Below are 260,528 nucleotides of genomic sequence, written 5' to 3'. Positions count from 1 at the left end.
GTACAACAACAAAGTTAGGAAACTACTGCGAAAGCAAAGAGAGCTTCACTCCAAGTTTAAACGCAGCCAAAACCTCTCAGACAAACAGAAGCTAAACGATGTCAAAGTTAGCGTAAGGAGGGCTATGCGTGAAGCGTTCAGTGAATTCGAAAGTAAAATACTATGTACCGACTTGACAGAAAATCCTCGGAAGTTCTGGTCTTACGTTAAATCAGTAAGTGGCTCGAAACAGCATATCCAGACACTCCGGGATGATGATGGCATTGAAACAGAGGATGACACACGTAAAGCTGAAATACTAAACACCTTTTTCCAAAGCTGTTTCACAGAGGAAGACCGCACTGCAGTTCCTTCTCTAAATCCTCGCACAAACGAAAAAATGGCTGACATCGAAATAAGTGTCCAAGGAATAGAAAAGCAACTGGAATCACTCAACAGAGGAAAGTCCACTGGACCTGACGGGTTCCAATTCGATTCTACACAGAGTACGCGAAAGAACTTGCCCCCCTTCTAACAGCCGTGTACCGCAAGTCTCTAGAGGAACGGAAGGTTCCAAATGATTGGAAAAGAGCACAGGTAGTCCCAGTCTTCAAGAAGGGTCGTCGAGCAGATGCGCAAAACTATAGACCTATATCTCTGACGTCGATCTGTTGCAGAATTTTAGAACATGTTTTTTGCTCGAGTATCATGTCGTTTTTGGAAACCCAGAATCTACTATGTAGGAATCAACATGGATTCCGGAAACAGCGATCGTGTGAGACCCAACTCGCTTTATTTGTTCATGAGACCCAGAAAATATTAGATACAGGCTTCCAGGTAGATGCTATTTTTCTTGACTTCCGGAAGGCGTTCGATACAGTTCCGCACTGTCGCCTGATAAACAAAGTAAGAGCCTACACAATATCAGACCAGCTGTGTGGCTGGATTGAAGAGTTTTTAGCAAACAGAACACAGCATGTTGTTATCAATTGAGAGACGTCTACAGACGTTAAAGTAACCTCTGGCGTGCCACAGGGGAGTGTTATGGGACCATTGCTTTTCACAATATATATAAATGACCTAGTAGATAGTGTCGGAAGTTCCATGCGGCTTTTCGCGGATGATGCTGTAGTATACAGAGAAGTTGCAGCATTAGAAAATTGTAGCGAAATGCAGGAAGATCTGCAGCGGATAGGCACTTGGTGCAGGGAGTGGCAACTGACCCTTAACATAGACAAATGTAATGTATTGCGAATACATAGAAAGATGGATCCTTTATTGTATGATTATATGATAGCGGAACAAACACTGGTAGCAGTTACTTCTGTAAAATATCTGGGAGTATGCGTGCGGAACGATTTGAAGTGGAATGATCATATAAAATTAATTGTTGGTAAGGCGGGTACCAGGTTGAGATTCATTGGGAGAGTCCTTAGAAAATGTAGTCCATCAACAAAGGAGGTGGCTTACAAAACACTCGTTCGACCTATACTTGAGTATTGCTCATCAGTGTGGGATCCATACCAGGTCGGGTTGACGTAGGAGATAGAGAAGATCCAAAGAAGAGTGGCGCGTTTCGTCACAGGGTTATTTGGTAACTGTGATAGCGCTACGGAGATGTTTAACAAACTCAAGTGGCAGACTCAGCAAGAGAGGCGCTCTGCATCGCGGTGTAGCTTGCTCGCCAGGTTTCGAGAGGGTGCGTTTCTGGATGAGGTATCGAATATATTGCTTCCCCCTACTTATACCTCCCGAGGAGATCACGAATGTAAAATCAGAGAGATTAGAGCGAGCACGGAGGCTTTCAGACAGTCGTTCTTCCCGCGAACCATACGCGACTGGAACAGGAAAGGGAGGTAATGACAGTGGCACGTAAAGTGCCCTCCGCCACACACCGTTGGGTGGCTTGCGGAGTATAAATGTAGATGTAGATGTAGATGTAGAACTATCCGGCGAATGGTCCGGACACTTGGATGATGTCATCCAGGATACCGAGCAGCATACATAGAACACGCCCGTTGGGCATTTTGATCACAATAGCCATACATCAACATGATATCGACCTTTTCCGCAATTGGTAAACGGTGGATTTTAACATGGGTAATGTATCACGAAGCAAATACCGTCCGCACTGGCGAAATGTTACGTGATACCAAGTACTTATACGTTTGTGAGTATTACAGCGCCATCTATCACAAAGCGAAAAAAGTGGTCCAACTAAAACATTCTTATTTCTTTACGTACTACACGAATATGTAATAAAAATGGGGGTTCCTATTTTTTAAAAACGCAGTTGATGTGCGTTTGACCTATGGCAGCGCCATCTAGCGGGTCAACTACAGCGCCATCTGGTTTATCCCTTCTAGCTAGACAAGTTTCGTTCTTTGTAGTTTTTTCGTTTGATGCTTATTTCGTGAGATATTTGGCCCGGTCACTATCAATGGACCACCCTGCATATATGTCTCAGTTTTACTTTCATAGATGCATAGTAGAAAGTATGTGTGTTATGGGTGAATTGATTTCATTTCGTTAATGCTAATACTTGGAAAAAATGTGTGAAATAGTGATAATAATAATTCTTTTTAAAAGATAAATTAGTTTCATGAGCGAAAGACAATCAAACGCATTCGTTTTTACCCCTCAGAAAATATTATTTTATCCTCAGGGAATAATCGTCTTCAGGTCGTGAATGACTGTCATAGAGAGTGATGTAATATTTGTTGGCAGTGAACATTTTCACGGTGAAAAACGAGCATGAAAACTCTGTTATTGCAAGTGCGAAAGGTTTTTGTGCTTGTAATTGAATGGTAGGAGTGATACTTCTATTTGCTAGCAATGTAGGACATACCCAGCACAGTGAATACATCACTGAATTTTGCTTCGAAATCAGTTAAGATTTTGTCAAAATAAGCGATTATTGTAGCGAAATCAAAGAATTTTCTACGTAAATCAGTGAGTTTTTGCTTCAAACCTGCTCACCTACCATTGAACATGTACGTCAAAGGACCAAATGTAGTCATTCTCTCTGTTTCAAACTCAGAAAAGACACATGACAGCGACCATTTCGCAGAACATTTGCAGTAAAGGTTATTGCTTTACTATATGTTTAATGTTACACATATAATATCAAATGTTCTATATGATTTCTAAATAATTCCTGAGGGTGCAGGTGTGGTTCCCTCAACAAGAACGCTTGTGCAGGAAGCGTTTCACCAGCTGAGGTTGCGAGTGTCAGGGGAGATGAATTTGGGGTGTGGCATCGGTAGCTCGTATCGACCACGAAACTTAATATCTGTGAACTCTAAGTGCTCTGTGGAGCCTCCGTCTTAACTTTACTTTAGTCAGTCCTTTGTTACACTTCATTCTGTAAGGATACAGTGTCAAGTGTACATATATACGAGCTACGACATATATGGGAATTAAGTTTTCTATATCCTGATTATCGATCCCGTTATATGCACTACGCAATGACCACGCCAAACAATGCCTTGTTCGAAGATGTGGAAGCACAACTCCGCTCACCGAGTTTCGTCATTTCTTCGCCATTTCTTCATCATTTACGCACAGTGATTCGCATTCTGAACCAACGCCGTGTGCAAACCTGATTAGTTTTCAACAGTCGACAACTACGCCATTAGAGCGAACAATGCGCTCAGGCACCGTATCACCGGATTATGCCCATCCAACAGTGAAATGTGAACTGAACAATATTTCGAATTGTGTCTCTTCAAATCGAGTGTTTCAAGAACAAAGTGATCTCCATTCAAACACGTGTTTAGCCACCCACCAGCATGCTACATCAGTTACTGTCAGGCTGTGTGCAACGCCGCCATTACTACAACCCGCTCCGGATCCGTTCCGTGCACGTGGTGTTCCAGTTGTGTCCAATTTACATGCACAATTCAGTGTTTCGCGTAACATGGACCCCTTACCTCGCCTCAGTGGCCCGTCACATGCACTGCAGGCATGTTATGCATCAGATGGTTTCCACGCGGGTGGCGTTCTCAACCCCCCCCGCCCCCCTCACTTGTGGGGTCACCATTTCTGGTCGCTCGACCGCCTGCCGCTCCCACAGCACCGCCTGTGTCTACCGCGCTGGTCTCTTGCCCTGTTCCGGAAGCGGGGCGTTTCCATCCAGCACTCGCCACTCAGGGTCCAGTTTCTGGGCCCCCCCTCATGTGCCGTCCATCCGCTCGTTTCCACAGTACCGTCCGAGCCTGCTGTGCTGTGTTTTCTTGACACACAGTCAACTAAGCCAGCTGACGCTACTACGGATTCGCTCGCCTGATTTAAATCCGGGCCTAACACGCCAGACTCTGACTTAACCTCAGTTCAGCTGCTACCCCAAGAGACACCGAAGCTGCCCTCGTCACCCCCTCCTGGCCACCTACCGAAACTACTGCCCTTACATGATGACAACCCAGCATTGTGGTTCATGCTCGTCGAGCATCTGCTCGAGTTACATCATGTGTCTGACAGCAACTCGAAGTTTCTCTACCTTGTCACACACTTCCATGACCACTTGGATTTGATTTGTGACCTGCTCCTTTCGCCGCCACCTGCACCAAAATACGAGTTCGTAAAAAAGACTATAATGGAACGACTTGCCTGCTCGCCACAAGAGTTAATAATCAAGATTCTCCACGAGAAGCACCTGGGGGAATGCACCCCCTCACAACTCTGGCGCTGTCTTTGATTCCTCGGGAACGAGCATACCATGCCTGACACCACACTATGGGCTCTGTGGTCTGCCAAACTACCCACTGACCTACAGATCCATCTGTTACCACACTCGTTTGAGTCCATCGGCTTCTGCCTATACCCGGCCGAGTGGTCGTCTCTATGTTACTGACGTTGCGTCAGGTCTAGCTTTTCTGGTCGACATTGGTGTTGACGTGTCGATCATACCTACTTCGATGGCTCCACCCGCTCCTTCACGGACGAAGTCACTTCTACGAGCTGTCAACGCAACAACATTACCTCCCTCAGGCTCAGTAAAGGTTATGGTAACCCCATCTCCTTCTCTACGTTTTCCGTGAACGTTCTACATTGCCAGCACAGCATTTGCTGCTGTGGCAACATCACCCAGTTCATTCCACACCGTTCGTGGGCACAGCCGCCCCCGCATACCGACCTCCAGCCGGCACAGGCATGGCTTGCTCTGCCATCACCTTGTCTCCTTCTCCTGGCAGTGTTGGCTCACTCTCTCCGCTGTCTGAGCACTACAGGATCGCCCACGCATATTACATAACGGTCTATTAACCTGAACAAATCAACGAGGACAAACCGCCCTCACTGTCGCAGTCTCCACCTTCTCATCACCTTGCTCACCCTTTCTGCTGGTATCACAAAGTGTTCGGCGCCGACGCCAAGAAGTGCAGGTCCAATGCCAACACCCAAACGTCGACCACAGGAACTAAGAGACGCCGAGTCCTGCGGGGAACCTAACAGGCGTCCTCTTACATTACACCCCGTTCACTCGTCCACACGGCCGAGCGGTCGTCTCTATGTTACTGACGTTGCGTCAGGTCTAGCTTTTCTGGTCGACACTGGTGTTGACGTGTCGATCATACCTACTTCGATGGCTCCACCTGCTCCTTCACGGACGAAGTCACTTCTACGAGCTGTCAACGCAACAACATTACCTCCCTCAGGCTCAGTAAAGGTTACGGTAACCCCATCTCCTTCTCTACGTTTACCATGAACGTTCTACATTGCCAACATGGGTGAACCGATCCTCGTTATGGATTTTTTGTCTCATTGCGAACTATCTCCAAACATCGCACAGGGTTCAGTGCTCCACCATCCTACAAACACTCATATACCGTGCACCCACACCTAAGCCCAACGCTCTCTTTCCACTGCAACATACGATATCATATGCGAGTGCTCCACCCTCGCCGGCAACATTGTGACCTGCGTTACTGACCTACTGTCAGAATATGACTCAGCAACGCAACTCCACCAGGACAACGAGAAGCTGAAACAACGCATTGCATCCACTTACAGCAAGCTTGTTGCAGCTCGTACCTCACGTCTGCAACTGCAGTCGACGGCGCCGCCACCTAAACAAGATTGCTCGGCCGAGCCTAGCTCGTACTCTCACCAGGTTAGTCCATGAATCTTACTTGCATGTGACGTTCCAACCTCCCCCCCCCCCCCCCCCCCCCGATCGCGCTCGCCTCATTCAGTGCCATGTGTTTCAAACAGTGCTGCTAATGACAGTTGCAAGCGCGTTGCGACCACTCCTACCTCTCGGACAGCTACTGGGTATGTTGATAAACATTCCCCTTCTCTCACTCACCGGCCATATAACCCAGCGGCCATTCTAGCCCAACGAGCGACGCCAGCGCTGCTCTCGCCCACGACGGTTGTCCAGTGCAAGATTAACAGCAGACAGTCGCCGCTCATTCCCCTTCGCTCGGCGCTGTGCGCGCACCCACCCCCTCCACACAAGCGCCCGCCACGCTCCCGTAAGAGACATGTGACTTTCGTGCTACATTTCCCCACTCGCGCTAACAGCTAAGCCTCGTTAATCCCTACAAGTCCGAAGACTCGGCTCCAGGACATTAACCAATCTTATGTGCAGTTCTCAGTTTCTTCTGTCACTGATGGAATGACACACAAAATAGTTACCACTGCCGACCCTCCTACTAGGCATAAGGTCCGATGACTCAACCCTATCAAGTTGCGTGTGGCCCAGCAGCAGATTAATGAAGTTTTGGCGGCAGGTGTTCTGCAACCTTCAGACGGCAACTGATCTTCACCAATCCACCTCGTCCCCAAACATGACTGACCATTTCGAATGTGTGGCGATTACAGACACTTAAGCGCTCTTACCGTCATGGACAATTACCCAGTGCCAAACATCAATGACTTCACTCATATGTTATCGGGCACCACAAGTTTCTGTGTTATTGACTGTAAATGCGACTACCACCAGATTCCCGTGGCGCCAGAAGACATTCCTAAGATGGCTATTATTACGCCACTCGGTTTATTCCAATACCACTTCATACCGTTTGGCCTAAAGAACGTGGCGCAAACGTGGCAACGTTTCATTGACTTTATCTTGGGACAGTTCGAGTTTTGCTTTGCTTATTTGGCCACATTCTCGTTTTCAGCAGCTCAGCAGAGGAACATGAAAATCATCTGTCTATGGTCCTCCAGACCTTGAACCCCAACAGTGTCGAGGTCAACAGAGACAAGCTTCAGTTGCGACAGGTGTTCGTCTCCTTCCTAGGTTACACCGTCTCTGCTGACGGAACACAGCCTCCCAAATCTCACGTGCAGGCTATCATGTCTCTGCCGCCCCCAGTTACTTACAAAGAGCTACGCCGTTTCCCTCGGCACCATCTACTATCGTCGCCAACTGTGTTCCACCACTGCTTTTCAGGCATCCCTGACGGACGTGCTATCAGGCAAACAAACTTTAGGTATCAAACCCGTCTCTTGGACTGCTCCAATGCTAGAGGCCTTCAAGGCTCTGAAGTCTTCTTTAGCTCATGCTGTGACACTCGCCCACCCCAACCCCTCGGCCAAGTTATTTATCACTACAGATGCCAGTGACATAGCGTTGGGGGCAGTGTTGCAACAACGCAAGGGCGACACAGTTTCTCCCCTTCATTTCCTCCCCAAGAAACTATCTACGGTTCAGAGAAAATATTGTGCATTCGCTAGAGAGCTCCTTGCTGTTTATGAGGCAATCAAACATTTCCGCCCCGACGTCGAGGGACTTTCGTCCTCACCGAACAAAGCCCACTGGCAGAAGCGTTCTGCAACCCACCTGAGGACCCACCCCTTCGACGTTACCGCCACTTTGACCTGGTTTCTCAATTAACAATGGACGCCCATTACATCAAGGGTGCAAATAACGTCGCTGCGGATTTCTTCTCGTGGATCAATGCTGTTTCCCACATCACTGGTCTTTCCAATCTGACCTCCCTCCAAGCTTTCATGAAGATTCTCAGGCTCTCCTGCGACATCCACAAACATCACTTGTTTTCACAAAGGCTAAATTTCCTGTCGTTTCCGACGAGGTGTGGTGTGATTCTTCGACTGGCACCCCATGCCCTTTGCTCCCACCTGAGGCAGCTCAAAGCATTATAATAATAATAACGGCATGTGACGAGGGCCTCCCATCGTGTAGACCGCTCGCGTGGTGCAAGTCTTTCTATTTGACGCCACTTCGGCGACTTGCGCGTCGATGGGGATGAAATGATGATGATTAGGACAACACAACACCAAGTCCCTGAGCGGAGAAAATCTCCGACCCAGCCGGGAATCGAACATGGGCCCTTAGGATTGACAGTCTGTCGCGCTGACCACTCAGCTACCAGGGGCGGACAGCTCCCAGCATTAAGGAGTAGAAATAAAATCGGCACACAGAACTGTTTCCAGACAATCTCCCTGATACAGTGTCTCATATATTGGAGTAGAATACTGAACTGTTTCCAGACTTCGAGTTTCCACTATATCCAATGTCCACACCATTCATCAAGCTGTGACTAAATAGTATCAGAAAGCTCCAGCTGTTCAACACTGTTTATGAACTAACAAGCCAGTGGATCAAAATGTGTATAGCACCTGACGTTGAATTGGAAGTAGGGAATGTCTGGCAGGGTACACAGTACAGTTGACTGACATGCAAGGGATCAACTGTGCAACAAGCTGAAATACATTGAGGCTTGCATGACAACTGGCTGCAACACTCTCTCAAGACATCAATAGCTTAAGCAGCAACACCAGCAGTAGTGCATCCATCTCTACTACGTTTGGGGTGTGGTAAGCTGAATTTAACACCTCAAGATCCATCACAGTGTGTATATTTAAAGCATCCAATTCTCACGACCCAGCACGCCTCGTACACTACAGTGTGGATTACCATGGTTAATGTTGACCTATGGTGAACCCACATTAAACGACTCTTTGATGACATTCTCAGGTATGCACTGGAACATAAAGTTCACAGGTGGATGAGGAATTAGACAAATGAGTAAGTGTGTGTTTGTGTCTACTAATTCTACATCAACACCTATGCACATACTTTGCAGGCCACTGTACTGTGCATAGTGGAGGATAAAATGTACCGCTACCCTACCCTGTTGCATCCACAGAAAAGAGTGAGGGAAAAACGACTGTTATAAGCTTCTCTAGGAGATCTCATTTCTTTTGTCTTCCCTTTGTGGTACTTGTGTGAAATGTATAATGCAACAGTAGAATCATTTTGGAGTTGGCCTCAAACGACAATTCTCCAAATCCCCTTAAGAGTGTGTTGCAAAGAGAATGTCCTCCCTCCAGGGATCCCCATTAGAGCTCACGATGCATCTCCATAATACCTGCATGCTGATCAAACTTACCAGTACCAAATCTAGCAGCATGGCTCTGAACTGCTTTGATGTCTTCCTATAATCCAACTAGTGGGGTCCAAACCACTCAAGCAGTACTCAAGAATGGGTCACACTAGTGTTCTACATGCTGCCTCCTATATACAGTGTGTAAACTTTTTGATGGGAGAGTTGTGAGGGGAGTGGGGGGAGAGCAGGAAGCAAGCATTGGCTGGCGAGGGGAGAGGAGCCGTTGGGGGGGGAGGACAAGACACGCCTACCAGTTGCAGTGCTGACACTACAAATTGCGCGTCATGCTTACACGAAAGCAGACGAAAGGCTTGGAAGTAAAACTCGCTTTAAATGTTGTTCGTAAACGAAACTGAAATCGTCATGTACATTAAAATCTATATATATAAAAATGAATGTATGTATGTTTGTCTACTATGCGCTCACAAATCATTCATCCGATTGCAATAAAACTTTGGTGCGTTGTTCTCCGACGCCTGAAAAGAGTAATGAACAACGTTTTTTTTTTTTATAGGTAGGTCACTGTTGCATTCGTAGAGCAATGTATTAGGTTCAGTCGTGTCTTGCAGTGGACCCGGGTTCGATTACCACTGCTCGCAATTTTTTTTCATTTTATTTCATTCCCCGCAATGTTAAACTGTTAATTATAAAATTTAAATATACTTAAACACGTCATATAGTATATCGTAATTGTCAATCTCTATATATAAAAATGAATCTATGCATGTCTGCCCTCTGTGCGTTCCCAAACCATTCATCCGATTGCGATGAAATTTTGGGGATTTGTTCTCCGTACGCTCACGAAGGTTCCTAGCCGAAAAAAAAGAAATAAGACACATTCTTGAGGAGATATGACGTCATAAACAATGAGACGCCACCGCGGGAAAATACCCAGATTTATGCATCCACTATTTGAGAATGAGAGCACTTAGCGACTAGCAACAAACGTTACATACAATTTCAAACCTTTACGAAAAAATTTCTCGCTGACACCCCCGACAAAATAATGAAAGGAAAAAAGGTTGTCGCTTACTACATTTTCTCAGTACATAACGTAAATCTGCCGCAGTAGGCATGACGTTTTAATGTATTATTTCGTTACTATTAACTCTAATCGCAACATATTTTGCATACGGTATCCACATATTTCAGTAAATGCGCTGGCAAATTTATATCTCTTTACCCTCCAGCAGGCGCGTCAACTTTCATGACGCCACTAGTCACGATGTATCTCGTGGATACATGGGACGATTTTTGTGGTTTTTTGTTTGTTTACAGGTTCTTTTTCTTTTGTTTTTGTTTTAAATTGCAGTTACCTTTATTGTTACAGATTTTACATCAGGCTCATTACACTTTCAAATTAACAGTAATATTTGACATTTTGTAATGGAGAAGTACATGAAATTCTTTTAAAAATTGATTTTATTATAGATACAAATAAATCATTGAACTAATCAAAGCATGTCTCTTTTTACTGATTGCCCTCTACAGAAAGACATTGTTCACAAATTATTTTTGTGTGCTTTTGCAAAGAGAGATGTGTACCACATTTTTCACATGCATACTTGCTGAGACAAGTCTTTTTTGTCTCCCTGTAGCATGACTGGCACCTTTTTCTTTTTTTGTTTTCTGATTGCAAGGATTGTTCAGTGTTTTCTTGCTCTTTTCCTTTAGCTTTGTACTTTACTAGCATTGACTTTATATCATCAGGTAGATTCATAATAAGAGCTCTTCTTTGGAGATGATCTTGCAGTAGGGTCAGAGCCAGCCAAAGTTTTGAGGTACTCGCGCCGATTTGAGTATTTATTCTTGTTGCCCAAGAACATTACTCTTGAGTTGATGCCTGCAATGTTCAACAGGTGGAAAAATATCACCATAGGCCATCTTCTTGTTGACCTAGCTACACTGTAGGTTGCACAGGAATTGTCAACTACATCAACTCCTGATTTGGTGTCATTATAGTGTAGAATAATTGCTGGTTTTTTCTCTAAACCTTCCGAAACCTCACTTGACGATACATGCATACTCGAAAGGAGGACTACAGTTTTCCCTTTTTTCGGGACATACGACACAAGGGTTTCATTGTTGCTGTAGGCAAATACGCTATCATATCGCTGTCTACTTTTTGGTGCTACGAAATTCAATGGCAGTTCCTTCTTGTTTTTTCTAATTGTGCCTACAAACGACAGTCTCCTTTTATGCAGTTCTCTTACTAACTCCAAACTAGTGAACCAGTTATCTGCTGTAATGTTTCTACCCGTCCCATATATTGGTTCGGCAAGTCTCAGAACTATTTCTTTGGCGGAGTTGTTATTCTGAAAGGGTCCTTCTGGTTGTAATCCAAACTATATTTCCACGTTGTAAGTATAATAAAGCTTGGCATCACATAGGCAGAAAATTTTGATGCCATATTTAGATGATTTGGATGGTATGAACTGGCGAAATCCACACCGGCCTCGAAATGCTGGTAGCTGCTCATCAACTGTGACGTTCTGACCGAGGGAGTAATGTGTCTTGCAGTTATTCGAACACATGGTGAACATTTCCCTCATGGCTGCTAATATGTCTGTCTTGCGCCGTTCTTGTCTTGTGGCTCCATCATCAAAACGAACACATCTTATTAGGAACAGGAAACGTTTTTCGGACATGGTCATTCTAAAAACATTCAGACCAAGGTCATCTGCTGTCCAGAAGTCGTGAACATTCTGTCGCCCACCACGGAACGCACCAGCAAGATATAACAAGCCAAGAAAGGCTTTTATTTCGATTGCGTCTGTGTCCCTGCACTCACTCCCGCGAGCAAAGTTTCCTTTCAGATCAGCTGTACGCCTGTTAGTGTTGACCACAATTAGATCTAGGATATCATTACTGATGAATAGGCTCCAGCAGTCAATTTCAGTTACCATTTCTTTGCGTCTCCAACTATCCCAGGCAGTTTGGTTAGTATATTATGAGGCCATGTCTGTGTTGCGTTCCAGGGCACTTTCCTCCATTTAGTTCCATCCTTACCTAAAATAAAAAATAAGTACATTACACCATTATTAGATATTGTTATTATATCTGAAATCATATTTATTGTCTTTTCTACTCACCATCAGTTTCCTGCACTTCATTATTTTCCTCTTCATCAAATTGATCATCTGTGTCTGAGTTTACAGACCGTGTTTCGAGTATATCTTCGGTTTCTGAATCAGTTTCTGCAAGATCATCTTCATCTTCAATAGATACCTCATCGTCGAGAAGAAGGCGATCTACCTCTTCTAAATCCTTAGGATTTTCTAGATCATATCGTTTACTCATTTTGAAAGAGAGTACACGTAGCTACAACGAAACGTTGCTTCATTTAGAAGACAACAACGCAACTGCCGACTTGCGTACGCTGCAAACAATGCAACAGCTGCACTCATTAGTGGCGACAAAGCGTTACCCGAGTAGGCGCGCTGTATCTGAGAGATACAGGCAGTACACGTTCCCACACCTGACTCATTTATGACCTTGTCAGTATCGGGATAAGACTGAAATTCCTGTGAAGCAATAAGAAAGGCATGACACAAGATGTCGTGGGCCAGCAAACCGTTACCACTGTTCATTGCGGTAATATTAGAGAAAAAGTAGGTCATGTATCTCACAGATACACGCGTGACTGTCGGAGGGTTTACGACATATAATACACGAGATATGACGTGGTAAACATCGAGATGCGTGAAAAAGTGCCGCGTCAGGCATGACGTTTTGTTCTATTATTTCTTCACTATTAACACTATTCGCAACACATTTCGCAAACGTGTTAAAAAAAGTATTTGTAAATGGGGTGAAGCAATTTTTTCTGCTCCGTTTCCCTATCGCAGCATTCAATCACACGCAATATAATTTTGCGAGCATCGCTAAGTAATACTGGTTTCCTTCTAACCGTAGGGCTACCGGTAGGAGATGTTGGCGACTCGCGAGATGGGCCAGCAACTGCCTCTTCACTCATTTTGATAATGTTTAGCACAACTGCACAATATAAACACGCAGAACAGTACAGCGCAAAACAATAACGATGCAGACGACGATGGCTACCTTGTACAACATAGTCAGCTACGTAATGTTGGCAGCAGTCGAAACTGCGTGCATACCGAAGCCTCCCGACGTTTACCGACTTCTACCGATTCAGGACTAGGGAAAGGCTTGCCATCTGAAAGTTTACACACTGTAGTTGAGCTCAAGTTTCCAAAAATTCTCTCAATAAAACGAAGTGCACCACTCTTCGTCCCTACTATCAACCTAACATGCTCATATCGCTGTCTATACTTAACTCTGTTACTATTGCTCCTATAAATAGAAATTCCATACAGCAGAGTTTACAGACAGTGTATGTAAGTTTATTAATGCTCCGGTTGGTTTGGATGCAATACAAACTGAATTTAAAGAATATAAAAGACAGTTATTTGCAAAATATTGCAGAGTGATGAATATGTTTCATGAAGAAAAAAGAATGACTATGTTTTAATGACAGTGTTCTGTTTACCACAGCTAAGAAAGAACAAATATGTATATCAACAGTGTGTAAAAGTTACATCAAAATATATACAGGGTGTTTCACTAAACGTGTTTGCCTCTGTAAGTTACAAAGTAATATGCGATGGAAATATTTATTGCAGTAGGTCAGCATAAGAAACGTTACACTGTCTGCGGAGCTATGAACATAGTTTATTGTGTTATTATTCAAAGAGTTAAAGCAAAAATATGTAATTTTTTAAATGGAACAATGGTTGTTTCTATCATGCACTGGAATCAGTAACACCAGCTGTGTATACATCAATTTAAATTACATTCCTATCACTTTTAGTTTGGGAGCTACAACCCTTCAGAGTTTCAGGGGCAGATACTACACACATTGCACATAACACAATGCGCCTTCTAAATGTGGTGCGACTGAGTTATAACGTCGCCGGATTCACGGAGCGAGAAGCTTCCTCGATGCGCTGTTAGACTGCCGACTGTCGCCGCACACGGCCGTATACCCGACAGTTCGAGCCACAAAAACAAATGGGGCTCAATATACCACAGTTACTGACATTGGATGAAGATGGTATACACGAATAACCAGCATGTTGACATGTTGCTGTTGCTCGGCGAGTGCCGACACGATGCCGCTGAAGCAGCCATGGCGTATGCCGTGAGATATCCTAGGCAAAGGGCTCCGGGAGCCATTACATTCTTACGTGCAGAACAACAACTTCGGGAAACAGGCAGCTTGGTAATGCACTGCAGTAACAGATGAAGAACTGCAAGAAGTGAGGAGATGGAGGTATTTGTTTTAGCTGCAGTACACCATGATCCTCATGCCAGCTTACGAGCCATTGCTGCAGTCGCTGGTGTCAGTCTCATATCTGTGTGGCATATAGTACACAGCCAAAGGTTTCACCCGTACAGCCTGTCACTGACCCAGGAGCTACATGGGAACGATTTCCGTGCGAGAGTTACATTCTCTGAATGGTCCATGCGTAATTTCATGCTGGAGTCTTTACAAGGTGTTATGTTCTCTGATGAATCCATGTTCTCAAATTATGGTGCAGTGAATCGCCATAACGTGCACTACTGGGCCGCAGACAATCCTCAGTGGGTACGACCTGTGGACCGTCAACGTAGGTGGCCTAGTAACGTATGGTGTGGAATCCTTGGGGATGAAATCATCGATGCACACTACTTCCCAGGTACACTGACAGATGAATTATATCGTGCGTTTATAGTCGACAGTTTGGGTGGTCTCCTTGAACAGGTGTGTCTACATCCAAGAGTCCATATGTGGATGCAGCACAATGGTCACTCAGCCCGTTATGCATGTGCTGTTGTGGAAGAACTAAACAACAGGTTTGCAGGGAGGTGGTTCGGGCGCCATGGTCCTCATTCATGGTCTGCAAGGTCGCCCGATTTAACATCATTAGATTTCTTTTTGTGGGGATATCTAAAGTATCGTGTTTATGTCACTGAGCCCACATCTGCAGATGATCTAAAACGGCGCATCGAGGACGCATGTTGCTCTCTGTCACCAGCGATGTTACATCTCGTCACAGATCCTTTAGAAGGCGCATTGCATTGTTCATTCAGAACATGGACACACATATGAACGTCTCATTTAAACAAACTTCCCACCACCAGAACATCCATCACCCACCACACAGCCATGTATTATGTACAGTGTGTAGTATTTGCCCCTGAAACTCTGAAGGGTTGTAGCTCCTAAACTAAAAGTGATAGGAATGTAATTTAAACTGATGTATACACAGCTGGTGTTACTGATTCCAGTGCATGATAGAAACAACTATTGTTTCATTTAAAAATTGCATCTTTTTGCTTTAACTCTTTGGATAATAACACAATAAACTATGTTCATAGCTTCGCAGACAGTGCAACGTTACTTATGGTCAACTATCGCAATACATATTTCCGTCGCCTATTACTTCGTAACTTACAGAGGCAAACACATTTAGTGAAACACCCTGTATAATCATAAATTATATTTTTAGAAGTTGCATGTTTTCTTCCATCATACATACTTCCCATGAGACATAAGAGTTCAGCTGTTGGAGAGAGAGTCGTAGTAGTTCAACACATTAGCATTGTTAGAGAGACTTTGCAGTCCATTTGTTGCTATGTCGAAGAGTTAGTAAATTTTTACGTGAGATAAAACTTAACAGTTCAAATGTTGCAATGTCAGACAGTGAGACGTAGCAGTTCATACATTTTTCAGTTGTTGCTGCACTTAGCACTTCATTATTAGAAGCGAAATTAATAAAAATAATGCAGTAAAACATTCATTGCTGCTAAGTTTATTATGACTAAAATTCTTTTATTCTAGTTGGACTTCAACACAAAATGGAAGGGGCGCATTTAACTCAAACAGAAATATGCCTGCATGGATAGAACAGCACTCCAGTCTCATCAAGGAAAATGTTTTACATGGTCGACTATTATCAAGAACCCTAATAGTCACATGCAGTTCAGTTGATGATTCACTCGATGCTTTTACAGAGTTACAGATTCAGAGTAAATTTTACATTAGCTGCATCCCTTGCTGTAATTAATAGAGATTTGTTCTGCCACACAGATCTATAAAATCTTTACCCTTCACAAGGATCACAAATAAACACTTAGAAAGTCACAGAGAATATTGAACCGATGGATCTTGTTTTCTTCCCAGCCTTTCAAACCTTCACCACAAAGGAAACACAAGGTTTGATCACCTTTACTGGTATAAAAGAATCCAACTTCACTGAGTTCGTGTGGGCACTGCATAATAACTAACAAGTAGTTGTTGAAGGATGCTAGGCTCTCCTCATACATATTATATTTAAATTGAGTTACCCCAATGGTGATGTCTAGCATATCATGCTTTGAACTGCACGTGACGATAGTTAATACATTCGTCAATGTACATGCTTTTCCATTCTGTGCTGGCTACAAGTATCGTGCAAATACACTTCATGCTGTAACATTTAACTCGGCACAGACAGTCGGTAATCTTGCCCCATTCTTCTCATTACTTTTTTCGAGAAATTTCATTCACATACGACTTATAGGGAATTCGTCCAGTACAAATGACAACATTTTACAATATGTGCGGCACTATAGAAGAAGCCTATTCATCTCTTTTCTGAACTGACATATTTTATCTGCAAATTGCACTTTCTTCTTATCATTATTAGAGGAAGCCTACAGACGACATACGGTTTAAAATAACAAGAAAGGAGTGCGTTCAAACTCTCGACTTTGTGGTAACACAGCACGACCTTTATAAGCAGATTACAACACAAAAACAGCTCGAGCAATCGAAAAACACTGCCTCCACATCCTATAGTGTGGCCAGTTCATGTAGACTGATGGATATAGGATTTTCAAAGATGGGCAAGATAACTGGCCCCTAATGTGAACAACTCTGGCTTAGTTTCTGTGGTGGTCAGCTGGCAAACAGCTTTTATGTTACAGACTGCACAATCTATAGCCACCATTCTCGCTGTGTGTCTCCCTCTCACTAGTAATGATTCATCAAACAAGATAGAGAACAATTTGATGACAAAAATATGATTACCAGTCATGTTATTAGACTGTTGTATCTTCTTTAACCGACCAGTGATTGCTTCGAGGACATAATAGCGTAAAACATACTGGTTTTCCTCAATGTCAGTAGAAACCTCAAAGCTTAAAGTGTCTGCAGAAATTGAGGCGTTGAGATCAGAAACGGGACTTGTCATCAGTTTTGGGGTATATGAGTTATTACCGTACTTGGTATTTTCACACGATTCCGCATCTGTTGGTTCTAAAATGGGATTTGTTCAGTGTTTTTTTTCCCTGTCAAACTCAGTGTTGGAATTAAGTTTCGTGCAGAAAGACGACTTGTCACAAAGGCAAGTCCCTATATTACACGAATGAACGTGAGGCTTGAGGGCAGTTCTGTAGCGGTTTGCAGTAATCAGCTGTGAGATTTCAAAATGGCTTTGGTGATGGAACCGTCAGCCGAGTCCGAAGACGATTTACATGAATTTAGAAGGAAGAAAAGACGCCCTGAATTGTGGAAGAGGAACGTGATTAAACAAAATAAGGTTAAGGGTTTGGAGCATACCAACTGGAAAGGACACATGGTTCTTAGGAGGGAAACAGGTGCAGATTACAGGTAAATAGTCATACAATGTTCATTGTTTGAATTCTCTGTACATAATGTAATATTCTGTAGCAGAGGCAAATTGCGTAGAAACATTGTACTGAAATGTGAATATAAATTCCATTCATGGACGCAAAGTTTCAATTTTTGTTAGTTGTAATACAGGAAATATGTAAAAATATGTTATTTGCCGATTATATAGGTTAATAATACGCTAATATTTGTTTACAGATGCCGGCGTAAATTTCTTGAGATGTTCTCATTTGCTGAGGAACTATTATTTACAGAATTCAACAACATGATTAACAAAGATGGACAGGATGGGTACTTGAGTGTTCACATCCTTCCCTTCATTCCAAAAGCAAGGAGACCACTCCCAAATTGCGTTACCAATCGTGAAAGGACAGCAGACTATTATTATAAGGTAACTGGCATGACAACTGTGATATTACTTTATTAACTATTTCGTTCCCGAATTATGGCATATATTTAATAGGATTACAGTATTACGATTATGTAGATTTTTGTTTTATGATGCGAATTCACTTGTATCTGCAGGTTAAAGTTGGCTTCAAGGAAACTACGGTCTGCAAGAAAGCTTTTAATGCACTCCATGGAATAACAAAACACCAAGTAAAGAGACTGTGCAGCTTAAGTCAAGGAGGAGTAATTTCGGCACATGATGGTCGTATTAGACACCAACACCATTATTCCGTTCCAGAAAATACCACTGTCATGATAGCGGAATTCACTGAGTCGTTTCCTGTAATGCTAGTTCATTATGCACATTGTGGTAGGAGGAAGAGATACCTCTCAAGTTCTTTATCTGTGAAAACCATGTGGGAAATGTTTCTTGAAAAATACGACCCTGAAATGTAAATAATTTATAGGTCTCATCAAAGGTATGATATCGTCATTTTTTTGATTATTTCAAGAATCATTACAACTATGGCTTTGTCGTCCTCGAGTGGATGTCTATGGTGAACGTGAAATGCTTACATGTACAACTGGAGAGAACAACCCTGCTATCAAAATTGCAGCGCAAAATGAGTTGAAACTCCATAAGCTTCAGGCATGTCAGTTCTATGATATCATGGACATTGTGAAAAACTTCTACAAGGAGAAGAGGTGGAAAAATCAGAAATGATCACATTTGATTTCATGCAGAACATGCCTGTTCCACACATACCGGAAACTGATATGTTCTGTTTGCGTCAGCCAAGGGTATTTATATTTGGTATTCATAGATTTTCTGATAACAAAGCTTTCATTTATATCTTTAATAAAGTAAGCGCTAAGAAGGGTCCTAATACAATGGTTTCTCTTCTTATGGATTTCATAAGTAAACATTTGGCCTCTAGTGTGAAAACGTTGTATACATTTTCAGATGCCTGTGCAGGACAGAACAGGAAACGCACAATGGTTCAATGTTGGTACACTTTAGTTCATGTTGTTGCTGTTGTGGCCTTCAGTCCTGAGACTGGTTTGATGCAGCTCTCCATGCTACCCTATCCTGTGCTAGTTTCTTCATCTCCCAGTACCTACTGCAACCTATATCCTTCTGAATCTGCTTAGTGTATTCACCTCTTGGTCTCCCTCTACGATATTTACCCTCCACGCTGCCCTCCAATGCTAAATTTGCGATCCCTTGATGCCTCAGAACATGTCTTACCAACTGGTCCCTTCTTCTCGTCAAGTTGTGCCACAAACTCCTCTTCTCCCCAATTCTATTCAATACCTCCTCATTAGTTATTTGATCTACCCATCTAATTTTCTGCAATCTTCTGTTCCACCACATTTCGAAAGCTTCTATTCTCTTCCTGTCCAAACTATTTATCGTCCATGTTTCACTTCCATACATGGCTACACTCCATACAAATACTTTCAGAAACGACTTCCTGACACTTAAATCTATACTTGATGTTAACAAATTTCTCTTCTTCAGAAACGCTTTCCTTGCCATTGCCAGTCTACATTTTATATCTTCTCTACTTCGACCATCATCAGTTATTTTGCTCCCCAAAACTCCTTTACTAGTTTAAGTGTCTCATTTCCTAATCTAATTCCTTCAGCATCACCCAACTTAATTCGACTACATTTCATTATCCTCGTTTTGCTTTTTTCGATTTTAGTTCATAGTGGTAGATTTTCCAATGTTTTCCATATGTTTCCAACCAGTGGGTATTCCTACAATGCTTGTGACAGGGACTTAACAAGTCTGGAATTACGGAAAAGGAAACTGGACATTGTGTATTCTCCAAACCAATGGTTCACAGTACTACAGAAAGCAAGGAGACGCATGAATATTGAACTATTCACACAAGACGCATTTCTTGACTGTCAGAAAGTCTATAACTGTGAAAGGAGAAAAATGGGCCGTTACACGCTACAAACTATTAGAGTTCACTGACCAGTCAAAATGCGTCTCTGTTCCACCCAGTAGCAGTAGAATTGTGAAATATGATTGTCATTTGGTTAAGGCTGGGACAGTCCCTCATTTCCATAATGTGCCAAGAGCATCCATGGACATTGTTCCACTGAAACCTGAGAAACTGAAGGATATTGTATGCATGATTATACCTTTGCAGTTTCGTGATTATTTTGATAGCTTTCTAAAACAAAGTGACATTAATAAACTGGTGTCAATGAATCTGGAAGTGAAGATTGGGACAGTGATCAAAACAAATGTTCAAATGGTTCAAATGGCTCTGAGCACTATGGGACTCAACTGCTGAGGTCATTAGTCCCCTAGAACTTAGAACTAGTTAAAGCTAACTAACCTAAGGACATCACAAACATCCATGCCCGAGGCAGGATTCGAACCTGCGACCGTAGCGGTCTTGCGGTTCCAGACTGCAGCGCCTTTAACCGCACGGCCACTTCGGCCGGCCTCAAAACAAATGTAAAAAGGGTTGTTTAATAAGTAAAACATGTGGAATTAACTCTCCCATGTTACATGTGTATGAATATGTTGAAGAAATTACAAATAATATTTTGCTTGTAGATGTGGTATTTTGTTTCATTATACAATATTTCAGTAGAATGACTGTTGTTTAAATCAAAAAGGGTGTATTTCAGTAATTTTCTGTTAGTTGCCTTCATCTGATGATTACAGGTTGTTGGTATAACATTTCATTCTTCCTCACGAGCCTGTGGGACTAACTATAAGATTTGGGAATAACGCTATTCAGAATTATACAGTTTTTCAATATATCTCAGAACATCAATTGGGTGTCATATCCCATTTTTGATCTCAATGCCTCAATTATTCAGACCAAATATAGTAGCTCTGCTTCAGAAATATTACTTGTTTATGTACGAGGAATTTATGAGTGGCATTCCACAACCAATGAGTTCCATGTTCTTAATATTTGATGATATTTCTGTTTGTGATGTATTTCAAATAAACTATTTGATAATTTAATTTGTAATTAATTAAAATAAGTTTAATTTCATTTATTCATCCAGGTACATAGTGATATTGTATGGACGTCATCAAACAAACACGAAACTCGATACAATAAGGAATATACAATGCAATAAAACTTATTGTGGTTTTATGAGTAAATGCAGTAAAAACGAAATATTGCAAGGTGTAGTGTAGAAAAACCATACAGTGTGATTCATTGTCAATACGATAAATTCAAAAGGCTGTACAGTGTGTGAGAAATAGAGTATGGTAGCAAAAAATTATTGCATAGTTGCATGCTATTTTTTGTAAATAATTTCTTGCAAGATTCAATAAATATTTATTGCATTAGATGCATGTAATCATTCTTACTACAAAAGGACTTTTGCATGATATATTTTAAATCTGTTGAACACAGTTATTCATGACTGACAACATCCACCACAGTTTTTTTTTTGAATAGAAGGTGAACACAACTGGGTTTCAGGTGCGCAATTCCATCTTCACATGCATGTGAAAAATTACAACTGAAATTTCTCAACTGTCAACCTCTAGAAGACCCGAGGTAACTTGTAGTAATATATGTTTATATAAGTCAACTAACAGGAGTTAATATAGTGATTACCTGACACATGGCACGCAAACAAAAAATTTATCTCACATGTTTCTAGGCCAGATGGAAAATCTCTTAAAGAGGAGGACCTACATAAAACACATTAGCTCCCAATGTATAACAGAGCACAACCACAGCAAATAAAATCAAAAGACCAAGTATTCATGTCCCAACATCCCACTATTCACAATACAAACTTACTGTGGTCCAGCCTTAAGGTTGTTACTAACATACTTCCGCATAAAGCGAGATAACGGGAATTTTGCACACTGAAACCAGAAAAAGAAATGATGCACGGTCTCTACGCCTACAGGCCTCAAGGTGTACATGAAATGTTTCCTTTTGTAATGTTTCTGACTTACCAGTACTGCATACATGCTCATCTAGTACTGTACCAGCCACAAGCCCTCAATCTGAAAATGTAACTATAATAGTGAGTACTCACGTATCTAAGGTCATAAGATGAAAGAAACTGTGGTGGTATGAAAGAGCCAACATTCATTGTAATTTAGAGTTAAAACGAAACTACTAAAGATGTGGTACATCAAAAATAAAAGCCACAGACAGCAATCCAATCACTGATTAACTGATAATACCTAATAAACACAGTAACATGCTGTGTGACAGCTGACAAAATCACACAGACCTTATGTAGTTAAATAGCAAAATAAAATATAGGATCAAATACAAACAACTCATCAAAAGCTATAATCCAATGGTATAACTGACAGCTAGTTCAGAAGATAAATAGTGGAAGTCAGTGATAGGTCGAAAACTGGATTTCCATTGTAGAAAAACCAGAACTTAGAAATAAACTAATAGTGCTGCCAGTAGGAAGGAATAGCGAAAACAATGAACCCAGATGAGAAAACACCATTGTTCAGGCACTCAGTCCAACAAGGTCCAGTGGACACATCCTCGGGTAGCCTAATAGTAAAGACGCAAAAATAATCAGCTGACTAAGAACTTAGAAATAAACTAATAGTGCTGTCAGTAGGAAGGAATAGCGAAAACAATGAACCCAGATGAGAAAAGAAGTGAAGTGCATGCACTATAGACAAAAGTGTGCGTGCAGCCATGAAAAGTGATATGAACATTAACTGGTCTGGAATTGGCCAGGTTAAATTCAACTTCAGTTGCAGTTATTAATATGAGATGGAAATAGCGAAAAAAGTTTTGTTTTCCTTTTTTCCAGGAAAATGATTAAATTATTGCAAGTGTATATTAACCTAATGATAAAAAATTAATGACGAATATTCAGTCTTTCATATAAATCTACTGTTGCTCATCTTATGACTTGAGATATGTGACTACCCACTATTACAGGTACATTTTAGGATTGAGGATTTACACTATAGGGAAAATACAGTGGTTACATGTTTATATCTACATAATAACCTGCAGATGTGCTTGTGATGCCACAAAACCTGTTGTGAGCCCAATCAAAAAAGATGTTCATACTTCTGTAGTAGTTTTTTATTTACCAAGGCACTGATTTGCAATTATGTTTGTCTGGACTCCATAATATTTTGCAAACAATATACATTTAGTTGAACAATAACCTATTTAGAAGATCTTAGTATGGAAAGTCTTCATGCTTTTTCTTAAAGCTCATTTTCTTAAAGTGTTTCAATCCTGTACCACAGAACGGAAATATGAAAAATATGAAGCCCTTGTGCATTCTATTCTCCACTTGCTTGTGATGAAACGTAAAGTCAAAAAGTGAATTCAGCTTATTTTTGTCATTTAGTCTAGGTTTCTGTCTAGATATAAACCCAAAATTCAGTCATAGGTTCTCTCTGTCGGTACATGCTTATTACTGATAACGAGATCTTGCTGAGACTTTTTTTTTAAACGAATTAAATTCGTTTTAGAAACATTTACAGTCGTCCAGTTTTATTCAAATCAGTCTTGTTTATACCCCAGTACTCCACTGGCAGTGTTTCATAACACCTTATATACTTCTCTTATTACAAAATTTGTGTCATCAGTGAGCGATGTAATTTGTGCATTGTTTGTAGAGACTGTTAAACTCCCACTTCAACCGATTAGTTGTTTGATAGTAACTTATTTGAGACTCTGAATTTCAGACTAAATTATTTTAAGATATTGTGGCATACTGTTTCAAGTTTCTTCATATTTCCTTGTCAAAATACCTTTTATGAATTGCATGTTATCATCCAGAGATCGCAGTGCCACATCCAAACTAATCAATGCAAACCATTACCACAGACATTAGCGAGGGCTCACTGCAGTCTGCAATAATCAGTGGGAGACACTTCAGAGGACCACACCTCCCTCTCAGCGTTGCAGTTCCCTCGCACTGACGTCAATATCGTGTTGAGCATGAAAGAGCTCTGACAGTCTGTGACCTCATCTGAAGGAGTCAAGATCGTGGTGTAGGGCCAACGAGTTGTTAAAGTTTCAAATGAATTTGTATTGTCATAAACGTCGAATATTGCACATCAAGAGAACAGTTTGTTGCATAGTGCATCAAGTGAAACGTTTTTAGAAAAAAGTTGTCGTAAATTATCCAGTACTCCTGTCGCAAACAAGTGTGTCACAGTTGAGTACATCTTTATTCATTAATGCAATAAAGTTAACTAATATTTCACATTCTAGTTTGATGAGTCTTCTCCCAGAGCAATCAAGGAATTCATAGTTGTGGTCAGATAAAAGTAATTTCATGTGATAACAACATTTTGAGCTGTCTTATTCAGTATTCTTACCTTTATGAAAACCATATAGAAATATAGAGAGGAGGGTCAGATTTTACAAGAAATTTGATACGTTTTTCCAGGACAGTTTCTATAGATTTTAAGAAGACTGGCAGAAATGATATGGGTATGTAGTTACCTACCTCTATCACGTCTCTCTTTTCAAGTAGGAGCCTGTTTTGGTAAATTTTAATCTCTGTAGAAAATTGTCTTTGAAATATATTATTTGTAACATGGAAGCCAGAAGATATTTCATTTTTCGGATTCATTACCCTCAGAACTTCTAGCTTGTCTGTGGGATCTAACATCGTTGGTCATCTCAGTACCGAACAGCATTTTACAACATCCACTATAGAAGTACAAACTGGAAACAGACTAAAATGTAATAACCCCAGTATTATACAGATTTTCCTTTGTAGATAAAAATATATTTTTTATGAATCTGTACACTACCCTTAATACCTACATAATAAAAGACCTAAATTAATACTATGTAGGATGGTTAATGTTGATCTAAAAGTGAACAAATGGTTATTCTGAACAGGTTCTGCACAAAACCTCTTACTTTAAATCTCACTAGAATAGATGAAAATGCGTTTTCTTTTATAGACAACATTTTGATCAGCTTTGAATACAGTGCTGCTGAGGGAATAAATGTAGACCTAGGATTTTTTGACCACAGATTATAAATAGTGAACCTACACTAGTATTCTTCATTACCAAAGGCAAATAGAATTTCTTGAAAATATAACAGGGAGGGCATCTCTGAAAACAGTGAGGGTTTATTCACTTACTAAAAAAATAAATGGGACCAAGTATACTAAGATTTAACACTGATAAAGCATTCAGTACTTTATTGATGAGATTCGTGTGACTTTTTAAAATGTTTTTTCCCAAAAAAATGATAAAAATTAAACTATTTAAAAGAAATAGCAAACCGGAAATAACATATGGCATACCAGTCTCAAACCAAATACTGAAATATCTTATGAACGCTGAAGACTAAGCAAATATCCACAACTTGTGCTGTTCTGGCCAGCTTCTGATGACATCTACAGGCTTCCTGTGATGAGTTATTTAATGAATAAGGACTTTTATTTCTTGTACAGTTAATATGACCATGCGTCGCCACGTCGCAGGTGCATAATCATAGTTTAACAACAAAAAAGACGAATATGTATGTGTCGTCATGCAATTACTTCTCCTTCTGTGAAGTCCAATTCTACAATAGCAGCCCAGTTTCACGAACAAGAAGTAAATATTTCCTAAGTTTAATGTTTAATTTCGCTCATGGGTAAAAAGTCTGCAATTCTGTGAAACAAACGACATCTCTGTAAATCGATGTTGACTCAGTTCGTTAACCTCTGGTTGTAATTTCTCCTTTCATATACATTTTATGAGGATAATTTATTCCAACAAGCCTCTCCAGAGTATAGCAGCGCTTAAATAAACGCCTCCATTTGCTACATCTCCCAGACATCGCTAATATAGGTTAAAGTCAATGTTCAGACTAGATACGAAGTGCAAAAAAAAAAAAAAAAATCTGGTATTTGTTAAAGGTGACTTAAAAGACTGCAGCTGACCTGTAACATTCACTGTTCGGTCATAAAGTCCTTTATCTGACTATAATTGCCGATAATAGTTCAATTCAAATCACTCAGTCTAAATTCACAAAAACTGAAGTGCTAAACTTTTGTAATGTAGTAGTAGTAGTATTAGTAGCTTTATTCATCCATAGGTTTCTTTTTACAAGGATATAGGCCATTACAAAGTATCTACAAGTTTAGATCAATTTAAAATAAGCTAATTCGTATACATATATACTTACAGACTTCTAGTTAGACATAATCATTTGATTCACTCCTGGTATACAATACTTTTTTACAAATAAGTTGTTAAAATAATGTAATGCCACACTGTTCACTCATATCTCACTATCAGTCACTGCACACACTACACACACATTGTTTCATAAGCCTTCACACACACACACACACACACACACACACACACACACACACACACACACACACACACACTGGTGATCTCTGGGCAATTTTCTGCACTGCTACTTCCAATTTGCTATCCAGAAAAACTGAGTTAGCATCCCTCCATAGTGAGTGAGATGTTGAACTCAGAAAGAGGAGGAGGTGCTAGTATTGTGCTATGTATAGCTTGGGGGTAGGTGTTTCTAGAAAGGAAAAAAGAAGGAAAAAACATAAAGCGAAGGTGTTATGTGGAATGTTGGATGTTTTACAATAATTATTATTATTATTGAAACTTCCTGGCAGATTAAAACTGTGTGCCCGACCGAGACTCGAACTCGGGACCTTTGCCTTTCGCGGGCAAGTGCTCTACCATCTGAGCTACCGAAGCACGACTCACGCCCGGTACTCACAGCTTTACTTCTGCCAGTACCTCGTCTCCTACCTTCCAAACTTTACAGAAGCTCTCCTGCTAGTTCTGCAGGGTTCGCAGGAGAGCTTCTGTAAAGTTTGGAAGGTAGGAGACGAGGTACTGGCAGAAGTAAAGCTGTGAGTACCGGGGGTGAGTCGTGCTTCGGTAGCTCAGATGGTAGAGCACTTGCCCACGAAAGGCAAAGGTCCCGAGTTCGAGTCTCGTTCGGGCACACAGTTTTAATCTGCCAGGAAGTTTCATATCAGCGCACACTCCGCTGCAGAGTGAAAATCTCATTCTGGATTATTATTATTATTAGTTATTTGTATAACATTTTTTATCAAACCCCTACTCTGTTTCATCTAAGTAATGCTTCAATGTATAAAATGTATTGCATAACAGGTGTTTTTAGCTGCCCTTTTAAATAAGTGTGTTTTTATAATTTCTTTAATCTGTTTTGGTAATTTATTGTACAGTTTTATTCCTTGGTAGAAAATGCAGTTTTGAGTTTCATGTTTATTTTTTCTTGGTAAATGTAAGTTGAGTCTATCTCTTGTTGCATGGTCATGGACAGAGCTGTTTGTGCAGAAATGGAGCAGTTAAAATCACATGGAGCAGTTAAAATCCCCAGTGTTTTGAACAGATCTTTACAATGAGCTCGACTAGTATTTTTGGTTATTATTCTTATGTCTCTTATGTCTCTTATGTCTGGAGTTTGAAAATTTTGCTCATATTTTGTGCATTTGTTCCCCAAAAAAGAAAGTCGTAACTAAGAATTGAGTGTACATGTGAATAATATGAACCTAAAAGACACAGCAAGTTACGCACTGATGATAGGATTCTAAGGGCGTAGTGCTGATGACATTCTGCTTCCCCTTTGTGTGTTCACACCACTTCAACAGAGAATCAATATGCATTCCTAGAAATTTTGCATTTGTTACACAGTCTATACATGTGCCATCTACATTTAATTTATCATTGTCATTTTTCCTCTTCAAACTGAAATTCATGGCATTAGTTTTCTTTATGTTCAATGTCACTTTATTGCTTATTGACCAATCATAAACATCCTTAAGAGTTTCATTTGCTTTCTCGGCAAGGAGTTTTCTTGTTTTCTCAGTGACTGTAGTATTGCTGTCATCAGCAAAGAGAGTAACACTACTGGGAAAGTCATTGATGTATGTCAGGAATAGTATTGGTCCTAATATGCTACCTTTCAGAACCCCTATATTAATGTATTTTGGTTCTGATAAGTGCTTTATTAATTGTTTAGATCTATTGGAAGTATGAGTTGTCTCTACTCTTTGTACCCTATCTGCTAGGTATGATCGAAACCAGTTATTAGCTACCCCTCTTATTCCTAATGCTTCTAATTTATTTAATAGAATCTTGTGGTCGACTGTATCGAACGCCTTATAAAGATCCAAAAATGTGCCTGTGTCACTCTTATCTTTATCAAGAGCATCAAGTACAACTTTTGTGAATTCTACTATGGCTGACTCTGTATTTTTGCCACTTTGGAAACTGAACTGTGATGTGCTTAAAAGATTGTATTTATTCAGGTAATTCGTTAATCTGTCTTCCATAATTGCTTCTATTATTTTTGAGAATGCTGACAGCAGAGAAATGGGTCGGTAATTTCCTATGTCTTCTGCATTACCTTTCTTAAGCAAAGATACAACTCTTGCCTGTTTTAACTGCTCTGGAAATGTCCCTGATGTGAAGGATTCATTTACGATATTTGTTAAGGGGCCTTTTATAATCCCTAAGCATTGTTTCAGTACACACATTGGTACTTCATCCAAACCTACTGACTTGTTATTTTTTAGTTTTTGAACAGTTTTATTGACTTCATTCTCTGTGGTTGGAAGTAACATCATTGTACACTCCTGGAAATGGAAAAAAGAACACATTGACACCGGTGTGTCAGACCCACCATACTTGCTCTGGACACTGCGAGAGGGCTGTACAAGCAATGATCACACGCACGGCACAGCGGACACACCAGGAACCGCGGTGTTGGCCGTTGAATGGCGCTAGCTGCGCAGCATTTGTGCACCGCCGCCGTCAGTGTCAGCCAGTTTGCCGTGGCATACGGAGCTCCATCGCAGTCTTTAACACTGGTAGCATGCCGCGACAGCGTGGACGTGAACCGTATGTGCAGTTGACGGACTTTGAGCGAGGGCGTATAGTGGGCATGCGGGAGGCCGGGTGGACGTACCGCCGAATTGCTCAACACGTGGGGCGTGAGGTCTCCACAGTACATCGATGTTGTCGCCAGTGGTCGGCGGAAGGTGCACGTGCCCGTCGACCTGGGACCGGACCGCAGCGACGCACGGATGCACGCCAAGACCGTAGGATCCTACGCAGTGCCGTGGGGGACCGCACCGCCACTTCCCAGCAAATTAGGGACACTGTTGCTCCTGGGGTATCGGCGAGGACCATTCGCAACCGTCTCCATGAAGCTGGGCTACGGTCCCGCACACCGTTAGGCCGTCTTCCGCTCACGCCCCAACATCGTGCAGCCCACCTCCAGTGGTGTCGCGACAGGCGTGAATGGAGGGACGAATGGAGACGTGTCGTCTTCAGCGATGAGAGTCGCTTCTGCCTTGGTGCCAATGATGGTCGTATGCGTGTTTGGCGCCGTGCAGTTGAGCGCCACAATCAGGACTGCATACGACCGAGGCACACAGGGCCAACACCCGGCATCATGGTGTGGGGAGCGATCTCCTACACTGGCCGTACACCACTGGTGATCGTCGAGGGGACACTGAATAGTGCACGGTACATCCAAACCGTCATCGAACCCATCGTTCTACCATTCCTAGACCGGCAAGGGAACTTGCTGTTCCAACAGGACAATGCACGTCCGCAAGTATCCCGTGCCACCCAACGTGCTCTAGAAGGTGTAAGTCAACTACCCTGGCCAGCAAGATCTCCGGATCTGTCCCCCATTGAGCATGTTTGGGACTGGATGAAGCGTCGTCTCACGCGGTCTGCACGTCCAGCACGAACGCTGGTCCAACTGAGGCGCCAGGTGGAAATGGCATGGCAAGCCGTTCCACAGGACTACATCCAGCATCTCTACGATCGTCTCCATGGGAGAATAGCAGCCTGCATTGCTGCGAAAGGTGGATATACACTGTACTAGTGCCGACATTGTGCATGCTCTGTTGCCTGTGTCTATGTGCCTGTGGTTCTGTCAGTGTGATCATGTGATATATCTGACCCCAGGAATGTGTCAATAAAGTTTCCCCTTCCTGGGACAATGAATTCACGGTGTTCTTATTTCAATTTCCAGGAGTGTATTTAGTGCAACATTATTTAAAGGTGTTATATTTGTTTTGTGGAATTTTTGCTGTAACTTCTCTGCAATACTTGAAAAGTGCTCATTTACATAGTTTGCTAAGTGTTGTGGATCATTTATTACCTTATCCCCCTCCCTTAGCAGAATGTTATTCTGTGATTGTTTGCCTCTCCTCGTTTTCTTTTTTATAACATCCCACACTGCTTTGTTTTTATTCTCTGTATTACATATTAGTTTGTCATTAAATGTCTTTTTTGCAGCAATCAGCACTTTCCTATAGATCTTTTTGTATCTGTGATAGAAATTTAAGAATTCTGGATCATTGCGAATCTTAGTCATGGAACTGAGGTGTTTAAGTGTTTGGGAGGACTTCTTAACACCTGCTGGTATCCATCTAATTTGTGGGATGTTGATACAGAGAAGCATACTTTTGGAAATGCCATTTCAAAGTTCACTTTAAACAATGTGGAGAATTATGTTGACCTTTGTACATGAGACTTGATCTAGAACTTATGTTAATTTATTGAAAAAGGTATCCACACTACCACTGGGAAATCTATACACACACAAAATGATTAATTTCTTGATGATATCAAGCCCTGTTAATTCAATATCTGATATTTCAAAGAGTTTGTCTTCACTTACTGTACTGGGGTCATGTCTCGATTTAAACTATGTTCCTATTCTGATATAAATGGATGATCCTCCACTTCATGAAGTAGTTGTGCAGTAAGAGTTTGCCCTTTCATTCAACGATAGTACTACATGTTGGATTTCTGTGTCTCTACACCAGTGGTCAGTAATACAAACTACCGTGCAGTTCAAAGATTGGAGCTAAACTTCTAATAGTTGTATTTTATTTTTTAATGATTCCATGTTTTAGTGGAGGATCGTTAAGTCTGTGAAATTCCCCATGTTACTCTTTCCAATGATCTGTTTTTCTTTGTGACATCTGGGATGTGTGATATTTGAAGTGTTAAAATCTGTCTTGTGAGTGATTGTTTCAGTATTTTTTTAAACTGATGGAGATACTATTTAAGTGGGGGTACCTGTTGTCTGCATTTATCCTAAAGAAGACCTACTTTTCCTACCAATAACAACAGGTATTTGACCATGTGTGGCCCAAGATCCACCCCCTATACTTTCATGCATCAGCTGCACCAATCTTCCCTCCCCAGTCCTGTTTAGGTGTAGGCCATGCGTAGTGAAACCCCATCTGTTGATAGTCCCAATGGGCACCACCGAAACATGAGCAAAGTTGACTGTCCTCAGAGCTATCCCTAACCCCACATTGATTCGCCGTACCTCAACAAAGTGTATGTTGGTGCCATGAGTCAGGGAAGCTATCTTGTCCAGGTAACCACCTATGTCATATGCTCCATCCCTGTCCAAACTGTTTCCCGCCCCACCCACTATCACTACATGGCCCTCTTTTGTAAAGTTCTTACATAAAGAACCTAGGTCCTCTATCACATGACATAGCCCTGCACTTGGCTTGAAGATACTGGTGGCCTGGTACGCTGCCCCTAAACATTCCTGTAGCTGAGGGCCTACACCTCGCCCATGGCTACTACCTAGCAGCAGCACTTTCTTCTTCCTTTGTACATTCCTAGGCTTCTTGGCGTCGGTTGTAGTGTGCTGCACATTTCCTGCTCCTCGTTCTACCTGAGGCTCTTCTCCACTTAACTCTGGCTGTGGTAGATACCTATTTTTGCTGTTGATGGTAAAACTGTCAGATAGCGTCCTCTTTCTTCCTATCCTCCTACCAGCTGCCAGTTCCCAATCACCTTCCTCCCACCTATCCCCCTTGATCCTTATCAGTTCCTTCCTTGCTTCCTCCAACTGTGCCTGAAGGGCACAGATTTTCCTTTCCTATTCTCCAATCAAAAGGTTCTTAATGCATACTCTGCAGTTCCAGGAGAGAGCTTCTTCTGTTCTCCCAACATTCTCCCCACTGCATCCCCCCCCTACAGTGAAAATATTTCCTACAAGGCTGGCAACAAATCCCTCTACTCACTACCCTATAACGGAACCCACGTTTCTCACTAATGGTCAGTTTCGAAAGAATAATTACGTTTAAAGAATGTTTTAAATTTGTCAAGGACGCGAGATTGGCTGTGTGTAAACAAAAAACGACACAAAGGTCTTATGTGCGGTGGTTGTTGTTTTTGTACTGATTTAGAGATACAATGACAGAAGAATGAATTTGTAATTACTCTGATTTTACAGAATTTACGTTATCAGGCGTGTTTGGTGAGGTTTTTAAACGTTTATAGCTCGGAAAATTTAGGCCTAGATCGCGTCTGTCTTACTAGTAAACAATACGAAATGTGTTCGTTAAATACGATTTAGAAGCGTTTAATTACACTTTTATTGCGACAGTAGAAACTGATGAAACTAGTAGTTGTCTTTTCTAAACGAATTTTGCACTATCAAGAAAACTTGAATAGAATGTTTTGTGTTTGTAACGCAAAATTGCGGGTAATATCGCGATTATCGGGACTTAAGCTAAACAACAAGCTTTTTTAAGAACAATCTCAGCTGGTACGCTAATATTCAGTTGTGTGACAAGAGCAGACACTGCAGCAAGTATACAAAACGAAGAAAATTTTAATCTGACACTATTTCCTCTTAAATAAGTCCTCTTTGACTATCTAATCATTACTCATGATAGCTAAACGAGCTTAAACACTTTGAAAGCTTCATTCACAATTCAGTACATGACCGAAAACTGACATGCTAATTTATCATTCAAGTCCTTTCACTGTTTAGAATCAGGAACAGTGCTATCACTTCCAATCACACATGATGCATAACAGCACTTACTGTCATTTCTCTTCAGTCAGAACTTCCATAGACTTCTTCTGGACTCTAAAAAATTTTCTTAAAGTTACTTGACAAATCTTCCTTCGAATAGAATCCCTCAAAGTTACATTTTTTTATATTATATATTTATCTCATTTGAACTAGTTCATCACTTCTTCAGAAGAGTTCTTGCTTGATAGAGATCACTAGTAGAAACATATCTGATAGTAAACAATTTTGACAGTTTGACATCATGTACAACAGCGAATACAAATTAAGAATTTACTTCTATTAGCAAGACATCTTGATAATAAAAGATAGATCTTGACCATGTCTGCCAAGTTCTCTGCCACCCACTGATCATTGGCTGGACTCTAATGGAGCCCAGAGTACTTGTTTCCATGTTGTGAGCACAGCACTGGAACCTTGTCTCGAGTCGATCGTATAACCTGAAACAAATAACAAACATAGGATTTTAATACAATGCTTCATGTAAAATTTATAATACAAATTATGACATCTATTTCTTGTTGCTTGCCATTGCTCAGTGGAACGCACCATTGTTATTATGTTTACCATAAACGCTATGAACTAATTAAGTAGATAGAATATTATGAAAAGCTTCAAAAGAATGTGATTCCGAAAGCAAAGGCAATGGATAGTGATAAGATAATCAAAGGTTCACAAAAGAAATCCAAAGCCATTTCAGAAATGATATGTAACTAAAGAAACAAAAGATGACAAACTATGGTGGCACATTCTTAAGAAAATAAAAAAGACCCATTTCTTTGTCTGAGACCTGAAATAAAAAAAATCATATAGGAAGATTAGCGACTCAGTATCAGCAGCATAGATCACCCTTAACAGTGTATGGATGTAACTTATGTGCATATTTTAGAACTTGCTTGGAATTTATAGTCATCTCAGCGTAACAACATACTGTGAAATTACTGGTGTCAATTAAGCAAATTTATTTATTTATTAGCTTGTTTGCTTCTTTTTAACAGTGATATGAGATATGTCAACAAAGATATTTTAGAAATAAATTGACCTAAATGTAGAGAAAAAATATACACTCCTGGAAATTGAAATAAGAACACCGTGAATTCATTGTCCCAGGAAGGGGAAACTTTATTGACACATTCCTGGGGTCAGATATATCACATGATCACACTGACAGAACCACAGGCACATAGACACAGGCAACAGAGCATGCACAATGTCGGCACTAGTACAGTGTATATCCACCTTTCGCAGCAATGCAGGCTGCTATTCTCCCATGGAGACGATCGTAGAGATGCTGGATGTAGTCCTGTGGAACGGCTTGCCATGCCATTTCCACCTGGCGCCTCAGTTGGACCAGCGTTCGTGCTGGACGTGCAGACCGCGTGAGACGACGCTTCATCCAGTCCCAAACATGCTCAATGGGGGACAGATCCGGAGATCTTGCTGGCCAGGGTAGTTGACTTACACCTTCTAGAGCACGTTGGGTGGCACGGGATACTTGCGGACGTGCATTGTCCTGTTGGAACAGCAAGTTCCCTTGCCGGTCTAGGAATGGTAGAACGATGGGTTCGATGACGGTTTGGATGTACCGTGCACTATTCAGTGTCCCCTCGACGATCACCAGTGGTGTACGGCCAGTGTAGGAGATCGCTCCCCACACCATGATGCCGGGTGTTGGCCCTGTGTGCCTCGGTCGTATGCAGTCCTGATTGTGGCGCTCAACTGCACGGCGCCAAACACGCATACGACCATCATTGGCACCAAGGCAGAAGCGACTCTCATCGCTGAAGACGACACGTCTCCATTCGTCCCTCCATTCACGCCTGTCGCGACACCACTGGAGGTGGGCTGCACGATGTTGGGGCGTGAGCGGAAGACGGCCTAACGGTGTGCGGGACCGTAGCCCAGCTTCATGGAGACGGTTGCGAATGGTCCTCGCCGATACCCCAGGAGCAACAGTGTCCCTAATTTGCTGGGAAGTGGTGGAGCGGTCCCCCACGGCACTGCGTAGGATCCTACGGTCTTGGCTTGTATCCGTGCGTCGCTGCGGTCCGGTCCCAGGTCGACGGGCACGTGCACCTTCCGCCGACCACTGGCGACAACATCGATGTACTGTGGAGACCTCACGCCCCACGTGTTGAGCAATTCGGCGGTACGTCCACCCGGCCTCCCGCATGCCCACTATACGCCCTCGCTCAAAGTCCGTCAACTGCACATACGGTTCACGTCCACGCTGTCGCGGCATGCTACCAGTGTTAAAGACTGCGATGGAGCTCCGTATGCCACGGCAAACTGGCTGACACTGACGGCGGCGGTGCACAAATGCTGCGCAGCTAGCGCCATTCGACGGCCAACACCGCGGTTCCTGGTGTGTCCGCTGTGCCGTGCGTGTGATCATTGCTTGTACAGCCCTCTCGCAGTGTCCGGAGCAAGTATGGTGGGTCTGACACACCGGTGTCAATGTGTTCTTTTTTCCATTTTCAGGAGTGTATATGTAAATGTCAAATCTCATGCTACAAGGGCACGTAAAGTCCACTCATAGAAACTGCTTTTCACTGCCAGACACTGTTTCATGAAGATCTGTTGCTCACATCAATGTATGTTACACTTGATGTAATATCAATGGCAACAGCAGGCAGACCCATATCACAGATAACAATGAAGTGGAACTTTTCACACCGTCACTCAGTATCATATTTGAACTACATTTCTTCTTCCATTGGCAGTGGTAGGTATAGCTGCTAGTGTATCTTAGAAAAGTGCAAATGAAAAATAGAAACAGTGAGCATTCTTATAACCAAAGTTATGCAAAACTTATCTGCTATAATACGTTTAAATTTAGATCTTTCATAAAGGTGTACAGGTGAACCAGACTGAGGTGCTGCTTCAATTTATTTCTTAAGGCGAACAACACTATGGCGTTCTTTATGTTGTATGAAAAGTTATTCTTTAAAAACTCTTACTACCTTTACTTGATTTTTATTCATTACTTTTAAAAGCTTACTTTCTAGACGATAATCATTCCTATTTCTACTGTTATAATCGTGTATATCTTGGTTTAATTTGGCTGAGCAGTGATACTTTAAGAAAGGAATGGTTTCATAAGCTGGAGATTTTTAAATTTTCCTCTGCAATGATTTCATTTATGTATAATGCAGGAACAGTTAATTTCTGGAGATCTCTAATTTCCTCTCTGCAAAAATGTGTAAGTTGAAGTTTTAACAACCTTTGTATATGCACATTTGTAGCACAATCCCAGACCAGAACGCATGTGTGTATGAGACTGTAGCATATTTTTGATAAAGTGTCTTTATTTACTGTACTAGACGTTTTCCTCATAAAAGTAGTACTGTTATGCAAATCTTATCTATATGAGTTTTGCATGTCACGTAACTGTCCACTACCACATCCAAGAATTTATGTCTGTTTGCTTCCTGTACCGCTGAGTTTCCAAGACTAAGGCTAGAATTATCAGTGCTGGTGTGTAACTGCATGTACATTGTTTTGCTTCCATTTTTAAACTATTATTGCTGCTGAATTATATGTTTGCTTTTCCAGTACTCAGATATGGTTGTTTTTGAAGTACTTTTACTGTGTTACAGTAAGTAGCAAGAGAAGTGTTGTCAGCTTACATAATGACTTTGTCTCCCTCAACAACATTTGCGCCATTTGTGTAAAGAATGAAAAGTAATGGCCCATGTACAGAACACTGAGGTGCTCTATTCTTGATGTCAAGGAACCCAGTGCAAGCATTGACAACGTCATTATCCATTTTATATTTTATCAGCACATTGTTCTCTCAATTTCACAAACGATTTTGTAGGTATCATCAGGCATCACACAAAAAATTAAATGCATGCAGTTTTTTCTTGTATTATCTGTTTCAGGCTCAGGTCATCATTAGCAGTTTAGATTTACTATCAAATCGACATCGAATGATTTGAACTTAACATAATAACTCATCAACCAAACTGTGAGCACATTTCTGGTCCTGATCAGTTGACGGATTATTATGCAAAATAGTGAAATCGTCTGATGATGACTTGATAATAAGGCGAAAATGGTATGATACCATTTGGATAAGACGAAGTTGAAATATATTGGGTGTCTCTGCTATGGGCCTTCAAGCGTATTTTCTCTGGTATTTCGAGAGATATTTGCAGTTTCGTTTTTTCAGTGCGTATTAGGAGTCAGCCGAAACAAAAGCTGGCCGGTCTGGCCGAGCGGTTCTAGGCGCTTCAGTCTGGAACTGCGCTACTGCTACGGTCGCAATTTCGAATCCTGCCTCGGGCATAGGTGTGTGTGATGTCCTTAGTTTAGTTAGGTTTAAGTACTTCTAAGTTCTAGGGGACTGACGACCCCCGCTGTTAAGTCCCATAGTGTTTGGAGCCATTTGAACCCAAACAAAAACTGCTCACCAATTCTTACGTAGGACGCCAGGTATCGATGGAAATTGCAAACAGCACGATTTTTAAATCGAAATTTTGTGAGCCCATTAGGTAGAGCGGTCCTAAGTTAGTGTAGTGCCTTATTCGTTTTATCTATATGCACAGGGTGTTTCAAAAATGACCGGTATATTTGAAACGGCAATAAAAACTAAACGAGCAGCGATAGAAATACACCGTTTGTTGCAATATGCTTGGGACAACAGTACATTTTCAGGCAGACAAACTTTCGAAATTACAGTAGTTACAATTTTCAACAACAGATGATGCTGCGGTCTGGGAAACTCTATAGTACGCTATTTTCCACATATCCACCATGCGTAGCAATAATATGGCGTAGTCTCTGAATGAAATTACCCGAAACCTTTGACAACATGTCTGGCGGAATGGCTTCACATGCAGATGAGATGTACTGCTTCAGCTGTTGAATTGTTTCTGGATTCTGGCAGTACACCTGGTCTTTCAAGTGTCCCCACAGAAAGAAGTCACAGGGTTTCATGTCTGGCGAATAGGGAGGCCAATCCACGCCGCCTCCTGTATGTTTCGGATAGCCCAAAGCAATCACACGATCATCGAAATATTCATTCAGGAAATTAAAGACGTCGGCCGTGCGATGTGGCCGGGCACCATCTTGCATAAACCACGAGGTGTTCGCAGTGTCGTCTAAGGCAGTTTGTACCGCCACAAATTCACGAAGAATGTCCAGATAGCGTGATGCAGTAATCGTTTCGGATCTGAAAAATGGGCCAATGATTCCTTTGAAAGAAATGGCGGCCCAGACCAGTACTTTTTGAGGATGCAGGGACGATGGGACTGCAACATGGGGCTTTTCGGTTCCCCATACGCGCCAGTTCTGTTTATTGACGAAGCCGTCCAGGTAAAAATAAGCTTCGTCAGTAAACCAAATGCTGCCCACATGCATATCGCCGTCATCAATCCTGTGTACTATATCGTTAGCGAATGTCTCTCGTGCAGCAATGGTAGCGGCGCTGAGGGGTTGCCGCGTTTGAATTTTGTATGGATAGAGGTGTAAACTCTGGCGCATGAGACGATACGTGGACGTTGGCGTCATTTGGACCGCAGCTGCAACATGGCGAACGGAAATCCGAGGCCGCTGTTGGAACACCTGCTGCACTAGCTGCGCGTTGCCCTCTGTGGTTGCCGTACGTGGTCGCCCTACCTTTCCAGCACGTTCATCCGTCACATTCCCAGTCCGTTGAAATTTTTCAAACAGATCCTTTATTGTATCGCTTTTCGGTCCTTTGGTTACATTAAACCTCCGTTGAAAACTTCGTCTTGTTGCAACAACACTGTGTTCTAGGCGGTGGAATTCCAACACCAGAAAAATCCTCTGTTTTAAGGAATAAACCATGTTGTCTACAGCACACTTGCACGTTGTGAACAGCACACGCTTACAGCAGAAAGACGACGTACAGAATGGCGCACCCACAGACTGCGTTGTCTTCTATATCTTTCACATCACTTGCAGCGCCATCTGTTGTTGAAAATTGTAACTACTGTAATTTCGAAAGTTTGTCCGCCTGAAAATGTACTGTTGTCCCAAGCATATTGCAACAAACGGTGTATTTCTATCGCTGCTCGTTTAGTTTTTATTGCCGTTGCAAATATACCGGTCATCTTTGAAACACCCTGTACTAACAGAAATAGTAAAACACAAAGAATAATCAATACTCCAGCAGCGACTGCATAACAGTAGCAGTCAGTGCAGGCCAGAGTGGTGCTATCGCTGCTGGAACATTAATAATTATTCTTCGTGTTTTACTAGCTGTATCGAATGGGCACGTAGAACTCCATTTTAAAAACCATTTTTTTTTCTAACGGGAACCAAACCCACGCTTTCCATAGAACCTGGGAGTCGATTAAAGACGTGATGATCAGTATATGTTTGAGCTGACTCTAGCCACATGTTGCAAAAACGAAATTGCAAGTTTATGCTGAAACAGCAGTGAAAATGCGCTTGACGGCTCTCGGGAGAGACGCCCTAAATAATAAAAAAATTACCAAACGTCACTGAGTTTCGTCGGTTTCTGATAGGTGTTTAATGATTGATGCCATGTATAGCTCCTTCAGTGTAATGACGAATAACAAGAAAGCACTTATACCGTTCTAGAAACGGATCCTTGCGTAGCTTTCTAACAAGAGCAGACGGAGATAATTTATAGTCGGCTAAAGATTAATTAAAGATTGCACTTCTGTCAGACCGCTTTTTTTATCGAGTTGATCTCTGATATGGATTGCATGTTAGTGACATATGAGAGAATAATTAACTTCGTGTTAGGGGAGCAAATTTTGCTTTGCGACTATCGAGATATGTTTATCACCTTTGCGACAAAATAAGGTGCCAATTTTTGCGGGAGTTACGGAATATTTTCTAGTACGTAATATCTTTGTTGTCCCGTAGGATTTTGAGTAGGGTGTAGGATGTGATTGTGGTGTTGTTGATTCTGTTGTTTGAAAAGTATCATTACTGTCACAACACAAAATATTAAAAAATGCCCTCCTTTTATAAAATTGAAATCAACAGGACGGAATGGGAAGTGCCAGAACGATACCAGATGCTTACTGCAGTAGGTTCAGGTGCCTATGGCCAAGTTTGGTATGTGCAGAAAAGAACGTTTATACTTTATAGTTTTATCAGTGTCCGTACAATTAATGAAAGAATACTGGAGTTGAAATTTTCATAACTTTATTTACGCTATCAAAGCTATTTTATCAGCGTTCAGTTGGCACTTTACTTTTATTAGTACGGCGTCAAATGAAATGTCCAACTTAATGTGTGAGAGCTGTGCAAATTTAAGTTGCGAGTAATTTCGTCACACTCAAAGTATATGCATATTGTTTCGCAGTTCAACAGTTTGCGTCTTTTCTCCCAACATTCCATCCCTCTGATCCTTATCTCTCTTTCGGCTCCTGTCACCTGCGCCTCCTTTAACCTTTCCTAGCTGCTTCACCCTTTCTGCCTCTATCCGACCATCATCTCCATCCTCACATATTTCATTTGCTTCAGAATTTCTACACGCTTTTCAGACACATTTCTTTGTGTGATCTCCAATGTATATCACTTATCTGTGACTGCATCAGGAAGATGCTTGACACTCTTGTAATCATGGGGCAGTATCAAAAAAATGGGTGGCCTGCTGGAAAATTCCGGAAACATTTTCACACTTTAATTGAATTTCACATGAAATAATACATGTGCTATGATTGTCAATTGTATGTTGATTTGTTACGATTAATAAGGCTTAACATAAAAACCTATCCTTTTAATTAATAGGAGCCTAGATATTTAGTTGTTCCAATATTGCTCATGGCCTTATCAGTGATTCCTTTCCTACAACAATAGTAAAGTTGAGATTTTCCAGTGAATCCTATAAGGCTATCCAAGCAATACAACTGTTATTACTGTAGGAATGTGCAATATCATTATTGCTCCATTTCAGTTTTTCTATTCACAAATGATCAAATTTAAAGAAAGTTGTTTTGTCCATGATGCAGCAATATTGAATTGTCTACTAGACAACCACTGTGCTATCATACCTCATTTGTATGCGATTGCTAGGTGTTTCATTCTGTGATAGCAGGATTTATGGTCCCTCTGACTCGATTTAAGTTGTATTTGTTCCATCTTGTGGCAATTTAGGATCGAAACTCAGAATCTCCATTACTGAAAGAGCTGTTAGTCACAATGAGAAGCCGGCCATTGTGGCCGAGCGGTTGTAGGTGCTTCAGTTCAGAACCGCGCGACTGCTACGGTCGCAGGTTCGAATCCTGCCTCGGGCATGGATGTGTGTGATGTCATTAGGTTAGGTTTACGTAGTTCTAAGCTCCAGGGGACTGATGACCTCAGATGTTAAGTCCCATAGTGCTCAGAGCCATTTGAACCATTTTCACAATGAGAGTAGATGGTGCTTCATAGTTCATATTATAATATTGTGGTTGCATGTAGCAAAATTATTATGTCTGCACTGTACGTATGGTATCAGAGACCTGGATATGTTAAAATTACATACACGTGAAACCATTGTTTTGATGTTGTTGTAACATAACTATTGAGCTACCCCAAATTATATTGAGATTTAAAAGAAATCCAATAATTGCTTTGGAAATTTGTAACTTCCATATTTTGTGGATCAAGAATAGAATTTATTGAGATACATTTCAAGTGATGCTTTCCAGACTGTGCATCAATGCCCCAGATTAAATTCCAAACCTCTGTGTAGAGTCTTTGGGAGTGAGAGCTTGTGATATTGTTGATGGTGACCCATCCATCAGATGAGGTACTAAGCTCGGCAGCCCCCTTGGTGCTATTCGAGAGGAATATGCTATGTTCCAATGCTGGGTTTCACCCTCTTCATTCTCTGATCATCATACAGTGCAAAAATGACAATACACAGTGCAAAACACACACACACACACACACACACACACACACACAGAGTCATCTATATGTCAGATACGTTACCATACAAATCTCATGCTTCAAAAGCAAGGTGTCAGTGTGTGCAAAGGACCAGTAAAACCTCTCCAATTAGTGGCTTAATCTGCTCTTTAAGGTCTCCCAACCAATCAAGCCGCACAAATTTAAGTGAAATTTTCATTTGTTGCTGTTTATGTACTGCGTGCAGAGAGACAATGGGGAATTCCACTGTCACATATAGGACAGTTGTACAGCATCTTTTTTCCCTTTTCTTTTCATAAAACACTTGAGTGCTACTGAATGTGAAAATTATCAAAACAGTGCTGCATATCTAAAGTAGGGCACATTCTTTATTGTTCTTGCTATAAATTACTGTCTTGTACTTATACATATTCTTGAAGACGTGCTCTATACAGATGCCACGTGCAGGACATTGCATGAAATACGTGTACATGTGAAGAGTTAATCAAAAAATCCTGCTAATTGAAAAATACTACTGTAAGAAGACAATTTTTTCTTGAGAATGTGGAGTGTCTCACATCATGTAAATGAAATACTGCTAAAATTTATGAGTCCTGGAAATTAGAAAACAACTCTACACACATCTGGTAGGATGCAGGTACGTGATGGGATCAGTTAACTATATCCCAAGACTACACGTCTAGTGTATGTAGGATGTGAGGTCTACAGATGAAGGAAGTCGTTAGAGAACAGTTTCAAAAACGGTGTCATCAGTCTGACATTTATTTTGTAAAAATACCGACATAAACAAAATGCAGTATTTAAAATTAACACTTTTTAAGGTTGTTAGTTTCAGTTTAATGTGAAGTGAAAGCAGATAATACAGACAGTGACAATTAAATGTATCCCGTGAAGCAGAAGTGTCCATGGTTGTTTACAATTTCTCGGATTGCAATCTTCACAATTCCATTATCATTGCAATAAATGCAGTCGGGGGAACTGGCCACTTGAAGGTACTTGAGCCAGCTTTGTGCATAACTGATATGTTGGTCCCTTTGGGATAGTTTTAAAAGTCTCTCCAGGATATTTTTGTGCATTGTATGACACAATTACCCGATCTCCAGCTGACCAGCTGTCATGTTGATTGTGCCTGCAGGAGTAAATTACATTGCAGTCTAAGGAATATTATTCTTTCTTTATTTATTTCAGTTGCATGAGACTGTAATACTCCTGCAGTTTCAGGAACATTTTTCCAATGTTTCTCTTGTTCAATATTTTGTTTAACTGTCTCCTGGTCCACTAGAGTATGGCAGTATTTTTGCAAGCTTCAGATGCCACTTTGTAGAAGTCCTTGGCGGGCTGGACAATTGTTGCTTCCTCACCCTGGGCCATGCTCTGCTGGCATACAAGATGCTTTGCATTTCCACCCACTTCATCCACTACATCTTTTCCCTGTGAAGTGGCGAAATCTTTCTAGGTAAATTTCTTGGAATGCTTTGGAAACAAAACAATCAAGAAGTCTAATCATGAATCGATTTTTAAATTCTGAGGATGGGCCCTCACTCCAAATTACCACCTCTTCAGAATTAGATTAAAGTTCATTTTGGCAAATAGTATCATACAGTATATTCATAAAGACAAATATTGTGTGTCTGTCTTTCTGTGCATATTTGAATGTATAAGTTTTACATTTTCCTTTGTAGAATGTGGCTGCAGTAAATAAAAGAACACTTCTTCTAGACCACAATGCACTCTGAATCTCATTTTGATACGCACAGGAGTGTGACATAGCAAAATCTACTTGAGGGGAACTACTCTCCCACTTTGTATTGTTTTATCCCTTTCAAAGGCTACATGCTGTATGCATTTTATGTTCATGTGATGCAGAATTTTAGGGAATTATCCTGAGTACTTCAAACAATCCTCCCAAACACCCTTCCTCACAGAGGAGCTTAAACTTCATTTTTTCTCCGCTTTTTCCAAGCTATTTCCTTTTCAGGCTCACTTGGCGCCATAAGTTTACTCCCAGAACTACATGTGGAACATTTATTTTGCCAACAATTAGAATTTAAAATAGAATGACACAAATGGGACTTCCAAAAGTCATCACTGTAGTGGTATTGCAGACTCTTCAACTTCAGAATGAAATTCTCATGAATTTTACATTAGCATTGGTCAAGATGAGTAGACTTCAGAAGTAGAACATTCAGTGGTTTTGAGGAGCAGAATTTTGAAAAGCCTATATGTAAATCTGTACTACACTCTTCCTTAAAGATGTGGAAGTCCTCTTGTCAAAACATGGCCAGATAATACTTCTGCAAATTTGTTTCTTTCTGTTTAACCAAATGCACTTAGTCTCTTTCATCCCTGAACATGTAATAAAATATCTGGGCGAAAGAAGAACATGGCAACTTGGAATAATCTTTATTGCGATTAGGTGACATTTTCTTGTGCATTTCATTTGCAGGGGTCAGGCCAACTTTCTTCACAAGTCCTTCAACTACAGCTACCTTTTTCCAAGGGGATGTAGGAAGTGCCTGGATAGGCTTTGATAAAGCCTTGCCAAATGTCTGAGGAAATTGGTATGATGATATAGTTGGCATTGGGATGTTTAGACGAATAGCATTCTTCTTTTTCGCTCTCTGAAGGTGCTCTCGAACAAGCTCCTTTTTTTTGAAGCTCCTAGAGTTCCATTTCTGTCATACGGTATATTCTTTATGTTTTAATTTTATTTATCTTTTTATTTCCTTCTTTCTGAAACTGTGGATTTTCTTCTTTGTGGCGACTTCTCATTTTCCTCATTCTGGCTGCACTTGTGAGCATCTTCTTTGATTGATCTGCCATTTCTGTCAAAACGTAATCCAAATTAATCTTAAGAACATCTTAAAATCAAATTATTTGCCTATGGCTGAAGCTAAATGTGGATAGAAAGGAGTAAATTCATACTCTTACAGCATTGTTTAAGTAAAATTAGTATCCTTTACATACATTCATATGCATATGATGTCACATGTGGGACAAAAGTAAAATTAAGATATATATGAACACATAATTGAACTATTGTTGTCATGTGTCAGTACTTCCACTCTGTCTTAGGAAATAGGGCCATCCCCTTTTCAAACTTTTTCTCTGGATGCAATTTGAATCATAACCTCATTTTTGTCAAATGCAGAACAACTGATTTTGGATGAACTCAAAATCATGTGGTCATAAGCTATAGATGTGTTAATAAAATATGCATGTTGAGTATAGTTGTGCTTTCTATTATCAGAAACTAGAACCACTTTTGGTGTTTCACACCCCAGGTATGCAGCTGTATGACTTGAAGAAGATGTACTAATTCAGCATGCACAAATCAGCTGATGGGCAGCCATCTTTAACATAATGCTGCCAACTCATAAAATGAAAATTCCTGAAGTATTATGTAGGGCACTGCTGTTGGTTTATTTCATTACTCTTTCATACAGTTTGTAACACTCAAAAATATATTTTTAAAGTATACATGTGGTTGCTGCTTTTCATGGAACACCCCAGTATAGCCTCTTTGTTCAGGTAAAGTGAGTATTTAACACAACCTGTTTCTGGATGGATTCAGTTCCTGGAATTAGAATAATGGCATGTAATTTCCAGTACCTTTAGTTTTAATCATTAATGGTTATCAAATTATTCTAATGTGTAGCTGCCTTTTCTGTCTTTACGGTTACTCCTATTGTTGATAAAACTCTACGTCAGGGCTAGTGGCGTGCTTGTTTCATACAGCGATGTTGTCTTTGCTGTTAGTGAGTTGTGATGGGAAGCAAAGGGGATTGTCAGCTGCTGGGTCTACCTAGCCAAAGAGAGAACAGCAGACGGATGATGTATATGTGATGCCTTTTCTTTTGGACATGTCCAACTTTCAGACGTCTGAAAGAACACACACGATTTTGACTCTGCAGGCATTATGAATTAGTCAGGACACAAAGGAACTCATGACATTAGCTGCCAGTGGCCATTGATTTAAATCAATGGGGAAAGTCAAAAATTTGTGCTAGGGTGGGATTCAGAGTCTGAATTCCTGTTTACCCAGTTCGGCACAAAATTTTCAACTTTCCACATTGATTTAAATCAGTGCCATTGCTAGCTACTGTCATTAATTACTTTGTGTTTTGATTGACAGACGGTGTGTTTAGAGGGATATTGTCACATTCTCATGGCAGTAGATCACAACCTCTGAAATGTAAACACATTGGGAATGAACAGGTAAATATTTGACACCTGAGATTATTAATTTAATGTGAGATGTACTGTTAGGGTATAACCTAACCACAGCCTCATAATTTGTGATGTATACAGAAGAAACCAATGTATGTGAAAGTAAAGAAAGCTTCTGAGATGAAGTTTTTTATTGCCTTGACCATGTGTATGTACATGGGTTACTAGTTCTGAGAGGACTAAGCTGCCATCTTCAGATACACTTGAGTACAGGTTATGAAATCATGCTGTGTGGTAAGGTGCACATTTGTATTTGTAGCATCATAACGGATTCATGATAAAAAGAGAGTAGAACATTAAAAAGTGTAGCTGTGTCTTCATGGCAAGACAAAGTGATACAAATGTGGCATATCAAGAAGTGCTGCGTGTATCTGGTTTGGCTGCCAGCTACAAGCCAGACACATGTGGCACTTCTTGATATGTCACACTTGTATGGCTCTGTCTTGCCATGAAGACACAGCTATATTATTTTAATATTCTACCCACTTTTTATTATGAACCCATTATGATGGTACAAACATAAATGTGTGGTTTATTGCACAGCATGATTTCATAACCTGTTCTCAGTGGATCTTAAGATGGCAACTTAGTCCTGTCAGAACTAGTAACCCAGTGTACATACACATGGTGAAAGCAATAAAAAAAACTTCATATCAGAAGTTTTATTTACATTGATTTAACTGATCACTATCCAGATGACAATGTCAGGTATTTATGAGAAGTGAAAGTGTTGTATTCTAACCCAACCTAGGCCTTCGGATAAGATACTGATCAGTCTGTCACCACAGCCAGGTTTTTAAGCTTTTACATTCTTTGACTTCGCCAACTCACAATGAAACTCACGTTCCAACACATCCTAAATCTCAGGCTAAGCTACAGATCAGTCTGTCACCACAATGCTTTTTAGCTTTCGCATTTGTTGGCTACACCAGCTCTCAACCGAACTATCACATTCCAACTTTACCACAACATTGTAATTCATGACATGCTTGGAAAAAACTGTCACATTTGTGACAGTGAATTGCTGCTCCTTTAAATCACAGCTATTTAAGCTGTGTTATTAGTTCCCAGCCTAACACAGCCTCATAATTCGTGACTCACCGGAAAAAAAGTCTAAGAAGAGAATGGTTTCTATTTTGGCACTATAAATTCATTGCCTCTTTCCTTTCCTCTCATTGGGTATGTGAAAGTATTATCCGATCAGCTACACAAAACTGATGTTGCTAACCTGTGAGCAGTAGAGAAATGCTGCTCTCTCTTCCACAGGCTGTAATTTAGACTTTAGCCCACATTGTCCATTGTGGTCTATGGATATAATTTTTAAATACTCTCTCAGTATGACAAGGCCATACTTAACAGGTAGGTAATATCTTTCACAAACCATAATACAAATGGGTATATTTTACCTGTAATGATGGAATTTTTCCATGGTGTTTAGTAATTAGAGCACTGTTTTTGTATGTTGTGATTGATTTTCTTTCTAGAGAGAAACTTCACTGCATTTTCTTTCCACCATAGTCTAATGTATGTATTTTTTATCCACATAGAATTAGTGTTAACACGTAGATGGTTGTCCCGTGATTAGTGAAACCTCAGTAACAAAACGCATTGAGGATTTCAGTAACTCAAAATGGGTGTTATTTGCAATCCAGCCTTAGTGTTAATTATTACTTTTCCTAACAGTAGTATGAATATTGTGACAGTGCTGTGGATGACATTGTGACAGAACTACTTCTTCTCTCTATTCTGTAAGTATTTCTCTGTCTCTATTAGGTTTGAAGGTCGTTCTTGTCATTCTTATATCCAATTTCATGGTGTGCCAAAGTTTCATGCTCAAGGTTACAATTGGGTGAATGGTGTATCTATGAAGACTGAAGTGACAAATGAAAATTCATACCAAGCCCGGTCTCTCCTACTCACTAGGCAGATATGCTAACTATTATGCCACACTGGCACATTGGCTTTGCACAACTGTTCAGACTGCTCTAAAATGCGTCCCTCTTCAATCCAAATTCCCATTCGCACCTCAGCCTACTAGATATTCCCCCTAAATTCAAACAGCAGTGTAGAGTCTCTCCAACTATTGGAATAGTGCCTATGCATCGAACAAAATTGAGGATTCTGTTTGAAACCGGGCATAGGTGCTTTGATCAAATGCTGTTAGAGTTTAAGGGAAATACTATGTGGGTGGAGACACAAATGGGAATTTTGACTAAAGAGGTAGGCATCCGTGCAGTTGTGCAAAGCCACTCTGCCAGGGTGGCATAATGGTAAGTGCATCTACCTAATGAACAGGGGACCCAGGTTTGAAACCTGGCCTGTCACAAATTTTCATTCGTCACTTCAGTCTGCACATATACATCACAAGTAGATGTTTCAGATTTCAAAATATCTCTGGAATCATTTCGTTTCATTTGAAAAATCCGGGATGGAATGTAACAACATTATGGGAAGGAAAGTAGCTACTCACCATACAGCGGAGAGGCCAAGTTGCATATAGGCACAAGAAAAAGACACTCACAATTGAAGCTTCCAGCCATGGGCCTTCATCAACAATACACACACACACACACACACACACACACACACACACACACACATAAACTGCAGTCTCAGGCAACTGAAGCCACACTGCGAGCAGCAGCACCAGTGCATGATGGGAGTGGCAATTGGGTGGGGTAAGGAGGAGATCGGGGCAGGGAGGGGGAGGGATAGTATGGTGGAAGTGGCGGACAGTGAGGTGCTGCAGGTTAGATGGAGGGCAGCAGAGGGGGAAGTAGTGGAAAAGGAGAGAAATAAAAAGACTGGGTCTGGTAGTGGAATGACGGCTGTATAGTGATGGAATGGGAACAGGGAAAGGGCTGGATGGGTGAGAACGGTGAGTAATGAAGGTTGAGGCCAGGAGGGTTACAGGAACGTAACATGTATTGCAGAGAGAGTTCCCACCTGCGCAATTCAAGAAAGCTGGTGTTGGTGGGAAGGATCCATGTGACACAGGCTGTGAAGCAGTCATTGAAGGATATCATGTTTAGCGGCGTGTTCAGCAACAGGGTGGTTCACTTGTTTCTTGGCTACAGTTTGACGTTGGCCATTCATGCAGACAGACTGCTTGTTGGTTGTCATGCCTACATAGAATGCAGCACAGTGGTTGCAGATTAGCTTGTAGACCACATGACTGATTTCACAGGTAGCCCTGCCTTTGATGGGATAGGTGATGTTAGTGACCAGACTGGAGTAGAGGGTGGTGGGAAGATGTATGGGACAAGTCTCGCATCTAGGTCTACAGGGGTATGAGCCAAGAGGTAAGGGTTTGGGAGCAGGGGTTGTGTAAGGATGGACAAGCATATTGTGTAGGTTCAGTGGACAGCGGAATACCACTGTGGGAGTGGTAGGGAGGATAGTGGGCTGGACATTTCTCATTTCAGGGCACGACGAGAGGTAATTGAAACCCTGGTGGAGAGTGTAATTTAGGCATCAGTAGTGACGAGCAGAACACCATGTGGTAAAGGGGCAGGAACTGTGGAAAGTTGGTGGAGGAAATGGTTGGTATCTTTTATGTAGGAGGGTAGGTTCCGGGTAATAGGTTGAAGGTGTTTGTCTGTGAATGCAGAGATTCTCTCAGTGGGAGCACAGTAACTGGCCACAATGAGGCGTTCTGGGTGGTTAGGTTTATGGACTTTAGGAAGCATGTGAAAGGGGTGGGGGCACCAGGCCTGCAAACTGGTCTTTCTTCCATTTGCCTTGCCTCCTTTAATTAAGGACCAGTTTAGTACTAGTGGTGACCTAGATGCAAGACCTGCCCCATACATCATCCCACCACCACCTACTCTTGCCCGCTCACTAACATCACATATCCCATCAAAGGAAGGGCTACCTATGAAACCAGTCATGTGGTCTACAAGCTGAGCTGCAACCACTGTGCTGCATTCTATGTAAGCATGACAACCAACAAGCTGTCTGTCCACATGAATGGCCACAGACAAATTGTGGCCAAGAAACAAGTGGACCATCCTGTTGCTGAACTTACTGCCAAATATGATATCCTTCATTTCAATGACTGCTTCACAGCCTGTGCCATATGGATCCTTCCCATTAACATCAGCTTTTCTAAACTGCGCAGGTGGGAACTTCCCTGCAATACATCCTACGTTCCCGTAACCATCCTGGCCTCAACCTTCATTGGTCACTGTCCTTACCTATCCAGTCCCTTCCCTGTTCCCACTCCAGCACTCATTCATTCATCCATTCCCATTTCCAGTCAGCATTTGCTAAAAATAGCAGTTGCGATAGCTTTGTCATTTCCTTCGTAAAAATCTTGTATTGAGCACGGTTTTTCCAGTATCCAGGAGAGGCATACAAGTAGGTGGCTTGGATCTTCTTCAGCCCTGCAGTTGCAAGAGGTGTCTGCACTCGCTGGAAGGATTTCCCATTTCATCAGATTGGTCTTGCATCGGTTGGACGCCCACTCTTAGGCTGTTGAGGAACCTCTGCACGGGCTATTGTAGGTTTGCACCAGGAGCTAGTTCTTTTGGTGGTACATCTACGGGCAGTGAGCTCTTCCATGTTGCAAGACGAATTGTCTCCAGTGGCGCAGTCCTAGCAAGGAAACTTGCGGGATTGCAGCAGTGGCCCTCTGGATATTGGGTGAGGTTATTCCAATAATCGGATACAGTTTCTGCACTGGTGTTGGCTTCAAGCATCTTGAGATGATCCTTGCAGTATTGTTGACCACAATATCGACTTGCTTAGCATGAGTTGAAGCGTTCCACATGGGAGCAGCATATGCAGTGACTGATACACAAAGCGCAGGTGCAGAAGTCCTTACAAGGTGCGGATTGACTCCCCAGCTGCTGCCAATCAGCTTCTTAAGTATCCCACTGCGAGCAATGACTTTATGTTTAGACATTGCTGTATGCTAGAGCCCTGTCCAGTGTGACACCTAGGTAGACTGGTGTTGGGCAATTTTACAGTTACTCTCCTCGCCGTATGATGTCCGGCTTTTGCGGCACTTCCCTGTTTTGTACGTAGAGGTGCCTTCTACTTCAGTTTTACTGGGATCGGGCTTCAGGTGGTTGGCATCATAGTACTTGGAGAGTTCATCCATTGCTAGAGACAGTTTTCCCTCTACTTCTTTAAAGGTTGGCCCCTGAACAGCTACTGCTGTGTCATTGGCATAGATGAAAGAGCGTAGTACTTGCTGGTATTGGCTGATCGTTTATGTATATATTGTACAGTACTGGAGCAAGCATACTGCCTTGGGGAAGTCTGTTCTTCTGTGTCCACCATCTACTCCTCTTACCCTGTAATGAAGTTAGAATTTTCTGTTCTGAAGGATGGTACTAATAAGGGATGTTAGTTGGTAGTCCTTAGTAAGGTTGTATAATTTCTTTAACAGTTTCTTATGCTTCACAGTGTCTTATGCAGCTGTTAGATCAACAAAAGCGACTCCAATACTCTCACCACGTTCAAAACCATGTTCAGTGTGCTGGGTTAGTTTTAAGATCTAACTACAGCACGATTTGCCAGCATGAAAGCGTGTTGTTGTGGGATAAACTTCACTTAGAGGGTGGCACTGATTCAACTAAGTACCAGCACTACACAGCCGTCATTCCACCACCACACCCAGTCTTTTTATTTCTCTCCTTTTCCACTACTCCCCACCCCACACCCCCTCTCGATCTCTCCCCCACTCTCCGTGTAACCTGCAGCAGTTCAATGTCCGCCACCCCCACAATACTAGCGCGCACGCGTGCTCTCTTATGTGTGTGTATTGTTGACGAAGGCCAATGGCCAAAAGCTTTAATTACGAGTCTTTGTTGTTGTGCCTATCTGCGACTCGGCATCTCTGCTATATGGTGAGTAGCTACTTTCCTTCTCTTTGTTAGTTTCATTTGAGTGAATGATATTGATGTAGATCTTACATTTGTTCTGTACAACTCGACTGGATTTCTCTCTCTCTCTCTCTCTCTCTCTCTCTCTCTCTCTCTCTCTCTCTCTCTCTCTCTCTCTCTGTGTGTGTGTGTGTGTGTGTGTGTGTGTGTGTGTGTGTGTGTGTGTGTGTGTGTGTGTGTGTGTGTACGCGTGCCTGCGTGGTTGGGGGGGGGGGGGGGGAGAGCAGGCCTGAAAAATAGTCTTCTTCCATTTGCCTTGTCTCCTTTGAATTAAGGACCAGTTCAGTAAAAGTGGTGAATTAAACTCCCAGGTGTCTGAATTTATTCCATATTTTAACCTTAGTAGTCCACTTTCAGACAATGTAGTCCATCACGTTACAACACACACACACACACACACACACACACACAGAGTCAGTCATTCATTGGTCCATAATTTCACTTTTGCAGCATGCTGCATAATATTTTCTGTCATACTTTTCAGTTTATCTTAGTTCAACACTCACAATGGTTTTCTGTGTTGACTCACAGGTCGCAATGTCCTTTCAGCTCTACTCTGTTGCACTGGTTCTGTCTTTGTTCTTGATGACCCTTTCCAGCCTTAGAGTGAGTAAACTTACGCATCACTGCACCTGAGCTTGCAGTTCATTTGAAACCTCTGACTTACCTCTTCACCTGCCACCAATTATGTTAGTTTAATCAGCACTTTGAGTGCTTGAAACATTTTCATGATAACTGCAAAGGCTCTTTTGGTGGGTTATATCATTTGTATATTTAAAGGCAGTGAAAAGTTTGTGCAAGTCCTTGTGATGTTTATCACATCTTTTCCATGGGAAAAAAATGTGTATGTCTTGTCAGGAGACTGATTGGTTCTTTCATTTTGTACAATCGAAATTTTCATTGACAGAGGCACGCAAACATTTTATACTGTTAACCATTAGAAGCACTACCTGAAGCCAATCCTGATGTGCTTCAGTTGTTCTGATGGTGCCACTGGTGACCAGTAACAGTATAAAACTTTTGTGTGATTGTGTCAATAAAAATATTAGATGTACTAACTTTTCCCATAGCTTCCTTGAAATAAATGTGTCATTTACAAATGACTACAAGAGAGGAGTGTGATGATTACATATGCCTCCATAATGCACCAAAATGATACACCAGGTGGTCAGCACCCAACGTTCTCAGTTGATACTCATCATTCGTACCTTGCAGATGCTTGTTGGGTAGTTACCAGGATGTACTATGTACATTTTCCAAGTGTGATTAACAATATCATAGAGAGTATTTTACATGCCATAGTAAGGTGGAATTACCACTGTAGTTGTAACAGTATGTCTTTAGCCCTTTTCATTCTTAATGAGCCCATTCGGATTTAGGGACATATTAAAAGTATGTCTCACAGGAGTGAAAGGAGACTAAGTTAGTTATTTTCATGTTTCATGTTCTGTTCTCACCTCTCTGCTTTATGGCATATACGTGGGTATTATTTTCTTGGGCTCTGAAAAATAATATCAGTGATCACACATCCATTTCATGGCCATTAAAGACAATGGTTCGCAGGAGAGCTTCTGTAAAGTTTGGAAGGTATGAGACGAGGTACTGGCAGAAGTAAGGCTGTGAGGACGGGGCGTGAGTCGTGCTTGGGTAGCTCAGTCGGTAGAGCACTTGCCCGCGAAAGGCGAAGGTCCCGAGTTTGAGTCTCGGTCCGGCACACAGTTTTAATCTGCCAGGAAGTTTCATATCAGCGCACACTCCACTGCAGAGTGAAAATATCTCATTCTGAATGCCATTTTGTGCATGCCTTCCTCCTCATCGTCTTCACCCTTCCCCCACCCCTGGCCCCCTACCCTTTCCCCAAAGATCATCTAAACAATATGTACCTTTTAAATTAAACAGATGAAATGCATCCATAGGAAAAAGATAGATATTATCAGTTGATCTCTCCTTCTGCTTCTGTTGACACTGTTCAATTTGGAACAGAGTAAGCCTTGTATTCAAATGACCATCCACTTTTCTTTATTAAGCTGTGATGGAAAGGGATCATCATAAAACGCAAAACTGTATGCTTAGCTAGGCATACTGGATTCTGTATAGACAGATTCCTGTATTTCAGCATAAAGATTGTACCTGGTGTGTGGTAGGTTATATTGAGGCTTTGACAGATTAAGCCATTATTGCATACATTCCAAAATCATTCAGACATTTCAGAATACATCTTGTCGATTGTTGGAGCAAGGAGTATCCCTTGCCAATCAGAGATAAGTATGTGCATTATGAGTTGTTTCAAGTGGAGTCAGTTAATAAGAAACCATGCAGCTTTTAGGGTTACGAAAACAAAATTACATCATAAAAGACCAAGACGTGGTAAAGGTAATTCTTAAACTATTCTACACGTTCTAGATAACCTAGACCTTGGTTTTTGCTGTGTTATGTTATTAGTCGTGTCAGTATAAGCTTCATTAAAGAAATAGCCTAGTATTGTATCACATTTGTTGGCTTAGCCAACTCCCAGCCAGTTGTCTCTCAACTAACACAGACCTTAAGCTGTGCTACAGATCAGTCCTGCCAACTCAGTCTTAAAAAGAAATCTGATGGTGACATCACTGGTACAATTTCTCATCCTTCCATCTGGGTTTTGTATAGTTTCCTAAATTGATTGAGATGGATTCTGAAATAGGTACTGTTTTGTTCAGTGTAAGATTTGACTATATTTTTCTCCATCTGAGACTTGGCTCTTGTGCTAATGATCAGAAAAAAATCTTTAATTTTGGCTTCCATCTTATTGGTGGTTGTTTTTTTTCCCCTGTTTAGAGTAACCTTACTGTACTACCTTGAGGTGTAATATGCTTTAGTAGTTTCATGAATTGGGCTTCCAAAGATACTTACTCATTTTACTCTACTCTATTCTTCTCTTGCAGCATATTACTTGGACCGGCAGGTGATGTCAAGTGCTGTCGCACATTTTAATGTGAGGGAGTGTTGATCCTCAAGTGTGTGTTTAAACTCTTAATCTGTTTTTATGTGGCTGCTAACAGCATTTCACCCTCTGAGTGTAGTTGATTTTTCTGTTAAACATCCAGTCATTTTCAACTACGTTATATCAACTGAAGTTCATAATATTTGGTTGGAAAAGTGGCCCAAAAAGAGTGGATTTGAAGCTTTTATCTGAGTAAACAATACATGTAGATATAAGCAACCACATCGGATTTTAAACCTAACTGGATTATGTATGGTGGATACCACTCTAAAGGTTGTGAACTTCAGCCAATTAAAAATTTTTTCATCAGTTTTATGACTGGTTTCAACCACCATGGACCCAAGTTAAAATGGTCGTTCTCAAATTGCAGATCCAAGAACAAAGTGCATAATGTCTTGGTCCTATTTGAATAGCCTTCTGTAACCTTTGCAGAGCATTTATCAGTTCCAAAACAGGCTAAGGCAGTATTAGTCACAAATTGCAAAGAATCATCTACCTGAACTATTTAGATTATCCCCATCATGAGAGCTGCTGTGCTAAGGCTAGAGTGCCATATTTTGCGATACAATGACACCAATTCATTACTAGAACTACCTAGAAAATATTATCACTGTTGCTGTTGTTGACAGTCAGTGTTCTTGCTTATCTATTTTTTGAGCTGCTATTGGGGAACAGCCGTTATAATCATAATCCATACTAAACAGTTCTTCGTGGTGCTGGACTGAGCATATATGAATTTAATGACCCAGGGCTGGAATGAATGTTCACTCCAGTGAGACTAGGTGCCCAGATTGAATTTTTACACTAAAGTGTTCATACTCAAAATTACATTTTTGCAAGTATATTTTCCTGGGTGGTGTGTGTATTTTTTTTATTACTATATGTACTAACAGGGTCTGAGCAGTGCTTTACTCTCAACTGATACACTATTTTGATAGTGCGGCTAAGATTTTGTCTACTGAATGCATTCATAATGAGTTATTCCATGTAAAGTCTCATTTTAGAAGTCATCCCCACCTTATAACTTAGGATTCTGTTTACCAAATATTGGACATGTATCTCTCTGTCCTTGTTATTGGTAATTGTACAACATTGTAGCTCTCAGTATGCAGTCCATACTTCTTGGAGTTCTTTTAGTCAAATATGTTGAAACTTGGTTGTGAAAGTTTTTGTCATGATTGGGTGATGTGGGTACATTAGAGTTAGTACATTAGTCCAAATGGTTTATCATATAGGAGATACAGGTGTTTTGATATAGTATTTTGCCACACTTATTGTGGCAAAGTGACGTTTGGTAAAGGTTTTAAAAGAAGCTTTCACATGAAACATTGACAGATCAAAACCGTAATATAGTCCAAGACTCAAATCAACAATTCTCTTACCATCTGAGCAGTACAAGCACATCTCGTGATCCACTGCAGCATCTTTAATTCTGTCAGTAACTTTTCAGCTACTTCCCAAACACACTGTTGAGTAACTTCCTGACAGGGTAAAACTGCGTAGCAGACCAAAACCCGAACTTGAAACCTTGCATTTTGTGATCAATGCTCTAACCAACAAATCATAGGCTGTACCTAAGCCATCCTCAGTGTTGGCCTTTCATCCAGGTGTGATAGTCAAACAGTGTTAGTCAGAGCATTGCTCACAAAAGGCAAGGTTTCAGATTTGAGTTTTGGTCTGGTACACAGTTTTAATCTATCAGGAAGTTACTCAACAGTTCACACTGTGTTACGGGTTGAAAATTCCATTTCGGAAGTTTTCACGCATTAGGCTATATCACCAGCTGTACTTCTAGAACAAAGTTGTTAATTTCAGAGAAAAATATTTGACACAATGTTATTTGCAAAGTTGGTTGTAATTTGTATTTACAACACCAAATTGTCAGATTTTTGGTCACACTAATTCCCCTGTGTTGTCGGTTGGTGTTCTTCGTCAGCTAAGTGTCATATTAGTAATAATCAGGGTTAAAGACATGACTGTCAGGTCATTGGCAATTTTTTCCAGGCACTTGATAGAACTTTGATGCCTAACAGAGAGAGAGAGAGAGAGAGAGAGAGAGAGAGGGGGGGGGGGGGGGGGGAGTGCTCTCATAACTTGCTGGGAGAATACAGTTATATACCACTTCAAATGAGACTTTGCTTATTGAACCATGCTAGGGCACAAAACCATTGTTTGGGTTATGGATTACTTCTTTAGACCTGGCTGAGAATAAATCAGAATCATGTTTAGTTAAAGTGCCCAGTGGCCCACTGGAAAGATGCTATTCTTGTGTCAAGAGTATGAATTACATGTACTGAGTAGACTAATCACATGTTATCTTTCATGTTTGTATGTGAGTTTATTTTTACTGTGTATTTAGTGATAAGTGAGATAGTCTCCCCTCGTAGATACTGCTTATCCATCAGGCTTATTGCGTTATGCCTCCTGACTCATATTTCCAATCTGAATACTTGCTACATATCTTGTTTTGTTTTACCAGAGTTATATATACCTATTTTTCAATATGAAAAATATATGAAGTATTGAAACAGTTCTAGCTGGGGTACTCTTTGAGATACCAAAAACTTCGTTATAATAGTTTTTTAAATGATGAAATTGCAGGAGTGTAACAAATTTAAAAACTGTAATACTCTTTAAATTTAATTTATACCTGCCACACAATTGTGTATCTCAAAACAGTTACACTGTTAATACTCCATCATTTACTCATGTTGACATGAGTCATTAGTGACCACACTGTTTTTCTCTGATTGTTTGGTCAGTAGGTCTAAGCTCTTTGGTTGAGAGCTGAGGGTAAAAGATGTAAGAGCTAAGAAAAGTGAAGAATGAAGCAACAAAGTGAAGTAAATGTTGCTAAAAGTCTGGATCAATAAAAGCTATAAATATAAAGTCCATTTGAATTGCCTGATTTGTGCACATTTGTATCTGTAAATCTGCATTAGCAACATTGCTTGCCAGTTTCTTCAGTCTAGGACCAGGCTTCTTAGATCGAAAGGGATGAGGGGGGGCCTCATAAGAGGAATTATAGCTCGTGCAGAGGCATACAGACAGTTGTTTTTCCCAGGTTGCTGTCCTTACTGACTGGAATGTAGTTTGTATTTTGCATGATATTATGTTTTATCTCTTTTAAATTCTTTATAACTTATTTATGTTTTTCTGAAATAAAAGATGCAAGGAAGGGGGAGGACTGAAGACTTTTGAAAGAGGGGTCTGCAGGAATCTGTTTGTCATGCATGGTGCATTGCTCTTATACAGTAGTTGTTTTTTGGTTCAAGATGATGACTGAGCTAACAGTTGCACTACCCCAGAATGTAGTCCCATATTTTAGAATTCTGTGGAACTGGGCAAAGTATGCAGTTGAAACAGTGTGGAATCTTGCTTTGTGTGGAAGTAAATGTAGGTTGGCGCATACTCTTTTCTGTGTCACATTTGCTTTTGTTACGTGTATTCACCATTCAAAATCATGTTGAAGCCATATTCCTAAACATTATGTTTCCAATGAGGGTGTCATCACTCCGCTGACATTTGTCACATAAGTTATGGCAACTTCCCCCATTAAACAGAAGTTTTAAAAAGTTGTTTTGGATGTATTTATTATTAGCTTATTTCCATATAACCAGTCATTTAGCCAGTCTGTAGCTTTATTTATGTTTGGTAGTTGTCTGGAGGTTTTCACTGTAACAAAGATGCTAGTATCATCAGCTAACATGGTATTTACTTGTGATTCAGTGCTTAGATCCGAGTTGGCTATGTACAGAAGGAAAACGAAAAAGATTAGGCTCGAGGTGGATCCTTGAGGGATCCACTTTTTATTTTTCCTGCATCTGAAAAATATTTTCTTAGTGCTATCAGTTAGTTTCATGTGTTGTTATTACTTTCTGTTTCTTATTTGTTAAGTATGAGCAGAACCGTTATAATGCAGTTCCTGTAATGCCATACTTTTTTCTAGCCTTTCCAACAGGATTTTGTAGTCCAAAATGTCAAAAGCTTCACTTAGATCTAAGAAAATTCCAGCAGCATTTTGTTTTTTGTCCATTGCTTCTAGCGTGTTTTGTAAAAAATTATAGAGCGAATTAATCATAGATTTATTTTTCTAGAAGCCATGCTGACCATCAGTAAGGAATATGTCCTTGTCCAGGAATTTCATTAACCTTGTTACACATGATTCTTTCAGTGATTTTAGCAAAACTTGATAATAAAGAGACTGGTCTACAGTTTGTAAATTATAAAATCTGAAAGATCATCAGTTCCCGAGGACATTTTTTGATGGTTTTTGCTATGTGGATGATTTCTTTTGGGGTTGTTTCATAGTGAGAGATTGCATAGAGGCAAGAATTTACTTTGTTCTGGTGGATGTGTGGACTACCTCTCTTACTTCTGATTATTAGATTATTAGATTTTTAGTTTTGTCTGCATAGAACTGAATGAAGAGATTTGCAATCTCTTGTTGTCACAGTTCAGGGCGATATTTTCCTTTTTGCTATTTCCTTCCTGTTTTATTACTCTCCAGTGCTTTTATTTTCTGACTGTGACACAAACTTATCATTATCCATTCTTTTTGTCTGTTGTATGACTTGTTTGTGTATCTGAATATATTTTGTAACTTACCAAATGAAAGCGTTGGTATGTTGATAGGCACACATAAATAAACACAAACACACACACACACACAAAATTCAAGCTTTCGCAACCCACGGTTGCTTCATCAGGAAAGAACCGTGGGTTGCGAAAGCTTGAATTTTGTGTGTGTGTGTGTGTGTGTGTGTGTTTGTGTTTGTGTGTCTATCAACATACCAACACTTTCATTTGGTAAGTTACATCATCTTTGTTTTTAGATATATTTTTCCCACGTGGAATGTCTCCCTCTATTATATGAATATATTTTGTTTTATAACTGTTAAGGAGAGGGGATATGTTGTGGTACTTTTTTTTTAAAAAAATCAACAGTTCTCTTTTTGTGCTGCTTGAGACTTTTATGCCTCTTGTTATCCATGTCTGTACTTTTGGGCTTTTGTTACCAACCCCTGTGTTTTGAGAAGAAACAATGTTTCAAAATAATAATTGAAAATATCAGCACTTCTCAAACATTCATGCATCTGAGAAACTTTTACCCACCTTTCTCTTGATAACAAGTGAATGAAAATTTCTATGCTCTATGTTTTGAACCTTCTTGCAGTCAAAGTTCTTTTATGTTGTGCAAATTATGATATTATCAAAGTTGAGAAAGTTTGTTGCTGTCATAGTTCTTAAATCAATTGCACGAAAAACATACTCAAATTTTCTTATTAAAAGTGTGTAATATTAGTGTTAACTTAATTGTACACATGATCTTTTGACTGTAGGGTTTATACATTGCTGAAGTGTGACACATTCCACTTATTAACTTTTTGTTTTGCTTTAATTTGCTGCTGGGTGATTCTGTGGTTATGGACATTACATTTGTCAATCGACAAAGATGTATTAACATGAAAATAAACAGATAGACCAAAATATGAACAATGTATAGCCAAAGTTTGATGAAACAGGCTGTTTTCATTTGCCACTAAACAAACGTACAGTAAGTGTTACAGATGTAATAAAACCTCTGCTTCTCATGGAATTACCCTGGTGTGAACATAATTGTAGGACAGAAGTCTTATTGTTAGATCAGTGCCTATGCTTCCAATATGTGGTTGTGTTATCAGTGATTTTGGTTGATGCTCCTTGCAAATTAATCATTTATTGTTCATTTTCTTTTTTCAGCTCTGCATTTGATACAAAACTTCAAATAAAGGTTGCTATAAAAAAACTAGCACGTCCGTTCCAGTCTGCAATCCATGCGAAAAGAACATATAGGGAATTGAGAATGTTGAAGCATATGAACCATGAAAATGTAAGTAGTAGATGCTAATTTCATGAAACAAGAAAAATGGAATACAGAAATGTTAATTTTGCACAAAGAAAGACAGTATTTTCAACTTCAAGTACATCCTGTAGAAATATGTATACAAGACACACTCAAGGAAAGCCCAACTTTCGGTAGAATCAGTTCCATCTTCACAGAGAGAGTAGGAAGCCCAATATGGTGGACGGTGAGTAACAGGAAGCAGGGATAATCTGCGTGATCACCCCTCTCTTTCATACCTTCCCTCTTTTCCTGTCAAGAGAAAGACACATAGTTCTAAATGATTCTTGTGCAAGGGGTTCACAGTTTGACTGTGAGCGAACACGAGCCCCTTGCCATCGCAATGGTATTACCTATTCTGCAATATAATTTGAGCTTCTGACTGTCCTCTACTTCCTTTTTCCCCAAGGAGCTTACATTTGGTGGCTCTGGGGTTTCCAAAAAAAAAAAAAAAAGGGGGGGGAGAGATGGGAAGGGGGGTTGCAGATCAACACTGTCAGCTGTCTTATGCCTTAAGCTCTGAGCTTAATTCAGTAAACACTTGAGTGTGTATATAAACCACAATCTCAAGGTGAGCTGTGTGCCAATGTGGATGATGGCTCTGAGGAGGAACAGTCATTGTGTGCAACTTTAGGGCATGTCACATTCCAGTTCTCTTTAGGCTTGTTTATTTATTTATTTATTTTCTGTCCATATAATAAAAAGTTTTCGGACATTGTCAGGAAAATTTAGATTACATTACACATATACAGTAAAATATTTACATTCTTTCATAACAACATATGGACCAGTCACATGTCTGTACATATTATTTTTCAAAAGGGCACTACAAGTAGGTTCCTCTATAGTGTAAAACAATTTAGCTTATATTTATAATAGTACAATACACATAATACAGTGTATAATTATATTCTTTCATACCACTGATAGATTGGAGACATTGTCTATATACACTGTTTTCCACCAGAGATGTGGGGCTTTGCATAGATTTATCACCCTTTCCCCAGCTGTTGCTTGTGGAATAACTATGGACTCTACTAACTTAGCCAGAACCACTGTTCATGGTAAGAGTTTACTATCAGCAGTACAACACCCAAAATGAGATCAAATAGATAGCCTTCAGGACAACAGATTTAACATGTATAAAAATATAGAATGAAATTATCACTTCACAGCGGAGTGTGCTATGATATGAAACCTCCTGGCAGACTAAAACTGTGTGCCGCATCAAGACTTGAACTTGGGACCTTTGCCTTTTGCAGGCAAGTGTTCTACCACTGGTCCCAAGTTCGAGTCTTGATCTGGCACACAGTTGTAATTTGCCAGAAAGTTTCATGTATAAAAATAGTTGTAACAGGTCAGCCATAGTGGTAATCAACATTTGCCTTTTTCTCAAAAGAGACAGAGGCACCTATGAATAATTGTCGCCCTTCAATGTGCGCAAAGTTTTGGAAACTGTATCGGGATTGTTGAAAAGAATGAAAAACCTATGTTCTCATTTAAAAAAAAAAAAAAAAAAAAAAAAAAAAAACATGGCTGATCAAGTACCATAGCTCTTGGATGCTAAACAGCCTGTGGAGTGTGTTATACACTCATTGTAACACACTAGAGATGGGTCATTCACTAGGGAACAGTTCACTGAACTGAGTGGAAGAACTAAGGAATGACTTCTAAGAAAAGATTGTTCACTATTCCCTTCAGGTCCCTCGTATTCCGACTTCGGTTTTGTTTGGTCGGTCTTGGTTCTGTTTGTTGTCTCTTGTTTTTGGGTGGTCACTCATTAGTAGTGTTAGCTGCACACTTCTTATATTCAATTACAGCTCATTTCATTCGTTGCATTCACCTATTCTTGTTTAGTTTCAAACCTTTCTCAGAATCATTACATCTAGTTCTTTTACACTGTTCAGCATCCATGACTGATAATTTATAATTTTGCTATAATTGTTGACTGAAAGTAAGACAACAATTCACTATTCATTGCATTATTATTATTATTATTATTATTTATGTGCCAGCGCATTTTTTTGAAAATGAAATGCCACTTAGGCATTTACAAATAACATTTATCTGTAACTTTATTTTAGTTTGGAATCAAGCAGTGGAAAATCCAGGCTGTATAACAACAATATGAAAATGATAAACTATTATTCACCACATAGAGGATATGTTTGGTCACAGACAGGCACAGTGAAAAATAATGCCATAAACATTCAGTTGTCAGAATAAGTCCTATATCAGATGTAGAACACTACACACATTCACACAAGTGCAACTCACACACACACGGCCACTATCACTCCTCAGCACTAAGGGCTGATTGCGTCTGAGAGGGCTAGCAATGTTTGCTAGGGTGGATAGTAGGTGTACGTGAGAGGTATGGGACTGTGGGAGGGGGGATAGCAGGGTAAGGTGGGGAAAGACGTTAGTGCTACTTGTGGGAGTGTGCGGGGATGTGGTGGAGACAGGACAGGTCTGCTTGGAAGGGGTGCAGGGGGAGAGGGGGAGGAAGTAAGCAGAGAAGGGGAAAGTATATGCAGGTGCACTGGCAGGAAAGATGCGTGTAGTACTAAAATGGAAATACGGAGGAGGACAGGCAAGTGGAGTATGAAATTAAGTTAATTTATCAAAACAGTTCCCTATGCCAACTTCACTTTTCAGCTCCTGAGGCAGACCTGGTAATCCTTTAAAGGGATTAAAGGGCAGTCTGACTACCTCAGGCGCATTCTAATCTGCTTCATTTACTCAAGTCTCCAACTTTTTTTGTTCCAGTTTGTGTCTTCAGGTGAACGCACAAATGATATTTAATGAGAGGACTTTACAGACTGTTGTATTTCGGTTTGCTTTACTTTTAGGATTTGAAAGTTTGTTCCCGAGATTGATTTCCTCAAGCAGCACTAAGCAATTGTCAAAAATCTCAATAAATTGGCTTTGAAAATTGGGAGTTATCGGACTCTGTTAACAGTAAAACAATTCTGTCATCTGTATAGGTACCAATAGCTGATTGTGTAGCATAGCAGTTTTGTAAATGTGAAGTTACTTTTTCAGATGTAACTAACTGTAATCTTTTTACTTGCATTTCCATATATATTAACAATGGACATGTTAATTACCAAATACTGAATTACATTTTTAATGAAATAATGTCTTTTACTTTTAATTACTAGTCATATAAAAATAAATTAAAATTTATACAGACATGTTATTGTGCAATTAGATAAAAAGGAATGATGAATGAATAATAATGAATGGGTCCCATGAAAGACTAGCCTCCAGTGATCTAGTTCCCAAAGATGAATGAATTTGGCCACCTCAATAGCACACCTGACGTAATTCCAATGAAGGAGTCATATACTGTAAGGATATTTTGGTCAGCACCACAAAAGAACTATAGAAGGTGGAGGAAGATGAGTAGTGGATATCAGAAATATAAAGAAAAGAATGAGCAGCATACTCACTTCCAGTGGACAGAAGCTACCAGACTGTTATTGCTCAATGTAAATGGTTCAGTGTTATTACATTTGGGGCTGCACACAAGCCCACCAAGAGTAACGCAAAGAGTGCCCATATTTGACAGTGTCCAGCCTTCATGGACAGAAAGAGAATCTACTAAATAATCAGCAGATGCCATAGAGAGACACAAAGCAGCACAGCCCATTGCATGTATGAAGTCATTGACAACAGTGGCCAAACATATCACTCCAAAATCGCCAGCACAGAAACTTTTATATGATTACTAATATCTGCTTGTGTACCTACAAATGAAACTGTGGAGCTGCACAACATCATCATCATCATCATCATCATTTAAGACTGATTATGCCTTTCAGCGTTCAATCTGGAGCATAGTCCCCCTTATAAAATTACTCCATGATCCCCCATTCAGTGCTAACATTGATGCCTCTTCTGATGTTAAACCTATTACTTCAAAATCATTCTTAACCGAATCCAGTTACCTTCTCCTTGGTCTACCCCGACTCCTCCTACCCTCTACTGCTGAACCCATGAGTCTCTTGGGTAACCTTGCTTCTCCCATGCATGTAACATGCCCCCACCATCTAAGCCTGTTTGCCCTGACTGCTACATCTATAGAATTCATTCCCAGTTTTTCTTTGATTTCCTCATTGTGGACACCCTCCTGCCATTGTTCCCATCTACTAGTACCTGCAATCATCCTAGCTACTTTCATATCCGTAACCTCAACCTTATTGGTAAGGTAACCTGAATCCACCCAGCTTTCGCTCCCATACAACAAAGTTGGTCGAAAGATTGAACGGTGCACAGATAACTTAGTCGTGGTACTGACTTCCTTCTTGCAGAAGATAGTAGATCGTAGCTGAGAGCTCACTGCATTAGCTTTACTACACCGTGCTTCCAGTTCTTTCACTATGTTACCATCCTGTGAGAATATGCATCCTAAGTACTTGAAACTGTCCACCTGTTCTAACTTTGTTCCTCCTATTTGGCACTCAATCCATTTATATCTCTTTCCCACTGACGTTACTTTCGTTTTGGAGATGCTAATCTTCGTACCATAGTCCTTACATTTCTGATCTAGCTCTGAAATATTACTTTGCAAATTTTCAATCGAATCTGCCATCACAACTAAGTCGTCTGCGTATGCGAGACTGCTTATTTTGTGTTCACATATCTTAATCTCACCCAGCCAGTCTATTGCTGCACCACTTAATAAATCAATAAACATAGTCAAATAAGAAAGAACAGCAGGTGAAAGAACCCAAAGGTGCCACAACCAGTTGTGCTCTCTGCTGAGTTCGTAGCCATTACTCGACCTCTGAAACACATCAATACCGAGCAAATGAGAATATCCTCCAGTGTTGTGATGCAATGACTTGCCCCACAGGTTGCTGATCAGTAAATCACACAGGCATAAAACTCAGTACTTGCAGACAGAGATGGCATCCTGATCATGTTTATTCACTTACCAAGGCACATGGGCATTTTAGGAAATGAAATTGTCATCGAAATCTAGGAGTGTATAACAGTAATCAAAAGACCTTGCAATGTGTTGCACTGATATGAGAGTACAACTGTGGTATTTCATCATAAAGGCATAATAAGGACAGTGGCAAGCCACAACAATCACTTAGTAATTAAGAATATTTAACGTTACAATGGTCAATTGCAAAACTTGTAAATGGACCTTTACGAAAGAACCTGCCACAATACACAGACTTCACATTGCCACATCAGGTGTGTCCAAACTTTATCCCACAGTGAGCAGATCTACCCCAGTGCTAATGTGGTACTGCCTCTACAGTTGCCCATGTACTCAGGGTGCACACTCTTGTCCAACCTGAAGAGGAAGTTGAATCTTAACAACTGCTTACTCCCCATACACCTGACAGTGAAATTACTGTCAGGTGAGCTGTCTCTGTCATGAAAGGAAGTGACTCCTTCCACAAAAATTTAATTATCTCCCGAGTTCCGTAATGGATTGATTGGGTAAGGAAGAATCAGTTTGGAATGGATCTCCAACTAGGTTCTCCATCTACCTCCGATATCTCTAAACTCGTCGCAATATTGTTGGTCTAATATGTATACTGTGAAGGTGGAGTACCAACTTTACTCCAGATGAAAAATTGTGAATGACCTGAGTACATCTTAACACCAATCTTTAATTTGAGCCAGGTATGCATGAATGGTGTGCCTTTCCCTTCAAAAATGACCTGTAGAACCTCCTGGTAAACCCTCTTGCATCCTTATTCTCCAAGACTATCATCAACATAGAACTCAGGTTCTCTGGTTAGCCCATGTTTTACATGATATGTTGCAGTAACTTATCTTGCAACAAGACCTCAATGTCAGTGGAAAGGTGCCACCTTTCCATCACTTTGTCACGACTGGTGTACCAGCATCCTACAGCTGAAGGGACTAATGGCTGAGCAGTCCAGTCCCCTAATGTGACGGTAATTACTAACATTTAATTATTCCATTCTTAGGTGTCTCATTGGCCAGTGAAATCTTTAGCTACTGAAGAAAATCGTTAACTATCAAATGAAAAATGCGTGAAACTAATAGATTACAAATCATTTCCTCATTTTCATTTTTTCTACAATCTTCAACTATGAATGTCATTTGTCAGAAAGCTTCTAGTGTGTTACACTTATCAGCTAGAAATCTAAGTCAGGTGACAATTTTGCAATAAATGGCCATTGCAAACTCAAAAAAAATTCTCTCTTTGCAATACTGCAGGTGGTGTTTCTTGCCACTATTTGATGTAATTTCAGGTCTTATTCTGTAGTACATTTGATTTTTTTCATTAGTGATCCTTGCTGCTCTACTGTTATTATTAGTTCACTATGTGTACTTTTGTTAAAACCTTCAATAACAATGAAAATTAAACTTTGTCAGTATCAGTATTATCTATAGGGCAAAGATCAACGTAACAGCAGTGAGTTAGTTGTTAAAGATTAATCCGAAAGTATTCTTCCTATTGTTATAGGTCTATTGTCTTACTCTAATGAAATGAAGTGTTTGCAAAATTATTTTAACATATTTTATTATGATCCATATTATGAATTGTCAACCATTACTCATATTCCCACACGCCCTACTGGCAGCAGTAGCACCTTCCGCTGCCTCTACCCTGCTATCCCTTGCCCTCCACACCCCACATCTCTCCCTTACCTCCACTACTCAGCTCAACTTGATTGCTGCTCATGTTAAAGTCAGTCACAGTCTGACCTGTCACTGACTCAATGCCTCCTCTATGTGGTGAGTAGCAATCTCTCCTTTCCAGATTGTTATTAAAGGAAACATGGTTAAGAGGTGTCCAGACATGTTCATGGGAGAGTGACAGTGAAAGTGCAGTATAGTGTGTACCACATAATATCTTAACATGAATGTCAGTGCTCACATGAAAGTCTGTACATGGTGTTGAAATTCTCTCTCTTAGTAGAGCATTATTACTTGACTGACTTCCCATCATCGTATTCAAGGTTTCCCAATTTACGTGACCTTTTGAAGACTTTGTCCGAAAGCAACCACTCGTTATTACTCACACCCAAGGTTTTTTGATACTACAATATTAGAGTAATGTTCCCATACTTTCAGCAAACCACTATGTTAGCTGGAATCTGTTGGTATGATGAAAACCTACAGTCATTGGCAGGAACTCTCGAAAACTCGTTAGCGAAAGAATTATGTGATACCCTGCGGATTGTCAATCCACCGGTATTTGTCGCATCTACCAATATCATTTCATTGGATGCACCATGGACATTGCCATGTCAGACCCAATCCAAGTTGATCAGTGCTGAAAATGACCAAGCAAGAATGCTGCCATGCTACGTAGTGCAAAATAAAGTAACATGGTGGAGATATGAGGATTCAATAGTTGTTCCAGCCAGTGCCTCATCCTATAACAAGGATGAAATGGTGAATAGTGTGATTACTCCCATAGCAAATACTGATCCTTCAAGTGCATTTCAGAAGCGCATGTGCAGTCATGGGTGTGGGATCATGGAAGTTTTTGATGGGGGAAAAGGGCAAGAACTGAGGGAAATTACACCCTGTGATTATTAGGAAACTATTTTAAGGCTGTCACCTTTCATAAATGATATTGTTTACATGTATAACACTGACAAGAACGTAATTCCATTGAAATGAAATCATCTGCAAGTGTTAACGTGTTAGTGAATGCAAGTATTATATGCCAGGAAAAATATTTTGATGATGCCTATGTTCTTAGGCATGTGGTTCCCCAGCCAAGGAGTCCTCCAAAATGTTGACAGAAATAAGCCTGTTTACAGAATTAAATCAACAGCCAGCTGCTACTGTTGTTAGCATAAAGCATTGTGCCAAGAAGCCAATGAAAGATAAGCAAACCCATATTTTGATCTTCACATATATTATTGACTGTTGATGCTCAAGAATTACAAAAATCATTTTCTTAAAAAGTGACGTAAAACCTGAATCGACGCATTTTACCACCTTAAGCCTGTGCTGTAATTATTGCTACTTTTGACGTATCAGCTAGCGAGTATATCCTAATTAAGCATTTGGAATGTGGTGAGACTCCCCCTCTTCTCCTCCCATGCTAACCTACAGCTATGTGCTAACAGAAATGGCATGCATTTTATCGCAGACAGACTGGGCATAGAGTATCGTAGAAGAAGAATGGCTCAGAATGTGAATGTAGTTCGCAGTACCAGAATAGAAGGGGGTCTAGAGTAGCAGATTCTTACCCATACAGTGAGAAAGTTAAGAGTGGTCCACATTATTTCCCAGCTTCAAATGTCACAAGTAGTAGGCAAATCCCAGATGTCACGTCAAATGTGTGACATTAGTAACACTTCCTGGCAGTGTAGTCATCAAAGCCTACCCTTGCCTGAGATTGCAAGTGACGGGCAAAAGCATGTTTTTGAGGGTGCCACAAGCCCATGTTATTCATAAATGGCAGGAGGAGAGAACAACATGGTTCCAGATAACTCAACAGTACTCGATTTGTTACCATAACTATTCACAATACTTAAACTGTCCATAACATATCAGCCAAGTTTGGAGCACCTTAGGGACAATACTCTGACTCAAAATAATTCCCAAGACTTGATGTATGTAAGCTCAGCTTAAGACTAATGTATCAAGCTGACTGAGGTCAACTGGAACCAAATGCCACACCACTTGTTCCATTTAGAAGACTGTATATTCAACCCTTAGCAGTCCACATAGATCAGCTACTTAAATTTTGTATGGCAGAAAATATTAACAGAGATCCAACCATCTCAATTACTTTGTAGCAACCTCAGTGCTCATGTTACAGCTAGAGGCTGCCAGGTGAAAGACATTTGTGATTCAGACTAACTCAGTATCTCCACTATATGGCGAGTAGCAACTTTCCTTCTCATAATATTGTTACTTTAATGACTCATTAATTTTCTTACCAACATAAAGCAAAAATCTTTATTCTTAAGTGACATTTTCCACATTTTGGTATCAACTTCTTATTTCAGAAGCTCAGTTGCAGCTATTTTTATCTGTTCATCTCTCTCTCTGATACGTGACTATGAAGTCTTTAAAAACCTCATGTGATTGAATCATTATTTCATCCTGATCACATTAATAGCAAACTTGCCTCGCCTGCACCATGTAATTGATCCAGTCAAATGAACTGTGACAAATAGAATAGTGAAGGCCATTTGACATGGTTAAAAGAAAATGACTAATCTCCTTCCCTAACTCATTAGATGTATGACAGGCCCCTGCTTTATTTTTACATTAGAGAGAGCAACTTCTACGACCATTCCAATAACATTGCATTGCAGTAATCAGTCTTATTGTTTGGTATGGTGAGGGCTAGAGCAATATTTAGAGTATTTAGACAGCAATCCACACGCATTTTCCAAAATACAAACATGTTGATAGCAGTAATTCTTGAAACAATGCCAAAAGAGACAGTTTGCTGTCATTCTGTACCTTACTAAACTACAGTTCTAACATGATAGGCATATGATGGAAACTTAAGAGGTTTATGAACAGGAAATATGTTCGTAACATTACAAATGGAGTTTCAAGTTGAAAAGAAAACTTTGTGGACATAATCACCCCTTATCTATTAACCCACAAAAAGTTTTCTTTGGTCCCATGGTGGAAAATTAATTTTTATGCACTCCCGTTAAAATGTTAGTATGTAGGAACTTCAACTGGAAATTGAGCAAAAGTTTAACATCTCCCCTGGGGTTGACATTTCTTACCTGATGCTCTCGTATGTGCCATCAGGAGTTTGAACACTTCTGCCTGCTACATGTCTTCAATGAAATGTGGCCTCCATAATCTCTCTTGACAACACAGATCACAAAGACATTGGGCCAGTACTGAGACAAGGAGGAATCTGAACATCCCATATCTTACAGTCCTTTCTCTCCAAGCTCCTACATCATCAATACTCTGAAAAGTATTTTTAAAACATGACTGACTGGTATACTAGCTGGAACACAGCTACTTCTACATACATACTTTGCAAGCCACTGTTTGGTTCATTATAGAGGATACCTTGTACTGCTAGTAGTGATTTCCTTTCCTGTTCCACTCACAGATAAATTAAAAAAAAAAAAAAAAAAAAAAAAAAAAAAAAAAAAAAAAAAAAAAAAAAACATACCCCCCCTCCCCTCCCCCCCCCCCTCTCTCTCTCTCTCTCTCACTCTCACTCTCTTTCTCTTTGTATGACTTGTAGTAGTACAAGGTACACTCTACCATGCACCATACAGTGGCTTTCAGAGTGTGTATGTAAACATAGCTGTGTTACAGCTAGTATACCAATCAGTCATGTTTTAACAATACTTTTCAGAGTTTTGATGATGTAGGAGCTTAGGGAGAAAGGACTATAAGATATGGTATGACCAGACTTCTCCTTATCTCAGTATTGATACAATAACTATAATCAAACAATGGAAACTCCAGACAGGAATTTCAACAGTGCAGGAAAAATTTGTCAAGTTGAAGGCAGGCACAATTAAGACACTTACATAAAGCTTTTGGCCACAGTCTTCATCAGTAAAAGAGCAACACATACCATTCACACACAGAAGCAAGCACACCTCATGTGTACATGACTGCCAACTCCGGCATCATAGGCTGGAATGCATCTATCATCTGGGATGTAAGCAGCAATCTGGATGAGGTGAAGAAAGGGAAGAGATGTAGTGTACGGGTGGAGAGAGAAGTGAATGCTGTCTGTTGGAGTGTGCAGGGACTAGACTGTCAACAGACACCCCATCAGGAAATTGTGGGGGAGGGAGGTAGGGAAAAAAGGAGAGGAATGGGGAAAGACATATGGTTACTTTGACAGGGGGCTGCAAATAAACAGAGTGGGGGATGAGAATGGGGAGGAGCTGGTAGGAAAGAGGGGTTGGAAACTGTTGGGTGGAGGTTTTGGGGACAGTATGTTACCAAAGGTTGAGGCTGGGATAATTGCGGGAGCGGAGAATGTGTTGTAAGGATAACTCCCATCTGCACAGTTCAGAAAAGCTGGTGGTGGAGGGAAGAGTCCAGGTGGCTCAGGTAGTGAAGCAGCCATTGGAATCTAGTGTGTTACGTTCAGCTGCATATTGTGCCACAGGGTGGTTTGTCTTCCTCTTGGCCACAGTTTGACAGTGACTGTTCTGCCTGGTGGACAGGTGGTTGGTAGTAACACAAACATAAAAAGCTGTGCAATGGTTGCAGCAGAGCTGATAAATGACACGGCTGCTTTCACAAGTGGCTCAGCCCCCGATGGGATAGGATAAAACTGTGACAGGACTGGAATAGGAAGTACTGGATGAATGGATTGGGTCTTCCACAAGAATATGACCCTTGTGGAAAGGGGTTGGGATTGGGAGTGGCATAGGGATGGACTAGGATGTTGTGGAGATTGGCTGGGCGACAGAACACCTCTTTAGGAGGCTGAGAAGTATCACGGGTAGGATGTTCCTCATTTCAGTGCATGATGATAGAGAATCAAAGCCCTGGTGAAGGATGTTGTTCATTTATTCCAGTCTGGGATGGTATTGGGTGATGAAAGGGACACTCCTTTGTGGCTGGTTCTTGGGGTTGGTGGGAGGATTGGGGGTGTGAACGGAAATGACACAGAAGATCTGTTTGCAGACTAGGTCTGCAAGATAGTGCCTGTCTGTGAAGACTTTGGTGAGACCCCCAGCATACTGAGCAAGGGAGTTTCTGTCCTTGCAGCTATGCTGTTGCCAGATGGACAGGCTGAATGGGAGGGATGGTTTGGTGTGAAAGAGATGACAGCTGTAAAAATGCAGGTACTGTTGGTGGTTGGTGGGTTTAATGTGGACAGAGGTGTGGATGGAGCTATCAGAGAGGAGGAATTCAATATCTAGGAAGGTGGCACGCTGCTTTGAGGAGGACCGTATGAAGTGGATGGGAGAGAAGGTGTTGAGGTTGTGAAGGAACAAAGATAGGCTGTCTTGGCCCTGAGTCCAGATTGTGAAGTTATCATCAATGAATATGTGCAAAAAGAACACCATCAACCCTCCAAGGATTACCATTTGAGTTCATGAAGTGTCTCAGTAATACTCACATGATGATCGAACATATTGGTAACAGATCTAGCAGCATGCCTCTGAATTACTTTGATGTATTCCTTTAAATTTACCTGATGGGGATCCCAAACACTCTAGGAGCATTAAAGAGTATGTCACGCTACTATTCTACAAGCATTCTCTGTTGTAGGTGAGCTATATTTTCCTAAAATCCTCTCAGTAAACCGATGATGAGTATTTGGCTTCTAGACTACCATCAATACATGCTCATTCTATTTCGTGTCACTTTGCAGTGTTATGCCTAGATATTTAATCAATGTGACTGTTATATTGTATTTGAACATTACGGGATTCTTCCAACAAAATGAAGATGAGCATTTGACTTCCCTACTACCAACCAGAAGTGCTCATTCAATTTCATATTGCCTTGCAACATTAAGACTAGATATTTAATTGAAGTGGCTGTGTCAAGCTACACCCTACTAATGCTGTATTTGAATATTACAGGATTGCTTTTCCTACTCTTCAGCATTAACTTAAATTTTTCTATGTTTAGAGCAAGCTGCCGTTAATCACACCAACTAGAAATTTTGTCTGTCATCTTGCATCCTCCTGTAGTCACTCACGAACTACACCTTCCTGTGCAGCACAGCCTCATCAGCAAACAACTACAGATCGCTGCTCACCTTGTTCGTCAGGTCATTTATATAGGGAATAAGAGTGGTACTATTATGTTTCCCAGGGGCAGTCCATCCAGGTACCCTTGTCACTAATGATCATCCACCACCGAGGACAACACACTCAGCTCTATTACAGTCTTCAATCCACTCACATGTTGAGGAACCTGTTCTGTGTGTTTAGACATTTGTTAATAGTTTGCAGTGGGGCACCATGTCAGCTTATAATATAAGCCCATGCTAATTTGTGGACAGAAGCTTTTGCACCTGAAGCAAATTTGTTACATTAAATCTTGGAATATGTTCACGAATTCTGCTGCAAACCATTGTTAAGGATTTGGTCTGTAATTTTATGGGTCCCTTATTTTACCCGTATTATGAATAGGAATCACCTGCACTTTTTTCCAGTCACTTGGGACTTTGCACTTACTTCTTAGTACTCAAAATGTCTCCAGAAAAGGAAAGTAGACTTGCGATAATCATTCAGTATTTATGACTGACATCTTGACTGTGTTTGTCCAGTTCTGCCATCTCGCCACACTTTACTTTGATATCTCAGTTGTGTATTATTAGGTGCTATTTCCAGCATAGCACATATGCTACATACTCTTAAAATTACAGATACCAGCACCACAAGCATCTTACAGGCTGCTTCATGCTCAATGAGGATACAATTGATTGAGCATTGAGGTAATAGGCCCATATCAAATATCGTAGGGTTTCATTCAAAAGTTTATCGTTAGCCCAGTAATATGTGCCATATATACGTTTGATATCCATACTTCTCTGGCAGGATGCCTTAAACACATCAATATGCAGACAATTTTCACTTGTACCCAGTGGCCACATCTCTTGTGAGGATACATGTCAGAGATTGTATCATACTGTCATTCCAATTGTAATACTGGACTACTGGCTGACAAAAAATGGCAAGTTAGGGTTATCACTCACTAGTACATACAGATGAAACTGGGATTTACTCTCAGTAAATGGGACCAGATGATTCCTTGGACTCTCTTCTGTAAAACAGCAGAAGTGTCTTTCCACAGGTGTTATATGTATGAAGCAGATAATATTTTGTTGTGGAGAATCCAAATTTTTTTAGCACTCAGTTAATCAGAAACTAGGACAACTACACTAGCTTCTCAAGACAAATTATCATTTCACTGTTGAAAAAGAAATTTTGCTTGTGAATAGCAATCACGTTTTAATAGGAATGCTTTATTACTGTCCATTTCAATGAACAAACCAAGATTTCAAAATTCCTTTTTCTGAGCTACTCATTGCGTGCAACGTTAATTTCTTCTCAGAACAGGAAACATAAAAAATTAGCAACGTATTCATGAAAGTCTTCTGCATTCAGTAGTCCGGTGTGATTGAAGTGTTCACAGACAGATTAAAAATAACTGATCAATCGTATGTTTCTTTTCACATAATCTCCTGGCAGCATCATATTGCTCAGTCCTCATTCAGATCATGACTGTTTTGTCAGCTGCAGAAGTAGATTCCACAAGTTAGTGGAAACTTTTTTTTTGTGTCTTCAGCAAATACTTGCAACAGTTTAGCATGTTCAGTACTGGTACGAAAATGTTAATGCTGAAAAGGAGAAACGTGCAAAGGCGGCTGGGCCGAAACAAAAGTGCCGTTGGAACCCCCAAACATTTATAATTTGCCATCAAAGCTAAGGAAGTGCAAAGGTTAGATTGCTATCCACCTTATTGTGGAAATGTAGAGTTGCAGACAGGCATAACAAAAAGACTGTTAAACAGATAAGCTTTCAGCCAAAAAGCTTTCTTCTGAATTAAACAAAAACGATATGCACACATTTCATACAAATGCAAATCTCACATGTGACCACTGCATCTGGCTGCTGAGGCCAGACTGCAAGCAACTGCACATGGTGGTAGAAGCACTCTGGGTGCTGGGGCTAAGGAGGAGACTGGGTGCGGAAGGGATAGCGGGATTTGCATGGGGGATGATAAAGTGCCACTTGTGGGAGCATACAGGGATGAGATGGAGAGTGGGTGGGGCAGCTAGGCGCAGGTGGGAGGATAGGCAAAGGGGAGGGGCGGGGGGAGGGGCAGAAAAGGAGAGAAGTAAAAAGACTGTGGGTGCGTTGGTGGAATAGAAGACTGTGTAGCTATGTAGTGCTGGAATGAAAGCAAGGAAAGGTATAGGTGGGCAATGGACAATGATTGACGAAGATTGAGGTGAGGACGGTTAAGGTAACTTAAAGATGTGGTGCATGGTGAATTTCTACCTGCGCAATTCAGAAAACGTGGTGTCAGTAGGAAGGATCCAGACGGCACAGGCTGTGAAGTAGTCGTTGAAATGAAGTATGTCGTGTTGGGCAGTGCTGCTCAGCAGCTGGGTTGTCCAGCTGTTTCTTAGCCACAGTTTGTTGGTGGCTATTCATGCAGACTGACAGCCTATTGGTTGTTATGCCCACGTAAAATGCAGCACAGTGGTTGCAGCTTAACTTGTAGATCACATGACTGGCTTCACAGGTAGCCCTCCTTTTTATGGAATAGGTGATTATTGTGACCAGACTGAGTAGGTTGTGGTGGGAGAATGTATGGGACAGGTCTTGCATCCAGGTCTGTTACAGTGGGGAAGGATACTGGGCAGGACAATTCATCATTTCAGTGCATGATGAGAGGTAGTTGAAACCTTGGTGAAAATGTGATTCAGTCACTCCAGTCCTGGGTGGTACTGAGTCATGAGGGGAAAGCTACTCTGTGGCCAGATGGTGGGACTTTGGGAGGTGGTGGGTGACTGAAGACATAAGGCATGGGAGATATGTTTCTGTGCAAGATTGAGAGGGTAATTATGGTCTGTGAAGGCCTCATTGAGATGCTTGGTGTTTTTTGAGAGGGACTGCTCATCACTACAGATGCGGTGGCTGCAGGTGGCTGGGCTGTACAGAAAGGAATCTTGGTATGGAATGGGTGGCAGCTGTCAAAGTGGAAATATTGCCGTTTGGTAGGTTTGATATGGGCAGAGGTACTGATGTAGCCATCTTTGAGGTGGAGGTCAACGTCAAGGAAGGTGACTTGTTGGGTCGAGTAGGACCAAGTAAAGTGAATGGGGGAGAAGGTGTTGAGATTATTGAGGAATGTGGATAGAGTATCCTTACCCTCTATCCAGATCATGAAGATGTCATTAGTGAATCTGAACCAGGTGAGGGGTTTAGATTATGGGTGGTCAGGAAGGAGTCCTCTAGATGGCTCATGAATAGGTCAGCATATAATGCTGCCTTGCGGGTCCCCATTGCTATACTCTGGATTTGTTTGTAGATGATGCCTTCAAAGGGGAAGGAATTGTGGGTGAGGACATAGTTGGTTGTGATCACCAGGAAGCAGGTTGTAGGGTTGGAATCTGTTGGGCATTGGGAAGAGTAGTGTTCAATAGTGGCAAAGCTTTGGGCATTAGGGATGTTAGTGTAAATGGAGATGGCATCAGTAGTGACACGCAGGGCACCATGTGGTAAAGGAACAGGTAGTATGGAGAGTTGTTAGAGGCACTGGTTGGTATCTTCTACGTAGGAGGGTAGGTTGCGGGTAGTAGGCTGTTAGTTTATGAGAGCAGGGATTCTTGGGGGCCTTTGGGGAGAGGTTCTGGGATGGGTCTAAGGATTTGAGGAGAGACTGGGAATTCTGCTGAATGTCTGGAGTGTGTCATTGTTGGCAGGGTTTGTAAGTGGACGAATCTGACAGCTGGCGGAGTCCTTCTGCCAGGTGAACCTTGTGCTCAAAACAGTGGTAGAGCCTACTCACTATCCTTCCCAACTGTCACACAGTGGTGTGTTGCATTCTATGTGGCCATGACAACCAACAAGCTGTCAGTCCTCATGAATGACCATTGACAAATTATGGCCAAGAAACAGCTGGGCCACATAGTTGCTGCCCAATACGACATTCTTCATTTCAGTGTCTGCTTCATAGCCTGTACCATCTGAATCCTTCCTATTGATATTAGTGTTTCTGAATTGTGCGGGTGGGAATTCTCCCTGCAATATATCTTATGTTCCCATAACCTGCTGGCCTCAACCCTCATTAGCCATTGTCATTTGCCCACGTATCCCCGTCCCTCTTGCCATTTGCAGCATTACTCAGATACACAGCCTTCACTTCCACAAACACGTTCCCAGTATTTTTACTTCTCACCCCCCCTCCCTCCCCCCCTCCTGTAACCCCACCCCCCATCTAACCTTCTGACTGCCCCTAGCTGCCCTACACTCTCACGATATCATCCCTGTATGCTCCCCCCACAAGCAGTATTTTACCATCCCATATCCCATCTACATCTACATTTATACTCCGCAAGCCACCGAACAGTGTGTGGCGGAGGGCACTTTACGTGCCACTGTCATTACCTCCCTTTCCTGTTCCAGTCGCGTATGGTTCGCGGGAAGAACGACTGTCTGAAAGCCTCCGTGCACGCTCTAATCTCTCTAATTTTACATTCGTGATCTCCTCGGGAGGTATAAGCAGGGGGAAGCAATATATTCGATACCTCATCCAGAAACGCACCCTCTCGAAACCTGGCGAGCAAGCTACACCGCGATGCAGAGCGCCTCTCTTGCAGAGTCTGCCACTTGAGTTTGTTAAACATCTCCGTAACGCTATCACGGTTACCAAATAACCCTGTGACGAAACGCGCCGCTCTTCTTTGGATCTTCCCTATCTCCTCCGTCAACCCGATCTGGTACGGATCCCACACTGATGAGCAATACTCAAGTATAGGTCGAAAGAGCATTTTGTAAGCCACCTCCTTTGTTGATGGACTACATTTTCTAAGGACTCTCTCAATGAATCTCAACCTGGTACCCACCTTACCAACAATTAATTTTATATGATCATTCCACTTCAAATCGTTCTGTACGCATACTCCCAGATATTTTACAGAAGTAACTGCTACCAGTGTTTGTTCCGCTATCATATAATCATACAATAAAGGATCCTTCTTTCTATGTATTCGCAATACATTACATTTGTCTATGTTAAGGGTCAGTTGCCACTCGCTGCACCAAGTGCCTATCCGCTGCAGATTTTCCTGCATTTCGCTGCAATTTTCTAATGCTGCAACTTCTCTGTATACTACAGCATCATCCGCGAAAAGCCGCATGGAACTTCTGACACTATCTGCTAGGTCATTTATATATATATTGTGAAAAGCAATGGTCCCATAACACTCCCCTGTGGCACACCAGAGGTTACTTTGTCTGTAGACGTCTCTCCATTGATAACAACATGCTGTGTTCTGTTTGCTAAAAACTCTTCAATCCAGCCACACAGCTGGTCTGATATTCCGTAGGCTCTTACTTTGTTTATCAGGCAACAGTGTGGAACTGTATCGAACGCCTTCCGGAAGTCAAGAAAAATAGCATCTACCTGGGAACCTGTATCTAATATTTTCTGTGTCTCATGAACAAAGAAAGCGAGTTGGGTCTCACACGATCGCTGTTTCCGGAATGCATGTTGATTCCTACATAGTAGATTCTGGGTTTCCAAAAATGACATGATACGTGAGCAAAGAACATGTTCTAAAATTCTACAACAGATCGACGTCCCTTCCCTGCTATCCCTCCACCTTCCAGCCTCTTCCTTACCCCCATCACACAGGTTGCTTCTCCCATCATGCACAGTTGCTTGCAGTCTGGTCTCGCCAGCCAGAAACAGTGGTCATATATGTGAAGTTGCACTTCGTGTGTGTGTGTGTGTGTGTGTGTGTGTGTGTGTGTGTGTGTGTGTTTTGCCAAATTCAGAAGAAGGCTTCTTGGCTGAAAGGTTTTTTGTTTAGCAGTCTTTTTGTTGTGCCTGTCTACAACTCTTTATTTCCTCTATATGGTGAGTAGCAATCTACACTTTTTCATAACATTGTCATTATTCCATCCTGGATTTTCCAATGTTTGACGTGAAAAATGAATTCACTGATTACTTTGTTGCACCAGAAGGGAAAGGAGAATTGGCAGTATTGATTTCTTTATATTTTAGCTGATTTTTTAGTGTTAACATAAATATAAATGTGTTACACTTGCCTAATAAAAGTAGTAAATATTGTTTGCAAAAATCAAAGAGTAATGAAAAGGTCATCTCTTGGTGATACAGCTTTCTGCATTTTTGCACCCTGTTTTCAAATATTTTATTGTACGAAAGGGTATAGATGTTTGAAACTAGCATATGATGTACTCGGAAAGTTGTTAATGTGAGCGACGTTTTTTCATTTTATTTCATTCAGCAGTGTTCTTGATAACTTAAATACATATGCCTCTCCGTTTCTTCACCCATACCTCCTTTTTTTTTTTTTAAGTTCATTTTCATACGTAACGTGTTAAAATGATTAACAATATCTTAATCTTCCCAAATGTTAACCCTGATATCCCCAGATTTGAATAAGATAGGTGAGCGACTTGGTGATGCAGGTGAAGGACTTGTGGATGTGGATAGCAGTTTTGTGCTACATACAGGCCTCTAAGAGAACCCAACTCCTCCCTCCCATCCCTTGCTCATTGATAGTAGTTTTTAATATGACATCCAATAGACAACACCGAGCGAGGTGGCACAGTGGTTAGACACTGGACTCGCATTCGGGAGAACGACGGTTCAATCCCGCGTCCGGCCATCCTGATTTAGGTTTTCCGTGATTTTCCTAAACCGCTCCAGGCAAATGCCGGGATGGTTCCTTTCAAAGGGCACAGCCGACTTCCTTCCCCGTCCTTCCCTAATCCGATGAGACCGATGACCTCGCTGTCTGGTCTCCTTCCCCAAACACAACCAACCAACCAATAGACAACATTTAAAGTCTATCATGACTGCTTCCTCCTGTCATCTCCATATGATAGGCGTGAGAAACTGACTCGTGTGACTAAGCATTACCTGATAATTCAGATCACCTATTCTTTTCAGCTGAGTGATATTGCAACCAGAAAAGCAAAAGGTGAAGCACCAATTTTCCGCTAGTATCGCCTCTAGCCTTTCATCAGAAAACAAAACTTACAGAACCATAATTAATTTTTATAGTGTGTTACCTGTACTCATAATTGAGTGTCAATTCCCACAAGGGCTTCTGTAATCTCTGAAGTTTGGAAGCCATTGTATATCCAGAATATTATGTAATGAATTCATTTTAGAACAAATTGATGTATTTATATTATCCGTTACCTCTGTCCCCTCACTCATCTAAAACAACAGTATTTGTTGCCAGTTGCTTTGATTTGTTATGATCTATAAGTTCTTAATGATTTTTTTTAATCATTTGATGTACCACTCTTGTAATAAGGTGCTCCCTGCAGGATATGTGCACTAAACATGTTGTAGAAACAACAAAAAAAGCATGCCAAATTCAAATGAACGCAAAATCTCCAAAATTGGCAATCTTTTACAGAAGCTCAAAATTTTGCACTGACATCAATGCGAGATGCTTACAATAGCTTCCACAACGAAACTCTATCTTGAAACCTGGCAGGGAACCTGTATCCAAAGAGTATTGTGTGTAAAGTATGGCAGCAGCAAGATAAAGTCAATGCCTTCTCTGAATGATAGCAATGGAAATACTATCAACGACAGTGCTGCAAAAGCACAGCCTTCCAAAATTCCTCCACCATGATGACAAAGTAAATATTCCATAATTCGAATCAAGAACAGTTGCCAACATGAGTAACATAGAAGTAGATATCCTAGGAGTAGTGAAGCAGCGTAAATCAATTATTAAAAGCAAGTCTTCTGGCCCAGACTATATACCAGTTATGTTCCTTTCAGAGTATGCTGATGCATAGCTCCATACTTAACAATCATATACAACTGTTTGCCTGATGAAAGATCCATACCCAAAGACTGGAAAGTTGCACATGTCACACCAATATTGAAGAAAGGCAGTAGGAGTAAATCACTAAATTACGGGCCCATATCATTAACGTTGATATACAACAGGGTTTTGGAACATATATTGTGCTGAAACATTATGAATTACCTCAAAGAGAACAGTCTATTGACACACAGTCAACACAGATCTAGAAAACATTGTTCTTGTTAAACACAACTAGCTCTTTACTCACACGAAGAGTTGAGTGCTATTGACAAGGGCTTTCAAATTTATTCCATATTTCTAGATTTCCAAAATACCTCTGACACCATTCCATGCAAGCAATTTGTAGTGAAATTGCATGCTTATGGAATATCGTCTCGGTTATTGTAACTGGATTTGTGATGATTTTCTGTCAGAGAGCTCACAGTTCGTAGTAACTGACAGACAGTAAAACAGAAGCGATTTCTCGCATTCCCCAAGGTAGTGTTATAGGCCCTGTGCAGTTGCTCATCTATGTAAATGATTTAGGAGACCATCTGTGTAGCCATCTTAGGTTTCTTGCAGATGATTTATTATCTAGTAAACTCACCAGAAGATCAAAACAAATTGTGAAACAAATTTAGAAAAGGTATCTGAATGGTGTGAAAATTGGCAATTGACCCTTAATAATGAAAAGTGTGAGGTTATCCACGGGTGCTAAAAGGAAAAGTAATTGGTTAAACTTCGTTTACATGATAAATCAGTCTAATCTAAAGGCTGCAAATTCAACTAAATACCTAGGAATTACAATTACGAACAATTTAAATTGGAAAGAATACATAGAAAATGCTGTGGGGAAGCCAAACCAAAGACAGCGTGTTATTGGCAGAACACTTAGAAAATGTAACAGATCTACTAAAGAGACTGTCTACACTGCACTTGTCCATTCTCTTTTGGAGAACAGCAGTGTGGCTGGGATCCTTACCAGGTGGGATTAACGGAATGCTTCGAGAAAGTTCAATGAAGAGCAGCACGTTTTGTATTATCACAAAATAAGCAAGAGAGTGTCACAGACATGATATAGGATTTGAGATGGGCTTCATTAAAACAAAGGTATCTTCGCTGTCGCAGAATCTTCTCACTAAATTTCAATCACCAACTTTCTCCTCTGAATGGGAAAATATTTTGTTGACGCTGACCTACATAGGGAGAAACAATCATCATAATAAAATAAGGGAAAATCAGAGCTCGCACAGAAAGATATAGGTGTTCGTTTTTTCTGCATGCTGTTCGAGAGTGGAATAATAACGAATTATTGTGAAGGTGGTTCGATGAACCCACTATCAGGCACTTCAGTTGATTTGCAGAGTATCGATGTAGATGTAGAAATATTTCTGTTAAAGTAACAGTAAAATGTTAAATTGACATTTAGAAAATACTTATATTGTTGTATATGTTTGTCAGTATTACCAATAGTATTGAATCACGTCTCCAGTATTCGCATTAACTTCTGTTATTGTCTTTCGCAGGTGATTGGGCTTCTCGATGTATTTCATCCAGGAACTTCCTTAACTGACTTTCAACATGTGTAAGTTCACAGTTCGAATTGAACAATTTTTTCTTGCCTGCAATTAGATTTTTCTGATTATCATGACAATCTTAATTGTGACCATTGTATGCTGTTAATTTTGTTACATTAATTACTTGGAAAAGTCCAGTACCTGTACGAACCTGTGGACTCGGTAGAATTAAGTGAAGTGGAAAATAAAGTGTAGACATTATGGGGCATTGTTTAAACACATAAGTTGTGTTACCCAGTGATGTATTTTATTGAAATATCGACTGGTTGATGTAAAATCAGATGTAATATACAGGGTGAAGTGAAATTTGTGCACTCGGGCTTTGCAGTGCGACTCCTCACATGCCACCAATAAAAAAATGTCTGTCACAAAATTTCGTCCTTCGAGTAATTCGGCAGAAAAGGACGTTAAAGACTGACAATCTGGCAACACTGTAACTACATGTATAATAACTAGCTCTGTCAACACGTAAGGTTGTGCTGTACAGTTGGTGCCGTGGATAGCATGCAGGAGGTCAAGGGTTCGATCCTGGGTTTAAAAATATGTTTTTGGGCTTGAGTTTATTCGCACCACTTCCTCTACTAGAAGCAAAACCTGTTTTCTTTGTGCCCTCCTCCAATGGTCACATAGATTAGTACCAACTATTATTCTTGCCTCTTTCAGGTCCATTACATTTCGTTAGGACCTTACGTTACCAGTAGGACTAGCATGTGCTTTGCGTATAATGTCCAAACTCGGTTACTATTTGTATGTGTTATCACTATGGTCCCATTAATTGTGTCAATTGCCTATTTCTTATTTGTCTAACCACGTATTTGTTGTGTTCAGCATTACAAAATGTTGTAAATTTAGGGTGCATGTGAAGTAATAAATGGTGTATATTACAGTATGAAATGTCAGAATGAAATTAGGAAAAAAAAAATGCACTCCAGCCCAAGATTGAACCCTGGACCTCCTGCATGCTAACCCAAAACTCTATCCACTGCGCCAACTATGCAGCATGATTAAAATGTGCTTTCAGAGGTAGTTACCATATGTGTTGTTACAGTGTTGCCAGATTGCCACTCTGTAATGTCCTTTTTCGCTGGATATACGTGCCAGACGAAATTTTGTGAGAGAATTTTTTTTACCACCTGTCATGTGAGGAATCGCACTGCGAAACCCGAGTGCACGAATTTCGCTTCACCCTATATATCAGCTAGTATGTTTGTTTTACATATCAGGAAGTATCATTACTGAGTATGGTAGACCTCTAAACAGTCTTGTAAATGAAGAGCAACACCACACTCTTGACCATATCATGTACTTTCACTTCTTTTTCGTGTGCGAGCATAGCTTATTATTTGAGTGCAACAGTATTTAGAAATAAGGAAACAAACATTTTTAGAAAGGTAACAGTTGTGTTGAAAATTGACAAAAGATAAATTTGAATGACAAAGTGATGTTAGGATGTGATAGTCAGGTACTGCTCTTATACAGGGTGTTACAAAAAGGTACGGCCAAACTTTCAGGAAACATTCCTCACACACAAAGAAAGAAAATATCTTATGTGGACATGTGTCCGGAAACGCTTACTTTCCATGTTAGAGCTCATTTTATTACTCTTCTTCAAATCACATTAATCATGGAATGGAAACACACAGCAACAGAACGTACCAGCGTGACTTCAAACACTTTGTTACAGGAAATGTTCAAAATGTCCTCCGTTAGCGAGGCAGCGTGACTTCAAACACTTTGTTACAGGAAATGTTCGAAATGCCCTCCGTTAGCGAGGAAACATGCATCCACCTTCCGTCGCATGGAATCCCTGATGCGCTGATGCAGCCCTGGAGAATGGCGTATTGTATCACAGCCGTCCACAATACGAGCACGAAGAGTCTTTACATTTGGTACCGGGGTTGCGTAGACAAGAGCTTTCAAATGCCCCCATAAATGAAAGTCAAGAGGGTTGAGGTCAGGAGAGCGTGGAGGCCATGGAATTGGTCCGCCTCTACCAATCCATCGGTCACCAAATCTGTTGTTGAGAAGCGTACCAACACTTCGACTAAAATGTGCAGGAGCTCCAGCGCGCATGAACCACATGTTGTGTCGTACTTGTAAAGGCACATGTAAAGGCACATGAAAATTAAGCATTTCCAGACACATGTCCACATAACATCTTTTCTTTATTTGTGTGTGAGGAATGTTTCCTGATAGTTTGGCCGTACCTTTTTGTAACACCCTATATAGAGAAACAACAGAAGCAAAAAATAGTGCAGAAATAGAATAGCACAAGTGGTGAATTTTAGGTGATTTGTAACAAAACACTGACAGATAGTTGAAGCTTGATTGGGTGTACATGTATTTGAGTTGGATAATGTGAATGATGTATTGGAGTATCTTATTTGGTATACTGAAGAAAGGAAACTCCAGTATGAATATCAGCAGTGTAGAAAAAGATAGGGTGCTACTTACCGTAAAGATAACATGCTAATTGGCAGACAGGCACAATTAAGACACTTTCACATAAGCTATTGGCCTCAGCCCTCATCGGATAAAGAAACACACCATTCATTCACACAAGCAAGCACACCTCGCGCACACGTGACCACCAATTCGGGCCCAAGCTCAGTGATAATTATTGACAGTTGGAAAATCTATTTCTAAATTGTTTTATGTAAGAGTACTGCACTTGTAAAGTTGGTGAGGCCTATATGAAATGATATTTCAAGGGATTCTCCCATTAGAATTTCATGTTCATTTTTATATTGAAGGATACCAAACTACTGGAAATAGTTTTACTTTCAGGAACACTAATGGTTTAGTGTGATGAAGTGTTGTCATCTTATTGGATCTGTGGTAGCAGATAATTGTAGACTATAACAAATCATGTTTCTGCACATGACAATTTCTGTGTAGGATCAGTTGCTTGTGATATCAAACAGCAGCAATCTCTGTGACCTAAGCCTTTTCATTACTTTTTTTTTCAAGGTAATATGCTACGGCCCCCTGAACCACGGAACTTGCCGTTGGTAGGGAGGTGTGCATGCCTCAGCAATACAGATAGGTGCAACCACAACGGAGAGGCCAGACAAATGTGTGGTTCCTCAAGAGAGGCAGCAGCCTTTTCAGTAGTTGCAGGGCCAACAGTCTGGATGATTGACTGATCTGGCCTTGTAACGTCAACCAAAATGATCTTTCTGTACTGATACTGCGATCACTTGAAAGTGAGGGGAAACTACAGCTGTAATTTTTCCCAAGGGTTAAATGATGATGGTGTCCTCTTGGGTAAAAGTAGTAGGTGAATATGGACAGGGGGGGGGGGGGGGGGGGGTTTAAGGAATGAAAGAGGAAGCCACCTGGTAGAATTTTGCACATAGCGTAACTTAATTATAGCTAACACTTGGTTTAAGAACAGGAAAGAAGGTGGTGTACATGGAAGAGGCTTGGAGACACTGGAAGTTTTCAGATAGATTATATAATGATAAGACAGAGATTTAGGAATCAGGTTTTAAATTGTAAGACATTTCCAGGAGCAGGTGTGGACTCTGATCATAATTTATTGGTTACAAACTGTAGATTACATCTGAAGAAACTGCAAAAAGGTAGGAATTTAAGGAGATGGGACCTGGATAAATTGAAGGAACCAGAAGTTGTAGAGGGTTTCAGAGAGAGCATTAGAAAACAGTTGACAAGAACAGGGAAAAGAAATACAGTAGAAGAAGAATGGGCAGCCTTGAGGGATGAAGTAGTGAGGACAGCAGAGGATCAGGTAGGTAAAAAGATGAGGGCTAGTAGAAATCCTTGGGTAACAGAAGAGATATTTAATTGATGAAAGGAGAAAACATAAAAGTGAACTTAATGAAGCAAGCGAATAGAAATACAAACGTCTAAAAAAATGTGATTGAGAGGAAGTGCAAAATGGTTAAGCAGGGATGGCTAGAGGATAGATGTAAGGATGTAGAAGCATATATCACTTGGAGTAAAATAGATATTGCCTGCAGGAAAATTAGACACACCTTTGGAGGAAAGAGAACCACCTGTATGAATATCAAGAGCTCTGATGGAAAACCAATCCTAAGCAAAGAAGGGAAAGCCGAAAGGTGGAAGGGGTATGTAGAGGGTCTATACAAGGGCAATGTACTTGAGGGCAATATTGTGGAAATGGAAAAGGATGTAGATGAAGTTGAAATGGGAGATATGGCACTGCTTGAGAATTTGAAAGAGCACGAAGAATTTGAAAGAGCAATTAAAGATATTAGTCAAAACATGGCCACGGGAGTAGACAACATTCCATTAGAACTACTGGTAGCCTGCTAGCCTTTGGAGAGCCAGCCATTACAGAACTCTTCCATCTGGTGACCAAGATTATGAGACAGACGAAATACCTTCAGACTTAAAGTAGAACATAATAATTCCAATTCCAAAGAAAGCAGATATTGGCAGGTGTGAAAATTACCGAACTATCAGTTTAATAAGTCATGATTGCAAAATATTAATCAGAATTCCTTACAGACAGATGGAAAACTGTTAGAAGCTGATCTCAGGGAAGATCAGTTTGGATTCTGTAGAAATGTAGGAACACGCGAGGCAATACTGACCCTACAACTTATCTTAGAAAATAGATTAAGGATAGGCAAACCTATGTTTCTAGCATTTGTAGACTTAGAGAAAGCTTTTGACAATGTTGACTGGAATACTCTCTTTCAAATTCTGAAGGTGGCAGGGGTAAAATACAGGGAGCAAAAGGCCATTTACAATTTGTACAGAAACCAGATGGCAGTTATAGGAGGGGCACGAAAGGGAAGCAGTAGTTGAGAAGGGAGTGAGACAGGGTTGTAGCCTATCTCCAATGTTATTCAATCTGTATATTTAGCAAGCAGTAAAGGAAACAAAAGAAAAATTTGGAGTAGGAATTAAAATCCATAGAGGAGAAATAAAAACTTTCAGGTTTGTAGAGACAGGAAAGGACCTGGAAGAGCAGCTGAACGGAATGGACAGTGTCTTGGAAGGAGGATATAAGATGAACATTAACAAAAGCAAAACGAGGATAATGGAATGTAGTCGAATCAAGTCGGGTGATGCTAAGGGAATTAGATTAGGAAATGAGACACTTAAAGTAGTAAATGCGTTTTGTTATTTGGAAGCAAAATAACTGATGATGGTTGAAGTAGAGAGGATATAAAATGTAGACTGGCTATGGCAAGCAAAGTGTTTGAGAGAAAGAGAAATTTGTTAACATCAAATATAGATTTATGTGTCAGGAAGTCTACAGAAGAATGCTGAAAATTGTTGGGTATACCACGTAATCAATGAGGAGGTACTGAATAGAACAGGGGAGAAGAGGAATTTGTGGCACAATTTGATTAGAGGAAGGGATCGGTTAGTAGGACACATTTCAAGGCATCAAGGGATCACCAAATTTAGTTTTGGAAGGAAGTGCAGATTAATTGTTGGCATCCTTTCAATCTGGATCAAGGACACCCTATTCACATTCCTTCAGAACCTCAACTACTTCTCCCCCATTTGCTTCTCCTGGTCCTACTCAACCCAACAAGCCACCTTTTTAGATGTTGACCTCCACCTCAAAGATTGCTACATCAGTTCTTCTGTCCATGTCAATCCTACTAAGCACTAGCACTACTTCCACTTTGACAGCTCCCACCAATTCCATACCGAGGAGTCCCTACCATACAGCCTAGCCACCTGTGATCGTGGAAACAAATTTTACACTTAAAAATATAGAATGTAACTGAATAAATAAAAAATAAAAATTATTCACCAATCGCAGCATGAGAACTGATGCATAAAAAAAGGTTTTATTTTGCAAGCTTTTGAAGCCAGTGGCTCTTCCTTCCATCAGAAAGGTTTAAGGGGAAGGAAGAGGGATGAAGGAAAAGGATGGGAGAGGCTTAGGTAAAGGGGTAGAATTCGGAAGCCTGGATCAGGGGACACTTACTGGACAGAGTGAGAAGGAACAGTCAGTCGCTCCTTATCATCCCGCCCAGTATGTGTCCCCTGATCTGGGGTTCGGGGTAACTTTTCTGAACTCTACCCATTTTCCTAAACCTCTCCAGTCATTTTCCTTGCTCCCTCTTCCTTCCCTTTCAACTCTTTTGCCAGAAGAAGGAGCCACTGGATTTGAAAGCTTGCAAAGTAAAACTTTGTGTGTGTATGTGTGTGTGTGTGTGTGTGTGTGTTTTCTGTTGCTGCCACTTGGATAGTAATTTTTTTTTATGTATCCAGTTACTTAATATACAGAGAATTTCTTCTCACCACCTCATGTTTTTATGATTGAATGCTCTGATGAATTCTGTATAACAACAGTTTATTAAATGTTGATGAATGAGTGAATACTGCAGATTTGTAACATATTGAATGCCCATACCATTCAACTCTTGATAACCTGACTCAGATATAAACTGTGGCACAAGAGTTTTTTCTATGGAAGGAACAGCATGTGGACATCTGTTTTGACTTCTTGAGGTGTCTACAATGTTAAGTTAGTTGAGGGCTGTTGCTGGCATTTAAAAAAAGTCTCTGTCTGCACAGTTTTTCTGTTATGGAGATAAGAATTCTTTTTCAGGTAATTTTTTTGGAGAAGTGTGTCGCTCAGAGGAGTATTGTAAGTGTGAGTGTTTGCTATTATAGTAAGTGTTGCAACCTCTGCAATAAAGAGTCTAGTCCATTTCTCACCATCTGCCAATGACTTAAAATCTAGTGTCTCAATAGTGGAATTGGCTGTGAAATTGGGTATTTGAATTTTATGTATATTTTACTGGTTGAGGTAAGATCTTGAGAGGGCATCGGTGTAATTATTACAACAATGAATTCAGCTGTTTATGTAGTGATTGAGTTGTAAAACAAGCTGTAAATTGTGTTATATATTGTGCATAAAATGGAAACAACCACTCTGCAGAACACCTGGAAGCACACCATTGAAGTTACTCACTGTTAGTTAACCGCTAGCCAATTTTCCACAACCTCACTTACCTTTTCCCTTCTCTTTGGTGTGCACCACTCCTTCCCTGTCCAGATTATGCACTGCCTTCTCCCGCCACTCTTTCTTCTCCCTCCTCCTTCCTGGCATTCTCTCCCCCTCCCCCCTTCCCTCCTAGCCTCATGCGTTGTTCACTACACTCCCCCCACTACCATTTGCCTAGGCAACTGTTCTCAATAATCAGTCTTGCTGTGGGGCATGCATTTGGGTGGCAGTCTAGTTGAGTGTGAATGTGGGTACTTTTGTTAGAAAAAGAACAAGATCAAAACCTAATGTGAATACAATTGTTTGTTAGATGTGTCTATGTGCCACACGTCAATCTGTGGCCGCCTTACCCTTATTTTACTTATCGCTATTTAATCTTTTGTTTGCAGTAATGTGACGTATTGTCTTCTTTATGTTATGTAATGTTACATTGCTTGTTTTTATATTGAAATTCAGTTTGTAATAAGATTTTTGTTTTAGTTACTTGGTGACTCACTTAATGGGTGCTGACCTAAACAATATTGTAAGAACACAAAAACTGACTGATGACCATGTACAGTTCCTAGTTTATCAGATACTGAGAGGTCTGAAATACATCCATTCAGCTGGAATAATTCATAGGGTGAGTTTACTTTCACTATTTTATATGGTTGCATGGCCCTTGAGTTTTGTGGCTTTGTGTGCTCAGTCCCCCCACCATGCCATGTAAATCTTCTCCACATTTCCTTATTTTGTTCCTTTAATGAGTACTTACAGTTGTAATTATTGGATGGTGGTATAGATCCGACTTCTGTAATTAACTTTAACTGTCTAGAAAGTCTATATAGCAGAGTTAGCAGTATGTGATCTAAGGAATAATGGTAACAAATCACCATATAGAGGAGGCTTTGGTTCATCAATAGTCACATAAACAAGACTGAAAACATTACTAAGCTTTCGAACACTTTTCAGATCTGGTGACACACACACACACACACACACACACACACACACACACACACACACCTGCATGGCTGTTGTATTGTCCCGTGGGCCCAGAGAAATATGTCTACATTTTCAGTGTGTGTGTGTGTGTGTGTGTGTGTGTGTGTGTGTGTGTGTTGGTGGCTCAATATAAATATACAGTGAGGTGCTACCTTTACTATTTCCATTATTTGTATTCCACACAGGACTTTCCATTACATATGTAGTTTGCAATATGTATAACATTCATAGTTTTACATTTATAAAGTTTGATATGGGACAATTAGAAGATACTATCGTCGTGCCTATCAAGTTTTGTAGATTAACAGTGAAAGACTGGTTATTCTGAAGACTGCATAGTGACAAAGACAGGCAATTAGACAGAGATTTCCTAAATCACAGTATAAGAATATCAGAGTCACTCTCACAACAAAACAATAGTTTATTAATCCTCCTGAAGCTGATTAGGTGTGATCCTTGCCTTCTTGCCATATCTTCTGCACCCTTACCCCTGATACCCCCTCCCCGGGCACAAAAGAAAGGGAACTCCAATACAAATTTTGATAAAGATGCTATAAAAAGAATGAGTGTTCACAAAATAAAGCAAATGTAACTGAATTGCCAGTTGCTGTGGCTGGCAGTGCAGCTGTAGACAGCATAAATTGCGAAGATTATTATAGTGTGTTGTTTGTCATGTACTCTTTCAATAGTTTGATACCAGTAAATTGTGTTATTGTTGAAATCTTACTGAATCATATATATCTATGAGGCCTTATGAGGTCCCCCCCCCCCCCCCACACACACACACACACACACACACACACATGCACACTTTTTTTTTTTTTTTAAATAAAATGTCTATTGACAAAAATCATTGCCTTCAGCTACCAGAAACTTAGAAAACCTGGTCCTGAAAGCCAAATTCCTTTGTACCTTATTCTTGAATTATATGCACATTCAAAATAGCAATTCATCTGAGATCATTATTGGCTATTTATCATCCACTGCTGGACATAGGCCTCTTCAATACTTCTTCATACTTTATGATCTTCGGCTTTTCACAGCTGGGTTTGTCCTGCATGTTACTTTGTCATCAAACCCTCTTCCATTAGTTTACTATTAAGTTATATCTAAAAAGAAAGATGACGAAACTTACCAAACAAAAGCGCTGGCAGGTCGATAGACACACAAACAAACACAAACATACACACAAAATTCTAGCTTTCGCAACCAATGGTTGCCTCGTCAGGAAAGAGGGAAGGAGAAGGAAAGACAAAAGGATATGGGTTTTAAGGGAGAGGGTAAGGAGTCATTCCAATCCCGGGAGCGGAAAGACTTACCTTAGGGGGAAAAAAGGACAGGTATACACTCGCACACACACACATATCCATCCACACATACACAGACACAAGCAGACATTTGTAAAGGCAAAGAGTTTGGGCATTTTTTGGGCAGAGATGTCAGTCGGGGCGGATGTACAGAGGCAAAGATGAAGTTGAAAGACAGGTGAGGTATGAGCGGCGGCAAATTGAAATTAGAAATTAGCGGAGATTGAGGCCTGGCGGATAGCGAGAAGAAAGGATATGCTGAAGGGCAAGTTCCCATCTCCGGAGTTCTGACAGGTTGGTGTTAGTGGGAAGTATCCAGATAACCCGGACGGTGTAACACTGTGCCAAGATGTGCTGGCCGTGCACCAAGGCATGTTTAGCCACAGGGTGATCCTCATTACCAACAAAAAATGCCCAAACTCTTTGCCTTTACAAATGTCTGCTTGTGTCTGTGTATGTGTGGATGGATATGTGTGTGTGTGTGCGAGTGTATACCTGTCCTTTTTTCCCCCTAAGGTAAGTCTTTCCGCTCCCGGGATTGGAATGACTCCTTACCCTCTCCCTTAAAACCCATATCCTTTTGTCTTTCCTTCTCCTTCCCTCTTTCCTGACGAGGCAACCATTGGTTGCGAAAGCTAGAATTTTGTGTGTATGTTTGTGTTTGTTTGTGTGTCTATCGACCTGCCAGCGCTTTTGTTTGGTAAGTTTCGTCATCTTTCTTTTTAGATATATTTTTCCCACGTGGAATGTTTCCCTCTATTATATTACTATTAAGTTAGAAATACAGTTTTAATTGCATGTGATATTATGTTTTGTGTTGTGTTAGTTCCAGAAAATTTTACTTCAAACAAACGTAAATGACTTCTGTATATTAAGAGATGAGACAATTTGCTTTGCTTTATATTGTTGCCTATTTGGAATGAGAATTTTGATTGTGAATTTTTCATTATGAAAAAGTAATAATAATAAAACTAAATAAAAGATAATTAATGTTGTTGTGATGGTCTTAAATAGGATCTTAAGCCATCGAATATCGCAGTGAATGAAGACTGTGAATTGAAAATATTAGATTTTGGTTTAGCTCGGCCAACAGAGAGTGAAATGACTGGATATGTGGCTACGCGGTGGTACAGAGCACCAGAGATAATGCTTAATTGGATGCACTACAATCAAACAGGTAATATAGTGTTCTCTTGATAAAACTTCTTATAACTCTCTTTAATGATATCTTTTTTTTTTTAATCTGAGAAGTTTTAAGTGATTTGCATGCAGAATATATCACAAGTGTTTCATGTCACCAAAGAACACTAAAAACACTTGTTAAATTGTCTTTAAATAGTAGGGAGTCACCAATTTCTGTTGAAGTGTGTAAATATAATATAATTGGATAGATAAAAAATATACCCGCCAAGTGGCGGCAGGATAAAACACAAATAGGGGCTAAAGAAATGTGCATCCTGCCCACTGCTGAACTCCAGGCTCTTTGTTCACTAAAATCTGATGACTCAATTATAGCCTGCTCATGGACGAAGGATCTACCACTGTGAAACTTCCTGGCAGATTAAAACTGTGTGCCCGACCGAGGCTCGAACTCGGGACTTTTGCCTTTTGCGGGCAAGTGCTCTACCATCTGAGCTACCGAAGCACGACTCACACCTGGTACTCACAGTTTTACTTCTGCCAGTATCTCGTCTCCTACCTTCCAAACTTTCCTCATTCGGGAGATCTACCACTGTGATACATTTTATGGGAGCATGTAAGTGAGTGACTACACCCGTTTTCTGGCACCTGTATGTACAGAATCTGCCATCAAGATTCTATCGCTGTGGTACACACTGACCTACAGTCCTTTCTTAAAACCTCAGGCCCCTCACAAGGACTAAAACCTCAGTCCATAGAACTTCTTACCCCACTCAAACCACACACTCTCACCTTTTACCTTCTTCTTAAGATCCACAAACCCAATCACCCTGGTCGTCCCATTGTTGCTGGCTTCCAAGCCTCCACTGAATGTATATCTGCCTTAGTTGATCAACACCTGCAACATATACTACAATGATTCCTCTCCTATATTAAAGGCACTAACCATTTCCAAGATCATCCAAAATCTGTGCCCACCCACCCACTCCCACCACACACATTGCTCTCTCTCTGTTCCAACATCCCCCCATGTATGTGGTCAGTCTGCTGATGAACATTACCTCAGCCAATGTCCATCTTATTTCAAACCTATGATGTTCTCTCTGCTCACCTTAATCAACTTTATACTTCCCAGCAACTACTTTACTTTTGAGGGGCAGACGTACAAACAAATTAAGGGCACAGCCATGGGAACCGTGATGATCATTCCTATTCCAATCTTAAAATGGGTCGCTTGGAGGGGCCTTTCCTGGGATCCTTAGGTTTGGTATAGATACATTGAGGACATCGTAGTCACATGGACTCATGGTGAGGCTATACCCTTTTACAATTATTGGAATCTCCTAATACATTCTCACAATTAAATTTCACAAGATCCTGTTCTGAATCCCATCCCACTTTCCTTGATGTTGACCTCATCTGCACCAAGTGTCAGCTACACGCTTCTCTTCAAATTAAACCTACACACAAACAACAGTACTTAAATTTTGACTGTTGCCATCCTTTACATGTCAAATAATTACCCCACTGGCTTAATTGAAAAGCAGATTTCCCAGGCCGTTACATCCAGTCCAGGTAATGCTGATACCACCAAAAAACAACGTGGGAATGCACGTCTTGTCACTCAGTTTTATCCTGGTCTTGAATCTATTAGTCAGCTACTTCAACAAAGTTATGACTTCCGAAAATCATGCCCTGAAATGAGGTCCATTCTATCAGGCATTTTTCCCACCACACCTAGAATAGCTTTTCGCCCCCCACCCCCACCTCCACATTATCCTGTTCAGAGCATGTGCTCCTATTGCGGCCATGCCTTTTTCCTCTGTGATCCACGCTGCTGGGCTTGCCCTATGGACCCTGCTACCACCATCTATACCAGCCCTGCAACTGGCAGAACATATATTATCAAAGGGAGAGCCACTTGTGAAATGACGTTCGTCATGTACCAGCTGTTACGTAAACGCTGTTCATCCTTCTGTACTGGTAAGACTACCATCAAGTTATTAGTTAGGATAAATGGGCATTGACAGAAGGTGTACACTGGCAACATATGGGATTTCCAGAATATGCTCTACAACATGACAGCCAAAACCTTGGTGCCCGTTCCAACACATATACCATCTGGATTCTTCTCCCAGACACCAGTTTCTCAGAACTCCACAGATGGGAACTGGCATTAAAAATGTCCATGGTTCTTGCCACACAAATGGCCTTAATTTACATTAATTTTTTTTTTTTTTTTTTTAATTTCTTCAGCCTCAGAATTGTTTCTCAACAAATATTCCTTTCATCATTCACTTTCAGCATTCTATACCATTTATTTTATGCCTTTCTTTTTTCCCTCACCCCCACCTCTACCACGTATGATCCGCATAGCTTTCAATTTTTATTAGCTGTTGCATGATGTTTTGTCAGTAACTTGTCCTGCTTATTGCCCTATTTTGCAACGTAAAGCTATCAATTTTTCAACTCTCATCCAGCACAATTACCAACTATCATATTTTCCTATTCATCCCGTCCGGTAAGTTTTCCCTGAGCCAGGGGTCTGTGTAGTTTTTCTGAACTATCCCCATTCCCTAAACCTCGCCACTCCTTCCCTTCCTCCCTCTTCTTTCCCCTTCAATCTTGCCAGGAGGAGGAACCAGTGGCTCCAAAACCTTGCACAGCTCTTTTATTTGTGTATTCTCCTGCCACCACTTGGTGAGTAGTTTATCAATTGAATCATATTTTATTTTCAAAAATTTATTATTTTTTGATATATTAGAAAGTATGTAAATGTAATGATGATATTTATCTTAACAGTTGATATCTGGTCTGTTGGCTGTATAATGGCAGAGTTGCTGACAGGAAGGACATTATTTCCAGGAACAGATCGTATCCTTTACCAAAAAGTTCTTGATTTAGTTTACGCTCTGGGCAATATCATTTATTGTAAAAATGTACCTTATCATTGCAAACCTTTATGTTGTAAATTAACCAAAGAAACTGTAATTCCAACTGATGCCAGTTTATGAAAACTGGGCTGCCATTCCTATGTGCCATAGTTAACTTTGTATCTTATAATAGTGAATTATGAACATTTGATCTACACTCTCTATCATTTTGCCACTGAAATATTTTTTTTGATATAAGACATAGATCAATGGTATTTTCTGTCACTGACAGAAGAATCAGCTTTAGAATTTCAAGAGTGGGTTTCACTTATTTTGAACATTTTGACATATGTTGAGGCAGCGTCTAATATTGTACACTAATCTATATTGAGGCAAATAATGTTGGTCTTCATTGAACTTCCTCTCTTGTGTTAACACTGGAAGAACCGAGATGGGGCAATAATACTAAAGATTCAATACTTGATTGAGCAATAGAATTCTAAGCAATGTCATTTTAGTATATTTTTCTAAGAATTGTTTCAGCAACTCTGACCTTGACTTACGTGGTGATTCAGTTTTAAATCCGTGCAGACTAGTAGTACTGAATGTAAACTCATAAAATAAGGGTAAGGCACCATGCTCCTATAGCGGACAGATTGGTTGCATGCTTTGTGTGTGTGTGTGTGTGTGTGTGTGTGTGTGTGTGTGTGTGTGTGTGTGTGCGCGCGCGTACGGGGGCATGTGCATGTACGTGTACACTTTTGTTAGAAAAAAAGCAAGAGCTTGAAGTTAGTGTGAATACTATTTGTTGTCATGTGCGTCTGTGTGTCCCATACCAGTCTGCTGTAAGTGACTGGTTGCCTTTCCCTTATTTTATGTGATGTTCCAGCCAAGAATTTCCATTATTGTTATGAATCCATGTGTTTCTCTTAAGGGGATACGGAATCACCTATCCCCGCAATGTTAATATATGCCTACTATAGGGAACATTTTCTCACAAACTACTGGAGACAGAGAGGTAAAAATTTTACTGTATGTGCATTCATATGTTACAACAATACTGAAACAACAGTTTATTGTCAAAGTATTTTCTTACAGAGATATTGTACATTTATTTTTAAGTAAATTTTTTCCATCGCTTTTTACTAGACTATCACCCCTAAGTCTTTTGTAAATCAAGTAATTAAAAAATCGTTGTTTCAGTATGTAATAGGGACCTATGTCACTACGTCATAAAAATTTCAGACTTCTAGGTTGACCAGTACCTGAGATAATGTTCCTAGATGAAGTAAAAAGTAAACTTACGGGAAACGGAGAAAGAAGATTAAAACATTCCTGATCCGTAGCTAATACCCCCTTCACAGTCTTCATAATCATCTTCAAGTCTTCTTTTGGCACCCCTCTGCACCTGTCTTGCTTTTTTCACTAATGTCTTGATTATATTATCAGCATGCCTTAGTCTGTGCTGATCTAAAAAGAACATAGCACGTACCGTACGGGAACCAACACACATACCCAACTTTTGAAGGACCTGGTATTTAGTTATATTTCCAAGATTGAAGGTTGCCACAGCATCATACACACCAAAATGTAGTGTATTAATTCCGACAAACACTGTTTTTGGGAGACGATGCCATATCACACTATTCAAGCACTCGTTGGGGTTCTGCGTTTTTCCATGAAGACATTTCATCAGAAGACTTCTGTCAGCCAGATCTCTGAAAATGGGCTTTATTTCTGCCATGATGGCTGATGGTAGACTGTGGTGGTGAATGTATTTCTCTCCTGTTGTTAGTCCCCTATTGTATTTACACCAGCTGTTTTCACCTTTGGGGCACAAACCATGTTGTGGATGCTCATCCGTGGATGCGGTGTGGAAATATAAAGCCCATATAGCTCTCCTCATTTCTTCAAGATTGCCTGTATTTTGCCTGATTGCAAGGCCATAGCAGTTCTGAATGTGGTCTATTATGGAATCAGTCAATCTTCCTCTGCCATCCAAGGTTTTCCCATCATCTAGTTTTTTCCCTTTCATAACTGATTTTAACCTTCTCAGCCTGGCACCCATTCTCTTCTGCACATGTCCTATACATTCAAGTTTGCTTATATTTACACTGTTTCCATATGGTTTGCTTTCCAAAACTTCTTTGAATGCTTTAGAGTCACCATCTCCCAGATATTTGACATAGCGAACATTATACCACTGTGAAGAGCGATGAAAAATTTTCTTCACCCCAGCAACCTCCATGCCACCACTACTACCATAATAATTAGCAATACAGTCATCACTGTGTTCATTTTTCAGCCTGCCTGTGCACCTACAGTATTTAGACATTATTGCAACATCAATAACCTTGCCAGTATCAACACTAGTTGCTGTTACAACACCATTGTTGGAGGTGTGGCCCCTTTTCTGCCACGTGCCATCAAACGCCACTGTGAGGTCACGACTGCCGTCATTTTCTTCCACTGCTTCTTCCACAGCAACCTGCATTGACTTCTGTGCTACATCTTCAACTGCAGATCCTAGTACATAATTGTAAGCTTCAAACTTTGAAGGTGCACTTGGAAGATTTAGAACACCACATAGCATATCACCAGCTGCTTTGCCCTTACCAATTGCTCGCAATCCATAAACTAACCTAATATTTACACTATAAAGTTCAGTTTTCTTGTATCCATTATTTACAGTTACTGAAACCGAACTTGGAAACTTACAGCTGTATTTACAAACACTGCATATTAAATTAAACTGGGCAGCCAGGCCAACATGGGATTCTACTTTCAGAGAAACGTTTCCATGACATTTTTTGCAGCACAAACTGTTTTCAAGAGCTTCACACAATATATTCGTATCAATGAGTTCAAAAACTTCATTCCCTCTATCAAGTAAATTATATTTCTCTTCCAAATCTCTTAGTTTTTTATGAGAAGCACTGTTTTCATTTGGTGTAAGTTCGTTCGGCAAATCAGTAATAAGTGGATTCACATTTTCCAACAGTGATGATGATGAACTGCTTTGCTTTGCTAATGAATCATTATTTCTTTTCTTTTGCCAGTTCACACGCTTTTTAAATACTTTTGCTTTAGCTCTAGGCATTTTCACTGCGAAAAATGAAGCACTAAATACGAAATAACTCAACAACAACTACTTTCTTATATTACACTGTTTACAAAACAGTCCCGCCACAAAGTCAAAGAGTAACTTGAGGAAACCAGAGAGAAACATTTTCGGGCAACTAGTGTATAAATAGTCGCTGGAAACCGGGATATTTGAATTCATGTCACTTTAAAGGTACTGCCAAAAAGTTCATGGCCAGCCACGAGAGACGTGTATAACTAAAGCGCAATACCCGATCTCACAAATATATAAAAATAAAGTAGTTATAATTGTAGTAGAGCTATGTATGATACGTCATTTTAAAGAGAAAACATGGCAGAATATAATACGCCAATAAAAAAAAATTCGATTTTTTAACCCAAAATCCGATTCCGTATCCCCTTAAGGCCTAACCAGTATGGGGGAGTTAAAGAATGCAGCATCTTTTCACCCCTTTAATTTTGTTGAGACTCTTTGTGTTATGTATGAGGTGCTACACAAAATATCTGAGAATTTCATTGTAAAAATCGGAAAACTGTTCTTACGTCCTAATTTCCTCTGCCATGTTCAAATTAGTAACCACGGGCATGTGTGCAATGATCCAAGTGTTGTTCTCATTTTTGGAAGCACTCCTGGAAGCCTACAGGATGAAAGATATTCAGAACCCATTGCAATTCCACTTGGAGGTCTTCAATTGAGTCAAAACATCGTGCTTTTAATGTAATTTTCATCATCGGGAACAGGTAGAAGTGGCACGGGGCTAGATCTGGTGAGGAGGGAGCAATGGGGACCGGTGCCATGTTGTTTCTGACCAGGAATTCCTTCTAAACAAGCGAGGTGTGCATTGTCATGATGCACCAACCAGTCTTTCTTTTTCCACAACTCTAGCCATTTGTGTCAAACATTTTCCCTCAGTCGCTTCAATGTTGTGCAGTAAAACTACCCATCGGTGGTGTGATCAGGTGGAACAAACTCCTTAAGCCCTATTCCCCGAATGTTCAAAGGTCAGCATTGACTCTATGTTTCTGTCAACTCATCAAGCTTCTCTTGGTCTTGGAGAAGATGTCGTTTTCTGTTGTGAAGATTGCTGCTTCGTTTCAGGGTCATAACTGTAGACCCAAGATTCATCTTACTGCAGCTCAGTGCACGTCTGAGTTTTGTGGTTTCATTGGTCAATGCTGAGAATGCACAGGACGAACTCCTCTGCAATTAATTTGATGTTCAGTTCATTCGCTAGAATTCGTCGACACACACTGTACAACAGGCCAAGTCTGTTACAGACATTGTGAATTGTCTGCGTTATCTGGGCCGATAGAACATGTTGTTATTGATTTGTCTACTATGTTGCAAAATGCTTAGATTTTATCCTAAGGTGTATCCCATGTTGATGCTGCCGCTGTGATGGATAGTCAGTCACACATTTATGTTTGTGAACGTGTCGATAAAAGCAAAATTTCATCTTAGTGAAGATACTGACTATTCACGAACCAACGAAACTAAATTACATGGGATTCTGTGTCTTGAAACACAAGCTTTTTAAATGGTTTAGCGATAAATGGGAAAGGTGAAGGAAAACAATTGAAAACCTACTGATGACTCAAAGATCCTGCTGAAACTAGTTTGTGTAAAACAAGAGATTTTATATCAAAACAAATGTAAAAGTCCTACATAACATAAACAGTGATTTTCCGAGCACATTTTCTGGAGCTTAGTATTTTACTAGTTTTGCCTCTGATAGGTCTCCTTGTTCAGAACGATATACTACTTTCCTTCGGTTAGAACATATTGAATCTAGTCTTTTCTCTGGTATGAATTCTATAAAAAATCATTTTGTGTTCACTTTGTAATATTGTGGAACCATGTAATTTGGTTTCCAGAAATTAGGAAACGTGCATTCAGCTCTAGTTTCACTATTTACCAGCACTGGAAAAGTAGAGTGAGCAGAGTTATGTGTGACTGCAGCTTCTACAACTTCTGTAGGTTCCTGCAGAGGGTTTGAGGTTGCATTTCACCTGTTGAAACGATTACCAGGATTGGTTACTTCATTCAACTTGATGTATTATTTATGGACCTATGGTAAGCACCGAGCCAGATGACTTAGTGGCAAGACACTGTCTTGCACTCAGGAGGACAGCAGATCAGATCCCCATTTAGATGGCCAGATTTAGGCTTGCTGTGGTTTCCTTAAATTGCTAAAAGAAAATACCTAGACAGCTCCTTTGGAAAGGACACAGCCATTTCCTTTGCCGTCCTTCCCAAATCGTAGCCCATACTATGTCTCTATTGACCTTGTTGTTGACAGGATGTTAAATTGCAATCTTCCTTTATTTCTTGGTTGGCAGATTCTAAGAAAATACTATTCATGCATGCTCTTCACTGTAATTACACAGTTATGTGATTGATGAGATCAATTTAAGATAACAGAGTATCAAGGAAAAGCCTCAGTAAAATTTCTTAGAAAGAAAAAATAGAAAAGAAAGTTACTACAAAAACAATGGAACCAGCAGGAAGTGTAACACTAACTCTTTTGAATGATTACAGGAGGGTAAAAAATAAATTTTGATGTTTAAATAAAATTTATGTTCTATTGAGTTAATTGAAAGACTAATGTACATGTGAGAAAGAACCCCTTGAAGTATTTGAAAGAATAACTTCCAACTCAAATTACCATACAAGATTTCTGCGTCAAAAGGCTAGTTAGCTTAATGTGGCATTTCTTCTTGAAAATGGAGTAAGCATCGTTTGCATATCAGTGCGTTTTCAATAATATCATTTGCTCATTATGCAAATTTGTATTGCAGTGCCAGCTTCTTTCAATTTTTTAAGTACGTTGGATACAGTATTTCTAAAACTGTGCTTCTTGTTCTTAATTTCTGCATTGTGCTGATTGGGAAAATTTGGCAGTTTGAATTCCCTGCATAAAGAGAAAGAGTGGTATGCATGGTAAGTATAATAATGCTAATTTCACTTCTGATAAGTGATTATTACTCGTAAGCAGCTCAGTTCTTAAGCTAACAGTATCAAAGGCATTTACATAGCTTCATCAACAGTCAGAAAAAAAGTTTTGAGCAACAAATTTAGTGGGTCTTTGTATTTCCCTTTTGCTTGTAGGTGACTGCTATTGAATGATGAACATTTAAAAACTGATTTTCTCAGAGTGGGTGGATTATCGTAGTATAAATTTAACTATATTTAAAAAGTGCTTACTGCTACATAATTGTTGATGCCATTGTACATTCTATTGTGTACTGTGTAAGTGTGAAATGAAATGTTGGCTATTTAATGTATACAATTTTCCTCATTTCAGTAAGTAAAGGTTACTCTTAACACCCTCCCCTTTTTGTTCTTATTAATAGTGGAGTTGCAGGTGTTTAGTGCTTTGTACGTGATATTTTTGTGTACCTCAGATTGAGTATTTTTCAGAAAATTACATATTTTAAGATTTAATAGTTCATGGTCTTGAATGCAAGTATTACTGCTTTGTTTTACGTGATAGTAGTGTTTTTTATGCAGGTGATGATCTGTTTGTTTGTATGCAACTGAAACTTCAACAGGTATGTTTCCAGTATGTTTGTTTTTAGAGGAAAGGAAAAGATTTACAAATAGCAATTATTATTTAAACTCTGGCACAAGTCATAATGCTACATCACGGCAAGGATAATCATGTCCACCAGAATTTTAATACACAACTTAAGGTTGCAATATGCCCTTCCTGTTCTATTTATTCATTGATGCAGTCAGAAAAATAAATCCTTGTTTGCATTGTTGTTCCTTGGCTTGTGTATGAAGCTTCATTTTAATTGTTGTAAAATGTTGCATTTATTGTATCTGCTTGCAACTTGTACATTTTGCATGTTTCATATAAAATATTAGTTGTGGCATTACACAACCAATGATATAAGTTATGTAAAGATCATCTCCATTTCTAATGCTCTAACACTGTGTTACAATAATTGAGCAGTATAAAGTTCTTAATTTTCTGGCTATAGTTGCTTTACAGTTATTAAAGGTATTTAAAACCTGTCTGTGCAACTATAAGCTGTAGTTACACTAACAGATATGAAAAGTAGAAAATTAAATTACCACAGCAACTTATGAAAGCAAAGTCTGTTCCCTACAAGAAAAGTAATAACCTTGATATCAGGTAGAAAAGTATTGGTATAATTTGTTAAGGAATCTTGTTGGATCTGTTACTGAATGCAACATGCACTCTCTGTTTTGTGTGTGTGTGTGTGTGTGTGTGTGTGTGTGTGTGTGTGTATGTGTGCGTGTGCGTGTGCGTGTGCGTGTGCGTGTGTTTACAGAAAATCTGCAGTGGAAGTGGTCAGACTTTGAAAGAAATAGGCTCATTATTGTAACAAATGTTGGTTTTGGAATATCAGGAAGCACCTTTTCAACAAGGACCATAAAAACCTTTCCATTGTAAACATAGGCATAGGAATATAGAAAAAATTAAACTCCCCTTCTTCTATGGGAGGCTACTCATAAAGTTTTAATTGTCACCTTAAAAAAAAGGTTATATAATTATTATTTTTTAATTTTTATTTTATTTTATTTGCAGGTGCCTGTCTGCAGTCCTGGTACATACTGAAATCCTCATACCATAATATTGCAGCAAGCTGCTAGAACACTCAAACCAAATTGTGCAAACCATCGATAATGCATAGTATTGTGTGGTAATTAATTTTCATCAGCAGTGGAAATGAATTACTGCACAGTAGTCCACACTACCAATAGACTGCACAGTTTTGATTTGGCTGCTCTTGGCAGCATGCTATATTAATGTAGTGCAAGGATTCCAGTCTGCATCTGGGCTGCTGCCATGTGCCCACAAACAGACAATAAATTGATTAATTAACTGTTTTCTTTTAAGTAGTAGTGAGAAATTTATGATTACCACTTGTACCAGTGGGCTGGGGTGGGGGAAGCAGTAAAAGATGTCATCTTCAAGACACATTGTATCAAATATTATCAAAATGAAAATTTGTTATCAGTTGTGCAGTTTTTGAAGGGAATTGGGGAACTGTGTAAAGTAGTAGTCAATATCTGTGACAAAAATCTTGTTACGATATTCTGAATGTATTGTGCTTACTCACTTGTTTGAAGCCACTAACATTTAACAGTATTATTAAGAAGCTGTAGTCGGTGATGAGTACTAAGGAGTTTGAGGTTTACAGCTACATGCCAGACAGATACTATTATCTTATAATAGCACATGTACACTGATCAGCCAGAACCTCATGAGCACTGACCTATCGATATAAACCCATCCGGGCAATAGCAGTGTCACCTGGCGAGGAATGATTGCTAGTCAGACACACGCACAATGCGTCTTTTATCAGTGAGTGTGTTGTCCGTGTATAGAATGGAGAAGGCGCGTGATCTGTCTGAGTATGACCGAGGGCAGATTGTGATGGCCTGGAGGCTTGGGTTGAGATTTCAGAAACTGTATGACTTGTCAGGTGTTCCAGGGGTGTTGTGGTGAGTGTCTTCAACACATTGCAAAACCAAGATGAAACAATGTCCAGATGTTGTGGGTCGAGTAACCATCCCTCGTTATAGGTGTCGGACATGGTAGGCTGGGCAGAATGGTAAAACAGGACAGGCAGCGAACTGTGGTGCATCTAACATCAGACTTTAATGCTGGGCAGAGTAGACATGTGCTTGTATACACAATGCACTGAACACTCCTAATGACGGCCCTCCGCAGCCAACGACCCAGGCGTGTGCCAGTGTTAACACCATGACCTCAGCAACTACGACTTAAATGGGCGTGTGGCCATCGGCACTGGACATTGGTGCAGTGGCAGAGCGTTGCACAGTGTGATGAATCCTGATACTTCCTTCATCATGCCAATGGGAGGACGTGAATCTATCACTTCCAGGGGAACAGATCCTTGTCACTTGTGCTACAGGACGGAGACAAGCTGGTGAAGGCTTCATTATGTGGGCATTGAAGGGTCCAGTGGAGCTCGTGCTAGGCACCATGACTACCAGGAAGTATCGTGCACTGGTTGCAGACCACGTACTCTCCTTCATAACGATTATGTTACCTAATGGCAGTGACATTTTTCAACAAGATGATGCACCATTTCACAAGGCCAGGAGTGTGACGGAGAGGTTTGAGGAACACTGTGGCGAGTTCCAAATGGTGCGCTGCCTTGCCCCCCCCCCCCCCCCCCCCCAACTCACGAGATCTGAACCTGATCAAGTACATCTTGGATGTGATTGAACATGGCATCAGAGCTTTTTTTTTAAAAAAAAAAAAAAAAAAAAAAAAAAAAACTTTTTTAACATTTTGAAGAACTGTTAACTTCACAGTGAAAATACATTTTTAAATTCTCCATAAAACCTGTGGAAAGGGTGCCAAAAATATGTTACTTCAAAAGTGATAAGTCCAATTAATTTTTAATAATGTACACATAGTGTCTTGTTTCATTTAGGATGCATGCCAATAGGTCATAAGTGTGTAAATGTAATTACTGGAAGCTACATGAGCATAGAAATCTTGCATACGTACTTGAGACTGTTCACCTGCGTCTACGTCGATACTCTGCAATCCCCCTTATGGCATGTGATGGAGGGTATCCCAAACCACTACTAGTCATTTGATTTCGTGTTCCACTCACAAATAGAATGAGGGAAAAATGATTGTCTGTATGCCTCCACATGAATCCCAGTTTTTCGGATCATATCTTCATGGTCCTTTTGTGCAGTGAATGTAGGAGGCAACAGAATCATTCTGCAGTCAGCTTCAGATGCAAGATTGTGAAATTTCTCAGTAACATTCCTCAAAAAGAATGTTGCCTTCTCTCCAGGGATTTCCATTTGAGTTCCTGAAGCATCTCAGTAACACGTGTTGTTCAAACCTACCAGTAACAAACTTAGCAGCTCGCCTCTGAATTTCTTAATTTCTTTCTTAATGTGGCCTGGTACAGATCCCAAACAATTGAGCAGAACTGAAAAATAGGTTGCAATGTATTGTCTCTCTGCTAAAAAATAAATAAAAGGACATGCCAACTTTTGAACTACACCTCTCTGTTGATACCTGTTGTAAGAAGAAGAATAATTGTGTGTCACAAAGTGGCTGCTTCATAACAACAAAATGCATGCTCACATTGCATTGTAGGTTATTTTTTTGCTTGTGGACATAATAGACGGAACTGTATTGAGGCAAACAATAGTGATCATAACTGGCTCATTACAAACAATTGTAGGAAATGTAAATGTGCTCAGCTACATACACGATATGTCAAAGGAAATGGACTGATGTATCAGTAACATATGTGGTGAACTTATCTGTTTCTTATTATTAGAATCTCTTTGTTTCTGCAGATACTGTTCTGTGAACCCTCAGTAAAAGTTTTTTTTTTGATCAGGAGTTGGTATATTTAGACATTGTACTCCAGTAACTATGAACTGTGGGACACACACAGATTTACTTTATTAAACTTAATTTCATAGCAGATGCTACACTGCAGAAACTCTTTAATTATACAGTATCTGTGAATGAGAACTGGAAGACTGTCATATGGCTAACATATTGTGAAGCAATTCTTACAGAGTTTTAAACTTAGCGATAGCTATTTCTGGCTCTTCTTAGCATCATCTAACATTACAATGTAATTTAATAATCTGCCCTTATACTGCTGGCAATAAGAGGGGTGGAGGCGTGATGTTCTGTGTGTTAGTGTGTGGAAATGAATTTTGCATGTGTCAGCTTGTTGAATTAAAGATTACATTGATCACGATGTATGCAGCAAGAATTCTGACCATCATTCAGCAAAATCTTAGAATATAGATGAAGAATTCTGTACTGATCTTGATGAAGTTAAATCATACAGATTTCAGTAGATGTGATGGTCCTCATTTTACTGCTATAAAAATAATTCAGCATGCTATTGATGGATTTACAGTGTATAGGTGTTTTTGCTTGTTTCTTTCAGCTTTAATTAATATTTAGCATTGGTTTTGTTACTTACAAGCATGTTGATTCATTTTTGTATAACATTGCTTTAATGCTTTGGCACATATGACACTGATGTTCATATAAGTGTGGACTATGGTGTAGAAAATTTTCATGCTAGTTTTAATACATGTTAGTGATGTTGCTACAGATTTTATAGTGTAAACATTTTTTTTGTGTTGGCCAGTTTTTAGAGGTTTTGTAGTGGACAATGTAATGAATATGATAGCCATATTTCATTGTAGATATGGACTGTTGGATAGATAGCACAATGTAGGCACTCATAGCTCCCTGGAGTGGGCAGAACTGTATTTCAGAATACGTCAATAACATAGTCAATAAATTTCAAAATAGCTTGAATGCTTTTTTTCATTAAAACTATAGTTTGCTTTGTAGCGTTTTCATATTTCTAGTAGCGAATCCAGTCCATTTTTATTTGTGTATATTTGTAGTATTAATTTATCCGCACTTATATGAATTTGTTTAAGCATGACTTATACTGCACCATTTCTTTGAGGTACCCTTAGCACTTCTTAGATATCCATCAGTTAAATCTTATTATGGAGATACTTGGAACCCCTTGTGATGAGTTTATGAACAAAATTTCCAGTGAATCGGTAAGTTCTGAGAGACATGATTGAATGATACCTTGCTTGCTTTATGTGAACCTATTTCTTTTCTGTGTTCAGTCTTTTGACACCAATTTGTATCATAAATATAATATTTAACACATAACAGCTATATGTTACCACGGCATATCCATCAGACGATGGTTGTGATTTCTCTGTAACTAATATGATTAGTGCGGTCTCATACTGTAAAGGCAAGAACAATCTAAGTGATTACTATAGTAAGAAAGTTCTAGTGGAATGTAAATAATTCAGGAGTAAGGGAGACCACTCACTGAATAACAGAAGCGTTCCCAGGGTTCCTTGTGACGAACACTAACCTTTCAGCAAAAGAATGGACAGACATACACAGTCTCAAAACAGATGCTGGCCTAATCATCCTCCCTGCAGCCAAAGACTCCACCACTGTCGTTATGAATTACAGTGACTATATGACAGAAGGCTTCTGCCAACTGTCTGACTCCTCCAGCTACAAGCTCTGTCATAATGATCCCATCCCAGAAATCTAACATAACTTCCAGTCCCTTCTGAAATTGCTAGACTCATCACAGAGCTTCTCCCCCAAGTCCATCTGCCTCATCACCCCATACACCAAACCCAACATGCTCCTCAAAATTGATAAACCCAACAGTCCTGGAGGCCCCTTTGTAGCTGATTATTGTGGTCCTGCAGAAAGAATTTCTGCTCTTCATGATCAACACATCGAAGCAATTGCACCAAATGTAGCCTCACACATCAAAGATAACTGACCACTTTCTTCACCATCTCTCCACCATCCCCACCCCTTTACCTCCTGGATCTCTATTCGTCACCCTATACACCAACATCCATCATGCCCATGGTGTTGCCACTATCGAACACTATCTCACCCACTGTCCTTCAGACACCAAGCCCACTACCTCATTCACCTTACCAGCTAGATCCTGACACACAACCACCAGGTATATAGCTAAATCTGTGGCAGAGCCATGGGCACCGACATGACACCGTGCTACTCCAACCTTTTTTCTGGCTTTAGAGGAAATCTTCCTAGCCTCCCAAAACTCCAAACCCCTTGTCTGGTTCAGGTTCATTGATGATATCTTCAAGATCTGGACTCAGGGACAAGACACTCTATCCTTGTTTCTCCACAACCTCAACAACTTCTCTCCAATCTGCTTCACGTGGTCCTGTTCAACTCAGTGTGCCGCTTTCCTAGGGACCTCCACGTCTCTGATGTCTCCGTTCACACATTTGTTCATCATACATCCACTAACCACCAATACGACCTGCATTTCGACAGCTATCATCCCTACCACACGAGATAATTCCTCCCAAGCAGCCTTGACGCCCTTGGACAGCATATCTGCAGCAACAAGAAGTCCATTCCTCAGTACGCTGAAGGTCTCAAGAGGGCCTTCATAGATGGGCACTGACTCCCAAACCTAGTCCACAAACGAATTTTTCATGCTGTGTACTCACACACCCCTAATCCTACCACCACCCCCAAGAATCAACTAGCAAGCAGTGCCCCTTTGTTACCCAGTATCACCCTGAACTGAAACAACTGAACCATATTCTTTGGCAGTGCTTTGATTATCTATCTTCATACCCTGAAATGAGAGACACCCTACCCTCTTCCTAAAGCTGTATTCCGTCACCTGCCCAACACACACAGCATCCTGGTCAATCCCTACGCCACTCCCAATCCAAACCCCTTGCTAAAGGTATCATATCCTTGGGGAAGACCCAGGTGCAAGGCCTGCCCAAACCACTTACCCGACACTTTCTACTCCAGTTCTGTCAAGGGCTTATCCAACCCATCAGAAGTAGGGCCACCAGTAAAAGCAACCACCCAATCACAGCACAGCATTTGATGTGGTATGATAATGAACCATCTCTCCACCAGAATCAATGGCCACTGCCAAACTGTGGCCAAAAACAAAGGTGACTACCCATGGTATGAGATGGAGCTGAACACAACATGCTAGATTTCAATAACTGCTCCACAACTCAAGCCATCTGGATCCTTCCTCCACCACCAGCTTTTGTAAACTATGCAGATGGGAGTTATCTTACAACATGTCATTTGCATCCTTAATCCTCCTGGCCTCAGTCTCCATTAACCCCTGTCCCCACACCCTCCACCCAATTTCCCCCTTCCTCTGTTATATTACTCCCTCCCATTTCACATCACCTTCATCATGCATAACTCTGCTCCAGGCTCTGGCACATGTGCCTCACATGTATAGCCCATACTACTTCCTCTCCTGTTCCTGCCCCTGTTCCTCATCTCTCTTAACCACACCACCCAGTGTAACCCCCATCTGTCGAATGGCAATCACAGGATTGTGTGTCCAGCTGACACTGTGATGTGGGGGGCGCGCGCGTGTGTGTGTGTGTGTGTGTGTGTGTGTGTGTACGCGCGCGTGCGCGTACGCGTACTATAGCTTGAAAAAGTTTATGACAAGATTGAAGTTGTGAGCAAGTAGTACATCATCAGATACAAACATCATTATTCCGCAAATAAAGGACTGCTGATAGGTAAAGCGCTACAGGAGATGCACTCAACAGCTAAGTAGGTGAGAAACATGTAAAATGGCTATCAAGAATTAAGCACTGAAGAGTTGTTGTGGTCATCAGTGCGAAGACAGGTTTTATGCAGGTCTCCATGTTACTATATTCTGTGTAAGCCTCATCATGTCTGAACAACTACTGCAACTTTTCGGACATGTCCGAAAGAACAGATACCGTCTTTATATATATAAGGCTCACCAGCCATTTGACCTTCTTCTTCTGTGGGGATGCACAAACAGTGCCCGAACTCTTACGGGAATCAGCAAAAAGCCGCAAGTAATGAGTATAATGGGCAGGGCCACTATGAATATAGTGCGGGACAATAAGTTGGGAATGTGGGTCTCACAGGAGGCATGTCAGAGATAAGTCCCAGCAGTCGCACTATCCTCTCTGGTCCTTGGTGGCTCAGATGGATAGAGAGGAGATCCCGGGATCGAGTCCCGGCCGGGGCACACATTTTCAACTGTCCCCGTTGACTTATATCAATGCCTGTATGCAGCTAGGGGTATTCATTTCGTTGTAATTGCTTATTTCTTCAATTCTATTTAGTACTTTCTTATTAGTTACACAATCTACCCATGTATTCTTCAGCATTTTTCTATAGCACCAAGTTTCAAAGCTTGTATGGCCCTCTTGTCTGAACTAATTATAATCCAGTTTTTACTTCTGTACAAGACCACATTCTAGACAAATAAATTCAGAAAAGACTTTCTAACACTTAAACTTGCATTCACTGTTAACAATTTTCTCTTTACATAAATGTTTTTCATGCTAATGCCAATTTGCATTTTATGATCTTTCTACTTCAGCCATCATCAGTTATTTTGCTGTTCAAATAGCGAAACTCATCTGTTACCTTTATTGTCTCATTTTCCAATTCAAATCCCTCAGCAGTGCCTGATTTTATTTGACTACATTCCATTACCCTTGTTTCACTTTTGTTAGTGTTCATCTTAATAGGTTGGTGCATAAGTTGGTAGTGTTTTTGTTTTGCATGTTGGTATTTCGGTTGATATGGTTCATTTATCAATTGTAATTTTTTATTTGTAGTTCACTGGTGCTATTTCAGTTTACATATGCTCATTTTGTCACATAGGGATAGTGAGTGGAGCAGTAGATGCTAGAAAATGGAGTGCCAAATGGAGAATTGGAACTATTCTTCCATTTGAGTTCAATAGAGAGGTGACAGCAGTGGAGCCAGTCAGACACATTTGCACAGTATATTGAGATAATGTCATTGGACAAGACTTAGCAAAAAAAATTGTTTTCTTGTTTTAAGGAGGATTGTTTTGGCAATAGTGAATCTCCACATTCAGAAGAGTTTTGGGATCTGATGAAGAGCTTTAAACACATTAATCCACAACAATCGACGTCAGTGTGCTCAAGAACTGGTGAATGTGATGAACTGTCATCATTCCATCATGTGACATTTGCATGCAATGGGGAAGGTTCAATAACTGTGTGTATGAGTATCACATGCACTAAGCCAAAATTGCAAAAATCAGTGGATGGTCATATGTGCAGTTGGCTTACAAACAACACTGACCATTCCTATCCTGTATCATTACTGGTGTCTTTATGCTAACATAAGGAAAAGAGAGGAATGATTGAGCCCAAACAAAGCAGCAATTCCCCACCAGAGACCTTCCTGCATCCCCAAAATATAATTTTATGCATCTGATTGAACAGCGATGGTGTGGTGTTCTAGAAATTGCTTCCCCCAGAGTGTAATCATCGCTGCTGACATTTATCTGCTAGACTGACAAAAAACACTATACACGAGTTGGGTTGGGAAGTCATTCCGTACCCACCTTATCCACATGGTCTTGTGCCTTCAGATCTGCAACTTTTCCATTCTCTATCAAACAACCTTCAAGGAACTTCCTTTCTGGGTGAAAATATGTTCCAAACTCAGTGAGTTCTCCGCCTCGAAACCAAGTGATTTCTACAGTCACGGAATCAAAAAATAACCCCAGCATTTGTAGACGGATGTAAAAAGTGGAGGAGAATATATTACCGATGACTTAAGTCTCCATTATGTGTATCTGTTGTTTTTATTAAACATAAGAAAAGATGCTATGAACTTATGCACCAACCTAATATAATATCTTTTCAAGACACTATCCATTCTGTTCAGCTGCTGCTCAAAATCCTCTGACCATTGCAATTTTGTCAGAAAAACCGAAGAGTTTTTATTTCTTTTCCCTGAACTTTAATTCCCTTTCCAAATTTCTTCTTGGTTTCCTTTACTGCTTGCTGCTCAGTATACAGATTGAATAACATAGGGGACAGACTCACGATAGCTAAATAAAAATATTTAGTATCACTTGGACAAAAATTCAAATGAAAAAAATAAAGGGAACTAAAAAGAAACAAAGTTAATAGAATTATTAAAATAATATGGTAAAGAATGAGCAATGAAAAAATTGTATTTAAACCAATTAATTAAATAAAAATAATGATTGCAGTTATTTTGATAAGGATATAAAAAAGTAGATTGTACTCAACAGGTTTCCAACCCACAATCTTCATCAATACAGTAACTTTACCACTACGCTATGGCACCTTCCTCTAATTCAGTGCTATTTTAAAGGCTGTAGAAGATCATAAGACATTCAGAAATTCTTTTTCATCAGTTACTCCTGAATGAGGGCCCACCAAGGTGAAAGTCTACAGGATGTGATACCTGATTTCATAAAGTCAACCCCACCCTTCTTTCCTTGTAATATAAATTGTAGGGTCAGTATTGCCTCAGAGGCCACCATTCTTTGATGACATGTATTTAGCTGTGGCAGTTGATTTACAGAAGCATGGCCATGGTCCTTTGTGATAAAATGAGGTATGAAGCATCAAAGAAGTGAGAGGCAAGGGACAATTACGTATGACTTTCAGAAAGTGCCCAGCAAAGGGTGCAAGCACTGTAGAAAAGTTCTACTGATTCCAAACTATTTTTAAAACATTTGAGGAGTAAATTCAGAGTATGATTGAATAAGAATGAGAATTTAAGGTGTAAAATTCATAGCGAATGTAGCATCAGTACAATTGTTCATGGAGTATATCTTCTGTGAATTGTTTAAGTATTTTTGTTTGGCCTCTGTAAGATTGAAAGGCAAATGTTTGTAGAAGCAATCTGAGGGGAGATGCGATGTACAACAAAGTGTGCTGTTTTGCTTTCATGATAATTATGGACAGATTAACAGTAATTGGATTGGGAGCCATTGGGTACCAGTAGACATTTGCTATCATTTTATTGATTTTTAGGAAGTAAATGGCCAAAGTCCAAAATCTTTTAAGTGCAAAAAAGTTGTTAAAATTTCACACAGTACTGTTAAATATGAAAGAGTCTGTAGATACAAGCAGCTTGATGGATATTTTATTAGAGGATTGACGCTTGATAAAAGTGGGCTGTGTTAAACTTCTGGCATATACCGGAACCTTAAAGAAGAGTGAAAAGAGTAAACTCAAAATTTATTTTTGAAGGTTTTTATCGAAAGGTTATAAATGAAGTAAGATATAATGGTGGTGATGATGCTCTTGCAGAAGACTTCATGTAAAGTGGACTTGTAAATATTTATGTTAAGACTTCATTACCCAAACAAATTACTGATAGGTAGTGAAGCAGTAAATAAAAAAAATAAATATATAAATATCTGACTGTTGTTAACACTTTCTTGCATAAATGGTAAGAGTGGTGTGAGAAAGTGTTAATAAACACAGTGACACAGTCTGAAATTTAATATGAGACAAATTGTAGAGAGGTGTTGAAATAGCAGACATAGATTAACGAACCAGTTGAAACTGTAGTTTGCCACAACAAAGATTTGAGGCACAATTGCTAAATAAAAATTGGTACTATTTTGTAGCTCTCTCCATTGGAATATGTTCGGAGCTGGCAAAAAATCAATTGGGGAATAAATTAGTCAGTGCAGACTTGCTTTTATTAGCATAAAGATTCTTATGCCATTAGCTGTAATTGGAGAATAAAAAGCACTAAATGGAAAACTGAAAAGAATTTGTCAGTTTGACATTGCTTTTCTTACAGAGGAAAGTTTACCATTGAATAGCAGGTGAATGTTCTGACACGCTGTCCATAGTTGGTATTTACTGTGGCCTTATATTATACTTAATGGAGAGCAGTGACTTATGATGAATGTTGAACATATTGCAGTAGGAAAGGTGCATATAGAATCAGAAATGGATAAAGGGAAATTTTCTGCTAGTAAGACTGTACAGTTAATGTATCACATCCAAAAAGATTATCTAGTAAAAGAACTTTTTCTCAAGGTGAAAGCTACCAGTTCACTTTGGGGGGGGGGGGGGGGGGGGGGATGACTATACTGATTCAAATTTGGTGACTGTTGATGTAGAACTAAGGTGGGACTGAAACAACAGATTCTGTCATAAGAAGTGTACAGGAACTATTCATGGTGCAGAAACTTTTCCAGTTACTAGAGTTTTTCCAACAGTCAGAATTTAAGGGTTATGATCAAGCTGAAAGTGCCTTGTTATTATTTTGTGTCACATAATACATAAAAAACTCTATTTTACAATTGGGGAATAAGACTCACCTTGCTTTAGAATTTGACATGTATGTGTGTGTACTTACTTGAGTGTGGCAGAGTTCAAACAACAACAACAACAACAACAACAACTTATGAAGCATGTACCCATGACTTTCCAACATCAACCAGTTAATGGAGTCCTCACCTTTCTGCACTGTGTGATGTATAATGAGTGCAATAATCCCAAGATCCTGCCTGACTATTAAGTTGTGAGATAAGTGTGACAACTTACAGCAAGTGCCAGATTTAGCTCAAATTAGACATTGGACAAAGACACTAGGTCCCTTCCCCACACACACTGCTGTTGTTTAGTTGCACGAATTAATCATTAAATCACTTCACTTCACACTATTTGATTAATTATGGTACAGTATTTTTCCATGGAGATATGTTATAGCAAATGAAAATATGATTTTTGTCCATTCATAATTACGTAAGGATACATTGTAGTTCATTTCTGTGCCTATGATGTCAATTTATTTGAATGTGGAAACTATTTGTAAGTTTTCTTTTATGGTACTGATATCTATTTTCCACAGTTTCATTTCTTGGTACTTCGAAATTTACGAAATACACCATTGAAATTATACTGCAGGTTTGCTTCATGCATTTCTCATAAACCGTCAATGAATAGCCAAGTTTAAGGCATGATGTCTTATCAAAATGTAGCATCATGATTGTAACAAAAAAACCATATTTATAATGTCACTTACCAATGGTTGCAAAACATTTAAAAGTCTTTCCGTATAATCAGTTAAATCAGCTGTAAATGAAGAGTGAATCTGTCCATGTTCTTCGATAAGTTTTCAGAGGTTGCCCACCAGTAACTTATCAGTTGTAACTGAGAGTGAGGGGTTGAAAGCAAAGAATTAGCTTGGCAATAATTGAATCAGTGACACTTTAAAAAGTAACAAATTTCCACAAGAAGTAACATCAGTTAAACAAAAAAACTAAGTAATCAAGATGGGCAAGTGTAAAGCGACATTCCTCAGACAGAAACAAAATTGCAGTTTCACTCAGAACTTATTGCAAAATGCAAATATCAGGTGTACAATTGAAAATGCAAAAATTTAATCTGTAGTTCTCAGGATTTTTTACCTCTTTTTATCAGGAGCAGATAATAAACAAAGAGAAGGAAAGACATAAAAGTACTGAAACAGAAGGAAAATTCTGAACTGGATGTGGAAAGTCTGATTCACTATGTTGATAGAAGGTGATGGAGCACATTGAGACAGAATGGAAAGTTAAAAGGAGCAGTATGCCCTTGGGACACATTTTTGTAAATATGTGAATGCCCTTTGGATTTATTTTTTTCCAGTTAGTTTGTGTCTTTACATGTGTAATAAAATTCAGTGATGAATGATAAATTCTTTTAGAGGTCTGAGTGGAAGTTATGATGTTTCCTCATATTAGGATTTCTCTAATGGTGTACAGATAATGATGATGGGTGATGAGCAATAGCTCAGTGAATTACTAAAATGAAGAAAACAAACAATGAAAAGTCCAGGTAAGAATATCAACAATATTAGAAAAGGATAGATTGCTACTTAACATCAAGATGACACATTGAGTTGCTGACAGGCATGATGAAAAAACTGGTACAAATAACCTTTTAGCCAAGCCTTCTTCAGAAAAGAGAAATGAAAACACATTCACACAAGCAAGAATAGTTCACACACACATGACCACTACCTCCAGCCACTGGAACAGAAACGCCTGGAAACAGAGCAAGACAATCCAGAGTGTGGTGTGAAAGGGGGAAGGATAGCATTGTAACACAAACCAGAACTTGCAACACCTGAAGAAGATAAAGCTAGGTTAGTTATTGAAAGGCACTACACAAAAACAGATTTATGAACTTGATTGTAAACTTGAAAAATATCATCAGACAATCACAGTGACAGCTTCAGATATAACATAATACATTACATTCTTGGGTTAGTTATTGTAAAAATAAGATTAACCTGAACAAAGAGAATATTTCTCTGGGTGTTTATTGTTAGGGGTTTAGCTATAGTCCTCAGAACAATGATTTTTTACCTGGAAAGATTGTCGTAGGGCCTATGTGCCTTCAAAATAATTATGGTTCTTGATGCAACAGCTTTGTCCACATTCTGCAAGAGGTTTATCTATGCTGCATTCTTTTCATTTGTATTTTCAACTCATTTACATAAATTATGTAATGCTGAGATTGTGGTTTTGAATGTTTGTGTTTTGGGGAGGAAAGAGAGCAGTATTCAAAGTATTGCCTTATACCAATGAAAACAAGTCTATAGGGTGTTCTACAATATTTTCAGTGCTGTTTTAGTGCACAATATCTTGTGTTTTTTATGTAATACGTAAAATAAGGGAAGGGCAATCACTCACCTACATTGGACCGATACATGGAGCACAGAAAGAAGTAACAGGAAACAGCGTTCTCACTAGCTGTTGAGCTCCTGCTCTTTTTCTGGCAAAAGTATGTGTGTTCACACACACAGACACCCACTATTAAGAAATTTCCTGTCAAATTAAAGCTGAGGATGGCCTTTAGGCTTTGGCTAAGCCACTGCATCCTTTTCCCCAGGAGTGCTATTTCAGTGAGGAATTTGGAAGAATTTCTGTGGAGTTAAAAGTATGAAAGAGGTAATGGTAGAAGTGAGGCTGTGAAGGTTGGTTGTAGGTTGTCGTATGTTGACAGCTCAAGAAGTAAGAGCACGGATCGTGATAGGTAAGGATTTGGGTTCAACTCTCCATCTGATATGTGTTTATTGATAACATCACTATACAGATAATTTAAAGTCCAAAGCAGCAGTTGTACAAGTCATTCATAAGAACAACCAGATCAGTTTGAAATCTTGGATGGAATCTAAATATTAAAATGAGGAATAATTCAAAAGCCAAGATCGCTTAAATACTGTTTACTGAATAACCGGTTTCAACACACTAAAGATGCCATCATCGGATCTGAATGTAGATTAACATATATAAACCATTCAGATCATAAGCGCGTGACTGCGTGTGAGATCGCTCTCTAAGTTTTCATCTATTTTTAGTTTTCAGATATATATTTTAACTGTTTTTGTGATAATATTTACTATATAAGTGACTTATTAGTGGTTTCTTCATTCACCTCTGCATTTCGTGTGTTGTGGCCTGATATTTGTGAGTGTTTCGTATCGAGCAACTTAACCTCTTACCCGTGTTTACATTCCGCGCTGACCAGTTGCAGCTGTAGCGGCGCATCGAAAGCTAAGTACTAATTAATTGTTTGTGTATAGTAGTTTATTTAGGAACTTTAGTAGTCTTCAACCGGTGTTCTTGGTGTTTTCCGGTGAAATAACTTCAGAAGAAATTTTTGCGAACTGCTTTCAGTTTCGTTACTGTCATTAGACGTTTGATTTTCTTTCTGTGTTAGTATTTTGTTATATTCTCATTTGTTGTTGATTAATACTGTCAATAATAGTAGTTACTTCCCTTGTAGAGCAAGTTTGTGATAATTGTAGTCAGTTTTTAACATCTTCTTATTGTAGTAGCGGAACTTAGATAAAGTTGTTTTCTTGTTTCAATAATTGTAAAATTTTACCATGAGTGAGAAGTGTGGGCTTTGCCGTAGGTTCGTGAGTAGTGGATTGCGGTGTGAGACTTGTTCGAAGTATTTTCACTGGGGGGAATGCAGTGGGGAAGCCAGTGGGCATTCTGGTGAGATCCTCTCCTGGAACTGCAGGTTATGTAGCAAGAGTAAGTTGATAGAGGAGCAGGAGCGTAAGATCTGTGCCCTTCAGGTGCAGTTGAAAAACGCACAGGAGGAGCTAGATAGGATGAGGAGGGAGAAGGGGGTTGGGGAATGGGAGCTGGCTGTTGGCAAGAGATCTGCTAGGAGAAGGAGATTTTCAGATAGTTTTACTATTGGTGTTTGTAATAGATATGACCAACTGTCAGAGTCTAGTGGAGAGGAATCTCTAGTAGCTGTAGATGTAGGAAGTATGCAGCAGACCTCAGCAGTTACGGTGGCTAGGACAGTTGCAAAGTCTAAGAGAAAGAAGAAGGTTCTGCTGTTAGGTAGTTCTCATGGTAGAGGTGTAGGCCAGCAGTTGCAGGAAGTTTTGGGGAGTGAGTACCAGGTCACCAGCATTGTGAAGCCTAATGCAGGATTGGCTCAGGTGACTTTTAACATAGGGGGGTTATGTAGGGATTTTACTAAAGAGGATCAGGTAGTGATTGTGGGTGGGGCTGGTAATAGTATTGATAGGGATGGGAAGTATGACATAGATGGTGACCTGGAAAAGATAGCCACTCAGACTGGCAACACGAATGTGCATTTCGTGGAACTGTTTCAGCGTCACGATCGGCCTCATCTTAATATAGCCGTCAGGCGTAATAACATGAGACTTGGGGGTGCGCTGATGACAGAAGGCATGAGTCACATTTCAGTGGTGTCGGTGGAGTCTATCAGTAGGACGGGTTTCACTAGACATGGCCTGCACCTCAACAGGTATGGGAAGGGGAGGTTGGCAAAACTTATAGGTGACAGTATAGGTGGGGGTGGTGGGATCACTCATGGGAAAATTCCGGTAGTTGTGGGTGTTAGAGCTGTACCTTTTTTAGATTGAAGTCAGCTGATAGGTATTCCTGCTTAAGGGAAGTCTCTCTAACAAAGAAACCACTTTCTGCAAAGCTTGGGTATCCGATTAATGAGGGAATTAGTATATTTCATCAAAATATACAAGGTATTCGAGATAAAGTTAGTGAACTGCTTATAGATGTTGACTCTGAAATTATGGGTATATCTGAACACTTCTTAAATAAGGAGATAATTCAGAGGCTTCCTTTACCAGGATACAGGTTGGCTGGCAGCTTTTCTAGGAGCTGTTTGCGGTGTGGGGGAGTAGCCATGTATGTGAAAAACGGTATCCCATTTGAGTCAATTGATGTTTCAAAGTACTGCACTGAAAAGGTGTTTGAATGTTGTGCAGGTGTGGTTAAATTTAGTGGAGCTAAACTTCTTACTGTTGTTATTTATAGATCCCCAGACTCCGATTTCACAACATTTTTGCTAAAGCTAGAGGAGGTTCTTGGTTCACTTTATAGGAAATACAAAAAGTTAGTTATATGTGGTGACTTCAATATTAATTGTATAAGTGATTGTGCAAGGAAAAGGATGCTGGTAGACCTCCTTAATTCATATAATCTTATGCAAACCGTATTCTTTCCAACGAGAGTGCAAGGGAACAGTAGAACAACCATAGACAATATTTTTGTTCATTCGTCATTATTAGAAGGGCATTCTGTTAGCAAAAAAGTGAATGGACTTTCAGATCATGATGCACAAATTTTAAGTCTAAAAGATTTTTGTGCTTCAACACATGTTAAATATAGTTACCAACTTTTTAGGAAAGCTGATCCAGTTGCTGTACAGACTTTTGTAAACCTTATCAAGGAACAAGATTGGCAAGATGTTTATAGTGCTGATACAGTAGACGATAAATATAATGCTTTCCTCAAGACTTTTCTCATGCTCTTTGAAAGTTGCTTTCCGTTAGAACGTTTAAAACAGGGTACTAGCACAAACAGGCAGCCTGGGTGGCTGACTAAAGGGATAAGAATATCTTGTAGAACAAAGTGGCAATTATATCAAAACGTTAGAAACAGTCAAAATCTAAATGCAGCAGCCCATTACAAACAGTTTTGTAAGGTGCTTAAAAAAGTTATTAGGAAGGCAAAAAGTATGTGGTATGCAGATAGAATAGCTAAGTCTCAGGATAAAATTAAAACCATATGGTCAGTCGTAAAGGAAGTGGCTGGTCTGCAGAGACAGGTCGAGGATATAGAATCAGTGCGTAGTGGGGATGTCCGTGTTGCTGATAAGTCGCATATATGTACAGTACTTAATAATCACTTTCTGAATATAGCAGGTGAACTAAATAGAAACCTAGTCCCAACAGGGAATCATATAGCGCTCTTAGAAAAAAGTGTTCCGAGACTGTTACCTGAAATGCTCCTCCATGATACTGACAAGAGGGAGATTGAGTTAATAATTAAATCACTAAAGACCAAGAACTCTCATGGATATGACGGGGTATCTAGCAGAATACTGAAGTATTGTTCCACGTATATTAGCTCAGTACTTAGCCATATCTGTAACTTTTCCTTTAGCAGTGGTCGGTTTCCTGACCGATTAAAGTACTCGGTAGTGAAGCCACTTTATAAAAAGGGAGACAGGGATAATGTTGACAATTATAGACCTATTTCTATGCCATCGGTGTTTGCTAAAGTTATCGAGAGGCTTGTATCTACAAGGTTACTGCAGCATTTAAATTCACATAATTTGCTGTCAAATGTACAGTTTGGTTTTAGAAATGGCTTAACAACTGAAAATGCTATATTCTCTTTTCTCTGTGAGGTTTTGGACGGATTAAATAAAAGGTTGAGAACGTTAGGTGTTTTCTTTGATTTAACGAAGGCTTTTGACTGTGTTGACCACAAAATATTACTGCAGAAGTTGGAACATTATGGAGTAAGGGGAGTAGCTTACAATTGGTTCGCCTCCTACTTTAAGAACAGAAAGCAGAAGGTAATCCTCCGCAATATTGAGAGTGGTAATGATGTTCAGTCCCAATGGGGCACTGTTAAATGGGGCGTTCCCCAAGGGTCGGTGCTGGGGCCACTGCTGTTCCTTATTTATGTAAATGATATGCCTTCTAGTATTACAGGTGATTCAAAAATATTTCTGTTTGCTGATGACACCACCTTGGTAGTGAAAGATCTTGTGTGTAATATTGAAACATTATCAAATAATGTAGTTCATGAAGTAAGTTCGTGGCTTGTGGAAAATAATTTGATGCTAAATCACAGTAAGACTCAGTTTTTACAGTTTCTAACCCACAATTCAACAAGAACTGACATTTTAATCAGACAGAATGGGCATGTTATAAGCGAGACGGAACAGTTCAAGTTCCTAGGCGTACGGATAGATAGTAAGCTGTTGTGGAAAGCCCATGTTCAGGATCTTGTTCAGAAACTAAATGCCGCTTTATTTACCATTAGAACAGTATCTGAAATAAGTGACATTTCAACACGAAAAGTAGTATACTTCGCATATTTTCATACGCTTATGTCATATGGTATTATTTTTTGGGGTAATTCTTCTGATTCAAAAAGGGTATTTTTGGCTCAAAAACGGGCTGTTCGAGCTATGTATGGTGTAAGTTCGAAAACCTCTTGTCGACCCCTATTCAATAGTCTGGGAATTTTGACATTGCCCTCACAGTATGTATTTTCTTTAATGTCGTTTGTTGTTAGCAATATTAGTTTATTCCCAAGAGTTAGCAGCTTTCACTCAGTTAATACTAGGCAGAAATCAAATCTGCATGTGGAATGCACTTCCTTGACTCTTGTGCAGAAAGGAGTGCAGTATTCTGCTGCATCCATTTTCAATAAGCTACCACAAGAACTCAAAAATCTTAGCAGTAGCCCAAACACTTTTAAGTCTAAACTGAAGAGTTTCCTCATGGCTCACTCCTTCTATTCTGTCGAGGAGCTCCTGGAAGAGATAAAAAATTAAGCAAATTCCAGTGTTACATTCTTGATTTTCTTTATTTAAACTAACGACTTGTTTCATTTTATCTGTTTCTACAATCGTGTTATAATTTCATGTATTGACTCGTTCCACGACCATGGAGACTTCTCCTAAATGTGGTCCCACGGAACAATAAATAAATAAATAAAAAATAAATAAAAAATCCGATGATGGCATCTTTAATGTGTTGAAGCCGGTTATCCAGTAAACAGTATTTAAGCGATCTTGGCTTTTGAATTATTTCTACACCAGAGTGATTGCCCCACTACGCGCTATGTGTTCACTGCAAAATATTAAAATGAAGTTAGGTCATTACCCACAAAATATCAGTCATTCTAAAACACTGACAGACATGTGAAAAATGAAACTTGTTGTTAGATTAAAACTGTGTGGACCTGTAACATTTGCCTGCCAAGGGCACTTGCTTTACTGACTGTGCAATCCAAGCACAGCTTGTGACCCATCCCCACAGCCTTACTTCTGCCAGTACCTCTCTCTTACCTTCAAAGCTTCACAGAAGTTCTCGTGCGTATCTTGTGTAGCACTCCTGAAATTTCTCCACAATATCCTTTCTTTCCTGGAGTGATAGTCCCTCAAGGCTTTGCAGTTGAAAGATAGCAGACATAATGGTGGAACTAAAGCTGTGAGGGCAGGTCAGAAGTCACACTCGGATAGCTCTGTCATTGGAGCTCTTGCCCTGTAACCTGTTGATGGCTGCATGCTTAGTGATGGATGTTTAACTGCCAGGCCAGGCATACGGCACTAAGCATGAGGCTCTGATATGACCAGTGGTAGCCACACAGCATTGAGCATGCAGTTTTGCTGCTGGTGGCCAAGTGGCAGACAAGCATGTTAAAAGTAAAGGCCCTACATTAAAGCCTCTGTCTGGCTCACAGTTTGAATCTGCCAGGACCTTTCAAATCAACGCAGCGCTCTGTGCTGCAGAGTGGAAATTCATTATTGGCTAAATGGTAACTAGATTAGCTTTCAAGCCATCCTTATGTGATGAGCTAAAAATCTGCAAAGTCTTGGAATAAAGTAAGTATTTGGAAGTGTAGTTTAGGTGTGTCCTTATAATGTTCCCCTATCATCACTATGTATGTGCCACCCACCTCTCGTGCTCATTGCGACATATTCTATGCTATAGTTATTTTTCATTATGGCTTATGAGACTTCTGTGAATGATGAAGCTGTTTGGTGTAGTTGCTCTCTTGAGATTCCATCATTTGCAATTAAAAAGAATACTGTACAGAGTGATTAAAATTGAGGGACAATTTCATATGACCAATTTTCGGCAATATCGAATATAAATACATTATGCTGCAGTGACTTTTAAAAAATACGTTTCATTGTTTACACCAGCCTTAAATGTAAGTAATTCCTTTCTCACTAAACCCCATCATCAGAAGTGCTGAGTTGCTTGCAGAAAGAAATCTCAGTGAGATCAGGCAGGAACAGCACATATTAGCAGAAGGCATTATCTGTGTTTGATGCACACCCAGTTAGTTGATACGACAGTTTTCATTTATGTTTTAGTTTATACACTTTATTGGAAAGTGAAACTTGTTTGTCTTCTTCTTTCTCAGATCCCAAAAAACTGAACAGTGTGTCCGTTGGATTTTCTACATAAAGGAAGTATTGCTTCTTACTTCCATTTTATTTGCAATGGACACAAAATCCTCAAAAAAAAGTGCCTCTTCAAGATTATGAGGCTGTTATTTGTCTATCAGTTACAATTTCCACTGGATCCCATGTAATCACTTCCGTAGAATATAGAATGTTCCTTATAGAAATTTATGTCTCTCTTATTTAACAATGGAGTAACTTTGTTTTGTGTTTATGACACTGATTCAATCATTCAAGAAGGCTGTCGTCTCTCAGAGCCTCCATTTTTCCTATGCACAGGGCAAATAGTAGAATTTTCTTGATATAAAACATAGGTGCTGCCTACGTTACCCACCAGTCCTCAACCTCCGCTAATTTCAAGTTGCCGCCCCCTCGTACCTCACCTGTCATTCAACAACATCTTTGCCTCTGTACTTCCGCCTTGACTGACATCTCTGCCAAACCTCTTTGCATTTACACATGTCTGCCTGTGTGTGTGTGTGTGTGTGTGTGTGTGTGTGTGCGCATGCGTGCGTGCGCTAGAGAGTGTATACCTGTCCTTTTTTCCCCTAGGGTAAGTCTTTCCTCTCCCGGGATTGGAATGACTCCTTTCCCTCTCCCTTAAAACCCACATCGTTTCGTCTTTCCCTCTCCTTCCCTCTTTCTTGGTTGGGTTGCAAAAGCCTGAAATGTGTGTGTGTGTGTGTGTGTGTGTGTGTGTGTGTTTCTTATTGCGTCTATCAACATACCAACGCTTTTGGTAAGTTACAGCATCTTTGTTTTTCACTGTACATTTTCTGCTAAAATTTATATAGTTTTCACAAACAGAACTTTGGTCAGTGTTTTTGTGACAATCCGTTCATTTATTACCTTCTCTCTCCCTCCACCATCCACAGTGATTGCTTCTTCAGAGGATAAAATCTGCAGCAGCACTGAATGAAGATGTGAACTCCAGTGTGTTACAAATCAAGCTAAAGTACATAAATTCACTTAAATTTAATTTTTCACTATACTCGATTAGTGTTCTTCACACACTTGCATGTCAATGTATGCTGACTGCTACTTCACACAGTAACTGTTTTAGAACTCATTAAATGCATGATCTGATCTATATTGCAAAAAAGAAATTATTACACCCTTTTAGATGATTCCAACCCACTCAAGATTTATTGTTGCATGGTGCATATGGAGTGCATGAAATGATTACATTTACAGATCAATAGCACAAGCAGTTCTGATGTACCAGGTATCAACCCATGTGAAACACCCATATTATATGTGGTGTAGCCTCCATGTGTGGTATTGCAGACGCTGACTCTGGCATCGTACAGATGGCTAATCCTGTCCTGGGATGCATTGTGCCATGCCTGCTCGTCCTGTTCACATATTTCTGTAAGAGTTGTTGGTCGATGAGTCGAACAAGTCAATTCTTGTCGTGCATCTTTTTTTTTTTTTTTTTTTTTTTTTGCAGTGCAAAGACTGTTCCAATAATTTCAGGCGTGCAGCCGCATACATTCGACTTTATCTTCTAATATTTCGGCTGAATACCATCCAGCCATCTTCAGGGTGAGTCGAGGTGAATGACACTCTAGCACTTACTCCATCCTTTTAAACCCGCGGATCGCACCACTGCCTATTCGGCCACAGATACACGAGGCGCCAAAAACGTTGATCAGTGGCAAAGAGGTATGACATACGTATGGAATTAGCTGTATGAGCGCGAAGTTGATCCATACAGTGATATCAATGTATCACTGCGAGCTGCACCGTCGTGATGTCTTTGTGAGTTTATTATGGAATTGCCGGATTCCATGATTTGTCCAAGCTGAAGCCACTATCTCTATTAATTAAATTCATTGCCAACCAAATTTCAGTTGCTGCTTTCGCTACTGAGTCCCAGGAAGATGAATTTGAGGCTAAAATTTCGACATTATTGTACACCACGAGTGCCCAGTGACAGTGCAGTGCTCTGCCACCACAGATTTATTAGGTTGTAAGAGCTGGGTGTACCTGCGGTGCCCTGTGCCTCTCTCCTGGACTGTACGTGTCATTTGTCCGATGTATGAACGACCGCACTCACAGGGGATCTTGTAAACCCCAGGATTCCGAAGCACCAGATCATCTTTAACGGAACCCAGCAGTGCTGCTGTCTTTGGTGGAGGGTGAAAAATCACTTTCACTTTGTGTTTACTGAGGATCCATCCTATTTTTGACAATAGGCTCCCCACGTATGGCAGAAAAGTCATGGATTAAAAACTTTCCATGTCTTCTTCTGCTTTTCTTATTTCGCTGTTGGTTTCATTTGTAGTACCTTATGTATCTGCTGTGGAGAGTACTGTTGGCTTCAAAAACTCTTCTCAGGTGTAAAAGCTCATCATCCAGACTCCTCTCGTCAGCAATGACGTGTGCTCTGTGTACCAGAGTTCTGAGTACACTCCTCATCTGCGAAGGATGGTGGCAACTACTTGTGCGTAAATATCCCATGCATATGTCATACCTATGTCCAATATTATGAAAATGGAAGAGGATGTAGATGAAGATGAAATGGGAGATACGATACTGCGTGAAGAGTTTGACAGAGCACTGAAAGACCTGAGTTGAAACAAGGGCCCAGGAGTAGACAACATTCCATTGGAACTACTGACGGCCTTGGGAGAGCCAGTCCTGACAAAACTCTACCATCTGGTGAACAAGATGTACGATACAGGCAAAATACCCTCAGACTTCAAGAAGAATATAATAATTCCAATCCCAAAGAAAGCAGGTGTTGACAAATGTGAAAATTACCGAACTATCAGTTTAATAAGCCACAGCTGCAAAATACTAACGCGAATTATTTACAGACGAATGGAAGAACTGGTAGAAGCCGACCTCGGGGAAGATCAGTTTGGATTCCGTAGAAATGTTGGAACACGTGAGGCAATACTGACCTTACGACTTATCTTAGAAGAAAGATTAAGGAAAGGCAAATCTACATTTCTAGCATTTGTAGACTTAGAGAAAGCTTTTGACAATGTTGACTGGAATACTCTCTTTCAAATTCTAAAGGTGGCAGGGGTAAAATACAGGGAGCGAAAGGCTATTTACAATTTGTACAGAAACCAGATGGCAGTTATAAGAGTCGAGGGGCATGAAAGGGAAGCAGTGGTTGGGAAAGGAGTGAGACAGGGTTGTAGCCTCTCCCCAATGTTATTCAATCTGTGTATTGAGCAAGCAGTAAAGGAAACAAAAGAAAAATTTTGAGAAGGTATTAAAATCCAGGGAGAAGAAATAAAAACTTTGAGGTTCGCCGATGACATTGTAATTCTGTCAGAAACGGCAAAGGACTTGGAAGAGCAGTTGAACAGAATGGACAGTGTCTTGAAAGGAGGATATAAGATGAACATCAACAAAAGTAAAACGAGGATAATGGAATGTAGTCGAATTAAATCGGGTGATGCTGAGGGAATTAGATTAGGAAATGAGACACTTAAAGTAGTAAAGGAGTTTTGCTATTTGGGGAGCAAAATAACTGATGATGGTCAAAGTAGAGAGGATATAAAATGTAGACTGGCAATGGCAAGGAAAGCGTTTCTGAAGAAGAGAAATTTGTTAACATCGAGTATAGATTTAAGTGTCAGGAAGTCATTTCTGAAAGTATTTGTATGGAGTGTAGCCATGTATGGAAGTGAAACATGGACGATAAATAGTTTGGACAAGAAGAGTATAGAAGCTTTCGAAATGTGGTGCTACAGAAGAATGTTGAAGATTAGGTGGGTAGATCACGTAACTAATGAGGAGGTATTGAATAGGATTGGGAAGAAGAGATGTTTGTGGCACAACTTGACTAGAAGAAGGGATCGGTTGGTAGGACATGTCCTGAGGCTCAAGGAATCACAAATTTAGCATTGGAGGGCAGTGTGGAGGGTAAAAATTGTAGAGGGAGACCAAGAGATGAATACAGTAAGCAGATTCAGAAGGGTGTAGGTTGCAGTAGGTACTGGGAGATGAAGAGGCTTGCACAGGATAGAGTAGCATGGAGAGCTGCATCAAACCAGTCTCAGGACTGAAGACCACAACAACAACAACAACAACAACAACAACATGTCATACCTCTTTGCTGCCGATCAATGTCTGTGGCATCTTGTATATCTGTGGCCAAATGCGCAGTGGTGCGGTCCAAGGGTCTGAAAGGACGGAGCAAATGCTGGAGCCCCAGTCACCTCGGCTGGTCGGTGTTCGGAAGAAGTGGAATGTATGCGGCTGCACACCCGAAATTTGATGGAAGAGTCAATTCTTGTCCCATCATTTCCGACATGTACTCCAATAGAGACAGGTCCGGAGATCGTGCTGGTGAGGAAAGTGGCTGCACATCTTACAGAGCACAGAGCACATGGAGTTCCACAGGCACTGTGTGGGTGAGCATTACCATGTTGGAACAACACATCACTTTCCCGTAGCAAGAATGGCAAAAGAACGGGTCTGACAACATTATGCACATATCAAGCACTGGTTAGTGTCCCCTCCAGAAACACCAAAAGTGAAAGAATGATGTTTTTTATCACACCTCAGACCATAAGGCCTGGGGTGAGATTAGTGTGTCTTGGACAGATGCATGCATTGTACAAGGCAGCAATCACCTACACTTGAATGCAGGCAGAATATGCTTTCATCACTGGCCACCAGTGCGTGCCATTACATCTTCCCAGTGATTCTCTGATGGCACCATTTGATGCTGTGGCACGATTGGAAGACAGGCTGGAGGTGTGCATGCCCATAGTTCCACTGCTAATAACTGGTTCATAACAGCTCGTGTTGACACGTCTGGGCTCACAAGTCCTCTTATCTGTGCTGTGGTAGCTGTATGATCTGCCATTGCTGCGCTTAAAATACAGTGATCTCGGTGGATGTCTGTGCTGTACAGACATACAAAACCTTGTCTACAGGTATGAGAATTTCATCTGAGCACTGATACCAGCAACATTGCACACCCGATGCAGTCTGTTCAAATTGTGTGGCAATTCTCCAAAAGGACCATTACACCACTCAGAAAGCCACAATTTAACCCCTTCCAAACGTACTTAGTTGGCTGTAGGAAGGCGTGTGACAGTACTCTGAAAGGCCCATCCCACCACTCAGAAGGCAACAATTTGACCCCTTCCAAACTCTCTTAGTTGTTTGTAGGAAGCAAGAGTGTGTCTCTGTGGCATGGTTGCCTGCTTGCTTCAACATTTGCATCACACTGAGCCTTCTGGCTGTGAGCATTCCCTATTAAAGGGTAGAGAGAGGTAGACTGGTAGCTATGCCACCTCACTGTCTGTTGGCGAACAAGGTTGAAACCATTATCAGTACGTCTGCTATCCTCCAGGTGGCATATGTCATCATTGGATCAACATTGATTGTGTATTTCTAGGTGCACTAGTTTTTTTTCCTGGCAGTGAAGTTGTAGGAATCTTCCGGAGAACTCTTCTATAAAACTTCTAAAGAACAATTAATTTGAGTTATATACTTGCTTGCCAATTTACTGGACGATTAACACTTGGATGACTTCAGCAGAAATCCTTTAACAGTGTGTGTTCAGTAATAATTCAGAATCTTATGGTCTAATATTGCTGTATCATTTGGCATTATATTTGCTCTTCCCTTATTCTCCAACACATCTGTTCTACTTTTATTTTCAATTCTTCTAATGATCTGTGTAACCACAAATTTATGTGACCTCAAATTATCTGTATAATATTTGTTTCAGCAGGAAGAGTTTGTCTCAGAAGAGGGGTTCCTTCTTAGCAGATTTGGAAAGAGAAACAAATGAGCAGGCTGAGAGGCAAACAAATTTAAAAATATGCTGAAATCATTACATTTTTGTCACCTTACACCATGCTCCGAGAGTGCAAAATAAATCCCCTTTTTAATTAGCACTGACATGATGCAGACAAGACCACTGTTTGCTCCATGGTTTCAATTGTATTTTAAGGATCCACTGGTCAAATACTAGTTTCCACTTTTCTAAACTTTCCAAGTCCAAAATTACATTTTTGTTCTTAAAGTGTATTTCATACGACACGGAGATTCTATAATGTTTAGAACGTATGACAATAGTAAGTCATTTTCACAGTCTTCAGTTTTCCAGGCATTCCCCTGATATAACTTCATAGAGAAAGTCCAAAGTGAAGATCATATAGACACAAAGGGACAATGTTTTAACACAAAAATACATTCCTCCTAGTGTCACTCTTTTAGACATTTTCTCTGCATGCAGATATTCCACTGGTTGCAGTTTTTTGTTTCATCAAGTGGTGATGTAGATGGTTAATAAGAGCTTGCAATATCAATTTTCTATTTCATAGTTTTACATTGGATTTTGTGTGTTCGATAACCTTTGGGCGTAATTTTATAAATGGCTTATGTTTTCCCTGACGATGTTTGGAATTACTGTGAGAGAATTAAGCTCTTTCAAAGATTGTAGGTGGTGCAGACACATTGTCTTGCCTGTGTTGAGTATGGAGTACACTACAACTGGTAAACATTATGAATCAGATTATTTTTAACATATTTAACCATTGTAGCTAGTAATGCTTAGAATCCTTAACAAAGTTTTTCTGCAGACATTGATCATTTAACACGCATTCTAGTGCTTTGTGGAACTCCAACTAAGGAGACAATTGATAAAATAACAAGTGAGGAGGTAACTGTCATAAGCTAACTTATTTTTAATAGCTATTTTTACAGTTTTATTTTGCATTTTGTAAATATGTTTGTAATTCAGGTAAATCACATGATGCTTTGTTTGCTTCTTGTCTGTAAATTGTAAAGTAATGTAAGTAACGTGGTATACTTTCTAACTTATTTCAGTATGTGCATGCTGCTGGCATACATTATTACATAACAATTGTACAGTGATGAAAACAGTTAACTCAGCGGAGGTATCAACCATTGTAGGAAGAGATGCTTAGAATATGTTGAAATATATTGACGTATGTGTTGTGTGTATGTTATCCGTATGACTCAGTGTGTTAGATGACAGTTTTGGGACTAGTTAAATAGTTTGCAGTATTGCAAAGCTTCAAAAGTTAAAAGTTTTCCTGATAGTTCACAATGATCATAACTGGCCAACGCTGATTCTCACCTGCTGTCAGGATTTCATGAATTTTTGGAGAATGTTATACCACTTCTCAAAGAGGGGTAGCTTAAGTTCTGGGACAATCATTAGAGGCATTGTGTATTACACTGCACCTTCCTAATGAATCACAGGAATGTTCAATAAGATTCCAGTTCAGGGAGAATGCTTATCATTATATTAATCTCCTCACATCACAGTTTGTTCTTCTTCAGTTAAGCTCTGTTGGAGGAAGTGCTATAATGTTACTGTTTGCAAGGCTCACCACAGTTGAGTTTCACTATGGCATATTTCTAATGAAATGTGAGCAAGAGTTCTAATGAAATGTGAGCAAGAGGTAGGAACTGCTACTCAAAAACAACAGTACTCTGTTGTTGTTTTAATGCTTCTAATTATTTGAAAGCAGTCCTACAATCATGACTATTGACATTAGTTAATCTAATGCTTTGACTGACTATTGTTGTACCAGATTCCAATAAATTGCCCAGCCGTGATGTGCGATGTTTAATCATGTTGAAGGGAGCACAGGCATTAACATACCTGAATCCTAAAGCACCAGTACTTAAATAATACTCAGCTTGTCAGTCATTTGTCTATTTATTATTTGTGTGTGAGAAAACAGCCATTTATGCTTTCCTTTAGTGATTCTGTGCTGTTTTGCTTTAAGCTGTTTCAAGCAGTATATGCTTCTCAGAATCCATCAAGATATATTTACTGATCCTCTAATCAGTTTGATCATTCTACACATGAGGCAGTCCTCAGCTGTCTGCTGTTATTGCCAAAATATGAGGGAAAAGTTCGCAGTATTTCACAGAGAAATAATATAATCCTCTTTCAAAATACTTACAAGTCCCATGAATGGAAGTACCCATGTCGAAATTGCACTGGTTCATTGTGACTGTTGCCAATCTGGGCAGTCAGAATCACGAAGTGCTCAAGGGTATGTAAGACTTCTGCATCATTCTGGAAGTAAACCACATTTTGGGAGCTGTTCTGGCCATTCTAGGAAATTGAAAAATGTATTAGTGTTCTCATTTTAGGAGTATTGTTGGGGTTTTCCTGAATAGTTGCTGAGCAATCAGTCTTCCGTGACAAGCAAGCTCTGGGGCTGAAAAAGGCCAACAGCAGATAAATCAGTAACAAGGTGAAATTTGGTACGAGAAAGGAAACTGAGATTTTCAGGCCTTATAGGAAATCGTTATGGCCTCTGTTTCGATTTGATCTAGTTGATCATTGTCCTTAATGGTGTACAAAATGAGTCAGGTTTGGAAAAAACAAGACACTGTCAATGGCTTTTCCATGATATGTGTGTTTTGAATGTCATTTTATTTTCCAAAATTTAACTCTTAATTATAAAGACTAATATTCGAACATCCGTGAATATACATTGCCCAGCCCCTAAGAGAACCTGATACATCCATATCCATTTGGTAGGAGACAGACAGATATTAATCTGCATATAAATAATGAGCTTGTTTGGTATTCAGATGCTGGTGCCATCTTGTCTTCATAATGTTTGTAGTTGGTGTATCACCTGTGGAAGGCAGATGTTATCTTGCAAAGTAGGTGTGGCAGATAAGAAATAAATTATCATGTGGCAATATGCATATTCCTTGCTATGGTTCACTCAGTTGTGGAGTACATATTTTAAAAAGCGACCAGGGCAAGAGGGCTACCTTGGATGAGAAATTTTTTTTGCTGTTCTTGCTGTGAGGGATACTCTATGAATGTGTGTGGTTTTAAACAGTGGCTTCATGACTGTACCACATATTACACCTAAGTCCTCTGGAGGGTATACTCCTGTCCATTTATAAGTGGGTTGTAACAGGTGCTGTAGGTGAATGAGGAGTGTTATAACATTCAAACTATTATGTAGATTCTGTTTAGCAATATGAGTAATTGACTTCCATATTCTGATTTGCAATATGTTGCGACTTCAGAGTCTTAAATGATTGTCAGAATTTTTTCGAGGTGGTGTTGAATAGCTTCATTCTCATGGAGTGAATGTTTTTGTCTGGCAAAACCAACTTCTCTAATCGAGAAGTCCTTGTTATATTGTTGAGTCACTGGGTATTAGCAATTAAATGGAAATTTCCTGAATAGTGTGAAAATGGTACTGTAAGCAACATAAATAGGAATCCCCCACCTCTGCTGTTTAATTGAATGGAGGCAGTTGTGTTACCAGACCAGGTTTCACTTCTTTAGATAGTTTGTGCAGGAATTAGATCTTTTGCCGTAGTTCTGATTGGTGCTGTTGTTACTGATGTTGCAGAAACTCAGTTTATCGTTAATTCACTATTATTGCTAATCACAAATTATGGGAGCAAAGCAGATTCCATTTCTTCCAGTAGTTAGTGCAGCACTTGGATCTTCTTTTGCTGTAGTTCTGATTGACGCTGTTGTTACTGAAGAAGTTGTAGAAAGTCAGTTTGTCTTTAATTTTCTCCTATTACTACCACAAATACCACTGCAGAGTAATTCTATTGTCAATAAATGTAAGAATCCTACTGCCCATGAAGAGGCTTCTGTAAGATGCTATCAGCTTCTTGTCATGTGCATTGTCCTAAAAGATTTATGCTATAGTACACTATTAGGTAAAAGTATGGTAGTAATCCCATCTTTTGTAGCGAGAAAGATTTCTCTGTACAAAGCACAAAGCAGGTAAGACTTAGCTTTCCCATTAATTTATCCCTGTGCTGGTGCCACCTCATTTTTTATCTGTTTCGGTGACTAGAAGTTTCGTACATTTTGTTTCACATAATGTGTTCCCGTTGATCTTTCTGTCTGGTACCTTAACTCTTTTTTTGCATAACATTGGTTTTTGTAGTGTTAAAAGCTCAGATGTTTGCCATAAACCATTTGTAAGATTGTTTCACTATTCTCCTGACTGTTCAGGTGCGGATGTGTTTGGGTCCTTTATTGATATAATTTTACCACTTGCAAGCATAATAGTATTTGTAGGAGTGAGCCAGATCAGATTCTTTATTTAACATTACTCCAGTAAAAATTAATTTTTATTGCTGTGTTATTTTTTAATATCAACATTTTGAGTATGATTCCATCCAAGCAAAGGAGATCTTTAATGCCAAAACTCTGTAATTTACCTAGTAGAGTTTTATGATCCACACAGTATTGAAGACCTAGGTGATGTCACAGAAAATGGTGCTGGGGTAAATTTTCTTTAGTTCTACCAGACCTGAGTTCATGAGATCTTTTATTGATTTGTTTGTTGAGAAGTCCTTACAGAAGTAAGACTGGGCACCTTTTAAAGGTTGTCAGAAAAGTGGTTCAGTATTCTGTTATTAACTAGCTTCTCTGAAAATTTTGAGAGTACATGGAGGAGGGAGGTACGTTTATAATTAAGAGGTCACTGTTTATCCCAAGCTTTATAATTAGGTGTTACCATTACATAGTTTAGTATTTCAACAAATACACCTTTACACATTGAGTAATTACGAAGATAACTCAAGGAGAGCACTATCAAGTGCTTTGGTTGATATACCTTCATAGCTAGAAGAGCTATAGCTTCTCAGTGACATAAAGCTTTTTGTTATCTTTCCAGTAGTTGAGTTGGCAAAAGTTATGCCCGTTGTGGGAATATGCAAGGCCTGCCTTAGTAAATCTCATGGATCCATTGTTGATGATATATTTTTGTCCCATTGCTTTCTACTGCTGTTAGAAAAAAATTAATTTAGTGGTCAATAATTGGAATCTAACGTCATCTGTCTTCCCATTATTGTCATCAGGGAACTGAACGTCGTTTGCCTTACGAAGTTGATTCATTTCATGCTTGATATCTCCCTGGCACAGGATAATTTGATCCCAGTTATTACCCAAACTTTCTCACTGCTTACACACTGTCTGTCCCTGATTTGTTGTAAAAGGAAGTTCTTTCTATTGTCATTTCTATTGTGTGTGCGTGGTTAACTTCTTTACATTGTCTGTCTACTAAATTCTCTCTCTATAGTGTTACAGAATCAGCATTTATGCTCACATGAAACTGTACTTCTTCCTTCTTAGCTAAACTAGGTTGACAAGGGTGATCCATTGCTGCTATTTGATCATCATCATCAGGTAGATCATTTGTTGTGGAACCACATATGCTTCATGACACACTTTTGGATTTAAAAATAATCATCTGCTGTTGGACTATGTTGTTCTGATCTTGTTGTCAGTGTTACTGTGGGAAACAGACCAAAGCTGGATGTCAGTAACTTTAGGTGCCCACAATTAGTGCTGTCATAGATGAACTCAGTATTGTAGCCACAAAATACTGCAACTTCTCAATTACTTTTACTAAGTCTCATTAATATTATCTCTAATTGCATGATAAATATCAAAACAATTCCTGTTAAGGGTCTGTACACTGTTAGACTTGCTGTGCAGGTCTTTGTGATATAAGCCAAACACTGCACTGGGAGTAGTCAGCTCATTAACAAGGTACCTTCCAACCATCCAAAGAGCATGAGCCTAAATTTTATCCAGGAAGTCAAAAATGTGCACATGATAATGAATGGATTTGTCTGTACATCATGGGTACCTCACAGTGGTGCATACATAAAAGTGAGGTTTGCAGTTCACAGCTTCATGTTTTTAACATGCTGTGCTGGTCGAAATTTTCTCATGCAATGTCTCACTGCTTTCCTATATGATAGCAATGGTGCTAGAGGTAAACATCACAGCTGATGTTCCTCCACTGTCTGTAGCAGATTTGTATATTTGTTCTTGGAATCAGACTGGGAAATAATATTCACTATCTTTTGTATGTTGGTTTTATACTGCTGGTTTTTACTGTATATTCAAAGTAAATCGTGAATATCAGCAAGCTTTCTTAGTTCTGTGTGTTTAAGCCATTTCCAGTTCTGCAAGATATTAAAGTGAAAGTACATCAGTGGCTTTTGTTTGAAAGTAATTGCCTATTTTTCAGTTGTTTTGTATTAACCTGAATGGAATTATATTATAGGTAAAGCTGACACTGTTTATGAGATTAAACATTCCGTCTGTTGTGTTGTGGATTACATTGAATGAAAATTTCATAATATTGAAACTTGTTGACTGGATTCTTTTTAGAGTTTTAGGATTTGAATGTAAAGAAAGTTAACTTTTTGTTTTGGGACATCTTTAAAAACTGTAAAGCTAGCTGAAAAAAATTAAATGATAAATAATTCAGTTGAATTATATTTCTTGAAGTAGACATTGGCCTCTTTAAATTATGGTTAACAATGCAGAAACAAAATAAAAAGTAAGAACGTTGATTTGTAATTTTTTGTTTCTGCGTTGAAATCCATAGATAGTGCGTCATGTATCAGAGGCCCCACTGTCATCTGTAGTGTTCTAGTTTTAAGTAATTTATGGTTAAATTGTGTTTACTTTATTTATGTAGGTATAATATGTTTTTCACCTGTGTTATTTTTCTATTTTAGGCAAGAAATTATATTCAGTCATTACCACCACTAAAGAAGAAAGACTTCAAAGAAGTATTTAAAGGAGCCAATCCACTAGGTAATTTCTTTGGTTTTTGTTCTTTTCCAGAACTGCGACTTGAAATATTATTAAGTTCATGTTCTAAGTACAGTGCGTGCCATTGCGTACTGTGTATCATTTCTCTTGGTTACTTCTGTACTTGCCCTTAAGAAACTTTTGTAGAGGTTCCTTCCTTGACTGGATGATGTGCATGTAGGTCTGCATCTACATTAATACTCTTCAAACCACTGTGAAGTACATGTCAGAGAGCACTTAGCATGATACCACGTTTTAGGGTTTCTTCCAATTTCAGTCCCATATAAAGCACAAGAATCATGACTTAAAGGCCTCCATGCGTGCTGTAATTATTCTTATGTTCACATTCCCTACTGGAGAGATAGATAAGGGGATGAATAATGTCTCTTAGTGTTCACATAATACTGGTTCTGGAAACTTTGTAAATTGTCTTTCATGAGATAACTGACACCTATTTTCAGGAGTCTGCCAATTTAAATTTTTCAGTATTTCCATTACTCTCACACTGTGAGTCAGGCGAACTTTTGAGATGTAGACACAACTTGACTGAAAGAACCCAGGTTGATAACACACTTGGAATAATGAAGGAACAGTAAATTTGGTAATGGAGGAATGTGTCGTGGGTTAAAATTGCAATGGAAGACAAAGGCGTGAAGTGTTCAGTGAATTCGAAAGTAAAATTCTATGTACCGACTTGGCAGAAAATCCTAGGAAGGTCTGGTCTTACATTAAATCAGTAAGTGGATCGAAACAGCATATCCAGACACTCTGGGATGATGGCATTGAAACAAAGGATGACACGCGTAAAGCTGAAATACTAAACACCTTTTTCCAAAGTTGTTTCACAGAGGAAGACCGCACTGCAGTATCTTCTCTAAAACCTTGCACGAACAAAAAAATGGCTGACATCGAAATAAGTGTCCAGGGAATAGAAAAGCAACTGAAATCACTCACCAGAGGAAAGTCCACTGGACCTAACAGGATACCAATTCGATTCTACACAAAGTAAGCGAAAGAACTTGCCCCCCTTCTAACAGCCGTGTACCACAAGTCTCTAGAGGAACGGAAGGTTCCAAATGATTGGAAAAGAGCACAGGTGGTCCCAGTTTTCAAGAAGGGTCGTCGAGCAGATGCGCAAAACTATTGGCCTATGTCTCTGACATCGATCTGTTGTAGAATTTTAGAACATGTTTTTTGCTCACGTATCATGTCATTTCTGGAAACCCAGAATCTACTCTGTAGGAATCAACATGGACTCCGGAAACAGCGATCGTGTGAGACCCAACACGCTTTATTTGTTCATGAGACCCAGAAAATATTAGATACAGGTTCACAGGTAGATGCCATTTTCCTTGACATCTGGAAGGCGTTCGATACAGTTCTGCACTGTCGCCTGATAAACAAAGTAAGAGCCTACGGAATATCAGACCAGCTGTGTGGCTGGATTGAAGAGTTTTTAGCAAACAGAACACAGCATGTTGTTATCAATGGAGAGACGTCTACAGACGTTAAAGTAACCTCTGGCGTACCACATTGCTTTTCACAATATACATGAATGACCTAGTAGATAGTGTCGGAAGTTCCATGTGGCTTTTTGCGGATGATGCTGTAGTATACAGAGAAATTGCAGCGAAATGCAGGAAGATCTGCAGTGGATAGGCACTTGATGCAGGGAGTGGCAACTGACCCTTAACATAGACAAACGTAATGTATTGCGAATACATAGAAAGAAGGATCCTTTATTGTATGATTATATGATAGCGGAGCAAACACTGGTAGCAGTTACTTCTGTAAAACATCTGGGAGTATGCGTACGGAACGATTTGAAGTGGAATGATCATATAAAATTAATTGTTGGTAAGGCGGGTGCCAGGTTGAGATTCATTGGGAGAGTCCTTAGAAAATGTAGTCCATCAACAAAGGAGGTGGCTTACATAACGCTCGTTTGGCCTATACTTGAGTATTGCTCATCAGTGTGGGATCCGTACTAGGTCGGGTTGAAAGAGGAGATAGAGAGGATCCAAAGAAGAGCGGCGCATTTCATCACAGGGTTATTTGGTATGTGTGATAGCGTTACAGAGATGTTTAGCACCATCACAGACTCTTTAAGAGAGGCGCTCTGCATCGCAGTGTAACTTGCTGTCCAGGTTTCGAGACGGTGCGTTTCTGGATGAGGTATCGAATATAATGCTTCCCCCTACTTATACCTCCCGAGGAGATCACGAATGTAAAATTAGAGAGATTCGAGCGCACACGGAGGCTTTCCGGCAGTCGTTCTTCCCTCAAACCATACGCGAGTGGAACAGGAAAGGGAGGTAAAGACAGTGGCACGTAAAGTGCCCTCCGCCACACACCGTTGGGTGGCTTGCGGAGTATAAATGTAGATGTAGATGTACAGTATGCATGTTTAATGTGATGTAGGGTGTAGATACGCATAGATTAAAGAGCCTTATAGGGGATTGAGTAGTGTGGAGAGATGAATCAAACCAGTCTATTGAGCGAAGATCACAAAAGCTGCAGCAGCAGCAACAACAACAACAACAACAACAACAACAGCAACAATAATAATAATAATAATAATTATTATTATTTTTATTATTATTTTTATTATTATTATTATTATTATTATTATTATTATTATTATTATAGTTTAGTGAAACCAGAATTTCTTAACTGGACTGTGGTAAATTCTGTGAGTACTCTGTAACTATAGCCTTGAGCTCTCGGAAGTGAGTACCATGCAGAGTAATAGTGTAATGTTGTCCATTATAGGGAACAGAGATCTTGACTGTACCAATGAGATCATAGAATTGGTAAAAACCCTTTAAATTCAAGGAGTGTTATGTGCCAGTTGGGTATAGGATTGTTAATATGAAGCAATTGTTACCAAGCTATCTGAGGGGCAAATGCCAAACCTTAGACATATAATGTTTATTCAGGTATGTTACACTCTGCTTGGGTCAACACGTATTTCCTCTAGTTATTTGTGAAATCTTAATGATTCGTATCTCCCTAAAAATACATCCAGGGGAATGGATGTCCTTTCTGGAAGCAATGTCCAACCAACCAAAAATCTTTGGAATGTAGCCTCTAAGAACAGTGATGGTGAAGAAGTCAATGAACTGTTGGCAGAATATATGCTGTTACAGAATGTTTCCTTTATGCTGAAACATGGTATGGGGTCCTTTAAAAAGATCTCATCTTTTTTATATTCAAAAAGCTTTCAGTGTAATGAAGGAATCTTTTTAGTCGATCAAGAAATGGAACAGTTGTAGTAGCTACATCTGTGTCTCTACACACCATCCAATTACGAATGGTGGAATGGCTTGGCAAATATGCATTAACCTGCTTAGCTTCACAATACCCAGAACTTTAACAAGAGCATTGTCATGCAGAAACCGAATGCAGCCGGATGTCCAAATTTTAAGATAAATTAGGTATTTATGATGTAAAAAACATAATGAAGTGGATGAATGGTGAGTTTTAAACAATTCTCTCTTACAATTGCCTGCAACGCACAGGTATTACTTGAACACGCCAAGACTGATCTTGTGTGTATTAAGTTAAATTTGTATGTGTAATTTAAATGTCAACGTTAAGGGCGCATGACCGTAAATTGCAAGAGTGAGGCAGCTTAAGGTAGAGCCGTACATGAATCTCGAATCTTGTTCATCAGTACCATTCTGCACAAATAGCACTGGGAATTGGACAGTGTGGCAGTCAAGAGTCATGAGTATTCATCTTTCATTGAAGGAAAGAAAATCTGGGAAATTGATTTCACAGATTGAACTCGATATGAACTCAGGCACGTCAAGTCACAAGATCTTTCAATGTCATTTACTACTGTGACTAAAAAGTTTGTATTGGTATTCTAGTGCATTTATTGGCATCTACGAAGTCAGTGAGGGCTCTCATTTATCTGCCATCAACAGCTGAGATATTTGTAAAAAGGCTATTATTTTGGAAGAGACATGCTTGATATTCTTCTCCATCTTTGCCCTGTCAGTGGTTTTACTTGATTGCTAATGACCTCATTGTTGACAGAATTTGAAAACTTGATGTACATCTACATGCACATCTATCCCTGCCAAAGTCATGTCCCCATATTCTTGTCCAGACATTTATCTGTTTTTCACATTTGCTTTCTCTTTGTATAGTTTTAATTTTTTTTTTCTTTTCATTCTCATTATTTTTCTTATTCTATGGTCTTTGTCATGTGTAAGTTACGATCTCTTCTGCTCTCGACTTTGGTTGCATGTTCTGTGTATCACTTTGAACTTTCCGAGTTGCCAGATCTCTGTCTGTTGCCGGTATTTCTTTATCGGCAATAATCTTTTCCTGTTGTGCTGCAACATTTGAGCCCAGCACCGAGGTGACGTTATTGCCTAAACCTTATATACCTTGATTTTATTTAAATTTTTGTTTTCATTTCAACAGGTGCATCATCAGTATCCAAATGCCATTGAATTTTGTTTCTTGTTTAATATTTATGAACTGTAATTGCTCAGAAGCTGTATGTAATAACAGTGATTGTTGGTGTGAAGATTGGTACAGTTGTTTCTTAACTTTAAATGTGTGGAGGAAACTACAAGAATAGATTACTTATTTTGTTGATTTCAGAAGTTTAGGCATAGATTTTAAACTAATATTGGAGAAAAGATATAGATAATCTTTCATTCCGATTTATAGCCCTATTGTCAAGTAATTTCAGCATGTATTTGTTTAAAGCTATTGACCTATTAGAAAAAATGTTGGAGCTGGATGCTGACAAAAGAATCACAGCAGAGCAAGCTCTGGGTCACAAGTACTTGAGTCAGTATGCTGATCCAACTGATGAGCCTGTTTCAGCACCATATGATCAGAGTTTTGAAGATATGGAATTAACAGTTGAACAATGGAAAGGTAACTTACGGCTTTCTTACTAAAGATCATCAACTTATCAGTTTTGTTGAAATATGTGTTTCATCATGTAGCAGTTCACCTTGTTTTACTAGTTTGTGATTGGCTTCCAGAACTTGTCTACAAAGAAGTTGAAGAATTTGTACCTCAGCAGCTACCGCAACCACAGGAAGCTCCTCATTAGCTTATTTACATTGTTGGTGTGTAGTTATTTGTAGAAGCTGTGTGAAATCCATGTCTGATCCCCCCCTACCATGGTTGTGTTCATTGTTTATGGATAATGTGTAATATGTTTCTGTGGCAGTGAAATGTTTCTGTTCTTTCCTTTATTACTTCACTTCTCCTTCGTATTGTAGGTGATCTGATTTTAAATGCATGAGGTTTCTTTTTGCTCACACAGTAAATGTACATGATTAAGTAAGTACTTCAAGAGGAAGTTATGTGATAAAAGATGTAATTGTTTTATGTTATCTTCTCTAACATAGATGAATAGTACATGACAAGTTGGTCTAATGTGATGAGAGTTCCTGTTGTGGTAGGAATCTCCTGTACAGTTTTAAGCATTGAGCTTCCAAATTGTCCTTACAGATTTAAATTTCTGTACAGATTCAGTGAAACATATTAACTCAGACTTTTTCATTTATCTTAATGTACAATTTTTTTGTTAAAATGCTTTGTCACAAAGATGTGTGTAAATATGAAAGACTAATCTCTGTGCTATCTCACCACTTTCCCTCACCCATCATATTAAAAGTTTGAGAATGTGTACTGTGCAGTTTACTCAGTGATTAAGAACTACAAAGCCCACAATCATTTTCACTATGCTGAAAATACAAATATTTTTTTTTTCTTTCTTCCTGTAGTAATCTTTTCTGTAAGACTTCATTTTACTATTATATTATCTGTCATCAATATTGCCGAAGGATGTGAAACTTGAGCATCTCCCAGTGTATCATATGTTCAAATAACATACAGCAATGCAGCCAGGTAACATGCTTGACAAAGGCCAGTACTTCAACAAGTGAACACCCTGCCATTTTCAGGGCACAGATGAAACTGCGCAAAGAATGTTAAATTCCCTTGTGGATGGTGTCACGTCAGCCGGAAACAAAAGACTGTGTGCAGAAAGACAAAACAAACTGCAAACACCTGGGGGCGACACGCAACTATAGATAACCAATGCCACACATTACAGTAGTGAAGTATATATTAACAGCAGGTGAGGAAGTGTGCTAATTATTCCCTCTGTTGTTTGATCAGGGAGAGAGCAGGATTCTAGGCGAATTTAAGCAAAAACCTCTGTTTCTGTTTATAAGGTGACTTCCCAGTTTAATCAATAGAGGTAGAGGTTTTTGGTTACATTCTGCCCAGAATCCATCTCTCTCCCTGTTGAGGCAACAAAGGAGTAGAGGTAACATTACTTCCGCACCATTTAACAAAAACTTCACTATTGATAGTGTTTGGTGTTTGTTATTTGTTATTTTTGTTGATGCAAGTTGTTTACAGTTTGTGTTGTCTTTTTCCATATATCATCTCTTCTATCTAGTTCTAACCCCGCCCACTGAGGATTTAAGTTGCCATGTACATCAACCTCTAGTTTTTGTGCCTCAAAAATGTATTGTTCAGCTGTCAAAAGTATTGGCAGTTGTCGAGGGCATTATATGGCCGCATTCTGGCGGGAACACTGCCTAAAGCTATTCATTGTTTTAATCACAATAAACTTGTGGAAGTTTTCTGTCACAATTTTACATTTCTTTAGGATACATGAACAATGAATTATGTGTTAGTAGTTCTTCTAATGTGCAACTATTTCATGTTAGCTTAAGAAAATTCTGACAATTTTCAGAATATAACAATATGTGTTATGTTCGCGTAGCAATATCATTTATGCCCATGTATCATGGGACCTATTGATGTATTAGAACCAAAATAACTGTCTGTGTGGAACAAATTGTTTTATGGATGCTTAAACTTGTAGGATGCAAGAATTTCTGTGGAATGCTGACTGAATTGTGGCCTATTTATCACATTTTAACTAATTAGTACCTTGTCAGTGCAATCTTATTTTTTGAACTATTTAATCTGTGGAAGTGACCAAGAAAACACACATTGCTCTGTATTGCCTTCGTTGAAAAGGCAAAATTTCTAGAGGGAATTTTTTTTAGATTATGTTATACAATAATTTTTTTCCCAGAGCTCACAGTGTCAGTGAACTTTAATACTGCTTTTTTGATACTTTTGTAGTACTTGCCTGCAAAATATTTATGCTGGCATTATTGCCTTCTTCGTAAGGAATGTTGTATTGCTTATAAGATGACAATAGAAAGGTATATTTTTATCAGATTGATTTTTAAACTGGTGCTTAAATATAAAAAAATATAGTGTGGAAGCTGAAAATTTGTGTATATACTTGTCACAACTTGATCATTAAAGAATGTGCAAATTGTGCTTGTTAGCTTTGTGAATTGATAAATTGTTGCATTACTTGTATCATTTGACACTACAGCTATTTGTGGCCTACTTAATCTGTACAAGTCAATTGTTTGCATGTCTTCAAGATTTCCAGGAAATTTAGAAAAATGCTAGAGTTAGATTTCTCAATTTCCCATGGGGTGCTCTCCTAACACAGTTTACTGTGTAGTGATATTAATCAAAAAGGTTTTTGCTGTGTAAAATCTTGAGTCACTGATCCATAAATAGTATCGAATGGTTTTATCTCAAATATGTCTATATTCTTTACCTGTAAGATTGTTGTAGAGTTCTTGCATTTTAGAGTGTCAAAAGAGAGTTTTTAAGATTGTCATCAGTGCAGAGAATTTGGCCATGAAAGAATTGTAATGAAAGTATCTGATATTTTTCATACATTAGTTTACAAATGAGAACTCCAAATGTGTAGCAGCACAAGAATTTAATTTGTAATTGGCATTGTAGGGAATTTGTAATTGAATGTTAAATGATAGAAAACTTTTACTGCCTTGTTCTGGGTTTTTATAGATATATATTTTTCTTACATCACTTTTGCAAAGTTTATGAAGAAAGGTATCAGCTAAGAAGTTTTGTGTAAGATCTGACACTGTGTAATTATTTATGGGATTGAACTGAAAGGTTAATAGCTGAATTGAACTGAAAGGTTAATAGCTGAATTGAACTGAAAGGTTAATAGCTGAAAGATCACTTAGCAACACGACTGTATTTGTTTCACAATCCATAATTTTGTAGGGAAATTTGTACAAGGCCTGTAGAGCAGTATTTTTTCCAGAAATGTTTTATTTTGTAAATATTTTATTAATGTTATTTATTCCATATTGGCAACAAGGTTGCTACAAATTTAAGTTACAAATGTGTTGCGTCTTGAATATTTTTTGTAACAATGTTCTGTGGATTTAATTTAAATGCAAAGCATTTTTTTTCCAGAATTTAGGATAATATGAAAAATTGTTACCAGAAAAGAAGCAAGTATGAAATGTAAAATAGATATAACAACAGAACTATCTTTTTATTGTAAATTATTTCCATAGTAACATGAAAACACAAAGAAAATATTATTTTTATACTTACATGTATGTGTTGCAAAAGATTGTATTGTATGATAAAAAAAGTCATATGTTACTGAAAATCACTATGTTGACTAAATGCTGTTTTTGTTCCCAAATGTGCCTGTGACTGTAAGCCGCAATAAACATGTAAGAATGGAGTTTTCATTGTTGGTTGAAATTTTGTAACTTAATTTTCATACACTCATTCACATCACTGTAAGAAGACAGTTAAACATTGAGCCCACCATTTATTGGTGTTGTGAAGATATTTCAGATCACACATAATTTTTGTTGGTGCTCCTGTCTTCCTTTCCTTCCTCAGATATTGAAAGTCGTAAATTAATAATACAGAGTGTCCAGCGTTCTGGAAAACCGGGAAAAGTCAGGGAATTATTAGGTTTTTTTAAAAAAAACTGGAAAAAGCTCAGTGTTCGATTCCCTTTTCGGCCGCTCAGTACCCGCTTTGCTTTTCGGCAGAACCTTCCGCTTGGTTCTGTTCAGTGCCGTTATCCTTAAACCGGCCGCCGACAGGATTTCCCGATTCCAAACCCTCGTACCCTTCGCCCCCAACCAGTCACTGTCCAATACAAATCCCTGCCGGTTTCAACGTCCCGTTTCTTCTACGTTTCACTGCCAGGCGCAAGAGGCGTACTACAAACGTAGGTACAATCCGTAGTCTCTGTACAAATTGGAGCAAATATATAGCCAAGAAACCGTAATCACCATCCTCTCATTAGTAATAAAATAAATTTGTGTTCGTAACATTTCCGAAAATTATTATTCAAAGACCTATCTAAAACTGCCACAAGTAATTACTCATCATCGTGAAATGTCACATCGGATGCCATACGTATATGTCTAAAATGTGATTACAAATTAACTGGCGCATTAGGCCTAGTAGACTGAGATTACAAAAGATCGGAAATAGCTGCGGATCGGCGATTTTTTACTAATAGAACAATACGTTGTCGTCACATGCCACAATGTAGAAACATAGTATAGAACATCCTCAAATAAATATATGAAAAAAAATGGACGCAGATTAGTGATCCAATTAGGAGAGACAGACTTCAGAAAATGGACTAAATTTGCGAATCTGCCAACATAGCGAGTAGTTCTACTCGCTATGATTTGTGTTTGACTGATTCGGAGGACCGTTGTTGCTTCATTGATTTCCTTCAGCTTTTTCCACGGTGTCTTTTTATCGTGGTTAGCGTCATGGTAATTATTTCCGAACTTGTGCTTACAGTTCGTGCCGTTTCCTGAGTTACCGTCGCCATAATTCTGTTTATTGGCTACGTAACAGGTATTCGCGTCATTCGAAACATGGTTCGGATTATTGTTGTAACCAGGTACATTCGTTTTGCCCTATTGACCTTTTCTGTGCTGATTATGTTTACTCTGTTCATTACCACTCGGATTATCAACACGGTGACAACTATTGCAGTTATTCATGAATGCTTTGTAGGACTTTGCGTCTTCTTGAATTAGGTCTAAAGAGTCGATCACCGAAAGAAAATGCTCCAAATCTTCATCTGGTACATTTATTAACTTCTCCCTAAGGTTGATCGGTAATTTTGTCTTTAATATACGTAGTACTTCTTTGTGTGAGATAGACTCAGACCAGTATCTCGTTTTCTCAATATATTGTTCAAAATACTTGCGCAAACTCCCTTTTTTCGGATTGCACAGTTACGGGGTATAAACTTCCTGTGGACCGATATCTTGCGAGGAAAGCTTTCTCGAATTCGCAAGCATATTGCATAGTTTAGCGGTTTCACTTGCCCATAGTGCCGTGTCACCAGTGATGTGTGACATCACGAACTGAATTTATTGATATTCAGACCAGTATCTGGGTAAGATATTCCTGAATGCACGTATAAATACAATTGGTTGAATGGACTTCTGGTCCTCGGCAAATGTTTGAAAATGGCGATGTTTGAGTAGAATCTTCGCTGAATTCATTATACGTTCGTCTTCGTAATTACATTTTGCTGGCGACAAGTCTGGCGTTTGGAATATTCTTTGATTCCCGAATGTCGTTTTCGGTGCATTGTCGTCGTTCGTCGGTTGCATAGGCAAATTCATTTCCTTTCTGCTGACCGTCGAAACGGCTTTCTCCAAATTTCGGACGCGAGCGTTAATCTCCCGTCTCCACATAGGCACTTCTTCGTTTGATTCTTTTTGTTCGTCTCGCGCATTGTGCGCGGCGTCTAAATTCGCTAGTACGGCAGAACATATTTTTTCCCGTGCGCGCTGCACAGCGTTGTCGTCGGCAACATTAATTTTTGCATCAAGCTCCGTCTCCTTAGTGGTTATCCAGTTGGATATTCCAATATTTATTTGCTTTTTGTGAGATTCTAGCTGTTCGTCTTAAATCTTTTGGTTATTTACTTTGAGATTTGTAACGGCAGATATTAAGTCTTCCACATCCGACTTTACTGCGGAATGCGAAGTTTTTAGATTTTCAACATCACTGTCCAGTTTATTAACTTGGCTCAAAATAGGTGCATAAGCTTGTTTCATATTCATTAACTCGGATCTGATGTTGTCTAGTAATATTTAACAGTAACATACATGTATAAGTAACAGTAAATAATATTAATACAATAAATAATATTCCTGACTACAATGCTCTTTTATCATTGAGCGGCCAAATCGGCCATTTTATGTTCTCTATCTTCACGCGCAAAACAATCTTACGTCGATTTTTGCAAAATTGGATTTTTCGTAACACACCCTTCCAAAATCACAGCTAAACTACAACTAACTAAGATTTTACTTTCTGTAGAGAATCAAAGGAAAAGAATGCTATAAAAGAAAGTTACTATCTTGACAGAACAAAAATTCATTTGAATCAGTTTTTACCTTAAAGATGTACAATTTGTCATAAACAGGATTGGTTGACTGTTTCCACGCCGTGGTACAGTACATCAGATGGATATATGTAATAGAAATACAAGTTTTATAATAGAAATTGACATTCAAATTTTTACGTACAATTTATTCTTACGTGTGGCCACTCGTTTTGAGCGCCAAATATACTAACGTTTTAACTATGGTATTTCATAAATATGATTGTGGAATTATGGAAGTTTAGGCTCCAGCTAGCGTAAATTGTAATAGATGTAAAATAAACTTAAGTATATTCGTATATTTGTAATAATTCAGTAACTGAATAAATATTTCAAACTAATTATGTCTCGAAATAGCAGACTGACGAAATCTCAAGTTCTTATCGTAATTCGGACAAATTAGCATTTTTTGATTACTAAGCAGAATTTGTTCAACTTAATGTGTCCCAATTATTCTTGATTTTTTGTTTTGTTTTTAATTATGAACATGAGACTGCTTATGTTTATTACTTAAATATCTCTCACAACTATTAGTATGTGGATTAATTAGACGTATCACTCCTTATCATTAACTAAAAGTAAACGAATTAAGTATTTCACACAAGCCACTTTTTAGTTTTTTCGAACAAAAATTATTTTTATCAGAAAGGCGCACAGTACTATCGAATGCATAAGATGATCACTTCTTAGTTTATTCTACTATTTTTTGCCGTTCATTCCTTGAAGTGAAGGTCAGTAGACTTGTAGTGTGCTGAAAAGCGTTTAATTTGCGTTTTTGTAACCTCAAGGAACACTCTAACCAGCTTCTCGCCTCGCGAGAGATTCAGAATGATTTAATTTAATCTCGTGAGTATCATGTCGGCATCGTAAGAAAAAATGTTATAAAAAAATCTATAACATTTATAAATTGGGAATTTGTGATTGCTACTACGAAATGAAATAGAAATGTTAAATTAAACAATTATTATTTAACAAAATAAGTTTTTTTGAGCTGAAGTCTAACATTCTGTGAATAATTCTCACAGTTTTGAACATAGCAAAGATTGTGTCGTATTTCGGCGAAATACTTGGAAATTACAATAATCTTAGCCCAACTCTGGAGCGAAAGAATAAAGTATTTATAATGAGATCCTATCATTAGTCGCAGTTGGCGATAACAATAGAATGATTAAATAAATTCCTAACAGGAATACAAGTTTAGTTCATTTGAACAAATTGGAAGAAAATAGGAGCCTGATGGCGTAAGATGATGTCAGAAAGGCGCACAACATTGAGAATTAAAGAAGAAGAGAGAGGAAAGACCGGAGCCCATTCTTTGAACAAAACACAGATAATAATGATACGCCGCTCATATTATTCCTGGCGTACATATCCGCTGACTTCCAGCACAGTTCATGACTTAGTGCTTAAATTATATCGTTAAATCTTAATACTTAGATAGAAAATAGTATGCTATTACATTGCGGGTAGGGCATTATATTATGCAACTAGTGGTAAACAAAAAAACATTGGACCTTCCTCTTCCCTACAGTATACAGGCTGTTCATGTCCCATATATATGTTGTGAAATGCCAGTTAATTAAATTGGTTCCATCTTTTTGAATAATCGTGCAGTCTTGTTTTATCTTGAGATAAAGGAAATGAATACTATTATGTAAATTGAAGGTGGAAGGGGGGGGGGGGGGGGGGAGGGAAGGACAGGAAAGGGAAAGAACTATTGATGTCAGCTGCATTCAAAACATTATACAGAATTAGTGGCAGTGAGCGCAAATGTGTACCAGACCAGGATTCAAACCCAGAATCTCCTGCTTACTGTACAGTTGCATTAACCACTGCTCCATTTGGAAACATTGTTTATCACTATTGAGTAGATTATCTTGGCACACCGCTCGACCAGCCTGCATTTGCACCTAGCACTACTTATCTGCAGACACTTTCTGTGTCCTCCAAGCTCGCTATCTTGAGATTGCAGCGGGAGGTCGTACACAATTGTACACTGCACTGCAGGTGGTGGAATCATTGTCCATCAAAGCCAACCAGTTATATGAATGCATAGTGTTTGTTCTTTATGACCTCTCGGAAAAACAGACAATACACATTCATATAATCGATTTGTCTCGCTAATGTACATAAAATGTACCACAGCTGCAGATACCGCACAGTGCCTGTACCTTCAGACTTGTCCACAATAAGAGGTCTGCCTGGATGGGCAATGACTCCATCAGTGTGCAATTGCATTCGACCTTCTGTTGTAAACTCAAAGTAGCGAGCATGGAGGACATGGTCCACAGCTTGTGGTCTAACGGCTAGCATTGCTGCCTCTGTATCACTGGTTCCTGGGTTCGATTCCTGGCCGGGTTGGAGATTTTCTCTGCCCAGAGACTGGGTGTTTGTGTTGTCCTCATCATATCATCATCATCATCATCATCATCATCATCATCATCATCATCATTCGTGACAGTGGTTAGATTTCAATGTGAAAAAATTTGACTGTGTGAAAATTGGGACTTTGTATGAGCGCTGAATGCTGCACAGTTAAGCACCCTACAAACCAAACATCATCATCATCATGGAGGATCTGGACAGGGACTTCAGATAAGTGGCGCTATGTGAGATTGTGGGTCAGCTATGAGACATGCCAAGGTAGTCCACACAGAGATGGTGCAGTGGTTAACACAATGCCTAGTAAGCAGGAGGTCCCAGGTTCGAATCCCAGTCAGGCACACATATTCACTCATCACCACTGACGCGCATAAAGCTCCAGTGCAGCTGACATCAACAGTTCCTCCCCTTTCCTTTCTCGCCGCCTCCACCTTCAACTTAGTTAATATATGTTACAGCTGCAGATTACATACAGTATTTATTCTTTTGCATATGTCCGAAGGAACAGACACCACAAATTCATATAATCGATTTGCCTTGATGAGCAATGACTTTACCACCTTCAGTGCTGGTGCACAATTAAGTTTGACCTCCTGTGGGAGTCTCAAAGTAGGGAGCATGGAGGTCATGGATGGAGACTGCAGGTAGGTGGTGCTATATGGGAATATGGGTCAGCCGAGAGGTGTGCTGAGATAGTCCATGCAATTGTGATAAACACTGTGTTTGGATGGCACAGTGGTTAATGCAACTGCCTAGTAATCAGGAGATCCTGGGTTCAAACCTTGGTGTGCCACCCTTTTCCACTCATTGCCACTGATTCCACTTAAAGTCCTCAACACAACTGACATTGATAGCTCCTGCCCTTTCTTGTCTCCCCCCCCCTCCAACCACCATCGGTTTACATATCACAGCTGCGGATTCCACATGGTATCGGTTCTTTCAGACATGTCTAAAAGAACAGACAGCTTGCATTCATACAAATGAATAATAATTGTGTTATAATGGAACTGAAATCTTTTGGAAAAATTCGCATCTAATTCTTTTTTTTGTAAATGATCAGATATATAAATCTAAATTTAGCCTCTACTTTTGGAAAAATTCACATCTAATTTCTTTTGTATTTTTTAATGATCAGCTATATAAATATGAAAGGTTGTCATGCTAATTACCAGAAGACAAAGCTTAGTACCTTGAAATCACCTGTAAACAAAAAGTGATTATGGAGGTTTCTGAATGGAATGTTGCTTTTGCAAAAATTTCAGCACTTGTGATCTGGCATGATCTTTGCTTGTTTTCTTCTCTTGGCTCTGTCTAAGCTTTCAACAACTGATTGTTTCTGTTGAGAAGTAGTAGCAATTTCCCGCTGATGTATTAAGTGTTGCTTTGACTGAAGGAATTTTTCGACATTATTTTTCTTTTCCCACACAATTTGATAATGCAGTATATTACTTTAGACCTTTTGTGGGTTTTCATAGCCATGTTACCCATACTTGACGACGCTGGAGATAGAACAGACAAGGCATATGGCATAGATTTGGTATGTAGTACATCTGCAACTAAGAGGCATGATAATTAATTTAGGGGGATTTGCTACAGTTGTACTAATTGTTTATTCAAACCATGACCAGTGTCAGTATTTTAAAATCCCAAAACAGGTCATGATTTGAATTAATAATTAATATATCTGAAGTAGATCTCTCTAAACTAATTAACTCTCTCCAGTGGTAACTCTCTGTGATGTCACTATGATGCCCATAATATTGGGATGTCTGTCGAGTTTTGTAGTCATACTGAGTTCTGAGAACATGATGTACTGGATTCCATCAATTCAGTTGAAGCTCATATTTCATGGGGTTTATATTATAACCTGTCCCTTAATACATCCTGTTTCAAATACTGAGGATCTTTCTAAGATGAGTCAGTATAGGTACAGTTTGCTACAATTAAATTAAAATAATGACAGATCGCCAGTTGAAGTCTTTAGGAGTGTAAGTTAAAAAACACAGTCATGTACTGAATGTATTCACAGTGGCATAGAAGATAAGGGTATCAACATATGAATTGGGAGGCAGCTGATGCATTGGTTCACATTCTGTTACTGCTTGTATCTTTTTCCTGCGCTTTTCTAAAAGGTTCTGGGACCTTCTCATTAATTTAATGAAAGTACACAAGGTCATTCATAGTGGCCATACCATCACATCATGACACCATCACATCATGTGTATTTACATTGTTTTTCATGTCAATTCACTTAGCCTAGTACCAGATGGCGAAAATGAAGTTAGGAGTCACCAGCTATCATACAAAAACTATAGTATTGGAACTGACGAAGTAACAGTGATAAAGTTTATTAATTGCCAAAGCAAATTTCATAAGGTACCAGTATGTTCTTAGTCCATTATGTATGTAGAGTGCTGAGAATTGAAACATCATTTCCAAAAATCGACATTTATTAGCACAAAATTTGACATGGTTATTCAACCATTTCATCATTTGTCTTAGTTCTCATCAAACGAATCGCAGTACATCATCAGTTTATTAAATGAAACAATTTTTCAAAATGTTATATTTGGCTCGAGGTAGTACAATGTGCTCTTGTACGATGAGTCTCAGTTTAAAATAAGTGAACAAGGCATGTATTATGAATAGACTTCATTGAACATAAGTACATAAATTGAAGATCCAAATAAACATGCATAAAAATTATTTTTCTGGTAAATAAATTAGGCTTAAAAATTCATGTTAATAAACATTTGAATTCTATTTGTGTATGTGTAGCTGGAATAGACTCGAATTAAGAACAAACAGAAGCACACACTTTTGTGTGGCACACAATTATATATGTAGTAACCAGAAGTAATTGCTCATTACTCCTATAAAGGCCCCCCCACACAGAATGATCTGCCTGCGCACATCACATTGTGTGTGAAAGGAGATATGTGCAGGTATGAGATGTACACAAATCTGGACGCTGGAGTTGGAAATTTGAGCGAAATTGCTCAAATCTGTGGGATCAAATCATATCTGCACAGACAAGCTTGAGTGTGTGGACAGGAGACTTCGCAAATCTGACACTCTAACGTATTGACACAGCTGTTTTTCAGACTTGGTTGTTTCTCGTCTGTGTGTGCAAAGCGAATTTTAAAATGACAGATATACGCCAGTGGTTTAGATAGTTCACTGCCGAATTGATCGAAACGTATAGAAGTCATCTACTTTTGTGGAAAATTAAAATCAGAAAATACAGTGATGGGAAAAAGAAGTCAGCTGCTTATAACTATTTTACAGAAAAATTACGAGCAGATGACACTAATGCAAGCAAGAAAGCGCCACACAGTGAAAAAAAAAAAACATTCGTTGCGGACTGCTTACCACAAAGAGCTAAGCAAAGTATCGGAATCAATTCGATCTGGTGCCAGGAGATTGTTAGCATACTTCCACTCAGTATACTGTTCTATGCCATACTCAGAGATGTGAGAGCATAGCAAAAAAAGAAGTTGGTCCTATTTGTTCTAAAGACGACTGCAGTGAGAATATTGTTTTAAGTTGATAACGGAAGATCTTGGAACAGTGCCTTCAAGGACTTAGTTATTAGTACTCTTCTTTTACTTTCTAATACAAAACGTGGCTCATAACAAGCGTGAATTGGAGGTGAACTATAGAATTCACTATCATGATACTACAAGTAAAACTTCCCAGTTATGCTGTGAATCCCTGTTCAGAATGTAATTTTATATTCAGGTGCAAATGTCGCTGGTAGACGTGTGGCAGGAAATTGCAAATCTCGTCTTAGGAACAAACTGAACTATAGCTCATTGGCCATGTATATAACTTCTAAGACTATGCTGTTTCTCAGACATGTCTAAAACAATGTAAATATCATATGTAACATGTCAGAACTGAGGTGCCAGTACAGGACTGTAATTGCCTTCATGAAATCATCCTTCAAGATAGCTTAAAGAGCTATTTGTAATATATATTTCACAACAAGAGTGATTTAGAAGTGAACTGTAGAATTCACTACCACAATAATACAACTTTCCAGATATACAGGGTGATCAAGAAGTCAGTATAAATTTGAAAACTTAATAAACCACGGAATAATGTAGATAGAGAGGTAAAAATTGACACACATGCTTGGAATGACATGGGGTTTTATTACAACAAAAAAAAACAAAGTTCACAAAATGTCCGACAGATGGCGCGTGAACGATCTCTTGCGCGCGTCGTTTGGCGATGATCGTGTGCTGAGCCGCCATTTTCGTCATGCTTGGCCTCCCAGGTCCCCAGACCTCAGTCCGTGCGATTTTTGGCTTTGGGGTTACCTGAAATCGCAAGTATATTGTGATCCACCAACATCTCTGGCGATGCTGAAAGACAACATCTGACGCCAATGCCTCACCATAACTCTGGACATGTTTTACAGTGCTGTTCACAACATTATTCCTCGACTACAGCTATCGTTGAGGAATGATGGTGGACATAATGAGCATTTCCTGTAAAGAACTTCATCTTTGCTTTGTCTTACTTTGTTATGCTAATTATTGCTGTTCTGATCATATGAACGCCATCTGTCGGACATTTTTTGAACTTTTGTATTTTTCTGGTTCTAATAAAACGTCATGTCATTCCAAGCATGTGTGTCAATTTCTACCTCTCTATCTACATTATTCCATGATTTATTCAGTTTTCAAATTTGTACTGACTTTTTGATCACCTGGTACTATGAATCCCTGTCTAAGTTGGGTATGATTTCATACAGCACTTGTTCTGCTGTTGAAATAGCAAATTCCATGTCCTTGTAGCTCCTATTGCGAGGAATCTCAATGTCACAGTCAGCCATATATGTCGAGAAATTGCTCTCCTCACAAAGTTTTTCCTGTAAGAGTTATGAGCTACATCTAGCCTGCAATAATTAGGCCAGTCGTCTAGTTCTCCCTACAACTTGTGAAAAAAATTTATGTGCGTAAACTTCATTGCTTGTTGCTTAAGTAGCAACTATTAGACCATTTTGATCTGTCTTTCCGTTCCTGGCACTTTGTTCGCTTTTTGTTTTTTGCAACCCAAGTTGCAAATACAGACCATAATAGAATTCCCTCCATTTCTGAATAAATGAAATAAACTTTAAGGTTACTATATGAATGTGTAGTTGCTTGCCCCTGAAATATCTTTTCTTTTCTACACTGTCAGATGGTGACAGAAGTTAGGTCGTGTGAACATACCACATCTACACAGATATTTGTGCAGATATCTGCACAGAAAGATCGCTTCTTGAGAACAGGCCTTAACAACACCTGGCTATAGGGCCTACTCATATTATAGAGGGCAACTTTCGGTGTGAAAAAGAATAAAGCTAGAGAGTAAGGACCAGAGATATAACATTGTCTCAAGGTACATGCTGGCCCAAGGTACAGGCCTCTTCTCTACATACAAACATGTAAACAAATATTTATAATGTAATAAATAGAGCCTGTTTACCTTATCTATTATATTTTTTTCTTACATAACTAATAAGTCATAAACAACGGTATTCTTCTTCTTCATTAGAGCTGACTTTTTCGCTTGAATTGTTATTTAATGAAAAATGCTTCACCAACATGCCTTTTTGTTTACATATAGTGTATGCATCAACTCTATTTTATTATAGTCAAACCTAAATAATTTTCCACTTTCGGATAGCTGACTTCATAGAAAGAAGAGCAATCAGTGGAAAAAATATCCAAATCATCATGAGGCATTTAAAATCTGCCACCAAAAGAATAGCACAATAGCAAAGTTTAAGAAAACCCAAAAGTACAATATTAACAACTATAAAACGAGTCAGCACAGCGAAAATGGCTTAACTTCTGATGTTAGCGGACGACGAGACCCCCAAAACTTTGTCAGAAGAAATCTTGATGCAACGCAGCGGCTCGTTGACGACCTGTGTGAATTCTGCCATTTGAAATGCGTTATGGAATGTTTTGACTTGATGTAATGTGATAACCAACAGTAAATTGGCCTATATTAGATCTTATGTTCATTTGCATGTATATTATAAAAACACTCTCTCTCTCAGGAGTGAAATGTCATTGTCAATAATTTACAAATTACGCACTGTCAAGATTGGAATTTAATGATTATATCTGTGACTTACATTAAGTAACTTCAAAGATTTAAAAGCATGCTTTTTGCTATTTCTCGTTGTTCAGTTGTTTCAGTTATTTTTTTCAATTGAATAAAATCAACTGATAGAGTCATTATTCTGTGAATGTTATTTAGGTATGAGAAACAGAAAATTTGTCAGGTTATGGGACCAGGTTTGTTTTAACTAAGACTTTATCAATGGCTGAACAACAGAAAATCTATTTGTGTGGGACAAATTTAACATTCTACTGCAAGGTGTTTATTTAGGTATACATATTTTCAAAATCTCATGTTAGCTCAGATAGTGTACCTGAGCCATTCACCTGCACTTGATACTGCGATGTCCCATAGCTGTGATGTAAAGTCACCTTGGAGATATGAGACCATATTGAAAAATTTATTTAGTCTGCAAGCTGCTGTAAAGATCGCTGATGAAGAACGTCATTGACTGAATGGAAAATGACTTCATTAATCAAGTATTACGTGTTTTGGGGTTTCCATCATCAGATATCTGTTAAAATAAAATAAATCACATGACTACATATGAAATAAAAATGGGTTACAACACCAATCTAGACGTAGAATTAAAAACATTGCAATAATAAGAAGCCATGTACCGTAGAGCAAGCTGTTCCCAGTCAGCGCCATGGGGCACGGCCACCTGTAAGTGCTCAAGGGCTCGTGCAACGACCAGTCGCTAGGCGGTAAGCCTCCCACAAGGGACCATTTCAATGCACATGGTCACTGCTGCGTTAAGTACCTGTCGCTTAGTTACGTCTAGGGCATCATAGTGGATGTAGTGGCGATAACGGGTTGTAGAAGAGCATATTCCCATTTTCGCCAAGTTGAGAAGGACGGTTTTTGTCTGTTAAGAAAGAAGTGTTGCGTCAGTGTCTAGTGTGTCATAAAGTTCTGAATAAGACGAAGAAGTATAATATACAGCGTCGCTAAATGTCTCTTCACATGACACAGTACGAAGAGCTAGACAGTAACGTAAGAAGAAACACAAGGGTGAGCAACTGACGGGCGTAGTTCAGCAACAGGTAAAACTAACCCAAAATAAATAAGTAAATATAACTAATGAATACACACTTTTTCTATGCTTTCCATATATCTATTGATTTTGTTTGTTACATACGTTTTATGCAACTATTGTAGATTGCTCATATCGACGAATATTCAAATGATATGGCGCTTCAAGCGAGCTACAATGCTGCACACATCATTGCAACAACTGGAACACCATTATCAGTGGGTATCTTCGTGAAATCATGTCTGACCACCGTCGTCGAGTACTTAGCACCAGCAAACATTATGGAATTTGAAGGAGTTTACCTCTCCAAGCAAATGGTTAACTCGTAGGATCCACAATATCAGCACGCATTTGGAAAATCAACAGAAGCAGAATTGCCAGACTTTTAAAACTATTTCATTAGCCCTTGACAATACCACAGATGTCACAGACGTTGCTCAGTTTGCGATATTTGTGAGGGATGTTAATTTGGGACTACAGGTTTTCGAGGAGCCACTAGTGATGATACTGATGGAATACACTACCAGAGTTCATGACATATCTGAGGGTGTCTGTGAGTCTGCAGAAAACAGGCCCTGCAAATGGTTGGGAGCCAGCAAGGTTTTGTGACTTGCCTGAAGGAAAAAATCAAGACGAAATTTCAGAAAGAAATATCAAGCATACACTGTTTTGTGCGCCAGGAAGCCCTTTGTGCTGAAAGTGTAAAATGCGCCAGCATCATGAAGGTTGCGGTGAAATATTGTAAGGTGCCACACCGTCAACCACAGCCACTTCAAAGACTTTTCGCACGACCAGGAAGTAGCCTATGGTGATATTCCTTATCACTGCACAGTACGGTGCCTCAGCAGAGCCAAAGTTCTTGAGCTAGTTTTCGCAATTTGTGAAGAGATTGTATTGTTTATGGAAATGGAAGTAGAGAGGCAACTATCGTGACGAGGCATGGGTAGTGGACCTGGCTTTCCTAATTTACATTAGAAGACATTTAAACAGCTTAAATGCTTCACTTCAAGGAAAGAAGCTATTAATTGTTAGTGTATGCGATAAAATTAATTCATTCATGGACAAACTTGATTTATCTGAAATGCAACTTGGTATTTGAAACTTAACTGTTTTTGAGTGTTTTTCATCCCTGTCTGAAGAAATAAGTTTTGGTGATTATCAAAAATTATTGCACAACTTTGTCAACGTTTTGAAGCGAGGTTTCAAGAGATTCGATGCCTACAAAATGAGTTCAAACTATTTGGCACTCCATTTTCAGTTCTGCCACATACTGATATTTCATAAATGTAACTAGAACTGACAGATGTCTGAAACAACGTACTGCTCAAGAACAGATATTCCCAAACTACTCAGGAATGCAGCTGACATCACATCTTTGTTCAGCTTGACATATGGTTGTGAACAACTGTTTTCTATAATGAAGAGAGTAAAAACTGCAGAAAAGTCCCAGCTGCACGAACCATCTCTTACGAGTATTCTGCATCTTGCGGCAGCTCGAGGACTGACAACCAATATTTCATTACTCGTGAATAAGCAGAATGTATTTCTTAAAGTAACTAAGGCTTACATTAATGTTTTTTTATTAATTATAATCAGTCACCCTTATTGCCTTGTACATGGTCTTCTCTCTAGGCAGTGTTTTGTTCAGAGTGCTGCATGTAAGCTGCTTGGCAAGCCTTGTCCACCAGTCAGATTGTGAGCAAATACACAAGCTCTTTGCTCATTCCTGCCTGCCAGTGCCTGCGGCAGCGTGCCTGCTTCCAGTTTGAGCTCTCAGGCTGGATCAGCCTGCCCTAGAACTGTAAGTAAACAGTTGACATAATAGCTACATCTTGGAATGATGACAAACATTAGCAGACTGATAAAAGATTGCTGTACAATATGCGAGAAAACAAATTTTGAACACTAGATGGCATTGCAAAAGTGGGTGTGGCAGCCTGCAGCACCATTGTATGATTTATATATGACTTACAAAGAGAATTAAACCAAGAATGAGAATGAAAGTGAGAAAAGTTTACAGAGGATAAGCATAATGCAAAATAATTACTTAGTATAATTCACAGCATTCAAAATGTAACAACTAACGAGGGTACAAGTATTAGATGCCAAATGGTGTTGCACATTAAAGTATACAGCTACACAGTGACACAGGCTTTATTGGTGGTACATACAAACATAAAACATAAAAAAATAATAGCCATCACTATAAAAATAAGTGTGGTTTGCATCTACATATTCATCTACATCTATACTTTGCAAACCACCAGGAGGTGCATGGCGGAGGGTACGTCTCATTGCACTATTTATGATGGTTTTTCCCACTCAATTCACGTATGTAGCAGGGGAAGAATGATTGTCTGAATGTCTCTGCACATGCAGTTATTATTCTAAGCTTATCTTCACGATCCCTATGTGAGAGATATGTAGGGGGTTGTAATATATTCCTAGAGTCATCATTTGAAGCTGGTTTTTGGAGCTTTGTTAATATACTTTCTCAGAATACTATACTTCTATCTTCAAGAGTATTCCAGTTCATTTCCACCAGTAATCTGTGAGACTCTGCCACAGACCAAACAAACTGTGAACATTCATAATGCCCTTCTGTGCATACATTCAGTATCCCATGTTTGCCTATATGGTATGGATCCTACTCATTTGAGCAATATTCTAGAACCAGTCACAAGAGTTATCTGTAGGCAGTCTCCTTTGTAGACTGATTGAACTTCCCCTGTATTCTATCAATAAACTACGTGCTTTACCCACAACTGGCCCTATGTTATCATTCCATTTCATATCTCTACAAACTATTACGCTCTGGTATATGTATGAGTTGGCCAATTCCAACAGTGACTCATTAATACACTGCTGGCCATTAAAATTGCTACACCATGAAGATGACGAGCTACAGACGCGAAATTTAACCAACAGGAAGAAGATATGCAAATGATTAGCTTTTCAGAGCATTCACACAAGGTTGGCGCCGGTGGTGACACCAACAATGTGCTGATATGAGGAAAGTTTCCAACCGATTTCTCATACACAAACAGCAGTTGCCTGGCGAAACATTGTTGTGATGCCTCGTGTAAGGAGGAGAAATGCATAACATCACGTTTCCGACTTTGATAAAGTTCGGATTGTAGCCTATCGCGATTGCGATTTATCCTATCACGACATTGCTGCTCGTGTTGGTTGAGATCCAATGACTGTTAGCAGAATATGGGCTCGGAGTAGATTGTTTTTGTAGGGTCTGGGACACTAGGACAATTTTATGAAAAATAAAAAATCTCTCGTGACTGCGTCACTCACAATTTTCTTATTTTTCACAAAATTGTCCTAATCTCCTAGAACCTACAAAAACAATCTACTATCCCTTTACCCAATAATAATATAATATAATATAATAATATAATAATAGCTATAGTAAAATTCATTTATTTTACATAAATTTCCCATAGGTGAATGGAAGGTAATTAAATATATTAGGTAATTAACTATTATTTTAAAAAACAATTTTTTAAAAAGGTATTTTTTACATCATTTTCTAAGCTTCAAAAATTGTCCTATTCTTGACTTTTGTGAAAAACGTGTTTTTCAAATTATATTAAAGAATAAGTACATAAAAATTATTTTTTACAACTTTTTCTAGGCCCAAGGATTGTCCTATTTTATCCTTTTGTGGAAAACGTGTTTTTTAAAATTATTTTCAAAACAATAGTTTAAAAAAGCATTTTAGATCATTTTCTTAGCCCTAAAAATCGTCCTATTTTTACTTCTGTGAAAAACACGTTTTTTAAAATTATTTTCGAAACAAATTTTTTAAAAAAGCATTTTTAGATCATTTTCTTAGCTCCAAAAATTATCCTATTTCCAACTTTTGTGCAAAATGTGTTTTTTAAAATTGGATTAAGGAATAAGTATATGAAATTATTTACTTTCTGCTTTTGCAGCCATAAGATTAAATGGATGAAGTAAATGTTATTTCAAGGTCTACATTTTTAGACCTTGAATTTTTAAAAAAATCTTAATCAGATAGGTATGAAAATTACTTTACTTCCACCTACTTTTTGGATGTAAATAAACTGATTAAAACAAAAGTAAATTACTTTAAAAATTTTACATTGTGAACATAAGTAAATGTATTAGTTAACAGACGTAAATCTGTTACATTGTGAACTCTGTATCATGAAATTCATTATTTCTATTTTTAAGTTTCTTCATTCCTTTATATTTTACTTTCATTCATCTATTTTTAATTACTTCAAGTTCCCAAGGATCAATTAATTTGATATATCTGTTTGGTAAAATTACTTTAAAATGATTATTACGTTTCATACAAATATTTTCTCCATATCTACTATTTAAATATTCACAGTCAGTAACATTATATAAACATTAATCTCTAGTTCAGTTATTTTTTTAATCTCTTTCGAGACACTAACATCATTAAGCTTCTAAATTATAGTCTCCATTTATATAGAATGAATTTTATCAGATTTATATATAATAATTTTTCTTAGATTTTCAATAATGAGTAATGACCATATGGTAATGTATCTATTCTATTTTCTAAAACATATCTTTTATTATCATGCTTTTTTGTTCACTTTGATTGTATATATTTCATGTTTTTCACTTGTAATTAAATTAAATTTTCTATATTGTTCTTTAATGTTAAATAAACTATCTTTATAATCTTCTACACTTATTTTGTTTTTAACACATTTTTTAATTCCTTTAGATTTCTTTTTTATTTTGTCACCAACTTTATAAGCATACATTTTTGCTCTTAAACCACAAAATTCTTCCACTATTTTTCCATTACATTCATCTTTCATTTTACCAACAACTTTCTTGTTTACTTGTGGAATATTATATATATTATCTGTTGGCTAATCACTTGTATGAAAATAATCAATCATTGATTTCATATCTTCATAGAAATCTTCGGTTATAATATTGTAAATATAACTATCTGCATCTTGATAACATAATTCAGTATTTTCTCCATATTTAGGTTTCATAACTCTGTAGTGAAAATCATACATTAAGTCTTTAGATAAATCAAGTACACTTAATCCAACATAAATAGGTTTATTAAATATTATTTTTGTTTTATTCATATGAATAGCAGCTAGATTTTCATTAAATATAGTTCTATGTTTAAAGTTTGGTTTAGCTACAAGTTTATCACATATTTTACTATTTGAAACTAATTTTATATCTTGTCTATTTCTTAAATTTTCCATTGTTTTACCAAATACAGGATTATCATTAATTTAAAGAAATCTTTTTCAAAATCATTTGTAGCTTAAGTTCTTAACTGTGTGTTTAGATCTGTATATTTATTTAACCAATGAAATTGTTTATATTTTAAAACTTTATGTATTTTTGCAAGTTTCATTCCTAAAGATAAATATTGTTTAAGATTTCTATGATGTACTACATAATTATACTTTTTATCTAAAGTAGTTTTTAATTTACTTTCATTTGTACCTGGAGCAAGTTTTGATTCAGGAGCTAGTGGTAAATCTTTATGAAAATCATGTAATTCTTTTGGACATTCTAGATCTACTTCAAATATATATCCATCTTGATTATTGTTTGACATTTTGCTTAGTTTTGTACAATTAAAATTATTTGGTTCTTCCCCTTTTAAATCCGACATATGGTAAATATTGGTTCGTAGCATAACCATGTAAATTATTTGCATCTAGATACGTTATATAATTTGATATTTCTTTATTATTATAATCTTTTAAATATTTATTAATTGCTTTTACATATCTTTTACAACATTGTGATATTCCACCTCTTACTCCTTTCTCAACCACTAGAAGCATATCATAATCATATAATAATTCAAGTCTTTGATTAGTAATTTTTAACATTGCATCCCATGATAAAGCTGGTGCCGTAAAATACCAAGAAGGATCTAAATTATATGTATTTATACATGTTTTTCTAAAATTTTCAAAAATATCACTTAACAATAATACATCAGTTTAAATATATAAATCATGATATTCACCAAGATTTTTAATATTGAATTTTTCCCAAATTTATTTTGCATGTTCATAATCTTCATCACTTATATCACAATCATATAACTCACTATAAAATTTATCTTGTGTTAGTAATTGTGTTTCTTCAAATTTTTTCCAAAAATCCATGTAATCACATAGATAAACACCTTTTCTAATTACTAGATTAAATAATTCTGGAGAAAAATACTTCTTAATATTTTTTAATTGATTTTTCTTTAAATTTGATGAAAGTTTATCAAATCAGGAAGCCATAAATCTATATGATTTTTACTATTGCTATCATTATATTATTTTATTATATTATATTATTACACGGTAAAAGGAATAGTAGATTGTTTTTGTAGGTTCTGGGAGATTAGGACAATTTTGTGAAAAATAAGAAAATTGTGATTGATGCACTCATGAGAAATTTTTTTGTTTTTTATAAAATTGTCCTACTGTCACAGAACCTACAAAAACAATCTATTAATCGGTGGGTTCAGGAGAGTAATACGGAAAGCCGTGCTGGATCGCAATAGCCTCGTATCACTAGCAGTCGAGATGACAGGTGTCTTATCCGTATGGTTGTAACGGGTCGTGCAGCTACATCTCGAACCCTAAGTCAACAGATGGGGACGTTTGCAAGACAACAACCATCTGCACAAACAGTTCGACGACGTTTGCAGCAGCATGTACTCAACGGTGAATGATAAAGCGTCATTTTTTCACATTAATTACGGTTCTGTTTACATCATCACGATGGTCGCATCCATGTTTGGCGACATCGCGGTCAACGCACATTGGAAGCGTGTATTCGTTATTACCATACTGGTATGGGGTGCCATTGGTTACATGTCTCGGTCACTTTTGTTCGCATTGATGGCGCTTTGAACAGTGGACGTTACATTTCAGATGTGTTACGACCCATGGCTCTACTCTTCATTTGATCCCTGCGAAACCCTACATTTCAGCAGGATAATGCACGACCGCATGTTGCAGGTTGTGTATGGGCCTTTCTGGATACAGAAAATGTTCGACTGCTGCCCTGGCGAGCACATTCTCCAGATCTCTCACCAATTGAAGAGTCTGGTCATTGGTGGCCGAGCAACTGGCTCGTTACAATATGCCAGTCACTACTCTTGATGAACTGTGGTATCGTGTTGAAGCTGTATGGGCAGCTGTACCTGTACATGCTATCCAAGTTCTGTTTGACTCAATACCCAGGCGAATCAAGGCCGTTATTACGACCATATGTGGCTGTTCTGGTTACTGATTCCTGAGAATCTATGGACCCAAATTGCGTGAAAATGTAATCACATGTCAGTTCTAGTAAAATATATCTGTCCAATGAATACCTGTTTATCATCTGCATTTCTTCTTGGTGTAGCAATTTTAATGGTCAGTAGTGAATTATTGTCACAGGATACCACGTCTTTTCGTTTTGTTAAGTCCACAATTTTACATTTCTGAACATTTAAAGCACCACTTTGAAATCATATCACCATCTGACTAAGTACTTATGCAGCTTGTTTCAGACAGTACTTCATCATGGGTAACTGTGGCATCTGCAAAAATTCTGAGGTTACTATTAATATTGTCCACAAGGCCATTGATATACAAAACGATCAGCAGGGGTCCAACACGCTTCTCTACAGCACATCTGAAGTTAGTTGTATAACTGACGATGACTCTATATTCAGGATAACATATTGTGTCCTCAATATAGTCACAATTTTTTCACTTGAGACCCCATATGATAGTATTTTTTACAATAAGCTTAGGTGTGGTACTGAGTCAAATGCTTTTCCGAAATCAAGAAGTACTGCATCTACCTGACTGCCTTGACCCTATGGTTTCAGTATGTCATGTGAGGAAAGTGGGAGTTAGGTTTCACATGATCGAGGTTTTCGGAATCCATGCTGATTGGCATTGAGGAGGTCATTCTGTTCAAGATACCTCATTGTGTTTGAGCTAAGAATATGTTCTAAGGTTCAGTAACAAATTGATGTCAAGGATATTGAACGGTAGTTACACAGATCACTTCTACTGCCCTTTTTGTAGAGGGGTGTGACTTTTACTTTTTTCCAAGAACTGGTCATGGTTTTCCGAGTGAGACTCTGCAGCTTTGTTGAATTTTATCGATTTTAGCTGTTTCTCAAAAATCCTTCTTCCATTCATATTTTCAGTTGTACAAGAATTAAACTGGGACAAATGCAAACAGAGTTACGTATTTTAGCTTTTGCTTTGCTGCCCTCAATTTCAATTACGGTCTCATTCGCTAGGGACTTGACACTATCTTTGGTGCCACTAACAGCCTTTACATATGATCAGAATATCTTTGAGTTTTGTGAAAGACCTTTTGGCAATATTCCACTATGGTAGTTATTGGAGGCATCACAGCCAAATGCGTATCATTTGACATCTCTTTATCTATAGTCCTACACTTCGTTTTACACCTATTACACAGTAATCTCTTTTTATTTATAGGTTTCTTTACAGCGACTATGTATCATGGAGTGTCCCACTCCTCGTGAACTGTTCTACTGGGTACTTATTTATCCAGTGCATGGTCAACTATTTTTTCAAACTTGAGCCAGAGTTCCTCTACATGCTCCTGGCCTGTGCTGAAAGTTTCAAGTTCTTCATTGAGGTATGATTCAAATACATGTTTTATCTATTTTCACAATATATGTAGTTTTCTGCTTGTTTCAGTTGTCCTCAGTATTTTGGAGATCATTGTTGCCACAACTGTGTCATAGTCACTGATACGATTTTCGAAGTGGACATCCTCAGAGAAGTCTAGCATCTACTACATCTATACTCCGCAAGCCACCCAACGGTGTGTGGCGGAGGGCACCTTACGTGCCACTGTCATTACCTCCCTTTCCTGTTCCAGTCGCGTATGGTTCGCGGGAAGAACGACTGTCTAAAAGCCTCCGTGCGCGCTCTAATCTCTCTAATTTTACATTCGTGATCTCCTCGGGAAGTATAAGTAGGGGGAAGCAATATATTCGATACCTCATCCAGAAACGCATCCTCTCGAAACCTGGCGAGCAAGCTACACCGCAGAGCGCCTCTCTTGCAGAGTCTGCCACTTGAGTTTATTAAACATCTCCGTAACGCTATCACGGTTACCAAATAACCCAGTGACGAAACGCGCCGCTCTTCTTTGGATCTTCTCTATCTCCTCCGTCAACCCGACCTGGTACGGATCCCACACTGATGAGCAATACTCAAGTATAGGTCGAACAAGTGTTTTGTAAGCCACCTCCTTTGTTGATGGACTACATTTTCTAAGCACTCTCCCAATGAATCTCAACCTGGTACCCGCCTTACCAACAATTAGTTTTATATGATCATTCCACTTCAAATCGTTCCGTACGCATACTCCCAGATATTTTACAGAAGTAACTGCTACCAGTGTTTGTTCCGCTATCATATAATCATACAATAAAGGATCCTTCTTTCTATGTATTCGCAATACATTACATTTGTCTATGTTAAGGGTCAGTTGCCACTCCCTGCACCAAGTGCCTATCCGCTGCAGATCTTCCTGTATTTCGCTACAATTTTCTAATGCTGCAACTTCTCTGTATACTACAGCATCATCCGCGAAAAGCCGCATGGAACTTCCGACACTATCTACTAAGTCATTTATATATATTGTGAAAAGCAATGGTCCCATAACACTCCCCTGTGGCACGCCAGAGGTTACTTTAACGTCTGTAGACGTCTCTCCATTGATAACAACATGCTGTGTTCTGTTTGCCAAAAACTCCTCAATCCAGCCACACAGCTGGTCTGATATTCCGTAGGCTCTTACTTTGCTTATCAGGCGACAGTGCGGAACTGTATCGAACGCCTTCCGGAAGTCAAGAAAAATAGCATCTACCTGGGAGCCTGTATCTAATATTTTCTGTGTCTCATGAACAAATAAGCCGAGTTGGGTCTCACACGATCGCTGTTTCCGGAATCCATGTTGATTCCTACATAGTAGATTCTGGGTTTCCAGAAATGACATGATACGCGAGCAAAAAACATGTTCTAAAATTCTACAACAGATCGACGTAAGAGATATAGGTCTATAGTTTTGCGCATCTGCTCGACGACCCTTCTTGAAGACTGGGACTATCTGTGCTCTTTTCCAATCATTTGGAACCCTCCGTTCCTCTAGAGACTTGCGGTACACGGCTGTTAGAAGGGGGGCAAGTTCTTTCGCGTATTCTGTGTAGAATCGAATTGGTATCCCGTCAGGTCCAGTGGACTTTCCTCTATTGAGTGATTCCAGTTGCTTTTCTATTCCTTGGACACTTATTTCGATGTCAGCCATTTTTTCGTTTGTGCGAGGATTTAGAGAAGGAACTGCAGTGCGGTCTTCCTCTGTGAAACAGCTTTGGAAAAAGGTGTTTAGTATTTCAGCTTTACGCGTGTCATCCTCTGTTTCAATGCCATCATCATCCCGTAGTGTCTGGATATGCTGTTTCGAGCCACTTACTGATTTAACGTAAGACCAGAACTTCCTAGGATTTTCTGTCAAGTCGGTACATAGAATTTTACTTTCGAATTCACTGAACACTTCACGCCTTTGTCTTCCATTGCAATTTTAACCCACGACACATTCCTCCATTACCAAATTTACTGTTCCTTCATTATTCCAAGTGTGTTATCAACCTGGGTTCTTTCAGTCAAGTTGTGTCTACATCTCAAAAGTTCGCCTGACTCACAGTGTGAGAGTAATGGAAATACTGAAAAATTTAAATTGGCAGACTCCTGAAAATAGGTGTCAGTTATCTCATGAAAGACAATTTACAAAGTTTCCAGAACCAGTATTATGTGAACACTAAGAGACATTATTCATCCCCTTATCTATCTCTCCAGTAGGGAATGTGAACATAAGAATAATTACAGCACGCATGGAGGCCTTTAAGTCATGATTCTTGTGCTTTATATGGGACTGAAATTGGAAGAAACCCTAAAACGTGGTATCATGCTAAGTGCTCTCTGACATGTACTTCACAGTGGTTTGAAGAGTATTAATGTAGATGCAGACCTACATGCACATCATCCAGTCAAGGAAGGAACCTCTACAAAAGTTTCTTAAGGGCAAGTACAGAAGTAACCAAGAGAAATGATACACAGTACGCAATGGCACGCACTGTACTTAGAACATGAACTTAATAATATTTCAAGTCGCAGTTCTGGAAAAGAACAAAAACCAAAGAAATTACCTAGTGGATTGGCTCCTTTAAATACTTCTTTGAAGTCTTTCTTCTTTAGTGGTGGTAATGACTGAATATAATTTCTTGCCTAAAATAGAAAAATAACACAGGTGAAAAACATATTATACCTACATAAATAAAGTAAACACAATTTAACCATAAATTACTTAAAACTAGAACACTACAGATGACAGTGGGGCCTCTGATACATGACGCACTATCTATGGATTTCAACGCAGAAACAAAAAATTACAAATCAACGTTCTTACTTTTTATTTTGTTTCTGCATTGTTAACCATAATTTAAAGAGGCCAATGTCTACTTCAAGAAATATAATTCAACTGAATTATTTATCATTTAATTTTTTTCAGCTAGCTTTACAGTTTTTAAAGATGTCCCAAAACAAAAAGTTAACTTTCTTTACATTCAAATCCTAAAACTCTAAAAAGAATCCAGTCAACAAGTTTCAATATTATGAAATTTTCATTCAATGTAATCCACAACACAACAGACGGAATGTTTAATCTCATAAACAGTGTCAGCTTTACCTATAATATAATTCCATTCAGGTTAATACAAAACAACTGAAAAATAGGCAATTACTTTCAAACAAAAGCCACTGATGTACTTTCACTTTAATATCTTGCAGAACTGGAAATGGCTTAAACACACAGAACTAAGAAAGCTTGCTGATATTCACGATTTACTTTGAATATACAGTAAAAACCAGCAGTATAAAACCAACATACAAAAGATAGTGAATATTATTTCCCAGTCTGATTCCAAGAACAAATATACAAATCTGCTACAGACAGTGGAGGAACATCAGCTGTGATGTTTACCTCTAGCACCATTGCTATCATATAGGAAAGCAGTGAGACATTGCATGAGAAAATTTCGACCAGCACAGCATGTTAAAAACATGAAGCTGTGAACTGCAAACCTCACTTTTATGTATGCACCACTGTGAGGTACCCATGATGTACAGACAAATCCATTCATTATCATGTGCACATTTTTGACTTCCTGGATAAAATTTAGGCTCATGCTCTTTGGATGGTTGGAAGGTACCTTGTTAATGAGCTGACTATTCCCAGTGCAGTGTTTGGCTTATATCACAAAGACCTGCACAGCAAGTCTAACAGTGTACAGACCCTTAACAGGAATTGTTTTGATATTTATCATGCAATTAGAGATAATATTAATGAGACTTAGTAAAAGTAATTGAGAAGTTGCAGTATTTTGTGGCTACAATACTGAGTTCATCTATGACAGCACTAATTGTGGGCACCTAAAGTTACTGACATCCAGCTTTGGTCTGTTTCCCACAGTAACACTGACAACAAGATCAGAACAACATAGTCCAACAGCAGATGATAATTTATTTTTAAATCCAAAAGTGTGTCATGAAGCATATGTGGTTCCACAACAAATGATCTACCTGATGATGATGATCAAATAGCAGCAATGGATCACCCTTGTCAACCTAGTTTAGCTAAGAAGGAAGAAGTACAGTTTCATGTGAGCATAAATGCTGATTCTGTAACACTATAGAGAGAGAATTTAGTAGACAGACAATGTAAAGAAGTTAACCACGCACACACAATAGAAATGACAATAGAAAGAACTTCCTTTTACAACAACTCAGGGACAGACAGTGTGTAAGCAGTGAGAAAGTTTGGGTAATAACTGGGATCAAATTATCCTGTGCCAGGGAGATATCAAGCATGAAATGAATCAACTTCGTAAGGCAAACGACGTTCAGTTCCCTGATGACAATAATGGGAAGACAGATGACGTTAGATTCCTTCACGCATAGCCCTCCTTACGCTAACTTTGACATTTGTTGCCAATAGATTTCAAATAGTTTCATCATGAATGCGGTTCCTAACTATTGGTTCTAGGTGCTTTTCAGAGAAGGCACAGAGAAGGTATTTAGTAATGTTTCACATGATGTCTTATCAAGGCCACCACTAACAAAATTGCAATTTTCCCAGTTAATTGTCGAGTGATAGGTACTCCACAAATGTTTACAGTATGACTGGGGTACTTCGGTATGAGTGAAATGAAGTTTTCCCTAAAGCTTTAAGATGACAAGTGCAGAACGAATTATCTGAAGAGTGCAATTCTATCCCTGTTAAATGAAAAGCACTGTGCATAAGAGCTAATATAGCTACATGCACGTCATGGTGTAAATAATTAAAAAGAACTAAACATTTAGTGCCAACAAATTAGCACAACAAAACAAAATAAAAATGTTTGTAGGAATGTGTACATCTGCAAAGAATAAGTGTCATACTGCTATTGGTATAATAATCAGAACACACTTTTACAACAGACAAAACAAAATAAAAACGACCAGAGGTCATTGGCCAATTCTGGAAATGAAAGCCTTTACCACAACTATAAGCTGTTATGAGTCCACATGTAAAGTGTAAATAACATAGTGACAGGTGAGGGGCGTTGGGGGTGGGGGTGGGGAATTGGAGTAATTAAAAACAATGCCTTGACAAGCAGGCACAATACATATTCACATTTTGTTGACAGTGTTTAGTTACCTAATCCATCTGATACATACTCAGTGTTACAGTGCTAATAGAAACTCTGCGAAAAAATTTATTGAAAATACCAACTTCGGAACATCTTGCAGTGGATGGACAAATCTTGCCATTCAAAGGCCATAATAGCGTCAGAAACCCAGGAAATTGGATTACATGATATTTTGCTTAGCAAGTGCTGGTGATATTATTTTTTATTCTGAAGTCTTTTCTGGACCTTTGATCAACCTAGTCATCTTTCTATTATAAATGCAAGTGGAAATGTTGTGCTTAGGATGCTGAAGATTAGATCTGATTCGATTAGATTAATTATTCATTCCATGGACCCACAAAAGAGGGGATCCTCCTGGGAGTGAATCATGTCAGATAAACAAATTACAAAAATGTAATCAGAAAAACTTGAGTTTCATTAATTTTAATGATCCTCAGTCAATATACAGTAAAATTATGTAAATGAATTAAAATTAACTTCTAATATTTAGAAGTTTAATACTTGCATCATTCACATAGTAGCTAGTTTCTTGGCTGTTAAACCAAGTATTGTGAAAAATTAAAGTATAATAAGTTTTCATTAAAATGGTCTACTGCACTTGTTGAGAAATTCATGGATGGAATAGAAGGAGTTGGCCACCAAAAATTCGTTTAAATTATGCTTAAATTGTGCCTTGTCTGAAACTAAACTCTTAATGTTTGCTGGTAACTTATTCAAAATATGCGTTGCTGAGTACTTTTCCTTTCTGGGCAAGAGTAAGTGATTTTAAATCTTTATGTATATTGTTCTTATTCCTAGTATTGATACTATGTACTAAGCAGTTAGTTGGAAAAAGCGATGTATTATTTACAACTAATTTCATTAAGGAATAAATATACTGAGAAGCTGTGGTTAGTATGCCCGATTCTTTGAATAGGTTTCGACATGATGTTCTTGGATTTACACTACACATTACTCCTATTATACGCTTCCACACTCAAAAACGTTTTTCTCAATTTGTCGAGTTACCCCAAAATATTGTATCATATGACATCATGGAGTGAAAATAAGCCTAAAATGCCAGTTTTTTATATTTATTTCTCCTATGTCTGACACCATATGCATTGCAAACACAGACCTGTTTAGGCACTTTAGCAGTTCTTTAGTATGTCGCTCCCAACTGAATTTATTATCAAGTTGTAATCCCAAGAATTTTACACTCTCAACTTCTCCTATTTCTATGTCATCATATTTTATACACATGCTAGAAGGAAATCTCTTGGAAGTTCTGAACTGCATATAATGGATCTTTTCAAAGTTTAATGACAGTGAACTAGCTATGAACCACTTATTAATGTCAGTAAAAATTTGATTAGCTGCCCTTTCTAAGTATATATTTGATTTACTATTTATTGCAATGTTCGTATCATCTGCAAATAAGACAAACGTCGCATCTGGTAATGTAGTAGATGACAGGTCATTAATATATACAAGAAAATGTAGTGGACCTTGTATGGAACCTCGGGGAACACCACAGATAATTTCTTCCCAGTCAGATGATGTCTGATTGCCTACTGCTGAAGAGTTATGTAATGACATCGTTTGTTTTCTATTGGTAAGATATGACTGAAACCATTTTGCTGCACTACCAGTTATGCCATAAGATTTTAATTTGCTTAAAAGAATGCTGTGATTCACACAGTCAAAAGCCTTTCACAGGTCACAGAATATGCCAGTTGCTTCTAATTTGTTGTCTAATGAATTAAGGACGTTTTCAATGCCAGTGTAAATAGCCTTCTCGATATCGGATATCGGAACCCTTAAGAAACTCAAACTGTGACTTTGACAGTATGTTATTTTCACTAAGGTGCTTAAGTAGACATTTGAACATAACCTTTTCAAAGATTTTTGAAAAAGCTGGCAAAAGTGGGACCGCTCAGTAATTTGATGGCATTTCTTTGAAGAGACAGGGAAGAGGCTCATCCGTTGAACTGACTGCCTCAGCATCTGTACAAGACTTGATTTTTATGAAATGGCAAGACAACAGATGTGTTATCCTACTTAGCACTTTAGCAGCACATACCCAGAAAAGCAGATTACAAGATATGACAAAAAACAATGTGCCCAAATATAATTCTCAACAATTGTGAAGATGTACAATAAATTTAAGGGCGGGCGGGGGGAGGGGGGGGGTGTCAACACCCTTGATTCTCCACTAGCTCTGTATATGACTAAGAACAAGTCAAAGAAACATTATATGAGGCTGTTATTTTGTTTCCTGGATATGAATTGTGTTATTGCTTGGTTACTCTGTAACAGAGTTCCTGATGAAAATATTATTGAAGAAAAAAGCAGAAGCCTCTGATTTCAAGCCTGATGTTGCTGAATCCTTATGCTAATCAGGAAAACCATCCAAAAGAAAATCACTGGATAGTTCACCAGGCAAACATACAAGAAAGAGAAGATAGGCAAGTAAACCAAATACTAATACCAGAAAGGACAGAAGCGGTCACTGGCCGAATTATTGTGATAGATCTCCACGATGTAAATGTAACAAATGTCAAAAAACAACAAAAGTGATGTGCACAAAATGTGGCACATATTTGTGTTTGGTGCCAGATAGTAACTGCTTCTATAATTTCCATAATTTACAAATTCTGAGTATTTTGGCATTAGCAATATTTTTGCAAGTAATGTATACACTACATACCATATGTCTCTTTCACTTTATAATTAAAAAATTTGATTTCAAGGTATTATTTTGTATATACAGAAAAATTTGAAAATTGTTTCCCAGAGTTTCACTGAGTACTATCACCTAGTATGTTTCTGTTGGCAAGAGTGATCTTGTTATATTGAGTGTTATTACTGATGGCTTTGCTTTCAAAATTCGTAATGTGAGTGCACAAGACATTTTCGTTTGTTCTGTGCATTGCCATTTCTGTGAGATTACAAAACTATATCTTTGGTTTTCTTCTTCATTGCAGTTATGGTGTCATTCTGCTTTTAATAAGAAAGCAGTTTTTACTTTCTCCATTTTATTTCTGTCTGTGGTTTTTAGTAAGGGATCAGGTTATGGGCCCAGGCTATTGTATACATATTTTCTTTTGTGAATGCACTGCTTTTGATCAGAGTTTTATTCAAGAGAACCATGATGCATAAGTTTTAAGAATTGAATCCTGGAACTGTCGTATTTTGTTCATCTTTTGTGGACAACCTTCATTGTCATTGTGGAGGGGAAGTCTAAACAAACTGAATGCAGGTTAGAGTCAAATAGCTTGGGAAGACTTAATTGCGAAGGTGATGTTCATTCTCTCTACTGCAGTGGTATTTGACCAAATACAATGTGACATGATGTGCATAAAAACAACTGAAAGTTGGGCCACAATTAATAAAATGACCTTGAAGAGGAAATTTTCTGATTATGGAATGTCGCCAGTAGACACAATTGCACAACAAATAAGCCAAGTTGAATCTATGGTACAAGCATTAGCTGATATTCAGAACCTGTTATAGTAATTGACAATATGGCTAAAATGTCAGAAAGTCTGTCGGCAAAATTTGGAATGTTTGTGAGGATGGGACTCGTGTGCTGAAGACCAACAAACGCTCGATAATTTAACCAAAATGTTATTGAAAGATGATTAACAGCTTTTAGAATGGGAGGAAAATTCAAGTGCTACCACAGAGTTTAACGTGGACAAAATAATAAAGTTCAATTCAAAGAATGACAATTCATCGATCATGGTCAGGTGAAAAGATGTTGAATATTCTTACTGTAATGGAAAGGGGACATTTGAAATCTGAGTGCAGAAAACATTTAGTAAAACTTGATATCAAGACTAAGACTCATGAGCCCCAAGCTTTGAGTGCAGAACAAGTGAATGTTTTTGCTCCAGCTTGTTAAAATATTTGGTTAGCTGACAGTGCTGCACAAAAACATATGATGTCACTCCTACTGGAGCCAATTTGATTGTTAAGGAAGGGACTGAATCCATCCAAGTATTATCGTTAGTTGAGGGAAAATGGCAACCTCAAACTTTGGAAAACACATTATACAAAGCTAAGGTAAAGACAAATTTATTTTCAGTGGGAGCAGTCACAGAAAGAGGAATGGAAATTATTTTTGATGACAAGAGAATGGAAGATCAAAATTAAGATCTAATTGCAATAGGAATTAAAATGGACAGTCAGTTTTATCAAATGTTGTGTAAATGTCCATATGTAATACAGACAAATACTACTTATTTTAGTTCCACAATCATCTGGCATGAGTGACTTGGACACATCCTTTTCATAGGTCTGAAGAATATGGCTGACATGAACTAAATTCATGTTTCAATGTGAATAAAGATGAAGATCATCGTTCTGAATCACGTCAGTGAGGGAAGCTGAAGAAAAAATCATTTCTTTTATTTGTAAATTCAAGATAAAAAGTTCCTATCAAATTTATTCATACACATTTGGGTGGATGGATGATAAAATGGTCTCTTACAGGTGCCCATTTGTACATAGTTATCAAGTATGATTACACTTTATACAGATTTGTGTATTTTCTTAAAAGTGAGGATGACACTTTCCCTGTGTTTTTGGAATTTAAGAGACTGCCAGAAAGACAAACTGGAATCAGTATCAGAATTGTGCATATGTCAATAGAACCAATCCATCAACAAGCAATTTGAAGATTATTTCAAGTAAAATGGAATAATACATGAGATGGTGATGATGATTTGTGGGTGAGGGCGCTAAGCAACAACGTCATCGGCGCCGTAGTACATAAGAATATAAGTCCCTATACATCACAGCAGAATGGCCGAATTGAGCGAGAAAACTGGTCCATTGCTGAGTGTGCATAGACTGTGTTATTGAGTACAGTCTTGTCTCACAAATTGTGGGCAGAGGCAGTGGACTGTGCAGAGCATATCTCAAATCGACAACCATGTAAAGCAAACAATAGTTTTACACCTTTTGAAAATATGGTTTGGAAAAACACATGAGGAAGTCTATTTCATCAGCATGGGTACAGGTTCCTGATCAGTTTACGTCAAAGTGGGATAGCAAATCGAAGAAACAAATCATGGTTCACTGTGCTGGATGCAGTACCAAATACCACTTCTACAAATATGACCCGAAGAAAATAACAATTTCCTGCAGTGACTTTCTCAGTGAAGAAGGAACCTTTGGCTTAATCATGGATTATAGATATGCTGAATTTTACCCAGGGGACCATCCTGCAGAATATGTTCAATAGGACTCTGAAGAAGGCGATACTAGTGAACATGACGAAGAAAATGAAGGGATGAATCTGAGAAATCAATCTAATCTGCAAGCACCTGCTTGTTTTTGGGAGCAAGACGTAGCCTGCTCTGCCATTATCTTTGAACTTCAAACTTTTGAAGAAGCAATGGCGTCAAAGGAATCATCAAAGTGGAAGCAAGCAATGGAAGAGTGAATGGCTCCTTTGAAGAAGAACAAAACTTGGGTTCTTGTAGCATTACAACACAAGCATAAGGCAACTGAATGTAGGGGGGTCTATAGTGTGAAGCAGAATTCTGAGCGCAAAACTGACAACTAGATTAAGTGCAAAAGGCTATTCGCAATGAGAAGGAGTGAAGAGACATTCTCTGCTGTGGTCTTGTACAACTCAGTCAGATTTTCATTAGCCATAACATCTTCATGAGATATGGAGATCAGACAATTTGATGTTAAGACTGTTTTCCTTAATGAGGATTTGAAAGAATAAAGCTATATGTAGCAACAAAAATGATTTGTTTTAGAAGACTCAAATATTGCTTGAAAATTGAATAAGAATCTGTATGGACTCAGAAAATCACCACACAATTGGAATAAAAATTCTGTAGAATTTCTGAAAAGTGTTGTTTTGAGCAATTGAATGCAGACAAATGCGTTTTCCATGCTATAAATCTGATACTGACATCTACCTGGCACTTTATATGGATGACATTAGGATTCTCTGTAAGAAGCCAAAAATATTGGAAAACATTTTCGACAACCATAGCATCAATATTTTAAATTACAGTGGGCAATGGAAAATATTTCTGTGAGCTGGAAGTTGAACACAACCATTTTGCAAAAGAAATCTACATAGGTCAACAAGGAAACATCAATTATCTACTTCAGAATTTCTACCCGAACTCTACTCCTTTTGAGGCTGGCACCATGAATCCCAGTGGACCTTCTCCTGCAAATCAGGTAAAGAATCTCCCGCAAATTAGGTAAATAAGGTGGACAGCAAGCTGTACAGAAAAACAGTCATCAGCTTAATGCTTGCAGCAACTGCATCATGGCCAGACATCATATACGCTGTGAACATGGTGAGTAGGTTTCTAAATATTCCAGGCCTTGATAATTGGCATGCTGTTAAAAGCATTATAAAGTATCTGCAGAGAAGCAAGGGCCTGACCAAGGCCTTGGCCATGAGGTACAAAGCCGACTGGATCCATTGGAGTGATGGTCTACTCTTATTTCGATTTTACTGATGACGATGACACTCATTGGTCAACAACAGGCTATGTAAGCTTGTTAGCAGCCCAGGCCTGTGACATGGTGCTCATGCTGGCAGAAACTTGTAACCAGATCAACAACAGAGGCTGAATACATAGCAGCATCAGATGCTGCTACTGAAGTCATTAGGTTGCGCAGTTTTCTAAGCGAATTTGGTTTTCAATTAGAAAAACCAACCACATTTTATGTCGTCAATCAAAGTGCTTTTCACTTGATTAAAAACACATCACAAACGCATCAGACTCATAAACATTAATACCATTATGTACATGAATGTTTTGAAAATAATGAGACTGAAGTTTGTTATGTTTGTTCTGATTAACTGCTGGCAGATTTGTTTACAAACCTTTAGCTAGGAACGAATTCAGGTCGAACAGTAAAGATCTTTCAGTCTTCTCAAAAACAAACTCAATAAAACAAGAGTGGGAGTGTTGAAAAATATGAGCTTGTTGTATTGTGCGTTGTTGATGGTTTTATTTTATAGATTCGTTACATGTGTGCACCAGATGTTTATATTTTATTCTGTGCATAGCCGTTTCTGTGACAATAGAAAAAATATATAGGAGACGAGGTTCTGGAAGAAGTGAAGCTGAGGATGGGACATGAGTCATGCTTGGGTAGCTCAGTTGGTTAGAGCACTTGCCCGCAAAAGGCAAAGTCCTGATTCGAGTCTTGGTCCGGCACACAGTTTTAATCTGCCAGGAAGTTTCAGAAAAATATATCTTTGATTTTCTGTTGTCATTGTGGTTACAGTGTCACTTTTGCTGCTAATAAAAGGAGCAATTTTTATTTAATTCCGATATATTTCTCCCTAAGATTTTCACCAAAACATCATACTCTACTTGTGCAATGTATATTTGAATATGCATATGATATTTTCCAAAACATGTACACTAGACTATTTTTAATGCCTATTTTCCATTCATGGACCCCATGAAACATAGTTTTGAAATCGTAACCATACAATTCTCTCTGTAATTATTCTTGTGCAATAGATAATAAGGGGAGAATGGCATTTTCATTATTCGCTCAGTTTATTTAACTTTTATTTATTATCACTTTCATATTCCAAAAGATCTCAATGACACATTGTTTAATTATTCCGTTTACACACTTTCGAGACAAAAACAAATCACTTCTGTTGCATTGGCACGGTTTGTGTCGCCACAAATACCCGTTAGCTGATATATCTCCTCAATGTTAAAAGGCTATTTCTGCAATTTATCGCCATAGTTGCTACTGCATGCCAGTCACAGCGTAAAATCTATGTTGATAAATAGCAGAAATCGCCTTTTAACGTTGCAGAGGTATAAATAGATGTGAATTTCTTAACTGCAGCTTGAAACAGTAACAAATCGCAGTTACTGAAAAATAATGTCCACAGAAGTTACTGAAACCAGAAACTCATAGTTTAATATATCCTCACACAGGAGGCTCACCACGCTCACACTTAATATGACCATGAAGGTCGACAGACATCCCAGACAGTCGAAAGTGGGCACTTTCACATCGTAGTAAAATCACTGATTGAAGTATCATTATGACGAACCTAATGTCTCCCCAAAAAATAGTCACTGCCTGAAATGGAAGACATTAGGTTCACTGCAGTGATACCTACATGCCCGTGCACAACTTCGAACATTGGGAATGTCTATCGACTTTTATAGCCGCATTGAGTCTTAGCATGATAGGCCTTCCTTGGAACAAAGCATGCATTTGGTGTCCTTGCTGCTGTGACTTAATGGAATTGTTTGATGTTTACAACACTTAATTATTTCCAAGCTTCAAAGTAATGTGTGGGCAACAAGGTTAGGTTCATTTCGGAAGGGCTATCTGCAATGTATAAAAATTCTGTGTGTATTAATAAATGGAAATGTACGCCAATGGATACATCCTATATTGCCTCGCCTTATTTGACTTGATTTTATTTGTTTATTCATTTGAGTACAATATATATAAAGCAATGTTATATAGTTACATATATAAAATTTTACATGCTTTGTACATTGAAATAATTAATGTGGTATTAGCATAACACTCTTGTGATTGTGACTGTGGCAGCCAATCTTGCACTCGAATTGAAGCAGTAATCTCCTTTACATGTGACACAGCTTCAGGAATACTAAAACTGAATTTCGGAAACAATTTTTCGCTGTCGCGTTTATATGTGAAGGCCTGAAGCGAAGCAGATTTGCTAGACAGTAAAATATGGCGCCTGGAAAACAGCTGTTACAGTCTGCAATTTAGTCAGCACAATCGTTTTTATTTTCAATTACATTAGGTGTAAACAGCTTCAGTCTAATATTTCTGCTTGGACTTCACTGTACAGAACGCCACTCCGTCCATATTGCCCAAAAATTTGTAAAAACAAGACGAAACCTAACAGCTGAAGCACTTTTCAAGACCGATTGCGTTTACATGGGAGCGAAAATCGATTGCGGAATTGGAAAATCGGCATCCCAGAAGCGGATTTTCAAAATTGATTTTGAAGTGTTTACATGATCACCCAAAAGCGATATTGGAAAATCAGTTTACAAAATCCAGTTTTGGGAGCCCCATGTAAACAGAGGGATTATATCTTCAACTGGTACACTTACTGCAATTTTTGAAACCAATGTTGCCTTTTCTTTCTTTGAAAATGACAAACTCCCAACTAAATACTCATTATTTAAATATTATCTTAACAAGAACCTTCCCCAATGTTAAAAGATCAGATTGTGTGACATATGTTCTAATTTGTAAGATAAAGAACGCAAGATGGCGTCCAGTATTGAAGTGTGTATAAATCATTCAGTGAAAATGTTTCTTTAAAGTGTGTATTATGTCATAAAATTGTTTTTAAAGGAATTCAAATTTTTTCTACATTACAAAAGCTGTACCACACAGACTGTTTTGATCATAATAACTTAAATTAGTCAAATTTGGAGTACGGCGTGTTTATGTGTAAAGGACGTCAGTCTGCATTTGAAATGTCCGCCAGCGGACAAACGGAAAGTGTACTGACCTCGCTACAGTCTGATGTGTAAATGTGTGAACAGTATCCTGAATTGCTTAAAAGTGATGACAAGCTTTCATAGCAATTTACACACTATGAAACATGTTTAATTCAGCAGTAAACAGTCGTGCAATTGAGGCAGAAATGAGTGCAGGTAAATTTGAAATACCTGCTGAACACAGTAGGCCTACATACAGTCACATGCTTAAAAATATAATATTCAAAGGACAGAGCATATAGAAGGCAGAGCTATCTTCAGGTATGGCAAACTTTCCAAACAAACATGTGCACATAAGTACGAATTTTAATTCGCAAATTTCCAGATTTAATGTAACGATATATCCTGGTAGTCTTGAAAGCGGCCTTGCTAGAATCTTAGGTGATGATTTTCAAGTAAATGCTGTTTCCATTGTAAAACCTGGGGCACGTTTGGCAGAAATCACAAGCAACACTAGTGCTGACAATCTCTCCACGTAACTGCAATGTACAGCAATTATGGGGGATGCTAATGATGTGCACAAAACCGAATTATTCAAAGCCACTAACAATTTCAAAGAAGTTTTGAACTCTACTAGGGGAACACCAGTAATAGCCATTGAAATTCCTCATAGACACAATTTTATAACCACTTCATCTGTGAATTATGAAATCATCAACGCCGCTAGACAGTTTGAAAGATTTGCAAAGCATTCCAGAACTGACATTTTTATCTGTAGATTCCCATGAGAGAGTACATTTTACGCAACATGGTCTACATATAAATACTAATGGTAAGACGCTACTATGCCACAAAATCGGAGACCTCATAAATTCATTAGGACGATGCAAAGAGAGTGACCCCAGTACTCTCCCACATTCTGCTTGTCAGTCAACAGCATGGTCCAGTGCACAGCAATCATCATCTTCAGAAGCAACAAGACGTCTTACATCACTGTCACCAGCAACAACAGTACCAACTGAACCACCTGAAGTGGTAAAAACCATCCACCCATCGAGCAAAAGAAGAGTGTCACCATTAGGATTCTATAAGGATTTTCTGATTGAAGACAAGTAGAAACCAGACATTGAGGTGAGTAGTGCAACAGTTCTCAAGGACAATAAATCACTCGCAATATTTTATCAGGATGTTCAGGGTGTGACCAGTACGACTGCTGAATTAGAAGTATCTATGTTTGATCAGCTAAAGGGTATTCCACTTTCATGCATGAGTGCACAATGGTTAAAAGAAAACCAAGCTTGTACTGCTAGGGCTAGAAGTTGTTAGTAGCTTCCGTAGAGAGACTTTTATAGGCGGAGGACCATGCACATACATCAAGCAAGGAATTTAATGCAAAGAAATTACTTCAATAACATAAATAACATTGAAAAAGTGTCTGAAGATCGTGTTTGCAAACTTTGAGAACCATTATGTGCATATACTGATCCTCATCACGTAATTTTATGGCCTTTTTGGACAGTGTAGAAAGACTCTTTAGTGAATTAAGCAATTTCAAAGCAAATATTATTGTAGTTTGGCATTTCAAAATAAACTTTAAAATAACCTTTCAAACTGTACCTAAACTGACTAATTTGTTATATTCACATAGTTTATCACCCACCATCCCATAAATACTCTAGACTGGGAAAGAACTCTGAAACTTAATTGATCAAATATTTTTTGGCTTGCAGACATGTGATCATAATGCAGAAATGATTCACGCTGTCCTCAGAGCTTCAGTTCCGCCAATACCTCGTTTCCTACCTTCTAACTTCACAGAAGCTCTCCTGCATACCTTGCAGAACTCGCACTCTTGGGAGAAGGGAGTTGTGGAGACATGGCCTAGCACAACTGTGAGGATGGGTTGTGAGTCGTGCTTGGGTAGCTCAGCTGGTAGAGAACTTTCCAATGAAAGGCAAAGGTCCCTAGTTCGAGTCTCAGTCCGGCACACAGTTTTAGTATGCCAGGATGTTTCATCATCTGGTTTTCTCAACGTAACTGGAACATGTGTCATGAATATGGGGTTGCCATCCATCCCAATATATCAGGACTGTCAGCATTATGGACCTTCTTGTCCTGACATGACTCAATATTGTCCCGATTTTGCAAAATACTCTTATGATCTTGGCTCAGAGTAATGCCATCTGTTAGCGTGGCATGTGAATGCAGCCTCAGTTAGTTTTATTTATGTCAACAAGTTTATGTTGACAAGGTCATTTCACAGATGGCGTTGCATGTTGCGTAACCTGTATCGATAATGCAAGCACCTCCTAGATACAGCGCCATCATTCGAGAAAATGTCAGACTTCTCCAGTAATATGGGGCTGGAACTATTTAAGCAGCACCATGCAGAAAAATCGGGCAGTTCCCATTTGAATAGTGATCAGATAAGACAGTTCTTTCTAAACGTAATATGAACAATGAGGGCAACTTAGTAATATTTGAAGCGTTTACTGCGGTATATAGGGCGTGAAGCATATAGTGATGAGTACTTCGATGACTAAAATGTTATTGTCGACTGTTTACCATCTAATAAACTTACAATAACTTACGAAAATGCTCTAGGAAGGAAAGAGCAAGTTTCACTTTTCGGATGATTGCACGTAAGAGTGGTCTTTTGTCAAGAACGGTCGTACAGATCAGGAAGTGTTGCGTGAGATTTGTAGCTGTTTCATCACACTACCTCATGGAGGTAAGACAGATGTGAGGCATTACACTTCTAAAAAGAATCATACAAATAGATTCGCGGTAGCATTGGCATCAAGCCCATTTCTATCTTCATGATTAAAGAAGATACCCAGGAGGAACTGCTTGTTTCTGCTGCAGAACTAATAACAGGTTATAAAGTTGCCAAGTGTCATCAATCTTTCAGTTCCCTCGACTGTACCATAAAACTGGATGCCACAATGTATCATGGCCTCAAACTCACCACAAAGCAGCCTACACCCAGGACCAATCTCACAGTGCCAGTTTAACTACAAGCTGACTTGCATGGGAATTTATAAATATATTTAAGGGAAAAAATAATTTCTGGAAAAAGTGAAATCTTCTGAAACTCATGGTGTTCCGACTACTTCTGCTGTAACATATTCCATGTAATTGTGTTCTAAATAAAAAGTAATTATATTAAATAATTATTTTACTTCATTTCTACAGGCCCATCTCAGAGTGTCCCCAGGGGATCTTAGCTTGATATGGTAACGTTACAAAAATATAACTACAATCACAAAAATAAAATATAAATGACAGTTCACTGTAGTACTTACAGAATTTGAACAAATACACCTTATATACTACAAAAGTAGAAACATTAGGAATGCAGCTATTGGTACATTCATTGACACAAGGTTCAGGTTGAAAAATAACATAACAGGATATTACAAACCGACAGGACGAGTTGCGTTAGTAAAAGTGAGGTGTAAACAGGCAACTGAATAGCAGTGTTAGCAAAGCACATAGACTACAACGAGAAACAGTGGAAAGCAGAAATCGACATTAACTAGGCATATTTATTAATTTATTTATTCATCCATAGAACAATATAAATTTGTATGGATGTTTTCAAACGTTTGTACAATATTTCTTATTAAAATAAACATTCTGCTTACAGTATTCATAGCTCCAATACTTAGTTCTACTTTTCTAATCATATCATAAATTGTTACACAGTATGATGTTCATGAACATTAAGGTAAATCTATATTTATTTTAAATATTCATTTACAGTATAGTAGCTATTATTTACTGAATATTTTTTTAGGTTTTGGTTCAAGGTTTTTTCTTATCATTTGCACCTTTTATTTCTTGCAGCGTCTATTTTACAATTTTATTACATAGTATAATACACTATTTTGAATTGTTGACTAGTTTCTTCTGTTTAGAAGTAAACAATGTCTGGATTCTGTTCTAGAGTACAGTACAAAAGAGTTTCAACTTTGTGATGAACACGTTAAAATCTAGTAAAAAACCAAAAGTTATAGATACATATAAAGCAAGGTAAGAAATGAAGCCCATATAAACAACAGTGTTCAAATGTCAACAACATTATGTGTTGTATCAAGGACAGATAAACGTAACTCACTATTAGAACAATAAATTAAGAGGCTAGTGCATACATTTTTTACACCAACATTATTATGGAACTGCTAAAAAGTCCTCTTAGGAAAAGTGATATAATTTAATTAATGAACAAAATCAATAGTTACTGTTGCCAGCTCAGACTATTCAATCATCACAGATAATTTGGTGATAAAGATGAGGGATGTGGAAGAAAAATAACTATGTTGATGAAGTACATGTATCTTTGTGTTAATACTAGTTGAGTACAAAATAAATAGCAGTAGATGTGATGAGGTTACAGAAAATTCCCAATGTGACATGAAACGGAGAATATTTTCATAAGTTATAACTTATGTCAATCAATGAAATAGTCCTATAGTCAGATACTATAAGAATGATAAATGTGTCATCGTATAATAGTAATTAACAAGTACAAATTGGTTATGATTCAGTATTGAAGGATACAATGATAAAATAAAAATTTAAGAAAGTCGCACAGCACATGTCAAGGAAACAGACAATATATAAAAGTAGATGTGATGAGCCTACAGAAAAAATACAAAGTGGAATGAAGTGGTGAATATTATTAAAAGCTACAACCTATGACAGTCTGCTACAAATACTAGCCAAATATTATAAAGATAATAAATACATCATTGTATAGTAGTTATTAACAAGTACAAATTGGTCGTTATTCATTACTGAAGAATACAATGATAAAACAAAAACATATGAAGATAACACAGTACTTATCAAGGATACAGCCATAAACCAACAACAAAAATGCATCATGGTAGTCATACACAGGCTGGAATGGAACATTGTCTTATCTTTTGTTTCATTTTTTTCTATTGGTAGCCCTGCGCCTGCTATACAGACGTCTGAGTCACAGCTCTCATACAAGATAAGTAATTTAAGTAGTAATAAACTGTTTTTAACACTTTAAACTAATTTATTACGTTAACTATAGTGCTCTTCAAGCGTACCATTAAAGGTTTTTGTCTTACTCGCGTATTTTCACAGTAATCTCGTAAAGTTCGTTTAGTTTACATATCGCAGCCAGGCCGAACTTTTGAGCTTTCAGATTAAACTTCATACCGCAATTTTAAGCGCATTTACTGATGGTTTAGTGTGCTACATACGTTTGCTACCCCTTTATATCTGTAGAGTATCCTCATCTCTTACGTAATTTCTAGTAATAAACTTCTGAACCACTGTTTACGTTGTCGCGAGTTGGCCTAATTTTTCGTACACGTATTTTCATTGTTTTCCGGTAACTTAATTGTCTTTCTGTCACTAAAATCGATTCGTACCATGAGTGTAAAGTGCCTGACGTGCCATAGAATTTTTAGCTCCGGGGTCTGGTGTGATGGATGTAGTAACTTTTTTCATTGGGGAGATTGTAGTGGCGTGGGAATTGGGAAAATGAGCGAGACTCATCAGTGCAGTAGAGATAGAAAGATTGTGGAACAGGAGGGGAAAATTGCTGCCCTTCAGGCTGAGTTAGATGAGGCTAGGCGAGAACTGGGCAGGTTAAGGGGGGAGAAGGGTAAACAGGGGTGGGAAGTGGCAACAGGTATAAGGGACAGGCCAAGAAATTCTTCTGACAGCTTTGTTATTAATGTACAAAATAGGTTTGACCTGTTGCTTCAGTCAGAAACTGATGAGCCTCTCACAGAAGTAGATGTAGACAGGGCTCAACAAGCTTTCAGCAGCAAATTGAATAAGAATGTAGGGATGTCTGCAAAGAGAAAGAAAGTCTTGTTGCTAGGTAGTTCGCATGCTAGGGGTCTGGGCCAACTTCTGCAGGATGAATTAGTGTCACAATACCAGGTCACAAGTTTTTTCAAACCTAGTGCTGGACTGGGGCAGGTTACAGAGGATTTAGGTTCACTATGTAGAGGCTTTACTAAGGAAGATAGCGTGGTTATTGTGGGTGGACTGGGCAACAGTATTGACAGAGATCCAGGGTACAGCATAGAGTGTGACCTGACAAAGATTGCATCAACATTGAGTCATACCAGTGTTGGGTTTGTGTCGGTTCTGGAGCGCCACGACCGACCTCATTTGAGCTCTTCTGTCAGGAGAGTTAATTTGGAGTTGGAACGGCTACTTGGATCTGGTGCAGGGTCACATATTGGTGTGGTTCCTGTTGATTCACTCTGTAGGTGGGACAATACTAGACATGGCCTACACCTCAACAAGAAAGGGAAGGGTAAACTGGCTGGGTTGATAACAGGAAATCTAAAGGGGGGAGGAACTACATCTCATGGTGGAAACTCTTTTTTAGTGTAAGATCAGTGTCCAGTGGGAAACTCAGCCAGGCAAGTACTAAAGATGTTAAAAAAGTTTAAGATACTCACAAAAGTGAAGTGAAAAATAATGTTAGTATATTTCATCAAAATATTGGGGGATTGAAGAATAAAATTGAAGAGCTTCTGCTTTGTTTAGAAGATATAGAAACTGAGAATGTAACAGATGTACTATGCCTGTCTGAGCATCACATTGTCACTGATATGCATAAGGTTAGCATCAATGGGTACAAATTAGCTGCACATGTAAGTAGAGATAATATGATGAGAGGAGGAGTTGCCATATATGTCAAAATCTTCCACAGTGTAAAAAATTTAGAAACTAAAAAATTTTGTGTAGAGCAACATATGGAAGCATGTGCCACTCAACTTAAACTAAATCATGGCACTTTCGTAATTGTAACAGTGTATAGGTCCCCCTCAGGGAATTTCCAGCTATTTCTAGAAAACTTGGATGCTATGTTGTGCTATCTGTCAGACAGGGGGAAGCAAATTATCATTTGTGGGGATTTCAATGTTGGTTCCCTGAAAGTGTGTAATAGGAAGAATGACCTTGTAGTATTACTCAGTTCTTTCAATTTGAGCTTCATCATTGATTTTCCTACTCGGATAACAAAGAACAGCAGGACATTGATAGATAACTGTTTTACAGACCAAGATAAGTTTAAGGACATAAATGCTTATCCTGTTGATAATGTCTTTCAGATCATGGTGCACAGCTAGTTACAGTACATGACATAGCTCCATGCAGTATATCAAATCAGAATTTCAAAGCAGCGCGTTCAACTAACAATATAAATATTGCAAACTTTAGGGAAAGCCTACAGCAGCTAGACTGGGATGAAGTGTATAAGGAACCTGATGCAAACTTGAAATATAACTTATTTCAAGATACATTTTTAAGGGTATTTGAAAATTGTTTTCCCAAGAAAATAGTTAAACATAATTCCAAGATAATATGTAAAAAACCTTGGCTAACTAAAGGAATAAGAATATCTTGCAACCGTAAAAGAGAACTGTATCTAACAGCAAGAGGGAGTACTGACCCCAAAATTGTTCAATATTATAAAAACTATTGTGCGGTACTAAGAAAAGTTATTAAAAAGTCCAGAAGCATGTGTATCATGTCTGAGATCAGTAACTCTGATAATAAAATTAAAGCAATTTGGAATATTATTGAAAGGGAAACAGGGCAACCAAGAGCACAGGAAGACTTTACTGCCATAAAATTGAATGACAAGTGTACTAACAAACAATCAGAAATTGAAAATATTTTCAATAATCATTTTTTAAATGTTGTGGAGAAAATAGGAACAAGATCTTCACTAGAAGAGGCCAGGCTACTAATAGAAGAGGCCATACCTGTGCAGTTTGAAACAACTGTATTTCCACCAACCTGTCCCACTGCAATTAGTAAAATAATAAACTCACTGAAAAGTAAAAGCTCTTACGGAATTGATGGCATTTCCAGCAAGGTACTTAAAGCTTGTTCCCCACAGATAAGTAGGATTCTCAGCCACGTATGTAATAGATCTTTGGAGCAGGGTGTTTTCCCCGATAGACTGAAATATGCCATTGTAAAACCATTGCATAAAAAGGGGGATACGTCGGATGTCAACAACTATCGCCCAATCTCTCTTCTGACAGCTCTATCAAAAATTTTTGAGAAAGTAATGTATTCAAGAGTAGCCTCCCATATTTGTAAAAATAAAGTACTAACAAAATGTCAGTTTGGTTTTCAGAAAGGCTTTTCAACAGAAAATGCTATATACGCTTTCACTGATCAAATATTAAATGCTCTGAATAACCAGACATCACCCATTGGTATTTTTGTGATCTCTCAAAGGCCTTTGATTGTGTAAATCATGCAATTCTTTTAGATAAGCTAAATCATTATGGTTTGAGGGGGGCAGTGCACAAATGGTTTAATTCATACTTAACTGGAAGAATGCAGGAAGTTGAAATAAGTGGTTCATGTAATGTTAAAACAACAGCTGATTCCTCAAACTGGGGGCTATCAAGTACGGGGTCCCACAGGGTTCGGTCTTAGGTTCTTTACTGTTCTTGATGTACATTAATGACTTACCATTCTATATTGATGAAGATGCAAAGTTAGTTCTTTTTGCTGATGATACAAGTATAGTAATAACATCCAAAAACCAAGAACTAAGTGATGTAATTGTAAATGATGTTTTTCACAAAATTATTGAGTGGTTCTCAGCAAACGGACTCTCTTTAAATTTTGATAAAACACAATATATACAGTTCTGTACAGCAAATGGCACAACTCCAGTAATAAATATAGACTTTGGACAGAAGTCTGTAGCTAAGGTAGAATTTTCGAAATTTTTAGGTGTGGCCCTGGATGAGAGGTTAAACTGGAAGCAACACATTGATGGTCTGCTGAAACGTCTGAGTTCAGCTACGTATGCTTTTAGGGTTATTGCAAATTTTGGTGATAAGAATCTCAGTAAATTAGCTTACTATGCCTGCTTTCATTCACTGCTTTCGTATGGCATCATATTCTGGGGTAATTCATCGTTGAGTAGAAAAGTATTCATTGCTCAAAAACGTGTAATCAGAATAATTGCTGGAGCCCACCCACGGTCATCCTGCAGACATCTATTTAAGGATCTAGGGATCCTCACAGTAACCTCACAGTATATATATTCACTTATACAATTTGTTGTTAATAATCCAACCCAGTTCAAAAGTAATAGCAGTGTGCATAGCTATAACACCAGGAGAAAGGATGATCTTCACTGTGCAGGGTTAAATCTAACTTTGGCACAGAAAGGGGTAAATTATGCTGCCACAAAAGTCTTTGGTCACCTACCAAACAGCATCAAAATCCTGACAGATAGCCAACCAAAATTAGTGTCATGCAATATTTTGTGTAATGTAATATCTTGTACAGACATCTTTTACTAACCTGACACGTTTCACATCATTAAGAAGTGTCATATTCATGATCTATGGAACAAGTATTAATCTAATCTAATCTAATCTAAAATCCACAATAAACTACTGTCTTACAGAGGATCGCCCACAATATGCTATTGCTGAGATAAATTATAAGTAAAGATGACTAAAGGACAATAATGCAATCCAAAGAAGAACAGACCAGATATAAAACATAAAATATACATTCTCATTACACACATCATAGGGTGTATGGAAATACATGGCTTAAATTAGCACAGTGTTAAGAGGATGTTGAACTTTAGGTAGCCCATAATCTTATATATTTCTTCATTATAAGATGCTGGGCCCTTCAGCTTAGTACTATGTTGTGTTACTTGGAGTGTATCTTTTACAGACCATTCAGTTGCTGAGAGTTTTTATGGAACCAGAACATTTAGCGAATTGAACCATTGCTTTGTATCTGTGGCCTTTTAGTTTACTCACCTTCGTGCATTTGAATAAAATGGAGAATATACTTCATACTCGTAATTTCGGTTGCATGAATAAAGTGAGACAGAAAATATACTTCATCCAAGAATGTCCTCAGCATGAGTAGAAGGGTGGGTCAAGTTGCTCAAAACAATTTAGTATGATTAGAACTAGAGGAGCTTCTCACAAGCGGAGAATATTTTCTATTTTTTGAAGTGAGCTCTGTAGCATACTTCAAACTCAGTAAGTTCTGTTGTGGTTAAGTCCTACCAACTTTTTAGTTGTAATGACAGAAGTTATGTTCCTCTGAAGGCAAAAAGTGTATATGTAGCCTGAAGAAATACTGAAATAGGAACTGTAGGAATTTATATGGGTTTAACAATAAAAACATTATTTGTCTGGGAACTTCCTTCCAGATAATCATGAAGGAAGATTAGTCGATCTTTAAAATAATGTGCAAAATTAAAATATTTTTGTTACTGCTTAGCACATCCATGTTTTTTCAGACTGATGTACAAGAAGACTTAGGTATACGTCAAACCACTGTGTCACTGACGTTTCCAAATATTCATGATGATGTATTGTCACAGAATAAATCTTTTATCTTGTCATGTTACAAATAAGTAGGCAAATCATAAAAATTAATAACTGTTTTGCTACAAACCTAGCAATCTATTTCTTGTAATGAACCATATAGGTGACTGCTTACGTGCTTGACATGAGAACAGACCATTATGCATCTCAAATTATCTCATGTTAAAAACTCTGTCAGAATTCCAGTTTGAAGTAGATGAAAATTTCACATAATCTTAAGATTTAGTTTGCATAATGTGTTCTCATAACTTTAATAACAAAAAAGTTTCCTGTACGTAGAAAAGCCGGTAAAATCGCAAGAAAATGCGTTTTCCTAAGCTGCCCATAATCGTCTTAATGATTTGTTGCTGCACATAAAAAAAATTTGAAACATAGTGCAACTCTTCCAGAATACACTGATGCCAGTTCCATATTTGAGAAATGAATAGTTTGTGTGTTTGAGTCAGCTGAATCAAATGTAACATGCATTCTGTGCTGGACACGACAGATGACACACACCAAGAATCTTTTCAAGAAGGGAAAGTAGTGAGAAGAGAAAATACATCGAATTTTATATTAATATGAAACTGCGAACTTTCTCAGAGAATGTTCTTTTGCTCTGAAAATATTCTCTGGAGAATGTTCTCTTTTTTATTCATACTTCCCCAGGCGATGTGCAGTACCAGTAACTGAAAATTATTTCCTTTTTCAATATTTATATGCAAAAAATAAGAATTATTTGTAAGAGTTCTTGCTTTACTGCCAGATATGGCAATCGTCGATTCGCTTGATAAAGTTGCCTTGTTGTTGTCTAGACTATTTACGATTTAGTTTCTTTCGATCCTTTTAAGATCCGTTATATCACGACTCCTTTCAATATCTGTTGCTGTGTTAGCTGTAATGGAGGTGAATTGGGCATTAATGTTCCTAAGCTTTTTTGGTTCAGAACTGGCTTGTATTGAAATATTTGACGATTAACTAAGTCGCTAACACTTGTATATTTTATATTGTATGTTTTGCACATAAATTAAGCAAAATACTGTTCCTTTTTCTCATAGAAATCAACCAGTTCATACAGCTCACAGCTGTTTCCTCAGAGCAGGAGAAGAGACCATCTCATAAAGGTATGTAGGAAAGCTTGTGAAGATCCACTTTCTTCTATTCCTGTAACGCTTCTACGACGTTGTCAGTGATTCCACTGTGTTTTTCATGTAAGATTGCAATTATACTTTGCTAATAAATATGCGCTTCTTCTTACAAATTTTTAAAATGACCTTCTTTTCACAAAATTTTTTTCACCTACTAAGTAATATCATACAGGCTGTACATAAAGTCTGGGAACACTTTCAATTAGTTATTGCACAAGAACTAAATATTGTACAGATGTCACACATATTGCATTTTGAAGAGTAACTGTGAAAGATTTTTTTTTACATACATCTGATATATGAACCATGGGTGACCCGGCAAACGTCAATACGGTAATCGAATTCTTGCCATAAATGTTCCAGCATGACATTGTCGACTGTGGGAGTTGCCTCGTGTACTCTCTTCCGGAGCTCTGCTACATCACAAAGTAGAGGTGGTACATAGACCAGATCTTTAATGTGTCCCCACAGAAAAAAGTCAAACGGAGTGAGATCAAGTGATCGGGGAGGCCATTTCATGAAACAGCTGTCCCCTTCTGTAGGACGGATGATCCATCAATGCAGCAACTTCGTGTTCAGGTACCCACGAACTTCACAATGAATATGGGGTGAGGCGCCATCCAGCTGAAAGATGAATGGAGAGAACGATTGCATTTGAGGCATCAGCCATTGCTGCAACATGTCCAAGTAGGAATATCTAGTGACAGTGCTCTGGGCAAAGAAAAATGACCCATACAGTTTTCGACGTGACAAGCCACAAAAAACATTTACCTTTGGGGAATCACGCCAAATTCAATGCATTCGTGTGGATGCTTTGTACCCCAGATTCGACAGTTATGCTTGTTCACTTTCCCATAAGTGTGAAAAGTGGCTTCATCGCCAAAAATTAAGCGATCAGCAATGCCATCCCCATCCTCATTCGGTTGTTGCAACTGTGAACAAAACTTGTCTTTGTCATCGTCATTGAGCTTCTGCACTAGCTCCAATTTGAATGGTTTCGTAGACAGCTTCTGTCGCAGGACTTTCCACACTGTCATTGGAGCCATTTCAAGTTCACAGGATGCACGTTGCACCGATTTCTTTGGACTCCTTACGAACGTCTCTCGTACGTGCATCCACACTCACTTCACTCACACTGGGACATGCGCTTCTCTTTTCCCAACACAAGCAATCCTTCGAAACGAATTTGTTGTGCCAGTGGTAAATGGCATTCCTTGTTGGTGGCTTTTTACCGTACTTGGTTCTAAACATCCATTGAACAGCCGTAGCACACTTGTTTTTGTCCAACTCCAACACACAGAAAGTTCGCTCTGCACCTGATCTCGCCATGTTTGCGACTAGCGCTGACTATCAGCAAATTACCAAACTAGGCTATGGCGGTATACACGAAAAAAACTTTCAGAGTTTCTCTTCAAAATTACATATGTATGATATCTGTACAATGTTTGGTTCTTGTGCAATAAATAATTGAAAGCGTAGCGTTCCCAGACTTTATGTACACTCTGTATATTAAAAACGCACAATGTGTACCCACAGGATATATGGCTTTTATGTGAAAAAGTGTCACAATGATTTTTCCATTGGCAGAAGGAATGTCAGTAGTCTGGATGTCTTTGGGAAGCTAGAAAATCTGAAAAGCAAAATGTAAAGGCTAAAATTAGATATAGTGTGGATCAGTGAAGTGAAATGGAAAGAAAATAGAGATTTATATTTAGATGAATATAGGGTAACATCTACCACATCAGAAATTGGTATAATCAAATTAGGATTCATCACGAATGGGAATGTAGTGCAGAGAGCATATTCTTTTTGACAATTTAGTGACTGGATTATTCTCATAAAATTGGTAGCAAACATACGCCATCAATATTTGTTCAAGAATACTTGCTCAAGTCACAGGCTGAAGATGAAGAGAGAGAGAAAGTATCTGAGGATATTGCAGCTGTAATTCAGGTCTTAATGGAGACAAACATCTAATAATCATGTATGAATGGAAATTCGAGGTGGGGGAAGGAACAGAGCCAAGGTTAAGGAGATCATGGTAGTAGGAATGAGAGAGGGGAAACACTACTAAAGTTCTGCAGTTAACTTCAGGTGGTAACAGCGAATACACTGTTCAAAATTCAGAAGTGGAGAAGGTCAGATAGAGAATCTGAAATCAGATATTAGACTGTAAGGTGTACCCAGGAGCAGATACAGTTTCAGACAGTGATTTAATAATGATGAAGAGTAGGATTAGGAGAATCATCAGGAAGAGTCAGCTTAGTAGGAAATGGGATACTGAAGTCCTGAGGAATGATTATGTAAGTTTGAAGTTCTCTGCAGCAATAGTGAAAACCACAGTACGCAATAAAATTGAAGAGGGATGGATACACCAAAAATATCAATCACAAAAGTTGGAGAGACAACGTACAAGGTACAAGGAAGGTAACAGCAAAGAAACTTGAGCAAAAATGCTTTAGTTGATCAACAAAAGAAGTAAGTGCAAAATGCTCAGCAGTACTTTCAGGCTAGTGTCCAAATTATCGTGCCCATACTGTAGCTAATCTACTGGGGGCCACTAATTTATGTGGGTTACCTACTGATAATATGATAGATACATATTTGGTCTGAGTTGCCACCACACAATATTAGTATTTAATCTTGAGCAAAAACGTTTGACAACCAGCATTCTAGACCATCCTTTCATTGCCTACAGAAATACGACATGGAACAACTGAAAAGTCTAGACTGAATCACACAACAGTAGGACTTATGGAGCTATACTATAAAGTGAGTTCACACAGCAGAAATGCACTAAAATTTACATAAACATTCACAATAGGCTAATCAATACAGTTAAATAAGCAGATACTATAGATTTCTTCGCAGAAGTGCCTGATAACAAAGACTGAACTAAACGTTGTGTATAAACAGAAACTGCTGCTGCCTCTGACACATCAGCTCAGTTCTGTGGTTGCAGTCCTAATGATAGTGATATAAGAGTTGTCATTTTAATAACATGCAAATAAATGGCACAAATATACTGACAAACAGATGCTTTTATGAGGATAGTACACGTAGTTGGCTGTGGCCTTGATGATAAAACATCCCACCATTTACTTGAACTGGTTTGGGAAAACTACAGAAAACCTAAATTAGGAGATCTGGCCAGAGCAAACTCCATCCTCTCTGGCATGGGATAAGTGTCTTAACAACTGCAGTGACTCATTCTGCTGGTCCCTACTGAACAATGTTCTTTTGTTCATTCATTAGCAAAAGATAATTTATAACATAAAATATAGTTTTGTACTCTTTCTGTGTTCCTTTGCATCTCTCTACGCTATTAATGGACACACTACAGTCACTGATGACTCCAGGACCACAGAAATACCACTATGCCTCTTGCACTCCTTGCAGTATGTTCAGAAAACTGACTCCAGGGCCAAAAACAGGATACTATGTCCCATGCACATTTCCATGTTTTTCTTTCAGAACACCTGATAAACTGAGTGAACATATTGAGCTCAGAACAATGACAAGACAATATTGTGCACTATAGATGTCAGGCTCATGATTTTCTCGTAAAAAACATTATGTAGTGTCCATGTATTTTGATGTGACAGCTTTCTCTAAGTTATCCTCAGTTGTTTAGTATGTAAAACTTTTGAAGTAAGTTTTAACATATGTATTTTAGTAATCTTTTCAATTTCCTTGGGCAGTTATTTGTGTAATTTTATACCCTGATAGAACACATTGTTTTTGGGTTCTTTGTTTTTTGTTTTTCCGTCAGAAAAAGTAAGTTAAGACTGGCTTTTTCTACTTAATTATGTATACAACTATTAGCAAAATACTAATATTTACCCTAATATGTACAACAGTTTTGTAGATGTACTTACATAGTGCAGTAAGGATACTAAGTATTTAAATAATTATGTACAGTTGGCCTGAATATTAATTTTAGTTGTTATTTATAGAGCTCTTTACTGTAATTTGAAGTTTTGTACTTTTGATCCACAGAAAAGATTACCATAGCCAAGAATTGAGTCTACATAGCTTCTACCATAGATACTGGTTCATATGAATAATAATAATAATTTCATTGACATTAGGCCATTACAATATTAGACAACATCATACTCATAGTATAACATAATAATTAATAATTTAAAAGAATCAACAGGGTAACTGTAGGCAACTTCACACTGACCATCATATCACATCACATCCCATCCCATCAAAACATTCTGCAATGCATTTCAAATAGCGGCATCCACATTGACTATCCCATCCCGTCACCTCACATCACAGCACCATCAAGGTTTCCTGGGAAGAAAGTTTTGATGGTTGACATCATCTGTCTGTTGATTATCATGGGACCCACAAACTCATTTCCTACCAATAAAGGGCTATGCACAGATCTCCATATTTCATTTCATCGTTGTTTTCATGTTAGATATCAATTGTTTGTTGTTCTTATTTGTTATAAATAGTTTCATTCCGTTACTTATTTTTCTTAAAATTTATAATAAAGCACAAAAGATTAATTGAAGCAGTGAGGTTGAAGTATGAACTGTACAGCATGAGTGCATTTAATTATTTGCCTCTACTACATTTAAAAAGTAGATTTTTATACATACTGTTACTGTATTTAATGTATAAAAACCCACTCTTTAAACGTAGTAGAGGCAAATAATTAAATGCGCTCATGCTGTACAGTTACTGTTACTGTATTTAATCCCCCCCCCCCCCCCCCATGAACCATGGACCTTGCCGTTGGTGGCGAGGCTTGCGTGGCTCAATGTCAAAGATAGCCGTACCGTAGCTGCAACCACAACGGAGGGGTATATGTTGAGAGACCAGACAAACGTGTGGTTCCTGCTGAGGGGCAGCAGCCTTTTCAGTAGTTGCAGGGGCAACAGTCTGGATGATTGACTGATCTGGCGCTGTAACACTAACCAAAAGGGCCTTGCTGTTGTGGTACTGCGAATAGCTGAAAGCAAGGGGAAACTACAGCCGTAATTTTTCCCGAGGGCATGCAGCTTTACTGTATGATTAAATGATGATGGCGTCCTCTTGGGTAAAATATTCTGGAGGTAAAATTGTCCCCCGTTTGGATCTCTGGGCGGGGACTACTCAAGATGATATCGTTATCAGGAGAAAGAAAACTGGCGTTCTACGGATCAGACCGTGGAATGTCAGATCCCTTAATCGGGCAGGTAGGTTAGAAAATTTAAAAAGGGAAATGGATAGGTTAAAGTTAGATATAGTGGGAATTAGTGAAGTTCGGTGGCGGGAGGAGCAAGACTTTTGGTCAGGTGAATACAGGGTTATAAATACAAAAGCAAATAGGGGTAATGCAGGAGTAGGTTTAATAATGAAAAAAATAGGAGTGCAGGTGAGCTACTACAAACAGCATAGTGAATGCATTATTGTGGCCAAGATAGACCCGAAGCCCACGCCTACTACAGTAGTACAAGTTTATATGCCAACTAGCTCTATAGATGATGATGAAATTGATGAAATGTATGATTAGATAAAAGAAATTATTCAGGTAGTGAAGGGAGACGAAAATTTAATAGTCATGGGTGACTGGAATTCGACAGTAGGAAAAGGAAGACAAGGAAACATAGTAGGTGAATATGGATTGGGGCTAAGAAATGAAAGAGGAAGCCGCCTGGTAGAATTTTGCACAGAGCATAACTTAATCATAGCTAACACTTGGTTCAAGAATCATGAAAGAAGGTTGTATACATGGAAGAACCCTGGAGATACTAGAAGGTTTCAGATAGATTATACAATGGTAAGACAGAGATTTAGGAACCAGGTTTTAAATTGTAAGACATTTCCAGAGGCAGATGTTGACTCTGACCACAATCTATTGGTTATGAACTGTAGATTAAAACTGAAGAAACTGCAAAAAGGTGGGAATTTAAGGAGATGGGACCTGGATAAACTGAAAGAACCAGAGGTTGTACAGAGTTTCAGGGAGAGCATAAGGGAACAATTGACAGGAATAGGGGAAAGAAATACAATAGAAGAGGAATGGGTACCTTTGAGGAATGAAATAGTGAAGGCAGCAGAGGATCAAGTAGGTAAAAAGACGAGGGCTAGTAGAAATCTTTGGGTAACAGAGGAGATACTGAATTTAATTGATGAAAGGAGAAAATACAAAAATGCAGTAAGTGAAGCAGGCAAAAAGGGATACAAACGTCTCAAAAATGAGATCGACAGGAAGTGCAAAATGGCTAAGCAGGGATGACTAGAGGACAAATGTAAGGATGTAGAGGCTTATTTTACGAGAGGTACAGGAAAATTAAAGAGACCTTTGGAGAAAAGAGAACCACTTGCATGAATATCAAGAGCTCAGATGGAAACACAGTTCTAAGCAAAGAAGGGAAGCAGAAAGGTGGAAGGAGTATATAGAGGGTCTATACAGGGGCGATGTTCTTGAGGACAATATTATGGAAATGGAAGACGATGTAGATGAAGATGAAATGGGAGATATGATACTGCGTGAGAGCACTGAGAGACCTGAGTCGAAACAAGGCCCCAGGAGTAGACAACATTCCATTAGAACTACTGCCAGCCTTGGGAGAGCCAGTTCTGACATAACTCTACCATCTGGTGAGCAAGACGTATGAGACAGGCGAAGTACCCTCAGACTTCAAGAAGAATATAATAATTCCAATCCCAAAGAAAGCAGGTGTTGACAAATGTGAAAATTACCGAACTATCAGTTTAATAAGTCACAGCTGCAAAATACTAACACGAATTCTTTACAGACGAATGAAAAAACTAGTAGAAGCCGACCTCGGGAAAGATCAGTTTGGATTCCGTAGAAATGTTGGAACACGTGAGGCAATACTGACCTTACGACTTATCTTAGAAGAAAGATTATGGAAAGGCAAACCTACGTTTGTAGCATTTGTAGACTTAGAGAAACCTTTTGTCAATGTTGACTGGAATACTCTCTTTCAAATTCTGAAGGTGGCAGGGGTAAAATACAGGGAGCGAAAGGCTATTTACAATTTGTACAGAAACCAGATGGCAGTTATAAGAGTCGAGGGGCATGAAAGGGAAGCAGTGGTTGGGAAGGGAGTGAGACAAGGTTGTAGCCTCTCCCCGATGTTATTCAATCTGTATATTGGGAAAGCAGTAAAGGAAACAAAAGAAAAATTTGGAGAAGGTATTAAAATCCAGGGAGAAGAAAGAAAAACTTTGAGGTTCGCCGATGACATTGTAATTCTGTCAGAGACAGCAAAGGACATAGGAGAGCAGCTGAACGGAATGGGCAGTGTCTTGAAAGGAGGGTATAAGATGAACATCAACAAAAGCAAAACGAGGATAATGGAATGTAGTCGAATTAAGTCAGGTGATGGTTAGGGAATTAGATTAGGAAATGAGACACTTAAAGTAGTAAAGGAGTTTTGCTATTTGGGGAGCAAAATAACTGATGATGGTCGAAGTAGAGAGGATATAAAATGTAGACTGGCAATGGTAAGGAAAACGTTTCTGAAGAAGAGAAATTTGTTAACATCGAGTATAGAGAATAGAAGCTTTCGAAGTGTGGTGCTACAGAAGAATGCTGAAGGTTAGATGGGCAGATCACATAACTAATGAGGAGGTATTGAATAGAATAGGGGATAAGAGAAATTTGTGGCACAACTTGACTAGAGGAGGGGATCGGTTGGTAGGGCATATTCTGAGGCATCAAGGGATCACCAATTTAGTACTGGAGGGCAGCGTGGAGGAAAAATCGTAGAGGGAGACCAAGAGATGAATTCACTAAGTAGATTCAGAAGGTTGTAGGCTGCAGTAGAGACTGGGAGATGAAGAAGCTTGCACAGGATAGAGTAGCATGGAGAGCTGCGTCAAACCAGTCTCAGGACTGAAGACCACAACAACAACAACTGTATTTAATATTTTAGAATGAAATGGATTGCAATATAACTGCAACTTGTGAAGTGAAAAAAGTATGCAGGTAGAATTAGACTGATTGACAGGAGGAATTTATAATGTTGTCAAGCATCTGTAGAGTCTTATGTGGAAATGTACTGTTATCTTCAGATACTACATATTGTTTGTCTAAACATGTGTTTGTGGCAGGCTCATTTATTGTTTAGTAGCATTCTGGAATGCGTGTGAAACAGTTTTGCAAGTGTCAGTGACAACATTTATCTAACCCCAATACAAATGAGGCGTTTGATCTACAAAATGCCAAACACAAGATGTAAAGAAAACCTACAAACCTTGAAGGGAAAGGTTTTTAGGGATATATGGCTATTGCACAAAAAATTGCACTGGACTAGCAGCTAAATTTAAACTTAAGCCAATTTTCCACAGAATGTGATGGCAGCTTGTAACAGTGTTCCGTTTCATAATTTTTGGTGTAATTTGATGTAACAAATGGAAAAGCTGATGCTTCGACTTTCTAAAATATAGAATGCAGATTTCTTTTCCTCCAGCTCCTGTGTGAAATTCCCCTTCTGTCCCATGTAATGAGATTTTTCGTACACACACTCTTTTTTGTGTTGTTTTGCATTTCTATGTTCCTATTCTAATTTACAAGCTATCCCTAAAAGATGCAAATCATTTGGGGCCAATAAATATAATTTCATACAAATGTGCACTCTAGCTTTCACATATATAAGATACAAAGTTGTGTTACTGCACTTTGTGGCTTAAGTCATATCTAGATGACAGAAGGCAAAAGGTAGTATTGAACAATTCTGCAATAGCACCTGCCTGCTCTGACTGGGGCATAGTAAAATGTGGAGTACCACAGGGCTCTGTGCTTGGTGCCTTACTTTTCCTCGTCGTTATAAATGATCTGCCATGCCATACGACAAAAAGCTGATAACATAATGATAATAATTAACAAAACACTCAGCTGCAATCTAGAGAACACTGAACTACTGTATTCAAAGAATACAGAGACTGGTTCACCTCAAATGGTCTGTCACTCAATGTTAACAAGACTCAATTCATTCAGTTTCTAACAGAAAATGAAAGTAGGAAAATATTGAAATAAAATGTATTCACAAAGAAATATTGAGAGTTGAGTTATCCAAATTACTGGGATTACACATAAACAACAATCTAAACTGGTCAGTTCACATCAATGACTTATGTAAAAGACTGAATTCAGCAGTATTTGCCATTCGCTCAATTTCATCTCTTTGTGACTTGGAAACAATTAAAGCTGCATACCTAAGATATTGCCATTCACTTATGACATATAGCATCATATTTTGTCACATAAAAACCGTATTGTACAGAAAAGAGTCATCAGAATTATGGCTGGAGTGCACCACAGATGCTCTTGCAGAAACTTATTCAAACAGTTTGGGATCCTCACCTGTGATCTCAGTTAATTTTTTCACTAATGTACTTTGTGAGCAATAATCATACCATTACAAAACAAACAGTGAATATTGTGATCATGATACAAGAAGTAAACATAATATTCGCAAAGATATAAAAAAATCTCCGCATTGTACAGAAAGGAGTACGTTATTCAAGCATAAAGGTATACAGAGGGGACCAAAATCCACTTTTTAAAAGTCCATAACTGGCAAACTAACTGACGGAGTTGTCACATCTTTGGTAGTGTAATAGTTTGTAGTTCCGGCAGTCGCCACACAAGCATTGTATTGAGTTATTTTGTTTTAGATTAGATTAGATTAGATTTACTTTCATTCCAATTGATCCGTAGTGAGGAGGTCCTCCAGGATGTGGAACATGTCAGAAAAACAACAATACATGACAAATATTTAAACTAAAACAAATAAGCTAATGTACCATTCCACAGGTCCCAAGTGGAATGATCGTCATTTTTTAATGAACACTAAGAGTCATTTTACAAATAATATTGCACTGAATTTAAAATAAAAAAGTTTTTTATTTATTTATAAGGTAAGAAACATGTAATACAACTACTGTAATACTTATTTACAATGAACACATTACTGCACTGAAATGGTGCAGAAGTTAGATTATACTTACACACACACACACACACACACACACACACACACAAATTTTCAGTGAACACATTACTGCACTGAAATTGTGCAGAAGATATGTTGTACTTATATACAAATCAGTTGGTTTTCCTCAGAAATTCATCAATGGAGTAGAAGGAGTTGGCCACCAATAAATCCTTTAGGCTTCTCTTAAACTGAATTTCATTGGTTGTTAAGCTTTTTATGGCTGCTGGCAAGTTATTGAAAATGTGTGTTCCTGAATAATGCACACCTTTTTGTACAAGACTAAGTGACTTTAAATCCTTGTGAAGATTATTCTTATTTCTAGTATTGATTCCATGAATTGAGCTATTGGTTTGAAAAAGTGATATATTTTTAATGACAAATTTCATTAAGGAATAAATATATTGGGAAGCTGTAGTTAGTATCCCTAGTTCCCTAAACAGGCTTCTGCAGGATGTTCTTGAGTTCACACCACATATAATTCTTACTGCACGTTTTTGTGCCCGGAAAACTTTAGCTTGGCTTGATGAATTACCCCAGAAAATAATCCCATATGACATTATGGAATGAAAGTAAGCAAAGTATGCCAGCTTTTTCATTTTTATATCCCCTATGTCTGACAAAATTCGCATTGCAAACAGAGATTTGTTAAGACGCTTCAGCAGTTCTGTGGTGTGCTCCTCCCAGTTGAATTTATTATCAAGCTGTAATCCCAAGAATTTAACACCGTCCACTTCTTCTATCTTCTTGTCATCATATGTTAGACATATACTCTTGGGACACCCCTTACAAGTTCTGAACTGCATGTAGTGTGTTTTTTCAAAGTTTAGTGACAAAGAATTGGCTAGGAACCAGTGATTAATGTCTACAAATATTTTATTGGCTGATCTTTCTAAGACTACACTTGATTTGCTATTTATTGCAATGTTTGTATCATCAGCAAACAAAACAAACTTGGCATCTGGTAATGTTACTGATGAAAGGTCATTGATATACACAAGAAAAAGTAAGGGCCCCAAAATGGAACCTTGTGGGACCCCACATGTAATTAGTTCCCAGTTGGATGATGCCTGATAGCTTGATACATGTCTCTTTCCTAATAACACCCTTTGTTTCCTGCCAGAGATATAAGATTTGAACCATTTTGCAGCATTTCCTGTTACACTATAATATTCTAGTTTACTTAAAAGGATATTGTGATTTACACAGTCAAATGCCTTTGACAGATCACAAAATATACCAGTTGCCTGCAATTTTTTGTCTAATGAATTAAGTACATTTTCACTGTAAGTGTAGATAGCCTTCTCAATATCAGAACCTTTTAGAAATCCAAACTGTGACTTTGACAGTATGTTATTTGAGATAAGATGGTTATAAAGACGACTGTACATTACTTTTTCGAAAATTTTTGAGAATGCTGGCAACAGTGAAATTGGACGGAAATTTGATGCTATTTCTTTATCTCCCTTCTTAAACAGTGGCTTAACTTCAGCATATTTCAGCCATTCGGGAAATATTCCACTGATAAACGACTGGTTACACAGATAGCTTAATATGTTACTTAGCTCAGAATCACATTCTTTAATTAACTTTGTTGATATTTCATCATACCCACTAGATGTTTTTGATTTTAAAGATTTTATGATGGACATTATTTCTGTTGGGGTAGTGAGGGTCAAATTCATATTATGGAAGTTACTTGAAATGTCTGGTCTAAGGTAATCCATAGCAGCATCTACCGAACCTGACAACCCCATCTTTTCAGTAACAGTTATAAAATGTTTGTTAAAAAGTTCTGCAACACTATACACATCTGTCACCAATGCATCATTTACTCTTAATGCTATTTGTTCCTCTTCATGTCTGGTTCTACCGGTCTCCTCCTTCACTATATCCCATATTGTCTTTATTTTGTTATCTGATATGACTATCTTTTCCTTGTAATATATTTGCTTTGACATCCGTATTACAGTCTTTAATATTTTGCAGTATTTCTTATAATGTGCTATAGCATCAACATTGGAAATGTTTCGGATTGACAGATACAGTTTTCTTTTTGTTTTACAAGATACCCCTATTCCTCGAGTAATCCATGGCTTCTTTGTAGACTTTGCTCTAACCTTGGTAAGTTTTGGGGGAAAGCAGTGTTCAAATAAGGTAAGCACTTTATTAGCAAAAATGTTATATTTTTCATTCATGCCATGAGCACTGTAAACATCAGTCCAGTGAATGTCTCTGAGGAGTGTCCTAAAATAATCAATTTTTGGCTTACTGATTACCCTCTTGAGCTCAGATTTAACAGATTTTATATCTTGTTCAGTATTAACATTTAACAGAAGGAACTGCATGTCATGGTCTGAGAGGCCATTGACTATTGGTTTTGTAATATAATTTTGTTCATTTGACTTTTCTATAAAGATATTATCAATGGCTGTTTGTGAGCAAGTGGTTATCCTAGTGGGGAACTTTACTGTGGGAATTAAGTTGAATGATAGTGTTACTAACTCAAATAGGTTCTTATTGGGAGAGTCTTTAAGGAAATCTACATTGAAATCACCAGCAACCACTATTTCTTTGTTTTTGGTTGTTAAATGGGCCAGTACAGCTTCAAGGTGGTTTACAAACAGATTAAAGTTACCTGCAGGTGCTCGATATACACTTAATATTATGAAAGATTTTTTGTGAAATTCTAATTCTGTTGCACATGCTTCCATATGCTGTTCTAGGCAAAATTTATGAATGTCTATGTTCTTAAATTTATGACAGTTCCTGATGAATGTGGCAACTCCTCCTTTCTCCATTTCTGATCTACAATAGTGAGATGCTAACCTAAACCCTGTAACACTTAAAAGTTCTATACCAGTGGTCACATGATGTTCAGAGAGGCAGATTATGTCAGCTGGGTTTGAAGACTCTAATTCATCTATGCAGATAGTTAATTCATTAATTTTATTTCTCAGTCCTCGAATATTTTGATGCAATAAAGATAGCTGACATTTCACATTGACTGACTTAAAATTGGATGGAGTTAAAATATCTGCTGACAGTTGAAAATTCTTAACCAATGGCTGTTTATGTTGATGTAATAAGCTGGAATTATGTTTTTTGATTTCTTTCTCAAACTGAAGGTTTGTCTCAGTTCTAACCTCTCTTAAAATTTGTTTTCTTTCTGTCCTCCCTACCCTAAAAAAGGGTCTTTTCTGAATCCTATAACCACTGGTATTTTACCACTCATGACAGTGCCTCCCCCCTTTAACTTTCCTGCTATTTCCCCAGCCAATTTACCCTTCCCCTTCCTGTTGAGGTGAAGGCCATGCCTAGTATAATCCCACCTACTGACAGAATCAACATGAACCACACCAATGTGTGACCCCGCACCCGACATGAGCAGCCGTTCCAGCTCCAAATTAACTCTCTTGACAGAAGAGTTCAAATGAGGTCGGTCATGGCGCCCAAGAACAGATACAAACTCAACACTGGTATGCCTCGATGCTGATGCAATCTTCGCCAGGTCACACTCTATGCTGTACCCAGGATCTCTGTCAATACTGTTACCTGCCCCACCCACTATAACCACGGTGTCTTCCTTGGTGAAATCTTTGCAAAGTGATCCTAAATCCTCTGTCACCTGCTCCAGACCAGCACTAGGTTTAAAAAAATTGGTGACCTGGTATTCTGATCCTAGTTCATCCTGCAAGAGTTGGCCAACACCTCTTCCATGGGAACTACCTAACAACAACACTTTCTTTCTCTTTACTGATTTCCCTACATTCTTACTTTTCAATTTGCTGCTGAAAGTTTGTTGTGCCCTGTCTACACCTGTAACTGCTTGAGGCTCACCAGCTTCTAACTGAAGCAACAGGTCAAATCTATTTTCCACATTCACCATAAAGCTGTCAGACAAAGTTCTAGGCCTGTTCCTCCTGTTGCCACTTCCCACCTCTCTTTACCCTTCTCCCTCCTTAACCTGTCAAGATCTCCCCTGGCCTTGTCTAACTCAGCCTGAAGGGCAGCAATTTTCCCCTCCTGTTCCAGTATCTTCCTATCTCTACTACAAATCCTACAAAACCACTGATGAGTCTCATTTACTTCCCCTATTCCCACGCCACTACAGTCACCCACATGGAAAAAACTACAGCACCCATCACACCAAAGCCCCGACCTAACAATTCTACGGCAAGTCAAGCACTTTTCACTCATGATAAACGTAATAATTTATTAAGAATAAGTCAGTTAAATTACAGATAAACACGAAAATATGGTTACACAAATTTGGCCTATACGCAACTGTGTGTAAACAAAAACAAAAGTGCAAAGTTTCTGAAACAACAAGTTAAACTTTACGCTACTTTCCGGAAATGCTAGTTAAATAATGAAGAGGTACGCTAAGTTAAATTGCTGGAGAGAGCAAGGAACAACTAAACGAAATTCTATAGATTTGCTGCAGCAGAACGTAAACAGAAAATACGACTGTACGGTCTTTTCGCGTTTTCTGCTATATTACGTAATGAGAAATGAAACCTTTAATGGTACACTTAAACGGCACACTAATACACTTATTTACCACGTAATCAGTACTAATCTATGTGTTTTATAATCTAAAATAACTTATCTTTACGAGAACACCAAACCTCGCGCTAGTCGCTAGTTTTGTCAGATGACAGTCGCCAGATAGTCCATGTTTTGTTCTTAGTTGCAGCTAGTAACTCTAGTAAATATGGCTGGCGCAAAGCTTACATTCTATGAAAGGAAGTCAGTTTTGAAGTGGTATTTCAAGTATGAAAACATTAATGAGGTTCAACGGCAATGGCGAAATGTGTACCAAACAGAGCCACCGACACGTTTAACGATTCGTTGCATTCGTGACAAATTTGAAGCCAAAGGCTGTGTTAAAGATGTACACAACCAACGATCTGGACCACCTGTAACAGTAACAAGTCCAGCTAACTCTCATCGTGTGTTACAACAATTCACTCACTCACCACAGATGTCTGTGAGACAGTGTGCCCATGAAACTGGAGTGAGTCACTCAAGTGTTCAGCGAATTTTGAAGACAGCAAAGTGGAAGTGCTACATCCCACGATTGCTACACGCTATGAACGAGGACGAGCCAGATCATAGAATGAAGCACTGTGAGTGGTTTACTAACATGGTATGCAACGATGAAGAGTTTGCAGAGATGATTGTGTGGTCTGATGAGGCACAGTTCAAACTCAATAGTACAGTAAATCGCCACAATCGCATCTACTGGGCCGCCGAAAATCCGAACGTCCATATAGACAAAGCCGTAAATTTGCCAGGAGTAAATGTGTGGTGTGGGTTGTCTGACTGGGACTTGATTGGGCCATTCTTCTTTGACGGCACAGTTATCAGTGAGGTGAACCTTCAGAAGCTTCAGACATCCATTTTACCTGCCATCCAAGACTTATATGGAGACGGGAAAGTTTACTTTCAACAAGATGGTGCCCCAGCCTACTACCAAAATCGTGTTAGTGCGCATCTTGACGAAAATCTACCAGAAAGATGAATAGGCCGTAGAGGTGCTATGGAGTATCCACCACGTTCCCCAGACCTAACTCCTCTGGACTTTTACCTGTGGGGAACACTAAAGGACGTCGTTTATCGACAAAAGCCACACACATTGGATGAACTTCGATAATCCATCGTACATTCATGTGCAAATATCCAACTGAACACGTTGCAGTCAGTAGTTCATGCCGCAGTTTGGTGACATCATTTGTGTGTGGATGTTAATGGTGACCATTTCGAACACCTACAGTGATATCTTTAGGTTGGGCTTTAAGCTACACTTTCACCAAAAATGAGACAACTCCGTCAATTAGTTTGCAAGTTATGGACTTTTAAACAGTGAATACTTTTTTTTTTGAACCCCTCTGTACAATCAATTTCCGTTTCATGTTAAATAAGCCACAGGGGATAGGACTAAATTCAAAAAACAGCTGAAACTTTTTCTTTTGAACAGCTCTTTCTATTCTTTACACGAATTTTTTGTCAATGTGTGACAGTTAATACAATGTGTTTCATTTTAAGCCTATAGGAACTGATTATGTACCTCTGGCATATCAATTGATGACAGAATGCGATTTATATGTATTAGAATATAAGGCTTATAATATGTTTGTTTAATCATTATTACTACTATAATCTGTACTGCTGTTTAAACACTTGAAACTCATGTATCTGTTTATGATTTAGTTTGCAAGCCTCATCGCCATTTAGATATTGTTATTACTGTAATAATCTGATATGTTCTACATCCTAGCGATACACTCGTATCAAGGATCCATGAAACACGAAAATGAATAAATAAACGTGACGTGACGGGCAATGTCAATGCACCTTGACATTATAATGCCATGACATGACAGTGCCATGATGGCCAGTGTGAATTGACCTCAATGTTACAGGAGTATATTACAGTTGATAAATTCGTTTATGTAGTAGAACGAGTGGGTAGCTAACCACAAAGATTTACAGTGTGCCTTATATGGAGAATCAGTAATTCCCCTAACAGCTTTATTCTGCAGCATTAAGGCATCATTCACACAACTATAGTTTTCTCATAAAATTATACCATATGATATTAAACTTGGGAAAAGTTAAAAATAGGACTTTCTAACATTTTTGGTACACAGTGAATAAGTCGACTTAACAAATAAATTACTCTTCATAATTTACCACTAATACGAGGGTGGTTTGAAAAGTTCTCAGAATGGAATAGAAAAAAAGTACTTACATCACTGAAACTTTTTTATTTATCAACGTTGTCTCCTTGTAGATTAATGCACTTGATCGAACAATGTTACAGTGCCTCGATCCCATATCGAAAATGAGTTTCCTCCAGGCCTGCAAAATAGTTGTCAACTCCGGCTATCAATTCTTCGTTTGAAGTGAATCTTCGTCCACCAAGAAAAATTTTCAGTTTTGGGAAGAGATGGAAGTCTGACAGGGCCATATCAGGTGATTAAGATGGGTGTGGCAACAACTCATACCTTAGTTCATGTATTTTTGCCATGGCGGTGGTACATGTTTTTGATCCAGTGTCAAGAGTCGGGGCACCCATCTTGCAGATAATTTTTTCATTTCTAATTCTTCAGTTAAAATGTGATAAACCCGTTCAGATGACATCTGGCAAGCGTGAGAAATTTCACGCACTTTCAATCGGCGATCCTCCATGACCATTTTTTGCACTTTTGCAATGATTTCTGGAGTAGTGACACATCTTGTCCGACCACTGCGTGGATCATGATCTATGCTCTCCCGACCAAATTTAAATTCATTTGTCCATTAGGTAACAGTTGAATATGAAGGAGCAGAGTCCCCCAGTGTATTCTGGAACTAGACATGAATGTCCTTTGCTTGCATACCTTTCTTTATGAAGTACTTCATCATTGTTCGAATCTCGATTTTTACCATCTTCACTAATCACTACGCGGGAACAACAACAGAGCCACGTCACCGTCCCAGTTCTCTTCCAAGAGCACTGACGTGTCACGTGTTTACAGGTAACAGTCCAATGAATATCACATGAACAACTAGTTGCGCCAGCGCTGACCTCTCGTGGTGATTCCGAGAACTTTTCAAACCACCCTCGTATATTGTACACGTTTTGACCTCAAGACAATTGAATGGAATAAATTGGATCATCTGACAGTCTTTTATACTTAAAACCATCCGATATATTTTCATGCAGCAAGAATACATTTGCTTTAAACCAGTAGGATGCTTGAGCAATTGTCTTTGCAACACAAGGCAGTTTTATAGTTTATGATATCATTGAAGTTGTTTCGTCTGCATGTAGCAAAGGCTGGATTTTAGGAACAATAAAAAGATCAGTACAGATCTCTGCGTAACACCTATCATAAACTGTAACTTGTGGCATGCTGGATTATTTCTTGGTCAACACAGAAAACTTGCATACTGTTCTGTAGATACGATTGTAATAGTTCAGGGCGTATCTCTAAAACCGGGTTCACACGTACAACTAAATGTGACGCCACAGCTACCGTTCCCACAGGACGGCACAAATTTTACGTAGTCGCGCAGCTTTCAACATGGAGTCAACTGAAAACATATGGATGGGTATTAACACAGTCTAATATGTGTTTAACTGTAGTATTGATGCTAGAATTCAGGTTATGGCATTATAGCTGTGGCAAGAGTTAAATGCAAAGAAAACGAAGCGCAAATGTTATACCCAAAAATATATTTCGCGCAGGGATAAATCAGGGGCCACAAAGACAATCACAAAAGAAATAATACTCAGAGGCGAAAATGCCGTCTACTGTTGCCATGGAGTTAAGAATACCTCCATGACTATTGCTAACTAACCAACAGCTGGCATGTACATATCATCTGGAGACACGTCACTCTTCCAAGAAGCTTACTGTATTCGTTAATGTAGGCATTTCTGGTAAGTAGTTTTCAGTTTAACAGCTGACACATCACACTGCTCAGCTATTTCCCACACATAATCCACAATTTATACTGCACCTGATCTCACAAATCTTGAAGCTCATACGACTCGCTTTTTTTTTAAAGATTGGGGAATAGGCACACACACACACACACACACACAGCTACAGAAAACTAAATGTAGGCTGTTGCTCTTGTAGTTCCAAAAGCTGGGAAAGCAGTTAAATGAAAACACACCGGAATCGATTGGAGCACTCCACGATAACAGCGACAGAATGTGAGTGTTTCGAAATACAGCCACCCGGGAGCAAGTGGAAAGAACATTAGTACAACTAAGTTGAGCTTTTAATGGCAGAGCAAAAGTTACGTCTGTTGCGCTAGAGCAAACTGGCAGGCGACATGTTTGTTGCGTGTGTGAAGTCGGCTGTCAAAAAGTAACTTGAGAAGAACCTATGTCTCTAGTAAACATCGACTGTTATGCACTGATTTTAGAATGCAAACGCAACACCCTAATGACATTCGTTTGTGCTAGTGCCATTTAAAAGGCAAGTCAAGTGGATTTTACAGACGAATTTTACTAACTGTCGGGTCGGAACGCAGAGATATGTAAATATTATGTATAATATCTCAGATACACAGTACTAAGAGTTTGAAACCATATCGCGCGAAGTATTGAATTTGACGCCGTAAATTTGTATATGACAGAGCGTCGTTGACGTGAATTATGATCTGTGTATTAGTATGTTTTGTATTGATGTACTTGTCAATGTCATAAGATAAAGCGATGGAAGACGGTAACGATTCCGACGCGACTGTGTATGGTATGTTTTGCTATTGCACAGTTTTGTGTAAGGTTTTCTACTTGTTGATTATTCATAAATGTTGTCTTATTCTGATTAACAGATGGAGATATGGAAACGGAAGAAGAGGATTCCGAGGTAGCTGTCGTGCATGAATCTGTTGCTTCAGGAACTGAGGTAAAATCATTTTGTCTTGTAAATTTACTTAAATGAATACCCTCGAAGAAACGTGAACATAGGAAGTGGAATATTTCTGCCAGTAGTTGAAGTACAGCAGGTGCCTACGTGGAATGTTTCCAAAATTGTATAAGTGTAACGTCTCTATACAGTTTTTTTTTTTTTTGTGTGGAGTGCTAAGCTCCATGTACTAAAAATGTACCCATTAAGAATGCTAGTGCTTATCAACTAAGGTGAAGATACAACAAAAGAGAAGTGGTAAACGACATGAAACATGTCAAAAATATTGTCAGTAAAGAAAAGAAATAGTCCCACAGAGCAGTTGCTTATCAACAACAACAACAACAATTGGTATGTGGAAGAAGAATTGTCATATTATAGAAATGATGCTCATGTTATTCAAAATTGCACGTAGTGTGAAAGCAGTGTGCAAAATTTTGGATCATTTGATTTATCAGATGTCATTGTACAGATCTTATGATTCAGGAGAATGTTTAAATTACGTAGACATGCCCATGTAAAATAAATGTCCAGTGGTATCTATAAAAACTGCTTCCCTTGAGGAACCACAGTGAATGTGTCATATCTCTCTTGCAGGTTGTTTCCCATGAAGGACCCCAATCAAGTGATACAGGCTCTCTTAAAGCTGATTGTCAGTCAAATGAAAATCAAGCATATGAACATAAAAGTAAGTATCTGTTATTACACATAGCTGGTACTTCTTTCTTGAGATGAATGTTTCATTTTTACGATTAATGAAGTATTTTCTTCTTTAGACCTAATTTTACATAATCATAATTGTAATGCCTTTCTAAACAATAAAATTGTGTAGCTGTCATTTGTATTGCCAGTACCTGCAAGGTGGACATTTTGTAAATTTAATTTACCAATTTAGTTAGTTGACAGAAAATTTTTAGTCTCCTTCTGCCTGAGTTCATAACATGCTAGCCAGTAGTGTCGAATTTTTCTTCACAAATATCTCACGCCAGGTAAAAGTTTACATACAGTAACATTTTTCTGTTTCATAATCATCTGCTAAATAACACCAAAAGCAAAAAACATAAGATTTATAGGTAGCATATTTATCTGCAGTCATCACATTTTCTGGCACTTTATCCCAACCAGTTGTACTAAAAGATGCATTCTGGATTGCTTCGTTGCATGCTTAAGTTTTTGTTTTCAAATCTAAACTTGAGACTCTGAATGTTTTGTGTGTGTTCAACCATGATGTTTGAGTGTGCAGGACGAAGCAGTGATTTTGTGAAGTTTCGGGTCTTGTGGCACAACTGGCTAATAGAATCGAACATGAGCTGCTTTCATGTTGATTTGTTTTTGAAGCTAGCATACCACATTTGTTGCTTTTCATATTTATATTTGTTTATTATGAAAATTTTGTAGTTGAAATGATAAACAACCTTAAAGACCTCTCCGAAACAAGTAATTTTTAATACAGTTTGTTGTGCCAGTGTGTCGGAAAATGTGCTGGTGTATGAATGTGTCACTACGAATTATATGAACATGTCACTACCAATTATTAAGTACTTCCTTTAGTAGACAAAAAAGTAGTTACAACAAATTAATTCCTTCTCATTTATTAATGTAAATTTTGCTTACCTTAATTCATTTGTTTATAGATGAAATCAGTGCATCTGCCCTACAAAATGGCCCAAGTCCATTTCATTTAAATTTGGAGGATTCAGTAGTTATTTTTCAAGCCCATTCTCCATATTTTTGCCTAATAATTTGCACACTGAATTCATGTTGTGCTGTTAACAGACTTGCGGTATGCTGCAGCTATTAGTAAGAAAGTAAAAACTTACTAGAACATGGGCATGACACATACAAAAAGATACTTGGTAATAATGGTAACACGACATTTTTCACGTGTTTTTGTGCTGTTCATTTGTGAAACTGCCGCTAGGTAGTGAAACTTTGTAATCGTATTCTAATGTTCTCTGTGAAGAAACTCACAAAGTTATTCTTTCAGTGGATTGAATTTCTAATGATATGATCAAAGAACTATCTAAAACATCATCAAAACATTAATACTAAATGTCAATTAATGATGCACCAAAGCATAAAAGTGATATTTGGAGCCTGATTCCATAGAAGCTTCAGCCACTTCCTTCATTTATGTAAGCAGCAGAATGTGAAAATTGTGTGGAAATCTGTAGGTTACCATAAGGCTCTGCTAGTTGGGCGTTTAAGGGGTACATAAGTTATATTCTGTAGAAGCAACACCTGTAAGGCTGTATTACATAGAGGTAATAGGCATTGCAGGGCACAGCCATAAGACTAGCTACTATGTGTTTGAGAAATATCAGTCGATATAAAGTGCCAAAAAGATTGACTTTCAGTATTCCCATGGGAAATATTCAAAATGTCGGATTATTTAAGTTATGTAATCATTTATTGAATAATTATTTTAATATATATTTTAGGGCAGCTCCACCTCAGGGCCTTTAGCTATGAGCTGCGCCTGATTATATGTTCTGCAGGGGAAACCACAATATCACCACCTGGAGATGTGATTTTGATAAGGAGCAACATATCTCAATATACATTGGTGAGAATGAAGCTGTCCTGAGAGACAGAAAACAATCTGCTCAAGAAAAATATCTGAGGCAGCTGATGGTGGAATAGTCATTTCTGAAAGAAAAGGTGGAAGAGATGGTACATGTGACAACTGAAATCTGTTTCTTATAAAATAAGTCATTATCAGTCGTAGAGTTTATACGCAACTGTACACTGTCACTCTGATTTTGTCCAAAATTGGTAATCACATTCTTAAGAAAACAGGTGAAAATGCTGTCACGAGGATTCACAAAAACCTATCCCAAATGGTAAGAGTAATGAAAAAATGCTAAGTTTTTTCCCAGGCATTAATGCTTCATTCTGATAAGACAAAGTTGTGCAGATACTTTTGGGCTGTTTACTGAAAACAACCTGTGAAGGAGAAGGTGGAATGATATTTTATGCTATAAAAGCCCCATCCCTGTGGGAACATTAGAAACTACTACTCTAAAGATTGGAAGATGAAGAAAAATGTTGCCATGTTCTATCTAACTACAAGTATGTTTCTTTTCCAAAATTGCTATGCCTATTTTAAACTGTCTTTGCAAAATATAAAGGCGAATTTGGAAAACACAGTAGCAAGGTAACACAAAGATACAAAAAATTTTAGCAGGGGATAAATTTGAGGCTCTTTCGGTGCAAATATGGATGTTGCTAGTTGACTTACTAACTAAAACTACAAAATATTGTTACCTTCTTTCTTATACAAAAGTAATGACATTTTAAAACACCTATAATGAAAAGTGTGTATCCCAGTTAACACTATGAACTACAGATATATTCAACACTCGTAGAATTATGTTAGATAACAATGTACAGATCCTCTTGTCCATTTTACGTAAAATAAGGAAAAGAAAACCACTTATCTATAGTGGATCAATGCGCGGAACATAGAAACAGGCAACAGAAAACTGCACTTATGTTAGCTTTCAAGCACTAGCTTCTTCTTCTTTTTTTCCCTCAGCGCATGGCTCTCCCTCCCCCTACACGCGCGCGCGCGCCCACACACACACACACACACACACACACACACACACACACACACACCCCTGTGTGTGTGCCACTTTAAGACAAATCAATGATAGATTATTGAAAGCAGTTGCTTGAGCTGATGGAGGCGAAGAACGGGTGGGAAAGGACACAAGGACAAAGTTGGGAAAGAGGCGGGTCTCTCTCTCTCTCTCTCTCTCTCTCTCTCTCTCTCTCTCTCTCTCTCTCTCTCTCTGTGTGTGTGTGTGTGTGTGTGTGTGTGTGTGTGTGTGTGTGTGTGTGTGTGTGTGGGCGCGCGCGCGCAAAGGCTGTGGCTAGAAGGTCAGCATGTAATAGTCTTTTTCGTTGTACCTGTCTGCAACTGAATGTCGTATTTACAGTGAGTATCAGATTGTCCTTTTCATGATAAAGTTAATTTACAGGATTGGCAGTGGCATTAAAAAAGGGGCCTAATTAGCCTTCAGCCAAAAATCGCTGCCCATACACTCATACCAGGAGAGTTGCTCTCCATTGCCACATGTGGGAATTTGTAGAATCCTAGTAGACACAGTTGTCCTTTTCCTCTGCCATTCACCTTAACAGTCTCTCTGTCTCGCCAAAGGATGCTTTTGTAAAACTTGGGATCGGTTTCATGTCACATTATGTGTACCACGCTGAATTCCATATGCAATCTTTGTCCTTGAAGTAGGCCTGTACAGTCTTTATTGCAGCTTTTCCTGAACCTTTTGTAGGCTTGTTCTGCTGTTTGATACTCTTTGGATCCTTTTCTTTGAGATTTAGTCACTGACTGCATGAAACATTGTTCGATAACATTGAGATTCTCTTCTGTAGTAACTGATTTTGGCCTATCTGAACAAGGTAGCTCCGCTACTGATCCAGTCTCTACAGATCTTAAATTTAATTTGTGAATGCCTTGTCGAGATAGTGGCTGGATATTTGGGAAAAACTCCACAAACACCACTTAAAATATGGTCATGTTTCACCATATTTGCAAATCAAATACTTGCTGTTCTGTAGTTAACTTCCTATTCACTGTTTCTCAGATAACTACAAACCTCAAACTGCTTGTGTCAACTGACTGATAGGTATGATTCACCAGTAGATATCACTGTTGACTACCACTATGCTGGGCAAGACAGTCTAAGGACTGCTAGTGACAACTGACTTATAGCCCATCCTGTATATCATTTAATAGTCAAAAAGCATAGATCTGATTCTTTATTTAACTGATTCCCATATAGAGTATTGTGTTAAACATACGTTGATTTCAAGCATGTTAAAATGTTTCTCGTTAATCTTTTTGCTGCATGTGATTAAATCGGCTGTCTTGGTTTCCACTAAGTTCATGAAACTCACCATCATGCTCCATAGTCAGAGTTTTCTTAAGAGCATAATTCTAACGTTGTCAATGCTTCTCATTCACGTTTACAATTGACATTTCTGTAGATGATGACTTGATAGACTAACTGTTGTATTTTCTGTGCAAAAATACTCAGTTTTGATTTGTGTTGCCACTGTAAGTGAATGGAAATAATACTCCAGGTATAACTATCTGGGGAATAGAATGGCATCATAAAAAGAATACCCTTAGTTGTATCTGGGGTGGCTGATTCTGTGAGTATATCAGTGAAAATAAACTTTTTTTTAAACTTCCTTCAACTACTGATAAAACTTATTGAAAAGTATATGGAATCCAGTTCTACCATTACGTTCATTATCAGCAGTTTCTAAACTTGTACATGCCATACATAAACATTGTGAAATATGCATACACATAATGGAAAGTCCAGGCTGGAGTAATAGTAATACGGTAAGGATAGATTGCTGCTCTCCACCTAAGGTGTTGAGCCGCAAACAGGCATAATGAAATATTTAAGCTTCTGGTCAAGGTTCTCCATCAAAAGTAGAACTCCCACACAACTCACACACGCAGGGGATACTTCATCTGGGCACTAAGGCTGATATTCTAGTATTCTTTTCCATTGTGCGACTTTCTCACCCTTTTTTCTCATGACAGTCTTATCTGTCTAGTATTGTGCAGTTTAATACTAGATGTTCCTGCTTTTCCTAAAGGTGTTGCTTGTGTCTAACTTTCGTGTACATCCTGTCTCTAATTTGAACATGTTTTACATCTTTTGTTTATCTGTGTTCACTGTCATAGCAAGTCAGGCCATCTAGCTGTCCCCCTCCTGTGTCACTGGTGGCTCAGGTTTGCAATAAGCCTTCTTTCAGACTGCTGCGATATTTTGTGGAATCGGTCCCATATCATAGGAGTACTGGTTTCCTGGTGGCGCTCCTGGGTTGGGAAACCTATGGAGATGTGTGGAAAAGTCTTAATGCTCTACTCTGGAACCCGTGAAGTTGATGAATATAGTGGTCAGCTATGTTTCTCCACACTATAGTCACATATTCTAGTTCTGCTCAGACCAGTGTGGAGGAAATGTAGACTCAGTATCTAGCGAGGGTGGAGATGCTTTCAGATGACCACATGCTTTACCCCAATCTTCACAGATGTATGATCCCCAGATGAGGTGCCTTTCAAGGGTTATCCTGAGGTATTTCAGTGTGTGATACCATGGGATGGGGCCTCCCATGATCCGCACAGGTTCAAAATCCAATGGCACTGTGCGCTGTAATTACAACATCATACTTCATTGTGACATTAAATTTCAAACACTACTTCGGCCCAGGCCCCTAAGATTCTGTCTGCAGGGGGGCCAAGGATGGACCCCTGTGGCACACCTGCTTGTATCAGTCTTTCTTTCAAAATGCTGTCTCTGAATGCGAACATTGGAATGCTGTCTTCCATTTGTGAATGGTATGTAGGAAAAATGATTCAGTAAAGCTCCACAAGGCTTAATTTCTGTAATCTTCTCATATGTGTGGAAAGAAGTACTACATGGCCTTAATTTTCTTCGGAAATTTCATCGGTAAATATCTGTGATGCACACCCCTTCTCTTGTAGTGCCTGCGACATACTCTCTTTGAGTAAATGCACTAGGCTTTGTGGGATTTCTCTCCCTCTCTCCTATTAATCACACTTCGTAAGAGTCTGACTGATAAACAATCAATTGAACAGGTGTTTTGTAATCATCTTTGTGGATGAATTAAATTGCCTTAAGAATCTTCCAGTGAACCTGTCCGGTATCTGCTCTTCCTACTACACAGGTGTCCAAAATTAAAGCAACAAAAGGAAATTTTGCAATTTTGTGTTATTGATTTTGCCACAAAATGGTATAAACTGGTGATAGTAAAGTAGAAACAATGTAAAGAATACAGAACATAAACAACTGCAACATGCATAATGCTAAACAAAAAGTTTTGTTTTTTCCAACTTAACAGGTTTGCCCACACGACAGCTGGTTAATGTGCTCCGTGTGGGATGTGACCACCTCTGGCAGCAATAAAGGCCTGATGATGTCAGTGCTTGCTGTGGATGATGTCATCAGTTTCATGTTGAGGCAGTAACATTCATTCTTCCTGCAGAGCTGCTCACAAGTTATGGATAGTGGTTGGTGAATGCTGACGTGATGACATCTATCTCCCTAGTTCATCCCAGATATGCAGATATGCTCTGCGGGATTCAAATCAGGAGAGGGAGTAGGCTAGACCATGTGTGCAGTATCCTTAGTTTCCAAGAAAACCTCAACCACCCGTGCTCTGTGAGGTCAAGCGGTGTCATCCGTCGGTACAAAGTCCAGGCCCACAGCACCTCCCAACAACCACACATGATGTCCTAAGATCTCATCACGATACCTGACAGCAGTTAAACCTTGACGATTCACCCCACAGTTCCATAAATTGTTAGTGGTCAAAATAATCCCTGCCCACATCGTAGGGGATCTTTCTTGGTAATGGTCTCTTTCCACAAAGGTTGGGTCCTGAGATCATGTCCACATTTCCTCTAGATGCAAATCTGTTGAGAGTAACTCTGTAAACTCTCTAAATCACATTAGGACTCGTCTGTAAAATGAACGCTTGCCCACTCTTCAGCTGTCCAGGTGGCACGTTGACGACTCCACTATACATGTTCCCTTCTGTGAAGACAAGTCAGAGGTACGCGTGCAGCTGGTCTCTGACAATAAAGGTCACTCTACTGAAGCCTTGTGCACACAGGTAGCCTCGATATAACACATTCGGTTGATGCTGAGAGGACAGAGGCCAGTTGCAGTGCAGTACTAAGGCAATACCGTCGTGCCCTTATAGACAAATAATAGTGCTCTCTTTCTGTTTCACACTTGGTCGTCCTGCTCTGATCTTCAGGATATGCTTTCGGTCTCTATAAACTGTCGCCACATCCAAGAAGCAACAGAATGATTCGCATTAAGTCATCGGGCCACATCAGTTAGCAACTGTCCTGCTTCCATTCTTCCTATGGTCCTCCACTCAGATTCTTCCTATGGCCCTCCACTCAGATTGACTGGTAGGTGTCTTCTCAGTGCTTTATGCGGTTATTCCACTTTTGATCATTCTGGATGATTATTCATAATTATTTTATGATAGTTACTGTTTCCGTTGACCTGCCAGGGTAGCTGAGAGCGCTAACGCGCTGCTTCCTGGACTTGGGTAGGCGCGCCGGCCCTGGATCGAATCCGCCCGGCGGATTAACGACAAGGGCCGGTGTGCCAGCCAGCCTGGATGTGGTTTTTCGGTGGTTTCCCTCATCCCGCTATGTGAATACTGGGCTGGTCCCCATGTTCCGCCTCAGTTACATGCGTCGCAGACATTTGAAACACGTTCGCACTATTTCACGATTGACACTAGATGCAGACAGGTGGGGTACACTGATTTCATCCCTGGAGGTACGGGGTGGCGGCAGGAAGGGCATCTGGCCACCCCTAAAACTAACCTTGCCAAATCCGTTCTAACCACGCCGACCCCGCAATCGCTGCAGGACTATGGCGTAAACGAAAGAAAGAAAGTAAGTTACTGTTTCCGTTGATTCGTCACTTATAGCATAAATGAACAGAAGTGGCTCTCTTCATCTATTTATTTGTAATACTTTGCAGTTTTCTTGTGTTCATGGTCAACAGCTAGTACCTGCACCGGTTGTCGATTCTCTGTAGGTCTTCCTACTTTTCATTACAGTGTTCTGACATTGCAGTCTTTCTACACACAACAATACAATCCAGAGTAGCCCCACAGTCTCTCCAACATTAGCCCCAGTTGATCATCATTAATGTAAATAGTAATGGCCCTGGAAGAGCCCCTTGGATAATTCCTGAAATTTCCTTCAGAGTCATCAGTTTTGTTCAGTTAAGGAAGTCCTTTGTCCAGTCACAAATTTATCAATGATATTCACCAAAAGCCTTGTAACTTAAGATGTTATTTTATTTTGAAAGTTATAAGTTTCAGCATTTTGATATGCCATCTTTAGGACCCGTATGCATCTCTCCAAGTAAATGAAAATGTCATATAGAGCCGTAAATTTCTGGATGTCATGAGCTCAGTCGTTACACTAGTGCCTTATTCAAAGACTTGCTATCAAGTCTTCGAATGAAGCACTAGTGTAACGATTGAATTCATGACACCCAGAGGTTTATGGCTCTGTATGACATTTTTGTTTACTTGGAGAGATGCATATGGGGACTGAAAATAGCATATTGAAATGCTGAAACTGGTAGCCTTCAAAATAGAATAATAAGTTACACAGCTGTTGGTGAATTTCATTGACAATTACTTAACCAGCCGATGTCCCCTGTCAATGATAGACCAACAGAGACAATCACAAATTTGGTTGAATTCTCTCTCTCTCTCTCTCTCACACACACACACACACTCACACACACACACACTCACACTCTGTAAGCTCTTATTTTGCTCACTAAACGACAGTGCAGAGCTGTATTGAATGCATTGCAGAATCAAGGAATATGGTGTCAACTGGAACACCTTAGTCTGTGGTGCTCTGGGTCTTGTCAATAAACAGAGCAAGCTGGTCTCCATTTTTGGTATCTGCTGATTTTTTATGGAGGAGATTTTAGTTTCCGATGAGATTTTCATTCTCAAAGAATGTCATAGTGCATGAGCGTAAAACATGTTCCTTAACTCTAAAACATACCGATGTCAGCAATAGAGGCCTATAATACACATTTGTGTGTCAGCATTTCTTAAAAATGGAAATTACCTGCACTTTTCTCCAATCGCTAGGTACTGCTTGTCGCTTTAGTGAATTGTGATTATAATAGTTAATCACTGTAGGTGATCTGCAGTTCGCGGATTTTCTGTTCTGCAATTTTTTATTTCAATACATTTTGGCATCTGTACAATGACTGAAAGGAGGTATCATATTATGGTCTTCCAAGGTGAAACAACTATGGAAAACTAAATTCAGTATTTTGATCTTCTCTCTGTGATCTTCTTTGTCAGTGAAGGTATGATTGCTGAGTGGCTGAATAAATTATTTTAATCCACTTATTGTTCTTACTTAGGATTTTTAATCAAATTGTTTGGCAAAATATTTCTATGAAAGTCACTGGAAGCTTCGTGCAGCACTTGGCTTGTGCTTATTTTGGCTTCATTCACCTTCTGTTTGTCTACCAGGCTTTAACTCTGCTTAAATCTGAAATGCTTGCTTTGCTTTGACAACAACTTTCTAACACAGCTATTGAACCACAGTGAGTCTTCTCCATCCTTCACAGCTTTGCACAGCACATCCTTGTCTAAGATATATTGTAAAGAATGTTTTTGAATGTTACCCATTTGTATTCCACATCTTCGTCCTCAGAGCTGGATATTTTATGTTGACTGCTTGGATACTCCGCTGTTCGTCTCCTGTCACTCTTGATAACCAAAAATATTTTCTTATCTTTTGTAACATTTCTTGTGACACCTGTAGTCATTGATGTTGTCAGTGCCTTATGATCTTAGATTATCTCCCCGATGTCAACTGATTTGAAGAGTTCACATTTGTTAGTTACTGAGAGATCTAAGACATTGCCCTTACATGTGGACACTCTTAACTATCTGCTGGAAGACATTTGGAACAATCTCTCTCAAATCCTTTTATGTGCCATCACTTTAAATTGAATGAGTCTCCATAACTCCTTCAGAGTAGGGAACTGGGTTGAATGGTGGAGTAGGTAGCTGATCATGACTCTTTTGAGTAGGCTCTTTCCCTCACCTAATCATCTCGGGTCCTCATCGTTGGAGAGATAGCTTCAACGTTCTTCTATCTCACCATTTCTTGAAAGCTTGCAATCTTTTTACTACCTTCCTCAGAGGCAAAGTTTTTGCCCCATGCAAGCTTATGTTCACAGTGTAACGGTTCAAGAATTGCTTCCTACCCAAAACTGTCATTGCTGTGAGCAGGAATGTGATTAGCTACTACTCAGATACTGTTTGACTTCGGTGGCTTTTCCTTATTTTCACTTGGATAAGTAATTCTTTTGCCTGGGCTATTCTATGTTAACATCTGTCATACTTCTACATTTACAAGACAGCAGCTTAATTTTCAAATTTTTAAAAATCCTCATGCTTGGAGAATTCTATTTATCATGGTGAACAGTTTTCTGATTTTTTTTCTTTGTTCGCAATGTTACTATGACACGTGTGAGTTTCGTAGCCTAGAAGTGAAGTACAGCCTAGGAGGCAACAGATGTGTACTACCCTAGCTTCACATCATCCTTAAAGTCAGTGTCACTTAAAAAGGAAGAAAAATGGTGTAAACATCCTTTATACCTCCCCCTATAGTGATAAAGGTTAGAAAAAAACTAGAAAAAGAAAAGCGAAATTTTTGTAGGGGAGTTTCGTCAGCTAACTTTTTTAGAACATCATGTTGGGTTGTCACCTTTTTAGCTTTTCTGTTGTGTTCATAGTTTAATTCTTAAATTCTTTGTGTATTTCCACAGTTTAATTCATAAATTAATTATGTTGTATCATATTTTATTGTGTACATTTTCACAGTCTGTAGTGGAGTAGTCGTTTGTTTGTTAGGGACTGTCAGGATCCATTGATAATAGAAGTCAGCTGTCAGCCTTCGTTGAAGCACAAGGAGACTACAGAGTCACATATTTAGCTTTTTCTGTTTGTTTCTAGTTTAATTTTTAAGCTAGTAGGATGGAAAGAGTGCGTGCATCCTGTGTCCAGCCACAGGAGCCGCTGGCTGCAGTTTGCAAGCTGCTGAAGGTGCTTACAGCCACAGTCAGCCATCTACAGGCTTCTGTCTCAGGGTGTAGCAGTGATGGAGCTTCTGGTGCGTTGTGTGGGACACCACCGGTGTTGCTCATTTCGCCCATGGGCTCTGCTGTTGGGGCATCTTGCAGTGTACCCGTCACAGGGGATCCATTCTCACCGCAGGCTGAGTTGTGGGTTGTAATGTGTTCACGTTGCTTGAGGAAGCAGGAAGTGCATGTAGAGGCTGGCCGTCTGGTCTTGCCAATTCGTAGTAGATTAGTGGCTACACCTTCAGCAGGGTCCAAACAAGCACGGGCGGGAGGGGGGACTAGTTATCAGGATCTCTATTAGGTGCATTATGAAGCCTCTTAGGGAAATAGTGTCCAAGGCTGGAAAGAAAGCCAATGTGCACTCAGTGTCTGCTGGAGGCCTCATCAGAGATTTGGAGGAGCCGTGCCTGCAGCTATCAAGTGTGCAAGGTGCAGTCATTTGCAAGTTGTGGCTCACAATGACACAAGTGACGTTGCTTGCCTGGAATAAGCACTTCTGTGGATATTAAGCTACTAACGACGTAGTTGTAAAAGTTGTGATTATCTGAAGAAAAAGAACAGAATTCTGAGAGAAAAGTTTTTCAGAAAGGCTGCATTTAAAGTTTTCAAATCCTGAACCATAAACTTGTACGTAACTTACTCACTAGCACTTTGGAGACGAGGACCTAGGTTGCCCTTTCTCAGCTTTCTAAATGTATTCCAATGTTTCTTACATCTCCTTGTATGAAGATACTCTATGATGATACAGAGCTTGGATCAAATACATAATTTTAAGAGTACACAGTGTAAGAAATGGCAAGCAAAATACAGGTGATGATTGTCTGTTAATATGTTTTGTATGAAAGTCGAGGCCTGCTAGCATCTTCTTGAATTTTTTACTGAATTGGGAGATACTTTGGTGAACGAAGGAGGCCTGTTGGAATCAACATTCACTCAAAATAGTTTACCGGACAACAGAATTCAGTTTAAGAAATTTTCCTAAATTGCTTCCAAATAGAGAAGTGCCAAAATGGTTTTAAAGGAGATGTGCCAGCTGGAGTGGCCGAGCGGTTCTAGGCGCTTCAGTCTGGAACCGCGGGACCGCTACAGTCGCAGGTTCGAATCCTACCTCGGACATGGACGTGTGTGATGTCCTTAGGTTAGTTAGGTTTAAGTAGTTCTAAGTCCTAGGGGACTGATGACCTCAGATGTTAAGTCCCATAGTGCTCAGAGCCAATTGAACTTTTTTTTTTTCAAAGGAGGTGTAATGTTTGCCCAAAACGAAGCAAGTTAATGGCTGGGAAAGTGGCAAGAAAAGATACCAGGTATCACTGTAGATAATGTGATGTAGTACTTAGTTTTCCAAAATGCTTCAAAAATTTTTCACACTTAGGCAAATGTAAATAAGCAATATCAGTTAAAATAATAAAATTTCTAACGGTTGTATTTTTAGTACCAACCACTTCCTCCAGTAGGAAATTAATTAGGAAAAATAATTTTTTTGGTTGTGAACAAACACTTCATTTTAATATTAAAAAATTGGTACTGCTGTAAATCTGCACTATTTCAAAGAAAAACTGACCGCTCTTTCAAATGCAGTAAACTGACTTAAGTTCTGTACAGTAAAACCTGCTGCACAAAATTCAGAAAAACTGAAAAACACGGAATGAGCCATTTGGATGACACTGTAGTTGCCAAATCCTCAGTGTTAAAGTCTATTTGTATTGCCAGTGCTTTAAGCTATCATTTCATTCCAAATTCTAAATTGCTTCATGCCTGTATAGCTATAGTGGATTTTGCTGCTTTCAGTGAGTGTGTGTATAAATGCTCAAATTGAAAAATGTGCAAAGTAGATAACCTATTTTGTATGAATTGCAGCTTCTGTTTTGTGTCTATCATTATCCAAATAAATTCTATATATCTTCATTGGGGGATTAATCGAGCAAACCTTACAGTATGACATGTTTTATTACCGATGTAAAATACTTTAATTACTGCAATAATCACACATTCTTTCCAGATACAAAAGACGACCTGAATGCATCTGATGATGGGGATGATGGAAGTTTGTGCCCAATCTGCATGGATTTCTGGACCAATGCAGGAAGTCATCGACTGATTTCCCTAAGGTGTGGACATCTGTTTGGATATTCGTGTATTACACGCTGGCTTCAAGTTTCTTGCTCAGCTGGACAGAGGAGATGCCCTCAGTGCAATAAAAAAGCATCACCAAAAGACATAAGATTTTTATATGCTCGTAGAGTTCAAGCACTTGACACTGTAGAAAAAGAAAAATTGAAGTTGCAGGTAGAAAGCTTACAGCAAGAGAAAAATAGACTTGTTCTTGAATTAGCCCAATCTAAGTTGAACCAGGAACTCCACTTAAAGGAAATTTGGGAACTAAAGCGTAAGTGCGAACAATTGCTTTCATCTCAGTCACAGAATGCAGTGCACGGAAGAGAAATGTCAGCATCTCAGAGTAGCTCCCAGAGAAATATACGTATCCTACACGATCGCACCATAGAAGTTTGTAAAAGCGGAGGCTGCCGTGTTGCAGCATTCAGCCCGTGGCACAAGCTTCTAGTTGTTTCGCAAAGCTCTACAAATAATCTGTTTTCAGGTTTTGGTATCAAAAAGATAGATGCTGTAGATTTGCATCCAACACAATTTCTCTTCCTCCATCCAAAGCCAATCAGGGACATGGCATTTCATCATGAAAGAAATGAATTGCTTCTTACCGTTTCTCTGGATAAATGTGCTAAATTAGTGGATATCACAAGTAATTCTGTTGTACATACATATACAACAGACAGTTCTCTGTGGAGCTGTTGCTGGGATGTTAATGATCCAAATGTACTTTTTGTCGGAAGCCAGAATGGTGTAGTGTCCCAGTTTGATATGAGGCAAACGAGTAATGCAGTTGCACGTCATTCTGTACCTGGAGATACATCACCTGTTACGTCATTAGCTGCCTTTCCTGCCAAGGCAAATAGAACCTTGTCACGGGGAGGATTTTTAGCATGTAGGCTTAATTCGTGTTGTTCATACGAAAGAAATGCAGATAATTTTTCAGTGCAACATTTACCTCTTTCTGGACCTTTTACTTCTTTATGCTATGATGAACACACAGATCATATTTTAGTCTCTACTAGGCCTAATGCAAGGGTTCCAAATTCTTGTCATATTTTGTGTCAGTTTGGGGCAGATGGCACAAGTGCAGTTTGTTGCCCTGTGCACACATTTATGGGAAGTACCACTCAGAGACTTTTGTCAAGACCCTGCACTGTCTCCGTGCAGGGAGATACACTGGTGGCAGCCCACATTGAGAGCTCAAAAATTGTTGCCGTGTGGAGTGTATCTTCAGGTCAGCGTCTTCTCAGTCTTCCGGCTTCAGAACCTATTATCGATATTTGCCCATTGAACGTGGATGGAATACTTTATTTGTCAGCGCTCTCAGAAAAGTCGTTGCGGTTATATAGTGTAAAGCATACGTGAAAAAAGTTGTGCAAATTCTTACGGTAACTCATAATCTTGTAAATATAACAGTGTGTAAAAGCAGTAATTTTTGATACTTTTGTCAGTATGGTACTTTTTAAAGTATTCTGTGAGTGCTATAAATGTATATATGAATTTTGAAATAAATGTAAAAGTTCAGTTTTAATAATAAATTGTTTCCTAATAGTTAAATGAAATTGTTAAAATGCCACTATTGGATGAATGCCCATTATGAAACAGTTTATTCATAAATTATATATAAAAAACAAAGATGAGGTGACTTACCGAACAAAAGCGCTGGCAGGTCGATAGACACACAAACAAACACAAACATACACACAAAATTCAAGCTTTCGCAACAAACTGTTGCCTCGTCAGGAAAGAGGGAAGGAGAGGGGAAGACGAAAGGAAGTGGGTTTTAAGGGAGAGGGTAAGGAGTCATTCCAATCCCGGGAGCGGAAAGACTTACCTTAGGGGGAAAAAAGGACAGGTATACACTCGCACACACGCACATATCCATCCACACATACAGACACAAGCAGACATATTTAAAGACAAAGAGTTTGGGCAGAGATGTCAGTCGAGGCAGAAGTGTAGAGGCAAAGAAGTTGTTGAAAGACAGGTGAGGTATGAGTGGCGGCAACTTGAAATTAGCGGAGATTGAGGCCTGGCGGATGACGAGAAGAGAGGATATACTGAAGGGCAAGTTCCCATCTCCGGAGTTCGGATAGGTTGGTGTTGGTGGGAAGTATCCAGATAACCCGGACGGTGTAACACTGTGCCAAGATGTGCTGGCTGTGCACCAAGGCATGTTTAGCCACAGGGTGATCCTCATTACCAACAAACACTGTCTGCCTGTGTCCATTCATGCGAATGGACAGTTTGTTGCTGGTCATTCCCACATAGAATGCATCACAGTGTAGGCAGGTCAGTTGGTAAATCACGTGGGTGCTTTCACACGTGGCTCTGCCTCTGATCGTGTACACCTTCCGGGTTACAGGACTGGAGTAGGTGGTGGTGGGAGGGTGCATGGGACAGGTTTTGCATCGGGGGCGGTTACAAGGATAGGAGCCAGAGGGTAGGGAAGGTGGTTTGGGGATTTCATAGGGATGAACTAACAGGTTACGAAGGTTAGGTGGACGGCGGAAAGACACTCTTGGCGGAGTGGGGAGGATTTCATGAAGGATGGATCTCATTTCAGGGCAGGATTTGAGGAAGTCGTATCCCTGCTGGAGAGCCGCATTCAGAGTCTGGTCCAGTCTCGGAAAGTATCCTGTCACAAGTGGGGCACTTTTGTGGTTCTTCTGTGGGGGATTCTGGGTTTGAGGGGACGAGGAAGTGGCTCTGGTTATTTGCTTCTGTACCAGGTCGGGAGGGTAGTTGCGGGATGCGAAAGCTGTTTTCAGGTTGTTGGTGTAATGATTCAGGGATTCCGGACTGGAGCAGATTCGTTTGCCACGAAGACCTAGGCTGTAGGGAAGGGACCGTTTGATGTGGAATGGGTGGCAGCTGTCATAATGGAGGTACTGTTGCTTGTTGGTGGGTTTGATGTGGACGGACGTGTGAAGTTGGCCATTGGACAGGTGGAGGTCAACGTCAAGGAAAGTGGCATGGGATTTGGAGTAGGACCAGGTGAAACTGATGGAACCAAAGGAGTTGAGGTTGGAGAGGAAATTCTGGAGTTCTTCTTCACTGTGAGTCCAGATCATGAAGATGTCATCAATAAATCTGTACCAAACTTTGGGTTGGCAGACCTGGGTAACCAAGAAGGCTTCCTCTAAGCGACCCATGAATAGGTTGGCGTACGAGGGGGCCATCCTGGTGCCCATGGCTCGTACGCCAACCTATTCATGGGTCGCTTAGAGGAAGCCTTCTTGGTTACCCAGGTCTGCCAACCCAAAGTTTGGTACAGATTTATTGATGACATCTTCATGATCTGGACTCACAGTGAAGAAGAACTCCAGAATTTCCTCTCCAACCTCAACTCCTTTGGTTCCATCAGTTTCACCTGGTCCTACTCCAAATCCCATGCCACTTTCCTTGACGTTGACCTCCACCTGTCCAATGGCCAACTTCACACGTCCGTCCACATCAAACCCACCAACAAGCAACAGTACCTCCATTATGACAGCTGCCACCCATTCCACATCAAACGGTCCCTTCCCTACAGCCTAGGTCTTCGTGGCAAACGAATCTGCTCCAGTCCGGAATCCCTGAATCATTACACCAACAACCTGAAAACAGCTTTCGCATCCCGCAACTACCCTCCCGACCTGGTACAGAAGCAAATAACCAGAGCCACTTCCTCGTCCCCTCAAACCCAGAATCCCCCACAGAAGAACCACAAAAGTGCCCCACTTGTGACAGGATACTTTCCGGGACTGGACCAGACTCTGAATGCGGCTCTCCAGCAGGGATACGACTTCCTCAAATCCTGCCCTGAAATGAGATCCATCCTTCATGAAATCCTCCCCACTCCGCCAAGAGTGTCTTTCCGCCGTCCACCTAACCTTCGTAACCTGTTAGTTCATCCCTATGAAATCCCCAAACCACCTTCCCTACCCGCTGGCTCCTATCCTTGTAACCGCCCCCGATGCAAAACCTGTCCCATGCACCCTCCCACCACCACCTACTCCAGTCCTGTAACCCGGAAGGTGTACACGATCAGAGGCAGAGCCACGTGTGAAAGCACCCACGTGATTTACCAACTGACCTGCCTACACTGTGATGCATTCTATGTGGGAATGACCAGCAACAAACTGTCCATTCGCATGAATGGACACAGGCAGACAGTGTTTGTTGGTAATGAGGATCACCCTGTGGCTAAACATGCCTTGGTGCACAGCCAGCACATCTTGGCACAGTGTTACACCGTCCGGGTTATCTGGATACTTCCCACCAACACCAACCTATCCGAACTCCGGAGATGGGAACTTGCCCTTCAGTATATCCTCTCTTCTCGTCATCCGCCAGGCCTCAATCTCCGCTAATTTCAAGTTGCCGCCACTCATACCTCACCTGTCTTTCAACAACTTCTTTGCCTCTACACTTCTGCCTCGACTGACATCTCTGCCCAAACTCTTTGTCTTTAAATATGTCTGCTTGTGTCTGTATGTGTGGATGGATATGTGCGTGTGTGCGAGTGTATACCTGTCCTTTTTTCCCCCTAAGGTAAGTCTTTCCACTCCCGGGATTGGAATGACTCCTTACCCTCTCCCTTAAAACCCACTTTCTTTCGTCTTCCCCTCTCCTTCCCTCTTTCCTGACGAGGCAACAGTTTGTTGCGAAAGCTTGAATTTTGTGTGTATGTTTGTGTTTGTTTGTGTGTCTATCAACCTGCCAGCGCTTTTGTTCGGTAAGTCACCTCATCTTTGTTTTTTATATATAATTTTTCCCACGTGGAATGTTTCCTTCCATTATATTCATATCATTAGTTTATTCATAAAGTTTGAAGTTTAAATGTGAAAAAAAACTGAAAAGTACATTATGAAAGAAGCTCGTATTTTTGCAGATTAATTAATTCCAAAACACAGTCTACAAATGTTGATGTACACATCAAAATATAATCTAGGACTATTTCATAAATTAAGGAGAAAAGTTCTATTTTTGTTGTCCAGGTAAGTTGACGATTTCATATTTGTGCAAAAAATTGAATACTTCATGCAAGTGATGCAGACATGTGTAAACTGTTGTCAACTATACCTGGAGAACATCACAACTTGCAGACTAAAGTCAGCGTTCGGGGGTGGGGTGTAAGATTTTCTCAAAAGCTAAAATTTGTATGTTATTTCTTGGTAGTTCTGGCCTTAAAGTAGATTTTTGTGTGATGCCCATCATATCATTAACAGAAAGTAATTAAGGCAAGTGAGACAGACATAAGGCTTCTGTAGGAAACATGGATAGGTGGGACGTATAAATAAATTGTAATTTTTGGCAAAAGCTGACATCCCCAGTGGTTGTATGATTATAACTTTTAATAATCTGATGTACATTCAGAGTAACTGGCAATGTAAAAGATCTGTTTTAGATGTAATAAAACTGATATTGATAAGGAGTGGCCGTGTAGGTGGTGATGAATAGCTAAGGTTTCAGGCAGTTGCTGGCAATTAGATGGCAAACTTGAGTTTTGTATCATTGCCGTGGGTGGTGGGCAGATGAATTCTCATTAACATCCTCTGACTTTTGAGGATAGTTAAGGTGGCTGAGAACTTATGAATGAGAGAATATTCTGTGGAAATGGGCAGTAAAGGTAGTAGACTATGTAAAAAGAGAGTAAGAGCTATTTGCAGAAAGCTGAGCTCTTCATGTATACTGACAGCAGCAAGGCAGAGTATAGTGTGCACTTCTGGTTGGTATTAGAATGACACTACTGCAGCTAGTAGTCATGTTTGCATTATATTTGGTTACTGTAGTCCTTGTGTGCTGGGAAATAGCCCCAGGTTATTTGAGAACAGCATAAAATGCAATTTGTTACTCGGATGCAGAGTGCAATTATAAGAATGTTTTCAGAGGAAGCAAGAAGTAGCTATTGCAGTAGATGCTGCCATTACTATAGATAGTAAGTAGTTAACACTGCAGGTTTGTCTTTGTGGGATGTAAGTGGAGCAACTGTACTTAATTCCTAGGTATCGCAAGCCGTCTGTCGCTATGTAAATATGTATTTCTTATCTCATGTTTGCCTTCCTCTTGTGCAAACAACAGACTGATTGACTGTCAATTAAAACATGGAGATTTTAATGTGTTTGTTTGCTGCTCTCCTCCTGTAAGTGGGTACAATGAAGTCTGATCTGATTTTGGACAGTAAGCCATGTCGCACAGAACTGATTTTTGCATTGTGACGCTGCACCGAGGCAATTAAACATCCTGCAATTCCAATTGCTTTATTATGGTACCTCCCCGTAGCTCAGTACAAGAAGTGCCAACTTGACAGTTATCATTCATCGGACTTCTGCATGTTGTCGCCCCAGAGTGCTGACGGAGCGCAGCATCAGCTGGGCAGTGGCCCCTGATGCATCTGCTCCCGTCAGCAGTGACTTAAGCTCGAGGTGGCCTCAATTAGCTGCAACTGCGTGCATTGCGGGACAGCTTGCACAGCACACACTGTCCAGAGGTGCCAGGCTGGTGAAGTAATGGCAGTGACCCACAGCCCCTGAGTCATTGCCAGCAAGCTGCTTTCCAGGACTGGTGGCAGCAGCTGCTCTGACAGTCGAACTGTGGCCATCAATGGTATTCCAATAGTGGCCAAGCAGCACAGCTCTCTGGTGACTGAGCTGCAATATAAAAGTGAGTTCAGTATAATAAGGCTAAATATTTACGTGCTTCTGAGCTGTGCTCATTTGGATTTTGCTATGCCTTGTGGCACATCTATTAAACATTTAGGCGACTGCCAGTGTGGAAAGGCCTTTGTGCCATCTACTGCTCTGGGCACTGCTGTGTCAACTATTTCCACAGCCTGCAAGGCTGGTTTGCGACACAACATAGCGTTAAGCATAACACACACACTTGCATGTGTCTGGCACTGCAGCAGTTCACTTCCAACTTCAGGCATTTACGACGAAACAAGCTCAGTACACTACATTGCCCTCTCCTTTAACAAGACCCAGTCCCTTGGGTCACCTTAAACTATATTGTTGTTGTTGTTGTGGTCTTCAGTCCAGGGACTGGTTTGATGCTGCTCTCTAAACTATATTATAACTAGAATGACAAGTTCCTTGGCGACTGGCCAAGGTGGCTTCAGTTTGCTCTTTCACTCAAAATTCCTCTTACCACCACATTTTCTTATGCACTGCTTATCCTAAACTCTGACAGTCCCTTTCTAGCTGAACTAAACTTAACTTATAGTTCCCTCTGTTGCCTCTTTAAGTCCTGGGAATCCAGTGAACTGGGATTTTGAACAATGGCTGGGATCAAACTTCGTCTCGTGTTCTGCTTCTTGTACATTTTTTTTACTGAGTATCCCTCACCTACCATGAGGATTTGCCCATCCTGTCCGTTAATAAGTTTGTCTGTGGACTGAATTAACTCCAGGGTTAAGTTGAGTTGAAAGATGTCAAATTCATGCCTGGTAACACTTTCAAAGTGTCTCTGGTCTTTACAACACAGGCTGTGAAATGCTAAGTCCTGAAATTGTGGCAGGTAGATAGAAAGTAGGTCCCACTATTTGCATGATACCCTGTTTATTAGTATTCCACTTCCATCCAGTTACACCCTTTTTGATGACGTGAGCTTACCCTGTTTGTAGTAACTGCCTGCTACAATCACTTTATTGAAGGTAGAGTACAGCCAGCACACTGGAACCTGCTTGAAGTGCAACTCAGCCTGTAATCCAATTAAAATTACTGCATGATTGACTGACTGCAGTGGCCAGGGGCAGTGTTGCCAGTGTGCAATCAGCCACGCTTCACAAGGTGCTCAGAACAGGCAACACAGCAAGCACATGACGCTCGAGAAAGAACTAAGATTGGCTAGAGGTTGGCTCTATCGCCTGACTCGCTGAAACGTCAGTCACAAAGTAATTGTAATCGAAGTGCAATCCTTTCCCAGTCTTTGACCCAGCAGTGACTTCACTGCACAAGAGTTCTCACTCTCTCACTACACTCTTTGAACAGTCAATCACATTATATCCCTGTAACACTTCTGTAACACCACTTCTATGTGCTTGCTCTTGTCATCGGCAATTAGCAACAACCACTATAACCTTACCCAGACAAACTTCAACACCCTCTGCTTGATGGGCGTAATGCCCCTCCCTTAATATAATAATTAGAAAACTGTTCTTTCTCGTTGCGACATTGCAGATTAATATCATTTTTACAACAGTGTACTTCCCATTTTAAAAAAGGTAACATCATACGGTTAACACTTGGTTTAAGAATCATGAAAGAAGGTTGTATACATGGAAGAACCCTGGAGATACTAGAAGGTTTCAGATAGATTATATAATGGTAAGACAGAGATTTAGGAACCAGGTTTTAAATTGTAAGACATTTGCAGGGGCAGATGTGGACTCTGACCACAATCTATTGGTTATGACCTGTAGATTAAAACTGAAGAAACTGCAAAAAGGTGGGAATTTAAGGAGATGGGACCTGAATAAACTGAAAGAACCAGAGGTTGTACAGAGTTTCAGGGAGAGCATAAGGGAACAATTGACAGGAATGGGGGAAAGAAATACAGTAGAAGAAGAATGGGTAGCTTTGAGGGATGAAGTAGCGAAGGCAGCAGAGGATCAAGTAGGTAAAAAGACGAGGGCTAGTAGAAATCCTTGCGTAACAGAAGATATATTGAATTTAATTGATGAAAAGAGAAAATACAAAAATGCAGTAAGTGAAGCAGGCAAAAAGGAATACAAACATCTCAAAAATGAGATCGACAGGAAGTGCAAAATGGCTAAGCAGGGATGGCTAGAGGACAAATGTAAGGATGTAGAGGCTTATCTCACGAGGGGTAAGATAGATACTGCCTACAGGAAAATTAAAGAGACCTTTGGAGATAAGAGAACGACTTGTATGAATATCAAGAGCTCAGATGGAAACCCAGTTCTAAGCAAAGAAGGGAAAGCAGAAAGGTGGAGGGAGTATATAGAGGGGTCTATACAAGGGCGATGTACTTGAGGACAATATTATGGAAATGGAAGAGGACGTAGATGAAGATGAAATGGGAGATACGATACCGTGTGAAGAGTTTGACAGAGCACTGAAAGACCCGAGTCGAAACAAGGCCCCCGGAGTAGACAATATTCCATTGGAACTACTGATGGCCTTGGGAGAGCCAGTCCTGACAAAACTCTACCATCTGGTGAGCAAGATGTATGAAACAGGCGAAATACCCTCAGACTTCAAGAAGAATATAATAATTCCAATCCCAAAGAAAGCAGGTGTTGACAGATGTGAAAATTACCAAACAGTCAGTTTAATAAGCCACAGCTGCAAAATACTAACACGAATTCTTTACAGACGAATGGAAAAACTAGTAGAAAACGACCTCAGGGAAGATCAGTTCGGATTCCGTAGAAACACTGGAACACATGAGGCAATACTGACCTTAAGACTTATCTTAGAAGAAAGATTAAGGAAAGGCAAACCTACGTTTCTAGCATTTGTAGACTTAGAGAAAGCTTTTGACAATGTTGACTGGAATACTCTCTTTCAAATTCTAAAGGTGGCAGGGGTAAAATACAGGGAGCGAAAGGCTATTTACAATTTGTACAGAAACCAGATGGCAGTTATGAGTCGAGGGGCATGAAAGGGAAGCAGTGGTTGGGAAGGGAGTGAGACAGGGTTGTAGCCTGTCCCCGATGTTATTCAATCTGTATATTGAGAAGCAGTGAAGGAAACAAAAGAAAAATTCGGAGTAGGTATTAAAATCCATGGAGAAGAAATAAAAACTGTGAGGTTTGCCGATGACATTGTAATTCTGTCAGAGACAGCAAAGGACTTGGAAGAGCAGTTGAACGGAATGGATAGCGTCTTGAAAGGAGGATATAAGATGAACATCAACAAAAGCAAAACAAGGATAATGGAATGTAGTCGAATTAAGTCGGGTGATGCTGAGGGAATTAGATTAGGAAATGAGACACTTAAAGTAGTAAAGGAGTTTTGCTATTTGGGGAGCAAAATAACTGATGATGGTCGAAGTAGAGAGGATATAAAATGTAGACTGGCAATGGCAAGGAAAGCGTTTCTGAAGAAGAGAAATTTGTTAACATCGAGTATAGATTTAAATGTCAGGAAGTCATTTCTGAAAGTGTTTGTATGGAGTGTAGCCATGTATGGAAGTGAAACATGGACAGTAAATAGTTTGGACAAGAAGAGTATAGAAGCTTTCAAAATGTGGTGCTACAGAAGAATGCTGAAGATTAGATGGGTAGATCACATAACTAATGAGGAGGTACTGAATAGGATTTGGGAGAAGTGAAGTTTGTGGCACAACTTGACTAGAAGGGATCAGTTGGTTGGACATGGTCTGAGGCATCAAGGGATCACCAATTTAGTATTGGAGGGCAGCATGGAGGGTAAAACTCGTAGAGGGAGACCAAGAGATGAATACACTAAGCAGATTCAGAAGGATGTAGGTTGCAGTAGGTACTGGGAGATGAAGAGGCTTGCACAGGATAGAGTAGCATGGAGAGCTGCATCAAACCAGTCTCAGGACTGAAGACCACAACAACAACAACAACAACAACAACAACAACATACAGTATGTCAAAAGCTCAACGTGGTGTCTGCATCCAGAGGCTTTTCTATAGTGTGTTGTTTCAGTATCCATTGTTAGAGCCAGAGTGTTTAGAGACTGGGCATGAAGCAAATACTTTCCTTTGCGCAGAAAATATGGCTTCATTAACAATTGAATAGACTTGATCCTTACTCACTTTCTCAGATTCAAGACTCGAGGTTAATACACACAACTTAAGACCATTTACATTCTTTCACATCGAAATGAGCTACATGCATCTTTAAGCCACCAGCTCTAAGATCGATCTGGTGCAATTAGCTAAGGGAACAATAATATAAGAAATACTATTTTTTTTCTTGAACACTCCTTGACATTGAGTCAGTGTAATGCTGATGTGACTTCAGATTTTATATTTTACATCAGATTTAATTTATTAAATATTTCTTGTGAATACATATTTCTTTAAAGATTTTTAAGAATGACTGCTGTTGATAATATTTATAAAATGTTGACAATAATCAACCAGTAACCTTCTTGTCATACATGGATTTCAGTTATATATCAGTATTATAAAAATAAAGATATAAATGGTAACATGTTTCGTTTGCATTTAAAATTGTATGGTAAAACAATAATAAAAAATGTAGGTTTGTTTTTTAGAGCATTTGCTGTTATTTGCAAATCAATCTTCATAGTGTATCCTCGCAATATGTGAACATATCCACACACAAAAAAAAGAATATTTAAGGCAAAATTGCATCCAACGACTGGAAAACTCTGTGAACACCCACAGCTACGGATAATGTAATTTACCTATGGAAATGAATCCACACCTGATCAGAATTTAGATGGTATCACATTTTTTGTTACATGACCAAAAGCTCTGTCAGATCCTGATTTATTACAACATCCCCCTCACACAGAATTTGTATAGGACTGTGTGACTTCAGGTATCACACATGAAAATAAATTGTCCTAAGGAAGATTTTTATCTATAGTTGAATATTCTGGAAGTTGTTTATTGTGGAAACTCTTGTAGCAACAGTGTTACAATATTTTAGAATATACCAAATGAAGTTATGAAGATATTTGCATAAAGTCATAAGAAAATTTACATCTGCAACATTTTTTTGTGAAAATTGTTGATATTAAAGAAAATAGTCAAATTTCTTGTATGTTTCATTAATAAGAAGTGTGAGGATACTTGACTTCCATGCTGTTTACTTAAATATTTCTTGTACGATGAAAAAGTAATTTTTTGAGTACGAAGGAAAAATTATGTTTTAGAATATCATTTCATATTTTGGTGTACTTTTGTAATACACTTAAAAGAATTGAAATATTTGATTTTCTCTCTTTGTTTAGACATAGAATAACTTTTTGAAATACCTATAATTTATGTTCAAGATTGTTGGTGGTATTCGTTATACAGGGCGAGTCACTAAGTACTGCCTCCGAAAGTATGATAGGAGCTGAAAAGTTTGTAGGACAAAAGTTGCATGGGACAGCGGGGGCCATGATATGACGTTGGTTTTTTTTGTTGCTAGGTGGGGTCGCTTCAGAGATGGTCAACTTTGTTTTTTTAAATAGGATGCTATAGTTTGGTACTTATTTTCTGATAGCAGCTATCGAGACGAATCCAGTGATGTGTAACATTAAGGTCTTTGAAGGTAAACGGAGGTCAAAAAGGTGGCATTAATGCCCATTTACAGAAGGTGTTCGAAGTGATGACCACTGGCAGCAATGCAGTGCTCCAATCTTATCATGGATTGAGTGGTATTCCTTCTCACATTGGCATTTATTGAAGCACATGCTCTGATAATTCTCTCTCGCATATCTTCAGGTGTAGTTGGAGCGTCTTTATAAACAATGTCTTTTGCAAACCCCACAAGAAAAAATCCAGAGGCGTCAAGTCTGGCGAACGATTCAGCCACGACACATCTCCCCCGCATCCAATTCAACGATCTGGGAATTCTCTCTCCAGTTCATTTCTAGCCATCAGCGAAAAATGTGCCGGACACCCATCGTGTTGATACCACATTCTGTTCCTTGTTCCTAAAGGTATTTCTTGCAATAACAGACCTATGTTTCTTGCAGGAATGTGGTGTACTTCCTACCACTGAGATTTCCTTCAATGAAATAGGGGCCTATAATTCTGTCCTCCAGAATCCCACACCATACATTCACCGACCAGTTTTTGGTGTGCAACTTGCCACAGCCAACGTGGATTTTCAGTTGCCCAATAATACATGTTATGCAAATTGACATTTCCATGGTTTGTGAATGTAGCCTCGTCAGTAAATAGAATCAAATTAATAAATGTGTCACCCCCCTGAATCTGAAGTTGAGCACGTCGGCAGTATTCAATGCGACACATACAAACTGTACCAGTTAATTCTTGGTGTAGACTGATATGGTAAGGATGATACTTAAGGCGATGCAGAACACGAACAACATTACTCTGGCTCATGGCAGATTGCCTTGCGATTTGATGTGAAAGAACACAAAGACCTCAAACCATGGTGGCAAGAGTACAAATTTCCATTTCCTTGGAAGAAACTATCCTTTGCCGGATTTTTTTCTGATGCGTTAAAGATCCAGTTGTTCTCAATTTATCATACACATATTTAAATGTAAGACATGTAAGGTCAGCATGTTGAGGATATCTTTCAGCTCTCGCTGAATGTCGCTGACATTCTCCGTAAACGAGAAGCTATCGACTTGTTCTTGATTCAACGATACTAGTCCTACCGTTCCTATAAGTGTTGTACTGTGAAACCATCAAATGGCGTTTGCATGTCAATGGCACGTTGGATGGATACGCCGTATTCGGCGAGTATTTAATCGTGATAAGATTGCAGCACTGCATTGATACCAATGGTCGTCACTTCGAACACCTTGTGTAAATGGACGTTCATTCCACCTTTTCGACCTTCAAAGGCCTTACAGTTATACATCATTGGATTCGTCTCAATAGCCGCTATCGGAAAATACACTACTGGCCATTAAAATTGCTACTCCATGAAGATGACGTGCTACAGACGCGAAATTTAACTGACGAGAAGAAGATGCAAATTCTTAGCTTTTCAGAGCATTCACACAAGGTTGGCGCCGGTGGCGACACCTAGAACGTGCTGACATGAGGAAAGTTTCCAACTGATTTCTCACACACAAACAGTAGTTGTCCGACGTTGCGTGGTGAAACGTTGTTGTGATGCCTCGTGTAAGGAGGAGAAATGCGTACCATCACGTTTCTGACTTTGATAAAGGTCAGATTGTAGCCTGTCGCCAACGACTATTAGCAGAATATGGAATCGGTGGGTTCAGCAGGGTAATATGGAACGCTGTGCTGGATCCCAACGGCCTCATATCCTTAGCAGTAGAGATGACAGGCATCTTATCCGCATGGATGTAACGGGTCGTGCAGCCACGTCTCGATCCCCGAGTCAACAGGTGGGGACGTTTGCAAGACAACAACCATCTGCACAAACAGTTCGACGATGTTTGCAGCAGCATGGACTATCAGCTCGGAGGCCGTGGCTGCGGTTACCCTTGACGCTGCATCACAGACAGGAGCACCTGCGATGGTGTACTCAGTGACGAACTTGGGTGCACGAATGACGAAACGTCATTTTTTTGGATGAATCCAAGTTCTGTTTACAGCATTGTGATGGTCGCATCGGTGTTTGGCGACATCGCGGTGACAGCACATTGGAAGCGTGTAGTCGTCATCGCCATACTGGCGTTTCACCCGGCGTGATGGTACGGGGTGCCATTGGTTACATGCCTCGGTCACCTCTTGTTCGGATTAACGACACTTTGAACAGTGGACGTTACATTTAAGATGTGTTACAACCCTTAGCTCTACCCTTCATTCGATACCTCCGAAACCCTACATTTCAGCAGGATAATGCACGATCGCATGTTGCAGGTCCTGTACGGGCCTTTCTGGATACAGAAAATGTTCGACTGCTGCCCTGGCCAACACATTCTCCAGATATCTCACCAATTGAGAACGTCTGGTCAATGGTGGCCGAGCAACTGGCTCATCACAATACGCCAGTCACTTCTCTTGATGAACTGTGGTATCGTGTTGAGGCTGCATGGGCAGCTGTACCTGTACACGCCACCCAAGCTCTGTTTGACTCAATGCCCAGGCGTATCAAGGCCGTTATTACGGCCAGAGGTAGTTGTTCTGGGTACTCATTTCTCAGGATCTATGCCCCCTAAATTGTGTGAACATGTAATTACATGTCCGTTCTAGTACAATATATGTGTCCAATGAATACCCGTTTATCACTGCATTTCTTCTTGGTGTAACAATTCTAATGGCCAGTAGTGTAAGTACCAAACCATAGCATCCCATTTTAAAAGAAATTTACCTTCATATCTGACGCGACCCACCTAGCAACAAAAAACCAACGTCATATTATGGCCCCCTTTGTCCCACACAACATTTGTCCCACAAACTTTCCAGCTACTATTGTAATTCCAGAGTTATTCTAGGTGGCAATAGTTAGTGACCTGGTATAACAGCATAGGTTTAATATGTCACACAAAAAATAAATTAGGCACTCATCTCTATCATTATTATTTACTTTTTATGGCCTTCATTGGACCACTCTAGCCCACTTTATACAAAGAAATTTTCAGTTACCTGTCAGCCCAGTACTTCTTCATTCTGTCGGATCTCATCCTTCTTTCTTCATCGGAAATCACCCTTGCTATTGTCTGTTTGTTGATTCTCATTTGCAGTCTGGTTTGTTTGTCTATGAGTTTCCTGATTTTTGTCAGTTTTGTTTCTTAGGTCTTCCAGTGTAATATGTAGCTCATCCATATCTTCCTTGATATTTGTAGTCCACTTAATGTTGCACTTAACTATTCCACAACTGTTCTATTATTCTCCTGATGATTCTGTTCTCCGATGTTCTGACTAGATGTCCAAAAAATGAAATGCATTTCTTCCTGATTGTAGTCATTACCGGTTCTATTTCCTTGTAGACTGTTTCATTTGTAGCTGCTTTCCCATGTCCATCCTTCTGGTATGATTTGTTGATGCACATTCTGATGATTCTTCTCTCTATTTTGAGTATTTTGTCTATTTGTGCAGTGTTAGTTGTTTTGAAGATGGTTTCACTTGCGTATGTTATTTCTGGTTGAGTGGCTGTTTTGTAGTGTTTTAATTTTGTGGCTGTTGACACGCTCTTTTTTGTTGTAGGTGTTCTTGGTGATGTATTGTGCTGTAGCCAATTCGTTTATTCTGTTATGCAATATTGGCTTTTCATTGAGGTTATATGTTATGATTTCTCCCAGATATTTAAAATTTTGATTTCTTGGTTTCCTATGGCAATTTTATTCGTGAGTGATGGGTCAGTTAACATGATGTCTGTTTTTTTCAAAGGATATTCCAAGACCAATTTTCTGTGCTATTTCCTGTAGTGAGATAACTTGTTTGGTTTCCTGAATACTGTTGGACAAGACAACAAGGTCATCAGCAAATCCTAGACAATTTAAACTTATGTTGTCTTTGGGTCTTCCAATTTGGATGTTCTGTGGGTTAGTCTTGTACCTTTCCCTCATTATGTATTCTAAAGCACAGTTGAACAGCAAGGGTACCAAGCAGTCTCCTTGTCTTAAACCTGTTTTTATGATGACTGGCTCAGAGTGTCCCCCCCCCCCCCCCCTCCCCGAACTTTACTTTTGATACAGTGTTGGTTGAGGTGAGTTCTATCAATTTAATTAAATTTGTATGGAGCCCGAAATTTCTTAAGATTTTTAACATTGTGGGTCTATGGATACAGTCATATGCTTTTTTAAAGTCCACAAAGGTTATTACAAGAGGTTTATTTCATTTCTTGTAATATGCTATGGCTAATTTTAAAGTGATGGTATGTTCTGCACAGCTTCTTCAAGGTCTGAAGCCTCCTTGGTATTCACCTAATTTTCCTCTAGTTGTTCTTTGATCCTTTTGTATAGGATTCTGGAGAAAATCTTGTATGTGCAGTTTAAGAGAGAGAGAGACCTCCATAATTATCTGGGATCTTTTGTCTCCTTTTCTGTGGAGTGGGTGGATTATTGCTGTGGTCCAACGTTCAAGGAACTTTTCTGTTATGCAGATTTTTGTTAGGGCTATGTGTAAGGATGTTCGAACTGTGGTATCACTGGCATATATCCACATTCCTGCAAAAACTTTGTCTTCTCCACATGCTTTATAATTTTTCATTTCTCCAAGTGTCGTTTCCACCTCTTGGGTTGTTGGAGGATTTAAGGTCGGGACATACATGTCCTGACCGTGTCCGTGCCGAGACACGTCCGAGTATCGGCCGTCACCCGGACAACGAAATACAACATTAAAACAAATGTAGCGGGCCTCACTTGACCGGGCCGTGCACGGCGAACGTCAACGGGCCGGGCGGGATTCGCCGTGTTTAATTTTCCACGTGACGGACACGTCCTGACGGTAGAATTGTCTTGTGAGCTGCGCAAGACTGTTCTGTGTACAAAACAAGGATGTGGAACGACTAATAGAAGAAGTTCGTAAGTTTCCTGTTCTTTACGATCAGGGAAGTGAAAACTACAGGAATATCGAGTACAAAGATAGAGTTTGGAAGACAATTGCAACAGATCTAAAAGCCAAAGGTAAGATAAAAACTATACAAGGTTTAATACCCGAAAGACATTTATTTACTTTTTATTTTACAAACAGATGTTTGGTTTATGTCATCGTTATATCGCCTCGACGCGCAGGTCGCCGAAGTGGCGTCAAATTGAAAGACCTGCACCAGGCGAACGGTCTACCCGACGGGAGGCCCTAGCCACACGACATTTCCATTTTATCGTTATATCGCCAAGGCGACATGTTCTTGCCATTCCACAGTCCCTTGTGGTGAATTCAGTAATTTTTTGAGTTGTTCTCGCACAGCAAATGCAACATCTGTTGATCTCCCACGAATTCTAGGTAGGTTTCGAAGATTTGATGATCTTCCGGATCCTTCAGCAGTTTCCTTTTCATCCATTCTCTGTTGGGGCACCCTATAACATTCCATTTTTCGAATAAAGTTGTACAGTACACACGCAGCCGTCATTGTAAGGTTATTAGGTTCTCCCAGAAGGATTCTTCTAAATATTCGAAATTTCTGTTGCAATATACCGAATGCATTTTCGGATATTCTTCTTGCGCGACTCAAACGATAATTAAATATAGCCTTGTCATTTGTTAAGTTCCTGCCAGGATATGGTCGCATGAGGTATGTTTTGAGAGGAAAAGCTTCATCGCCTACAATTACCATTGGAAGTTCAACATCAGTTCCGGGACGCTAAGCGTATTGTTTTTTTGTAATTCCAATAGAGACTTCCTGAGTTGTTTGGAGCCTGTATTGTTACGTGCTTTCCATCTAAAGATCCAATGCAGTTTAGAAACACCCATTTTGTCCAAAACTCCTCGGCTATAGCATTCCATTTTCTTCATTCGGCACAGGCATCACCTCTTCTAACAATAAATCGATAACAGCTCTAGAGGTGTCATGGACGATGGCCCCAACTGTGGATTTTCCCAACCTGTAGCTGAAGAAAATAGTTTAAAAGGAATCTCCTGTAGCAAGGAACCTGAAAAAAATTGAACTGTATAAGATGAGAAATACTGTATAATCTATAAACTGTTTGCAGCACTTTATACCTTGTAATATAAATACGCGGTTTAAAATATTTTTGCTACAGGTGGAACAGAGGAATGCAAAAAAAAAAAGGGCATCTGTTCGTGACCAACTAAGGAAGACCCTGCAGAAAAGGAAAACTGTTCCAGGACAAGCTGCTGTTCATCAACATAAATATAAGTATGAACATCTCTTAAAGTTCCAGCTACCTTACATGGTAGAACGAGAAACAGTTTCCAATGTTCCTTACACGCAAGACAATAATGAGCATAAACAAGAATCAAATACAGATTCCCAAGAGGAGCAGTCTGTTGTTGAAAACGAAAAAGAGTCTATACAAGACGACATTGCAGATGAAGAATCGATCATTAAAACCCAGGGTAGTAAACAGAGAATTTGAGAGAGCACTCGGCGTTCCCAGACGTCCTCAGCGCATTCGTCCATCACTTCAGATAAGAACACGTTTATGAAACCACCACTGAAACGAAAATTTCAGCGTGAGGTTAAACCACAAGAATCTGCGTCAATCCAGCTCATGGCTTACATTTTGGCAGAAAAAAGCTGAAAAACGGAGAGAAATACAAAAACCAGTTGGTGGTTCTTTTGGCTGGTATAGCACCAGCCCTAAAATCGTTGCATCCACTACTTTTTCATCAAGATAAAAGTAGGATTTTTTTCAATTGTACAAGACTTTGAACTGAAGCAACTCATGAATGACGTATCAGTCCATCAGCTCACTCCATCATCCTCCAATTCCTCAGCAAAATCTGTTTCAACACCATATCCTTCACCTGTGGAAAGCAAATCAACAGAACGTACACAGCAGCGTTTGGATCTGCAAAGGGACTCCCAAAATTCGTATATAAATAACCAAAGCCATCATCCTCAAAGTTCCCCTGTATCCTCATCAGCTTCAGAAACTAATTCACTGAATAGTCCTCATTTGTTTTTCTTAGGTAGTAGAAATTTAACTGTATTATTTACTAACTTATGTATTTATCTTTCAATTTCTAAAGAAATAAAATAAAAATGCTGTCCTTAAAACTTCTTATTTATTTGTGTTCTGTGTACTTTTCTTTAACCTACCTTAAAAAAACAGCTAGTCGTTCTTTGGGTGAAACTGATACTCTCCATAAAGTGTCGTTTCTTTCTCAGTCTTGGTTCTAGTTTCTTTAAAAGATCACAGAAGGTGTACTGCGTCATCCTAAAATATTCATAAAACTTAGTCTCATAATCTATGAGATGAGAAAATAGTGTTCGAAACTCTCCCTGTACTGGTCTTGTTTTCCACGCACTGTGGATCCATAATTTTCTTCTTCTTGTTTGCCTTCGTTCTTTTTCCTCTTCGTCTAAAGCAAGTGCTGTAAGTCCTAATTCACTACTACGAAAATTAGTGAACATGTTTTACAGCTTTCACAAACAGAAAAACAGATCAACGCGACCGCGTCACTACGAGGAACAACAAAGACATGGACGTGCCGCGGTCATGTGTGGCTCCTGCAGGAACGGACCGGACCACGGCCATCACTCGTCGGATGCTCGGCCCTGACACGGCCCGGACGTGTGTGTCCCGACCTTTATGAGATCAGGTGGAGTCCTGACGGGTGTGTCTGTATTAATTGCTAGAAGTTCCTGGGGTTTTTCACAGTTCAAAAGTTTACTAAATGCTTTTGCCATGATTTCGGCATTTTCCTTGTCATTATGTGACATTTTTTCCATCTTCCCTTTTCAGCATTAATGTGGGAGGGGCAAATTTTTGTAATGGTCTTCCAAACATTTTGTAAAAGTCTCTGGAATTGGTTTTGTGGTAATTTTCTTCTATTGAGCCGATTAGGTCTTTCTGTGACTGTCTCTTGGTTTGCCTGATAATTTAAGTGAACTTTTTCCTGATATTTCTGAGGTTGGTTACATTTTCTTCTGTTTCGTGTGTTTGAAATTTTAAACATGCATGATGTATTTCGTCATTAATTTTGTCACAATCTGAGTTCCACCAGACATGTCTTTTATGTGGGTTCAATGGGGCTAAATTTTCTGCTTGTTGCCTGAGAATTTGAACCAGTTCTTCTAAATTTTCTGTTCGTTTTATGTTTTGTGTAAATTCACTATATTTATCATTTCTAATTAATTGGTGAGGATCGAAGTTCCTCTTTCCTTTATTGCACTTTGGTTTCTTTTTTAGTGGTGTGAATTTAATTTTGATTTTGACAATGTAATGATGTGAACTTGTACCTACCCCTCTTAATTTTTACCTTTTTCTCTTTTCCTGTTGAATGTATCTTACTTAATTTCTGACTCTTCATATGGTTTTACGCAAGGTGTATTCGACCCAGGAATTTTTAGAGTTCCGGGAATTTTTCATTGTTTTAGTTTTTAGTTAATTTTGTCTGCTAAGAACTGATGTCTAACAAAGGATATACTGTATCCCGCTACTACAGAATAATACTGCAGCAATGAAACAAAAACAAAAGAAAAAACGAAAATAAAACTTAAGTTGCAAAGGGAATGGGCCATTTACAACAAAATACAGTGCTAATACGAGCTTCTGCGAAGAGCAAAAATGTCAAAGTGTAAGAAGACTATGCAATGCTTGATAACAAGTTTTCTACCGATGAGCGTGGCGTCACAACTGTTTACATTAATGGTGTGTTCCAACTTTGGTGATACAAGCTGCTTGAGTTTTGAGGTTGGGTGAGTTCATAGTGTAGCCAAACTTAAATATGAAGTGGGAAACGGAGAATAATGTTCGCTTTTTGGATATCTATGCTTTTCATAGGTGTTTGTGGGATTTCACTGATGCCGATTACAAAAATAAGCAACATACTGCTGCCACTGAGACTGTCTTGTGCGATCATAACATAGATGCTTTGACAATATCTGAGGTGCAGGGCAAAATGTATTGAGTTAGCAGCATATACACCACTGAATTAAGAAAAATACAACCAAGTGTAATTCTAGCTGTGGCAATGCTCTTGTCTACAAGACGGCCAAGTTGGTCAACTCCTTGTTAAGGAATATTGTTGACAGGAGGGAAGGCTGTACCAATTCAAGAAGCTGCATTCTTTATTCAGTATTCATCTACTTAAAATGTCACTGCAGTGCTCCCCATTCACATAACTTAGAATTTTGAAATATTGCCACTGTACAAATCTATCTTCAAGAGAGTAGTTTGCAAACCATTCTCTTCTTAATGCGGCTTGCTTCGAATAATGATTGTTGCTAATGTTGATAATTATCACTGTCAATGTTAATAACAATTGGTGTTAATGAAATAGCGTCATCACAGATTAAAACCGTATCTTACAGCATGCCTAGTGTTCTCGGTTGTAATGCATGTAATATGATATGTAATGTCAGTTGTGGCGCTAGTGCTTCATGGATCACAGTACCTTTATTCCTTATCGCATAATTAACTCTATTTAGAAGAAACATGAACAGCTCTGGTTAGGTTACATTCTAAGATAATTAAAAGAACTTCCTGGATCTTCCGTTATAAATTATTTCAGCAAGGGTGCTGAGCAACCGAGCTGACGTCTTTCCTTCATCCAGTCATGAATCGAAACAGGTTTCTTATTTTGTTTCTTATGCAGTGATTCCACGCAACAAGCTTTAACTCCATCACAACTTGTGCGAGGTGCAGATGCCAGAACTTTCATTTCAGACACGACTCTGGGACCCACAAAACGACGAATCTGAAGTGTGTACTGGTGTCGCCGTACCTACAGTCATATATGAAACCACTTGCGAGCAACTCATTCCACGCAACGAGTGACGCAACCCAATGTCGTCGTGTGAACTAGGCTTTAAGCTAGTTTACACGACGACATTAGGTTGCGCTATTCGTTAGGTGGAATGAGTTGCACGCAAATGGCTTGATGTTTGACTGTAGAGACGGCGCCACCAGTATACGCTAAAGTTTAAGCTTAGTTTACATGACGACACTAGGTTGCAGGCAACTATGCTACCGGCTACTGCACATGCGTGCCGCACGTTTGCGCATCTCGTTGGTGAAACTAAACACTTTCGGCGTTTTCCTGCTTTGGCGACACTAGTTGCATGAGTTTTGAGGTTGTGTGTTCGTAGAATGTAGACGAACTGAAATGAAGTTGGGGAACAGAGACTAATGTTCGCTTTTTGGGTATTTATGCTTTGCATAGGTGTTCGTGAGATTTCAGTGATGCAGATTACAAAAATAAGTAACATATTGCTGCCGCTGAGACCGTCATGTGCGATTATAACGTAGATAGTTTGACAAAATCTGAGCTGCAGGGCAAAATTTTGAGTTAGGAACACATAGACAATTGAATTAAGAAAAATACAAGCAAGTGTATTTCTAGCTGTGGCAATGCCCTCGTCTACAATACTAAAATCCCATCGTTCGAGTTGGCCAACTCTGTTAAGGAATATTGTTGACAGGAGGGAAGGCGTGGCAGGCAGCGAAAGACATCCCCTCAGGCTGATCAGAAAGCCTCCCCGGTGCGTCTGACAAACAGGTTTCAGGCACTGTCTCTGTCTGATCCAGATGCAGCTCCCTGCCCTGTTTCAGAGGATGATTCTCAGCCTTCAACGTCCGGGCAATCACAGAGGGTGGGTTTATTGGTAGTTGGGAGCTCCAATGTTAGACGCGTAATGGGGCCCCTTAGGGATATGGCGGCTAAGGAGGGGAATAAATCCAGTGTGCACTCCGTGTGCATTCCGGGTGGAGTCATTCCTGATGTGGAAAGGGTCCTTCCGGATGCCATGAAGAGCACAGGGTGCAGCCAGCTGCAGGTGGTGGCACATGTCGGCACTAATGACGTGTGTCGCTTTGGATCTGAGGAAATTCTCTCTGGATTCCAGCGGCTATCTGATTTGGTGAAGGCTGCCGGTCTTGCTTACGAGATGAAGGCAGAGCTCACCATCTGCAGCATCGTTGACAGAACTGACTGCGGACCTTTGGTGCAGAGCCGGGTGGAGGGTCTCAATCAGAGGCTCAGACGGTTTTGCGACCGTGTTGGCTGCCGATTCCTTGACTTGCGCCATAGGGTGGTGGGGTTTCGGGTCCTGCTGAATAGGTCAGGAGTTCACTACACTCAGCTGGCGGCTACACGGGTAGCGTGGACTGGGCGGTTTTTTAGGTTAGAAGGCCTCGGGAAAGTACGGGGTGGGCTGCAATCTCAAAGGGTTCATGGCAAATACAGGATGTGCTTGGATCATGGAACAGTCGGAATTGTAGTTGTAAATTGTTGTAGTTGTGCTGGGAAAGTCCCTGAGCTTCTAGCGTTAATAGAAAGCACAGAAGCTGAAATCGTTATAGGTACAGAAAGCTGGCTAAAGCCTGAAATAAGTTCTGCAGAAATTTTTACGAAGTCTCAGACGGTGTTCAGGAAAGATAGATTAGGCAGAATTGGTGGTGGAGTGTTTGTGTCTGTCAGTAGTGGTCTATCTTGTAGTGAAGTCGAAGTAGATACTTCGTGTGAATTGGTATGGGTGGAGGTTATACTTAACAGCCGAACTAAGTTGTTAATTGGCTCCTTCTACCGACCCCCAGACTCCGATTATATAGTTGCTGAACAGTTCAGAGAAAATTTGAGCCTTGTAACAAATAAATACCCCACTCATACGGTTATAGTTGGTGGGGACTTCAAACTTCCCTCGATACGTTGGCAAAAATACTTGTTCAAAACTGGTGGTAGGCAGAAAACATCTTCCGAGATTGTCCTAAATGCTTTCTCCGAAAATTATTTAGAGAAGTTAGTCCACGAACCCACGCGAATTGTAAATGGTTGCGAAAACACACTTGACCTCTTAGCCACAAACAATCCAGAGCTGATAGAGGGCATCATGACTGATACAGGGATTAGTGATCACAAGGTCGTTGTAGCTAGGCTCAATACCTATTCTTCCAAATCCACCAGAAACAAACGCAAAATAATTTTATTCAAAAAAGTGGATAAAGTGTCACTAGAAGCCTTCCTAAGAGACAATCTCCATTCCTTCCGAAATCACTATGCAAATGTAGACGAGATGTGGCTCAAATTCAAAGATATAGTAGCAACAGCAATTGAGAGATTCATACCTCATAAATTGGTAAGAGATGGAACTGATCCCCCGTGGTACACAAAACAGGTCCGAAAGCTGTTGCAGAGGCAACGGAGAAAGAATGCGAAGTTCAGAAGAACGCGAAATCCCGAAGATTGGCTAAAATTTACAAACGCGCGAAATTTGGCTCGGACTTCAATGCGAGATGCCTTTAATAGGTTCCACAACGAAACATTGTCTCGAAATTTGGTAGAAAATTTTATTTTTATTCGCACGAAGTAATGTCCGCTGTCGACAGGGGATCTCAAGCTGATTCCGTATTTCTAGATTTCTGGAAAGCTTTTGACACCGTTCCTCACAAGTGACTTCTAATCAAGCTGCGGGCCTATAGGGTATCGTCTCAGTTCTGCGACTGGATTCGTGATTTCCTGTCAGGAAGGTCGCAGTTCGTAGTAATAGACGGCAAATCATCAAGTAAAACTGAAGTGATATCAGGTGTTCCCCAGGGAAGCGTCCTGGGACCTCTGCTGTTCCTGATCTATATAAATGACCTGGGTGACAATCTGAGCAGTTCTCTTAGGTTGTTCGCAGATGATGCTGCAATTTACCGTCTAGTAAGGTCATCCGAAGACCAGTATCAGTTGCAAAGCGATGTAGAAAAGATTGCTGTATGGTGTGGCAGGTGGCAGTTGACGCTAAATAACGAAAAGTGTGAGGTGATCCACATGAGTTCCAAAAGAAATCCGTTGGAATTCGATTACTCGATAAATAGTACAATTCTCAAGGATGTCAATTCAACTAAGTACCTGGGTGTAAAAATTACGAACAACTTCAGTTGGAAAGACCACATAGATAATATTGTGGGGAAGGCTAGCCAAAGGTTGCGTTTCATTGGCAGGACACTTAGAAGATGCAACAAGTCCACTAAAGAGACAGCTTGCACTACACTAGTTCGTCCTCTGTTAGAATATTGCTGCGCGGCGTGGGATCCTTACCAGGTGGGATTGACGGAGGACATCGAAAGGGTGCAAAAAAGGGCAGCTCGTTTTGTATTATCACGTAATATGGGAGAGAGTGTGGCAGATATGATACGCGAATTGGGATGGAAGTCATTAAAGCAAAGACGTTTTTCGTCGCGGCGAGATCTATTTACGAAATTTCAGTCACCAACTTTCTCTTCCGAATGCGAAAATATTTTGTTGAGCCCAACCTACATAGGTAGGAATGATCATCAAAATAAAATAAGAGAAATCAGAGCTCGAACAGAAAGGTTTAGGTGTTCGTTTTTCCCGCGCGCTGTTCGGGAATGGAATGATAGAGATATAGTATGACTGTGGTTCGATGAACCCTCTGCCAAGCACTTAAATGTGAATTGCAGAGTAGTCATGTAGATGTAGATAGCATAATTAACTCTGTTTAGAAGAAATGTGAACAGTTCTGGTGACATTCTAAGATAATTAAAAGAACTTCTTGGATCTTCCGTTGTAAATTATTTCAGCAAGAATGCTGAGCAACCGAGCTGACGTCTTTTCTTCATCCAGTCACGAATCGAAACACGTTTCTTATTTTTTTTTCTTATGCAACAATTCCACGCAACAAGCTTTAACTCCATCACAACTTGTGCGACGTGCAGCTGCCAAAACTTTCATTTCAGACACTACTCAGGGACCCACAAAACGACGAAACTGAAGTGTATACTGGTGTCGCCGTACCTACAGTGATACATGAATCCACTTGCGAGCAACTCATTCCACGCAACGAGTGGCGCAACCTAATGTCGTCGTGTGAACTAGGCTTTAGATTCGTATGAGCAGTTGCAAGTGTGCTCTTGTGCATGCGCGGTTGTCGCGTATGAGTAGTACCTTCTCCCGTTTCTGGTTACAGAAGTGAGCTGTTTGCTGTATAACCAAGCAGCCAGGTACACCCCGGAAAAATTTTACTGGAGCGCCCAAGCTTTTAGATTCGCGCATGCGCCGTCGCAGGCCTGGACCTGGGGAGGCGGGGGACAAACCGGAGTATCTGCCCCACGCGGCAATTTCACGGGGGCGTCAAATTCGTATTCTTGAGGGGGAATAAACGTCAAAGCATCTAGCATCCAGCGCACGTTGGTCTATCAATTATTCATATGATTTTCAAGCGCATCACTGTTGGGTTTTGAACATTTTTGTACACATTCTAAGTTTATTTCTGAATGAATCATAAGTTGATTTTTGAATGCGTGAATAGTGTACGGGATGTGTCTGCCAGGAGAATCCCTGTCGCATCTACAAATAAACTTCCCTACAGAGAAAAGGTGATGGGGCTATACGAGCTGAGCGGAATAAAGACGACCGGGTGAATGCCGATCGCTGTTTATGTGATTGGGTTTGCGAATTATCAGCGTTGTTATAATTACTAGCGAAATCCATAGATTCAGACTACCAGAGTGAAAATAAACGACGAATGGGAATAACAGGTAAGAAAGATAACGTATTATCTTCTCCATGAATCCAAAAAAATGAAATTGTAACAGAAAAGATTTGGCCAGATCGCTACACTAATAAGCGCCAGTTGTACAGTCTCTGGCTAGCAACCGCTTAAGTTCTATTCTGGGTCTGGTGCAAAAAACACATTGTACGAACACTTAATATCGCCTAACCGGAAAATAAACGCGGGATAGCTAAACCGGTAACTGTGGCAGGGTTAGTGAACTTAACCAGAGAAAAAGTTTTGACACTGGCATTAGTAGTTACAGAATTAGTGATGAGAAGGTTGGTTGTTAGAACGAGGCAGGAGAAAAACTGGGGACACACAAATTGTGGAAGAATATGACGATTCCAAATTTACATAAAAATTTCGTACTACTACTTTTCGATTTCACGCTTGAGAAACTGGAGCGTACGAATGAAATGTGAAACTGTTTCCTAACACAAAGCTTTTTGCTTGTAGTAGACCTAATAGGTATTCGATATTGGTACTTTGTGAATTATATTCTGTCGTGTTATCAAAATGACCATTTGTGCCGAAACATTCTCGTTTATTTGGCGTGCGTTACAATTTCTGCAATATTAGAAAGGCCTGTTTTGTTTTATCTGGCAGGCAGTGACAAAACAGAAATAATCAGATCGAGAAACAACACCAGTCTTGGGTACTATCTTTATTAACAGCTTTTTCAGTATTAGACGGCATTTCGATTTTTTATGTAGCACATCGTTTGACGACCTTTTGACGAGATAATTGATTCTTTTGGAGAAAGGAAAGCACGCCATGTAAAGCTGTAGTCAGAGAGAGAAAAATGCTAGGACATAAGGATTGAAGAAATGTGTACTGTGTTGCTTGTCTCTTGTCTTTACTGGTTTTATGTTTCCTATATTTAATTTTATGTCACACAAAAGAGAAAGTTATTAGCAAATAGGCTATAAAGAGTGCAGATCTTCTGAAGAGTTTTTGTTCTCCTGGTTACAAATACTCTCTTCCAGTATAGAGTGAGAATTTTATTTTATTGTCAAGAGCGATAGAATGTCAAACCGGCCGACTGGAAGCAGGGGAGGCACCACAGGACATCATAATTTCCACTGTCTTGGATATAATTTGATGGCATCAATTACAAAATATACTCGTTTGAATTCCACAGAGTGAAATACAGTGACGTACGATAGAAGAATGCTGTGTGAAGAGGCGTGTCACCGCACTTTGGCACACTGAAGACCAAATAACATGCCTTACATTTCCTTGAACAAGTATCTCTTATTTATCAGACTCTACAGAAAGATGTGCGCTACAAAATGATAATATTTTTGAAAAGTCGATTTTGTTTTTTAATTTTTGACGTCCTACCTGAAACGCTCGAGGAAGGATTGGAGGAGGGGGCGCCACTGTCTTGTATTGCCCCGGTTCGGAAATGTGGATCTGGTGGTGGCGCGCGTGTTCACGTTTAGTGATTTTGCTGTTTCCTCTTCGTTTACTACTCTCACGTCAAATAAAAACAAAACGGATTTATGTGTCCGGTAACTGTCAAGTTAATTAAAATACCTTTACATAATTATGGAAGGCAAAAATATGTTAATAGTTTCAGGTTTTATTTTATTTCCACCTTTCTGACAGTCAAGCATTAATCGCCTACAGAACAATGAAGTTATTCTTGTCGGTTTGCTGAATAAATTTGGCTTTTATTAATATTTTCCGCGGAGGCAGTCAATTTTATCTGAAACGATGTGTTTAATTCTACGCCATTGGCTCGTTTCAACTGTTCGCTGCATTTCAGGTGCACGACTTCATTTTCTAGCACATATGGCATTATGCCATGACAAAGACCCAAACATGAGATAACACAGCACTGGTACTCCAAGAAACTTTACATCCCTAAAACCACACTGAAAAGCTTAATATCAGGTTGAGGCCAACTTTCCTGGTAATCTGGACATGCTCACTTTAAGCCGAATTGTGCATTTTAGTATGGTTCACGAAATTCTAATGCTTCTGGGGTACCCTCTGACGTCTCTTTTTCTTTTATGACATAATGTAACATCTTTTAATGTTCTAAACGTACGAACATACGGACTTCCCACGTCATCGTAGGTGCACAAGCACGGTGACGCCTGTTATCTGGAACTCTCTGGCAACTGCTGGAACGAATCTATTTCTAACAGGTCAGAGGAAAATATTGCTTATGGTGATTTGAAAAGCGTTACTTTCAAAGTAAATTTCCCTTTATGCAGGATGAACTGTTTGCGAGAATGTACGATAAACTCTTAAATCACAGAGCGCTTGACTTCCATTTAAAGCTCAACTCTTTGAGGACGACCGTTTAGAAGAATTTCTAGCCCAGAAGATTAGACATTTATTTCGTTATTAATAATTATACTGGCACATTTGTGTGATTTATCTGAAAATGTAATGCGTGCAGAAAGGATTAACATTATATGTGAAAGCTTTTCTTTTCTTGGAGCAACACTATGTATGTTAATTTAAACCATTAACTTTTCGTATTTGTGTGTTCGCACTTCTTAACAGTGATGTTGCTATTGGCTGACTACATCACGTGTCCTATACTCTAAATATCGGCTGTCATCCGCTGGCGAGATCACGTGACATGAACTATGCCTGGCTTACAAAAGCGCATCGCAATCTTGATTTCAGTGCTTCGGGAAGTAACATGCGGTGTTTGGTGGTATTCGAATTTATTCTTTCGTAATACAAAAATATGCAGCGTACTTGTTGCTACTACCAAAGATCTATCCAAAACGTGTTTTTTTTCCCCCTGGGTTTCGTTTTCTAAAGATCTGGGAAATAATATGCATGTGTATAAAACCATAACTATTCAAAGGATTTATAAGTTATACAGTTCCTAGGGAAAGTATACTGTCACTTAACACGGGGAAAGTGTATTTTTAACCGGAAAAAAATCCGGATTTTTTTCCCTTGTACACCTGTACACCCTGTAGCTGTTTCCATACATTGTGGTCTTCGCACAATTTGACTTATTAAGGAGGAATACAGTCATTCTTCCTTCACATACAAATGTTTTTATATCCTACCTCTCATTTGGTGTGGATGCTCAATTAAAAAGTAGACTAAGTCACATACAAAAGGATGACATAGTAAAGTTCTCATCAAATAGATGCATGGAAAGTGTACTAAAAGAAAATATTTTCGTAACTTACAGAGAAAGAAATCTCTTGTCTCACTTGTTCCCTAACAAACAGCATAAGTGAGGCGTCAAAAAACATGCAAATAAAAATTTCAATCCAGTGCTAAGATAATTGAATAAGATTTATTTATTCTCCCATTTTGCACAAGATGCAAACGCTGCACAAAGGGCAATACAAGGAAAGTTAGTTTCATACTTGGGAAATTATTATAAGAACTTTTATGTTTTGCTTTTCTTTTTACTGTTTACTTATTTATATATTTATTGTAAGTCTAGATGATGTGTCAGTTCTACGTTATCTGGAAAACAATATAATTGCTGCTGTAACCCTTTACAGAGAGTGCACATAATTAAACACCTTGTGCCTCCACAACCAGCTTACAGAGGCTGCGTCACAGACGGCTCAGCAAGTGTGCCTTAATGTACCCAGATTTCATGTGTTTGTACCTATTACTATGTTATTCAATATGTCTATATTCTCCTTCACGTGGAAGTGAATTAAAAGTTGATTGGTGGGAATTCTAATGTAGTGTTTGTGCAACTTTAACATATTTTGGTGATGAGTGAGGTATTCTACTCAGAAAGTTTAGTTTCATGGTTCACTGTGGCCAGTGTCAGTGGAAGACATTCTTCAATCTCTTGTTGAACAACAGTGAGTTCTCACCAACCAGAAGCAGGCTCTCTCTGTGGCACTAAACAATTTGGCATCTTTGATGATGCACCACTGTTCACTGCCGTTGCCGCAACCACAGTTTCCTCTGTATGAAGATACTCTAGAAAATCGAGACGTGTACGAAAAACTCATTCAGCAACATTTCCAAGCTTTTGGTGTTTCCAATCCCAACGTGTGTAAAGCTTTCTTTCTGTCATAGATTTCTCCTAGTGTTTTATCACGTTGTGTGTCAGCTATCTCCTCTACAGAAACCTGGTAGTCTCTCTTTTGATGAGATGTGTCAGTTGCTCGCTAATTATTGTTGCAGATGTACTCATTATTGCTGCTTGCATTGAGTTCTATTATTGTCAAAAGCAGCCGCAAGACTCCCCAGAGCTTGGGCAGTGGAACTTCATGAATGTAACCGTCGTTGCCATTTTGTTACCTACACTCACTGGGACTCGTATGCTGTTTGATCTGTGTCTACATACATACTACTGTACCGTGCATGGTTGAAGGTAGCTGTACCACCACTACTCATTTTTTTCTCTGCCTATATGCCTCTAAAAGAGCCCTAATTTTTCATGTCTTATCTTCGTGGTCCCTACGTGAAATGTATGTTGGTGACAGTAGGATCGTTCTGCAGTCAGCTTCAAATTCCGATTTTGTAAACTTCCTCTGCAGTGTTCTTCAAAATGGATACTGATCGAACCTACCAGTAACAAATCTAATAGCTCGCCTCTGAACTGCTTCAGTGTCTTCTTTCAATCGCTTTGCAACTTTACACCCAGGTATTTAAACAACTTGGCCATGTCAAGCAGGACACTACTAATGCAGTATCCAAACATGATGGGTTTGTTTTTCTTACTCATTTTCATTAACTTAAATTTTTCTACATTAAGAGCCAGCTGCCATTCATCATACCAACTAGAAATCTTGTTTAGGTCATTGTGTATCAACCTACAGTCCACGTATCTTTGACAACTTCCTCTACACCATGGCATTGTCAGCGAACAACCGCAAATTGCTGCCCACCCTGTCTGCTAGATCGTTTATGTATATAGAAAATAGCAATCGTTCTATCACGTTTCCCAGGGGACCCCTGATGTTACCCCTGTTTTTGATGGACACTTGCCGTTGAGGACAACATTTTGGGTTCTATTTAAGCAGTCATTGAGCCAGTCACATATCTGGAAGCCTATTCTGTATGCATGTATCTTCGTTAACATTCTGCAGTGGGGTACTATGTATAAAGCTTTTTGGAAACCTAGAAATATGGAATTGGACTGTTGCCCTTCATCCATAGTTCGCAGTATACCATGTGAGAGAAGGGACATCTGGGTTTCGCATGAGCATTGCTTTCTAAAGCCGTGCTTGCTGTTTTGTGGACATGAGCTTTGCGTTCTCTAGGAAATTTATTATATTCGAACTCAGGATGTGCTCTAGAATTATGCAGCAAACTGAAGTTAAGAATAGTGGTGTGTAATTTTGGTGTGAGCTCGTTCTTTTACCCTTCTTGTATATAGGAGGTGCCTGTGCTTTTTTTCCAGTCGCTTGGCACTTTGCACTGGTTGAGAGATTCGTGATAAATGCAAACTAAGTAAGAATCAGTGACGTAGAGTAATCTTTGTAAAACCGAACTGGGATTCCGCATATACCTGGCGCGTATTTGTTTTCAGCTCCTTCTCTACGTCAGGGATGCATATTATTATGTCATCCACATGGGACTCTGTGCAATGGACAAGCGATGGTGCGTTTGTACGATTCTCCTATGTGAACGGTTTCTTAAACGCAGCCTTCCTTTTGCTACCTACTACTGCCAAACCAGACAGGTCAACGAGTGACAGGATGGAAGCCTTAGCCCCTCTTAGCGATTTTACACAGAACCAAAATTTTTTCGGGTTCTCAGCCAGATCTTTAGCAAAGGTAAGACAGTGGTAGCTGTATGTTTCGCGCATATATATTTTCACAGGCGCACGAATCTCTGCTAATCTTTGCGTGTCATCATTTGCGCGCCTCTTTTGAATCGAGAGTGCAACAGCCTTTGCTTCCTCAGCATTTTCTGAATTTTGTTATTAAACCAGGGTGGGTCTATTCCATCGTTATTCCACATACTAGGCACATACTTGTACAGAGCATGATTTACATTCTGTTTAAACTTTGCCCATAATTCCGCTATGCCCATAATTCTGGAACTAATCGATTGCAGTTCAGTATCTAAGTGAGATGCTAACAACTGCTTACCTGCTCTTTTTAGAAGAAACACTCTCCTGGCCCTCTTGGCTGATCTATTAACTTTCGTAATCATAGTCACTATGATGACATCCTGATTAGTAATCGCTGTCTCTGTGTGGACACCATGGGTTTCCAAGCTAGCTGCTCAAGACATTTTCTTGAGAACGTCTACAAAAGTACTTCACAAGACTACCCTTCAATAAATCCAAACATGTCACAAAACGTAACTGCAACCTTTGGCTTTGTGATGATTTTAAAAAGTCTGTAAATTCACTGTCTATTATTGATACCTATTCCATATCCTGTCACGATGAACTGTTATCCCAGCTTTCTGGGGGGCCAACATTTTTCCGAAATAGACTTTTCTAAAGCCCACTTGCAACTGTGTCGTAGTGAATACGCCCTTTGGATTATACCAATACAAACACCTGCCATTTGGTGTAGCTAGCGCTCCTGTTATTTTCCATTGATTTTTGGTGCGACACACAGTCTTTGCACTGGGGTGCATTGACTATCTGGAGAATATTGTGGTCTCTGTTTCCTTCGGGCGCTGTACTCGGTGCTGCAGATGGCCGGGTTGAAATGTAACTTGGACAAATCACAGTTTTTTCAGCCATCTATCATTGATCTCGATTTAGAAGTATCGCTTGTTACTGTCAAGATGTTACACCAGCATGTCGATGTCATTACGACTTTACCGCATCCTATAGATACCAAAAACTTGTTGGCCTTTCTTGGGAAGATCGCTTACTGCCATAAATTTTTTCCTAATACAGCTAAGCCCCTTCTTGCTCTCTTAAGTAAAAGCGTTTCTTTTCACTGTTTGCCCAGCTGTAATCATGCTTTTATGCTGTTGAAATCAAAATTACACTCGGCACCTTGCTTCGTTACCTTCCAACCGTGCCAATATCTTGTTTTGGCCACAGACGCCTTCCAGTATGGCCTTGTCGCTGTTCTTGTGCACAAGTATGCCGGTGGTCCCCAGTGCCCCACTGCGTACACTTCCAAAACCTGGAATCAGGTTCAACATTTAATCCCAGATAGAAAAAGAAGCTCTTGTCATTGAGTACATGCTCAAAAAATGTTCATGATTTCCTCTATACTTCTAAATTTCATTTGATTACTGATCAATATGCCTCTGTGTTCTCTTTTCTATAATTCAGTGTCTGACCCAGACAAAGTGGCCCATCTCCTGCAATGCAGGGCTTTGTTTTTGTTGCACTATAACTGTGAGTTTCACTTCCACCCCATAGCTCCTGCTACATGCAGTTGTTAGTTGTTGGTTGGCGATTGGCCCCAATCCAGCATTTGATTAGGATGAACTGTTGTTTGCATTTGTATGTCAACGTCCAAAACTATTTTTGTATATCTTGTAGGACATGGTCCACAGTACTGTGCAATGACTGCTACGTATCACTAACTATTATACTAGTATCATTAGCAAATAACATGATTCTAGCTTTTCTCTTTGACACCTGAATATCATCAACGTAAATGAGGAACAGCAAGGGGCCTAATACACTTCATTGGGGTACTCCTACTGAGACCTCCCTTGGATATGATCTTAGTTTAATTTTTTGGCTACTATTTGGTGCTGCAATTTCAACCACCTGCATCCTCTTTTCCAGATACGACTCAAACCACTTTTTTACCAGTCCTCTGATACCTATAGCTTCAAGCTTTTCCAAAAGTATGCTGTGGTCAACAGTGTCAAAGGCTTTTGACAGATCTAGATTTATCCCGACTACACTTTTTCCCTCTTCCAATTTACTGATTATTTCTTTTGTGTATTCCAGTACAGTTGTTTCGGTACTTCTCCCAGCTTGAAATCCATGCTGATTATTGTTTATCAGATTGTGGATATTAAGATAATGTGTGACTCTATATTTCATTAGTAAAACGTTAGAGAAAGTTGGGAGAAGTGAGACAGGTATGTAGTTTTCTATTTTAAGCTTATAATCCTTTTTCAACAGGGGAACGACTTTAGAAATTTTTAGTTTCTGTGCAAACACGCCCTCAGCCACTGACACG

At 39.2% G+C, this 260,528-nt stretch overlaps 2 protein-coding genes across 3 annotated transcripts; both read left to right on the top strand.

Moving 5' to 3' along the window:
- Window positions 1–40,090: 40,090 nt before the first annotated feature.
- On the top strand, window positions 40,091–145,559 carry LOC124612542 (mitogen-activated protein kinase p38b). Of its 2 annotated transcripts, none has more exons than XM_047140813.1 (10): window positions 40,091–40,295; window positions 60,942–61,071; window positions 83,077–83,135; window positions 90,572–90,713; window positions 93,397–93,559; window positions 96,325–96,396; window positions 130,956–131,035; window positions 136,891–136,969; window positions 141,695–141,868; window positions 141,979–145,559. In XM_047140813.1, the coding sequence occupies exons 1-10, from the start codon at window positions 40,192–40,194 to the stop codon at window positions 142,047–142,049; spliced, it is 1,074 nt and encodes a 357-aa protein (XP_046996769.1). In that variant the 5' UTR covers window positions 40,091–40,191; the 3' UTR covers window positions 142,050–145,559. The 2 variants fall into 2 exon arrangements, with proteins under 2 accessions (XP_046996769.1, XP_046996768.1); XM_047140812.1 differs by lacking the exon at window positions 130,956–131,035 and adding an exon at window positions 107,999–108,078.
- A 65,748-nt stretch (window positions 145,560–211,307) lies between these two features.
- Window positions 211,308–227,260, top strand: LOC124612685 (E3 ubiquitin-protein ligase RFWD3-like). The gene is made up of 4 exons (XM_047141020.1): window positions 211,308–211,778; window positions 211,861–211,934; window positions 212,532–212,622; window positions 225,663–227,260. Exons 1-4 carry the CDS (start codon window positions 211,742–211,744, stop codon window positions 227,135–227,137), a joined length of 1,677 nt encoding a protein of 558 aa, XP_046996976.1. The 5' UTR covers window positions 211,308–211,741; the 3' UTR covers window positions 227,138–227,260.
- Window positions 227,261–260,528: the final 33,268 nt, after the last annotated feature.

The sequence above is a fragment of the Schistocerca americana genome, chromosome 4, assembly GCF_021461395.2.
Source record: "Schistocerca americana isolate TAMUIC-IGC-003095 chromosome 4, iqSchAmer2.1, whole genome shotgun sequence".
NCBI classification, from domain to species: domain Eukaryota; kingdom Metazoa; phylum Arthropoda; class Insecta; order Orthoptera; family Acrididae; genus Schistocerca; species Schistocerca americana.
The sequence above is the reverse complement of the archived record's forward strand: the minus strand, read 5'-3'. Positions and strand labels throughout refer to the sequence as shown.

Excerpts from the sequence above, each read along its gene's own strand:
- LOC124612542 (XM_047140813.1), top strand. The coding sequence starts at position 40,192 with ATGCCCTCCTTTTATAAAATTGAAATCAACAGGACGGAATGGGAAGTG. Across the intron at positions 61,072-83,076 it reads AGCATATGAACCATGAAAAT|GTGATTGGGCTTCTCGATGT; the intron begins GTAAGTAGTAGA and ends TGTCTTTCGCAG. Across the intron at positions 83,136-90,571 it reads TTAACTGACTTTCAACATGT|TTACTTGGTGACTCACTTAA; the intron begins GTAAGTTCACAG and ends TTTTTGTTTTAG.
- LOC124612685 (XM_047141020.1), top strand. The coding sequence starts at position 211,742 with ATGGAAGACGGTAACGATTCCGACGCGACTGTGTATG. Across the intron at positions 211,779-211,860 it reads TTCCGACGCGACTGTGTATG|ATGGAGATATGGAAACGGAA; the intron begins GTATGTTTTGCT and ends TCTGATTAACAG. Across the intron at positions 212,623-225,662 it reads TCAAGCATATGAACATAAAA|ATACAAAAGACGACCTGAAT; the intron begins GTAAGTATCTGT and ends CATTCTTTCCAG.